This window comes from Stegodyphus dumicola, chromosome 7 (genome assembly GCF_044657685.1).
Source record: "Stegodyphus dumicola isolate Sdum_Otavi_A_Nest chromosome 7, ASM4465768v1".
NCBI classification, from domain to species: Eukaryota; Metazoa; Arthropoda; class Arachnida; order Araneae; family Eresidae; genus Stegodyphus; species Stegodyphus dumicola.
The window spans coordinates 76,001,659-76,290,016 of NC_140774.1; the positions used below are offsets into that span (position 1 = coordinate 76,001,659).

A 288,358-nucleotide genomic window follows, 5' to 3' on the forward strand; every position below is an offset into this window, starting at 1 on the left:
AAACTTATTGGATTTAAGTATATCTACTTCGCCGACAGCGCATAAACCACAATAGAATAAGTGCATTCTTTAATAAAATTCCCTCTATTTGTTTACCGTAGAGACATTCTGGCGCTTGGTTCACTTAACAGTATTATATTTCGTTCGTATTATAACTCAGAATGCACAAAATTTGTATCATTTAAAGAATTATCTAATCGTTGCCACATGTTCTGTTCAAGTACTATAATAAAGCTAGAACGATGTATAAAAGAAATTAAGCAAACAAAACAAAAAAGAAACAGTTTTTCACAGACGATTGAGTATTTCTCATTCAATTAATTCAGTTCTCACTTCGCGACAAACCAAAAATACACAAAAACTCAAAATATCTCTACTAAAAATTACTAATTATTAAAAATTAAGTAAATCGTAAACACTTATTTCCTCGCAAAAATTCCAGAAAGGATTAAGCATGATTTAAATCGCAATAATAAATGAAGGCGTTTATCTTTGTTGTTGCGAAGCTACGTTTCTCTAGATTGGCAACAAATTCACTACTCAGCTGTTTCAAATGTAAACAAGCAATGGCCGCCATCAAAATAGGCTTAGCGTTACTTAAACAACTTTTAAATTGTTGATAATTCTAAAAATATTGCATACAGATTTACTAAAGGCATAAAACCCTTAATCGGAAGATTAAAACAACATAATTCAATCATTTTTTAAGAAAAAAATGTACAATGTACAAACATATAAGAGTAAAGAAACTGAGATCACTGAGCCGGGTAACAGAGTGGATATATTTATAAATATATTTATATACGTTTGCCGCGGCCGATTGAAACCGAAATACGAGGTGCACATCTACATGTTATAGTAGTCTTATGTACAAAATTTCATCGTTCTGAGGCTACTCGTTTTTGAGTTATGCGAGATACGTTCGTACAGACGCCACGAAAAATTCTCTTCAGAATTCATTTTAAAGCAGTTTTATATATATATATATATATATATTTTGGAGGAAAAGAGTCTTTTATTCTGTCCTTACGTACAGATATCACGCAAAAACATCGTTAAATTGCATTCGAAAGCGGTCAAAATGGATATTTTCGTTGAAATATGCTGCCTGAAGCTTTTCGCGATTACACTACTTCCTTTTTTACTTCGTACAAGGAAGTAAAAGAGCCCTCTCAGCGTCAATTAAATATAGTGTTAGATAAAAAAATTTGTCCCTGCTGTTCGCGCCTTATGTAAATTTTGATTTTGTTCTCTGCAGGAGGGCGCCTGCGAGCGCCGAACTACTTGTATATCTATTGTACGAACTTGTTCTTCACTCAGTCTAATAAACGCAATAACGAACTTTTGTCTCTACTTTTCATCCGCTAACACCTGCTATTGATTCAGATTCTGAATTAATGTAAATATTGATATGAATAAAGGGCAAATTTCATGTAAGAAAATCTATAAATTATCTTGAAGATCTTCAAATTAAGAATGTATTAAAAATTTCGATGCAACTACGTACAAGTTTTTTGCATGCATTAAAAATCATATACAGACTTTAGCTTCGTGCGATTGTTAGAAAAATGGTTAATATATTTAAATTTAGGAAAAATATTAAGATTAAATTTGCTTTGATGCCTTTCACAATAATAATCGTTGAAGAGTTTCGCAACTGGATGCTTTAGTGGTCCGGTGGAAAATATTTTTCTCTAAGGTTAGGTGTTAAGGGACAGCGCTTGATGAAGTGAAGGTTGTGCTCTTGATCCTGTCTCTCCGCAGATGTAGATGTTATTTTTGTGCCAGAAACGGATATAATAAGAAAGGCACTTGCCGTGATTTGCATTGGCGTCGAGGAAGTAGTGGTCCGACTTTATATTCTTTTTAAACGGGGTTTTGAATAGATCTGGTAAGCATATCTTCCATGTCTTCATTCTGCCATCTGTCTTGTCATTCTTCCAGAAAGGCCACCATAATGTATCTTTTTGCTACCTCATCAAAGACCGGTACTTACCTATGTCCGTTTTTAGGGTAGGTATTTTCGAAAGCTCATTTGCTCGTTCATCTCCAAATCAGCCCGTGTGTCCACGCACTCAGCTGGAGTTGACTGGTTGTCGGGCGCTCAGTGTTGTCAGTAGTTCTTTTAAGGCCTTCAATGTGCGCAGCTCGTGAGCCTCTTTTGTTTATTGCTTGAAAGGCGTTCGTATTATTCTATGGAACCAAACTTCTTGCCCTTATTCCTGGCCTACCTGGCCGCTATTTCTAATGGAAAAGATTCCACCTGTAATACCGTGGCATAGTTACTAAGTCTGCAGTGTTCACAGCATGGAGGTAGGAAGTAAGATGGAGTCGCCCTAAACAAGTTTCTCCGTACCCTGCTCTGAAGCACCGGCGATCCCTATGTGGTGACCAAAACATTGGGTCATTTACCATTGAGTTCTATGGGATTTGACGCGTTCGGGTGTAAATATTTTGTAATTACGTCGCAAATATACATATAAATGTATATATTTTCTTTTTCTACAACACTTCAGAGTCCTAAGTATGTGAAAACAACATATTTTTAAACAACATTTCATTCTGAACGGAATTAAATGCTATACTTTTCACAGGACAGTTTTCTCAGAATGGTTTAATTTGAATGAAATATTTTCACAAGTTTTCGTTAATTACATTAGAAAAAAAAATTAAGGTAATTCGGTTTTATTCGGTTAAGGTACAAAAATTAAGATCAAAGTTTATTGTATTATTAATATTAAAATTATGCATTATTTCTTTTCTATTTATAGAGCTTCTTCCTAAAATACTTTCTTAAATATGACATGATTTTTTGGCTTCTTTTAAATCGAAAAATGTAAGTCAATTTATAATTAATGCTCTATTCGGTTCATTTTAAATTAGAGAATTATTAGGAATTAGCGAAATACTTTAAATAAGTATTTCGCTAATTCCTAATAATTAAATAGGTATTAAATAGTATTTGACTTTCTCTGAACATTTTTGAAAGGTAATAAAATATTTTTTTTTTTTTTTTTTTTTTTTTTTTTTTTTTTTAAGTATTATTTAAAACTTGTAACTGAGTTATTATAAAATGTAAAGGGAATAATTCTTTTAATTATACTTATCAGATTTTTTTTTTTTTTTTTACTTTTCATTTCAACAATACATATTCCAAAACTCTTTATTACGTTCTTAAGTGCGCACCTCGTAGCATTTGCTTTACAATACCTTTTAACAGATTGCTTTCCAATACGAACAATTCTTGCTTAAATAGTTTTATAACGCATTTGTCAACAGGATTTCAATTTATGTTTACAATTCAATATTAAGGTTATTATATATTTAGATAACATTTATAACATTTATAATCATTATAAATTAGATACATTTAATCATTAGATTTCTTCACAGTACTTCCACAGTTGTTTATAAGTGAATAAATTCTTCATTTCAAATACATTTATAAATAATTTAATGAATATTTAAGTATTTTGTCAAAGGCAGATACATGCTTTTTGCAAGCACATGCATAAATACCCATACATATTTCCTATTTATCATTTCCGGCATGTGCAAATCTTTAATTTCTGTGCATTTTTTTAAAAATATTTTTCGTGTAAAGTAATTTACACTAATTTAGCATACACTCGAAAGTTTTACATAAAAAATATATATGAATATAATTTGAATGAAAATTATAAGTATTATTCTTAATACCCACTCGAAGGTCAGTTTTTCTTCAAAATTCCTCCACGATGGCATCTCTCTCTTTAGGCAGATAGCACTTGCATGCGTTATTCTATTTAATAAAAATTTAATCTGACCTATGTGCCTAATTACAAATATTTTAACATACATAATTTTATATTTACATTTAGCCATCAAGTTTCAAACTTTTCAAATCTTCTAGAAAATAAATTTTGTCAGATCTCTTTTAGCAATTTTCTTAAAATCTATATTTTTGTAGTGCAACAGCTTAGAATTTTATAAAACAAATTCATAATCAAAATCGCTGTTGTTAGTTATCGAAAAATAACCAAGATGTGATTTTTGCGTAAATGTCAGTAAACTATACAAATTGCTATTATCCATTACACTATGAATGTTTCTTTCATGCGAGAGTGTCTCTTTTTCGATTTCTATGGAACTGTCGTGTGTCGAAATACTATCAGAATCTTGTGAAGCGAGCTTCTGAATGTAAACAAAGAACACCCCGTCTGGTGACCCAAGCTTCAAAGCAGTGCTTCACTTCTAGCGCGGAATGGCCCCTCCTCCCTTTCCTACCTCCATGGTTAGCAGTGAAAATCTCGACTATCTTTGCATATGATAAAAGCCGCTCCTACCTTATCTTCTACTTTTAACTAGACATGTATATCTCGTAATTCATTCTTTGCTCTGTTTTTTTATTCCAGCTGATATAGGTTAACTGCGCTGAGTGGCGGTTTTGTTCGGTATTGCTGTTTCACTGTGATTGCTTATGATTAGTCGACCTCTAATCATGACGTCTTTTTTGTAATGGTAGGGTCTATACGTTATTCTTAGAAAATCTCCTTTTAAGTCTAGTAGCACTGTCCCTGCCAAGATCAATAACGCTGCTATTGCCGTCGTTTTGAAAGCTGAGTTTATTTTTTAGAGAGCTATTCTGAAGCTTATGCTTTTTTTTTTTTTTTTTCCGGCATAACCTTGTAAAGTATCATTTAAGATTCTAACCTATTATTTTATGTGAATATCCCTTCCTATCAGTCTCTATTTCACTGCCGGTATATAAATTTCTAGAACGCGCGATATTCAAATGCGGTAGAAAATAGAGAGCATTTAAAGGAAGGTTTTAGAGGATAAATTCAGAGCGTGTTCTGCCTGCTTAAAGGCCACGTCCTTAAATTTGTTTCTCTCGCAATTAGTATTCTGCGGCCTTCAGTTATTTTTGCCATTTGGTTTGGTTACGCCAACTTCGGTCAGTGCCAGCTTACGCGCTACGTATACTATGAAGCCGTTAGGCTATACTTAATTGGCTTCTGTAAGCACGAGTTGGTGCAGAGTGTTAAACTTTATTTTCGATTAAATAAAGGGTTTTTTAACATCCTTTCCTTGTCTCTGTAGTACTTACAAGACATAGTGATAGACATCAATAGTCTAGTCTAATTTTTTGCTCAGATGGCCAGACCCTATAATCTTACCGTGCACATCATCCAGGCGAAGAAACCGTATAGAAACATTCTCTTGAGTGCCCTAAAGTATAATTCCTTTCTTAATTTTTCATATTCCATTTCGCATTCACCATTCTATTTAGTCTATTAATTACTTTATTTGTCTTATCCCTAACTGATGTCAGATGAGAGACCTAGGTGAGCTCTTTGTCTAAGACAAAACCGAGATTTTAGTCTTTTGAATGGGACCCCTTGGCATTTAATTCTTGGTGGGTTCGAGTATTATGCCCTTTCGGGGAATAATTATCATCTACGTTTTAAAACTTGACGATATATGCTCGAGAATCGATTGCAGTTATAATTTCTTAAATGCAATTAACTAGGTAATTAAATCAGTGGCAATTTTTCCTGTAGCCCGTTAGCATCTTTCCAGCGTCATTTAAAGCAATCATGTAATGTTAAGTCTTGATGACGTTTATCGCATTGCTTTAAGTAATGTATTGCTTCAATAATCTTTTTGAAAATCTGCAGATAGTAAAAATATCAGTAATAATATCATGAAATGCAGTTCTTAAATATATTTTGCAATAATATTAAAATATGATCTCCGTTTTCTATTGTAAATAGAGGTTTATTCTGTATTGTTTTCTTTTAAATCAGGATTTGTAACTTTTAGTGGCACTTTTATGTATTACGAGCGGGTTATATTTTAAATATTACACATGTTAAAAAGGTTATCTGAGAAAAGATATGAATTGAAAGTAATGAGAGTTAAAAAATATTATAGAACAAAATATTTTTGTTAACGAAGGGGAAATGCAATGAGAGTTAAAAAATATTATATAATAAAATATTTTTGCTAACGAGGGGAAAATGCAAGTAAACTTTACAGTCCATTAATCATATGAATAAATTTGAACATCAGTATCTACCATGACATGACTCGCTGGCTCAAAATTGATTTATATTCTTCTGTATGCATTGGAAACCTGTAATACGTAAAATACACTCATGTCCATAAATTAAGGATAATGCAAAATCAGGCAAAGAAAGAGTTAGAAGCAAAACAAATTTGACTTGTTTGTAAAGCTTATTTATTATACAAAAGGTAAGGAGCAAAAAAAGATGCTATATGTTTGATATTATTAAAAAAAATTAGCGATTTTTTTTCTCCCTAAAGCAAATTTAAAAAAAAAAAAAAAAAAAAAAAAAAAAAACTATTTACAAAAAATCAATATTATATGGTTGGTATGATTGTGAATACATTTTATGTCTCCCAGAGATGCAATACAGTCCGTACAATGCCTAGGCACGCTGAGTATCAAATTATCGATCTGATCTTGGGGGATATTACACCACTCAAAAAGAAATGCGCTCCGAAGTTCCGGTAGACATGTAGAAGGAGGTTGACGGGCTGCAACTCGTCGGCCAAGCATGTCCCACACGTGCTCTACTGGATTCAAGTCCGGTGAGAATGCTGGCCAGTCCATACGGGTGATATCCTCCGATTCAAGGCATTCGCTTACGATGTTTGCACGGTGAGGACGGGCGTTGTCATCCATAAACACAAATTGTGCGCTCATGGCGCCCCGAAACAAACGTACATGTTGTTCCAGAATGACGTACGGATAGATTTGGCTTGTTATGGTTCCAATTTGAACATGCAGGTCAGTTCTGGAACCCAGAATAATTCCACCCCAAACGAGCACTCCTGCACCACCGTAACGGTGTCGTTCAATGATGTTTTCTTGGTGGTAACGGGTAACTGGAGCTCTCCATATGAAAGTCCGACAAGAATCAGACTGCAAGCTAAACCTGGACTCTTCGGAAAACATCACACAAGCTCACTGTTGCGGTGTCCACAATGCATGCTTTCTACTCTAGGCTAACCGTAGGCGATAGTGAATTGCAGTAAGTGGAACGCATCTGACAGGTCTACGAGGATATATACCAATCTGCCCTAAGCTCTGTACACGGTCTGCCTTTAAATTGTCATACCAGTGGCTGAAGAGGGCTGACGAGACAGGTCTGAGACTGTGCTCCGGCTGTTTCTTTTGGCAGTAACTGCCAAATACCGGTCCTCATTCGGCGTTGTAACTCTGGGGCGACCTGTGCTGTAACGTCTACTCACATTACCATCATCTCGGAATCGTTGCCAAAGCCTGGAGATGACACTCTGGGCAATTCCAAGTTCATCTGATACTTCCAGTGGGGTACGCCGCCATTCCAGACGGCTGATAATTCTACCACGTAAAAAATCATCCAAATGCGTCCTTTGTGTCATAACTATTCGGTTATTGCACTGAAATGCTTATAAAGCGCCTGCGAACAATTTTACTTCTTTGCCTGTATTCCTTATATATCACTCTCTTACACTCTCGTCGTTGTGACGTACCATCGGTGTCATATGGTTACTTCCTGAAATTTGCATATGATTCTTCAAGATGTGTGTAGTGATTTTACAGGTGATATATTTATTTTACAGTTCGATTTCCGCGTGACTCCGAATTATCCTTAATTTATGGACATGAGTGTATATTTTAATCGCAGGCTTTTTCATACGTTATGGCTTTCATTTCACAAAACTGAACCTTTTAATTTTATCGTAATTTTTCACAACAGCTTGGATATTTCTTTAATGCTGCTAATTTCCCGTAACAACTGTAAACAGATTACTTCTTTCTGTCAAGATAAGCTACTATTTATACGCCATGCTGAATAAATTTTGTATTAAAAACATTATGAACAAATGCGCGTTAGAGGAGAAAAGTTTTACCGATAAACTTCTGCTGTTAATGAAGACGTATTATATTAAGTAATTGTAATACCAACGCCATGGAAGTTCGAGAAGACGTTGCTACTATCCACCTCGCTCATGTCACCGAACACTCTCGTTATTTCCAGTAATATACTAAATACGTATTTGTTTTTATGATAATTTATGAGAAAATACTAAATAACTTAACAGCATAAGAGAAAAGTACAGTCAGACTGAAAATTCTTATAGGTACGAGATGCTAGCAAATTCATTTAGTATTTTCGAATACTGAAACAGGTTGCCCCCCTTTACGCCCTTTACGTAGTTACATCAGCGTAATCACGGAATTTTATTACTACTCAAATTAATCTAAATGTTTTACCCACAGTACGCGATAAATAATGTCTTTGTTGCTTAAATTCTTTCCGCTGAATCTTAGCACTTAACAGATGGCCTAATTCAAGAGTTTTATTTTCAGTGATAAATCAGAATTAATGTTCCAGTTCTCAAATGATTTTTTTTCCCTAACTGCAAAGATTTAAGGTTGAGATTTTATCTTTTAAAGTGAGCACTCTTGCAAAATGATTGTTAGCTAAAACTCTGTTAATTATTGTTATTATGGAAGTTAGAGTTCGCTGACAAGTTAAAGTATTGTAAAGGATTTGGATGTGTAGTGCTTTAGGTGTAAGAAGCCTTAATACATATTAATATTCAATCGAAAAATCAGTGCGATATGAAATTCTTCAGCACAGAATTCCTCTCATTCTTTTAATTTTAGGTGATACTTGGTATTATGTCATAGCTATTGTGGGAATATATTATTGACTGATTGTTGAGGCTATAAGTAATCTTATACGGACGAACTTCCATAGGGGGAAAAAAGTATTTCATTAACTTCTGTAAAAAACGGACATTTATATTTTGCTAAAAAAATTCCGCTCGGATAAATAAAATGCTGCAAATTCATGTGATTTCAATCATTTTACAAAGTATAATGATACATTGTTAATAAGTGTGAAAAAGGGAAGCATTTAAAAAATGTGCAGAACTTTAATATATCTTTTAATAGGTGCTGAGAGGGAATAAAAAAAAGCATTATGCTGAATTTACCACAAACATGCAATAACAATAAGACGTACCATCGGCGTCATCTGGTTACTTCCTGAAATTTGCATATGATTCTTCAAGATGTGTGTAGTGATTTTACAGGTGATATATTTATTTTACAGTTCGATTTCCGCGTGACTCCGAATTATCCTTAATTTATGGACATGAGTGTATATTTTAATCGCAGGCTTTTTCATACGTTATGGCTTTCATTTCACAAAACTGAACCTTTTAATTTTATCGTAATTTTTCACAACAGCTTGGATATTTCTTTAATGCTGCTAATTTCCCGTAACAACTGTAAACAGATTACTTCTTTCTGTCAAGATAAGCTACTATATCTACGCCATGCTGAATAAATTTTCTATTAAAACATTATGAACAAATGCGCGTTAGAGGAGAAAAGTTTTACCGATAAACTTCTGCTGTTAATGAAGACGTACTATATTAAGTAATTGTAATACCAACGCCATGGAAGTTCGAGAAGACGTTGCTACTATCCACCTCGCTCATGTCACCGAACACTCTCGTTATTTCCAGTTATATACTAAATACGTATTTGTATAAAAAAGGCATTATTGCTTTTTATTCTGATGTAATGGTTTTGCTCTCATTTCAAAAGCAAAGTCGGGATTTTAATACTATTTTAACAGTTTTAAAAATCCTGATAATTCAATAACCTATTTTTTATTCTTTTAGATGGTTAGATTAGTTCATTTAAATATGGCAAAGCACGCAAGATCCTAGGGGAAGGGATGCCAAGCTTCTGTTTATTATTTTCATGCTATAAAACATGAAAGTAATAACTAGAAATTTGCATGAAAATAATAGATAGAATATAAATGCATATTTTATTTTTATAATAGAATATAAATGCATATAAAATAAAATATTAGATAAAATTTAAATGCATATTTTATTTTTATAGCATTGCTTATTGCTCTAAAAATAAAATGTTAATTTTTAGAATATATATATTTATTAATGATACAGGAAGTTTTATTTGTGTTTATAACACTAATATGATTAATGAAAGATATTTTTAACACCACATATTTTTATATAAATCCCGTAATTTTCCTTTTTGTGCACTATTTTCTGCTCAAAAAATGAAATTTGATCATAAAGATAAAATTCTTGTATTATTCTATTACACGCCTGTGTATGTTTCTGCATATTTATTTGTTTATTTAAGCGATAATATGTTTTTAATGATGTTTTTATATTTTTATATATAACTTTTCTGCTCAAAATGCATGAATAAATTACTTGAAGTTTTAAAACTGAAATGCTTTTTGATTTGAATTCGTCATCGAGATCTGCAACACGGCTGATATGTTTATATTCGTAACGGTTTCCTAATTTTCCCCTTGGTTATTTATTCTTTTCTCCGGGAAGGGGGGAGTTATTCACGAAATTAAATTTTGCAGTTCTCACCCTCCCCCCCCCCCCCAAGAACAACTTCTATATTTTAAATACATCAGTATAACGAAAAAAAGAAGAAGAAAAACGTCGAATTAACGCTTTCTCTTTCATTTTACTTTTCGAAAATTTCCGTATTTAAGTGAAACACAATATCTGATATATACGCTTACGCAATCACAAGTTTTACTTTCGTTAAGCACCACTGTAAATATTAAGGGCTTATTCTGAGCTTATTCATTTTAAGAGCAATTGTAACAGAAGGATAAACTGTAAAAGTTAATCTTTTTATTCATTCTTATTTCACTTATTGAAAAAAATTTAATTTTCTTAAACTGCGGGGAGTAATTTTTCGCTTTCAGGATGAGGCACTTAAGTCAAATTCTTCTGGTCTACATGAATATTTCTATAAAACATACGTCGAACTATCCACATTGCCACAATTAAAAATTTTACATGAATGTTAATCCACTGAGCTCACTCTGATAAGTAAATGGATCAATGTACAGCATATTTAAAAGAGTTCACGCATTTAGATTGCTTGCTACCCTTTTTAAATCACTGTTTTAAGTATAAATATTATTTGAATGAATGGTTGTAAATCGACGGTTTTGTTTTAAGCAATAAACTGAATAAAATAGTCTTCAAACTGCAGCAAATTTAGTCATACGTGTCGGTATGACATCGCTGAATAAAATTACGCATATGGTCTTCTTAGAGAAAGGTGTACAGGACTGAAATGATTTTCATAACTGAATTAATCACAGATAATAATTTTATGATCTTGAATAATCAAAATTATCTGAGAAATCATTTATGATTCGTTAAGCACCACTGTAAATATTAAGGGCTTATTCTGAGCTTATTCATTTTAAGAGCAATTGTAACAGAAGGATAAACTGTAAAAGTTAATCTTTTTATTCATTCTTATTTCACTTATTGAAAAAAATTTAATTTTCTTAAACTGCGGGGAGTAATTTTTCGCTTTCAGGATGAGGCACTTAAGTCAAATTCTTCTGGTCTACATGAATATTTCTATAAAACATACGTCGAACTATCCACATTGCCACAATTAAAAATTTTACATGAATGTTAATCCACTGAGCTCACTCTGATAAGTAAATGGATCAATGTACAGCATATTTAAAAGAGTTCACGCATTTAGATTGCTTGCTACCCTTTTTAAATCACTGTTTTAAGTATAAATATTATTTGAATGAATGGTTGTAAATCGACGGTTTTGTTTTAAGCAATAAACTGAATAAAATAGTCTTCAAACTGCAGCAAATTTAGTCATACGTGTCGGTATGACATCGCTGAATAAAATTACGCATATGGTCTTCTTAGAGAAAGGTGTACAGGAGTGAAATGATTTTCATAACTGAATTAATCACAGATAATAATTTTATGATCTTGAATAATCAAAATTATCTGAGAAATCATTTATGAAAATTTTGAAACACCGCCTGAAAATACTAATAAGGAAAGTTGCGGATGTAAATTTTCAAATGTAAATGTCTAAAAATTATCCTTTGCACTATAGAAGCATGCATACGGAAGAAAAGACAATAAATTCTCGTTTTCAGAAATGTTAAAAATCAAAAATTTGTATTAAACCCAATTAATTTATCTCTAAAATTACTTTTTTGAACTTCTTTCCATTTGGCAATTATTTGTGTCAGTGATTTTAAAACTTTGTCGACTCATAAAACCCGTAAAACCATAACTCGTTTCTTGGGATTCGTATCGTATTCAGAAAAGTAAATGTTAAGAAAGCATTGAATTGATTGATGATGTTGTGTGTACACTTCAGATGGAAAATAAAAACGAAATCTTTATTTCATTATTATTTTCACTGGCCAGTTTTAACACAAATTTTATAAGTGTGCTTACAAATTTATTAATGACTGCTGTGTTATAAATAAATGACTGCTGTGTCTAGGAATAAATAGATAAGAATGTATTGCTTACTTTTCTTAATTTTCTTTCTATACCATGGTAAAATATTGTATTTAATTAGGTAGCTTACCTTTCGTCCTAATCATAGTGAAATGAGTTCTTATCAGAACATACTCATACTAAATATTTACTTAACCATATTCACACCAGATATTCTTAAAATCTATCTTAAAATATAAGGATATAAAATGTATCCCAAAATATAAGGATATAAAGTCTTATTTTCGAGTAAAGATATATCTCAAGTCCTTGGAGGGCTATATTAACATTTAAAACTGTGATATGTTTGCTAAATAGCAATTTGCAATTACACTTCCTGGCGAACAGTTGGCTCTCACAGCTGGATACAAAAAATAATGTCAAAGAGACCCCGACATTTACCTGTTTTTATGCTTTATATTTAAGGGAACTCTGGAAATGCTTCAACTTCCGCGCAAACAGACTGAGAAAATAATTCTTTACTGTTGTCCCGTAAATTGTAAGAGTCTTGTAGTAAGTCAGTGTAAGTTATTTTATAGAAACTATTAGGCTTTTCGAAGTAAAAAGTTTAAAAATCAATTATACCCTCGCTAGGATTCAAACTTCAGATATTCCGATTGCCAGACGAACATACTACCACTTACGCCATGTTAATACGAAATGAAAAAATCAAAAATTAATAATTTGCTTTATTTGTGTTTGACTGAATAGAATTGTACTTATAAAAATAGATCTACTTTATATTAATGTAAGTAATAATAAAAGAAATAAAAATATAATTTAATTAATTATTTTAGATATTTAGCTTTGCAATTCAGGTGATAGTAAAAAATTCTTCGGAATTTTGATTTTGGCTTGCAGAATCCTTATGAGTTACGTTGCATTCCCAAATTTCGTAGAACATAGCTGAAGACCACTAGCTTATATCACACAAAAGTCAAGATTGCGACGGATTTTTCAAGGCTTGTTTTGCATATTACAGTCTCCCAAAATTGTCTTTGTTAGGAACCGGTAACAACTTATTAATTAAGATTTTTCTGTAGAAGACCTTTTAACTTAAACATTCAATTTTGTTTTATTTTAATTAAAAGAATTTATCACGCGAATGAATAATTTTAGCAGTCTGAAAATATACCTTGCTTGAAACTGAAAATACAAGACCAACTGTTCCAGAGAAATGGTCTTGCGATCTTTGAAAACCGGTCTGTAGTTATATGTTAGATACAATATCAATTATTTTGAACTTGCCCGTTTTCCTATATGTATGGGAAATCAAGACGTTGCGCCATAACTTTAAAATAACTCAGATATAGAACATACTTAATTCTCGGTTAATTAAAGGTAATTAAAATAAACCCAACTAATTGCAAGCTCTTTGTAGCTTCGAATATTTAATTTTAATTATCAGACATTCACTTTCATCAAATGTTAGTTTAGAGAAGGGAAAAAATCGTTTGCTGTATCTAGTTCAAATATGTTTTTCAGAATCTTCCATGTATTACACAAACTTTAATCCGTAAATCTCTACAGATTAAGTCATTTGTAAGTATTATCTGATGTCATTTCGCATTCTTTTTCTTCGAACTTAATTACTGGACTTTTAGAACCATATATTATTGCTGTTGCAAGAAGGTGAAAGGTATATAAGCGCATTCTAAAAGTCTTCCATGACTTGTGATTTTTCCAGGCACTTAGTGATCATGTTTCTAATCAGACTAAACACTTTATCAATTTGTTTTGCATTGTTCACTGCAATTATTTGCCAAGAATATGATTTTGCGGCAGAGATAACGCGACAATGCCGTAAGTACATTGTATATTTAATTATAACGTCTTAATTTTGGTATAAGTTGCTTATTTTATCAAAAAAAAAAAAAAAAAAAAAAAAAAAAAAAAAAAAAAAAACTATTTAATGTAAGGCGTTTTGTAAAATATTTGGGCAAAAGATAAATTAGTTAACATGTATGATACTTCCTTTTATTCAACTTACAGGTACCTTTAGCCGCTGTCTGAATTCTGGATTATATCTTTGTCTTTATGCATACTATGTTTGTCTGCTTAGCTATCGTTTTGCACATGATACCCCGTATGTAACATAAATATATCAACCAGTTTATTCCATGTAAAAGTCTTCCTCGTAAGCTGACTTTTCAAACCGTATCTACCTAATTTCGCAAGCGGATACTATGTAAAAGACCACTAATCTCTCAAAAATAGAAAATGCCTTATTTTAAAAATATCTTATATAATTTTTAAACATATATTTATGAAAAAGCTAACAATAAAAATCCCTAGCGATTCTCAAAAGATTATTCTGAATAACATATACCCATTAGAAGTGTCTTTAACAATTACAATAACGGTATAAATGCTTATAAAAATTATCAGTTAGCTTTATTTTATCAAACAGTTACTCTATTAAAAATAATAATAAAGCTAAAAACGTGATATGAATATGCATATTTCTTTTAAATTACGCCGTTTATTTTATTATATTGCTATATTTTAGAAGTAAATTAAACACCTCATTCTACAAGGGATAGATACCAATGGCTCTTAAATTGGGCGATTAGCGAGCTCATGAGTGGACAATGTTAATGTCATGGCAGGGATAACATAGTTTTGGCTTACTTTATGATGACAAAGCACAATAGGGCTGCTATCTGCCTAAGGGGAGAGGTGCCTTTCTGGAGGAGTAAGGGAAACTGGCTCGTATACACGTTACACATGGGGAAAACCACGATTATAATCGAACCCATGTCAGAACTACTAGTATGCAGCTATTTTACTGCCGGTTCGCTGGTGGGATTAGTGTTAAAAATAGGAGTAGAACTTCTTGAAAAATTTAAAGTACCTTAGGTAAAAACCAAACTTGAATTTTTAGATTACCGCATTACACTAGTTCTTAACAATGCAACTTAAAATGGTATTAAAAATAATAAAACGAGACCAATTTTTGCAGTAAAGAACGTAAATACTTTAAGAAAGTATTCATAGCAAATCCTGTATTAAACTACTATGCTACAATAATTCAAAAATAGAAAATAACTTATTCGCAAATTATAAACTTGGAATTATTTAAAAAATAATTTAGATAAAATTAATGTAACAACATTTGATCTAGCATGATGATAGCACACGTTATATACATATATTGTAAAAGTTCAGTTTCGTTAAGTTTCGTATTCAGCTTTCAATAGAAGATTACGTACTAATTCAGAAGTCAAACAACAAAAATCAGCGTTAATTTACAAAATTTTCACAGGACTAGTTTCGATGGTTTTACCGAACCATCATCTTCAGCTGCAAAACCGCAAATGCGGTTTTGCAGCTGTCATTTGCGGTTTTGCAGCTGAAGATGATGGTTCGGTAAAACCATCGAAACTAGTCCTGTGAAAATTTTGTAAATTAACGCTGATTTTTGTTGTTTGACTTCTGAATTAGTATTTATTCGGCGTGTTATTGTGTCTTAAGATTACGTAATTGATAAGAAGGAAATATTCTGCAGTTTCGTATAATTACGTACGAAATGCAGTGCATCGTATATAATTAATGCAGCGCTTCCTAAAATTTTTTCAGTCGCGGCCCCTTTTTATCACTGAGGTTTTTTTTTTTTTTTTTTTTTTTTTTTCCCCGATCCAGGACCCCATAATATTTACGAAAATTTTGTGGGACTCCATAAACATTGCGCAAATCCGACACACGCCTGAGTGAAACTGTCAATTGTTTTCACTTGTACTGTAATATATTATTGTGGTTTTAGGTTATTAACTTTAGTTTCTAATTTTAAGATATAGAACAATGTGAAAATTTTAAATAAGTAACAGACGAAATGACAGCGTTACGTACAAAGCAAGTAAAATGAACGTTTATAACGTTTATATTATAAAAGGAATGCATCGAAATGTTTTCGTTTTCTCTTTTCTTTGTCTGTATTACCTTTTCTTTATATAGTTTCAGGTACATTGTGTAGAAATATTTGGTAATTGTAAAATTATTATAATAAGTCAAAAAAATCTCAAAACTGCTAAAATTTTTGGCGACACCTCCTGCTGCAGGTCCCACGACCCCCATGGGGGTCGCGACCTACACTTTAAGAAACTCTAACATAATGCAAAGCGTAATAATATTAGTCAACAGATATCAAAAATAAAATCATTTTTTATTTCTTCTGTAAATGTAAGTTTTTTGTAGCTTGTACAAGACATCAGAGATGCACAACAGTTTAATTTTATAAAGTTCGTAGCTAGCCTTTACTAAATTCTAAAACAAATAATCTATAAAACTTAAAATCTGTAATTCGAGATGCAGTGGCAAAACTGAACATAAATTTGTGTTTATATAAGCGTACTTTTTTGTAAATTTCGGAATTTAGGTAGTACTTGGTTTATTTTAATTCATGAATGAGTTTCCGATATTTTGCCTTTCACTTTCAAAATAATTAACTAATTGAAAACTGTTAAATATTTATTAAATTATAACTTGAACGGATTAAAAAATCTAGGAAAGCTAAATGTATACCAGTTGTACGATGTTTATAAATTTTCCTATCTGTAATTACTCATTGATTATTTAAAATGAATAGGACCGAAAGAGATTCGGACAATTAATTTTCATACTGAGAAAAAAAATGACTATTTTAAGTAAACACTTGAATATTGCATTCATCATTAACTTATTAACATTAAAGTGGAATATTTATTTTAGTAATTTATAAAATTCGGAGCATAAAATTTTCTGAGTGTAATGAAGGGTAAAACAAAAGGTAAAATAAAATCTAGAAGCACTCAGATTTTATATTACGCCCAAAAGGAATTTTTTAACGTTTTGTGTGTTACCTATATTTACTGAATATCATGTTCTTCGCCCGTAAATCGCATACATTTGAAAACAGCATATCTTTAGAATTTTCGCACTGGAGATAAAACTGTTATTTTCTGTACAGTGCTCTCTCTGAACTCGTTGAGTTTGTTAATCAAAAATTCGTTAATGTTTTACAAAATATGAAATAGATTAAAACAAATTCGAAATTGAGCCGTCCACATGTCCATGTTCGGGTTGAGGATTACATTATTCAAAATTTGATGTCTCTAGATACTGTCGTTTTTGTCACAGTGCGAGAAACATACATGTATTCATGCAGATTCTTCATTATTTAATTTCTTTACATATATAACAGGGCGATAATATTTGGTAACAACAATTTGCAAGGAGACACGGACATTTATAGTAAAACAGCGCAAAATGCCGCTTCGAAACTAACAGCCTTTCTAGGCTACCGCTCCTTTGGGCTAATAAATTAAATTAACAGTACATAAAAAAAAATCTTATGCAGAACTAAAAATAAATTTAAAAAATAATCACTATAAAATACAAGCAAAATTAATTATTACGGTTAAATACAATTTTAATATTAGAATTAAATGTATAAAAATTATTAAGGAGTCAAAAGTGTTTTATCACTATGATGTATTATGAAATATAATTGAAATAAAATTCCTTTATAGAAATTATGCTATAATATTCATCTATAATTTTAAAAAAGCAGCACAATTTAGAATTTTAAACAAAACTTTCAAAAATTCGTTTTTAAATATTTTAGTATTTTTACTTATTTACACCAATAAAAAGCATAAAAATTGCAAGAGAAAATTGCTTGTTTGAAATTTTCTATTAGTTCAAATTTAAAATATTATTTTCTAAAAGAAGTAGTTACAAATTTCCTTACAGCATAGGAAAAGCTAAAAAAAAATCCAGCCCTGAAAGCATGCAATAGCTTTATAATTATTTGGAACGTTAATTATGCTTGATAAATATGTTAAATTTTTAAAAATCAATCTCAATTTCAAAAATAAAAATATGGAGAAATTCTAATTTGTGAAATGAGGCGCTACAACCAGCTTTTTCTTGACAATTATACACGCTGCAATAGGCAACCACTGTTAAATTTCTGCAAGTCGTCCCTACTCCTTCGGATGTGATCAAGGTGACAGCCGAAAACGCCTCAGACGAGGGAGAAAACCCATTTGTGTTAGTCTATTTCTTATAAGGTCCATGTTCGACATCCAGTGACGTCACATGCGGTCGCGTGCTTTTTTCAATGTCAGAATATGATCTTATATAATAATAAATGTATAGCAATGCTATTATTGTTCATATTTCGTAACACTTGCAAATTTTTTGTTAGCAAACTCTACGATTTCAAAGCGAGCAGTGGCAATACTTTTCGAAATAAAGCAGATTTTTATCTCCAGCGCGCGAGACTGTTGCTACTCGGAAAAATGAGTGCGAAATTTAGCGTTTTCAGAATTTTTAATTAATATCTCGGCTGACTAAAGTCGAACGAAGATGAGAATGGTCGAAATGACTTCCCACGAATTTTGGGAAATCCGGCAATAACCTCTTTCGAAACTCAACTTCCGGCCGTTCTGGAGTAGATGATGTTACAAACAGACAGCTCTGGCTCTCAGACTTCAGTAGTATCACAAATACTTGATCTGCCAGGAAGCTGTTATAATTTTCTGTGCCTGTTTCAGATTTCGATAAATTATAAAAATTGAATAAATAAATAAATGGAAATAAGAATAAAAAACTAAAGTCAAGAGCTTGTAGTGCATCTCAAGCAAATTTTTGCCATTCTGCGGGAAAATTTCGATGGGATCCTACAAGATCTTAATAATACACTGTAGTTATAATTAAAGGCATTCTGTTCAAACCCCTGTAGAACCCATTCTGCCTATCGGATTTTGATGAAACGTGGTCTATACGTCATATGGACTATGAGGAAAAGATTTCTGCAATAAAAATTTTGTTCAAATTTTGACCACCAGATGGCATTTTTCAAAATTTCCTTAAGCAAATTAGTCAAACCTATAAAAACACTCATAGAGACTTGTAGTTAGAGCCAGAAAGTCATTCTGTGTGCCTTTGTTGTCGTTAATCATGCCGTTACAGAAGAAAGATCGAACTTTACTATTTTATCAGAACGGCAGCAATAACTTAGCTGATTGCGTGAGTACCGTCGTTCAAAGGGATTGCGAAAAAGGCCCATTTGAAGAAGATGATTATGAAATTTGAAGAGACTGGAGACTTAGGTGTGCTTCCAGAAAGAAGGCGGAAACCGACTGAGAATGAAACTGTGGAAGAAGCCTCTACTGCTGTGGTTGCAAGAGCCTCCAGTTCCCGCTATTCTTCAGCAAGTGCTCGATCGGTGTCACGTTAAGTTGGCAATTCCTTGGTCGACAATACAAAAAATTCTGCAATCCATTTTAGAATGGTATCCGTATAAGATCCACTTGGTGTAAAATCTGCAACCTCAAGACCACTTAACACACTCTGAATTTGCTTGCCGATTTTTGGCGAGAATGGTTGTCGATGTCGCGTGGCCTTGGAAAATTCTATGGTCAGATAAGGCGCACTTTTCTTTAGATGGAGCTGTGAATAATCAAAATTGTCGCATATGGATCACCTCCTAATGTCCTGCACTAACAACCAATGCATTCTGATTATGTGACTGCATGGTGTGGATTTGCTGCTGATTGTATACTCGGATGGTTTTTCTTTGAAAATCTCACTCCTCTGTCACGAGTGCACGGTACAGTGAACTCCTTCGACAGAAAGTCATTCCTGCTTTATAGGAACTGCAATGTTTCCAGACCACTGTCTTCATGCAAGATGGAGTAACTCCCCACATTGGACGCCAAATCAAAGAACTACTTCGTGCCTAACTTTGGCGAGAATCGTGTAATATCCAGAGCTTTTCCGGATGCCTAGCCTCCTCGTTCACCCGACTAAAATCTCTGCGATACCTGGTTGTGGGGATTCTTAAAAGACCGTGTTTATGGAAGAGGAATTAGGACTTTACTGAGTTAAAAGCCAGCATTACTCGCCATCTTGCTGAAATCCTTCGAGAATTACTTCGCGCTACCATTGAGCATGCTATAATTCGCTGTCAACACTTAATTGATGTCAATGTAGCACACATTGAGCACATTCTGTAACTGAATAAATTTTAATGATTCTGATAGATTTTTTATCCTTATGTAGGCGCCACAATTCCCCTTGGTGTATAAAATTTGAACTATTCTTTTATAATAGAAATCGTTTCCCCGTGGTCCATATAACATATATACCAAATTTCATAAAAATTCAATAAGTAGAACAGGTTCTAGAGGAGTCTGAATAGGGTCACTTTAATTATAACAAACCTGTATTTCAGAAGAGAATTTTTGGTTTTACAGTTATTTTGTAGAGTCTCTCTTTTTGGGAGCATTCACAGTACACCCTGCGTAGAAGACTGCGTAGCGAATTCTCGCTATGTGTTTGAAGAACAAATACTGCAGAAGAACGTTTTAAATAACCTTTTTATTTGAGCTAAATTTAACAAGATGCACTCACTGGGTGCTCATAATTCACCACCACTTTGCTGTTAAATAAAATTGAACAGAAAATAAAAATGTAAAATCACAATAAATTGGGATGGCTAAACGACTGGCTCTTTATTTATCTAAAGCGCTAAATCGTCTGCACACAGCAAAGCCGAGCCTAGAATATCAATATAATCTGAAAAGGGTGGCTAACACCAAATGGAGAGCTATCTCAGTCACGCAAAAGCATAAACTCGGAATTAATTCCGCTACTACTCCTCACGAACTCTTGAAACCGCATCTTAAATACTGCTTCTGACAGAGTAGAAACGAAGAAGGTGAAATCCTGGCAGTGGACATGCAATACCACAACGGCAAGGGATGACAGACACCTTATCCGCATGGTTGTGACGGATGGTACAGCGTCCCCTCGTGTGTTAGCACAACGTTGGAGTAGTCTGCTACAGCAAGGACTGAGTGTAAGGGTTCCTCCACGTAGGATTCCCCGGTCACTGAATCACAGATGCCTCCGACTTCAGTGGGCAAGGCAGTAAGGTTCGTGGCGTGCACTGTGGTAACAAGCTGTTTTCTTCGATGAATCTCTCTACAGTCTGGCGTACAGTGATGGAAGTGTACGTGTCAAACAATATAAGGAGGAACGTCTGCTCTCATAGTGTGTTATCCAGCGTTATACCGCACAAACGCCTGGCATTATGATGTGGGGTGCTATTGGGTATAATTATCGATCTCATCTAGTGCAGATTGTGGGTAGCCTCAACAGTGATCACTACATTAAGGGAAGCTGTGAAACCAGGAGTCCTCCTCATTCTTCGACGCATTTCGGGCGCTGTATTTCAGCAGGATAATGCCCGTGCACGAGCCTTCTTTAAGGCACAATAGGTTTCGCTTCTTCCATGGCCTGCTTATTCCCCGACTATGTCGCCCATTGAGCAGTCTGGGATTTCATCGGCTGGGGACTCGCTCACATGGCTGGTGAGGCACATATTAAAACTGAACTTTGGTGTCAAGTCGAAGCCATATGTAATGCCTTTCCCCATGATTACATTAAATTTGATCGTTTATTTGTAACTCTATCAATAACATGTGGAATAAATTTTATTCATTTCCGACAATTCCTTCATAATGCTGCATTTTTCACAAATATTAGTGTGTTCGTATATTCACAGTGCCATTCACTGACTGTTAAAAACATAATGCAAATAACCGATAAAATCCTTGAAGCCGATTTCATGCTCTCGTTGAAATTAATATGGCTGCAGGGAGATTTCACATAATTTTAAAAGTATACTTCTAAACTAAAATGCCTATTGTCTCATGTAAGAAGAAATGACATTCACTCGCGTATTGCTAATTGCTATAATACGTCAGTCTGTACCTTAATAGCAAAAGGGCATATATCCAGACTACAAGTAAGAAAGAAAAACTACTTAAGTTTCGACTATATTTTGAATCATATGTCAGATTGAATTAAACTAACAGTTTTAAATTCTAAAAAACTATCAATACTAAAAAAGGTATTTCTTCAAGGGCTAATTTTTTCCTTAAAACCTAAAGGTTATGGAATATTATTTTTAATTTTAATGAATATATCAACTGGGACATTTTTATAACTTTTTTTTTTATTTCAATATGCGAAATATGTTGGTATTTCGAGATTGAGTTGGAAAGGAATAATTAACTGAAACAAAGCATGAGAGAACTATTTGCCTACAAACATAAACCCTGAAGAGCTCCGTAAGTGAAAATGAGTTTTGTTAATGTTATACCTGCGTTTAAGCCATAAAAACACCCATGCAACGAGCATGTTAGTTAAATTCGAACTTGAATCGAATTATAGGGTTCGGCGGTAGCACTCACTTGACCATTGGTATGCTGGTTTCTTGAGATTAGGCTAACTTAGATTGTAACTGTGGAAGTATAATATGTGTAATTTAAAATAGTGGAAGGACACAAAGACGCCGTCACATTGAAATCATCAGTTTTCCAACGACAAAAATCATGATTTGAATACGACTGGTGCAAAAACTACTGGATACTGGTTTTTTTCCACAAAGGCTCGCAGATTTATGAGATTAAAGAAAATCTTGGTATATCCGAAACAAATTAATTTTCAATGATACTTGGGGGAATGAGATGGACGCATAAGAAATTTTATGGGTCTCTGCATCCGTAACATAAGTACATCAGCCAGTTCATTAAGAAAGTGCTCACACATTCTACATTGTTCTAACTCATACTATACATGTTATAAACATTTTGAATGAGAAATGTGTTTTATAATTGTATAATCATATTCTCAGTTACAATACTGTTGATTTCAATTAATTTATTTATGAATAGAAATTTAAATTTACAACATAAAATATTCTCATTTGTCATATTTATCAAAGTTAAACATCTCTTTAAATCTGCACTTTTTTTTTTTTTTTTTCAGTGGTGCCTGATCCTGTGGGACTGCTAGATTGTGTGGAAAACAAAGTCACTCTTCCTGTAAGTAAATCAAAGACAAAAAAAAAAAAACGATTTTCCTGTTGATAATTATTTATGATTTTTACCATTTAGATTACGTATTGCTGATACGGCACGAAAACCAGGAATGCACACACAAGCTACAAGTGTCATTTCTGAAAAAAAAAAAAAAAAAAAAAAAAAAAAAAAAAGGGGAGAGAGAGAGAAAGAGAAAGAAAGAAAAAAAGAACTGATAAAGACCAAGATAATTTACAAAAAATTGAGATATAACTTTAGTATAATATTTCTGACCGTTCGATCGGTATACTAGTCAGCATAGAATTTGACCCTTGTCTTCCTTTAGTTTTTATCCACGCCTAGGGGCCAAAATTCCAGTTATGAGATAAAGCATGGATATTTTCTATTGTTTTGCTGGATGACAACATTCAGAATTTGCGGTGTAAGAACCCTCTCCGAGAGTCTGATGGTAAAAGAAGAGAGATTCGAGATTCATGGACTTTATTCTGTAGCTTGATAAAAAATCTAGGACGGAATTCAGAAAAATCGTACTACCACTACTTTTACTTGAGATGTAACTCATTAATAAGAACGACACAAAATTATTCCCAAGTATAGCTCATATACTTAATGCTACATATTTTCATATGCTTTCTTTATAATATTACTCTGCTAAGGCCGAGATAATGGTAACAGTTCTTGGTATTTTCCATGTTACTGACTGCAAGGTAGACATGCCAGGTTTTTTACAATCATCAGAGCAGACTGACAACATTTATAACTTCCAAACTAAATATAGTGCTTTTTATAAATTTTTAGAGTTCTAGTACGTATATCGCCAGATCTAGACTTCCTTTCTTCCGAGTAAAAACAATAAAAATAACATAAAAGATTTAGACAGATGAATTTTTACCTCAACTTGAACGCAGTAGGTTTTACATTTTCTCTACTCATTCACTCTACCAAAATAGTTAACATAAATATTGATTACTACTTTTGACTATTATTTCGTTTTCTACTTTTATCACTAGTAAATAAAATGATCATGAAGTTTTACGGTGTTATAAGAGGCACAAACTGAAACTAGCTGACCAGCTGACCGTGTTGAGTTTTTAGACATAGAGAATATATATCCAGGGGCATGAGTGAAACATATAAGCTCTTCTGAAATTAGTTACGATTAAACTGAGATTCGAGAAAGAGAAATTAACATATTTAAGGGTGAATTATTTGTCGATCGATATTAAGTTTCCCCGTAAAGTTTCAAACGAACATATTTCAGACTGTGTTTTAAAAAGTTCAACGATTTTGAACTTTAAAGGAAATTATTTTTACATTATTTATTTTGAATTTTCCAACTCTCGCTGAAGAAAACAATTAATGAGATCTTAATGGAGAGTACTACCTATTGAGAACTGCAGAAAAATGCTGCTGGGGAACAAATATTTCCTAATTGAACATTATTAGTAAAGCAATAGTGTAGCTTCCTCATTCATGAAAAGTAAATGCATGAATATTTTAGTAATATAACAATAGCAATAAATATGAATAAAATAAGTAAAATGACTTGTTTTCCCATAAGAAAAATTAGAACATTCATCAACAACAGGTTTATTATTTCTTAATTCTGAATGAAGAAATCATAAACGTGTTAAAATTAATGAATGAATTTAACCGTAAAGACGTTATTTTGTCCTAACCAATTATTTTTATTTTAAGAAACCTTCCTTTCCCTTCTGATTTCAAATTCCTCAGGAAGGCAAATTTGAATGATGCATATGCAAATATACATGAGTTCGGAAATAGTATTTAAATATCAGATTTTAAGTATCAGATTTTAAGAGTTCGCAGTAGGAGAGTTAGTTCCGAATTTATGCCCCATGCTTGAAGTAGCTCTGTAACTGAATATTTTTTGTGCTAGCCACTTACTTTGGATTATATTAATACTCTAGGCTCGGCTTTGTCGTGCGCAGCGATTAAGCGGTTTAGATTGAAGGGGAAACGGTCGTATAGCTAAAATTTAATTCACTGTGATTGTACACTGCTAAAAAAAAAAAAAAAAAAAAAAAAAAAAAAAAAAAAAAAGGGACAGTGCTATATCTCCCGTTCTACTGGGGCGATTGACAAAATTCAAACTACGTTTTTCATGTCTCGAAAGCGCGACTTAGGATATATATTAGATTTATATATAGTACTATTCTAACATAGGTATTTTGACACAAAATCGGACTTTTTCTGAAATAACATACCAATTTTTTTACATATTTCGATTCTACGACTCAAATTATGCCAGAATACCAAGTTTTGTAAAAATCGTACGAATAGTTTTTAAAATATTAGCTCTCAAAATTTTAGCTCCTCAATGTTAATTGAATTTGGCAAATATTTATTAATATCTCTTTTTTTTTATTAAACTTTTTTGATTTTTTCTCTCACATTTCGAAATTTTGGTTCATTCCAAATAAAATTTACCCATTTTTTGCGTTTTATTTTTTAAATTTTTATTTTTAAATAATTTCTATAGATTTTTCGAAAAAAATTTTGAATTATAACCTATAAAATTTTTATCATCATCTTAAAGTAGGTGTATTTTTAAGCATATCTGCAAAAAATTAGACTTTTTTACTCAAAATTTTCTAAGATATACACGAATTTACATAATTTCGCGTTTTGAAATTTGGCACCTTTTTTTTGAGCGATAATAACGCCAAATGTGGTCTATGGATTTTTGTTACACTGAATTGCCACAGCTATTTTTTAACCTTAAACTTCAAGTAAAATTTTACGGAGAATTAATTATATGACATTTTTTCCCTCAATGATGCGTAATAAATATTTATTAATACTATATGAAAGGCTATTTTTTTAAATTATAGATGATATTATTCAAATTTTTAACTATTTTTTTTTTTAATTTCTCTCGTATCTTTTCTTTTTTTAAAAAATTTAAGAGTAAGTTTTTGTAAGAGTAAATTTTTACCTTCGGCGTTTTATCGTCTGCTACTTTACTTCGTTTAAATCGAATTGTCTAAAACTGAGAATTTTCGTTTGATATTTATTTGAATTTTATGACATTAACTGCATAATTTATTTCTAAACAAACTATTGCTTTTGAAGTGGCTGAAAGGGCGGCTGATCCTATTATCCATATTTTTAAAGCACAATATATTTTTATAGAAACATAATATTTAGAATAATCATTTTTTATAAAAGTCAAATTATATATAAACGTACAACCCTCTAGAGACTGAATTAATGGAAGTTCAATGGTTATGTAGAAATGATCTGCAGCTACTTAAAGGCTGGATAAGTCAGCAGATTCTGTGGACAAGTAAGAATAATTATATAAACGACACCAACATTCTGGATTCAATAAACAACGAGGATACGATGTTTACTAAATGAATTTAAGAAGTTTTAAAACATAAAAAATCAACTCATTTTTTTCCTAAAATGTATTTTTGTGCGTAGCGTATTTTCATTATATCCTTAAAATTCTAATTTAGAATGTAATTGTCAAGAACTGAATCCTAATCATCAGTAATATAATAAGTAATTATTACTGTTATTAATAAATCCTTCTTATAAAGTAATTGCAAATATTTCAAAAAACTTTCTGTCTGAATGCAAACATTTTTCTATGCAAATATATTTAATTTTATATTAATCAAGACTGCACACCATATTACTTATTTCCACTTCAATTCTTACCGTCAGTTCTAGTAGAATTTACAAATCAATTATATTTAATTAAGGATTGAATTGGATTATTTAATTATGGCAAAGCACACGAGGGCTATCTGCCTAAAGGGAGGGATGCCTTCGTGGAGGACTTTCTAAGGGAAACTGGCTCGTATACACGTTACACATGGGGAAAACCACGAAACCGCCCATGCGGCCAGCCCGTTCGCGGGATTCGAAACTCGAACCGAACTACCAGTGTTCAGCGTCTTTGCCGCTCGGCTGTTGGTGGGCTATTTAATTAAGGAATGACCATCTAAGTTAAGGAACAGCGTACCGTAACAACATTTCAATTATTGGTTCCGTATCTTTCATGTTACTCCCGATTGGCTAGCTACATGATTTTTAATGAGTATTCGGATTTTACTAGTAACTTCACTTGGAAATCGCGCTTAAACTAGGTTAGTTGGTTATTTGAACATAGAAAGAACATGGGAGCTGTTTGATTAAGATGCTTTCATAGAGAATGTTTGTAAAGAGAACCTAAAAAACTAAGAAAACCAACCATGCAGCCTGGGTTAGACTGAGCAGCAAACAATTAGTATTTAACAATCTTTTCTTTTTCAAATGCTAGGCAACTGATGAGGCTCCAATTAAATCTCCAATTTAATATTTTATTTGTAAATATTTAAAATATTGTTGTATTCTTTGACACAAAAAGCAGAATTTAAGTTTTGTTAACTCGTTAGTAAACTACCAAGCCGTAGTGCAAATGAATATTCAATTTCTTTGGCAATGATTGTATTCACTTAATATTCTTGGAATATGAGCTAAAGAAGGAACGTTCTCGGAAGATTAAAGAAGTGTTTAAATCCAGTGATATTAGGTTTGTCTTACAAGCTCAGGATCAAAACGATTCTGCAATTGCCCGAGTAGTTGACTTGTAAATGGATGTGAATTAAGCAGATGACTTTTAATCTTACGTTATTCAGCCAGAAAACGTATTCCAAATGTTTTGTATTGCATGACAATGCATCTTTTCATTATTCAATAACCAGTCGGAAAAACCGCTTGTGTTCCGAAAATAAGTATGTATATTCAATCGTCCTGCATGTTCTTCAAATTTGTCTTCTTGTGATTTTTTTTTTCTTTCTCAAAAACTAAAGTTGCCTCTCAAAGGAAAGTTTTTTGACATTGAAGAGACAAAATTAATATGAAATCTACTTTTAGAGGCATGTGAAAAACAGATCTCTACAAACCTTCTCTTCCATTACATGTTGTGCAGTCAGACAAAAAGTTACATCAGCGTAAATTCTATAACCTATTTTTATTACACTCTGATTACTTTATTAACATACAGTGAATATATACTAAATCTTTAACTTTAGCTTAAGTAATTCGGAATTTTTGACGGAATTGTTGTCGGAACTAGGACTTAGAAGATAAGTCAAATTAAATATTTCGATAACCCAGTAAATTCAAGTTCGAAATTTCAATATTTTATTTTCGGAGGGAGGGGAAATGTTTTCAGTTTTGGTCCATTATACTAAGTATATTTGCTTCGATTTTTTATTTTTCCATAAAAGCGAAAATTTTACGCATGGTATACATATAACGCATAGCTTCAAATTAAAATTTAATAATATACAGAGTGGTTATAATTAAAGTTCCACATTGAAACGGTCATAAAAGGAAAACTACCGGATCAAGTGTTATCAAACTTGGAAATCGTGTAAAGGAGGTCATGGGAATTTATTTTCCGCGAAAAAAAGGAAGTTCGAAACCTCACCACCAGGGGGGAAATGGTGCTGTATGCAATATTGTTAAACGAAATATGGGTCGGAATCTAACTTAACCTTTTGTTAAACGGGTTTAATATGTTGTATACTCTTAAGAAACTTTGAAGTAGGCAAATTATTATTTAAAGAAGTTAAATTCGATAAATGTCGAGTGCGCCATCCCTGTAAGTGAGAATTTCGTCCGTGAAAACCACGAGTTAGCGATTAGAAAATGTGAGATCGCAAATCACTCTCACAAGTGCGTACAATCTGGAAATCGTTTTCTTACAGATCGCTAATTTGTAATTTTTTAAGCCTGAATTCGGCACTAAAACATGAAGATACTGATTCAAAACGCTTTTAATCGATTTGGGCCAAAGAAATCTCTCATGTTATCTATCTAGTTCCATTGCATTCTCCTACTGCATTCGATTGCATAACAGTCATTTCACACCGTTTACTGTTGAATGACAGCTAGTTTTATAACTGAACCATTTTTTTCTGAAGAGCAGTCGACAGCTGGACCACTGCGATTGCAGCTCACTTAGAGCCAATATTAAAATGTTTCGTGATACATGAACTGCAGTAACGTGGCATTTTAGATACTGCGATTTTTATGCAGGGCTGGGCACCACCTCAAGAGTGTCGCATAGTTACTTAGGCAACATTTCACGAATGAACGTCTTATAGGCCAACACATCCCCTCTTCCCACCAGACCTCAACCTCTGTGACTTTTGTCTATGAGGTTATCTCAAAAGCACTGTTTATGGTGATAATCTAAACAATTTGGCAGAAATGAAAAATGTGATACACTGAACACTGGTAGTTCGGTCCGAGGTTCGAATCCCGCGAACGGGCTGGCTGCATGGGCATTTTCGTGGTTTTCCCCATGTGTAACGTGTATGCGAGCCAGTTTCCCTTATAAAGTCCTCCAGGAAGGCATCCCTCCCCTTAGGCAGATAGCCCTAATGTGCTTTGCCATAATTAAATACACCACACACACACACCAAATGTACAGAGTCCCAAAAACACGAAAAACAAAGTTGCCTTTGCAAGTATTGCAACTTACAGTCGCGCTAGTGTAATTTCTCGAAACTGATGCATGAAATTAAAGGCTTCGCGCTAGAACAAGATGATTGGTACTGTATGTACATCACGTAACGCTGTAAACTGTGCCTAGATGGCTTTCCACTTTGGATATTTCACCTCTTCCGGATTACAAGTTTCCTGAAGTGTCGGGAGCGAACCCTGTTTACTATGTATGATGTTTTCAATTCATGAGCAACGGTGCAAGAAGTTGCAACGCTAGAATTGCTGTGCGAGTTGGGGAAGAAATGTTCGAAGCATGTCAAATCGGAACCAGATGGTATGCTATACAGATATGTAGATGATGAAGAGAGAATGCAAATGAAGGTTATAAAAGAATGAAATGGCAAAGGTCGAATCAAGATAAACTGACGAGGTAAAGCCACATATATCGTTGTGATAAAAAACGAATGGTAATTACTTCTTCAAAATCGTATTTCACAGGATACGGATATTTTTCTGCTGGATGACGAAAAATACGTTGCAGTGCAATGACGGATATAGTGGTTGATTTGCACTTTTAAGTTAGCGGTGAATCAAGAATTTTTGCATGGTGCACTGACTATTTTGCAAACCTGTAGTTTATGAAGGTGCGTTTTTCTCTCATGAGCATAAATAAGACAAGCATAGAGAAGTGCAAGTTTTCTGAGAGTTGATTTTAACTCGTTATTTGTTTAGCGAAGTTTCAAGGTTGTCGAAGTAATTCTGAAGGTAAATGCAAATGAGTCTGATATTTTCTGCTTCGGTGAACACTGTTGCATCATGAGCAAAAAAAGATGATTTGAATTTTAGAATTATACAGGAAATCATGGCTATAAATACTAAAAAAAAAAAAAAAAAAAAAAAAAAAAAAAAAAAAAAAAATGAGGCCCAGTCCACTAAACTAAGGAACACCTGCGTTGATGCTTTAGTAGTAGAGCAGTTTTTAATTCTGACTTTGAATTTCGGATTATTCAGGAAGGCGACAATGATGAAGATGGTAAAGTCAGGAATTTTGAGATAAATAAGTCTATAAATTATTCCAAAGTGCCAAACTCTGTCAAACACCTTTGAGATATCTAAAAAGACGGCACCGGGTCAGATTTTTAGTGTTAAAATCTTCGACTATCATATAATGACCCGAAATAGTTGGTGTGTTGTTGTTACCGTGAAAGACCGAAATTGGAGAATGTCGACTTTCACCGGAGAATGTCAACACTCACCAAATACGTCGGTGAAAGATCGAATATTGCATTATATTCTTGTACATTCGGACCCTCACCGGTGTATGTCCACAATCACAGATATGCTCTGGTGTAGGTAGAAAAGAGAGGAGTATATGTACATGCTGTCATTGCAAAAAGAAGTGTTCCACAAATAAATGCAACTGTAAAAGCAAGGGCCTCTTGTGTAATTCAAAGTGTCAGAGTAGTTTAAGTTGTTGCAATAAATAAGATTTGAATAACATAATTTAGTAAATTTTTAACTTCTATTATTTTCCTTTCTCATTTTGAATGTACTGTGTGTTCTAAGTTCTTATTTTAAGTCTCAAGTGCGTTTTTTCGCGACAGAATTACGGAGAAGAAAATATAATATTCTTATATATTCAACATTCACCATTAGTACATGGTGAATGCCGACATTTACCGGTGTAAGTCAGAAATAAGAGCATTTGGAAAATATTTCGGACATACACCAAGCGACTATGTGAATGTTGACATTCACCGGTGAAAGTCGACCTTCTCCAGATTTCGGTGTTTCACCGTAACATTGTCACGAAATTCGAATGGTTCTGGAGGGAGAATGTCGGCGTTATTGCAGTTAGCGATTAGCAGATGAAGAATAATGCGTTCGAAGATTCTGGAAAATGCACTAAGGAGGCTGACAGAACGATAGCTCCGCAGGAAGATTTTGTTCTGGTTTGGTTTGAGAAAGGTAATAAATTCTTCCAATTTGTCGGGAAGGGCTGGAGTTTCAAATAAGAGTTCAGGATCTTATTGATAAAAGTGATGGCTTTAAGAATGAAGATCTTGGTGGTTATATTAGAGATTGTTGACAGGAGCAGCAGCTTTACTAGGTTTGAGATGTTTGATAGAAGTTGAATTGGTAGTGGTGTAATACAGTGGCATAGCGAGGGGGAGCAAGGGGGTGTATGATGTCCCGGGCGCCTATCACAGAGGGGCGTCAAATGGTCTCCAAACAAGATTTTCATCCTATCACTGTGTTCTTTTCAGTGAAGGGGGCGCCAAAAAGGTATTTTGCTCCGGGCGCCAGTTATGCTCGCTACTCCACTGGTGTAATATACGGAAAAAGGCTACAAGGGCCCTGGAACCTGAGTAAAGAGTTGACTGTAACTAACTTTCTGAATGATATTCCGATCGTAAGGTTCAGCATTATTCAAGAAAGTGACTTCGAGAGTATTAGCAAGACAATTAGGCTCTTCGTCAGAGTAGATGATGCCATCAAGGTCAGGAAGAGGAGAGTACTTTTTTGTTAACTTCCTACTAATGTCAAAAAGAGCATCATCTTCAGTAGCGAATTCAGGAATCCTTGCCATTTCTTCTGACGATGTTTCCTAAACTCTTTAGCCTGGAGGGGAGAGAATTGTATATTCGTTTATAGGTGAGGTCGCAGGTAGTTTGCAAATGCTTCCTGGTTCTGCTTTTCGGTCTAATGAGATCTTTAAGATCTCGAGGAATAAAAGTAGGAGGTCTACTGAACTTTTTTAAGCTAGTAAAATACTGAATAGCACTGTTGATTCCAGCAGTAAAAGCAGCAACTGCAGCATTAATATTATTCTTGGTAGAGATGGTACGATTACCATTGATAACATCATCAAGTTTTGCAGCTTATTTGATCCAGCTAGTGATAGAAAGGGTAGCAAATAAAGGATTGACACTCAGCAGAGTTTTTAGGCTAAGTAATACAGGACTGTGGTTGAAAGCAACATACTAAGAGAGCCGAAATAGTTGAAAGAAGTCTGTTGTAAAACTGCTTAGTGCGTAGGATGAACTGAAGCCAGGGTGGAGAAGCCGTATTGCTAAAGTTGAGGAGCTGGTTACCACGAGCTCTGGAGTAACTGTTATTCTAAAGTTGACGTTTAGCGTTCCAGTCTCCGCTTATGATACATTTCACTTGCTTTTCTGAAGATTTATTCCCCCAGTGGTAAGTGCATCCAGTTTAACATGACAGTGGACGATCTACTGAAGGTTTTCGTCACTTCAACCAATACTTGGACTTCATCTTTTGCATTTACGGACCTTAATTATTATTCGCTGAAAAGCATCATGCACCTCTTCTTTTTTTTTTTTTTCACTCATGTAATTTCTGTGTAAAGCACTAACCACATTAACTTACAATCGCTTCAGGCTATAGTATGGGTGCAAATGAGACTCCAGGTAAGAGCTAATGATAGCTGTCTATCTGGAGGATTAAAAACATGTCAACTACTTCACAAACAGACTTTTCCCCCTGAATAAAAAAGGGGGATTAATGCCCGACAGTATTATTGTGACTACACTGGTTGGCAAAATTTTGCATGCACTGGGCAGCAATTACAAAAAATGGACCAGGAGGCTGATATCAGGCGGAAGAAAAATCTAACCCTGAGTCTTCCTATATTTGACCATTCTCGAAATCGATAGAATTTTATTGAAAACCTACTTTAATATAATCTATTTTTTGACCTAATTTTAAGTATGAATGATAGGCGGATGATAGAGTCCAAATATAATTTAAGTGCCCCTATCTTTAGTGGCCGAGTAGATAAAACCACTGCACGACAGTAATTTGACTTGGGTTCAAAACCCTGAAAACCTGTCGTCATGTTTCGCCTCTTGTATAACGCGAATATTAGTCATTTATAACATACTTAATGAGGGCATCTTTTGCCTTCATTAAGTACCTTAAGTTGCAGGAAAACCTCTGCAGTACTATAATCAAAACAATCCAGCCACATCTACCTTTATCCGAGTATAAAATATAATTTATACTCAAATAAAGGTAGATGTAATTGGACCATCTCCATTTATCAAGTCACCTTTTCAATAACCCCATGGAAACGGGAGAAGGATCTCTTAAATACGAGAGAAATTCATTAAGTAAATCACAATTTGGCATGATATACTTGAAAATAGCAATTATTACTTTCCGTAAGTGGCAAAACTGTCCTAGTTCATGATTACTAAGGACCAGATGTATATGCGTAGTTCAGTCTGAAATTGCTGATGTAACTCGATGACTGTACAAGAAAAGAGCAGCGTGATGCTTTTTTTTTTTTAATTAATTAATTTATTTTTTTTTATTATAATGTTTCTTGCTTATGGAAAGACGTGTTTTTTTTTCTTAAAGCTACAAGCGAGTCGAAACATTTCCTCAAAGCCACTCAAAAGTTTAAGATTGAAAAACCAAAGTGCGAGTCTTTATACTAAGACAGACTCAAGTAGCGCAGAGGTTGGAGGAATTCATTCGAGAAATTACTAAGTATGAGGTCTATATGCGTAGTTCAGTTTGAAATTGCCGATGTAACACTGACACTATAATAGTAGCAGTTTAGTCCATTAAAAAGACATCGTCAAGGCAGAAGCTTTACAAATGATTGACGATGTTCAAGACGAAGACCTAATCTGGCTGATACAGCAACCTAAAGCTTTTAATAAGTCACAAATCTTGCGTTTGTGACTTATTTATTGACTTTTCTTTGAATATTAAATTTATTATAATTCTTTAATGACGATTTCTACATATTAAAACCCTAGTAAATTTTAATTTATAGACATAAAAAATTGGAACTTAACCATCTTCTGCAGTGAAACCTGTATTTTTTTAAAAGGAAATTCTGACATTTAATAAGAAGGGTAAGAATAAACAACATATAACGATTTATTACATTCCTCGTTTCATTTTGCATCTTGCAATTATTTTGTGTTTGCCTACGTACTCAGTTATTTTTTACGAATATCAGATAATATGCATATCTTTGTTTTCGTCTAATTAAAAAAACACAACAAAACTGCTTAAAAACTGCATCTAGGTGAAAATGTTAAAAAATGCAGCTTCATAATTTGGATAAAATGCTGACGATACAATAAATACAATGAATATATATTTTAATAAAACTATTGAGGTTAACTAAGTAAGAGAAATTCTTTAAATAAAATTAATGCTATATTAAAAAAAAATAAAGTTATTATTACAATACATGGACGTTTTCTGTCTCGTTTTTTCATTAATAAATGGGAAAACAGCTAAATATTAGCAGTTGTCTCAGCTCAGTTCCCAACGGAAAGACTGGCTGCATGAGGCTTTTGCAGGTTTTACTGCGTAAAATTTGAATCAGTCAGTATTCTTTAGAAAGTTCTCCAAGAAGGCATCCATCCTAACACACGTGTGCTTTGCCATAATAAGGTAACAAACCATTTTAGTACGTATATTAAGTTTCTAATACGTGAATCTATATTAAGTGAAGCATTAAATACTCGTAAGAGCTTACTTCATTTTAATATTGATTTCAAATGAATTAGTTTTAACTAATAAGAATCTCGATTTAATATTTTTACTTTCAGTACTTAACTAGTTGGGTCGATTGTACAAACAGCCTTGGACAGAATGTCAGAACATCAGCTGACATAATTAACTACAGATGTAAGAGCGTTTGGGAAGGAAAAGGCGTTATACCGGTAAGTATGTGAATTTTTATACTTTTCTAAAACTGGTATTAATTTGAGACCACAAATAAAATGTAGAGCAGATATAACCGAATACGAAAAAGAAATTACCGTCCATACGATGATACCACTTCTTATAAAGATCTTAGAACACAAGATAATTATGATGATAATAATAATAATAATTATATATATATATTTATGAACAAAAATGTTTAACTGATAAGTGAGAATTTTGTATTTTCTAATTTATTTCCTTACAGATGTTGAGATTTCATAGCAAATAATATTTACTTTACGCTTTTTATATTTAGGAAGTATTTTACATCAAAGACTGTGTAATCGAGAAAACGGGACTGCCAGCAAAAAATGTATCTGCAGAAGTACTAGGAGCGTATAAGGTAAGAGTTCTTCTGTGTATTTTAATTTTGATAAATCACTTATTCTTGATCAGCACCTGGGATACCTGAGATAGATAGATTAAAGATACTGAGATTAACAAAGACTGTATCACATAGTAAGTAAGGCTGTCTCTTTATACATTCATGTACTTGATTTCAAATACGTAATTAGACTTTTGCTATGACCTTCAGTTTTTGAAGGACGCCATTTAGTAATATTTAATGCTTCGAAAATTATTTTCTTACTTTGCTTCCTATTTATATACTCCATTTCCTGTTTGTCGTTAAGTGTTACTACAAACCAAACTGTAATTCTTGATAACGCAAATCCTATTTAATACATTAGCTCACATCCCTATGTTAAATCTATGAACAATAACAAAATCCTCTTATGAAAGATACAATGCGAAAGTGAAGGGAATATTTCCTCCGTGTAAAAATATAAATATTACTTGGGCATACAAGGCCTGTGTATAAGCATAGATATGTTGATTACAAACATTGTCTTGTACAAGTTACATATGATAATTACATAAAATCGGGGGGGGGAACTGAAAGGTTTCAGATTTTAAATTACGTACAAAGGGCTTTTTTTTTTTTTTTTTTTTTTTTTTTTTTTTTTTTTACGTTTTGTATGTTATCTTTATTTATTAAATATCATGTTCTTTGCACTTAAACCATAAAGTTCAGTTCAACAGCAATACCGCAAAATAATTTTAAAATGGGCATATCTTTAGAATTTCCGATACACAGTTCCGCGCGCTGAAGATAAAAAGGTTCCCCCCCCCCGGAGATAAAAAGGTTTTCCGTAGAGTGTTGCCATTGCTCGCTTTTAAATCCTTGAGTTTGTTAATCAAACATTCGTTAAAGTTTTACAAAATATGAAATAGATAATAAAACAAATTCCATATTCTAAATTTGGGACTCCAGATGCCCATATTCGGGTGAAAACGTATTTTATTCAAAACTGGATGGCTCTAGGTACCGTTGTTTTGTCACAATGCGAGAAACATACATACATTCATGCAGATTCTTTATTATTTAATTTCTTTAAATATAATACAGGGCGATATATATATATATAATATAATACAGGGTAAATTTTTTATTATAATTTAAATATAATACAAGGCAAATTGCCGCTTTGGGGCGATTCGCCCTGAAGGCTTTAAAAAAAAGGTACAGTTCTATATCTTCCGTTCTGCTGAGCCGCTTAACGAAATTCAAACTGCGTTTTTCATGTCTCGAAAGTGCGATTTAGGATATATATTAGGATAGTTATATACAACATTATTTTAACATAGGTATTTTGACACAAAATCAGGCTTTTTCTGAAATGACGTGCCAAAGTTTTTTCCATATTTCGACTCGACGACTCAAATTATTCCTAAATACTAAATTTTGTAAAATTTGGTACGAAATTTACGGAGAAAATCAAAAATTTAACTTGGCGCATATTTTTCAGTTTGTGCCAAGAATAATTCACTCAGCGAACTTCTTACTTTATAGCAACCTTTCTTTTTCTTTCCTTTTTTTCATTGCAGACGAGCGGGAAAAAAGTCATCGTTCATACTTTCAAATAGAGCCACCAGTAGCCGAGCGGTAAAGTCGCTAGTACTGGTAGTTCGGTTCGGCTGGCTTCATGGGCGTTTTCGTGGTTTTTCCCATGTGTAACGTGTATACGAGCCAGTTTCCCTTAGAAAGTCCTCCACGAAGGCATCCTTCCCCCTTAGGCAGATAGCCCTAGTGTGCTTTGCCGTAATCTCAATAAACCAAACCAAACCATACTTTCAAATAATTTTAACAAGGTGAGTAAACCACATTTGACGTTATTATCGCTTATAACAAATATGCCAAATTTCAAAACTCGTCAATATGTAAATTCACGTATATCTTAGTAAATTTTGAACAAAAATCTCTAATTTTTTGCAGGTGTGCCTAGAAATACATTTACTTTAAGATTCTTTTTAAAATTTTGTAGGTTTGTAGAGACATTAGGTTAATTCGAAACAGGAGAAATGAAAAATGAGCAGCGCCATCGCCGGGAATCGAACCACGGACCTGTGGAATACGCGCCCAGCGTACAGACCACTACACTACGAAGGCATGCTAAGAAGGTGGAAGAAATACCTTATAGGTTATAATTCAAAATGTTTTTTGAAAATTCATAAAAATTATTTAAAAATACAAATTTTAAAAATAAATCATAAAAAATCGGTGAATTTTATTTAGAATGAACCTAAATTTCGAAATGCGAAAGGAAGAATAAAACAAGTTTATTAAGATAAAGAGATATTAACAAATACATACCAAATTCATTTAACATTGACAAGCTAAAATTTTGAGAGCTAATTTTTTAAAAGCTACTTCCACGATTTTTACAAAACTTGACAGTTTGGCTTAATTTGAGGCGTAGAATCGAAATATGGAAAAAAATTGGCATACCGATTTTGCATCAAGATACCTATATTAGAACAATACTATATATAAATCTAATACATATTTTAAGTCGCGCTTTCGAGACATGAAAAACGCAAGTTGAATTTCGTCAATCGGTCCAGTAGAACGGGAGATATCGAAGTGTCCCCCAAATGTTTTTTCCCTTTTCCTTTGATGACGCGTGGATATCTAACACCTTGGCGTCTACTGCTGGTTGCATTATCATTTATCCACTTTGCATAAATACTAACAACGGCAGATCGTGAACAACCTACCATTCCTGAAGTTTCGGAGATACTCGTTCCGAGTCTTCGAGCCGTTACAATCTGCCCTCTGTCAAATTCGCTTAGATTAGTAGACTTTCCGATCAATGGCAAAAGTAAATGCAAGAATGACTCTTTACCTATCCGAACGTGTATCGCACGAAGCACAAAGTGTTTGGCTTGGTGAGTTAAAGCCGGGTGGACACATGACGTTGTAAGTCTGGACCGTTAGCAAAATAGAGGATTGAGGTACAGATAAGGGGGCGACCATGAATCACAAAGCCGATAATGAAAGATGAAAGCAGAAAAGATAGGAGCAGTAAAGGCAAACGCAAAGCGCTGCATGAAATGTTGTGAGGATGCATTGTGAGCAGAGGCACAATCTGACATATAAATTCATGATGTGTAAAATTCCTAGCAGGGTTTAAAATCCTAAGTGCAAAATGCTGTACAATAAAAACAGTAAAATACAACATAAATAGAGAGGCAAAATACAAAAAAATATATACAGTACATATAATTTACAGTCATTATTTACAGAGATATGTACAGCAAGAAAGAAGTGCAACGTCGGAAAATTGGAGTCCCGGGTGAGATGGGCCGCGAGAGGTCTTAATCCACTATTCTCACTAAGAATAATATAGTCAAACACTTTGCATATGCGGACAGTTCCGTGCTTTTGAGAAAAAGTTATCATTCATTCTGTGAAGAAAAGTCGTTGTGCAGAGTACGGTTGTAAACAAAATAATGCGCATGAATCATGATTCTTAATAACTTGTTTTGCGTGACTTGCAGTTTTTCTAAGTCCTTGTTCCTTACGGCCGCCCACGCGGGCGAGGTGTACGAGAAGAGGGGTCTAATGACCGCAATGCAAAGATGCCGTTCTAAGGTACAGTTTGGATTCAGAATTTAGCAGTGGACTCTGTATAGCCGATAGTTTTTCCTCTACCGTAGGCCATATGGTGTTTCCAAAGTTTTCATCGAAAATAATACCAAGATATTTTGCTTTTTTAATTACGAGTACTTCCGTATACAAACGTTGTAGTTTGGTAGAAACTGGAGTTTGAGAGCTTTTTTCGGATAATAAGAAATTGACTTTTGTCTGCATTAATGGAAATTGTCCATTTCCTGCACGAGAATTCTAGTTGTGGCATGAGCGACTGTAATTTATTGACGGCTAAGTTGGGACACGCATACTTCACAGCAAGAGCCGTATCATCTACGTAGCAGCTAAGAAGTAGTTATAATCCATGTTTTTCTTTTGCAGGTCAGCCACGTAAAAGAGATATAATAAGGACCCAAGAATTGAACCCTGGGTGGACGCCTGCATTGATACGTTTGTTTTCGGATGCGTCGTTGCCTAAGTGCACGTAGAACCTTCTACCCTTAAAAAAGGGTGTATAAGCTCTATTTCATATTGATCAGCTTGAAGATAAGCCCCTCATGCCAGACGCGGTCAAAAGCTTTTGCCACGTTCTGTCTATTGTGAATAGCACTTCCAATGTACTCATTAAGTCTTACTAGTTGTTTGGTGGTTGAAAGTGACCTCCGGAAACCGAACTGTTCTTCTGGTAGTTTTTCCAAGTGAGATTGCATTCTGTTAAGAATTACTCTTTCGTATATTTTATCAAGGCCCGGAAGAAAGCTGATTGGCCTATATTTTCTTGGTTTGCTTCCATTGCCTTGGAAAGCAAGCATTACTTAAACAAGCGTTGAAAATTCCTGTGTAACAAGCGATAATGCCAGGAGGAAGATTCTTGATTGCTACATTATTTATATTATCAAAGCTGGGAGCTTTTTTATTTCGTAATTTTTTAATGATCTCCGAGATCTCTCTGGGATTAGTGAATTCAATATTATTTTCATTATTGGAATTGTTTAGCCATTAACTCTTTACCTTTTTCAGCAGCAGTTGGTTGCATATGAAACGATTACTTAAAGGTAAGGTGAATTCTAATTGCTGAGAGGAAAGTAACAGATAGAAGTTAAGCATATTTTTTGTACTATACTAACATTCTATGTTAAGTGAAGTGAAAACATGGGTGATTAAATGATTTGTTGGCTTCAGCGAACACTGGTTAAAGAAAATAAATAAATAAAACCTCTAAGCTCAGTGGCGCAACAGCCCTAGTGGGCCACGGCCTGCAGCGCATCAAAATCTGCTTTCTTAACCTTGGGCCCCGAAGTGCATTAACATATGCCCTGGACAAGTGGTCAGCTTGTCGCAGGACCCCCGGTGTTTAGTCCCCAAGCGAAATTGGTACTCATTTCATCGACCCGTTCAAGGGATGAAAGGCTGAGTCAACCTTGCCCAGCCCTTGAATCGAACCCCGGACCTGTGGTGCAGCTGCACGATACGCTAGCCACTGGTTAAAGAAAATGATTATGCTAAATTCAGAATGAAATCAAGTCACCTAAGGACAATTTTCAGCATAAATTTAATTTGGGCTTTTCTTCAATGCTTGCACCCAAAAGCATTAATTAAGTATTTGGTAGCGAAATTATTTCTTATGAACCCTCCTGCTTTGTTTGAAAGATTTACAACAGGAGGTTTAAGTTTGCAGATTGAGCCTCGTGGCCATCATTCTTCTTCTTTTGATTACGCCAAATTATACGCTATAAAGTAAAGCAGTCCACATCAAAAGTATATGAGTATATATTATTTATTCAATTACTTCTCACCACTCGGTAATTATCGGGATGATACGAAATGTTGACAAATATGTTTAAACGAATTCAGTAATCCTCCTATAATGTAAAACATATAAGGAATAATTTAAATATTTTATTAATATTAACATTATATTAATTTTATTTAATTATATTATTGTATGACAGTAAAATATTAATATTAATTAATACTGAAAGGATTGTATAAGAAAGTATAAGGAATTTTCTCTTTCCTCACTATATATCTTCGTGATGTAATAAAGCAAGTTCGGCTAATAGTCGGGAGATCCCGGAGTTCGAATACCAGTGAAGGTCTAGCTCGTTTTTCATGTTTCATGCTTCGAAAAACATTATAAATTCTAGAAAAAGTACGATATTCTTTCCCTGACTAAAGCAGAAACATAAGAATTCTGTAGTATACTGTGGCTCTCGATGAGAAGTCGATCTAGAAGCGACAGTCGCAGACATAAAGCTCGATGACAGGGAATAGAAGGTAAAAAAAAAAAAAAAAAAAAAAAAACCGTACACAGAATATCTATATCTAAAAATGGTAATGCACGTTGCATAAATTTCCCTTGACAGTATAATTTGCCATCCATTCCTCCCACGTCACATTTGAACAGCAGATTGATACTCCGCAGAATTGCAGCCAATATATGAAAAAAAAAAAAAAAAAAAATGCAAGCAAAGATTGGATCAGTAGCCACCAGAGTGTTCTGCACTGCCTAAAGACAATGCTAGACTTCATTCTTATATTGCAGAGACAACCATGCGGCCGATAAACCACTTCAGGTAAGAAATTCTTCCACATTATCCTTATCTTGTATTAACGGATTCACACTCATTTCGGGAGCTTAGACAATTTTACTAATGACTCGCTTAGCCATCATACTATGGACTTCCTGACTTCCATAAACTGATTCTTTGAAACATTATACAAAAGCCTATAATAACTAATTGACAACAATACACCTATACTTCCTGATTTTAATTAAACGGGTATATTGTTTTGAAAGTCACCCAAGGAATTGGCCAATTTATTTGCAACAACCTTGGTAATTACTGTAGATGCAGAAAAGCAAAATGCTGTTTTATCAAATTCTCGTGCACATTAACTACAGTAAAGGTTTTTCTATGGTTTATTTACACACAGAGAAGATCATGAAAACCAACTATACAACCTACCTGGATTCGAAACCCAGGTTAAACTACCAGTACTCAGCTGTCTTAACCCCATGGCCACTCTTCATGGCTTCACTGTTTATGATAGCCAGTCTCAAGGACTTCGTATTATATGAAATGGCAATATACGCAATTCGCTTAGTACTATTCCTTCCGAACCAACAGAACTCTTGTTCATTCTTAGACCTCAGCTGATTTATTTTTAATGATTAATTGATTCTGCTTTTCTAATTCTTATACGCCAAATATATTTATTCGTATTCTTTTCCAAAATTTAATTCTATACTGATTTTTATCATCCGAATCGGTTTCTCAGACAATCCATTTATCCATTTCTAAGTTTTCAGAAGATAACTGGGAAATGAATCGATACTATTTATTAAACATGAAAAATAAAACTTAAAAAAAAAAAAAAAAAAAAAAAAAAAAAAAAAAAAAAAAAATTAGCCAGTTTCTTGTAATAATATGAAAAAGATCTTTTCTTGAGATATTCTTCAATTAGAGAACTTACTATATAAATATTACGCTTCATTCAAAAACAGTCATATGTCGCTAACGTCAACATTCATGTGCATAGCCCCTCACATACTTGCTGACTGTAGTCAGCATTAGGAATGAAAGCGCTAAGACAAATCTCGGATAAGACATATGTTAACTGTGCGTATTATGGAACATGTATAGCAGGGTTTCACAGCCAGGGGGTATGTATGTCGAAATTAATGAAAAACGAAGTCTTTCCATTTCAAAAGTAACACGCACTTTTATTTACACGGATGGTTCAAAAACAAGTGAGGGGGTCGGAAGGTGTTGGTTGTGCATTAGCACTGAAGGCGTAATGAGTACGTTTCCTCAAGCACAGTTTTCATTAAAGAATCATAAGTCAAAAAGGTTAACTACGAAATCTTTATTTAATAAAATAGGATAATTTTGCTTAACTTAAGCATAACAAAAAGTAATAATCTTCATGGACATTAAAACGCTGAAGTATTGAAAAGGAGATAACTTACATAGAATCATCATCAGTCCTAAATATCATCAGGCTTACCTATTTTAGGAAATAAGAGAAACACGAACATACTTCGACACCGTACCTGAAAAGAGAAAGTACTAACTGTATTAGACCTTTGGCTAGGTACATGTAGCTAGGGTGAAAATCAAATATACTGCATTGCACACGAACTTTGCTTTCTCTCGCCAATATATATCTTGGCGCACGTTCGTTTCGTACGTTTTTCAAGTTTCATTATGCAAAATAATGCTAACATTGCCCCTGTTTTGCTAATGAAACTCATACTAATTGCAATTCATTCCTGCAAAACTGAAATTTAGCTTTAGGAATTGGTTTAGTCATAATATCAGCAACCATTTGCTCTGTTGAAAGATAAGCAAGTTTTACTATTCCTTTGTTATTCAAGTCGCGTATATGATGAACTTTTGTATCAATATGTTTTGTGCGCGAACTGAATTTTTCAGATTCTACAAGTCTTATAGTAGACTGATTATCTTCAAATACCTTTATCGGTAGAGTTTGGGGTAGATTGAAATCTTCTGTTAATTTTAATAGCCATAATAGTTCTTGCGTAGCTTGCGATAGTGCAACATATTCAGCTTCTGCTGAGGATAAAGAAACACAAGTTTGTTTTCTTGAAAACCACGAAATACAGTTTTTTCCTAATAAAATAACACTTCCTGATGTAGATTTTCTATCTTCAATATATTGTTCCCAATCAGCATCTGAATAAACTGTAATATTAGGTTCTTCACTAGACGAAATTTGTAAGGATAGATTCTTTGTCGTGTTTAAGTATCTAATGATTCTTTTAACAGCATTCCAGTCCTTTTGACGTGGATTATTACACCTTCTGCTGAGTATGTGAGTTGAAGCTGTGATATCTGGTCTTGTGATAGACGATATAATACAAAAGACTTCAAATAGCTTGGCGAAATTTATCATTTGAAGTTAGGAGATTTTCTTCCTTGTTTAGGTTATAATAGTTTGTTTCCATTGATGTGCTAGCGGGTTTCGCTTCTTCAAGTTGAAATTGCTTGACAAGTTGATTTATTTTATTTTTCTGTGATAAGAGATAACTTCCGTCTTCCTTGCGATTTATTTCCATGCCTAAGAAATATTTAGCTTCACCAAGATGCGTTATTTGGTAACGTTTCTTTAAATCATTAATTGTTTGAAGAATTAGTCCTTCTTCTGTAGAACTTATTAGGATGTCATCAACATACACTATTAAATTAATTCTTTTATCACGAACCACTTTTGTGAAAAGACACGGATCTGCTTTGCTTTGACTGAACCCAAGATTCTTCAATGTATTTTCAATTTCTACATTCCAGCACCTAGCTGCTTGTTTGAGACCATAAATCGACTTCTGTAATTTACAAACTTTATGTCTTTCTTCTAGAACCACGAATCCTTCAGGTTGTTCCATATATATTTCTTCATTTAAGTTGCCATACAAAAAAGCTGTTTTAACATCTAGTTGATGTACCTTGGCATTATTATACGCTGCCCATGCTAAGAAAACTCTTATCGTAGTGTGTTTGACTACTGGTGAAAATGTTTCATCATAATCACTGCCGTATGTTTGAGTAAATCCTTTGGCTACTAAGCGTGCTTTGTATTTTATATTTTTACCAGTTTCATCATATTTTGTCTTAAACACCCATTTGCTGCCTATTGCATGTTTTCCTGGTGGTAATTCTGTAAGTGTATAGGTTTCATTTTCTTTTAGAGAATGTATTTCTTCTTGCATAGCCTTGATCCAAGCTTCTTGTTCACGTTTTGGTTAGTTTAGAATTTCTTCAAAGCTTTCTGGATCTTTATTTTTAGGAAAGATTGATTTTTCGTCTTCTGCTTTATAAGAAAATCTTTCCGGTGGGACCCCTTTGGTTGATCTGCCAGAAACCCTTCTTTCTACATTTTCTTCACATTTAATTAACTCTTCAGAACTTTTTGAATCTTCTGTAAAATCATCGCCAAGAGATGTTTCTTCATTTTCTTGCTAGATATTGAAGTGAATTAATTCTAAATCTTCAGCATTATTTTCTGCATGTTTGTCAGATAAAGACGCGTTTTCTGAAAATTTAACAGTTCTACTTACTATTATTTTCCTTCCACCTACATAAATCCTGTATCCCTTACTTCGTAAATCGTATCCCACGAATATTCCTTCTTCAGCTCTGTTGTCAAATTTACGCCGTTTTTGTTTGTTCACGTAATAAAACGCTTTACTGCCAAATACTCGTAAGTGACTTAAGTTTGGTTTTCTACCATTCCACAATTCATATGGTGTTCTATCTGTGGCTTTAGTTGTTAACCTATTTTGAAGATATGCAGCAGTAGCTGCTGCTTCAGCCCAGAATCCTTTCGGTAATTTAGAGTTTATTAGCATAGCTTTTGTCATTTCTATTAAAGAGCGATTTTTCCTTTCTGCGACGCCGTTCTGTGCCGGATAATAAGGAACCGAAGTTTCATGAAAAATTCCAAGTTTCTTTAAATAATCTTCAGTAGTTTCGTTACAGTATTCTGTATCGTTGTCGGATCTGAGAACCTTTATTTTCTTTCTAAATTTATTTGTTGTCGATGCAACATACTGTTTAAGTTTGTCGAATACTTCATCTTTTGAAGTAATAAAATAAATTTGAGTATAACGCGAATAGTCATCAATGAAAGTTACGAAATATCGTTTCCCTCCTAAGCTGTTGACTTCAACTGGCCCACACACATCTGTGTGCACTAAATCCAGTGGATTTTTAGATCTAAAACTAGTTTTGGGATAAGATTTTTCAGTTAGTTTCGCTTTTACACAAGTAGAACATTCCACACCATGAGTGCATTTGCCAAGTTTAATGCCGTCTGCCAAATCATTTTTCTCAAGTGTTTTTATGGCATCGATATTTCTGTGGCCTAATCTCTGATGCCATTTTTGTATACAGTTCGTATTTGAACATGAAACATCATTAGCTAAGTATGCTTTCTCGTCAATTGAATTTACGGCCAATTTATATAAACTTTGCTGAGCGTTGCCATCGGCTACGAGTATATTGTTACGCTTTACGTAACACTTATTACTATCAAATGTAACAATGCAACCTTTATTCGTAACATATTGAACAGAAAGTAAATTACTATCTAAACCTGGTACATACATTACATTCAGGGGCGTAGCTAGAGGGGGGCAAGGGGGACATCTGTCCCCGGGCGCAGAATCCAAGGGGCGCCAAACTGATTTTACGACATTTTAGAATTAAAAGTTTTCCATCCTTGGCAAGCAGTAGGGGGCGCGAAATCTTCAGTTGTCCCTGGGCGCTGAAAACCCTAGCTACGACTCTGATTACATTTTCTAATTTTATTTGTGTAACCTGACCCTTTAAGTTCTGAACTTTAAAATAGCCTTCACCAATACCATAAGAACTTAATTTAGCACCATTGGCTACAGTTACTATTTGTTTATTAGAGTCATTTAACTGAGAGAAAAAATTCTTATCACTCGTCATATGAGTTGAGGCTCCTGAGTCGATAAGCCATTCTTGCGTTTGCATGTTTACATGTTTATTTCCCACTTTTAGAACTTGATTAAACTGAATCTGCGAATTTTCAGTTTCAATACTTTTAAGATACTTATTTTCTTTAAGTTTTGTTATGTTTTCTACACTTTGCGTACTTGCTATTTGGCATGCATTACCTTTATAATTTTAAGAATAATTTCTTACTTTACTGTTATTTACATCTGTTTTCGGGAAAGTTCTATCGATGCGTTTTAAATGAAAGCAGTCGTTTATCGTATGGTTATTTCTCTTACAATAGTACAATATCGTGTAACATACTTTGATTTATTTTCGCTTTTACTTTTTAAAGCAACTGAATCGTATTTTTGAACTTTCTTAGTCTACAATACTCATCTTTAACATATTCCAGCGACAATTCAGCTTCCGATTTACTTTCTATTGCAGTTATTAAGGCAAAGTAACATAGTAATATTGGTAAAGAACATAGTAATATTACTATTAAGTTATTTTCTTTAATTTTTTTACCTATACTACGCAGCTTTTCAGCCAATTCTAGTACTCCTTTGATATGTTCCTGCATTTTAGAACTTTCAATATATCTAATGGAATATAGTTTTCTAAGAAGAAATAACTTGTTTGTTAAATTTACACGTTCATGGACACATTTTAACTTCTGCCAAACTTCTTTTGCAGATTTACTATGCAAAACATGGATAATTTGCGAATCCGAAATGTTTAGACATATTAAAGCTTTAGCTTTACGATCATTCTTTAATCAAAAATCAGTAACAGTTTCCGGTTTTTCTTCGAATACAACATCATCTAAACCTTCTTTTATTAGAAGTTGTTCTATTTTAAATTTCCATGCTGAATAATTTTCATCTGTTCACTTTTCTATACAAATTGATTCTTTTAGAATAGACATAATTATTCCTTACAATTATTCTTTTAAACTTTGTAACTAGTATTTTCAACAGCGAGTTTTAATATACTTTATGCCCCTGGAATCTTACAACATTTCAATTTTAGAAGCACTTCCACAAGGCAATTACCCTACTCATAATCTTTTGTTGGTTGTGCATTAGCACTTAAGGCGTAATGAATACGTTTCCTCAAGCACAGTTTTCATTAAAGTATCATAAGTCAAAAAGGTTAACTACGAAATCTTTATTTAATAAAATAGATTAATTTTGCTTAACTTAAGCATAACAAAAAGTAATAATCTTCACGGACATTAAAACACTAAAGTATTGAAAAGGAGATAACTTACATAGAATCATCATCAGTCCTAAATATCATCAGGCTTACCTATTTTAGGAAATAAGAGAAACACGAACGAACATACTTCGACACCGTACCTGAAAAGAGAAAGTACTAACTGTATTAGACCTTTGGCCAGGTACAAGTAGCTAGGGTGAAAATCAAATATACTGCATTGCACACGAACTTTACTTTCTCTCGCCAATATATATCTTGGCGCACGTTCGTTTCGTATGCCTTTCAAGTTTCATTATGCAAAATACCTAAATTTATGCTAACAGAAGGCTAGTGGAATTCAACGACCAGAATCAAATGCATAACTGGAAAGCACATTTAGCATATTATAACGGCTTTTTTTAAGCGGAAGTGTTAGCAGTAAGAGAAGTTATACATATAATAGATTCTAATTAATGGTATTCAACCATATACAATGACAGCATGTCCGTACTTTCAGCCATCTCTTAACATCAGGACACTTCACCAATCATCATTAACATTCAGCAAATTCTGCGTAACAATCGGCATACGCATATAAACCTACAATGGGTGAAAGCACACGCAGCAACAGAAAGTAAGTGAAATAGCAGACAAACTAGCCAAAGTAGCTGCTGATAATGCTGGGGGGGGATGCTTTCGTACTTACTTATCCAGCTTCTCCCTCACACTTAAAAAAAAAAATCTCTCCGATGCAAACGTTTGCGTCGGTGGAATTCAAGGCTTCTCAGAATATTATACATTCCACTGCTCTTTGACAGACTACGCTTATCAACCAACTACGGCAGAGCATACAAAAAATTTATAATAAAAAATCGTATGGCAATTAATGATATCAAGCTAATTTAAAGTATTGACTAAGTCATCAAGTCAAATTTCTCAGCAGTGACAATGCTTACATCAGCTGAACGTAACTAACTAATGAACTTATAAAGAATTCTTTTTTAAACTGTTAAAAGCTTTAAATCTTGAAATAAAAGCAATGCAATATAGAATAACAGTGCCGTTATCGCAAAGCAGCATTAAGCACTACTTCTTGTTTAATTCTTTTATATTATGTGTATATACGTATTGTAAGTCCTTGTATGTGTATGTTTAAGTTATGTATAGTTTATGATGTATGTGTATATGCTATGTTTTATAATTCAATGTGAATGCCACTCTGTACTACGAAAGCTACTATTACCGATGTAAAAACTAATAGCTATGCAAAATATCGTGCTTAAAATATATAAACTCACGGGATGGCTCTTTTTTTACTGTCCAATCCAGAGCTGTTACTAAAAGAGGATTAAAAGAGGGCGTGGGACATATACCTGCTTACCTATGTTAGACATCAGGTGTCCCCACCACCACCACCCAGGGGGGAATTTCATAGTTTTGGGAGGGATGTGGTAAGCCTTTTATTTACTTGTTAAGTATTTAGTTCTAGTTTTATTAATATAATAAATACCTACTTTTTACTACATTTTTTTTTGTTTAGTACATGTCAACATTTTCTTTAATTTTTTAATTTATGAAACACATGAAAATTAATCTATATTTAAATAAATGAATGCATTTTTTTTTCGGGTTTTGAGAGCCATAGATCTATAGTGACAATGTTACAGGTTCCTAACTGGAAGGCGCTAAATGATAAGCTAAAAGCGTATAGTCGAAAATTACAGCAGCACTTTACATGGCATGACTTGAAGACAGAGAGGAAATATTAGACAAGAACAAGACTGTAGGACTTACGCGAGATCTTGATGAAAAAGAATAGTAACGATGATACTGTTGCATGTTCACCACTCAAAGCTGATAAAAAATTTGTAAAAAGAATATGAAAAACGTTTTTATTCCCAAGTTTATGCTGATAGAAATTAGAATTTTTACAAATAGACAATCTGCACGGTTTCCTGTCTTTGGTTTTAGAATAATTTCAAAAGCAAAAAGCTAAAGCAAGTCACAAGTCTGAGAAATATAATATACAAGGTGTTTCAGAACTCCATATCCAAACTTGGAAGGGGAGGTAGAAAACATCAATAGGAATCAGAATCACGTAAGAAAGCAGGGTCATAGATGGCACCCTCAAGCGATAGAGACAAAGACAAAGCAACAACACAATACAAAAAGCAGTATTAAGCGCTATATTAGACCCCCCTCCCCAATAAAGAAAGTAGTAGTAGAAGCATTATAGGAGGTATTCTCCGCCCATCGGCATTAATGCACGATTGACACCTATGCTGGATGGACTGGCGAACATGTTAAAAAATACGGAACGTTTCGTGGATCGCAGCAGCAGTAATGGCTATTCTTGTAACAAGGCCCATTTTAGAATCTAATCGCGTTTCGTAGACAATGGCCTCCATGGCAACACAAAATTAAAAATCAACGGGCGATTAGGTGATCTTGGGGGCCATTCATCTACTTCAAATGTCTTATCCAGACGGTTACGTACGGAAATTTCATAATGAGATAGATTCCCATCGTGTTGAAACCATTCGACGCGTAATCTGTGCAGGAACATCTGTCAGCAATTCCCGAAGGACCTCTTCCAGAAATATGAGAAACTTGTGAGCGTTCACTCGAGGTGGTAAGATGTACGGGCCGACCAAAAAGGCAGCCACGATTCCCGCCTACACCATAACAGCAGAGAGGCATTTAGTCTGGTTCCGTGTCGATTGTCCACGGGGGACATGTGCGTGTTGTGGGTATTGAACACCCCCTAACGTCTAAAGAATGCTTTATCAGTGAACGAAACAGTATATCGGATAAAGAGGAGGAACTGTTTATCCTCCTTTAGCATCATTGATAGGGCATGCCGGAAGATCAGGAGATTTTTGCTATTTTTTTCTTTACATTTAGCGGGAGCTTCAAAGTGGCACACTTTTTTGTAGAAACCACTGTGCAAACGCTACACGTCGAAGATAATCTATCGCCTGCGGTGCGTGGACTCTTTAAAGATGAAAAGGATGCAAACCTTCGCTATGCGGAAGACGCCGCACAGTTGACACGTACAGTGGTGCCGCGATTTCGTCCAGGGCATTCAAAAGGCCTTCTATTCATATTGGTCATATCCGCAAGTCCATCACGTTCACATATGTTCTGGTGCATATGAGCGAATATTTGGTGATGTAATATTTACCCTCATTGGAAATCTTTCTCGATTTCGCGCGTAGATTTCCATTAACTAGGCCATAAACAAAGTGAATATCACTTAAAATGATGCATGTTCATCTTACTCCGTCATCGCCTACAATAGGAAAAACTGAGAGTGCTGACCTAGAGATCTTGCTTATAGCCCCACCTATCCATCTGGGACCATGGTTTCCTATGTGATTCGAATCCTATAGACGTTTTCTCACTTCCTTTCACCCCCCCCGGGAGTTGCGTGCAGTGACTTACTGTAAACACGAACCCGGTACCTATCGCCAGATGGGCAGCCAATGCTGTTCCTGGCGGCTGTGGCTTCGGCCATCCGAATGGGCTAGCATGACGACCAGAGCTGCGGTATTTTAACCCTTAGCGCTCCGCACGTTTTTGTACCACTGCCTACCAGCAACTCCGTCACATTTTCGCAGCGGAATGCAACATCCAGAATATCTGCATAAATCTCTTTCTTGTAAATATTTTACCAAAGAAAGGGATGTGACTATTTTCCTTAACTGACCAATAATCCTGCATATTCGCCAGGGGTATCGTACCCATATTGATAATAACTCCAATAAAAGCCCAAAACTCATCCTCTTCCACCGCACGCCACGTTTTCCAAATAGAATTACTAGATATTTCTTTATTCTTCAGAACATTTCCTGCGTAATTGTTGGTTTCTTTTATAATTTCATTTACCAGTTCGTTTGTGAAAAATAATTTAAAATATTGTGTCGGCTGTACAATATTTGTAGAAATCTGTGGTCCAATGACCTTTGGCGATACACTAAAATGTACTCTATCCGGAATATCTAATTCTTCCGTGACATCGCGCCATTCATCTAAGTCTTCCGGCGACTCTTCGCTTTCACTTTCAATAACTACTATTCGTCGTCTCTTTGGTAGTATAATTTCGGAACCACTACTTGAAGTGTCAGAATTATAATCAACATTGTCTTCCACAATATCTTCTAACGATGAAAAATCAAACACATCTTCACTATCACTCAACTCTATATTCTCATCACAATACTTATTTTTCTCCATGTTACTAACCATAAAATGGGTCAAATAATGTTTCAATCGTAACAGTAGCGAGACAGCACGTTTTAACTACAGATAACAATTGACGATGCCGACGATTCCATAACATCTTAGGAGCCTACGGGATTACGGAACAAATGACGGACGGCTCCGTAGCGGAGCGCTAAGGGTTAATAGGCTTCCCTTCGTGGTCTTGGGGGCATTTTGACAATTTTCCCGACCTCCTGTCCAATAGGGAGATTGAGGTTCAACAATGCAGAGCCAGAATCAGTGATGACGGAAATCGTATTTTCTAACAGACCTACCCTTCAAGTTTGTATGTTGAGTTCTGAAACACCCTATATAATCATAAAGGAAAAAATGAACACACCTTTTTTAAATTAAAAGGGGAAAAACATAAAATTATTAAACAGAAAGCTCGAAAACAAAATACTAAGACATACTGCTTTTGGAATTATTCCAAAAATAACTATTGCAATCATTTCTTTTATAACTAAATTCAATTGAAGTTTTACATTTCTTTTTCTTATTCAATGAAAGGAAATTAACATTTCTCAACATTAATATATTTTACAGGAATGTGAAAGTACACCATCTAGCCAAAGGACAAAATCTGCACCTATTCAACAACAGCAGATATATACTACAGCCTGTAAGAAATTTTTAGAAATTTTTCTACTTAACTCCTTTTAATAATTTCAATAACAAAATAACCATAAAATTTTGTCGATCAGATTCTTCTTTTTGATCATTTTTGTTATTAATAGCTGCAGCTTGATATATATATATGGAAAACAATATTTTGCTAGCTCCGGTTATCAACTTTTTAAGTGGGAAGTTCAAATTCTCCATTATAATCAAATACACGAAATATATCATGGTAAAGGGAAGCATTTTTCAAAGTTCATAAGATGAAAGAACAAATTTTGATAAATAATTTCCTTATGTTCTTAATAACACTGTTCTATATCCATTTTGTTCCAAGTGAACAATCTTTATTAATATGGAAGTGCTGATCACGAAAATATAGATTAAATTAGGTTGGCTCTTGCTTCGATATAAATAAAAGCGGAGGTAAGTGCTTATCTATTGCAATCTGATTTTATAGAGGAATACTATTGAGCTTCCCGCAATGTCACAGTAATATGGCAGTAATTGTAGAAATATGTATAGAGTAATGATTCGTTCTGATTAATATAGGTAATTTTAATCAGGGGCACAGCGTGCGCCTTCAATACAAGCTACATAAAACGAGCAAAATCAGCCCTGAAACCTGGAAAATTAGGATGAAATAAGCGAATTTTTTTTCCCAGGACAGTGTACACAAGCCTAGTTATTTTACTGATTTTAATCGAATTAAAAATAAATGTACACAGGTGGAGGGTCTATGATGTAGGGAGAATTTCTTGATCATATAGACTTTTTAGTACCACCTGCTTGCAAGGGATATACCAAACATGATGATAAAAAAATATTTTGCTGTACCCCAATCAGGTCTGAGGCAGGTGTCCAATTGCCTGAAGTCCTAATGTATCAGTAACAAAACCCCCACAATATTTCATTGTAGAGAGATACTATGAAGATGATACTGAGGATATAAACAGCCTTTGACATCTCCCCATGTTTAGACACTGGTGAACAACATAAAATAGTGCAGATCAAATTAAATGACCTAATTAGAGACTTAGAATTTATGAAAAATTAAATCTGAATTGTTAACTTCATGGCTACAGCGAGATTCCTGTCAGAATGTTGTGAAAGTAACAACATTCTGACAGTAACAACTAGACAGACAGTTGTGAAAGTAACAACTAGACAGACAGTTTCCCTAATTATTTTTTTTTCAAACAAACTAGAACCTGACTGTGTGGCATGACATCAAAGACCTTTTTGAATTAATACATAAAACAGAAAACTGGAGACCTTTTATCAACTCTTCCAAGTTCTCTCTGAAACTATTATCCTGCATACTGTTATGTTCTTCTTTAAATGCCTATTGCCTAAGCAGTTGCCGTTAAAAAATTTAAGAGAATATGAAGGAAAATACTTAGAGCATGATAGATTTGGATGGGAAATATACGATTTAAAGGTTACTGCAATTTTGCAGAAATTACAAAAGGATTACCCCAAACACTTTTGTTTCTTGTGTGAAATAGACAAGCTGTAACACAAATATTGTTTTAACTTCTACACAAGAGCCAAATATTGTTTTAACTTCTACACAAGAGCCAATCTTAGAAAATAAGAAAACAAAGTACATATTCAGACTCAGGAGTTAAAATTTAGGAAAAGAAACCTTATTTCATTTCTGAAGCAGCAGGGGGGATATTTTAGGAATAGTGTAATTGTAGTTTTAACATATGTACTTGTAAATGGCATTTTGCTGGCTATTTCATGCATTCCAATTATTAAATCTTCAAAGTTAAATCTCAATCTATTACTCACAATTATGAAATGAAGTTACGATACAGAAATACAAATTAAAAAATTTTACTTTAACTCAGCAAAATAAATCTCAACAAATAATTCAGCAATTTAAAATTGCAGAAAAATCACAGTATGCACACTACTTCTAAATGCAGGGATAGTGCATTATTCTTCATTAAACTTATTCTTTGATCAACTTATTCTTTGAAGTTTGCATTCAATATTCTTCAAGCCTTTTATTTTGATAACTGTTAATGTGAAAATCAGTTACGAGTTTTAGATACAGTTTGAAAAGACACAGAACATATTATCAGTTAAATCGTGTGCTTTGTGGATTAATATCAGTCCACAGTAAACAAAGACAGATCTGTAGATGATAATGAAACTGAAAAAGTATAAAATAATTTAAATGCTTACGTAAATGCAGTTTTAGCAAAATAATATACCTTTCATGTGAATAAATATACCATATTAAAACACAGCACTTATGACAATAAATGATAAGTCTGAATTTGTCTCACTGCATTTAAAATACATGAAATTGAAAATGTCATAATTTAAAGTTACAGTCCAATTATTCTAATCAGAATCCTAATGATAAACTGTTAATTTTATTCTGAGGTAACTTTTTTGTGCTAGTTATTTTCTTCATAACAGAGGAAATAAATAAATCAAAATGAAAAGATGATAAAATTATTAACATTTCTGCTAAGTAAAAAATTTCATAGTTTTCTATCTCAGTATAAAACTATCTACTGATAAGTGTGATACTGAATGTAATTCTACATTTATAAATAAACCAAAAAACATTTTTGAGTTTTACTGACTTAATTATCTCTTCTAAAAAAGTTCAGTACTTTTCTGTTAATGTGGTGCCATTTTATGCTAACTTTAAACATTGGTGCAAAATTAAACTACATGTTGGTAACCCCAGCAATATGTAAATTCTTATGAAAAGAATGATTAGTTTATTAAATCCCTGAATAAATACAAAAAATAGGAACAAATATAAAATATATTTTACAGGATTAATTTCATATTACACAGGAGGCATAAAACTGACAATTCATTTAACACTGCTGAAAACATTTGCATCTTTTCATGCAACTGCCACCATTGTGGCCAGTGCAGTGCTGTGCTATTATATATTTCATTATTTTTCACATCATGTCCTATATCAGGGTCAGTAAAAGCGTATATTTGTCGTTAATTTGCATGTGTTCATACCCAGTAGCTGCAAATTCATCCGCTTAAAAAACTGAAAATACCTCTTCCTACTTATTTGGAGTGATATTTATTGCATAGGTATTCGGGATGCGATATAAATAGGCTACCATATTTGTTGATTGGCAGCCTATTAACAGAAAAGTACCAAAAGTTTTTACATACAGTCAAAAGTCCTTAATTCGGACACCCATAATCCGGACCTCAAAGCTAAAAACTTTCTGTGCATGCACCGCGTTGACACATGTGCATAGGCGTTTACGCCTGCGTGTAAGACCTTTACGACTGCGCATATGCATGTGCGCACGCGCAGAACACGTTTTCACAAGCGCGTTTTATGTATAACGGATGGTATAAGCTAAAATTATCTAATTATCTATTTCAGTTAATGTTGATGATTGCATTGTTCCTTAATCTTCGAATTGGATCCGGCTTATTATTTTTTGTAGACTGTAAGAGCAATTTTATAAAAGTAAACTTGAACTTTCGATTATGTCAAATAGAATTTCCGATTCTGGAGCTCCCAAAGGATCGTACAAAACGAAAGTATGTTTCGATGTCCGTCAAACAAAAAGTGGTATTGCTGCAAAAAATGGATAAAGACATGAAGAATGTGACAGAGAGGTTAGCGAAATAAAAAAAAATTTCGATTGACAAGTTAGTCAGTATTCTCGGCACAGCAATTAACAGGACTTGAACAGCGGAACTTTGAAAGTGAACAAAAAATTATATCTGTTTATAGAATTAAAGAGAAAGTATTATCACATAAAACGAAGCAACTTAAACAACTTACATTGAAAGAAATGTTTAATAAAATAAACAAAAAAATATTAAGCTGCTTTTTTTTTTTTTTTTTTTTTTTTGTAAATTTTGATACCCTTTAGATCATAATTGTTCTTTATTTCATAAATTATGGTTTCATATTTTTAATTTTAGAATTTCTGCATGCCATCTTACGAGATTTAAACTGATGATCTATAATCCGGAATCACCGAAGTCACGACGAGTCCGGATTAACAACTTTCGACTGTATATCAAAACTATGTGCTGAAAATCATAATACTGGTGTTTATTAGTAATCACTGAAAATTCCTTTTTTTACTTTATAAAAACTAGTGAAATATATAGGTAATCATAGACTCCAAGCAATTATCATGAAACAAATATAAAAAGTATAAGGTGTGTTTCATGTATCAACCTATATTGCAGTTAGAATTGTTGACCAAATGATAATTTTTAATGTTATGTTTCAGCTGTTGCAAGCAGGCCACCAGCAGCAAGTTTAGTCCCACAACTGCCAGCACCAGGCTATCGTCCTTATTCACAGCAATATTTTGTTATTTATCCTCAAGCTCCTTTAGTTCCTCAACAGCAGTATCCAATAGCAGAAGGAACTCCCCAACTTCAACAATCAACAGTGCCCTACTCTTTCTCAAGCAATCAATTGTCTCAGTCACAATCTCTGAGGAGTTACAATCCACCACTTAATGGTGCATATTATTATCAATTTCAGATTCAACATCAACAAAGGCCAACTGCTTGAAATTATTTTTTACTTCTTTGATTAAAAGCAACTGATATTATACAAAGTAGTTTTGAAATTATAGTGTGGTTAAGTAATTTTTTTCATTTCTAAAAAATAGATAATAAGAAATAAGATGTACAATGATAATGTTTTTTCAGAAAATATAAATAATTTGCTTGATATTCAAATCCAAAAGGATAAAAAAATAGACTACATATTTTTAGTACAATTACTTCATCATACATCTAACACAACTATAAGCATAATTAAGTATTCTTTGCACAATACCCACTTTTTATTCATAAGTCTTTTCACCCAAAACATTAACTTTTTCTTTAAGAATCAGGTCTAATGTTTCCTGATTTGCAGGTCAGTGTTTTAATCATAAAATAACAAAAATCAATTGTATCATATTCTCAGGCCTACCTATAGTTCTCTAGACAGTAGAAAGCTTTACATTCAAAAATTAAAACTGCAAAAGCAATACATTTTATTGAAAAATTTCTGCATATTTTTAATTGAATACTTTTACTCTGCACTGATGTCTAATTTGCATTAGATTTAAACTTCTTCAATATTACTTTAAATTTTAAAAATTGGCAGAAACAAAAATTACAAATGTTTGAATTTAGATAAATAAGGAAAGACTGTTAATAATAATTTCTTTTAGAATTTTACTTAAGATGGTTTTTTCCTAAAAATAAATCGAAATATTAACAAATTTCTAAAATATGTATATAGTTTCAGAACAAAAAATTTCAAAAATAATAAAAATATCAGAACAAAATCAAAAATAATCATAATGATAAAAAATTCCAAATAGAATCAAAGAAAAAAATATTTTTTAATATTTTAAAATGTTTTAAGCATACGAAGAGCGGTTTTGAGTATCCAATGAAGTGCTTTCATGCATAACTATTGTTACTAGAGGGAGTTTCTTATATGTTTAGAAGAAGGATGAAGAGTTTCTTTAAAGAGCTTGTGAAACTTTACAAAAGTTACAAGATCCATACGGATGCATGCTGAAAAACTTCTCACTGTTACTTAAAACCTTTATTTGTGATTACAGAATTAATTTTATTCCTTGCCTCCCCCATCATTGAGGGAATATACAGAAAAACTTAAAAAAAACATTTGATGTAACTTATATTAAAACATGAAAACTCATTAAGAAACTGAAATTCAAGAAAACTTTTTGAAAGGTTTGCTAGTAAACTATAAGAAAAAATGCATAAATATTACTTAATAGTAAAGGATTTCGTGTTTTTCACCAGCTGTGCAAAAATAATTTTACACAGAAAATAACTAAAGTTGAACTATAAATATCCACACGAACTAAAATCTAAACTCATTTGGATATTCAGAAAATTCTGATAATTGGGTTTTTCTATATGCCAAATACATATTTAGTATACATTTTATTTACTTATTTATTGTTTATATTTCTTTATTTCAAAATCTATTACAGAATTAAAAAAAAGTGTTTTTATAACTTATCAAATGTAGTATAAAATGTACTTCTTCTGACAATATTAAAACAATACAATTTTATTTATTTATCTACCTAAATACACATTTTACTGTTTTTACTAAATTAAAATAAAGAAATCAATTTTCATTTATATATGGCTTAAAACTAAGATGAAATCTTGTTTCTACTTTTTTGTACTAAAATTAAGCAAAGAAATTATATTTTCCTTGAATACTCAAGTTTTTATTCAATTAAAATTAAGGCCAAACACATTTTTTATTAAAGTAAAATAATATAATTAATAATACACATCACTAAAATTTTCCACTTTTCATGAACTTAAGATTTTAATATAATGCAGGACGGAAGTTTCAGAAAAAATAAGTTATAACTTTTAGAGCATTGAAATTTCAGTAATTATAATTTTAGAACGGTTACATTATTTAAATACACACAAAAATGTAAGACGCAAATAAAAAAAGTGTTTGAAATGGTTATATAAAAATGTGTGTAAAAAGTTTTGCTAGAATATTTACTTCAAACTCAAAAATTTTATTGATTATATGGCTAACCAGCGGCCCAACATTAAAATTTCTGTATACTGATAGTTCGGCATGGGCACAAACCCCCGCAAATGGACTGGCTACATGGGTGTTTTTGCCATTTTCCTCATGTTTAACGTGGATTTGAGACAATTTTCCTTACTCCTGCCCTTAAGCAGACAGCCCTTATTTACTCTGTCACATTCAAACAAACCAAACAAAATGATAATTATTTAGCTTAAGATAATCACATATTAATAATAAAAAAAGATTAAGAAGGATATCTTAAATTTCACCACTTTATCTTTTCCCATAATAAACAGTACTTATAAAATTAGTGTATACATCTGCTTTAAAATTAGCATCCTACAGCAATTTATATCCTATTAACACATTTTAATTTACTTGCAGTATAAAATGCTAATTAGGATTATAAAAATGTTAAGAGTTATATTGAATAAAATGAGATATAATTTCAATACATCAAACTGCTCTGTGAGACTGTTGCAGAATATTATTTATAACTGTTTGGCATCTTTTCTCTACAATGGCTAAAATCTAGCATAATATCAAAGCATTCAACCCTTCTGATGAAAGATGGAATCAGCGGAAAGATTTGTGAACATTGGAAATAATCTTTAAAATTTAAAATGTGAACTTTAGGAAAAAATAAAATCCATGATAAAAACAACATTGTGCATTTGTACTACAGCGAAGTACATGTACAGAAGTTATTTCACAAATGTTTTACAGTTATTTACACAGGAATTCGTACAAAAGTTCTATTGCCTCGATGTCGTCCTCTGCTTCTTTTACTTGGTTTACGAGGTTCGTTTTCTGGCTTGCCAGCATTTTCCGTGGGGCTTGATGAAGATGGCCGCATTTTGTTTGGTTTCGAGCGCGTAACCAGATTAGCAGGTGTGGCATTTGGTATGAGTAACACTATGTTGCCAACAGCTTTCGTTCGACCTTCCCGAAATACCATGCGCATGCCTACACGCAGATATTCAGGATTTTTGATAAAACGAAAATGAACAAGTGCTTTATCCCCTGTCCTTAAACACTCCATAGACATACTGAGGATAGACGCTGTTTGACGAATGCTCCCACAATGAACTGGAAAAGATATAAGATCTAGTTCGCAATAAGCATTTAAGAATATAGACTAAACACTTTAAAAAAGAACAGAAATTTAGATATATAGTAATCTTTTACTTGTAATGAAAGTTATGCTTGCAATAAATTAAAGAAAGAAAAAACTACATTCTAATAAAATTACTTAAATGTCTCTTATGAAGTGGAATTTATCTTTCTTAAATCAGTCATGAATATATGCAGAAATTTTAGAACTTTATGGTGTTACATTAACATTCATTTATGATCATTAAATTAATTACCAAAATCTGTCATAAAACATAATCAAAAACTGTATTTAACTGTTTTGAATTTCAAGCAAAATGAAAGAACCTTAATTTCTCATACAATTAAAGGCTACAAATAAGAGACGGAATGATTGGCTGCATTTGTATTGGTGATTAACATCATTTTGTTTTACTACAATGCTGAAAATATACATCTTTTGATCAATTGCAATAAAAAAATCAGCATAAGTATATAAATTAGATTAGAACACCGAAAATTTTTTATTTACAGAGAATTATATAAAATACAAACATTAAACAGTTATACTTAACCACATATAGAAATATTACATTCCATTTGCACTTTAAAGTAAAATAATTTATATGATGCTTATCCTTCTTCTCATAAATACAGAAGATCAATGTGATTATTTTCAACAAAGATTTCTGAATTAAATTTTCCTTTTTTGCCTAACTTCATATTTCAAAATGTTAATTTATTTTGATTGTTTTTATGTTTGGTGTATTATTACATGACTAAAGTGATGAAAAATGTAAAAAGTTTTTTTTACCCATGGCTTGATAACGTGGACTGATGGTGGTGGGGTGATGAAGGACTAAAATTTCACCTTTAAATTCCCAATACGCTTCAGGATTTAATGCAGGTGAAACCATAACCATACCTTTCCTGATATCGGATCTTCTAATCTTAAGTATACATGAACAAACATTAGTATTTAAAATGTACTACCAATTCATTAAATATAACACATAACAATTACGTATTAACACTTAGTACCTTCTTTAAAGCAAAAGAAGCAGTCTGTCCACTTCTAACTTCTTTCACAGGCATACGCTTTCGATGAATTGATTTCACTGCAACTGCTTGAAAATGCCCCAAAGGATCAGGCCCCAGCATTAAAGTATCATTTAATCTAATAGTGCCTTTTAGTGTTGTACCAGAAACGACTGTTCCAACACCCTGAAATAACATAAAAATTTTAGAATTTTCTATAAAATTTTAAACATTAATTTTAGATTTTCCATGAATATGCATAAAAACTAATAATGCTGATGGCAAACATCCACTCCTGCTTATACTGAACTGCAGGGGCCTAAGATTTACATTATTTTTTCGAAATCTACATAGAAAAAGACAACATTCATGATCTAGATACACAATTTTGTTTTACTTTACTAAACAGCAAGAATATTTTCCCTCCCCCATATCATATGTTTCTGAAGGATGATACCAAATACATAAAAAGTTGGTATTAAAAAAAACTTGCTTTCAGGATTTTAGCAGTTTTCAATCCTCAAAACATTGCCCTTAAATTCATCCTTAAATTTTAAAATTTGATCAATTTTTCAAGAGCTATATTAACTCACTCCAACTACTCAGCTTGAGATACTACTGTTGCTTCAATATATATATATATATATATATATATATATATATCCGTTGTCTGTCTTTGATGCTGTATATATTGGAGAATTTTAATCAATATTATCTAAGATTAAAAAAGCTTAAATTCTGCTCCCTTAAAGCTACATAAATGCATACTGTGTTCTGTGAGAGATTTTGAGGATGGTCTGGTCCATTTTGTCAAATAAATCTAAACAGTGTCATTTTAATTTTTTCCTCTCTTTATTTCTATACTCTTTGCTCACCCTACATGGTTTCATCTGCAATAAAGTAATTTTGGTACTATTCCTCTTGCTCTTCATTTTTTTTTTTTCTATTTTTACTACAGCAGAATATAATTAAGCCAAAATTTTTGCATCTAAGTTTAGATGATATTTCCGATAAAATTTTCAAAATTTTGTTACTTTTGCATATTTTTGAGCTCATACTTTATGCTCTACATTTGAGTTTCAATTCAGGATTCTCTTGATAAGGGAAACAATTTTCATTACAGTAGATCCCATTAAATTCTAAAAGACATGTTTAAATTCAAAAGTGATTTAAGTAGCTGAAAAAAAAATTGCCTTCATTACCTTGTCCAGAAAAATGCTGTAAATAATCAAATTATGCCTCTATCAAAAGGATGCAACTGCAAAGTGATATTTGGGAACAAAGCCAATAACTCAATTACATTTAGGTTTTAACAAAATTAAGGTTAGTGTTAAGTTAGAATACAGTGCCACCTATTGGATAGGGAGAGAATCTCTCTGGATTTGGCCATCTGGATTCAGCTAAGCAACATGCCAGAGCATGTAATAGATCTGAATTTAGTTAATTACTGTCAATAAATTAGTTCTTTTGCTATACAGTCCACTCATTAGTTTAGAATCATAGTACAGTTAGTTATCATTAGAAATGAGAATTCTGTTTTGTCCCTCTTCCCATTCTCTCAATTAGACTTCAAATACAGAAGAAGCTCAAATATTTTTTATTTCAGAAACAACAACAACATAATAAAAGAAACCTTTCCAAACACCAAGACTTCTTAGATTTACCAACTGCAATTGTTTTTTTTCTGTTATCCATACTATATTATAGAGTGCAAAGTGTTCTTTACTACTTTTTCCATTGTGATACATACACCTTGTTATAAATGACAGACTTATTAGGTATCATTCAGAAAAATTAACTGGCATTTTCATTACACATATTTCCTGAACCATATTCTGTACATTCAGGCTTTAAATCTGACAATATTTTGTGATATCAAGCTTCAATAGTTTAAGAAACAGATCCAAATTCCCTGCACAGCTAATGACAGAAAATAACATTTTGATTTCTCTCTTTAAATCCACTAATCCAGTAATCATGACATCACAATGCTCAACTTTATTTGCAAAAATGCTTACAAAAGAAACCTACACATCCTACATAAAACTATGTATTCTTCATATGGACTCAGTAATTATAAGTGTGTCATTTGGTAATAAACATGTAAAAAGTATAACAGTCGTTATTCTATTTTGATTTCAGATGGGCTTTATAAAATATAGCTGAAATATAAAAGGAATGCTTTAATACTGAAAGTTTTCAGAGGTGTATTTGGTTCTGGATTTCATTTGGCAGACAACAATGTTTCTTTGTTATGGTACTAAGCTGATCCAATAATACTTGGAATCCACTGATGCAATACGTATATATAATGGTCTCAACTCATTCCGTCAACTCCAACTGTCGCTGTTAGCTGTTAATATCATTGTGCTTATATAGAGATGTTGCCAGGGTCATTGTGTAGCTGTCAGATGATTAACTATAACAAATATACAAAACATTTGTCAAGTAAGGATTCCTTATATCAGGAATTGCTGTGCAACAAATATTAACAATATGCAGACATTATACGACAACACTCTGTACTAAAAGCATTTCCATTGACTACCAAGGACAACTTCATAATCCAAGTGCTGCGATTTATGACTTTTTTTTGAGGGGGGAGGTGGAGAGGGTAAGTGAACCCTCATTTTTAGTTTTATGCAATTTTTAAATTCCTACTATTAGCTCACACTCTCCCTATATCTTGTTCAAACTTTCAATCATTAATAAAATATTTTTTATTCATCCATTCAAGTTCAAATACATTTTTTTAAACTTAAAGTGGATGCCACCTGATTAAAAGAAACTAGAATACAATGCATAATGAAGCATTACAAGAGATGGATAGAATGAGAAATTATAGACCACCATCAGCTTCATAAATTAGAAATGAAAAAATGTTAATAATTTTACTAAAAATTAACTAAAATAAAATTTTTCTTTGTTGACCTAGCAGGAATTGACTTTAATTTTTTTTAAAAAATATTACTTGTTTCTTTGCACGTTATTTTCATCCTTTTGAGCTAAATTTTCCACCACTTGGATATAACACCAAGCCAAGTAGCACTTCTTTTAACATAGGTCATGAAATTTGCAACAACAGATTATTCTACTACAGGCCATTTGATAGCAGTTTTATATTTTGTGCATATATATTAAGAATAAGTATATCTTGTTTTGGGACAACTTCTTGGCCACGAAAAGGAAATAAGACAGATATATTCTATTCTAAGTGTTTAGCTTAGTAGCTATTAGTCGTTTGCTCCCCCCTTCCACTTTAACATTATGGTACTTACATTTTATTTGTAAACTAAATAGTATATTTAATAATTAAATCACATTTTTCTTTTCCATTTCTTATTCATTAATTTGTGTCCTTTTATGAATTCGATCTTTTTTAGTGTTTATTATTTTAGGAAAGTTTAGAAATTTAGATGTATTTTTGTAACAAGTAGTACCGTTTAATGAATTCTGCGTCCGCGCTTAATTAGATTCTTTGAGTAATTAAATTTTACTTTTAAAATCTGCTTTTGAATTCCTCTTTCAACTTTGAAATACATTGTACATAATTATTTGAATTAAATATTGTAGAGTTCTTCACACTCTCCATCAATTTTGGAAAGTGAGTGGAATTCTTATTTAGCAACTGACTTTCCCACAGGATTAATTTCGTCTCAAAAGCTTTCACAAAGTAATAAAGATTATGAACAAGTAGATCTTTTCCTAGTAAGCAGTATTCAGATGACCTGTAATAACGACAAGAAATGCAAAGTCTCTCTACCATTTTTCATCACTGGAGTTGATCGGTCGGTCACACGAGAAAAAAAAACCACCCCAGAGAATGGAGGGGGAGGAACATTCCACTAAACATTCACTTGGAATATGGCTGCCAAGCATTAAATACACTTGCAAAATTTGCAAAGCAGAACTACTACAGCAAGGGAGAAGAAATAAATCATTATAATATTCCACAATGACTTTTTTGGTACCATACTAAGTCCATTAAGCAAGTGGACAATGAAAGCTTATAGGAAAAGACTTGTTGCAGTCAGCTTATTCAGCTTAGAAGTATAATAGTTCTAAAACTTCTAAAGCTGTGTTCAGACCAATGCGGTCACGCATTCACGCGTTAACCAATCAGAAGCGAGTTCAGAAGCAGCATTTGCCGGTTGGCTGGAGACCACGCAAGTTGACTCAACTTTTTGACGCTTGACGCATCAGTTTCAGGCATCTCGTTTCAAACGACCAGTTTATACCATGGTTTTTAAATGATTGCACTTTCAAAAAAGTCTTCTTGATGGGGGAGGGGGAGGAATGAACTAATAATAAAAATTTCAGATTAAATAACATAAATGCATACGCTAATAGAATAAATAGTTTTATAAATTATTTAAAGGAGAATTTTCAAGTTTATTAGTAGTAATAAACCTTAATAATATACCATAAATGATATATGGTTGATATTTTTTACAGAATAATCTAAAGCAATAGATTGTTGCGAGAAAATAGTGATGGATAGTGGTGTTGTAATGGAATTGGTATTTAAAAAAAAAAAAAAAAAAAAAAAAAAAAAATATTTACAGAAAATATTATGGCTAGTTTCAGAGTAGCCCAGATGCTTCTTCAGTTTCCTGAAGGTGAAAATGATGCTTACCTGTAAGGTATCGTAGTGAGGAAGTAACATGCTCAAGTAAAAGATTGGGGGGCTCAAGTAAAAGATGCTCAAGTAAAGACAAGAAACTTGCATTTATTTTTTATTTCATTCATCATTCATGCAAACTTAATTTTCATTCGGCATTGTGTGCATTATCCTTCTTTTGACAACGAGCCTTTGGTATAATTCATAAGATCTCACTACTATGATCTGATTCTTTTTTGGCTGACACGAACGAGACTAGCCAAAGCGATACTGGTATTAGTATAAAGTTGCTGTTTCATCTAATTAAAAAATTTAGCGAGTTCTGACTTTTAAACGAGTGGTGACGAGTAAAAAAAAAATTAAAAATTAAGAAAACTGTTATTTATACAGAAAAGAAGCTCACTAGCATGTATCTGATTTCCTGTAATATTTCTACGCATTTTAATGGCTTCATTTTTCTTTTTCTTTCTTTCTTTTTTTTTTTTTTTTTTTTTTTTTAACATGCATGCTTCAACAGGTTTAATCTTGATGATAATTTTTTGTTAATTTAAAAAACTTTTGTATGAGCATTAGCAAATTTGCTACTTATGGAATTCAAATTTTAACGCAGAAAAAGAATTATTATATAAAATGCAATTACTTCAATGAGTTTTAGGTAAAAGTGACCTTATAAAATAAACATTTAGATAGTGGCTGTTCCTTAATATATGAATGACTAATTGAAGTAACATTTAAGGTAAAAAATATGTACATTTAACAGTACATAAAAATATGTACTGTTACATTTAAGGTAAAAAATATGTACATAAGGGAGAAACTAAAATAATTTTTTAAAAAACTGATGTTGTTTATTAATTTAAAAATAACTGCTTTTTTTAAAGTGTGATATTTAATTTAGTAATGCTGTATATCCCACATATATTTAAACAAAATATACTTTTTTATTGCTTTATTTAAACCAATTAAGGGAAGTTTATTTAAAGAAGCATTTAATTAAAGTTTATACATCATGCAAAAACATTTACGGTATTCTACCACATGAAAAATTTACTCTCCAAAATAGAATCATACAATTAGGATTTTTTTAATTATCATTCAACAAAATTCATAAATAAATTAAATTAGATATATACAGCGTTTGATATATACAACGATCCTTTTCTGGGATATCTTGTTCCTATAGTCCAAATGATTCTTTTCTGGGATATTCTGACAAAAATTAGTTTTCTGCTTTTGAATAAATAGTTCAATGAGCGCTAGAAATTTATCGAATTGATGAGGCGCCATGCGAAAGTAATTAAAAGAAATTTTGTTTCATTCAAGTGCATTTCTTCAATTAAATTACTTGCACCTCCTTACTGCAGTTATCTCTCACATATTAATATAAACCACTGCATTCTGCTTCTCTTACACAAAGCAAGAAGTAAAATAAGTTTTAATTGACCAGAAATTACATCCATTTTAATTTAAAAATGTAATAGTAAAATGTCAAAATACTACACAAAAATTTCACGTTTTCCTCCAAATTTTCGATATGAAGCGCCATCTAGTGCGAACATATGACAACTTTTAAAGCGAAAGTTGCCGCGCTGGTGTGAACTGCCGTATGTGGAAAGTGTTTTTTTTTTTTTTTTCGTTTTGACGCATGATGCCCCAACGGACCAGTGTGAATGCAGCTTAAGCTGAATAAGAATACTCACATTCTGTAGTTCAATTTTTAATATAATTTTGATCAATAACATAAGCATTAGTACAGTTAGACTGTATATGTATTGTAGTTTCAGTTTTTATTATTACATCACATTATAAATCAACAAAATTGTTTTTCAGATATACACAGAAATAGCCCCAGAACTGCCAAAATTTTATTATTAGATTTTTATTATATTTAACTGCATTTGCATTTCTTTTTAAAACTAAAGCCTTTACCCCCCTCCCCGCCTCCAAACAACATTACATGTTGCACATTTTTTGCTTATAATTTGAAAGACAGAATTTTAATGGGCTCTTATATCCTGACAAATGGGACAAAAACATCTTCAAGGAAAACACTAATATATGACATATATGTACTCATGCTTTCATAATTATTCAGGAACTGATAAAAAACAGGAAAAAATTCTGACAAGGTTATGTGGGAATAAATCTAAACTTAACAATTCATTTCTCTGAGTTAAAACAGACTGCATTAGATCAAGAACCTTCTGAGATTGTTCAAAAAAAGAGTACCTTAGTATGTGGAATATTTAACTTTCTTCTGTCTTAATTTTGAAGACTCTAGAGGAAAGAGGCTTACGGAATGATTTAAAAAAAAAAAAAAAAAGATAGATCTGACTTGATCTGTGAAGTCTAGATTGCTTTTCGCAGTTTTTGTTTGTTTTATTACTACATGCGATGTTTAAATTACTTTCATAAGTGCCACTGTACATTTGTAGTGTATTTGAAATTTCTGGATGTTCAAATAATAATAATAATCTAATTAACCCGATTACGACTCCCTCCACCTAATCCAATTAATCCGATTACAACTCCCTCCCCCCCAAAAAAAAACAATTGCATTTGCTTTTCTCCCAATAAGTAAAGTTCACTAATTTTATAATCACAATTCAAGATTCTCACATCCAATAATACTTTAACATAACTTACTGGCACTGAATAAGTATCATCAATCTGAAATTCAGATGGCTCAGAATCTGAATTTGGCATCCTTGTTGATAACAAATTTAAAAACATTTTTAAATACTTGAGATTCTCTCCTGTAACATTGGAAACTTGAAATATAGGACATAACCTATGGGAGAAGAGCAAAATTAAATCTTAGAAAAAGGCATAAATACAATATTTTACATGACACAATAAAAATTCTTCTCATGTGCAGAAATGCATTACATCGTATTTTAAACATGTTTATAACAATATAAACTACCAAGTTTTGACAGAATCTTTTGGATTAATTTCATAGTTAATTTAACCTGGTAATTTAAATATGAATAAAATGTTCTATGTTGACATGCTAAAGCCATATTTAAACAGCAGCTGCTTTCATAGTAGGAGCATAGTTTCAAAGTAGGACTTTTTGTAGTCATACTTCATCATACATATAAATGTGCTTCATCATCTGAAGCTGAAATGAATTACCTTGCTGAAGCTAGCCTTTTTTCTTATTACTTTCTGCGGGGTTATTTTGTTTCTTTATTAACTTTATCCATACTGTTGAAAATGGCCTCCAAAGAAAAATATAAAAAAGTAGACAATTCTGTTTTCACCAGATGGCATGCGGCATGAAATGTTATTCTTTGTTTACTTCCTTATACGAAGTAAAAAGGAAGTATTGTAACCGCGAAAAGTTTCATGCATCATATTTCAATGAAAATATCCATTTTGACCGCTATCAAATGCAATTTAATAATGTTTTTGCACGATATCTGTACGTAAGGACAGAATAAATAACTCTTTGCCCCCCCCAAAAAAAAATATAAAACCAATTTAAAATGAATTCTGAAAAGAATTTTTTGTGGTGTCTGTGCATAGGTACGTACGTATCTTGCATAACTCAAAATCGAGTAGGCTCAGAAAGTCTACTCGATTTTGAGTAGACTTTTTATATAGGACTGCTATAACATGTAGATGTGCACCTCGCATTTTGGTTGCAATAGGCTGCACCAAAAGTATATAAATATATGTATATTAAAAGACAAAGTAAGAAATTTAAAATTTGAAAAGTTTTAACATTTTTAAATTCACTGTTGCAATGAAATTTATTAATTATGAATTTCAATTTCTGGTCTTTGTGAAATATTAGTTCTAAATTTCCTACTTTATGTCTTTAATGATAATTTTTCTGCAGTTTAATGCACGAAAATAATTAGGCATGTTTGTGTTTGTTTTCAAAAGAATTGTTTAGGAAATATATGGGTACTATTCCGTTTTGAGGACTGTAAAAAACTGCAGCGAAAATGTATGCGCAAAAGCGCCAAATCTAGCAAACGCGCCCATTTAACAGCACGCCAAATCTAGCGTACGCGCTGATTTGAGATTGCGTAAGTTTATATAGTTCTATATTTCTTAAGACGCCATTGAAATACTATGTTTTTACCCTTGTAAAAAGCGGCAAACAAATAAGTGAGCGATTCTGCACTTTACCGAGAATATTTTCAAAGAAAAGGCATCATTCAATATAATTTTGAACAACTAATGAGATGAAATTATGCTTTAGCGATAAGTCGGTAGCCAAATAGCGATGCAGGCATCCATTCAGTTATGTTTAGCAATTTTTATATAAATTATAATAATAAAAAAGTATTATACGAAATTAACCTTTCATCTAGATTAAAATATCAATCTTAGATAGTTATTTACTATTGCACTTCCTTTCTTGCGTTAGGGTTGCCGCAATTATTTTTGGCAGCATTGGCATCAATAATAGTTTGGCGATTTTTACGGCCCTCGAAACCGAATAGTACCAATATATGTATATATTCACTCTGTTACCCGGCTCAATGATCTTAATTACTTTACTCTTATATGTTTGTAAATTGTGCATTTTTTGCTTTAAAAATATTGAATTATGTTGTTCTTATCTTCAGGTTAAGATTTTTATGCCTTTAGTAAATCTGCATGTAATATTCGTGGAGTTATCAACAATTTAAAAGTTGTTGAAGTGCAGCTAAGCCTAATGAATTTTGCGATGGCAGACATGTTGGTTTACATTTTAAACTTGGCAAAATAGCGGATTTTTTGCCAATCTACAGAAACTAAGCTTCGCAACAACAAAGATAATGCCTTCTTATATTATTGCGAATTAAATCATGTTTAATCCATTTTGGAATTTATTAGAGAAAACAAGTGTTTAAGATTTACTTCGTAATTTTTAATATAGATATTTTGAGTTTTTATGTTTTTTTGCCTTGTCGGAGTGAGAGCTGAATAAATTGAATGAGAAATACTCAATTGTCTGTGAAAAACTGTTTCTTTTTTGCTTTGTTTGCTTAATTTCTTTTATATATCATTTTAGATTTATTATATTATTTGAATAGAATATGTGGCAACGATTAGATAATTCTTTAAATGATATAAATTTTGTGCATTCCGAGTTATAATATGAATGAAATGTAATGCTGTTAAGTGAACCAAGTGCCAAAGTGTCACTATCATAAGCAAAGATAGTGAATTTTAAAGAGCGCATTTATTCAATTGTGGTTTATGTGCTATCGATGAAGTAGATTTCATTCAATCCAATAAGTTTATTTAAACTTACGCAAGAAAAAATGCATATAATTTAATATTCCGTACAAGGAAGTCATGTGGCATACACATCAGACTTTTTTATGTCATTAACATTGGAAACAAGAGTTCAGATTTCAAAAGAGATGCAAGACTGTACTTCTATTTCTAATGCCTATTTTTGTGTAGACATGCAATGTTTTGTAACTTTTCTTTCCTTCTTCTTCTTCTTCTTTTCTTTTTTTCTTTTTCCCCTTTTTTTATTGTGTGTGTGTTCAACATGTAAGTATTATTATTATTATTATTATTTTTAAATATAGATTTCAAGTACAGTTTGTTGAAATTTTGTCTAGGTGACCTTGGCTTGGATTAGAACCCTTAGGGGAAAAAAAAGGTACATGAAACCTTTTTTGGAAACCTTATTTTAGAATTTTGATAGAAAGACTCACAAGAAATTTGTAATTAACTTTCTTATAGTTTTCAAAACTATTTGCCTTTTATTTTGCAATATGACTTAATAATTTATTCATAAATTGGAACTATAGTATTCCTTTCATAAATGCACTTCAGGCATGTCAGTTAGTATATACAGCCAGCAACTGCAAATCAGAAATTTAATTCTCAGTGAGAATGCATTGTCATTTTCCCTGTTTCCTGCTCCAAGAAATCTAATAGTCATCATAGTGGCATTCAAACTAAAATGTGGTAAATAATAACTTACTACCTTCTGGATTTAAAAGGTTAACTCTGATGCCTTTTCTCAGCTGTGTTTTCATTTTTGGGGGAAATGTAAGCAATTATGGCATTCTTCAGGTATGCGCACTTATGGTGTAAAAGTTGGTGACCCAGCTAGCAACTGAAAAATCGAGTATTAGCAAAGTTGTTAACCTACACAAAGGCATAACTCCCCTTACACAGATCTTGTTTGTGTTGCCATAGTAAAAATAATCCAATTCACAAATGATTACAATTTATTATTGCTCACTAACTAGTCAGGAATACTAAAAACACTCCTGTATTAACCTTCTAACCAGCTGTATATACATGGAGAAGATAATTTTGTGCGATGTGTTTTAAGAAAGTATACATACATGCATCTGGAAATATATCCAAGAAATTAAGGCTGTATATTAAAAGTAAATAAATCCAGATATAAATAACCAGAAGCATTCTGGTATTAAAATTAAGAAATCACCACTTTCCATGGAGATTGGGAAATTTGGGTTTTGGAACAAAAGCCTTAGCCAGTTGAAGCATCAAGACAAATCTGTATGGTTGCAAAAGTAAAAAAAATTATTATATCGGGTCATTAAAGTTCTGTGTCCCCTCCCCTATGTTGAGAGTTTTTAAATTATTTTGTTTCTGCTGATATGACGTGACCTTGATCAAAGTTAATGTTTAAATATTACTGTGCTTGTACATATTCATAATAGATTTAATGCATACAGAACTGCGACAGATCTATAATTTACTAAAAGAAACACTTCACAGTTGTGGAACTTCCCCCAAAAATAGTTGTACAGCTCTTCACAGTAACACAGAGTACAATCAGTAGTTACACTTGAAACTATTAAGAACAATTAACATAACACAATGGAAAGCATATCAAAAGAGTGAAGCTAAATATTTCAATATTCGAAACTCATGCTGAACTAAACAACTATTGAGAAACCGTTGCTCTCTGCAATTTTATATAGTTTTCTCCTGGCCAAGAGATATAATAATAAAAAATTAAGAGAGACTTCTAGTACTAGACTTCTAGTAAGACCAAGAGATTTCTAGTACTTTCCACTTCTTGAAATTACTGTAAGGCATATGAGGGCCGGATACGATTACAGCTACATAAAGTATCAATTACAGTTAGTTATTCAGTTGCAATAACCATTACAGTTATATGGGGACCAGATCAAAATGTCACCAAGTAGTTGCCAAGTTTGGTGACTTCTCACCAAATCTGGAACCATTTACTCAATGCTAATGGCAAAGTTTCACTTCTTTAGATTTTCATGTTATACAAAAAATATTACAATTTCACATATAATTTCACTAAAATAGTTTGAGCTTCTAAGGTGATAGCTCCTAAGAGCAGAAGTTTGAGCCTCTAAGGTGATATCCACTTAGCATGACAATTCTTTGTTAACAACGACCTATCAAAAGATGCTGTCACAGGAAATCCAAGTTGTACATTTCAGGAACTACCAAACAAAATACATATTCTAAAAAAAGCAGCCCATGATCATTTAAAGAAGATTGGGTATGTACGCTACTATGATGTATGGGCAACCCATACTTCAACAGCTCGAATTTTGGCTTGTGATTCTTTGCTGGAAAATTTAAAGAAGCTTCTTTTTGAAACTGCTTATTACTGCAGATATGTGGCTCATTACAGGAGATAAGAAGTAATTAATTATACAATAATGTTATAAAAAGAAAAAGATCATGGGGTAAGCCAGAAGAACTTCTTTTAATAATATCAAGAGGGAAGCCACATCCCGGAAAAATAATGCTTCCTGTATTTGGAAAAATACTGTTTCTAAATGGCAGTTTTAAAAGCAAAGCACCGAGAAATGGCCAATCTTCGAGGTGTCTATCATGATCATGCTCGACCTCAAATTTAATGAATGTCACATTGTAATGGCTTTGTGGTTCAATAAGGCACCATTTAACAAGACGAAACAAACATTTAGTAAAATTAATGTTCTCAGCATACTACACTAATAAACTCAGAGCAGTACATCGCTCCTACAGCATAGAAAAATCTACAACCTTTCTCTTCTGAGGCTAACATGCATCTCACCTAAAATACATTAAGCCTTCTTGGAGAAGAGCTACACGAGTCAAGCATGCTCTGTTAATCACCAAACAGTCAACAGATACTACACACACATAAAAAAAAGTTATGAAGGTGGCCGAGATGTTTGGTGTCACACCTATATTCACCAGACCTTGCCCTTTCATATTTTCATCTTATTAAGTTACTTTAAAATTTTTGGAGTTACACAGGGTAATATTCTCTGGAGACAGTCAAAAAGCATGTTGATAACTTCTTTATGAATAAATCAAATCGAAAGATCATTTTAAAAAAGGAATTTTCCAGCTGTCTGAAAATGGTGAAAAGGCATAAAATAAAATGGTGCTTACATGATTCAATGAAAGTTTCTATGTTTGCTGTTGTTGCGACTAATCTCGCTTGCTTGATCTCATCATTAGAACTAGCCCCATGAAATTTATCATGACAAAGCACACAAGATTAAGTCTGTTGTTGGGCACCATACAGTAAACAGTACGATTCTGCCCCGTTTTGTTCCAATATTGAGAAAGAGCACCCCGAGGTCCGAGTGCACATGTGGGATGGGTCTGAGGGTTTTATATGTTATGTACTATGTTTTCTACTGCTTTATTTTCATTTATCATAAAAAAAAAACTGCAGAACTTCTCGAATGGCTCGATATAATAAGAGTATTGTAACTCTTAGACAATATTTTGCTTCATCTTCAAAGCATAATGGATTCATCACTTTTAGCAGAGGCTAGATAATGAGGGAAAAATGAAAACAACTTGTAAAACATGAAGCTGGTAAGTAATTAATGCACTATGCAGCAGTTAGTATTGAACAAAGATAATGCAAAGTGTATGCACTTGTTTATAAGGTATCAGACAGATATACCACACTGATGCAACAGATAAATGCAAGCTTTCTTTTCTTGCCTGCAGTGCCTTGAAATTGATATCATGCATAATTTCAAGTATACCACAGAGTGTCAGATGGACTCAGAGGAAGAATATCAAGTATGCTAATGGTCAAGGGGTGAGAATGGAAGAAGGTTATATAGGTAATAAGACAACTCTCTTTTTTTTTTAACACCATGTGGACGAACATTATTTGAACAGCATGTGTGAACATTTTCTCAAAGAATCCTTGCCACCGTAATGTACTGCAAGACACACAAACAGATAAATAAGAGTGTTGCTATCTGAACAATATCTGCTTGGAATAGCACCTGGGGGCCATTCTCCCACCAGAATCAATCGAGAACAGTGCATATTTACTTCTGGTATCTTCTGGTATTTTATTGTAAAGACAGCATCATTCAATAAAATAGGACTAAATATTGCATTGTGATGATGGTTAAGAACAAAATCCCAAGAACACACTTAGAGATCCTATTTTCGAATGGAAGTTATAAATTAAATAATGTAAACTGTATGGATAGTTCCTTTATAATATGCATATCTTTACCATGTAAGCATTTATTCTTTTACACAAGTTTTGGCACTGCATTACAGAAAATTAGGATTATTCTAGATACAAGCAATCTATACTTGCCAATTCCAGATGCAAGCAGTCTGTGGTTGCCATTGAATGTGGCTTACCAATTACTCTGATTTGCTTTTTACATCAAAATGCTAATCTCTGGCAAATTGCATAAAATGGGGTTTCAAAAGTAACTTCACTTTATCTGATGATACAATGCAATTCCTGCCAAAATTTTTCAAAAGCTACCAAAAGTGATTTAACATATCTTTTGCAACGGATTACAAATTCATTCTTGTGTTATTATGTTTTACAGAACATTTTAAAATTAATATATTCTCAAGACTATGCATTAAGCATTATAAAATGCTAGAGAAGTATTGACAGATCACATGCACTGTTTTAGTTCTGAAAGTTGGAATTTCATAATAATGCGAACCATTATTTCAGGCATTTTATGTTGTTCCTATCATCTGCAAGAGTTTAAGAACATTATATTATGTTTATGACAGTTTTTTTACCATTGTTATATTGTAATACCAGTACAATTATAATACTACTCACATATTACATTAATATTACACAAAATTTCAAAATAATTAAGCGATGAAATCTCTTTTGTGTAAAATAATATTAAAAATTTACTGTAATACAGAAACATACATTCCCAGTTTAAAATTATGAAATATTTCTTTTTAAAACTGGTATTTTATTTCATTAATTTAGCTGAGCATATTATACTGTCACATATTTTACGCACATTTAATTTGAACATGCTTACCTCTCAGAAACAAAATTAGTAGCTGAAACTATAACATCGTCTTCAGAATGAACAATAACTGGTATCTTCCTACAACCAGGTGATTTCAGAATACGGACAAGCAGTTTCATAGTGTCATGGAGTACATTAACAGGACACATGTCAATTTTTGTGACAACAACAAAAACTGGAACATTTAAAGCTAGAGCAAGTCCTAAGTGTTCTTTAGTCATTCCAACTACACCAGCATTTGCACCAACCTGAAAAATTAAAAAAAAAAAAAAATTCATATTATTAATGTCACTCTTAAAACTGCCTCAATGAATAAGCAAGCTGATACATATTTGATATAAAGGAAGCTAATATTAAATTTTTAATGCAGCCATAACATGATAATTGAAAGATTAGTACACTTGAAAATTACTGGTATATCCAAACATTTCAATATCAAGTCTTAAAATTCTGAAATATAAAAAATAATAAGATTCTGAACTTTCACCATTTTAGTAAATGTCAAGATACAAATCTCATTTAGCCATAATAGAAAAAAATCATACCTATTTGTAATAAAATTTTAAAAACTTAAGTTAAAAAACAAATATAAAACTTCTGAATGTTTAAAAAAATTATTTAATTAATTTAAACTTGCTTAAAATATTTTAATTTTAAACCAATTTGCATCAATTAATCTCAGCAATTACTGCTTCTGTTGATAAAAATCGCAAATTTATTTAATATATTTTTATGACACAATATGATTGATAAATATTTGGATTTATGAATAAATTTTAAAAATCAAAAGTCCTCGAGCTTTAAAAAACATAACATTTACTTAATAAAACACAGATAACTTGTAAATCAAATGTATATATTACTGAGCAGAATAAGAATTTAAAATGCCAAAGAGGAACAACTACTATTGATTTAATAAAAGAGCTAATAGTAATTAAAACACTTTAGCAAACATTATATGCGTGCAGTATATCTAGTATTTTTCTAGCTGAACTTATGAACTCTACTGATTTCAAAAAAGCAATTAATGTAATTATTCTCACATTAAAGATTTTCTACATTAAGGCCCCCCCCCCAAAAAAAAAACTCTCTACAAGATGAATGAATAGTAACAGAAGAATTAATTGGGCATGTTAACAAAGGAGTACAAATTGCAGCATGCAATTTCTGAAATTTCTTTCTCCCGCTTTTACAAACAAGAAAGAAATATTTCACTTCATCTTTCTTGCTTGAAAGATTAAGAAACATTAAATTCAGTGTTTTTCCTAGCAAAGCTCTGATTCAATGGAAGAAAATACTGAGATATAAAAACATATATAACACTTTGGCTAATTTTTAGTCATTTGGACATCACACGACTTCTTTGTATGGATCATACCTCAAGGCAAGTTGCAAATGACATAAAAAATTTCAAACTTTGAAATTAAATATATCAGTCAATTTTTGTCACACAGGAGTCAAACTTCTTATCATTTTATTTTTTCATAACAAGTATGAAACTTTCCCAAATATAAGTATAGAAAACAAGAGACTGCATTTAAAGTTAGATTTCATTATTTGTCCAAAATTAATTTTTTAAACAATTTACCATTGCCCAAAGATTGCCCTTCTGTAGTTAAAAGTATATGACTCCGACCAACAATTGTGAAAATAAAGGGTGGGTAGAAATATATTCGTACTGCCAATTGAAATGAAAAATGGATGTGTACAATTAGATGTTATAGCAATCCTGTATAAAAAAATTTAATGTTCTATAGCAAATCGGTTTTGATACCTACATACGTATGTACATATATACAGACAGTATGAAAAAAATCCATTTTACAATATGTTTTGGAATACAAAGTCCTTTATTCTGTCTGTATGTTAAGATATCATGCACAAAATAGTCAAAATGGATTCCGGAATGGTCAAAATATATATTTCCGATGAAATCTGACAACCGAATTTTTTTGTGATTACAATACTTCCTTTATTTTGTACAATGGATAAAAAAGGCTCATAATTAAATCAGAGCATAAGGCTACCTTGGAATAATAAACAAAAAATTTATTACTTCATTTGAAAAATAAATATTTAATATACTAAAATATATTTGTAATACATTAACACAAATGTTTATAAACTACATAGATATTTTTGTAAATAAAAAACTGATATAAGCATACTTATCTCTTCATAGAAAATTTAACCAAAAAAAAAGGGATTGTGAACTACTCTTGTGAGCAAAATTTAAGGATGAGACAGTTTTTCAAATGTAATGTCACACAGAAGTGTTCCACATGAACCCAAATCTTACTATAAGATCACCAAGATCAGAAAATATGGGACAAGTGAGCAAAACTATCCGAACAAGGAATCAAAAGGATGAAAGGTGACTTTTTGGAAAAGTAACTCCAGGCACAACTCAAGAGAAGACAGAAATGTCCATGTGACAGGCACTCTATAACAAAATCATCCTTAGAAGGAGATACCATCCCTGACAGATATATAAGAATTACAATGCCTGTCCATGGTGCGGACAAGGTTGTAAAAGAGCTGTTGAGTCATCATTTCCCATTCCTTTTGCAGTGTCAATTTCAGCTTCAGAAGTACTGCTGGTAGCTGATCACATGTTGCCGAGTATCTCCTGAGAAGATCTCGCATGTGTTCTGTGCAATTTAAGGGACCTTGCAGGTTAATACATGCATCGAATATCTTTATTCTCTAAGAGCTCTGCAACAGCTATTGTAAGACCAGTTGTAGTGCTGTCATCTATGAAGAGGAAATCTGGACCTATAGCACCTTTAAACAGATGCATGTGAGGCAGGAGAACCTTGGTACAATCATGGACATCACGGACTAAACCAGTTTGGAAGATGTCGAGGTTAATATGGTTAACAAGCATGATACTACTTTAAATGAGACAAAACCACACCTCCAAAAAAGGACTTTTTGATGATATTGGAGGCATGACTCGGTGTTCTTTTCTCTCTTCAGATCTGTTTACATCTAGAATCACTCATCAAACTAAATTAAATCTTATCTGTAAAAGACTAAATTAAATCTTACCTATAAAACAGCACTCAACCTCACTCTTGTTGTGTCCAATTCTTGTGCTCCTGGCACCACAGAAATAGGTGTTTCTGATAAGCAGGCATTTACTGCACACACTAACACTATACTAGTTGGCATGTATATAAAACATGTTTGTGCAACCTTGTGGCTATCGTAAAATGCAATATTGGATATTTAATAGTCTGCTACACATGCCTTGCAATATATTCCACAATCTGTCATGTGTCTCTTCTAGCTAACAGGAAAATATACCAGATGTCAATGCCATTATTGTGTGTGAAGACCACCTCTGATGCTCATGCAGCTGTTCCCGCCATTTGAAATGCTTTCTAGACATGTGAAATTAAGTTGTGAGCAATCCCATACTCCTCCACCAGACTTCAACCTTCTTTCAACTTTCCAATGACATGACCTCAAGTACAGTCATCCAAAAGATGTCTCCTGGATTGCCTGTTGGCCATGCCACACAGTAGTAGCAAGTTGACATTGTTAAAATCACTGTACACCATGCAATAGCAGTAACCAAACTGCTAAGCACACATCACTCAGTGTTATACAATTTCAACACTCCTCCTTAAGTAATATGCCATATGTGCATCCCCTATTGTATCATCCCAAAACTATCAGTGGACTGGTCTTTCAGTCCATTCTGCTGCCTTATTCCATTTTTATGCTAATTTTTCTGCCTTGTCCTTAATTTTTGCACACCAGTGTATGTTCGTGATACTTAAATTAAACTAATGGCAAATTATATATATAAAAAAATCTTACAAGTCAAAGAACAAAATGCAAATTACCATTAACATTGTGAAATCAGGAATATGCCCAGTCATTCCAAATATAGTAGTTTTCAAATACCTTTCGTGGCCCGCAAGATCAATGAAGGTAATTACCTAGAAAGGAAAGTGCAATTAATGAAATCTGTATAATCAGTACAGTATTTTTAGAATAAGATTGCAATAATCCAAACAAGACTAACTATCAGGCATTATAAAATTCATATTCTGCAAGATTTCATGCACAAATATTGCACATACATACTACAGTCAAAAGTCGTTAATTCGGACACCCATAATCCGGAATGATCTATAATCCGAACTTCAAAGCTAAAAACTTTCTGCGCATGCGCCGCATTGACACATGCGCATAGGCGTTTACGCGTGCACGTAAGACCTTTACGACTGCACATATGCGTGTGCGCAAGCGCAGAATACGTTTTAACGTTTAATGTATAACGGACGGTATAAGCTAAAATTATCTAAATATCTCAGTTGATAGTGATGATTGCGTTGTTCCTTAATCTTCGAATTGGACGCGGCTTATTATTTTTTGCAGACTGTAAGAGCAATTTTATAAAAGTAAACTTGAACTTTCGATTATGTCAAATAGAATTTCCGATGCTGGAGCACCCAAAGGATCTACAAAACGAAAGTATGTTTTGATGTCCGTCAAACAAAAAGTGGAATTGCTGCAAAAAATGGATAAAGACATGAAGAACGGTGACAGAGAGGATAGTGAAAACGAAAAGATTTCGATTGACAAGTTAGTCGGTATTCTCGGCACAGCAATTACGGGACTTGAACAGCGGAACTTTGTAACTGAACAAGAAATGTCTGTTTATAGAATTAAAGAGAAAGTATTATCACATAAAATGAAGCAACTTAAACAACTTACATTGAAAGAAATGTTTAATAAAGTAAACAAATAAATATTAAGCTTCTTTTTTTGTAAATTTTGATACCCTTTAGATCATAATTGTTCCTTATTTCATAAATTATGGTTTCATATTTTTAATTTTAGAATTTGTGCATGCCATCTTATGAGATTTAAACTGATGATCTATAATCCGGAAAAATCGATAATCTGGAATCGCCGAAGTCCTGACGAGTCCGGATTAATGACTTTTGACTGTAGCTACAACAAAAACAACAACAACAAAAAAAGAATATATAATGCTCTAGAAAGGATTTACTTTATTCTGATATTTATCATCATGGTAAATAAATATTCTGCTTTAATTAGAAAGTTTTTATAATAAGACTTATTGCTTTTTAGAGTAATTTTTTCCTTTTTAATTGCTACAGTAGACCGAATTGCATTGAAACAGTTTACAGTGCATTTTCTTTGCACTCTCCAACAACACTTTGCTCACTTCAGATGACTCTTAGTCGCTGCAGACACACACCATCTTATTTTTTCATTGTTGACTTAATTTCTTCTATTTGGAGAAACTTTTTTTTTTGATTAATCAATCATCAGTCTCTAAATGGGATTTTTAAAGTTTTTAGGCAAATGTAAAAAAAAATTGTTTGCTGTGGTATTAGAATAACCAAAAAATCCAGAAAATGTAAGCACAACTGCCAGTTTGCCACAATACATACATTATCTGTGCACTGCTCAGCACATTTAAACATAAGCACGATAAGAAAATTACCCGTTCCACAGTTTAAAAGATTTAAAACTAAAATGATTTTTCTTTATAAAATAATATAAAAGTTACTTTTATGTGAAATAAATTAAAATTTTTTGACTGAATTAAATTATATACAGGGTGTTTCAGCAATTCAGTTACAAACTTTCAGGAAAGATAGAGTAAACCCAGACGATTGAAAATCACACAGCAATGCATGGTCAAAAACACTTTCCTGCCACGGTAATAAAGACACAAAACACAAGAAACATGGACATGAACAGGATGAGAAAACAGTTATGATCAGTGCAGCTAAAATGTTCGGAATGTTAAATTTTTGCATACATTAGCCTTGATGTGCATCTCCACATAAATGCAACATATCCTTAACACTGGATCGGCAGAGATGGTCTGGCGCATTAGCCAGCAAGATAACATTCACTACTTACTTGGGAGAGGGGCGGGGAGTATGTCAAGACACTAATGTATGAAATCCCTTTTAACAGAGCTCAGGAACTTGCTCAGGCATGCACCATGGCAGCTGCTGGGGAAGTCCAGGATACACCAGGTATTTTCCACAACATCAGATCATCCATGCGCCAGAGATGCGAGGCCTGTATCACAGTCCGAGGTGGTAATTTCGATGTTGTAAAATTTAATTCTTTCTTTGATGACAACTGTTGTCAGTTTTTGCTTTCATTTCTCAGTTTCTGCTGCACTAAACATAGTAAACTTGTTTTCTCACCCTGTTTGTATCCTTCATTTCTTGTGTTTTGGTCATCACTACTGCACCAGGAAAGCATTTTTGATCATGCATTGCTATGCGATTTTCCATTGTTCAGGTGTAATCTATCTCTCCTGTAAGTAGTCTGCAAACGAATTGCTGAAACAGCCTATATATAAAAGACATTATTATTCACCCACTAGCCTATGCATGATGGAAAACTGCTACAATGTTCATGAAATATGGAACATTTTTAAAACACACACTTTCTATATAATAATGTTTCTAGGAGCAAATTAATTTTAAAATAATACATTTAAAAACTAATTTATTTTAAAAGTTCCTGGCTAAAACATATGTCTAAATAATAAAACTCTAAAAAAGAATATAATCTCATTAAATTCTCATTTTGTCATTAAAAAAGAAACAAGGTTCCACTCGAACAGGAGAGGGAAATTCCCCGACTTTTCCAGGTGTGTTTTAAGAAAATTTCTGTCTATCCACATAGTGCATGCTGGCTGTGCTGAGAGGTAAAATAATTATGGTAGCACTTGAAAATACAAAAATTTGCCAATTACATATGACTTATATATTGTTACGAAATGTACAGGAGCGGTACGACGATTCCCTGCAAAGCAGTTTTATGGTTGCCATAAATTAGCAAGGAGGGCAGGGTTGCAACATTTGGTGAGAAATCACCCACTTGGCAACAAAATTGGCAATATGCCATGGACGGATGGAGAACCTTCTGAAGCAAATTCTTACCGGTTTAGCCCAGAGTGTTCTCGAACACAAGCCGAAAGCTATATAAGCCCTGCTGGTCCCCAGCCGGAGAGTGTGCCTCGCCAAGTGCGAGATAGTGTGTGCCTTGTCCAGCGAGCTGATAGTCAGTCATTGAGCGAGTGTCTTGAAGTCAAGCGCCGAGTTTGACTTCGAGTCTCTTAGCGTATCGTGGTTAGTGCATCATCGAGAAGAGTGTGTTAAGCTCCGGGAACGGCTGAACCAGAGAATCAGGAGATGTGCTCTGTGTGTCGTCGAGTGCATCGCGAGTTGTAGCGTGGAGAGTCTCGAGAGTACGTGGAGTTCCGAGAATGACCAAGCAGAATTGGAAGCTGTGCTCTGGTGCTTTGCAGTGAAGCTGTCTCCACCATGATAATTTGATAACCTGAAAACTGTGTCACTGATCATGTCAGCATGTTTATAACAGTTTGACGACTATAAACGAGATTTTGGAGTTGTCCTGATTAATACTGGCCAAAAAAGTGTGTTTCGATATTTCATCAAGTGTCATCGTTATTCACTCCAAATCCACACAAAACCCATATGAACATGAAGGAAGAAAATAATGTAAGAACTGGTGTCAGAAAATAAAAACGTAACAATATAATCCCCATAGCATTACTATTATAACTATAATAGGAGTTGTTTTCTCCACTGAAGACTGAGATTACAATCTGCCCAATCTGGATTAAAAAATATCTTTTTCTTTTTTCTTTTTTTTTTGGCTGACATTTTGCAGCTAAAAGAAAGAAATAAATATATTTAATGATATTTTAAAATAAATTCAGGTATTTTATATTTATTCAGCAGAATACATATGCAAAATATATGAGCATTAAATTTCGTGATGGTATGTCATTATATTGCTAGAATTAGTTTCAGGAGTATGCCAATTATTAACTAATAATAAACTTAGATGGAAGAAGCCACATTAAATGATACGAATAACATTAAAATAAAGTTAATTACTTAAAAATTAAAAACTGAATTACGATAATCAATGACATTTTGGCAAATAGTATTACCAATTATAATAAATGGTATTCGGCATTACCAATTATAATAAATGGTTAGCCTAGATGACTGATTACCATTTTTTATTTTGATGCAAAAGGCATTTATTAAAAAAAAAAATGTTTTTATGGTAAAATCCTAGTACACAATATGGTCTTGGCACGATTTTGATAATTGTCATCAACACCAAAATGACCTGTTTACTACTCATCATAAATGTCCAGTTTACTGCTCATCATCCTGACGCCAAATCCCTCTGTACCGTATACTAGGATTAAACCGATTTTGTTTATATGGGTATGGGAATGTATTTTCTTTCATTTAACATCCACTGTACATATGCATGTGAATCTCTTCATTTTTAAGGTTACTGGAAACTTGCTTTGCCTTTCTAAAAGACCATCTGATTGGAGCTGCGAAAATTGGCTCTGTGACAGCTACTTGAATGACGCTCATGCGATACATAATTCCCAACGAAAGTAATTGCTTCCAACGTTAGTGTAAAAATAGCAATTTTTGGGGGATTACTGAATGAAATTTTCTGATTTTTTTAAACAGTTTTCGAATTCCCTGACTTTTCCTTTGTTTTTTAGGTTTTCCAGGTAGCATAGCAACCCTGAAGAAACTACTTTTAGATAATGGAATTAAAAAAAAATCAATTATCCATCTTCTAATATTAAAAAAAATTATTGTATAAATTCATTAAAGTTTTTTGCAATAAAGTAAAATTATACATGCAAAATTGGAAAATCATAATAGATTTGTAATGAAGCATTTTACTGAAAAAGAGACTAATAAAACAAATTTAAAATTTGAAAAGGCCAATATTTCACTTTTTACAAACAGGAACTTGATTTTTATTGAAAGGTTAAAGAAAACTTTGAAACCATATTGCATGAAGTATTTTGAGAAGGCAAGGCTAAGTTTGGGGATCCATGACACACAAATGGATGGAATTGAAATATTCTTTGAAGACCATCATCTCCTTCAACTTTAAGTCTTCAAACTATGAACACTTTAATTCCATATGCCTACCAATCTCTAAAGTTAGCCCTTTCCTATCCAAAAAATGCTTTAAACACTGTTGTTTTACAGTTTCTTTTAAAGCTATCAATAAAATCCAGTCATTTGTAAAAAGCAAAATATGGTATCTTCGTCATACAGTATTTAAAAAATTGTTTGCGAGTGCAGTCTTGCATCACTGGACAAAACTCTAGCCCTTTAAAATTATAGGTAAAGGAATAAATAAGGTAGGTGGAACAAAACTTGGTCAAAAGGTATTCAAATGCTTTAGGTTGGTGGGATAAGAATCCCAATTTTCGATTTTTGCTAGTCAAAACTATTTCTCTTATTAATTTGTATTTCCTAGAAGGTTTGAAAATCTTTCTGCACAAATGATAAATGAAAGTGCGGGAACACCAGAACTTCGCTATGAGATTTTACAGCTATTGTCCCCTCACAATTAATCATCTCTAGAGGAAAAACCCTGTAGGGCAAAACTTTGTAACCTTGAGGTACTGGGTGTTTAAACTAGTGATTTACTGGATGAGACTGCGCTCTCTGTGCCCATTATTTTTATGGGCTGGAAGGCTTTCATATTGGATTATTACTCAGCGTACACTGTGATTTACATAACAACCTCCACTGACATTAATAGGTCAATCTTGCAGAAGTCTTAACCTAACTGTGTGATGTAGTATTAAAACCATGGCTTAGGTTAAAAATATATGCAGTTATGTTTATTCCACAGAGTAATGATGCAATAACATATTGAACAATTAATTTGGCACTTTATTACATAACTTGATAAACATTACTTAACTTATTGTATGTACTTATTATACATATAATTTTTAAAATACATTTTACATAAATCAGAAAGTGTATTAGTTAAGTATAGTAGTTATTTTATAGTAGTTATAGTTTAGTATAGTAGTTTTTTTACATAAATCAGAAAGTATAGTAGTTAAAAACTCATATACAGTGGTGGCCAAAATTGTGGACACTTTTTTGGAAATTTTTATGTTTTTGAACTTTGTATGCTTATAGAAAACATTACGTTTCACAAAATGCAAACTTGCATATATCATTTTAAAGAGAATTTATTACTGAATTCAATACAAAACACAAAATTCAATTATTTGCAATGCAAAAAAAGTTAAACGATAATAGTTATCGATATACATTAGATAGTGATGATTGCAGTGAGTTATCAGTACTTAGTAGGGTACCCTTTATTTTTTATTATAGCTTCACATCGACATTTCATTGAGCTGACAAGAGTTTTAAGCTCTTCTTTCGTTATTACATGATGGCAGGAAACAATTATAGCCTCAATTAGTTCTCTTTTATTTGATGGGCGCCTCATTTGGACAAGAGTTTTCAAACAGTGCCACAAATTTTCGATAGGATTGAGATGAGGACTGTTTCCTGGTCATGACAACAATTTAATGCTCTTTGTACGAAACCACTCTTTCGATATTTTGGCCATGTGGCAAGGAGCAGAATCCTGCTGAAAAATAAACGAAGCATTGCTGGGAAAGAGATCTCTGATGGAAGGTAGAAGTTTTGGTTCTAGAATAGTGTCAATGTATTTTCTGGCATTCAAGTGTCCCATTGATGACATGAAGGTGACCAATACCATCTGCTGATGTGCATGACCAAATCATAACACTAACTGGGTTCTTCACAGTTGCTTGAATGCAGTCAGGATGTAGCTCTTCTCCTATTCTACGTCTTACATATTTTCGCCCATCACTACCGAATAACGATATCTTAGTTTCATCACTCCATATAACTTGTGATCACTGATTATTTGTCCAATTAATGTGTTCCTTTGCCCACTGTAGTCTTTTTTTTCGTTGCTGAAAATTAAGATAAAGCTTTTTTCGTGGAATTCTACCTCTCAGTCCAACATCTGTTAATCTTCTCCTGATTGTTCTTGAACTGACAGAAACACCAGCATCATTCAGATCACTTCTGATGGCCGCTGATGACATTTTTCTATCTTGGAGACAATCTTTTTATTCTTCTGTCATCAATAGATGTGGTGCACCTTTTTCGGCCTTTTCCTTCTTTGTTTTTTATTGAATTTGTCTCCTGATATCGTAAACAAAACTTTCGGACTCCAGATGTAGTCACTGAACCACCCACCTGTCTTGCAATTTCAGCATAGGAAAGACCACTTTCTCGTAACATAATAATATTACATCTCTTTCTAGGTGTCCAATCTACTCTTTTATTTGATGTCATTGCTTCTTGACTAAATATTAAAAATTTTTACAAAAATTCCTACTTGGAATTGCAGTGTATAAGAAACAGGTCCTCCTTCCACAGAACAAAGCAAAATAATGAAGTGTTTCAAGTGTAAACATGATGTCAGCTTCTACTGGCAGTTACTAACATTTGATTGGTTCTCAGAACAAGAACAGTGATTGGCCAGGAAAGCTAAACATTACAAACCACTTCATAACTGTGTTTTTTATTTATATTAAAGTACATATAACTTTTTTGTATTGCAAATAATTGAATTTTGTGTTTTGTATTGAATTCAGTAATAAATTCTCTTTAAAATGATATATACAAGTTTGCATTTTGCGAAACGGAACATTTTCTATAAGCATATAAAGTTCAAAAACATAAAAATTTCCAAAAGTGTCCACAATTTTGGCCACCACTGTACATATTTAATAAAATAACATAACCTTAAATTATTATTTTTTTAATGGCAGGTACTAGTGTTTTTAGGCTTTGGCCACTACAAAGGCCAGAAACAGCGGTAATTTTATTATGGAAGCACCTAACATGTGGCCCCCGTTACCTCCCATGAAGGGACAGACAATTTACATCCATGCCTTCTCCAGTATTCAAACTGGAGCCTTTCAGCATGGCAGTCAATAATTACTTTCCTCGCTGGGTGGCCTTAAATTATAACTAAACAAACAAAATGATAAAGTACAATTTACTTATTGGGACTTGGCTTTGGTGATTTCAAGAACATGTTAGTAATTATAGGGATTTGTGTTTCTGCTTTGTAGAAATGCCCTGTCATGCTATGGGGATGTACAGTGATCCGAGTTGCTTGCTCGGTCATATTTAATCTTGGTATAGAGCTCTTGGGTTCTGAGTTCATTGTTCATCAGTTTTCAAGTTCATTAATCAGTTCATAGTTTGCTGAGCCCATATTTGAACCCATTTGATTATTGAAGTATGTAAGTTCTACTCTTGTTGCTTGCTAGGCGATGTCTTACTGGTTTGTGGTATCAGAAGAAATTTGAGAAATTTCTGTTTCGTATGAGTAAATTTATCTACTATTATTTTTTCTTATGGTTGAAGTTGCACTGTACGATTAGAAGACGTTTGAATGCTGGGGTGATTGGAGACGGATGTCGTCAGTTAAGTACTGAGTGAGGACACTTGCTCTTGAGCTGACTTTTGGGTAAAAGGCATAGACTCTGCGTCCTGTGATGGCATTTTGCCATTCCTGCTGCCAGACATTGTGTATTGTATTATTAATAATATTATGATGATGAAATTTTGGGAGTTTGACCAATAAGGGCGTACCTTCTTGGTTTTGGGCATACCTTCTTCTTCTTGAATTTTGGAATCATCAGTATAAGCAATTATTGCATTCCATGGGGTGAGAATGTTACTTTTGATGAATTTAATTTTGCCATGAGGTTCGGCTGGATGTCTACAATAAGATGGAGGATGGTATTCATATTATTCTGCAGTAAAAATCTGGGCCTGAAATGAGATGTTGCTTTTGAGTTGTAAGACTGTGGAGTAAATAGCTTCATGAATTGCTTGTAGGTGAAGAGAAGTGGTTCCAGCAAGGATATTTAATGCTGCATTTGATGTTGTGTGGCAGCTGAAAATGATGCACAGGTTGAATTGCCTCTGAACGGAGTTAAGATTTCCTTTTCCCTTTTGGTCATAGGAAGGTGCATATGGCAGCTCTGTATGTTACCATATTCACTATCACCACCAGGAACAAGATTTTGGTAAAATGTGGGTTGAGGCCCCAGTTGTACCTGTGGAATCTTCTGATGCCGATTTGGTGCATTCTATTTTTGATTTCCTTAAGACAGTTAATGTAATTCTGTTTGTGATCGAAGTGAATTCCAAAGTATTTTATGGTTTTGACATTCTTGATGCTGTCTCCCTTGATCTTGAATGATAATTGCTGAGAAAATTCTTCAAAAAATTATTTAGACATACAAGTTGTTGAGAACTTAGACAATTGAAAGCCATCAAAGTGAGTCAAAGGCATTTTTCAGGTCTAGGCTAAAGATTATACAGCAGTGTGCATAATTTTTTTTTGACTCGTTTTGGGATTTGCTTGAATAGTATTGATTGTTGAAGTCTGCAGTCAGAATTCGAACTGGTGTTTGTCAACTTTGTCATTATGATGAAGGTGAAATCTGACTCTTCCTGTTATGCCCTGTTCTAGAACTTTTTCAATTGCTAGCAGAAGGTCAATGGCCTGTATGATACAGGACTATCCAGAGATATCAGTTTTTCTTGAGGAACAGGATGACTTTTCCATTTTAAAATAGTGGGGAACACATGGAGTTGAATGCATTAGTTGCAGAGTTTAGAAATGATGTTCTCGTTAGTGGAGTGTATTAGCTTAACTATTTTGTTGCAAATTCCCCCTGGTCCCTGAACGTTGTTCTTATTTAGTTTTGTAATAATATGTGTAATTTCTTCCTGGCCGAATGGAGGGTTGTTGTTGGTGGCTGGGGGACCATTGTTTCAGAGAGATTTCTGTTCATTGTCATCCTCTTCAGGGTTCTCTTCATTGTCATCCTCTTCAGGGTCTTTTAGTAGAACTCCATTGAGCATGGAGTTGAGGGTCGATCCTGTTAAATTGTCTGTCGTTGTGGTGCTTGGGTTGTTCATGAGGAGGTGCAGCTGAGTAGGCTTGAAGATTTTTGTTTATTGCCAACTTGTAGAATGGACCGTGAGTACTTTTATATCGGCACAGTATTAGTGGCATGATTTGACTTTGTCTTCCAGGATTTCCTTTTTATAATGTGTTTTTCGATGCTGATATCTTTGAAGGAGTTCTTGGCGATTCTCCTCACTTGCTGCGACTTGCTTGTGTCTTGTTCTTTTCCTGTCTAATATTGGATGCCACCCAGTTAATTTTGGAGATATTTGGGGCAGATTTTTCTTTGAATGAGTACTGGCATATTATTTGTTCAATATAAATTATGTTCTCTGTTTGTCATAGTTGGAGTTGCTGCTTCCTGTGAACTGTAATATGGTTTCAGAATCCTGCACTAGGCAGTCTTTACATTTTTTAGTTCTATATTTGTTAATTTTGTAGGGAGTTAGACTGGAATTGGTGATTGTTTTGTAGATTTTATAAGATATATATTTATATCAGATTCCATGTGATCATCATGTATGATTCTCTCCTGAAGTGCACTGACAAGTTGATGTGTGATAACCCATTTGTTGATGACTGAAATTGAAATTGAATTGCATTTTTCATTGGGGATAATAGTTGCTGCATCTGAGGTCGGGTGTTTTTAGAAAATTTTCTAGTTGAGAGGTGTGTGTCATATTTGCTTGTCTAGACAGTATGGTTCTTGAATGCCGATGAAGTATGTTGGATGTTCAGAGATCTGTTGTACGAGTTGAACTCTTGCAGTTTTGAAGTGTCAAGGCAATTCTCCAAATGAACCTTTTGGAATTCATTTGGAAGAATGTTATTTGGTCTATGCTTTTCTCCAAGGTGGGTGTTTATCAGAATGATGTTATTGTGGTTGTGAGGATTACTCATGGTAGGTGGTTCTTGCTTTATCTTTCAAAGTTTCTTGTTGATATGTAGAGGCATTTGACCATATCTTTCGGCACAACAATCGAATTACTGACATAGTTCCTACTCCATTCCTATTGATGGTATGGAAAAAAATGTTATGAGCCCCACTTCTTTTCCGTTAGCCTAACATTTCAACTTGCATCACTATAGCTCCAACAGTGTTTATTGCAACAACAACCTTAATAATGTTGGAATAATTAAGATACAATAACACGCTGAACAATATTAATTTAGAAGTCAAACAACAAAAATCAGCGTAGTGTTATATTTTCAAATTTTCACAGGACTATTTGCGCTTTTGCAGCTGAGAATGATAGTTTGGTAAAACTATCAAAACTAGTCCTTTGAAATTATAATGCTGATTTTTGTTGTTTGACTTCTAAATTAATGTTGGAATAGTTGCAATAAAACCAATAAAATTGCTGTAGTCAATGATATTTTCATTTAAGCTAGTTTTTATGTTGATTTGCTTTTTGCTTACTTTTACAGCCAGTGTCCAAGAAAACAACATTCGGTTTTTAATGTGCTACATTTTCAGCTGTTTTTTGTTTATTTTTACAGCCTGTGAGGATTACCCTCTCAACAAACTCTACTCCTACTTAGCAAATACATATTATAAATACAGATCACAGCCTAATAAGTAAATAATAAAAAAATATAGAATTCGCTTCTAATTAAGATATAATTTAATCAAACAAATTTCTAAAATTTTCAAGATGCTACCAAATTTTTTCAACACAATATCTCTGAACAAAAATGCAGCTATTTACATACTGTAAATTATATCCTTTATAAAATTTTCTTTATATAATATTAAAATTATTAAAAATGTCTAAAATAATATTAAAATATGCAACACAACCATTAATAACCTAATACAATTATTAAAAACATAAGTTGAAGCTCTTGTAAGTGCATACTTATATATTATACTTATAAGACCATAATTTATCTGTTATTAGAGAATGTCTGCTAAATATTCACATTTGAGTTTAACATAAAGACATGAATTTAGCAATGCAACAAGACTGAAATAGATATTTTGAAACTCACTTTAGAAGCAGCTTCACATATTTTAACCCAATCTAACTGTCCACCATGGCTGTCAGGTTTATTAACTACATTCCCACAACTGTCAAATCCTAATATGTCATTTCCTACACTAGATGTACGACCTGATTCCATTTCATGCTTATGTCGAAATAGCTTCTGACGAGCAAATCCTCTGCCGTTGTCTAACTCTCCATGAGTAAGTACACCCAATAATGTACTTTTACCAGCATCTACATTACCAATTACAGCCACTCTGAAAATAAACAAGAAATTAACATATATATTTTTATTTCTCAACATCTTTAAATTTCATACTTTTTGGATTTATTTAGAATAATCAAAGTATGAATAATCTAGTTTTTTAGTTTAACCTAAAAATTTAATCTAGTTTAATCTAGAAATTAAAAATTATGTGACCAAAATATCTGGACATTTACTTTTTAAGTGAATCTGACGACCTATGAGAAAAGTTCATCATGAATGAATTTCTATGGGAAACAGCCCAGTATTACATTATATATTGCTCATACATCCTTAATGATTGCAAAGCAATATTCTAAGAGAAAATAACCTATGATCCCCTATCAGCACATTCACATAATATAAAAAGAAAAGCTCAAAAATCCTAAAAAGTAAGTATCATCAATATCAGCTTGGTAAAAGTGTATAAAAATAACTTAAAGATTTGATCCACTCTCCTTCCCTTCCCCCAAAAAGGTTCGAATTCCATAAAGACTGTCCAAAATAGTTGCTGTGCCAGAAAATATCGATGCTGTGCACAAACTGATAAAAGCAAGAGCATCATGTGACATACTGTGAGATTGAGGCATCTTTGGGCATTAGTATGAAAGCATCACCTGAACCAGATATTAACTGAACATTTGGCTGTAAAAAAGATTTGTTCATGTTGGATCCCGCATAATCTGACAAATACTCAAAAGAAAGCTTGTGTTGAATGGTGCAAGGAAATGTTGGAAAAATAAGTTCAAGGTACATCAAAGGCTGTGTATATAACATCTACAGAGGTGACAAATCATGGATCTATGCATGTGAGCCTGAAACAAAACAACAGTCGACTGTATGGGTCTTCCAAGATGAACCAAATGTAACAAAAGTTGTTTGCAGAGGAAGAGCATTGAAGTAAATGGTTGCTTGTTTCTTTGGTCGTCGCTTAGCTGCTGGTGGGCCAGGCAGTTGATATGAGTTGGTCTTGTTAAGTTTAACACTGGTAGTTCGGTCCAAGGTTCGAATCCCGCGAACAGGCTGGTTGCATGGACGTTTCATGGTTTTCCCCATGTGTAATGTGTATACAGGCCAGTATCCCTAAGAAAGTCCTCTAAAAAAGCATCCCTCACCTAAGGCAGATAGCCCCTGAGGCTTTGCCACAATCACATAAATCAATCCATATCAACTGGCTATTGATTGTCTAGATTTTTGCATTTTCAATCATCAAAGGTAAGACTTTTTTTAGCAAGAGATTTCAACTTTCCTTAAGCTCATTAATTTAGAACTCTTAATATATCCAAAAATATTACAAGAAATATTATCTATAATTAGTTAACTTGTATTAGAATATTTATACAGAAATTGTACAACAACAGTATGAAATTATTTTATTTTCACGAACTTAGACTACTAATTAAGTTCAACAGGCATTTATTAAAGAACAGTTTATAAAAGCTGGAAACAGTATAGAAACTATGAATGCTTCATCACATAATGCATCAATTCTTAAACCTAACAGGGGGAGGAGATGAATGGGTAAGACAGATTCATACTATGTACAAAATGCAAATTTTAAAATTTTTCTGTAAATTTGCCTTATTAATTTTATTACATTTTGGCTCTTCCTTTGATTCACAAACTTTGACTACTAATCAAGTTCTACAGGCATTTATTAAAGAACAGTTTATAAAAGCAGGAAACAATCTACAAACTATGGACGTTTTATCACATAATGCAGCCCATTTTTAAACCTAACAGGAAGGTAGGAGACAAATTGGGGTAAGACAGATTCATAATATGTACAAAATGTAATTTTTTAAAAATTTTCTGTAAATGTGTCTTATTAATTTTTTTCACATTTTGACTCTTCCTTTGATTACAAAATGGCCGATCTCAAATTCTGAAAAGTCGCTTTTGTAGCCAAAAAACCCCGACAACTGGTCCTCAGTTCTAAAATTCCTTTTTTCAAGCTTTTGCCAGAATTTAATTTAATTACTTATTCCATTTGAAAATTACAGTTTTTCTTTAGTGTTTGAAACCTCTTTTGCTAACATTTCTTAGCGAGATTAAAAATCGCCAAAATTAACGGGGATTACCATTCCTAGTGACTCCTTTTTTCAACCAACTGATTGTAAAGATTTTTTTTTTTTTTTTTTAATTTTTTTTATTTCAGCTCTGTTAAGTACCAATTTTCCTGGCTTATTTCATTTCTTTTTTCTTGTACATTGATGTGAAACAGACTGAATTAGATGACAGTTTAATTTAATTTACTCCATATTGTATCAATTCCAGTTTTTTTAAACCATTGTTGATAGATATTTTTATATACAGAATTTCTTTTTGGCAGTTTAAACCTTTTTTACATACTTACCGGAATTTTGATTCATTGAATATCTATTTGAAAAATTACAGTTGTTTTGTTGTTGCAGGTTAGTCATGTGCAGGTGGTGTTTTTAGTTTTCAGAGCTATAAATAATTTAAAATAGTTAATTTTGGTTCCTAGCTAATTAGAAGCAAACAGAAACATGACTGATAATGCCCCCTTCCCGGGGGAAAAAAAAAAAAAAAAAAAACAGTAATATTGGTGTAGGGCTTCTTCCATCTCTTAAAAAAGTTTGAATCTGATAGTGATAAAACAGCCTTTTCCAAATTGTATTTATAATTTTTTTTTGTATACTTTTATATATTTATTTGCATAGTTACTTTTTCAATTCAATTAAGGTTAACTTCTTCGAATGCACTAATTTTACTTAATTAGTTTTCATAATTTGATCAAAATTCAACTTTTTATTTCATTTTTTGCTTATTTAGTTATAATTTAATGAAATAATTTATATATATATATATATATATATATAGAGAGAGAGAGAGAGAGAGAGAGAAAGAAAATGATGCAGGCTTAGATGCTATGATATAGAAATACTTATTGTTTATGAATTTTAAGATAAAAATATGTAAATCAAATTTATAATTTAAATTAGCAATAGCCTCTTAATCACTCATTTTATTTTGGGTACTTCTCTCTATTCTAAAAGAAGTAATAATTTTTTCTGAACTGTGTCATTTCTAGATTAATCCATTATACCAATTTTTACATAATGATGACAACATTCTTAATTAGGATCTTAAACCAAAACCTTCTCTCTTAATAAACTTCCAAATTTGATAACTACGCACTTTGCATCTGTTACCACTAAGATCCGACCCCTGCTTCTCTTCTTTCTGCAAAGTTTTCAAAAACATAAAATGTTTGAAATAGGCATAATTAGAGTGCCAAGCTGAATTATGATTACAAATGTCAATTGAAATAACAATGAATATTTAATCTTCATCAGCTGCTAGTTTCCTTTTTATTACAGATCGAAATCTTAACAGACATGAAATGCAGTATTTCAACACATAAGCAACTCAACATTTCTACATTATTATACACACACATATATTCATATACACTCTTTTGCAAAAACATGGAAGCACCATGAAGGAGGTGGTTGTTTTTGATGAAACTGAATATGTGTATGGCTCATACACAGATAATAAAATGATTAAAAAATCAAGGATATAATACCTGTTCATGGCTCACAATCACCCATTGAGTTGGTTGAAGCGCCCCTGGCGGCAATGCATACTTGAATTCATCAAGGCAGGAGTGGTAGAGGTTCCTAATGTCATCCTGCGACACATTCTACAGGCATTCATCAGTTGCTGCTCCAGATCTGCAATATTTTGTGGTGCCTGAATCTGGAAGCCTATTATGTCCCAGAAAATCTCAATTGGTGAAAGGTCTAGTGACCTTGCTGGCCAAGGAAGAGTATGAACTGTACGGACACAGTCCAAAGATATGTGAGCGGTATGTGGCCTGGCATTATCTTGGTTGAAAATGGCCTCAGGATGACGTGCCATGAAGGGTAATGCAACCGACCACAGGATGGTATCAACATATGGTTGAGCTCTTAAAGATGTACGGAGGATGACTAAAGATGACCTGCTGTCGTAAGAAACAGTGCCCCACACAATCACACCAGGAGTCTCGCTGTATGCCTTTGTAAAACAAAGACTGATTGGGATCGCTGACCCCATTCTCTAATAGACGCTAACACGGTGGTCATCTGATTCAAGAACGAAGCGGGATTCATCACTGAACACTATACAATGCCAATCCGATGGCAACCATGATGATCGGCTGCGATACCACTCCAGACGACTCCGCCAATGTTGTGGGGTCAAAGGCAAACATTTTAAAGGCCTCTCTGAGTGTAACCCTGCCCCAGACAAGCGCTGTGAGATGTTGGACGATACCACGGGAGGTATAGACGTGGATGTAGTGCTTTGGATAGTCGACAATGATACCGTTGGGGGCGGTTCGGGCCTGGCGAACAATCATCCTATCTTGCCTTGCATTTGTGCTCCTTGGCCTTCCAGAGCCTTCATTTTGTCGGCAATTTCCTTGTAACTACCATTGCTGCAACATTTTTGCAAAGCAGTGTCTGTACGCTGCAGGTGGTGGTCTATTGCTTGATATGACCGTTCAGCTTCACACAACCCTACAAGTCGTTTAGTTGCCTGTTATGTCTTCGATATCGTCGTAATGGCATATTTAGTTGCTTCTTTACAAAATTACAATGGCAGCAACAAAAAAAGATAAAATTTCAACCTCTTATTGGTTTTATACTTTGCAAATTGCACACTAGAAATGTGCGCTATGATCGCAATTCCTGTTCATTTGTCTTAAAAGTTTGATCATTTACATGTTCGATCAAGATGTTTTTGCATACCAAATTTAGTCACGATCGCAAAAGTCCTTTTCGGTGCTTCAATTTTTTTTTTGCAAAAGAGTGTATATTGATAATGGCTTAGCTTTTGGTGAAATTCTCTCACTCTCTAGTGATCATTCCTAATACAAAAAAATTATTTCTCAAAACATCATTTCAGAGTTTGGCAGTGTCCTTTTACGATAAATTTGCATGAAAAATTAAAGTACCTTACAACTTCTGAAATATATTAAAATGATCAGAAATTGGATATAGCTTTTAAAAATTACAAAAGACATTTAAAATAATATGTAATCTATTTCAAAAGAATAACACACAATCAAAAGATTATACTATCATACATTCAATTAATGATCAACTTCCTTATGTGCGTATGTACATATACCTGACTTCAACAAAATCATTGTCTTTTGCTCTCTTACGCACCAAATACTCAGAAACATCACCCTGTTCAACTTTGTGTTTCCGTAGAAGAACACAGTCAGCTTCTAGAGTACTTGCCATACTTTCCAGTGTAGCCACAGATGCAGCCATTTCTTCTTCTGATAATCCACAACTTCCATTATCTATGTGAAAGAGATAAAATTTTTAAGAAAAAAGTTTTGATCAATTACTTCTTTGAGCGTGCACACACACAAAAAGGATGGACATGGATATGCACATATGAATATCAAGAATTAAAGATGATGAATATTAAATATTAATTCCCTGAGCAGCACAACTGTTTTTATCTGTTCATAAGTTTTCTTGTTACTTGATACACATAACCTTCTTATTTAGAACGAACACTTTGTTTTCTTATTTTCTTTAGCAATCTAAATATCATGCTAATGAATAAATGGTTATAAAAACAAAGAGTAAAATAAACAATTGTTTTATCCTTACTGCTTAAATGCTTCACAACCAGCTCTGAAAAACCATAACAATCAGATAGTTAAAATTCTTTGTAATGTTCTAGATTTAGACATTTAAATAATATTTATTTATATTGAATATCACTTTCAAGATATAAATACTACATGTTAGAATACACTCCTGAAGAAAATTCTCTTTAATTAAAGTTTAAATTCTAGTGTGAAATGGTACATAAGAAAGAGAATAAATTCTGGGAGAAAATTTTCTAATATAAGAGACTTCTTCATGCTCCATACATAAGGCTTTGTAAATTGACAATAATTTAAAATCACAGAACTTTCCTGCATGAGAGTCAGAAAAAATGAAATGCAATGAATAAGAGGTACTATTCATTAGGACATCCAAATTACAGTAAAAATATTTTCAGAACTGTACATCTAAGTTCTTCAGCTCAGGCATTTCAATTCAGCAGCTGACATAAAACCTATATTATGAATTCTAATAAAAATTGCAGATCTTTTGGTATTACAAAAGCTGAACCTGAAACTAGACATAACATTATCTGGCAATTTTAAGCTATTAGGGTGCCACTTGGCACCAAACATAAACTTTGGTAAAAACTGTAATGACGTATAAATGGCAACCCTAATGATATATACAACTTCATGAAAAGAATGGCTATTTTATTAAATCCAAAATTAATCAAAAAAAAAAAAAAAAAAAAAAAAAAAAACTACAGACAAATACAGGAATTCACAAATAAGGATCACAATAATTTCACAGTTTCATCAGCAGTAATATAAAATTTGAATTTATGGTTTTCCAAATAAAATCTTTTAAGTATGGAAAACCTTTATCTTGAAAAAATTTAATCCCATATTTTCATCAGTTGGCTATTGCTAAATCTTGAAATACTTATTGATTCTTTTTCCTAAAACACTTCAATTTAAAGGGTTGGGGAAAGAAAATGCTAAAAAAATTACAGTACAAAGTCAGTAATCCGGACGTCCATTATCCGGAATAATCTATAATCCGAACCTCAAAGCCACAAAATTTTTTTTTGTATGCTTTACGCATGCGCATAAAGAATGCACATACATTACGCCTGTATGCTTTACGCATGCGCGCGTTAAAAGAAAAGTTTAATAAAGTAAACAAATAATATTAAGCCTTTTTTTTTTGTTGTTTTTATAAAATTTGATACCCTTTAGATCATAATTGCTCTTTATTTCAGAAATTACGGTTTCATATTTTTAATTGTATAATTTCTGCATGCCATCTTACCAGATTTAAATTGATGATCTATAATCCGGAAAAAACCCTAATCCATAATCGCCGAAGTCCCGACGAGTCCGGATTACGGATTTTGTACTGTATAAAATTAAAGTATATTTTTCTCTCAGGTTAAATGAACTAACTGGTTAACCAAATATAACTCTTTAGCCCATTATGGTGACTGGCATTTTGTTAACCCAAACTGACTTTATTGTATCAAATACTAATTAACATGCACATTTATTTCCTTTTTTCTAACCTAAATGTGTAAGTTTTGAGTTGCAAGGGAGGGGGAGGAATATCTTTCTAGTTACAACAACAGTTCAAGGAACTTTCACACTATGCTGAAATTTTAATCTACTCCTCTTCAAAATATATCTGAAGAATCATCAATCTGTATGCAAAATTTATTTACACAAAAATATTCTGATTAAATTTAAATGATGTCAGAACTTTAGCCTTCTATTTCAAATTATAGAATAATGGTTAAAAAAATTTTCAATAATAACTAACAAAAAAGTTATGAATACCTTAGCCTCCCCTTTTTTTTTAACGATCTTGCTCAGCTACTCTCATAAGAATGGTTTAACTCCTAACTGTTTATACAACATATATATATATTTAAATAATATTTTTAACAAATATATCTATTTTTAAAACTATAATCATTATTTTAAATTAAATTTAAAATAATAATTAATATTTTTAAGTTCACATATTTCAGACATTAAAAATTACATACTGCTGCATGCTAAGATGATTATAATTTAAAAAAAATCTCAAATCACTACAGGTATACGACACCAGGAAGAGATAGACAGTAGCCATTAATTCACCACCTGCTTGAAGAAACACTGCCCTGAACAAACATTACCTGTTTAGACTACTCAATATCAGACAGTGAATTTATTTACTCAGCCACTGTCTTTATAGGTCAAAAGAAAAGAAAATTATTTTGTTGAATGAAATAGTAAGTGCTGATATAAGTATGGATTCCACACAACAGGAAGTAAAATATGAAGAATACGTAGATATACTAACAGCAAAAAAATGAGGTGCCATTTATATGTATGTGTCTGATTATGTGCATGTATTTAACATATGTATTTAATACATATATACATATTAAATATATACTTTTAATAATATATACTTTTAATAATAAGCATTAAATATATACGTTTAATATGTATATATAATTTAATTATATGTGTGTGTACACATGATTATACACACACACACATACATATATGTCAGGCCTACAAATATCATGAACAATCCTTGAGATTATATGTACATCTTTACATTTACTATTCTTTTTACATTAGTTATCTTTCATTTGTAACATTTCTTTCTAAAATGCTTTGTTTTTGACATATTTTACAATATCAACTTAAATGGCCTCTCAATATATAAATGGATCTGAGAAACAATAATAGAAAGTAAATAAGATACTTAGCACAATACAGATATATTAACTAGGAAAATATGCTTTCAATTTAATAGGGTATATATATATATATATATTCCTAGGCTTCTCTCTCCCTCTTTTTTTTTTTTTTTTTAAATCTGCATTATTAAAACATCTTAGCTACAATACAAATAAAACAGTTCACACTACAATAAACAAAGAATACAAAAATTTTACAAAATTGCAGTCGATGAATGCAATGTAATAGATTTAAAGCTCAGATAACAGCATACCCATATTGCTTTTAGAAAAAAGCAACAATAAATCTACTGAAAAAAAAAAAAATATATAAAAATAATCTATCCATTTAAAATGAATTTTACTTTTACATAAAGTAGAAAAATTTAGGATTAATGGGAAAAAAATATGACAAAAAAAAAAAAAAAAAAAAAAACACCACCATCGATACAGTTTAATTTATCTAGAATTTTGCATAATAAGGCAAAAAAACTACATTTCCTTCACTTGTATTTCCTAAACTCATTAAATGTTGAGTGAAATTCCTGTAAGATAAATTTTTATAGAAAGCAAATTTAGTTCACTGCTACCCATATTTAACTGAAGAAAGTTAAAAATTGAAATATGTAGATGATTAAAATAAAGCACTTATTGCTTTTCCCCCCATTTAAAATAAAATTTATATTACAATTTCTTTTAATGGAAAAATTGTACACATCTTTATATTTAATGCATTACTTTATCAAATGCAGTAAAAGTTTGTTAATCCAACAAGTCTGGGTCTTGGATAATGTTGGATTATTAAATATTTCAAATTATTGGATTTACCAAGATAATATACAATAAAAATAATATTATAAACAAAATGTAACATAGTATATGCATGTAAAACTTTAAATAAAGCTCTACATACAGTAACCCTACAAAAATATTTAATGACTACAAAAAAAAAAAAAAAAAAACAGAATATGCATTATTTATAATTCTTAATTTATATTTTGGAATCTACTGGATAATATTATTACATGAAGACTATCTTAAAAATTTAAGTTTATTTATTTATTTATTTATTTTGTTTGTTTGTTTCTGAAAGACTGCAGATTTTGCTGTATCATGTTAACAAAATATGATATTTATAGAACTTATGCATGACATCAGTATACATTTAGATTTTTTATCAGATTCAATTTAACGATTACTTCTTAAACATTTTATTTGAAGAAATTTTTAAATTGTCATAAAGTCTTCACTAAAAAATTTACTTTGCATTTAAAAATCTAACTTGCACTTATTTGAATGTTAACTGAAATGACAGTGAGAAAAAAATTGATAAATATAGCCTTATAATTTTTAAGGACCCTTAACCGTACCTCCAGTTCCAATATTATAAATGACTTCTCCATGTCCATTTTCTAATCGACCTGCTAGCCTCTGAATAAGTGCATCAAACTGCTCAGCAGTTGGACTCACTAAAGCTGTCTATAGACAAAGACATAAAATTAATAACAGTAAATCAAATAACTTTTAAAACAATTATATTTAAAAAAAAATTTTTAAGTTAGTAAGTTTAAATAACATTTTTCTATCATAAATTTTACTTTTTCTATTCTATTCTCCAATGCATTCATCGTTATCTAAGAAAATAACAACTAATCAGATTGCAATAAGTTATAGAAAGTTTTAATGAATTTTCATGCTTTATTAGTCATCAAATGAATTTAACATTATCGCCTTATATTTATACACTGCATAAGCTAGGTCTTACATAATGTACAAATGCATGGGTTATTCATACCTATTTCCCATCTCTGTCTCCAGAATGAGTTACAGCTTTAAACTGTTAAAAAGAAGAAAATCTATAGCTTTATTTTTAAATCTGAAACTAGGTTGCAATGGAAATACCAATCAAAAGGCACCTCATACACATGATCAAGATGCATTATCCCCAGAAAAGCACAATTTTAAATTTCATGAAAGTGGTGTAAACTGAAGGCCAACCAAGTTTGGAAAGACCATATAATTATCAGTAATACAGTAAGCATATCCAGCATATCTTAGGACATCATATGACATTCTCTGTATACTGTGTATGTGACCATTTAACCAAAGAACATGAATGGGTTCCATTCAGATACTTAGTTGAGATGTCAGACAGAGCTTTATTCAAGACTAATGCTATGATGGAAATTTTTGCTATTCTGTGAAAAAGTAAGTAAAGAAGCTTATCAACTTGGGTTATACAGCTGATTCACCTTTCATAGAATAAAAATTGTTTATCCTTTTCATTTTGTTTTGTTTGAGTATAAATGCTATCTAAGTTCTGGTCTCTAAATGGGAGTTTTGCATTCTTTAGGTCTTTTACAAGATATAGGATATTAATTTAGAAATCAAACAACAAAAATCAGCGTTATATTTGAAAATTTTCACAGGACTAGTTTCGATGGTTTTTATCGAACCATCATCCTCAGCTGCCAAAGTGCAAATGAACGAGATAAGATATAGTGAAAAAATCAGATAAGAAAGGCTGGACAGGAGTAAAGCTATTGGCACCATCTACTGATGAAGCAAGATAACTGAAACATAATTTCCTTAAAGGCTGAAGGTAAAGATGGACTGGAATTAGGGTCATTAACTAGAACAGAAAGATTTTTTTAAATGTAAAACATCTCTAGAAAATCTAATTCACCAATGGAAGATGTTTTTTGCATAATTTTAGCTGCAAGAAAAAAAAAAAAAAAAAAAAACATTAAGTCCTAGTTAACGACTCCAATTCCAAACCATCTTTATCTTTAAGAAATTAGTTTTCTTGTTTCATTAATAGATAGCACCAGTAGCTCCTGTCCTGTTAACTCCTGTCCAGTTTTTCTTATTATTTTACTAAATCTTATCTTGTTCGAAGCCTCGGTAGTACAGTAGGCAATGCGTCAATCTCATAATCTTATCTTGTTCATTTGCGCTTTGGCAGCTGAGGCTGATGGTTCGATAAAACCATTGAAACAAGTCCTGTGAAAATTTGGAAACACAATGCTGATTTTTGCTGTTTGCTGTTTGACGGTGTGTTATTTTAACCTAAAATATAGGATATTCTTTATAAATGTCACTGAATCTTTATTTTGCAACCACCATATATATCTTGGGTAAAAGTTAATGGAAAATTTGCCAAAATTTTTTGTTATTCATTTTTATACAACTATAAAATTACTGTTTTTATATTTTTATGGATAAAGTAATTATTCACAAAGATAAATGTACTAAGTAATTAATTATATAAAATTATCCAGGTAAAATGTATTACAGTACAAAGTCTTTAATCCGGACGTCCATAATCCGGAATGATCTATAATCCGGACCTCAAAGCTACAAACTTTCTGCGCATACATCAATGCATAATGCGTTCACGCATGCGCATAATAACTTTATGCATGCGCATAATGCATTTAATGTATAACGGACGGTATAAGCTAGGCTAAAATTATCTATTTCAGTTAATGTTGCAGATTGCGTTGTTCCTTAATCTTCTAATTGGATCCGGCTTATTATTTTTTTCAGATTGTTAGAGCAATTTTATAAGAAGTAAGCTTGAACTTTTCATTATGTGAAAAAGAGTTTCCGATTCTGGAGCTGACAAAGGATCTACAAAGCGAAAGCACGTTTTGATGTCCTTCAAATAAAAAGTAGAATTGCTGTAAAAAATGGATAAAGGCATGAAGAAAGTGACAGAGAGGTTAGTCAAAACAAAAAAATTTCGATGGACAAGTTAGTCGGTATTCTCAGCACTTACAGGACTTGAACAGCGGAACTTTGTAACTGAACAAATTATGTCTGTTCATAGAATTATAGAGAAAGTATTAGCACATAAAACGAAGCAACTTAAACAACTTACATTGAAAGAAATATTTAATAAAGTAAAAAAATATATATTCAGCTTTTTTTTTGGTAAATTTTGATACCCTTTAGATCATAATTGCTCTTTATTTTATAAATTACGGTTTCATATTTTTAATTTTATAATTTCTGCATGCCATCTCACCAGATTTAAATTTATGAAGTATAATCTGGAAAAACCCCTAATTCAGAATCGTCAAAGTCAAGATGAGTTCGGATGAAAGACTTTGTACTGTATTAACATAATAACTGTAAATAAAAATTAACATGAATTTTTCCAACTAAATTTACTTCTGTAAACACTTGTTGAACACAGGGTTTACATTACATTGTGCATATGGCAAAATCACGTTCTGCAAAGTTAACTTTCTATGGAAAAAAAAAAAAAAGGTTAGATATAATTCAGATTGAGGAAGCCTATATAATTTATAGAAAGCTAAATATTATTGTAATTAAAAGGAAAAAATAAAGCAAATGTTATTGAAAGGATTTCTATTATTGTTAATTAATCAATTCTTTTTCTGGATGATGCATTAACATGTATGAATAAAGGCAGATGAAGAGCTTACATGTTTTTTCCACAATGTTGCATCTAACATGCTTGACATATACCCTGCACAGAATTGCAAAAAAGTCTATGAAATTTTTGCGAACACAAACTCATTTCTTTCTTGCACTGAGCGCTGCAATGAGATTGCAATGGTATACTAATCTCTTGAAGTCCCAATTCTAAGGAGATGGGGAACAGGGTTAAATTCAGCTTGTTACTATGGTCTGCATTTTGATAAAATCGACTATATCATAATAAATGTACTTTTATATGCATCTTCATAACATACGAAATAAAATGTTTTTTAGATTTCTGTTTATCTACATACCTAGTTAGAACTGCCTTGTTTTAGGCGCATTTTTGATTATAGACATAAGTCAGCCCACATAAATGCATACCACACCCAAGGATATATATGTTTCTTACTTAACTGTCATCTCTGAACACTAAAAATTTAAATATCGGTTACAAAGTTGTTTGTTATTCTTACAAAATGCTTTTTTCAGCTATCATGCTTGAACAGAAAAGTACAAGTCTTAAAGATAGTTAAACAAATATATTTTTTTTGCTAATTCAGAGAGTCACCAATGAGTTGGCAATTTTTTGTAAGGATACAGACAATCAGAAAATACTTGAATTTCCAATTTCATACAGTTTTTTGGAATTCACCACTTGAAAAGTGGTTAAATGACATTTTGACACATGGAGAAACAGGAGAATGAGACAAAAACGGCTTGCAACCACTGCATTCTGTGATTCTTAGTAGTATAAATACAGATATTTTCAGTCATTTTATTCCCATTCTTTGTAAATAAGGAATAAATAAAGCATGTTTATTCAATTATTCGATCACAATCACTCAGATTTAAATAGTATGACAAGTCAGGTACTTGTCATACTATTCTATACTACTATTCTATAAGAATATAAGGTTTTTTTTTAAGAATTTCACTTTACACATAAACTATGCTAATAAAAAAATCTGATATTAAAAACATAAAATCAGAAAAAATATTAATAGAAAACTATGACCTAAAAAAATTAACAGAATATATAAAATTTTATGCTGTACTGGCCCCAAATAACATTTTCCACTTAAAATGTCCTTCTAAAAACTAGTTATCTTACATGTATCGCTTAGCTATTAAAAATATATAAATATAATATATTATGGTAGTCGTCATTTTTAGCGGTGACATTAATTAAATACCAAGTTTAGTAGCATTTATTACTAAACAAAACAGCACATCTAGAAGCATAATTAAGTAAGAACTAGCAAATTATTTCACTCTTAGGAAATCTTATTTTTCGAATTCAAAATGACGACAATTTTCAGTTTACAACAAGTGAAAGTGAAGCTATTGCATTCTTCCAATAAAGGAGCATTACTACCTCCACCTGAATTTGCAAAAATGGGCCTGACATGAGACATTGCAAAAATCATATGCAGATATATTGCAAAAAACTGCATGTAAAAGAAAGTCTTAAATTAGCAACTAGTTCCCAGAACTTTATAGCAATCTGAAAAACATATTACAACTTACTTTTTTAGAAGAGATTCATAATTTTAGAAATTAATTTTTATTTGTTATTTAAAAAGCATCTTGCTGTTAACAGGACACCACTTTGTGCCAAATATAAATGTTGGTGTGAAATCTAACTCGATGGTGGCAACTCTATTGATACATATTCAGCTTCAGGAAAAGATAGCCATTTTATATATAATAACATAATATACATAATGTTTAATATGCACAATGACAAAATTGTGCAATTTTCTGATTGTTTTAAGTGAAAGCCACTGCTGTTCACTGTAAACATGGGTATCTTCTCTTGTACATAATGATGTGTTTTATGGCAATAGCATAAATTCTACCTGCCCACAGCTTCAGCACTGGCACCTTAAACATTGTATATGAACACTGCATAGCTGTTCATCACATGATATAAATAGACTATCAATTTTGATAAACAGTGCTAAGTACAATGCTATTTGGGGGGGAAGGAAGGGATATAGCATCTACACTTGCTAACAGTTTTTTCTTTGTTCCTTTGATCACTGGCAAAACCAACAAATACACCTTTATTATTAGTCAGGGTTCATAGCCACATTTTAGTTAAAAATATAAGCACCTATAAGCACTTTTCAAGCACATTTTAAGAAGGGGAAAAAAAAAAAAAAAAAAAAAAAAAAAAAACCCTGTTTAATTACATTATACACAACTGCATAACCTTAAAAGAAAAATTAGACTTGCAATTTAAAATATGAGCAATGCAATATTTATTAAGAGAATGAGCATTACCTCAACCATAGAAAACAATTAACTTTTTTTTTTTTTTTTTTTTAAATTTTAAATGATAGTTCAATTTACAGAATTAGTTTACAATGAGAGAAAAAAAAAAAAAAAAAAAAACTATGCAGAACTAAACTATATTACAAGATTTAATGATGAAATTTCAGTTCAAAATATAGAAAATAAATAACAATAAGCCATATTAATTGTATTCACTTGGCACCTAATAATAAATACAATTTATTTTCCCACTCATATTAATATTTAAATAATTTAACTTAATTCAAAATTCTGAACATTTTCTAAATTTTCATTGCATAACAGTTTTCCCTTAACATATATTCCAAGCAAAGTAGTAGAGAAGAGGAACATTTCTGATATCAGGAGACGGGAAATTGCTTCATGCAGTCATCCTTTAACAGTAAAAGCTTAACTAACCCGCATACTCGGAAATTGCTGAATATTCCGTATAGTAACTGGAAAAAGAGGTGTGGGGGAGATTGTAGCCGTTCTTTAGATTTCTCAGCTAAATAAATGATTTTGACATTTCGATATGTGCATCATATAAAAATAGACCAACGGAACTGAGAAATATTCCACTTAGAAAGCACAGTAAAACTCTTGTAAGTGTTCATAAATAAATCTCAGACTGAACATCAAAATTAATTATCTCTGCAAAATACCGCTAACGTTCGGCGTAATTCTTCCATACAAGATATTACACAATCGGAAACCGAATCAACAGCTGCCGGTATTCGGAGAATAAAGAACTAAATAAAGAAAGAGACTTACTAATCTGAGGTGTTTTTGATTCTAATTTTGAACAGACTGCGTTAAATTTCCGGAATAGAATCATTCTTCGCTTGGGTTGGGTAGACCGCAAAACTTTTAGTCCTATTCAATCCAGATTGGACAGTGACAAAAAAAAAAAAAAAAAAAAAAAAAAAAAAAAAAAAAAAAAAAGGACCGCTGCTTCAATATTAGAGATTTTGCGGAGAAAGGGGAGAACCTCCCAACCTCCGTACTGTATAATGTATTTGAAAAAAAAAAAAAAAAAAAAAAAATCTGACTTTTTGATTACTTTCCTTTTATTTAAGCCATTCCGAATATTATTCCTTAGAAAGCTAATCTGTGTAAAAATAAACCCATTTTTGGAAGTTTATTTACACTTTAGCAGTTACTGCAACTACATTATTATAAATATTCATACTTATGCTCATAATATAAGCATAACGATCATAATAAACACGAATATGAACTCACCACACGGAACGAGAATGCAAATTATTAAAATCTCGATAGAAATTCAAACGTGTATAGTATTTGGGTGGGAGGAAAAGAATAATGAATGTACCGGAATTTTCTACGGTTTTCGCAATTCTTTGACCAATAGAACGACGTGCACCTGTCTGTACTCTCGTGCGCAATATAGGTTACGTTGATGCAGAGAAAAGGGGAAAAGCTATTTCCGGGAGTATGATTCACCATCTGACGTTCCATATAAGGAAGAAAAGTTGTTTATCTAGTTTTGGTTTGGTACAGGAGGGGGGAATGCGCGTTCATTAAAAAAAGCACTAAAAACAAAAAAATAAGGGCTTTAAAAAAAAGTAAGCGTCATAAGGGCCTTTATATTTTATTTTCAAATATAAGGACTTATAAGCACTTGTAAGGACTACTACGAACCCTGTTAGTACAGTCAGTCTTTAATCTGGACGTCCATAATCCGAAATGATCTATAATACGGACCTTAAAGCTACAAACTTTCCCCGCATACTTTAACGCATGAGCATATGCATCTACACATGCATGTTTAATGTATAACGGACGGTATAAGCTAAGCTAAAATTAGCTAATTATCTATTTCAGTTAATGTTGCAGATTGCATTGTTCCTTAATCTTCTAATTAGATCCGGCTTATTATTTTTTGCAGACTGTTAGAGCAATTTTATAAAAGTAAGCTTGAACTTTCGATTATGTCAGAAAGAATTTCCGACTCTGGAGCTACCAAAGGATCTACAAAGCAAAAGCATGTTTCGATGTCCATCAAACAAAAAGTGGAATTGCTACAAAAAAATGGATAAAGGCATATCCTTTGATTCTCTAATCATTCCGAAATATGTTTATCAATTTCACACTGCTCTGCGGAGGGGGGGGGGGAGGGACACGGCATGCAATTAACTGGAAGTTGATCTGTCAGCACTATCCTTATCTTCAGGGCAGATATTTTTATTTATTTTATTCGGCTAATAATTTCTTAATAAATGTAGTATTTCATCTCGATGTACTCTGTCTTTGATATGATTTAAATAAAATTCCTCGTCATTATAAATATCACGAATACACATCGAATAGTTTTCTGGTTGCAATTTTCTAATTTCGACTATGCATTATGTATGCTTTATGCATGCGCACATTGAAAGAAATGTTTAATAAAGTAAACAAATAAATATAAAGCTTTTTTTGTAAATTTTGATACCCTTTAGAACATAATTGCTCTTTATTTCAGAAATTACGGTTTGATATTTTTAATTTTATAATCTCTGCATGCCATCTTACCAGGCTTAAATTGATGATCTATAATCCGGAATCGCCGAAGTCCCAACGAGTCCGGATTAAAGACTTTTGACTGTACTTTACTTTAACTTTTGCTTTAGAACATTTAACTTATTTTTTTAATTACCTCAAGCTCTGTTACTTAGATTATTTAGTACACTCCTTACAGTATGCATTTAACTGTTTATATATGTCTGATCTTATGCATGAAACTGTCTTATATTTGTCCCAAAATAACATAACAGCCTTCTTTTTGGAGCTTAAAAGAAATACAATTTAATAAACTGAACTTACTTTATCATTGAGATTGGTGGCAGTATCATCACTATTCCTTTTCCTTTCTTCAGAAGATAAGCACTCACCATTTTCATTAAATATATCGTTTAGACTTTTTGCTGTATTAGGGGTCTGATCAACAACTGCTGCCATACTATCACTTTCCTTTTACATTAAAACTGTAATACAATGTGACGAATGCAGTGGGCAGTCCAAAGACATACTCTAAAATGAAATGAATAATGGAATATTTCATATAACCATAGGAAATTATTATCAAATAATAAATATATTTTAAAACTTGTTATGTTTATTATTCATATTTATCTGTCTTAATAGTTAACAGCACCATATCTTTTTATGGACCTTGATGCATTATTCTGTGGATGTAATGAAGAAAAGTAATGTTTTGTCTCAGTTTTATCATTAAGAAAGATTACCATCTACAGCTGAAATAACTATTAAACAAAATTTAGTTTTTGCATGTGATTTTTTTGCATTTGCTAAATTTTTAGTTGCAGGTATGATGGCAACACTTTGTAATTTACAATATTCATCAACAAAGTAAAGTTACACGGATACATATCCACAACATTTCCTTATTATAATGACATTTGTTTTATAAATAACAGAAAAACTGTAGAAAAATAAATCTTTTTACAATTTGCTAAGCAATGAGAAGTTCTCAGTAATTCACATGGATTCTTTCCATTAAAAAGACACAAGGTGGCACCAAATAATTGTTGCCAGCATGCATGCAAGTACACACACAACTACAGTCAAAAGTCGTTAATCCGGACACCCATAATTCGGAATGATCTATAATCCGGACCTCAAAGCTAAAAACTTTCTGCGCATGCGCCGCGTTGACACATGCGCATAGGCGTTTATGCGTGCGAGTAAGACCTCTTACGACTGCGCATTTGCGTGTGCGCAAGCGCAGAATACGTTTTTGCGTGCGCGTTTTATGTATAACGGACGGTATAAGCTAAAATTATCTAATTATCTAAATCAGTTAATGTTGATGATTGCGTTGTTCCTTAATTTTCGAATTGGATCCGGCTTATTATTTTTTGCAGACTGTAAGATCAATACTATAAAAGTAAACTCGAACTTTCGATTATGTCAAATAGAATTTTAGATTCTGTAGCTCCCAAACAATCGTTTTGTTTGATGGGCACCGAAGTATGTTTCGATGCCCATCAAACAAAAAGTGGAATTGCTGCAAAAAATGGATAAAGACATGAAGAATGTGACAGAGAGGTTAGTGAAAACGAAAAAAAATTCGATTGACAAGTTAGTCGGTATTCTCGGCACAGCAGTTAACGGGCCTTGAACAGCGGAACTTTGTAACTGACCAAAAAATTATGTCTGTTTATAGAATTAAAGAGAAAGTATTATCACATAAAACGAAGCAACTTAAACAACTTACATTGAAAGAAATGTTTAATAAAGTAAACAAATAAATATTAAGCTTTTTTTTTGTAAATTTTGATACCCTTTAGATCATAATTGTTCTTTATTTCATAAATTACGGTTTCATATTTTTAATTTTATAATTTCTGCATGCCATCTTACGCGATTTAAACTGATGATCTATAATCCGGAAAAATCGATAATCCGGAATAACCGAAGTCCCGACGAGTCCGGATTAACGACTTTTGACTGTATTACATTTTGTGGACATATTAAAGTGGTATCTCTTCAACAAAAAATACATCTCATTTTACCAAATTTTCTTTAAAAAAATAATTATAAGTTTGATTCACCAAGAGGTGAAGAAGGAGCTATAACTTTTTCCAAGAAAGACACAGTTTACCTCGCATTAAAACATAAAATGGGCATTAACCCTTTGACTAACGAGACTAAAAGTTTAAAGTCCCACTAAAAGTTTAAAAATTACTGCTGGGTTAAAAAAGTACTCTGAATCTCCTGAATGCTGGGGATCATGATCCAATAGTTGAAAAATTTCAATGGTTTCAGAATGTTATTTGTAACAGCACAACAATTTATTTACTGTTGGGCAAAGGAACTAATACATCTTTCATGGTAGAAACATATTTTAGCACAGCTTTAAAGAAATTTCTGAATGATTTTATGATGCCATTTCTTCACTATATGACAAATTTCAAAATGGTTACTTTTGTGGTGCATATAATAAATAAAACTTCAGTTACATTTGCAATTATTACATTTAAATTTTTTGAAATTCCACTGAACATAATCAAACTTTTCCTGTATGCATACTAATGACATTTAAAAAATCCAAATACAGCACAAAGTTCAAAATCAAGAAGTCCATTCCAGACCACCAGAAAAAAACAAAAAATAAATAAAATAATAATAACAGAATTTCCCCCTTATAAAGCCTAGGAATGGGGAATATAATACTCAGCATTAGGAAGAATGTGTACTGTAAATGCCGAGTTTTCTCATACTAATCAAGATTATTGCATGTCACTTTCAAACACCTGTTGACTAAAAAGTCACATGGTGACCAAAGGTAATCCATTGATTGACATATTAATGTTGGCCAGGAAATCATTTTCAGCCCTTGAGTCATCATGGGAAGTACACATTTTTCTTTCTGATCTAAACAATAAATTAATCCCCAATGTTGCCATGTCTATGTGTCATATGAATAAAACTGACGATCTAAAATCAACACATTTTTCCAAAATCTAAAATCACTGAGGTCCCATAATCCTTTCTCTTCAGTTATTATACTTTGGGCACATATTAACATGTTCTACATTAATTTTATATTTATTACTGATCTATAATATAATATGCTCATTATCTCATGTTTTAATAAAAACAAAAACTCAGATTTTAATAGGTATTTTCTGATTATGTGCATTTACAGTTTCCACACGAAATTATTTCTTTAAAGATGAAATTTTTCTATAACTGATGTCAAAAACTTCTACCTGATAGTCATTTAAACATTTTGAATTAAAAATAACTATGAAAAACATTATATTTAATTACTTAAATCTGATAAATGAAATGGCATGCTCATTAAATGTACATTATTCATCAAGAATAGTGCTACTGATAACTTAAAACTCTATTACAAAATAAATTATTAACTATCAATATTATAAACACTTGTGCGATAGCCGATAGCTGTAGCAGAAGTATCTGCTGTCTTTAAAAATGCAAATAGTGGCCATAAAAACTTTTATTTTTTCAAACAAAATTTCTCATTTTCTATAAAATACATTAATTATTTTTTTTGGTACTATTTGGTTTCGAGGGCCATAAAAAATTGCCAAACTTTTGTTGATGCCAATGTTGCCAAAAATAATTGCAACAACCCTAATAATTGCGGCAAGAAAGGTAGTAAAAAAGTAAATAACTATCTAAGATTGATGTTTTAATTTAGATGAAAGGTTAATTTCATATAATACTTTTTCATTATTATAATTTATATGAAAAAGGCTAAACATGACTGAATGGAAGCATAAGAGTAAATAACTATTTCAGATTATTATTATAATTTATATAAAAATTGCTAAACATAACTGAATGGATGCCTGCATCGCTATTTCGCTACCGACTTATCGCTTATACTTAAGCATAATTTCATCTCGTTCGTTATTCAAACGTAATTTTCTATAATGAACGATGCCTCTTTTTTGAAAATATTCTCGGTAAAGTGCTGAATCGCTCACTTATTTGTTCACCGCTTTTTACAAGGGTAAAAACAATTGGATTTTTGTCAATTTTCTTTTACTTTTTAAATGAAAATCGGTCGATGTGTACATAGATAATGTCAAGGGTGTGCACTGTGCCCATTTTTGTGCAATTCTGAGTTTTTTTTTAAGTGAAAATAGGTCGATGTGCACATAAATACCGAGTATGTGTAATTCTTAAAAACGCGTCAAGCAATGGATGATTCTGCATTTTACCCAAAATTCCATTGCACACTTTTCGTCATGGGCAATTCCCAAATTGTTAAATCTATAGGATATTAAAAAAGGATTTAAAAATTAAACTAGTATTTCAATGGCAACTTAAGAAATATAGAACTATATAAACTTACGCAATCTGAAATCAGCGCGTATGCTAGATTTGGCGCGCTGTTAAATGGGCGCGTTTGCTAGATTTGGCGCTTTTGCGCATACATTTTCGCTACAATTGTTTTATAGCCCTCAAAACAGAATAGTATTTATTTTTTATTATTAATGAAGAAACAGTACCTATGAGCCACAAGGTTAGCCAAACAAAATTTTTTGCCAATTCACAATCAGTCAATAAGTTGATTTTTTTGTGAGAGTCCAAATAATCAGAAAGTACCATTTTATCCATACTCCTTCAGAAAATGCAGGTCTAACAAATTAATGCTATACAAAATAAGCTCTTCAGAATTCTTACTTACAATATAAAATTGTGGCTTTTAATCTATACTTTAAAATACTTTATAAAACTTTAAACAGTTTCATTATTCACTATAATGTAATTCTATACAATATTACCATATTTGTACACTCTACACATTAATTAAATAATCACTAAATCTTTAAATTCGATTCACTTATAGGTCCTTAGAATGCAGTACAAATTAAAAACTATATGTTATAAATATATTAGAACACTTCTTTTATAGTCATAGCTACCTACACATTTTTGATAATTCAAGTATGTGAAAACTGTATTTCATATAAAAATATTTCTGCATTAACATTCAAAATTTTCTTTGAGATATATTTTTATCATACAACAATTTGAAAATGTAAACATACAATTTTGTTTTCATAATTATATTTTGCTTTAAAAATAATTTAATATAAATTCATTTAAGACTATGCAGAGATAACATGGCAAATTTCTATTCATACTAATGCAAGTTCTGATATGTTCCTTTTCAGATCGAACACGTACATAACTCTTTGTCATTATAAATCCACTTGCATTAAATGACAGACAAACATTACAAATAAGAAATCTGTTTTCACAGTAATCACAGCTCTCTAAACTTATTTGGTTAAGATATAAAAAAGTACTAGAAAATAATAGTAGAAATGCCAACCATATAATATTAAAGTAATCCAAAAATCTAGCAAAACATTGGCCAAGTCTGAAAAACAACTGAACAGAAAAACCCTCACTATGAGAAGTTTAAAATAGTATTAGAAACTGTCACTGATATTTACATCAGGCGGCTTATGAATTTCATCATTCTTTTGTGTTATTGATGATATTCTGGTATTGCACAACGCTGAGTACGCGAAATTTATGAAAGAAATTTGAATGTTACATAAGAACTGATAATAAACGAAGGAAATAAACAGAGGGTAGTTGACTGAAAACAATCGTGGAAAAGGGCTTCCTTAATGGTTTATTAATATATCATAAAAATGGTATGAATTGCATGCGAACATAAACAAAAGTCATATCACCTGTGCTAGTAAACAACAGGTACAATTCTGAAAAACGAAACTGATTATATTTAGAATTACACGACACGTCACGTGACAACAACAAAAAATGAAACATTGCTTTATCCTTTAGACCAAGCTTTGCACTTCCCCTTCTGCTTAAAAAGAATACTATTATGTGGCTTACCGATAATAACATATAAAAATTTTGAAAACATAAAGCTCCTTCCTCTCATTATAAGCAATATTTGTAATCATCTTGAAATTTTAAAACTGATTATTTTCTAAATTACTGTTTTTATTTTAATGGATTTTTTTTAATTATATGAACTAGAAGAAACATCAAATATAATCATTGAATTCACCTTCCAGACCTTTAAAACAGAACGATTTATTCAAATAATCCTATTTTCCGAAGAAATATTTAGTATTTAATAATAAAAGCTAAGAAATGAAGAAGAATGTGAAAAGAAGAGATATGAGTAGTTTCAGTTTTATAAGACTGATGTTTAATCAAAGAATATGTATTCCTCACGAAATGGCGTTTGCCAAAGTCCTCATCATCTTTCTTCTTGTCTAAAAGGCAAGATTGATACTGATACTGATAATATGTATTGTACAAGGAGGTTAGGTTTTGTATGTACATAGACTTTCTTTGGTTTAACCGTGCACTATTTCATGAAGTAAACATGGATTTCAATGTGGATGTTGCTGAGTTTTTTAATGCAGAACTCGGTGATGAACTTCCATCACTAAGTAAACTACAAGATATTTTGGAAAGAATATCAAATTATGAAAGAGAGCTAGAGAACGAGGTTTAACTTTTTTTTGTGTGTTGGTTAATTATTTTATAAATGCTTTTTTTTTAATTTCTGTTACATTACTTTTCTTGCGTATTGTTAAAATCGTGCGCTTTTCCTCAGTTTAAATCTGCCGTTAGTATTTACATGAATTGTTTAAACTGCAGTGTTAATCTTTTATAAATTTGTGATACATTTGCTTTTATGCTTTACATAGATATTTTAACAAATATTCGGTTAATGTTGTATGTCATCATGGGCTTAGCCAGGATCGGAGCTAGGGGGATGCAAACGATCTTAGACCGAGAAAACGAAACTATGATATGACAGGAATTCGTTAGTGGTAGAGTAAATAAAATTGTTAAGCACTTTAGCCTTTCCTTGATCCTTGATCCACGTGCAAGTGTTTTTCGAACAGATTAAACAAATTATTATCCTTTACAGTGTTCGTTTCTTTAATTATTTAACACTATTTTTTCAAATTTAAAACACCATAATGACTCGAATCAGAAAAGGGTTTGCAAGATTCTTTCCCCTTGTCATTAATCCAAGAAAGGAATCTGAAAGTTGCAAATGTCATCCTGAAAAAGAAGCCTTTTAGTACCCTGGGGGCTAACCTCAGGGTACTAAAAATTATACTTAGACCGGACAAAGAGGAAATGCTTGCTTGCAGGAAACTCTTGGAATTTAAAGAGTAATATAAGAAACAAAGAAAATGTTTCTCTAACTTGTTAGTTGAAATAAAAATAAAGAGTTCTATTCGTTTAGGGGGTTGCAAATCACCTCCCTGCACCCCCTTGGCTATGTCCATGTATGTCATCAGTTTTTTTTTTTTTTTTTTTAAATTTTTTTTTTTAATTAATATGAGTTTATTCTGTTGGTGTTTCATCTTAAATATAAAATGTGTGGTTATTATTAGGTTATTATTATTCCACTATTTAATTTGTATTCCTTCCCATTTAGTAGTTAATCTCAATTCTGTCACAAATAATTTTGCATCATGAATCATGTGCAGGTTTGTATTCATTGTTACATGAATTTATATTAAATAATTTCTAGATTAGTTGGCATGTATCAGACCTTCCTTGGGCCAGATGAACAAATGGCTGATTAATCAAAAAAACATATAAGTTGTTATGGTCATAAGCCAAAAAGCATATAAATTGATAGGTTATAAATTAGATTTAAAAATATATGTGTATATTGAAGTAAAGTTGGTTGATCTTTACATTATGGTAACTTGGTGTTTTTTTGGCGAAAATTTGGCGACCAACTCTCCTACAGCAACCCTCTATTTTTTTTTTCCCGCCGCCATTTTGTCTTCACGAAGTAAAGACATGTTTCTTTTCTTTTTATCTACTGAACACTTCTTCCAACAATCTACTAGCCGAATTACACTTATGCTAGAAATTTTATCTAACAAAACTGCTTAATCATTCACTGCAAAATTGGGAAAAAGTGCACAATACCATACTCCTTACGCGTTTTTCAAAATAACACATACACATAAACCATGTACACGCAGACTTATTTTTACTTAAAAAAACATCCCAGAATTGCACAAAAATGGCATTGTGCACACTCTTCACTATATCCATGTACACTGCTTTTTTCTCATAAATTAGAAAAATTTCACGAAAATACATGACAATTTTCTCAATCTTTAAACCCGGTAAAAAGAACATATATGAAATTACCTGATCGCGAAAAAGTATTTACCCTTTCCAAATATGAACATTTCCACATATAAAATAAATAAAATATCCAAAAACTTTTACCTCTAAATCATCTATTACATTATACACGTCACCAACGAATTCATACCGCAACCATTACAAATACTTAGTATCAGATATTTAAATTATTTCCATGCACGTTTACTTCAACTAAAACGTATACCAAATTCCTACAAACATAAAATTCACAAAATAACTATCATTTAATTAAAATATAATTAAATTCAAAAACACTACTTAAAATATGAATGAGCACATACATTAAATTAATACATACATAAATACCCATTTCGAATTCACTTTAGTTACGGCCATGGGATCCAAAAATTCACGAACACTGTTTCACACAACACAGAATAAAGCCAAATACAAAGTTTCCAGATTTTTTCTCGATTTCCCCCTTTTTCCGATTAAAGAACCGTAATTCGTCCATTAATATCACATGACATATCCCATGATCTCTCATTTCCCTCACACAAAATAATGCGTAATCGGAACTGAGTACTGCTCACATTATTACCAAAGTGCCAGGTAGTAACCTTTATCGCCTCCAAAATGTCGCCAAACTACCAGTTACCATATTGTAAAGATCAACCGTAAAGTTATTAAACAGTCATATGTTGAAGTAATATAAAAATCTGCTTTTTGTTTATATATATATAGAGAGAGAGTGTTTGTTTTATGTATATATATAGAGAGAGAAAGAGATCAGTAATTGAAAAATATATACTTAAAATTTGTTAATGTCATGTAAATTGCTACAAAATTAATTTGAGTAATATAGAATATAAATCTACCATTGCCTTCTTCATTTTAAGTAGCTCCCACTTTTGGTGGATTTGTATTCTATTTCATTCTATTCTATAAGCATATAAACACACATACAAATATTTTTTGTAACTTCCAGTTTCTCTAAATGTCATACATTTTCCAAGAACATTTAGACCATTTTGTATGCAGTTTGCAGGTTCTTCATTATAATTCTTCATTTTATGTTCTTATTCAACTTCATCATTTCAGCTTAACTAAAAGTACAAGGAGAGCTATTGAAAGAAAAAGAGGCATATGAAGCAACTAATAATTATCCTTATTGAAATTATTTGTACCAACAATTTCAAAAATTTATTTACAGACTGTGATTGATTAAATTTTAAATATATTGCAAAGTTTTTTTTTTATATAAAATATCATAAACTTTGAATGTTAGATTGGATATGGCTGTAAAATCAGCCATTTAAACTGCGACATATGCTCGGTGTAAACTAAATCTAAACGTGACATTAACATATTTATGTGTCTAACTGATGAACTCTTCATAAAGATATACAATTCTAGTGTCCTGCAAATTAAAGAATATAAGATAATAAGAGCTTGATAAACACTATAATTGTAATCCTTTTATTATTCATGTTATTTCTTTCTACAAAATTTAAACGTTTTTTAGTCTGCTGTGCAGTGAAGTTCAACCAATTAAGATTGATCCCAAATGAATCCTAGATAGCTTTGTAATCCATCTATCTACCAGTAAGTGTCTACTAATAAATCATTGCTATATGTTTTAACATAAAATAGTGATTGGAGATTCATAATTTGCTTTTGAATCGTAAATAAGCCATAATTGAGACATTTTCATAGTAGCAGTAAAAAATGTTTAGATTTACTTTTGTAATCCAAAGTTAATGTTGTAAACACAAAATGGGATAGCTCGAAAAATAATTGTCTTCTTTTAATGAAATTTTATTCACAAATCCCAGTGCTGTGATACTTCTGATAATATCGCAACAAAATAATTAAGGTAATGTTTTGCAATATGCAGATGAAACCAAAAATGGCCAAAACTTAACACCTCATATTTCCAAAATGGTCTGCCTGATAAACAGTGTGGCCGTCTTGCACAGCTTTGTTTGTAAATTAGCTTTCCTCGTATTGTAAATGAGCTTTGATGTTGTAGCAACAAATCCTATTCTTCTAAAAGTGAGGGTCATAATGCATTTAAGATCCTGGAAATGTGTTGATGTTATGCAAAGACACTCTCTAGACCATCCGAAATATGTTTCCCAAAATTTAGGTCTGGTAGTGTCACTGACCACACTGTATGATTTCCTCACACAAAGATTGCACTTAGACCAGAGAGGTCAATTTCCTTTATATTGGAGAGATGATAGTGGGCCCCAGGCTCTTTCCATTTTAAGACTTTTAAAATCATTCTATGTACTGAATCTCCACTTTCTCCAAAGATAACAGGGTTCCAGTTTTGTTGCATCCAAGGATGGTATGCCTGGCTTTGTAAAAGATAGACTGCCTGCTGGATCTTTTGAGGGTTATGCTTAGTGCTGATTATCAGATACAAAAGAACTTCTTTACTAAGTATCTGTATATGGCAGTAGTGCCCAACCTTTAATTCGATGCAAGACAATTTAGAATTTCAAAAAATTTGGTGAGCCACAATTATATGTTGCACTTTTAATATTTCAATTATAAATGTTCATAATGCATAAACTGTGAAAATATGTGGTATAAAATGTCAAAGAAAAAGTGTAATTATTTACTCTTTTTATTAATATTTATAAATTTTCGATAAGAGGAAAATTAAATGTGGAAACAGCATATCTTAACATGAAATCTAGCAGTAAACATCTTCTGTGAGTTTACTGTACTCAGATAATACCACAGTATGACTAAATTCATGCAGTCATTAGGATGTTCATTTGTTATTCTGGATTTGAACTTTGATTTTTACTAGTTCACTGTTGAAAACTCGCAACAGTAAGTTAATTTAAAGCAGGAATTTAAACTTTGAGAAGCTTCTTTTAAGAGTAAGTATTTTTTCTTATCTCTAAGAATCCAAAAATCTATTTGTGATATTCTTGTTTTTAATTGTAGATCAGACAGAAAGTCAGTTATTTCCAATTCTAGATCAGTAAAATTTGTATTTAATGCGTTTGCAATGTGTTGGGACAAAGGTACTCTTAAAGATCAGTGAATAAACATTTCAGGCATAGCTTCTCTTCTGTGAGTGATGAAATTTCTGGATGATTTTACATCTTAGATAACTGGCAAAATTTCATTCCTATTTTTAGCTTCTTGAAATAAAACCTCCAATGCAGCAAGCATTACTTAGAAAGTAAAGTACAGTTCAATTTGAAGCAACCCACCATGACGTGAATAATGATGTGTGGAATATTGAGAGCAATGTTGCCTTGCAATGTCAGCCCGAAGTCACATGAAAAAGATCTGTCATCAGGGGCTTTGATCGGCTACACTTTTGAGTGTATGACGTAACTGAAATTCGACTTTTTATTTATCAGATATAGTGTTTAAAGTCAATATTTTAAGTTTCCTAGGTTGTTTAATTGTTTCCTTCCGAGTGATGAAATTGCTAAGTTCAGTTGAAAACAATTTAAATCTTGTTAGAAAAATTAAGTATCTTTTTTTGCATAATGAAGCTTGGGAATCTCAATCAAACAGGCACGACCAAAAGGTGTAAAACTGACAAGACAAGAATTAACTGTAGGTCTTAGTTCCTTAGCAATTTCAGCTACTGTACCTTTCATTTTCGGAAAATGATCACGCTGCAAGAAATCACCTAATAGGTAAAACTGATTTTGCCAGAAATTAAAAAAGGCTCAAGAATATTAGCTTCAGTCCAAGGAAAGTAGGTCTGTGTCTTTTCACAAAAAGGGGTTGTTGTAAAAAAATTAATGTATTTGTGTATGTTGATGATGATATTCTGAGTTCTAAAGAAGAAGCACTAATTCTTCAAGTAATCAATGATTTCAAGAAACACTATCAAATAACACATTTAGGTGAAGCAGAATATTTCTTAGGCTCAATTTGAAGAAGCAAAATGTAGTACTACAGTACAAAGTCTTTAATCCAGAATGATCTATAATCCGGACCTCATAACTACAAACTTTCTGCGCATGCGTAGCATTTATGCATGTGCATAATACCTTTACGCATGCGCATATGCATTTAATGTATAACGGACAGCATAAGCTAGGCTAAAATTATCTATTTCAGTTAATGTTGCAGATTGCGTTGTTCCTTAATCTTCTAATTGGATCCGGCTTATTATTTTTTGCAGACTGTTAGAGCAATTTTATAAAAAGTAAGCTTGAACTTTCGATTATATCAAAAAGAGTTTCCGATTCTGGAGCTGCAAAAGGATCTACAAAAGCGAAAGCATGTTTCGATGTCCATCAAACAAAAAGTGGAATTGCTGCAAAAAATGGACAAAGGCATATCCTTTGTTTCTCTAAGAATTCCGAAATCAGTTTCTCAATTTCACGCTGCTCTGCGGGGAGGGGGGGGGGACATCACAGCGAGCAATGAACTGGAAGTTGATCTTGTTTGGCTTTAAGTTTTCCTTATGCAAATTTTGATCGGAGGTCAATCGGCGGTAAGCTAATGTGGTTGCTGATGACGTCAAGATCGGCAGGTTGGCCGAGTATTATATATATGTATGCCGGTATCGGCGAATGTTGTGTTATTATGAGTTAGCATAATGCTAGTTTTCTTTCACTCAATGATTTTAAATGTAAAGGCTACAATGTTAGCTTCTTTTATTTTAATTTAAGGAATAAAGCATGAATTTTATTTAGATTAGTCTTAGCTTTATTGAAGGGAAGCAAAATATGCTTTGCCTTTATCGCCACTGCCAACAGATCTGTCAACACTATCCTTATCTTCAGGGCAGATGTTTTTATTTTATTTGGCTTATAATTCCTTACTAAATGTAGTATTTCATCTCTATGTACTCCGTCTTTGATACGATTTAAATCAAATTCCTCGTCATTATAAATATCACGAATACACATCAAATATTTTCTGGTTGCAATTTTCTAATTTTGACTATGCATAATGTATGCTTTACGCATGCGTGCGTTGAATGCGTTGAATGAAATGTTTAATAAAGTAAACAAATAAATATAAAACTTTTTTTGTTAATTTTGATACCCTTTAGATCATAATTGCTCTTTATTTCAGAAAAAACGGTTTCATATTTTTAATTTTATAATTTCTGCATGCCATCTTAACAGATTTAAATTGATGATCTATAATCTGGAATCGCCTCCGGAAATCTATAATCCGGAAGTCTCGACGAGTCCAGATTAAAGACTTTGTACTGTAGTACATCACTAGAAACAAGTTATTATAATCTAAGAAAAGAGGAAAATTTTCTACTTTCAAGTGATAAATGTCAAAATATTGGAATTCTTTTGTATGTATCATCTATCACAAGATTAGACATCACAGTTTCAACTAACATGCTTAACAGAAGATGTAATAACCAATGTCAAAAAAGAGTTGAATGCTGTAAATAGAATCATTAAATATATAAACACAATAAAAAATCCTTCTCTATATATTTCATTGAATGTAGAGCCAAATATTGTAGTCTACTTAAATGCTGATTGGGTACAAGATATTCAATAGTCTACTTAAATGCTGATTGGGTACAAGATATTCAGTAGTCTACTTAAATGCTGATTGGGTACAAGATATTTAATAGGCTACTTAAATAAAAATATTCAAGACTTACAAGATATTCAAGACAGAAAATCGACATCAGGAGTGTAATTTTATTAGATAGCAGTTGTATTTTGCAGCTTCAAGGAAAAAAAAAAAAAGACCAATATCTCTCGTTCTACTGGGCCGATTGACAAAATTCAACTTGCGTTTTTCATGTCTCGAAAGCGCGACTTAGGATATACTATATTAGATTTATACATAGCATTGCTCTAACATAAGTATTCTGACACAAAATCGTACTTTTTCTAAATAACATAATTTTTTTTTTCCATATTTCGATTCTATGACTCAAATTATGCCTAGATATTAAATTTTGTAAAATTTGGTGCGGAATTTACGGAGAAATTAAAAAATTTATCTTGCCGAAATTTTTTCAGTTTGGCCAAGAATAATTCACTTGGCGAACTTCTTAATCTATGGCAACCAATTTTCCTTTCGCTTCCATAATGCCGGAGCAGAAAAAAGGCACCTTGTTCCTACCTTTTCACATTGTGTATGAGCGAAAAAAAAGTCACATTTCTTCTTCCAAATAATTTTAGCAAAGTGTTTAAAACCACATCTGATTTTTTATCGCTTTCAACAAATATGCCAAATTTCAAAATGTGCCAATATATAAATTCACGTGTATCTTGAAAAATTTTGAATAAAAAAATTGTAATTTTTTGCAGGTATGCTTAGAAATACGCCTACTTTAAGATGATGGTAAAAATTTTATAGATTATAATTCAAATTTTTTTTGAAAAATTTATAAAAATTATTTAAAAATACAAATTTTAAAAATAAATCATAAAAAATGGGTGAATTTTATTTGGAAAGAACTTTCGAAATGTGAAAGGAAGAATCAAATAAGGTTAATAAAAAAAGAGAGATTAATAAATATATACCAAACTCAATTAACATTGAGGAGCTAAAATTTTAAGAGCTAATTTTTTAAAAACTACTCGTGCAAGTTTTACAAAACTTGTCAGTTTGGCATAATTTGAGTCGTAGAGTCAAATTATGGGAAAAAAATTGGCATGTCATTTCAGAAAATGTCCAATTTTATGTCAAAATACCTATATATAAATCTAATACATATCCTAAGTCACGCTTTCGAGACATGAAAAACGCAAGTTGAATTTTGTCAATCGGCCCAGTAGAATGGGAGATATAGAACTGTCCCTTTTTTTTTGCACAGTGTATATGTCGGGTAGATATACAAATGATTAGAAATGCAGCGTGATTGTGCATTGCATAATACCACTAGAGGGCATTGAACTTTGTTCTTCTTGGAATATAAAACAGGTAAGCAGAGCTTGCTTGAGTGTACTTAATCTTTTGCCAAAGAAACGCTGAGGTGGGCACGCCGTTACTCTGCCATCGAAGCCAATATCAGCAACTGTCAGAGTACGAGAGGGGAAGAATTATCAGGATAATGGAACCTGGGTGGTCATCTCGGTAGTAGCCATTCTGATTTCAGTCTGACAATCAGACTCATCAGGTAGGCCATTCTGATTTTACTGTGAGGAGTTGTTGGAACCAGTGGACAGAAGAGACATCATTTGTACGGTGACCAGCCTCAGGACGTCCTTGACAGACCAGTTGTTGAAATGACCGTCACAGCATGCGACATGCACGTGTACAGCCAACTGCTTCATTAGCCACTATCCAGACACAGGCAGCAGCTTCATTACAGGCCTGTGTGTCTTTCCGAGCCATTGCAAGGTGCCGGGGTGAAGGACATCTGGTATCGCAGTGCCCATTACGTGTGCTACCAATGACACCCACTCACCGACACCTATGTTTGGAGTGGTGTCGCACATGACAGGATTGGACTTTCACGGAATGGAACCAGGTCATCTTCAGCGATGAATCTAGATTCAATTTGACCAGTGATGACCATCGTGTTCATGTGTGAAGTCCCTGTGGTGAACGCCTCAATCCTGCCTTCGCTTTACAGCGACAAACCGTACCCACATTTGATGTGATGGTATGGGGTGCCATTGCTTACGATACACGGTGACCCCTTATATTGATTACATGGCACTATTACAGGCCAGCTGTACGTCCATGACGTCCTTCAGCCACATGTGTTGACACTTGTGGCAGGGCTCTCAGCAGCCTGTTTTCAACAAGACGATGCTTGGCCTCACACAGTGTGGATCTCACAAGACTGCCTCCACCACATTAACATCCTTACCTGGCCTGCTCAATTCCCAGATTTGTCACCAATCGAGCATATCTGGGATCATTTGGGACAACAAGTTGGACAGCCTACGAGATTGGCCAAACTAGAGTGCGTTTACAGCAACTGTTGAACGAGATGTCTCAGGACACTATACGGATCTTGTATGCCTCAGTGCTCGCTCATATCGCATCGTGCATTCATGCTGGAAGGGCCCAACAGAGTACTAAAACTTCCGTTCATGTGTACTTTTTTCTGCAATAAATGAACCTTTTTTCTTTGATTTTCTAATCACTTACTTATATCAAAGTAGTACTTACAGATGTAAAATTTCGTTTCATTCTGGCAACTCTTTCTTGGTGCATGAATTTTTATGGCAATGAGTGTGTATTAAATAAAACAGATATTCATATTTTTGTTTATGCACAAGATGTTTCGGTATGAAATATTTACTGAATGTTCGGGTTTGCTTCAGAGTTAACTGATTTTTCGTTGCCCTTTCAGATCAATCCACGTAATCTGGATCCCAGCCATCTGCCTTCCTTTACTGAGAATGCAGGCAAAGCTTTGGAGCAAATCAGTGAATTAACAGAGCAATGTGAACAACTTCACGCATCTGCTGAAGCTGAATTAGTGCAACTAGAGCCAATTAAACAACATTTTGCCTTACGAGTAAAGGAATTACAAGAAATTCAATGTCTTTATAATTATCTTCAGTGGATTTTAAAAATTGAAGATGAAAAGTTAGTGTATTTTGAGTAAATGTTTATTAATTCGTTTTGTGAGAGGTTGTTTGTTTTCATATGACTTTATGACTTTTTATTAGTTTTTATCGTTTGGAAGTATTTAAATGTGTCAGCCATTTTGAAATGCAGAATATATTAAGATGCAGTTAAGATAATGAATTGAGTCAGTGTCCTTGCATAAATAATGTTTAAATGTTAATTTTTTAAGGTATGTATTTATTTTTTATCATTTTATAACTGTGCTTTTTTAAACTTGTGCTTCCAAATGTAACATATACACTGAAAATCGTTTAAAACGAAACTGAGAGGACTGAAATATTTTTCATGTTAAAAGAATTTCTCGTTAAAGGATATTGAAAAAAAAAAAAAAAAAAAAAAAAAAAAAAACAAACATTTATTGAGTTTTTGGAAAATAACTTGGTATTTTTCTTTGCATTGTCTTTTTTAGCATCAAATTGTCAACAAATTATTCGATTTCCATTTTGTTATTCATTTCACCATTTAAGAGGGTGTCGAAATAACTGCATGTACTTTTCATGATGTTCCGGATGACATGGGAACAGGAGCTGCATTATTAATTTCATTTTCATCATCAGAATCTGCATCAATGATATTTTTTTAGCTTTGAACAAACTCCAAAATATCTTTGCCATAATTGGGGCTGTACACACATTATCATCATTTACTGCAACGGATTCTGATGATGATACAGTAGGACAGTCCAATAATACAGAAACTTTCTCAAATAATTTCCTTATGTGTCGGCTCAGTTTCAATGTCCTCCTTCTCCATTTCTTTTAATGCAAGCCAAACTCGCTGACTTTTACACACACTGTGATGTACTCATCACCGAACTCCAAAACCAACTGATGAGAGATGAGATGTTTTTGTGTGGTGTTTGTAGGGGGGGGGGAAGGGTGGAAGTAGCTTAGCTAAACAAAATTGGCTTTTGTCACAGGCTATTCTGAGCGCATTTCAAAACCAAGTTTTCCTCCTTTGTACGAAAATATGAAACCACCTCTCTTTCATTTCACATCCCTCTTAAATCTCGTCTGCGCAGCTGGAGTTTTTCATATTTTGTTCATTCCCAGAAGGGAAATCTTTTCATGTTAAAAGAAAAAAAATGCATGAAAGTACACAGTAGCTTGTTGGGACCATTGTATTATTTCGTTGTTAACCAATATTAAGCATTTTCGAATTAAACATATTCTCTGTATACGGTACAAAGTCTCTAATCTGGACGTCCATTACCCGGAATTATCTATCATCCCAACCTCAAAGCCACAAACTTACACATGCACGTTTGATGCGCACGTCCGCTACGCATGCATGTAAAGCCAGTAAAGCATTTACCCATGCGCGCTTCCGATAGTGAAGAAAGTAACAAAGAACGTTATTGAAAACGAAAAAATTTCGATTGACAAGTTAGTCGGTATTCTCAACACAGCAATTACAGGACTTGAACAGTGGAACTTTGTAACTGAACAAGAAATTATGTCTGTTTATAGAATTAAAGAGAAAGTATTAGCACAAAAATCAAAGCAACTTAAACAACTTACATTGACAGAAATGTTTACAAGTAAACAAATAAATATTAAGCTTTTTTTTTTTTTTTTCTTTTTTGTAAATTTTGATACTCTTTAGATCATAATTGCTCTTTATTTCATAAATTACAGTTTCATATTTTTAATTGTATAACTTTTGCATGTTATCTTACCAGATTTAAATTGATGATCTATAATCTGCAAAAAACCCTAATCCGGAATCGCCGAAGTCCCGACGAGTCCGGGTTATGGACTTTGTACTGTATAATTGTAATTAATGTAATTCATTTTCAAAATAATAATAATTCACATAATTTACACATATTAAAACAGCTTTTTTTTTTTGTAAATTTTGATACCCTTTAGATCATAATTGCTTTTTATTTCAGAAATTACGGTTTCATATTTTTAATTGTATAATTTCTGCATGCCATCTTACCAGATTTAAATTGATGATCTATAATCCGGAAAAAACCCTAATCCGGAATCACCGAAGTCCCGATGAGTCTGGATTACGGACTTTGTACTGTATAACTTAATCATGTAAACCAGTCTCTGCTTGGATCAAAAATAGGTACAAGGTACCTTTTAGTTTATGATGCATCAGTTGCGAAATATGTAGCCAAGCAGCAGATGTGGAAGCCTGTTTATATCGTGTCATGAACAGCTCTGTATCAACATCATTACAAATAAGCAGGAAGAAAAAAACAATGAACATCAGTGAAGAAGTTTTCTCTCCTAGATTATTTTCAGCTGCTTTAATAGATGAATTAGTAGCTGCTGTATATTAGATGCTTTAAATTAGCCACAGATACGTTATTAATCCTAATGCAGGAAGCCGTGTGCAAAATGGCAAAATAAACACTAGCACTGCACTGGCTGCTACCATTTAGATTCCTACTTCATTAAATTCATGCGTTGCATGAAAAGTTGAAATAGTTACTTCCTTGTTTGTGGCTACCTCATTTATTCACCAAAGTTGGAAGATTAGTTGCTAAAATTGGTAAACTTGGATTCAAATTAACTTTCAAATAACTTTTCAAATAACTTTTCGAGAATTAATGGAGTTTGCATAAAGCCAAAGCGTTACATCATGCTTTTCCATTATTGGTGCTAAATCACGCTGTTTGATGGCAGTTTTTGTTTAATTCATAGCCCTATTCATGCTTTACAACAGAGTTCCAAATTTCAAATTTTACGCTAACAAAGAAGTTTCCAAAATTCAGAGATATTCCAGTTACTTGAACTTTCTGGTTAGATGAATGTCGATGGTTGGGCTTTTACAGTACTATTATTAAATATTATCATGTATTTTATCAACTGAAAAAAATGATGACATCTTTAATAGTCCCATTATGGAAGGTATTACTGTTTTTAGTATGAAGGGTTGACTGCCGTGGAGGTCACCGGTGACCGGCACTCGCCATGGGTGCCACCGGTGACACGACCAATAGTAAAATACATAATGAGAGTAAATATATCGATACTGATAAATTTTTAAATAGTACCATTGTTACTATAATGGTTTGAAGAATAATAAATCATAAAAATTTTAATTATAAATTGTAATAATGGTTTACAATACCTTGGGGGTCACGGTGACCCCTACCACGAAAAATTTATTAAGCACGGTTATATAACTCGCATTATCTTCTGTAGATAATATTTCAACATAAGATACATTGCATAATAAAAATTTCAAGTTGGCATCGTGGGCAAACCACATAAAATGCGCGCGGCAGTAAATGTGTTAGTGAAACTGCCTTTGTTCTATAATACCCATTAAACCTTTCTTTTTATTAAACTGAGTAGGGTTAACTTAAATGATAGCAAAACTTAAGTGATACAGGGTTAACTTAAATGATAGCAAAGTATTGATGTAATGCCACTTAGCTTTCTTTTTTGTAAGCTAGTTTTAGTGTAAAATTTTCAGTGTAAATGTCATACTTCAGTAATATTTTAATGGTGTTGTTACCTTTATATGTGTGTTTGTGTCCAAGAGAAGGCTTAAATTCAGCCACAGCTTAGTTCTATTACTTTTCAATCTTTGTGTCAAATTGTAATTCCAGTTAGAGCCCTAAAATGAGTTCTGGTATTTTATTATTTAACTTTGTCATTCATTTAACTTGATTAATTTTTGGGGTTTCTTTGTATTTTAATTGATTTTACTCATTATTTATGATTTTATTTGTTTTAATTCCATTTTCCTTTTCTGGCGGCCTTCCATAAAGCTCTGGTCCTCGTAATTTTAAAAATTATGCCCTCCTCTAAGTAAATGCTATAAAATTAAAATAATGGCATCCTAATTATGTTAATTGGTCTTTTACTAGTCTAAATTCATGCATGAAATAAAGCAATAAATTTAAATCTTAAAGCAAATGCTAAAGTAACTGTAGTTGTATTAATGGCCATAAAAGGGAAAAAATACCTTAATTTTTTTTTTAACAATCCATTATTGACCAGATGTAGCTTCAGTAACTGATTTAGTTCATTTACATTTAATTATATTATTAATATCCTTTTCAAATACTCATCTTCTTTTTCTCTAGCTGTAATATGGAAGAAGCAATGAAAAGTGATCTCGTACATCAGATGATTGAAGTCCACTCAAGATTTAAATCTTATTGGGATGAAATTCATACATCAGATTGCAAAAATCTCATTGATTATGTAAAGAAGACTGTATCATATTGGCATGATATATTGAAAGAAAAATTTTCAAGGTTCTTATGTTTTTCTTCTGTTTTTAATTGTTTCATTGATTGGAGTAAAAATTTAAATTGATTTTATCAAAAATACTATAATAAAACTTTGTGTAGGTAGATAAAGAATTTTGTACTTAGCTATCAACTTTCCTTATTGTGTAAAATTTCAGAATATACAACGTATACTTATGTGTGTTTTCTTCTGGCATACTTTCCATCTTAATTTTTTCAGTACTGAATTACAAATGCCTGGTAATACTATACAACGTATGGATGGCTATCTGAGTATAATATATAAGCAAAACTTTATATAAATAGTATTGAAGGTAATAACTATCAAAAATTTCTTTGAAAACAAAATGTAATATTATTGGTACATATAAATAAGCTTTTTAATCCACTAAGCTCTTCCCTTAACTTCTGCTCTCAGAAATGGTATACACCACACAATTTTGCTAATTTTTGTCTTTTGTTTACTAAATTTGTTACTTCACAGTTAATGAGAAACATCAGTGATAAATGTGTGCAAAGCGCCAAATGTGGTGGCTTATTTATTTCACCTAGTGAGTAGCTGTGCAGTAATGTCATTGTGAATAAGCAGGAATAATGCGCATTGATCCTGTACTTTTTCTCCATAATTTTCAGTTTTTTTCCCCCATTTCTTTTTTTAAGGGGGGAGAATTAATATGATTTACATGATTTGGCAGTTTCAAATGATTAACAGCTCTGATTAAATTATTTTAAGACAATGGTATCTGCCATAATGAAAGACTGTTCCAAAAATCAAGGAATAATTTATATTTTACACTAACTGCCAAATTATTGAATTAGTGCTACAATGAAAATGGTTTACAAATGGATGCTAATTAAGTTAAATGCTTGCTTTCCTGCCAGCTCATTATTTTATTTACTTCTGCGGTTAAAAACTTGCATTGGTAGAATGATGTTAACAGCAGTTAAAAATGAATAGAATTGTTTGCTGGAATAATTACATGCATTCTGTATTTGTATTTTTTTAATGTATTTTGGAAGTATTAAAATTCTGTTCTTTTTTTTGAGGTTCTATACATCATTTTGGTTGCCATTCCTCTTTCTAATTAGGTTCTGTGCCAATATTTACATTTGGGCATCAAGTTGGCATAATATTAACCAAAACGTAAAACATTACTTAATTTTCAAGAAGTTAACAAGATTGAGGAACAGTAACATGCTAGTAAATATAGTATTATATAAATGCATGCTAAAACTCTATGGTTACCTAATTACTTTTTTTTAAGTAGTCACCCTAGAAACCTGAAATTCTAGTCTTTTCTCACCATAATTCACTCTGCATAGACAAATATCTTTTTATGTCGGTCTGCATGCCTGATCACCCTAAAAATCAATACTTCTCCCCCCTAAAATCTGTACTGATCTAAATTTGCTTCCCCCCTTACTTTAAAATTTTACATTGGCATGTTTCTCTGCCAGTTAGATAGGTATATTTTTTCTACTAACATGCTATGATTGCATGGCACACAAATGCATCTTTAGAGGGTTACTCTCCTTCCAAGTAGAAAATCTGTAACCATGGAGAGAATGGTATCGGAAAAGGCCCAAAATCACTAAATGTGAAGCCAGGTATAACGCAATATGGGCATGAACGCTTTAAAATAGTTGTCTGAAAAAATTTCTGAACAGAAGTCACCTCATAAGCAGAGGTATTGTCTTAAAGAAAGAGCACTGCTACAAACTTTTGAAGCTTTTTTCCCCCCTTTAATGGAAGAAATTTTGTTTTAAGAGCATCTCCATAGACTGCAGCAATCATTGTAATGCTTTTGAGAGTGCAATAAGTGAGTATAATATCTGTTATTCTGAAACAGAGCTCTGGGAACCACCTGACATTTCTTTGATATGCTTCTTTAAATGTAGCTGTGCCATTTAATTTGGCTTTAAACAGTATTCTTGGCTCATCCTATGACTTTAATGAAATGAAGCTACTCTTTATACTTCAATCATATATCAACATTGCCTATTGGGGGCTATGCTAAAAACCTTATATTCATCCATCAACATTCCCAGAACCATCTGGAGGAAGCTTCCATCAATTTGAAGTCTTGTGTATGATTGATGTGGTGTGCAGTTTCATGTATGATTGATGTTTGTGACATGATTAGAGTAAAAATTTTATTGAGGGACAGATTTCAATGACTCTTTTATTGAATTTTAGGGAATTTTTTAATATTAAATTTTTTTGCAGATATAGAGTATATTGATGAATTTCACATTTGTTTTATTATTTTTTTAATTACTAGATTCCCCCCCCCTTTTTAAACAAACTTAATGCATCGTTTACTAGGATTTATACAAAAAGTACCTTGAAAAATAATTCTGCTTCAAAATACAAATCTGAAATTTTCTCAAGTTATAACACCTCAGTAGATTTATAGAGTATTTAAAAAGGTTAGTTTCCATAGTTACCTAAAAGAATTATTTTTTGTTTTCAATGCTAACAAATGTTTTCAGTGTAAAATAACTTTTTTTTCTAAATTTGAAAAAATAACAGTTAGTGAAGAAAATTCTTATGTGTATGTGATTTAATTAATCAAGATTTAATTAGAGTATTGATCATAAATGAGTTAAATTAAGTACAGTGAGTTGTTTTTCATATTTGTTTCATCTCGAAGCTGAAATAAATATGCCATATATTTTGAGAAGTATATATAAACATTAGCATTGGTCACCAATTTAAGACCTTTACAAAAAGTAAAATTATCTGACATTCAGAGAAGGCTCATTGTATATATATGGACAAATATATATATATAAATTAAAATTATAATCTTAATTGTAATCATTCCTTACAATTTCAATTTAGTTATTTTCCCTTTCTACCCTAAAAATAATAGCTGCTTGTAATAAATTCCATCATTTCAAAATTATTCTCTCTCATGTGATACTTACATAAGACTTCGCAAACGATAGTGTCAGTTTTGAAAATTGAAACTTAAAATTAACCATTCATAAGGAAGCTGAATCAAAACCACTTAATTCTGAATAAATTTTTTCTTGGACATGTTGCATTCATTTTCCTTTTCCACAGCATCCAAACTTACTGTCTGCTGCAGCACTTTCCTTCTTTAGATATTAAAAAAGTCAAAAGCTCTCTGAAGAATGGGTGTGTAGATTGTGATATTTATTCTCTGAAATTCATGTTTAGAATTTGCTTATCAAGAATATAGAAATGTTAAATCAGCTGCTATGACCAACATCTTTTACACATCAAGATCCATCACTCCATAACTGTATTCTCTGCTGCATCATCGACTTCTGAATCATTACACACGCTAGTGGGTATATATATGCTTATGTCATCTCTTGTTAATAAAAAAATTTTGATCTCATGTAAAGGCACAAATTATATTTTCAGAATTTGTTTAAAAAATGCATAACATTATTTATTAGTTACATATTATCTGTTTCTGTTATTGCTATACAACTAGAGAATTTTTGGGGGAGAGAGGCTATGCAGATCCTCAACAGCAATGAAACTTTTGCAAAGTTTCGTATTTATCCCATGACTGCTTTGCGAATTTTGTCATCTTTTTTTAGCGATAACATTACTGATCTAAACATGGTAAATCGGAAGAAGTCACAATCATGTGTTCCGCTTTCACAGTTATGCAATTGATTAGCTATTGCATTGGTAAAGCTGCTTTGCTTTCACTTAGTGTTCAACATTCCTTGAATTAATCAGTAAATACATATTTTTCACATCTGTTATAAGGTATTTCTCCCATTTCCCTAGCGTCCTTCGTAGTGTAGTGGTTCTGCACGCTGGGCCGGTATTCCAGAGGTCTGTGGTTCGATTCCTGGCGAGGTGGTTGCATATTTTTCATCTTTTCTGCTTCCAAAAATCCTAATGACTCTACAAGTGGCGCCCGAACTAAAAGGGTTGTGGATGATGATTCTCCGCACCCAGTTTTTGGTGACTAGGTCCCCTAAAATCCTAGTCGCCCTTTAAAAAGGGGAGTATATAAGGTATTTCTCCCACTTCCCTAGTGTGCCTTCGTGGTGTAGTAGTTCTGCACACTGAGCCGGTATTTCAGAGGTCCGTGGTTCAATTCCCGGTGAAGGCGGTTGCATATTTTTCATCGTTTTTGCTTCCAATTAACCTAATGACTGTACACTGTAACAAAGAAATGTATTTTAAGAATGAAGGCTATGCCAAAGTAGAGTGGCTGCCTCCGACCACTGAGGAAAACGTGGCAAATCCATCGAGCATTTTATTATTTTGCACATGCATGTAATAGCTTTTGAGCAGTGCTGAAGGTTGCCTTTATCAAGAACTCAAAGTTCTGTGACACCATTCCCCCCCCCACTGTATTGATATAAATCAAATTAGTGATCTGCACGAGTAGATTAATTGATGGTTATTTATTTTGAATAACAATACATTTGGTGGTCGTGTGCTTAATGCATGATATAATTAAAGAAAATAAGAGTAGACAACCTCCTATAACAAAAGAATATATTAAGTACTAAATTACAATTTAAATTACATTGCAGAGATCAACACAGAGCTCGGAACACAGTTCATGCTACCGTCGCGTACAGTTGTCTCACGAGAAGCCTGAGTGAGTAATGACGTTGCTTTGCTGCTCCGATTAAGAACTGGATTTTACACGTGGCGCCATCTCATGAATAGAAGTTGAAGTATCTTTCGGAACGCCACAGTACTCCCCCCCAAGTACCATCGGTACGTTATAAGTACTTTGGGTTAAATTTAACCTTTCTTCCAGATCTGGTAGTTTTAGGTTGCTCTTGAACGGGATGTAAGCTTTCTTCCGGAAGTGACGTTGATGAGGAAGTTGTTGGATCTTGCATTAGAAATGCTGGTTTGAGATGATCAATTCCAATCTGATTGTTTGCCATTGCAGATGAGGGTGAAATGTTTCGGTGTTTGTTTGACAACTTTGAATGGACCATCATATGAAGGTGTTAAAGTTGGCTTAATTGAATCGTTGCACACGAATACGTGCGAAGATGTCTCAAGCGCAGGATGTACAAAATAGCTTGGCTGGTTATGCGAAGATGCTGGGGTTGGCGAGATATTACTCATGGTCTCACGTAAACGTTGAAGGAATGTTGGAGGGTCGATACCTGGAGTAGATTCTGGGTGAAAGAATTCACCTGGCAGACGGAGGGTTGCACCATATAACATTTCAGCACAAGTGCTACCAATGTCTTCTTTGAATGCTGTGCGAAGACCAAGCAAGACTAGGGGTAAGGCTTCTGTCCAGTGTGTGCTACTGTGGCACTTCAGACCTTGTTTGAGAGATCGGTGAAAGCGTCCCACCATCCCATTTCCAGATGGATGGTATGGTGTTGTGCGAATATGGCCAATGCCAAGAAGAGAGGTGAGGGATGCGAACAAGTGACATTGAAATTGTCGGCCTTGGTCAGTAGTGATGGTGGTAGGCATGCCAAATCTTGAAAGCCACTGGGAGGTGAATGCTCGAGCTACAGTTTCAGCGGATATATTTTCAATAGGAATGGCTTCAGGCCATCTTGTGTACCAATCAATACAAGTGAGGAGGTAAGTGTAACCATTTGAAGGAGGCAATGGGCCAACCAAGTCTAAGTTCACATGATCAAAGCGTCTTGCTGGAAGGTTAAATTGTTGAATGGGGCTGTGAGTGTGACGGGATACTTTACACCGTTGACATCTAATACATGAACGAGTCCATTCTGTGATGTCTTGATTCATTGCTGGCCAGACAAATCTGTCTGTGATCAGCTTTTTGGTGGCACGGATTCCAGGATGTGCCAAATTGTGCAAGGCATTAAACACTTCACGTCTAAAATTGACAGGAATATAGGGACGTATTCTATTGTTCTCTATGTCACAGTAAATTTTAAGCGTTGGATCAATGTGCAGCAGTTGTAACTGAAGGGAGGTTTGTGGATTTGAGGTTAGGTTCTTGAGTTCCTCATCATGCAGTTGAGCTTTTGCAATTTCAGAGAAATCTGGGGTAGTGAGGTTGATATTGTTTACCCGAGCCAAGGCATCAGCGACACAATTATCAGTACCAGAGACATATCTGATATCTGTACTAAACTGGGCGATGAAATCCAGATGTCGAAGCTGACAAGGAGAACATGAGTCAGAGTTTTTTCTAAAAGCGAAGGTTAATGGTCGATGATCGGTGAAAATGATGAAGTCGTGTCCTTCCAAGTTGTGCCGGAAGTATTTAACAGCACAGTACACAGAAAGTAGCTCCCTGTCATATGTGCTGTATTTCCTTTCTGCCGTAGTAAGTTTTCTGGAGAAGAATGCCATTGGGGAAAGTCCTTTAGTGGTATGGGCTTGAATCACTGCTCCTATGGCCGTGTCAGATGCATCTACCATTATAGAGAGCTGATCACTAGGTGAGTGATAAGAAAGTGTGGCTGCATTTGCCAGATCGTGTTTGCATTGCACGAATGCTGCAGATGCAGATTCAGTCCAAGGGACAGCTCGTTGATCGTTTTTTTTTTTTTTTTGCTATCCTTCAGAAACTCATGTAGGCAGGCTTGTTTTTTGCGGCATTTGGCAGAAAGCGTTGGTAGAAATTTAACATTGCTAGAAAACGCTTCAGTTCAGAGATGGTTTTGGGCTGAGGTAGGTCGTTAATTGCTTTGACTCTTTCCGGTAAAGGTTTGACTCCATTCTGGGTGATAAGACATCCAAGAAAGGAAACTGAGGATTGACCAAGTACACATTTGGATGGATTTAGTTTTAATCCATGATCTTTAAGGCGAGTGAAAATCTGACGCAGATGTTGAAAATGTTCTTCCCGCATCTGTAGATGCAACCAGGATATCATCAAAATATGGGATGCAGAAATCGAGGCCAGACAGTACTTGGTGTATGAAACGCTGAAATGTTTGGCCAGCATTGCGAAGGCCAAATGGCATTTATAAGTACTCAAAGAGACTAAATGGTGTAGTCACTGCGGTCTTGGGCACATCTTCAGCATGCACTGGGATCTGATGATATGCTCTGGCAAGAATGAGGGTAGAAAATATGTTTGTTCCATGAAAAAGATGGGTACAGTCTTGGATATGTGGGACTGGATATCTGTCAGGGACTGTGACGGCATTAAGTCGACGATAATCTCCACAAGGCCGCCAGTCACCATTAGACTTTTTAACCATGTGAAGTGGACTGGCCCATGGACTTTTAGATGGGCGAATGGTTCCCTGTGCTAGCATGAATTCAAATTCTTTGCGAGCAGCTTTTAGCATCTCTGGAGAAAGACGACGAGGCTTGGAAAATACAGGTGGGCCATGTGTTTCAATGTGATGATACACTTCTGGCTGATGAGTACGCCGCCTTGATTTGGATGGGTTAAAATGTCAGGGAATTCTACTAATAACCGATGAAACCGTGTGCTGCCCGATACAACACTTATGTTGGTAGGTACGTTCGATATGTGAGAAGCTTGGCCCTGTGATGTCATCTGAGTTGTAGCATCAATTAAGCAATTATTCTTGACATCCACTAGAAGGTGGAAATGTGTCAAGAAGTCGACACCAATAATTGCTTGAGTTACATCCGCAATAATAAAAGGCCAGTTGAAAGTCTGGCGCAAGTTTAAATCAAGTGTCAATAGTTTGGTGCCGTAGGTTTCAATTTGGGTACCATTGGCTGCATACAGTACAAGTTTATTAAGTTGGTGAGCATTTGTTTTAGTTCTCGGGAGCACTGATATGTCAGCTCCAGTATCTACTAGAAAACATAACTGAGTTGAACGATCAGCCAGTACTATTCTGTCGATGTGGCGGACATTCTGTTGGCCAGCAGAAGACCGCCCATTTAGTTTCCCGCTCGTTCAAAAGTGCATGGAGGGGCACACCTGCGAGCTTGAGTGCCAAAATTCATATGATGAAAACAGATGCCATTTGTGGGTTTTTTGTACTGCGTTCGAGTATTGTGACGAGATCAACTCCTGCTTCGGGCACAAAATTTATTACATGGGCCCTGATTTGATCGATTGTATCTCCGTGAAGCATGAAGACTTGTTGAGAGTTCAGATACTTTTTTGGTCAATTCAGCCACTTGTTGTTCGAGGGATGAACTGGAAGGTGCAGCATTAGCAGCACTGACATAAGCTGGAGTAACAAGTTCATTAATTTTGTCAGCCATTGCTGCTAATCGGGTTAGATCTTCATTGGAAGCAGCAAGAATTATTTGTATGTTATTAGGGAGACGCGAAAGCCATAGTGACTTCAACAAGTCGTCACTAAAATGGCTTCCTGCCAGATCACGCATTCGTGACAGCAAGTATGAAGGTCGCTGATCTCCAAGTTCAAGTCCTTGTAGTAAAGTACGTATTTTTGAAGATTCACTTTCTGAATAGATTTCAATGAGCCGCTGTTTCAGTTTGGAGTATTTATCACAATCAGGTGGTTTGAGAATTAAGTCATGCACTGAATTCAGAATATCAGACTCAATTGCTGCATGAATTTGCTGTTGAATTTTGTAGAATCCTCACTAATGCGAGCGATAGAAAATTGTGCTTCGATCTGAGTGAACCACAATGAAGGATTATTTTTCCAGAAAGGTGGTGGCTTCACCACAACGCGTGTGATTTGTGGCTCTGGTGGAATATCGTCGGGCATACTGATAGATAATTTTCACTTTAATTAATAAACACTTAACAGCACAAATATTGTAGCATGAGGATACACTATTGATATTTTACCATGATAACAATAAATATTTTAACCATGCAGAAAAAATTTACGTAATGATACACACACAAATAAGACAGGGTCAGCAATTACACACACAAATAATATTTTACCGAAATGCATTTGAAAAGAAACCCCTATTTGAGAAAAAAAATGATGCGTTCATTTTGTATTGCGCACACACAAAATCACCACTTCACACAGCTGAGGCACATTATCGAAGGAAAAAGGAAATCACTCCTGTAGCACGTGGGAAAGAAATTCACTACTTTCGAACACTGAGGGAAGAATTTTGCCGTAGCACGTTGCAGAAAAATTACTGATGTAGCACATTTAGCGAAAATCACTATTGTATCACACTTGTCACAAAAGTTGAATGATCGAAGAATTATTGCACGACTGGCGAAGTCAGCGGAACGGAACAGATCACATTGATGATTTGCTGAAGCTCCTTGCGATGATATGCAAGACTTTGAAAAAAAACACAAGCAATATATATCAATACTTCTAGAAATAATTGAAGGGGTACGTTGTAGCATACGTTTAATGTCCATATTCATTGTTATTTTTAGTCAGTTCTTCAGAATGCCTTGGATGCACGTGGCTTAGGGTCGTTGAAAATCCATTGTCAGTAGCATGCTCAGTCAAAAGGTCACCACTTTTGGTGGTCGTGTGCTTAATGCATGATATAATTAAAGAAAATAAGAGTAGACAATCTCCTATAACAAAAGAATATATTAAGTACTAAATTACAATTTAAATTACATTGCAGAGATCAACACAGAGCTCGGAACGCAGTTCATGCTACCGTCGCGTACAGTTGTCTCACGAGAAGTCTGAGGGAGTAATGACGTTGCTTTGCTGCTCCGATTAAGAACTGGATTTTACACGTGGCGCCATCTCATGAATAGAAGTTGAAGTATCTGTCGGAACGCCACATACCTATGAAAATCCAAGTTTAAATTATCACAAAATGCTTTGTGAAAGAATAAATCCTGTAAGTTCTTTGAATTTTTACTATTCCTCAATCTCCCATACACTTGGCGATTTGGCGAGGAGAATTTGTACGTACACATTGTGGTGCAGTAGTCAAACTGGTTTACATTACATGTGTGAAAGCTTTCCTTCTTTAAATACATATTCTTTGTTTGTAATGTCTTTACCGGTGACCAGACAAAAGCACACGCGACAAAAGCCCACAAAAAAGACCCCACTGGGTTAATTTGCGTACACGACTAATACCCACACCGATAAAAGCGCACATTGATAAAAGCTCACATAAGTATAAGCCCTTGTTGATAAAAGCCCACACTGACAAAAACCCATAGCGATATATAAGCTATGTTAAAATGAATATTTTTTCCCTTTTTTCTTCAGCTGCATAAAGTAGATTCATGAATAAAGATAAAACAAAAAATAAATTAATAACAAATAATTGAACAATAAATTTAAGTAGAGGAACACATTTCATTTTGGGCTCTGGCTGAATTAAGAGAGTCAAAATAATGTAATTATAAACATATACATATATGTGTAACTTTGTTATTATATTTATGCGACAAATGGAAGTGCCCTCGTATAAGTCCGACAAAGGGAGGTGAAAGGGAATACTGGCCACACTGCTTCTTTTAATTCTACAAAATTATAAGTGAGTATAAAATGTATGTAAATTTTCATCATATACAGAGAATAATTTATGACTAATTTAACACTGCAGAACATTTTGCACATGATGAATTTAATATGGAGAATTAAAAGTTGAAATAAAGCCGAACTTTTATTTCAACGAGAAAGATAAAAGTACTGTATTCTATTATTTTTAAGAAAACATTTGTGTATGCTATCACAATTACTGTTTTCATAGTGAATTAAAAGCACGGTTTCAAATAATCTAATTAAATTTTCACAACTTGGATTTTACATAAGTTAATTTCATTCCCACTTGTTAGCTGTTATATAAGATTAGCTGCTTTCTGTGTATTTTTTCATGTTTTATAACTGATATCCATACGTCTAGAACAAATATACAGTAAATGCAAGACAAATTATTTTAAAAAATGTAATTTGAAACATTAAATATTAATTTTCTATTACTATACATAATACTATTAATGAATGATGAATTTATATAATATGTATACTTATCATCTAAAAATTATGAACTTTGACTGTATATGTTCATGTAGTTAAAAAATTTTATTTGATGTTACTATATGCATAGTTTTTTGTAATCTTCACAATCTCTAATGAAATGAACTTTAATATTTATTACTATAGATTGAGATGATTGTACTACTTAAATTAGTAGACATGTTGATTTCTAAGAGTTGTTCCATCCCCCCCCTCAAAATAAATAAATAAATAAAATGAAAATTAAAAACACTGTTCCAAATTGATGTTGTTGAAAGATTAAGAGGTTACACTTGTAATTCATTTTCTGACAGGGTGTCAGCTGACAGTTTTAATTTATTCAGAAATCTGAAAGAAAATATTTCTAGAAAATCGCCAAATTATAATTGTTACATTTAAAAAAGCTTTCAATGAGATATATATTTAAACTTTGATAATAAGCTCAGTCTAAAGTAAAGAATAAAATATCTCTTTGCCAAATTTTCATTGTGCTTAGCTGTTTGAATATTCCTAAACTAAAAAGGAACTAAAGGAAAAATTAAAAAGAAATAAAATAAAATTCAAGTGTTTTTAATTAAAAAGTTAATAGTTTTAATAATAAAACATAATTATATTTAATCTCAGCCATATTACCTTAAAAATAGCACCTGAGAAACTTCACAATGATATTTTTCATTTTCAGGTACACATACCAAAGTTAAATAAGTAAATAAATAATAAAATGCAATTTCAGATTTATCATCGAAATGTTATAGCTAATCAATCAGAGAGCAGAAAGTTTGCTTTCAACCTAATAAATTAAACAAATAAAGTAGTGATAAAATATACAAACAGACATATATTTGAGACATTAAAATTCAGATCTGAATACTCTATTTATTATAATTAAAATTATAAATACATTTTATAGTAATAAAAACCATAAGTCCCTTTTGATTATGTGTGCATTTATCAGTGTGTGCTTTTATCAGAGTGGGCCTATATCTATGTGGGCTTTTATCAATGTGCGTTTTCATCGCTGTGGGCATTTGTCACGTGGGTAATTATCATAGTGGGCTTTTTTTTGTGGGCTTTTGTCGTGTGCGCTTTCGTCCAGTGGGCTTTTGTCTGGGAACCGTCATCACCATATAGCTATATAACTTCCAATTAATTTCAATGAGTTTTATTGCATGCAGGTTTATGAAACCAATAGGAATAGGCTATTCTTCAAATATAAATATCACCATCCTTTAGTAGCTAATATGCTTTCACTATTATACAAGGTAATGGGCTTTTTATGAGTTGGATGGTATGGTCAACTGCCTCATCCAAATTCAGCAAATGCTTATTGTCTTTTGAAACAGATTTCTACATGTTTTCATTTCTGTAGGTGAAAAGTTAGGAGACCTTAGAAGTGCCTCTTATTTTCATAAAGATGCTTTTTCAAAGTGCTAAAAAAATGCATATTTTTAATTAAAAAAATTTTATAGGGAATTTCAAAAGACTCTTCAGAATTTGCATTGGCCAGTACTTTCAACAAATCTTACTGCTCCTTTAAATCAATCTCCTGATGTTTTTTTGAAGTTTGAACAACTTTTTGTGTCAATACACAGAATTGCTTTGCCGTATCCTTTATATTATCATATTGCATTGTATTGCTGTGCATAAATATACTTATTTATTATTGTATAATTTCTTATATGTCTTGGAGCTGTTCTTCACTTTATCCTTTTTTTAACCCTAGTTTTTATGTAGTGTGTTTATAATTTTTTTAACAATAGAACATTTTTTTTCATGACTTAAGTATTTATTATAAGTATAAAATTATATTGCATAAATCAATATCAAAAAATATTTAAAGATGAGATTAATAATCTTAAGTATAAAAGTGGAAAAAAACATATATTCTGGCTATAATCATAAACAAATTGTGACATTCTCTAAAAGACTTAAAGGAGCAAAAGGAAGTGCGTATGTTTTTAAGTATCCACAATATTAAACAACAAAAATAAAGAAGTGGCAAAAAGTGTAGAATATTTGTGATGTTAAGGAAGGGTTTATAAGATTTTAATTCTAGTGGGTATCATGTTCCCAAATACATGGCAAAACCAATAATGCTCAGCAATAATTACTTTTCTACAAGAAGAATTAGATCATAGGGAAAATTTATACTTTTATTTCAAATTAATGTGTGTGGTATATACAAGGTAAAATTAAAAAGTAAGTTTTATTTTTTCCCTTATAGTGTACATAAATAGAGTTGAAAGCACTTTGTCATTTTTAATATGGTCATCACCATATTTAGAGCAAATACACTGTATAAGATAAACAAGCGATGCACCAAGAAGGAGTTATTCAAATGAGATGAAATCCTATGTATCCATATCTTATGGTAGAATATGCAAATGATTGAATTTTTGTGGCTAGTCATTGGTGAAATTTTGGTGGCTGACTAAGTGGAGCTCCGAAGCATTGCAACTGAGCATTTGGATATGTATAAAACAGAGGGCATTCCAATGCTAAGGCATTACTTCCATGCGACTGTGGTTCCATCAACCATGTCATTGACCCTCATGGACTGTACCAGTGCCTTGCAGATGGGTTTGTGAATAATATGACTAGATATTACCATTTGAAAGAGGACATGCAGTTAAACTAAAGGAGGTAGACTGGTCAAATTGCAGGATCCTTAGACATTGGACTTTGAGTGATGCTACCATTTGATGATGTTGGTAGGAATCATTGAACCATGTCCATACAAAGCATCAAGAATGTAGCAGTCGACTGAAAGTGAGTACAGAACTGGGACACCAGTGACTGCTATGGCTATTGAAAATGAGACTCAGTGAACAGAGGCTGAAGTTATATAGGATACTGTGGCGACTGCCCCTCACCATTGCACACTGTGAGATATGTTTCAGTGGTGCCAGGCACCTTCGACATGGGTTTGGTTTATTTATTTAATTATGGCAAAGCACACTAGGGCTATCTACCTAAGGGGAGGGATGCCTTCGTGGAGGACTTTCTATCGGAAACTGGCTCGTAGACACATTACACAGGGGAAAAACCATGAAAACGCCCATGCAGCCAGCCCATTCGTGGGATTCGAACCTCGGACCGAACTACCAGTGTTCAGCAACTTTACTGCTCGGCCGCTGGTGGGCTCCTTCGGCCTGGGATCTTGCGGATTGGAGTAGAATCATTTTCAGCAATGAGTCCTGAACAAAGCCCCAATGATCAGCGAAGACATGTCTGAACAGCGGACATTTCAGAACAACGGTGGGATAATCACTTTACAGCCTGGTAACCAGGAGCTATAATATGGAGTGCCATTTCATTTGATAGCTGGATCCCTTTGGTTGTGACCCATGACAGCCTTACAAGACAGTGATACATAAACCAGGTTCTGTATCCTGCAATGTTACTTTTGGCCCCTGGCCTTTCATTTTAACAAGATAATGCACAGCTGGATACTGCTTGTCTTTGTGCTTTGCCAACACTTCCCTGACCAGTGCGATCATCAGATCTCTCCCCACTAGAGTACATTTGGGCTGTGATCAGCATGCATCTTCAACTGACCCTGAATTTTGCCGATCTAACTCGCCATTTGAAATGTGTATGGAATCGTAGGAGGATATCCATTGATTCTACCATTCAGTGCCCAACTGGATAACAGTTTGCATCAAGGCCAAATGTGCTATGTGAAAGCATGTTATTGATTTTTTTCCTTCTTTTAGTTGTATTTTCCTGAACAAAACATTTATTTCTTATGATACTGTTAAGGTTTCATTTTCAATTCATGTGCATCATATCTACTGATTTTCTTCTTATTCGGATAAATCCTTCTTGGTGCTTAAAAAAAAATTCTCCTCTCTGATTGCATGATTACTGATCATGCTTGTACTGAACTTTTTGTCAGTAATTGTCTTGCTAAGGGACCCACTTGTACACTTATAAATGTGATACACAAACATCTCCATTGTTGCCTCTTCATCCTTTGATGAGCATCTGTTCCTTTTTCATTGTAAGCACTAAAAAATCACATCATCATCATCCTTTTTTGTAATTCAAGTTCCATAAAATTACTGAACACTGGTTGTTCATACTAATTCATCCTTGGCTTGATTTAAGCCTCTGGATGGGCTACATGAATTTTTCCAAGAATGACATAAATGTAATCTAATTTTTGTTTATTAAATCCTTAAAGCAATTAGACTTTAAGTACTTTGTTGTAATAAATAATCTTGCCAATAAAATTTAAGCATTAGCTTATAATTATCTTTGTATAATAATGGGTTTTCTATTTTCAGATTACACCCCTCCCCCATTTTTGGGGGGTATTTTATTTTTTATTGCATCTGTACCACCATTGTTAATTATTTCAGAACATATGTGGCAAATGTGGGGAATATATGTGACAAATCATTCTTTTGCTATTTGTGCATAATGTACAGTGTATTTTCTAAGGTGCAGATGGGCATTGAAGCATTCCAAAATTTGCTTTTGTCATAAATTTTGGAGTTTTCTTGCAAAATTTCTTAACATATTGCAAGAGGTGAATTCATCAAGACTGAAGATAAGAAAGAAAGCATGGAGGACACTGCTCTTTTATTGCCACTGCAAATCATGCTGCAACCTCTTCAGAAACGATTTGTGTTTCATTTTATGAGCAAGAAACCTACTAACAGATTGGACAAGGTGTAATATTTTTTTGTATACAATTGTTATTTATATACCTAATAGAATTAGCATTGTTTTCTCTCTATGTAGGCTTTGTATTAAAATATGTAAACTTGTCATTCAGTTTCATGAAAATAGAATTTTAAAATGTATTTGCCCCTAAATTCATCAGTTAAAAAATGAATTTTATAGGATTAGTAATTTTCAAATGCACATTGCATTAAAATAACTCTGCAAATATTATAACATTGACAGGCTTGAGAATTAAAGTGAAGTAAATTGTGTATAAATTAGAAATATGATTTAAATAGAAAAATGCTTTTCTAAGAATTAAATATGAAAATACCTGCCTGAGAATTAGATGCAGACGCTATTTTTCTATTTATCCTACTTGCTTTAGTGAGGCTGTAATCATTCATCAGATCTAAAATGAAATCTATAGTAAATACTGATATATACATTAAGAACAAACAGAAAACACACTGAAATAATATAAAAGGAAAATCTCATACATATATGGAGGATTAGTAAAAATGAAAACCTAGAAATAGTCCATATTACAACAGAGAGGAACTAATTGTTGAGGTCATTATTGAATAGAAGAATCAACACATTCATTAACCCTTTGGTAATCATAATAATCACTGCTTGAAAAATTCTTACCTAACAGGACACAAATAGATATCAAATGGATATAGATTGATATCAAATAGATGTTTAGATATCAAATGAATTTTGAACCTGTTGTTTGCAGACAAGTTGACCTTATTCATGGAAATAATATATTGTTATTGGAGTTACAAATAAAAATTAGCTCATGATAGGAATTAAATATAAGTGGTATTAGAGTAATGTATTATTTTTTGTATTATAGTGTAATAATTTTATGCATAATTGGAACATTGCTTTTTATCAGGGATTTTTCTCATTGAAAGTTATTAGCATAAAAGAGGAAGACATGTTCTTTTACTACCTAATGGATTAAATGCAGTAGAAGAATGCATTTTAGAAATGATTGTAAGATATTCATGATTTGAAGTTTTGATTTTTCATGATTATAAATATTCCTGATTATAAACCTAATGGATTAAATGCAGTAGAAGAATGCATTTTAGAAATGATTGTAAGATATTCATGATTTGAAGTTTTGATTTTTCATGATTATAAATATTCCTGATTATAAATTTTGAGTGCATGTATGTCATCATTTTTACGGTAAATGCCAAAAATGACAATAACTTGCTAATAAATTCTTCCTATTGGAACCATGTCCTTAATTAAAAGCTATTTTCTTATGCAAATAGTAGGTCATTTGCTAAGTTCAGTATATTACACCCTCTGGTATGTTTGCAATTTATCATTTTCTTTTTGTGTCTAAGGAATCTCTTTCCTAGCATGAAGCAGGTCCTAGCAGGTCTTTCCTAGCATGAAGAGTTGCAGGCTTTTCTCCCTTCATCTTTTTAAACTGTTGAGACTTGATGCATTAATGGATGTAAGCAGATATAATAATTTAATGCAATAATGTAGGGCTGTATATAAATTTCTATATATAAATAATACATTTCTACTTCAGCATGGGAAGTTAAAATTGAGTTTGAATCTCTCTTGGAAGAAAGTTAGAGTTGGTTTATTCCAGTAAACTGTCGGTATTTCAATAAAATTTGTGATGTAGCACTAACATGAATGAGGCTATAACAAATATTTCTATCTGGAAAACATTGCATATTAAATTCAGAGTTCGTACGGTCCTTAAAAGTCCTTAGATTTTTTGGAATCGATTTTTGGTCCTTAATTTTGGCCAAACTCGGCAGAAGGTCCTTAATTTTAATCATCTGAAATTTCTTTCTGTTTGTACGACTGCCATTTTGAGTGTGAATTGGCATGAATTTCACTATTTCTCCAACTTGTGAGCCATGTGTCAGTCTCCCCTTGCATTTAGTGAATAAGTGAAAAAAGCTCTAGAAATAGAAAAAATGTTTAGTTTCATAGCTTGAAATCATTCTAGAAAAGCAATTTCAACGTTTCTCAATTTTCTGACTTTTTTTGATTTTTCGTGAGACACTTGCATTTTGTTTTATCAGTTCTTCATTAATTATATTTTCTTGTATAAGTAAATTGCACAATACTGTTTTGAAAATTCCCAGTTAAAATATCGTTTGTCCCCCCCCTGCAATTACTAAAAACATTAAAATCTTTTATCTCTCTTTTTTTTTTCCCCCAGTATTTTTAAGTATTTTTGCTTAGCATTTTTGACATGTTACATTTTAAGCACACAACAAATTAAAAAAGTGCTTCTTCTAATGATATATTCAAATCTCAAAATTTATGTTTCTAGCCTGCCGAAATATTACTTTTTGTTTGTTTAGTCAATCTGCATAATTATAAGCATGACCAATGCTTTCCTTGCTTTTTCTTCAGTCTATAGTAATCACTTCCTTTCCATTGAAAGACTTTTAATATATGGTAATGCTCAGAGAAATTTCATGAACTTTTTTATAACTTTATGTAAATATAATGTGTGTATCCCAAAGAGAAGATTTTGAAGGTAAATACCTTAAATGATGGAATATAGAAGTTGCATTTCTGCCTCCTATAAGCCAGTATTTAAGAAGAAACCATCACTCATTTACTTTGTCTTCTAGAGAATTGTTTTTGTTAAACTTAAAGTAAGGAAATCCAGCCCCTCTGAAATCCATTGCAGGCAAAGAACTTTGATAATGGTGTTGCACAAGTACAGGAACCGGGAAGTACGAAATTTTGATCAAACCCATTTTATTGAAATATTACATGCTCGAATGATAAAGCTATTGTGTGAGTCGTTGATTCGAAATATTGATTACTTAAATTAGTGTCACAATTTTTTAACTATGCATCCTAGAAACTGAAGCAAAATTAAATCTGTTTATACAGAACATTAATTTTTAAACTGTATTAGATGAATTACATGAACTAGTTGTCATGAAATCAAGATACGAGGCGTATTCAGAAACTAAGTACTGTTTTAAAAAAAAATAGTAAAACAGTTTTTTTTAATCCAATTTTATTTTTACATGAAAATACATTTCTTAAACTATTTTTCAACATAGTTTCCACCAATGATCAAACACTTGTCATAGCGGGTGACCAGTTTTTGTATACCATTGTCAAAGAAACTTCCCGCCAGTTTCGATAACCACGACTCCACAGCACTTTTCGTGTCATCGTTAGATCCAAAGCGCTTGCCACCAAGCTCGCGCTTCATATGCAGGAACAAGTGATAGTCAGACGGCGCCAAGTCCGGGCTGTACAGCGGGTAATCGGACTACTCCCAATGAAACTGTCGAATTAACGATTGAGTGACACCAGCAGTATGGGGCCAAGCATTGTCATGGAGCAACACAATTCCTTTACTGAGCATTCCTCTTCATTTGTTTTGAATGGCATGCCTTAGTTTTGTTAAAGTCTCACAATATCGTGCCGCATTAACGGTTTCACTTCTGGGAAGAAATTCAGTAAGCAAAATGCCTTTCCTATCTCAGAAGACAGTGCACATGATTTTTTGTGATGACATTGTCACTTTGAACTTTTGTTTTTTCGAAGAATGAGTGTGTCTCCACTCCATCGATTGTTGTTTCGATTCCGGTGTGAAATGACACACCCAAGTTTCATCACCTGTCACAATTTGATTTAAAAAGTTTTCTCCCTCATCACTGTACCGCGGGAGAAATGTCAGGGCACTACCAAGTCGCTTTGTTTTGTGAACATCAGTGAGCATTTTGGGAACCCATTGGGAACACAGTTTGCGATAATTCAAGCGGTCAGACACAATTTTGAACAAAACAGTACGTGAAATTTGTGGAAATGCCTCTGAAAGAGTTGTCATTGTGAAGCTTCTGTTCTTGTGAATTGCTTCATCAACTTTCCTTACCAAATCATCAGTGACAACAGAAGGCCGACCACTCCGAGCGTCGGCGTGGATATTTGTTCGATCTGCATTAAACATTCTTACCCACTTTCTCACCATTCCATCACTTATCACGTATTCACCGTAAACTTCTGTCACTTGAAGCATATAGAACAACACCTACCAGTTCTTTACAAATAATTTCAGGTATTCCACCAATTACTCTGACTTTATAGAAAGAAGCAGTTAAAACAATAGTTGCACGCCTGCGACAAACAAGCACATATAATTCTAATATCTATCATCCAACAGGATATGAAGAACTCAAACAAAATGTAAACTTACATCCAAATCAATTATATTCAGAAAATCTAATAGTAAATTCAAATATAGATCATTTTCAAATTCAAATTTTTACAGATGGATCAAAAACAGAGTTAGGCGTAGGCAGTGCTTATTGCATTTTCAGAAATAATAATCTTATACAAACCTGGAAAACAAAATTGAATCATACAAATTCAGTATTTCAAGCAGAACTATTGGCTATAAGAGAAGCAATGACATATGCAAAGCAATTCTCAATAACCAGTGTTATAATTTCTGACAGTGCATCAAGTATTCAAGCAATAGCTGGTCATAATCGCTCTCCTTTTATTCAAGATATACAATATTTACTCGCATATTTTCCAACTGGACAAAAATCTAAACTACATTGGACACGTGCCCACGGTGGAACATTGGGCAACGAAATGGCAGATAGCTTGGCAAAAGAAGCAGCAAATAGTACTATAACAGCAATAACCTATTTACCAAATCCAATATCACTTTTAAAATCAAGACTTGAACAAGACTTGATTTTACAGTGGAAACTCATGTGGTCACAAGATAATACGGGCAGACGAACTTTTATGTTTCTACCAAAACCAACACGAAATTTAGTTACAGCAAATAATGCAATAACATATCTTCTAACAGCACATGGACCCTTCATTTCATATCTTTTTCGTTTCGGCTTGTATCATACAGACAACTGTATATGTGGATCAACAGGAACAATAGATCATTACCTGTTTGAATGTACAATCACTAAAGACCTCCACTTTCGTCCTTTCACAAGTGAAAATGCCCAAGGATGGTTCAAACAACTACTCAGAAGTAAATCTCTCTGCAAAAAACTTCATAATTTAATGGAATATCTCATAGAAAATTGTGATAATCTAAAGGCAGCATAAATTAAGGCATCACAATTCCACATCAGCATTTTTTCGGCATAATTAGCATCACTTCAAGACAGCCCAACTTCAATCAACAAATATGAAACTTACTTCACACTAACTATAAAATTTCTCAAAGCTTTATCAGAACTTACTTCAGACTAATTATTAACTTCAACAGATAAATAAACTTTAAAAGACTTATGAACTGTGCACTATAATGAACAGTGAACTATTTATGAATTATTGTAATATAAAATATATTATTGTAATAAAATTTTAAATAAACGTGGTCCCACTGAGTGAGCAATAAAGCTGAAAGTCTTAATGGCGGCACAGCTGCTCACCCAGTGGTCTCCGGTCTCCTGTCACTTGACGATAAATTTCGGCCGGTTTAACATTCCTTGCGTTCAAAAATTTAATCACTGAACGAATATCACAGTCAGCCAGAGAACTAATTGTCTTAAACATTTTGAATGTGCACAACAAACTGAAAACACAACATAGAGCAACCAAAATGGCGACAATTGAAAGTCAGTGAACAAGAAAGACTAGTGCGCATGCGCGGGACGCCTACTACAGCGCTGCGACGGCGATAGAATGAAACGGTACTTTGTTTCCGAATACGCTATGTACAATGACTAATGGTTTAAAATTTAGGTATTCTTTCAAAAAGGTACAGGTATAAATTTCTCCTTTATTAATTGGTGAATTTATATTGATATAAAAACTCGTATTAACTTCAATTTTAATTCTTTTTTTGGAATTTGTCCAATTAGTTTATTAATTTTTAATGATCTAAATTTAGTCTTGCCATTTTTTATCTGTAATGTGAAAGAAAGCTCTTTAATAAGAAATTTGTATTTTAGATACAATTCTCAGTTTCTTTTAAATGATTTTTTTATATTGAGAAAACTAAGTAGGAACTTCAGTCTTTCCTTCATGATAATTTGATAATTAGTATTGTTTTGTAAGTGTTGTACAGAATGTAATTCCTGACAATCATTATTGAATTGTAACTGTTTGAACTAACGTTGAATTGAAATTATATAACATCTTAGAATTAAAATAACTTAAATAATCTTTCTTTTATATCTTTTATGTCCTTAATTATATTTATTTATATTCAAGTATATTATTAACTTATTTATTTAAGTTTTTTATGAACTATAACCTCTATTTTATCTATATTTCATACATAACTTTGAATTATTGTTTTTATTACAGCCAGAATGGTATCTTACTCAAATTCTTACGTGGATCTCTGATCATACACGTTTCATGGAAAAGTCTGTGCAGCCTATTTTAGATAGAGAAGGATTGTCTAAAATTAATGCAAGAGTGAGTTTTTTGTTGATGGTTTGCAGAAAAAATTAAAATATAAGGAAATTTTTACATTCTTTTTTTAAGCAAATTTTGTATTTATTCATAAAGTATTTCTGAATTATATGTCGATGCAATAGCTATATTTCCACATTCTTTGAAATAATTAAAAATTCAGTAAGAAAAAGTATAAATCTGGTAAGTGAAATCTTTTTAAAATTAAGGAACATATGTGTTATGACCATTAGGGAAATTAAAGTTCTTTATTCGCATGGGTGTATTGAATATATGCTATTTTAATAGAGACAAACACATTAATTGCATATATTGATGCTGAAATTTTTAATATATAATATAGTGCTATATAATCAAAATTAAAATAGGTTTTATTTTTTGCTTAATTACTTTTTCAAGTCTTTTACATATCAAAGGAGAAAGTCATTCTGATAACTGTGGTCCCATCCCCTTAAATCTGAATTCTGATAATGTATAAAATGTAATTTTCATCCTATAGCAATTTATTTAGCCATATGCCAAAACTATGACTCTGTAAAATTGTTATTAAGAGAAAAACATATTTACATGGAAATGGGAGGATGGTAAAAACTAAGCTATGTCTTTTATGCATAATAATTTTCTTACATTCATGAAACAGCAACATTCCAGTTTGTAGCATAAAATTTAAAAAAAAAGGCTTAGAAAATGCAGTATTAATATTGCATGTTACTAAAACGTACATAACTACAGACCTATAAATAATCAGATTTATAAATTTCACCATTGCAACCTGCAATTAGATTAAATTGTAAGATGCTCATTCATCTCCTTAAATATAATCTGTAACTTTTAAATTATATAATATGTTTGCTTGTATCTTCAATTTTTAATGTGAAAGTTGATCTTTTACATTTAAACATATTTTTTTATGATACATAAATGAAAAGTTTATTTCAAATTTTCCTTATTTAGTTAAGTTATAAATTTTAATATGAGTGTATAATTGCTGTGATTTATTATTATTTTCAGACACAGTTAATGAGGGGTTTAGTTAATCTAGCCGTCATGCGTTTAAAATCAGATCTACCATGCTTGGTTGATGATGACAGATTACTTAGTCATACTATTGATGAAATCCTGTTATTTTCCCAAGAACTTCAAAATCAAGGTTATCCATTAAGTTATCCAAATGTTATGGCACTGTTGACCACAGAGCCATGTTTTACACAATGGCGATCTCTTGAGCACCAAAGTGAGTTGGAATTTCTTAAGTTATCAAATGCAAAAGTGTTTTTGCTGTGTTAACATTTCTGTTTAATTTCAGGTGCCTTGGAAAAAATGGATAGGTTCTTAAGCTTAGAGACTGCTTGGAAATCTCGATATCAAGATGAAAGTGATGTAGATGATATGTTGGTTCCAGAAAGTGCTGAGCTTTTTGTCACGCTTCTTCTCACTATGACTGGTAAATATTTAACTTCAGCTACATATTTATCCTAAACATTTCTGAAATATACTTTGTAACATAATTATGAGTAGAGGTATCTCCTTTGGTTACATCAGTATTGGCTCAGCATAAAATAATGAAGCGATTTTTGACCATGATACTTTAGGTCTTAAGAGACTAGGCATTTATCAAACCAGGACATGAAAGGAAAGAGTAGTTTCATTTCATCAACCTTTAAGATATTTTTATCTGATACCCATATACTTGTTTGAATAAATTCTTGAATCTTCAACAAATTCTGCTGAAACATCTTTGGATTCTCTGTTTATGATATGATATAAACATTCTATGATATAATTTTAATTTATACTGCACTCCAGTGAAAAATTAGTTGCTTTTCACTTTCACTCGTAATGTTATTTCTTGTGTTTTTTCTGTTAACATTTCTTCCAATGTTTGTCACTCAGCATTGAGTGAAAAACTTCAGCAAAATATGGTTTTGAATATCCAGATATTTTCTTTTTGAATACACAGTTTCTTTGAAGCAAATTTTTTACAAACTGTTGTTCTTCTAGTTCCCTTCCTTCCAAAATAATTTTTCAATGCTGATACAATATTCAGTTTTTTCAACAGTTATATTCTGATAAATTTTGTATTCTTGTCAAAGTCTCATAAAATTTAAGTTGTATCTTTCAGGGAAACCACTTTACATTTTCTAGATATTTTAGTTACAAATTAAGTTTAAAAATAAAGCACAGGACAAATGGTTGAGTTAAAAAACATGTTTACCAAATGATAGAGGAAAAATATATATCCCAAACTTTTTTGACTAACTGAATACACCATTTATCCTATACCATCTAGTGATCCAGTCTTAAAATCAGGTGCAAATAATCTAAATCATTGAGCACAGCTCTTTTTCCTCCTTAGAGAATGAATACTTGTGAAGTGGCAGGCATATTTTTTTTTTTCAATTTATAGGTTGAAATAGTTAAAAATACACATAATATACTAAAAAAAGTATTCCTAGAATATAATTTTACGTTAAAATTTTTTTTATTTGTTTTCTTATGTAATTACTAATAATTACTAATTGTAATAAGTAATTACTAATTTAAACAGTCATTGGTATAAAAATTCTTTATAAAAAATGTCATCTTATTCTTTAAGATATACTTAAAGTTAGTGTAATATTTGGGATTGCATTTCATTAACCATTGGTTCATATCCTGCTTGTAAGCAGTCATGAATATGTTGATCTAGTCTATCTATATTCTAGTCTTAAATCTATATTTTGATTTTGTGATATACATTGTTAGAAACAATGCTAGTACATGTATGTGGAACACACTTGTATGTGGAACCAAAAATGATATTTTCTTGTATGGTGTTGTTTTCAAAAATGGAAATTAACTATGTTCCAGAAATTTTAATCTGATACATTGGATTTTATTGCAGTACCATTTTGAAGATCCATAATTTCTAACTCCAGTTCTTCCTTTCTTGCTTTGAATAAACTATGAAATTTATGCAGCTATTTTAATTACATTTTTATGGCTGGTAAAAGGATTGATGAAAACGTTGACCATTGGCTCGATAATATTAAGCTACTGAAATAGTCTTAAGTGGTCTTGAAGTAATTGAGGGTTGTTAACAAATATGATATATTTTCATCTTTAGATGTGAAATCCATAAAACAAGTTTGGATGTAGATAGCATAACAGATCTTGTCAGTAAAGCTATATGTTTGTCTGCAGCTCCAAGTTTAAATAATTCACTTATGCCTGTAAGAAAACGTAAATCCACAGGGTTGCCACGCTACCGGGAGAACCGGGAAAAGTCAGGGAATTCGAAAATTGACCAAAATATTCAGGGAAAAGTCAGGGAATTTAAGTATTTTTGTCAAAATCTGGAAAAGTCAGGGAAGTTCATACAACGATCCCGCCAAAAAAAGCGATTTTTGCGCCGACGTCGGAAGAGATAACTTTTTTGGCGAATTATGTATCACGTGAGTGTCATTGGGGTAGCTGGCATAGAGCCAATTTTCGCAGCTCCAATTTGATTGTCTTTTAGAAAGGCAAAGCAACTTTCCCGCAACTTTTGGTTTCCAGTATTCTCGAGAATCGCATGTGCAGTGCATGAACTAAAGAAAGTACCTGTTCTCGTATAAAACAAAATGGGTTTTATCCTAGTATACCGTACCATGGAGGTTAGAATCAAAGAATATGTATTGTAAAGAAGGAAAACCTCTCTGCAACAGACGTGGCTCCGTTCCATCATAGAGGGAAACAGCTGTGCATGTCTGATATATCTGTTGCCAAAGCTCGAAACCGGTGTCGAAGTTCGAAGGTCACGTTATCAAGAGTTCATAAAATGAATATCGTTTAAAATTTCTTTAACGACTTGCGCTAAAAAGACGTGCCACGCACGTCGAGATGCTTTTGTCTCAAACCGTGAGCGACGTGAACACCACGTCGATAAGCATTTATCGCAAAAATGAAAATAACGTGGTGCACACGTCGCCTAACAACGAGATTGTTTATTTCTCGAGTTACAGCTCTGGATTGCACTCGCAGATGCGGAGCGGCGTAAATGAGACACTTTACCGCTTGTTATATTGTAGCGCACGGCACCGCAACCGTGAAGTTTAGTCTTAGCGCAAGTGGTTAAACTCTAAAGGAAAAGAAAATATTTTTTGGCGCAAGTAAATTAATTCATGGATTAGTTATTTTCAGGGGAAAAAAGAACTACGAAAATCCGTTTTTAAAATTATTGCGTGGATTTTTCGCAATAATTTTAAAAACGGATTTTCGTAGTTTTCCTTTTGTCAAAGAGCGTTTCTTCTTAACACGTGTTTCTCAATTTCCTGTACACATCGCGGAGAGGGAAATTCTGGCCGCCAGGTTCCGTCGCCAAATCCCTTGGCAAATTTTTCCTCCGCATTCTAACGGCGTAATAGCATTTTACTTGTATGGAACCTTTTCTTCTTTACATAGACGTTCTTTGGTTAGAATAATAATGAGATTTGGCGACATCATGATGCGCAGTAAACGGGTCATTTTGGTCTTGGCGAGAATTTTCAAAATCGTGCCAAAGCCTTACCGTATACTAGAATTTTACCGCAAAATCTTTTTAAACCTTTTTTTTTTTTTTTTTCTTTTTAATAAATACCTTGCCATTTTGCAGTAAAATAAAAAAATAGTAATCAGTCATCTAGGCTAGCCATGTAATATAACTATATTCCCTAAAATATCGTTGATTATTCTAATTCAATTTTTAAGTAATTATTTTTATGTTATTCATATAATTTAATGTTGCTTCTTCCCTCTAAATTTATTTATTATTAGTAAATAATATTTCCAAATTTCAGGAAATTTTCTCCGGCATAATCCTGAAATTAATTATAGCAGTCTGATGACATACCATCACGAAATTTAATGCACATATTTTTTCCTTATGTATGCTGCGAAATAAATATAAAATACCTCAATTTATTAAAATAGATTTCTTTCTTCCGTTTAGCAGAATGTCTGCAAAAAAAAAAAAAAAAAAAAAAAAAAAAACTTATTTTGTTCCAGATTGGGAAGATTCTAATCTCAATCTTCAGTGGAGAAAACAACAACTATTATAATTATATTTGTGTTTTCAAGTGTTAAGGTGCCTTTTAAAAACATACCTCACGCAAATTAAATTTACCTAAAATCTAACCTAACTATTTAGCATTGCGTTGTGATTTATAAGGACCGGATTAGCCTCGTGTTGAACTGGTGATGATCATGAGTAATAATTAAATAAAACATACATTTGTTATCCAATGTATATATCTTAAATTTTATTAAGTGGAAAACTAAACAAAATTATCAAACAAAGTATACCAAGAATAATTAAGAATAAATGTCCTCTGGGATTTATTGAATAATTAAGTGAATTTGCTACACAATACAAGTAATACCATAATTAATTTACCTCTTAGCACAGCCAACATACATTACGCAGATAGACTGGAATTTTCTTGAAACACACCTGGAAAACCTGGAAAAGTCAGGGAATTTCATTCTCCTGTTTGAGTGGCAACCCTGAATCCACCAATTAGTCCATTAGTTCAACAAAATTTTGATATTTTTTCAATTCAATTTATTATGTTGTGCATATGGCACCATCTACAAACAGTAGCATACAGTACTGTAATACAGAGGGCATTAATAATAGTTTTTAATTCATGTATATTTGAGATTTTTTAATCTTTAACAAATGACAGGAAAAAATGGCAAACTAACTGGGACATCAGGACTAGACCTTCAAACTTAGGTAATCCCAGTCAAACCACAATGTCTGGTAAGCCCATTTAAAATGATAAATATATAAATAAACAAATCTTTTTTTTTTAAATAGACATACATATTCACCTAATTACTAATTAACTAAAAATAACAAGCTCCAATATGCATTACTACAGGAATGGGTGCTACTGCCACAACAGGCGAGCAACTATGCTGTTGCCAGCTTCCCTCACCATTGATAAGCATGTATTTGAGCTAGAGGGCATAATGCCCATTATTAGCATGTTTCCTTTGCACTTTCTTCCAGTCCGTTTTTGTCTTTAGTGATGTAATGGTCGTAATACATGTAGTTTTATACATCTTTGTTTTATTGTTTGCTATGTGGTCCAGTAATACCACACCAATCCCTTTGATCAATTTCATGCATATCTATTAAAGAGGTTTTTGTTTTATTATGCCTTTGTTGATTGTTTTTTGAACAGAAGTGTACATCATCAGTGCATCTGGAATAACAGTTTTCAACTATGTAATGCAAGATTAAAAATCATCTCCTTAATTCTCAGCTATTTTAAGTCAGCTATTCAGCCAAATATTTGAAATTGCAGAATGGTTTTGACATTTCACTTTATAGGATAAATTTAATGTCATAGTCTAAAACTCTAACCCCTGTTTAATCTTCCAACATCACAGGAAATTCTGTAACTGAACATTCATTTGCACAATGGCTTAGTAGTTTGCAAAATAATATTTTAACAAAACATAAACTCCATTTTTTGGTGCCTGAGAATGTAATGATATTTTAATGTTTTACAAATAAAATAACAAATTAGACTAATAACCTGGTTCTTAATTTAAGTAGGTGGCCAGAAGGTTAAGACCACTAATACTAACCCAAGTGAACTGGCTGGCTGCATTCTCATAGTTTGCCCATGTGTAATGTGAATACAAACTAGTTTTCCTTAGAAAGTCCTCTCTGAAAGCATGCCTTCTCTTAGGCAGATAACTGGTGTTTTGCCATATTCAAATAATATAGCATAATGTGATGAGATATTGAAAAAGAAGGCAAAAGTGTAAATTTTGAAAATTTTAATTTAGTATGAAATCAGATTTTTTAATCAAGAGATAGTTTAGATCAATGTCAGATTTTTTAATAAAGAATAAAGCTTGCATTTAAAATATTGTAGATTTGAATATTATTAATTTATGTATTTACTAACTGTCTATACACGTGTAATAAGAATGTTAATTTTCTGAATCCCCTTACTGTATTTGTTTTGGATCTAGTTATAAAAATATATTCCGGTTTTAGACATGCATTTGCATATAATGCTTCAATCTATATTCATTCCAAAGTATTCAGGAACTAGCATCAATATCAAGTTGTATATTTCAGAATATACTGTTATGAGTTCATCTATGTAACATTTTGAGATAGTAATAGTAATTTACTATTTATTTAAAATTTTATTTTAATTATAAAGTTCTTTTATTTTAATTAATTACACAATAAGACAAGGTTACTTATTATTATTAACTGACATAATTTCAGTTAATAAAATGCTAAAATTTTATTAAATTAGCACACCTTTGATACAGGATGTTTTGTATTTTAATTAATCAATTATTGTTTTTAATATTTTCATTAAAACCAACTTTCTCAGTTTTTAAAAATTCATTTTAATGAAATTAAAGTAAAAAAACAAACATTAACATAACAAAGATAAAAAATATACTTTTACGAACATGTATATATATGTTAAAAATTGGATTCATGTTTATTATAATTTAAAAAACTCTTTCTATGTATTATTAATAAGTATTTATTATTTTTCATTTGTAAAAATGAGAATAAATTCTATATGAGTAATCATCAGTAAAATTTTGTATGGAAATATAAGGTTAAGAATATCTGTGGCAGTTCATTGAAGGTTGTAACAAGATGCATAAATCACATGTGTCATTATTTTTGCTTATTACAAGATGCAAGATTTCAAAATCTACCAACATAGAATATATCTTCAATTTTTTTTTAATAAAAAAATCCCTAATTTTTTTATGCGGATATGCCAAGAAATATGTCTACTTAAAGTTTGTGTTGATAGATGTGTAACTTATAATATTTTTTTCCCTTCAAAAAGCTTTAAAAAATTATTTGAAAATACTAATTTTTAAAATAAATCAGAAAAAATATGTACATTTTACTAGGGGTGAACCTAAATTTCAAATAATGAATGAAGAAATTAAGCATAATGAAATAAAGAGATGGTATTGAATATGTATTAAATTCAATTAATATTATGAAGTTAAAGTTTTGAGTGCGAATTTTTAAAAAACAGCTGCTGCGATTTTTACAAAACTGAGCAGTTTAACATAATTTAAGGTGTAGAATTGAAATATGGAAAAAATTTATATATCCTTTCAGAAAATGTCAGAATTTATGTTATAATACATATTTTTAATAGTGCTATGTAGTCTAATATATATCCTAAGTGGCACATAAATTATATATCACTTTATTAAAAGAAAGCATATATACTTTATATTAACTTTTGCTTAGATGCTTTATATGTTGTTGGAGATGTTATTTAAATAGTCTAAAACATTTAAATATTTTTTCATGCATAATATATTCAACTTACTGATTGACATTTCTTATAAGCAAGTCATTTTTTTTTCTTTTAATCTTTGTAAAATGCCTTCAAAATATAGGATCCACTTACTTACATATCCTCAAACTTAGACCAATATATAATTAATTATTCAATTTGTTTAAATCTTGAACATAATTCATTTTTTATACTATATCTAAATTTTATATTCTGTCTATGCAGAAAGGTACTGCAATCTGGCAGATAAAGAATGCCAGCTTTCTTTCCTGGAACTTCAACTAGAGCTTTTAGATGATTTTAGACTTAGATTACATCAATTGTCACAGTGCGAGATGCAGGACACAATTCAGCCAAACTATTGTAGTATAATGAATGCAATTTATTACATTACAACAGTCTTGGAAGAGTGGAACAATTTACCAGTAAGATTAAAATCTTTCACCTCCCATTTTCCAATTTCTGAATCTATTATTTTATCCCTTTTAATAAATGTTATATACTAATTCAGAAGTCAAACAACAAAAATCAGCGTTATATTTTTAAAATTTTCAAAAGACTAGTTTCGATGATTTTACCGAACCACCATCCTCAGCTTCAAAAACGCAAATGGATTCACATTTGCGCATCCATTTGCGGTTTTGCAGCTGAGGATAGTGGTTCGGTAAAACCATCGAAACTTGTCCTGTGAAAATTTTGAAAATATAATGCTGATTTTTGTTGTTTGACTTCTGAATTAGTATTTGTTCGGCATGTTATTGTGTCTTAATTAAATGTTATATATGTAAAAACATTGTATAATTTTCTTGTTTGTAGACATATTGTTTACTACAGCTACTTAACACATGATAAAAATCCTAAATTTATAAACAGGTCCCCCCCCCCCAGTAAAACTATTCAAAGTAATCTATGATTCCAAAACAAAATTGAACTTCCAATTATGTTTTAATTAGAATGTAGGAAAAAATTGCATTAATCTATTTGGATTTTTATAAAATAATGATAGAAACAGATAATAAATAATATTGCATTCAGCTATTTATGATAAAATAATATATTTAGTTTTATGTTCTAAAAATATACTAAATATCTAACCATCACTCTATTTTTCCCCCTTTCTTCTATGCATGAAATCTATTTTTCATGCGAATTGTTCATTGTTAAATACTCTACTTACTCATTTTAATAAAAATTTTCATAATGAGATTTATTCATATGGTTTGTTTTTTGATAATTTATTAATTTTCTCTTTTCAAATCCTTTTAATCGTATTTTGTAATGAACATTTTATGCATCATTTGAAATAGATTGCATAGTATTATTATGAAGTATTTGAAATATGCAATTATACCAAAGATGATGTATTTTGGATCCTTTTTGATTATCTGGACCCTCAAGGTAAACATGTAGTAAAACTGCCATATTTTTAGTATATTTTGTAATATACACATGGAAATGGCCAACTCATGCATGCACATGTTTGAATATATGTGGCTTTATATACTTTATATTTAACCTCATTTTGGTGAACGGTATTCATAGACCATAAAAATGTAAATATCAGCCACATAGATTTTCGCATTTTGTCTCGTGAAATTTCTTGTTTCTTAGGGATTGCTCCTTTAATTATTTATGAACAGAACGGCACCTGTAATCCATAAAGTTAGCCAAATAAGCTTTTTTTTGGGGGAAGGGGCAATGTATTTGCAAGTGGAAGTGCAGATAATCAGAAAGTACTGTATTATATTAAATGCCTTTTTAGATATCATGACATCATTATTTGCATTTGAAAATTTATTATTATTACTATTTTAGTTTTTCTTGCAACTTTATGCATATAAAAAGAACAAACTTGTGTGTGAAGAACTGCTAAAAGGTAAATTTCAAAAGCATTTTAGCACTTTGTATTAAAATGTCATTAGGCTCCAAATAATCATTTTTATATTTAATACATTGTGTATCTTAGTCTGGAATTTTGTTATACATTGTGTATCTTACATAAATGATAAATAAAATTCATTTTGGATTCTGTCATTAAAAAAGTGTTTTACATTCACCATTAATTCAATTTTAAAAAAATATCTAAGTATCCGGATTTTGGGTGTTTATGTCTAAGAAGAAAATTCTTATGTTGAATTATTAGCATGAATTCTTGATGAAAAAAAAAATAAGTGTATATGATCATATATTAGATACTTAAAGTTCACAGTATTTTTGAATTCAGGCGTATTTGTAACAGAAATGTTTTTGGTAAATAAATAAAATAAACAAATTTAAAAAAAATCATATTGAGAGAAGTCTAGATCAATATTGCTGTGTTGGGTATTTAAAACTTGTTTTGCAGTTTTGGTGAAATTCATATATTTAGAAAAAATCAAGGAAATCATATTTTCCTAGAATGTGGTAAATGCCACAGAAGTTTTTGATGCACAAATTATTGTAATTTAATATTTTTATTCAATGGTTTAAAATCTACCTTTCTTAATATGGTTGTTTTCTTATTTGTGTAATATTTTTATAAATATGTTTTATATGACTGTTAATTGCTTCATCTTGGAAGTGCCTTAAATGATAGTCAGCAGCATTAGAGGTTGTTATGATTTTTTTAATCAAAAAATATTAAATCTTAAGCATACATATTTTTTCATATAGCTCCAGAATACTAATCTGTTACGGCTAATCATTGGTGGCCATATTGAATGTTATCAATTTTTGGTTTTTGCTATGAATTATTTGAAATTTTAGACAATTTAGCCTTTTGTACTGGTTTGTGATCTGATGATTCTTGTTCAGTAGGTGTTGTTTTAGTGAAAATATTCCTGAGAAAATTCTTAATGCGTTTGAGATTTACTATATTTTCCTTAAGGAAGTAGCTCTTTTGAATAAAACTGAAAAATGTAATAACCTAATTCTTTGTAGTATTTAAACTATTTATCTATAAGAAGCATTAGTTTTCATCAGTAGTTCAGAAACCAAAGTTGCAATCAGGGTTTTTTAGACATCCTACTCATAGTTACATTTGGTATATAAACATTTTTGGCCGTATATGTTGTCCCATCAATTATATTAATAGTGGGAAATTAATTTGTTCAATTTATGTTTTGGTTTATATTCTTGATTAGTAATAAGCTTTTATACATGGTTTGAAATATGTAAAATATATAGTAGAAGCTCAGATGTCTGAATTAATTGGAACCATAAGCATCTCAGTTAATGCAGACTAAATTTTCAATAACTTTTCTTTCAACAAGGTTTTAATGAAGCTGTTTATTTGAAGAAGAGAACAACAGTTAACAATAGTGCACAAGCTCTGTTGTTAATATTTTACAGAACTCTTTTTTTTAGTAAATAAAACTTATTTTTCAATTAAACAAATAATACAAGTTACATCTTATTTCATGACAAAAATATTCTTGAAAAGAAAACAAAAACTGAAATGTACAATTTTCATCAAAAATTGATGCAAATTGTTAAATATTTTCAAATTTTGTACATATGAGACATGATACAGTCAAAAGTCGTTAATTCGGACACCCATAATCCGGACCTCAAAGCTAAAAACTTTCTGCGCATACGCCGCGTTGACACATGCGCATAGGCGTTTACGCGTGCGCCCATAAGACCTTTACGACTGTGCATATGCGTGTGCGCAAGTGCAGAATACGTTTTCGCGTGCGCGTTTTATGTATAACGGACAGTATAAGCTAATTATCTATTTCAGTTAATGTTGATGATTGCGTTGTTCCTAATCTTCGAATTGGATCCGGCTTATTATTTTTTGCAGACTGTAAGAGCAATTTTATAAAAGTAAACTTGAACTTTCGATTATGTCAAATAGAATTTCCGACGCTGAAGCTCCCAAAGGATCTACAAAACGAAAGTATGCTTCGATGTCCATCAAACAAAAAGTGGAATTGCTGCAAAAAATGGATAAAGACATGAAGAAGGTGACAGAGAGGTTAGTGAAAACGAAAAAATTTCGATTGACAAGTTAGTATTCTCGGCACAGCAATTACGGGACTTGAACAGCGGAACTTTGTAACTGAACAAGAAATTATGTCTGTTTATAGAATTAAAGAAAAAGTATTATCACATAAAACGAAGCAACTTAAATTTTTTATTACATTGAAAGAAATGTTTAATAAAGTAAACAAATAAATATTAAACTTTTTTTTTTTTTTTTGTAAATTTTGATACCCTTTAGATCATAATTGTTCTTTATTTCATAAATTACGGTTTCATATTTTTAATTTTAGAGTTTCTGCATGCCATCTTATGAGATTTAAACTCATGATCTATAATCCGGAAAAATCGATCGCCGAAGTCCCGACGAGTCTGGATTAACGACTTTTGACTGTATTTTGGAAAAAAATCTATTGTCCATTTTGGCAGTGTTTCTATAATTCATATTATATGCTGCATACTCATGCCACATGTTGATCAGTGATCAGTGAAAGATCCATAGCTGGGTCGGCTGCAAGCATAGAAGACACAGATAGCCACCTAGGGTATCAGTTATCAGAGATCATGAGATAAGTTTTTCTTACAAGTAACATGTAGATGAAAATATATTTTGTGTTAATTAATAAAATGGTTAATTTATTCTGGGTGTCAACTGCTCTGATTGTCGAAAATGCTGGGGATAACTTGCGTAGAAGCTAAAGTAAGGACTAAATACTAAAGGGCTTTGATATAGGCCCTTTAGTATTATGGCTAATTAATTTCACATTGTTCCTGTTTCTTCACATCTTCAGCATATCCTCTTGACTGCAATTTTTGATGTTCTTCAGATCCATGACACAAGTGATTTCTTCATCACTCAAAACTTGAAAACCTGATTCAACTAATTTCTACATTTATCTATTCCAAAATTTTATTTTAAGGGAGGGCCTACGTGCAGCCAAGCGGTAAAAGTTGCTGAACACTGACAGTTCAGTCCATGATTTGAATCCCAGTGAACGAGCTGGCTGCATGGACATTTTCATAGTTTTCTCCATTTGTAATGTGTATACGGGCCAGTTACCCCCGAAGAAGTCCTCCACAGAGACATCCGTCTCCTTAGGCAACTAGGCCTTGAATGCTTTGCCATAATTAAATAAACCAAACTAAACCATCTTGAACTATGTCTTCCCGTATTTTTATCGTATGAAACTTCACGTGTTTATATCATATAAAACAGTTCATTGTCAACTCCGCTCAAAAAAATGGCCAGAAGATCAGTTATTAATACGAGAATCTATGAATACTACTGATTTTCATTCTACATTGTATATTTTAGTAATCTATGTTTTACCAGTAGTTTTTTTTTTTTTTTTTTTGTTGTTTGTTTTTGTTTTTGCTTTTTGTTTTTTGATTGAGTTTGGTTTAGTTAAATAGACATTTAGATTAGCAGGTTCCCAGTTAATAGAAATTCTACTGTATTTTAATTCTTTTATTTCATATTGCATTTATTTTTCTTAATATTTACAAATATGTATTGTTTATAATGTTAATATTAAGTAGCATATTTTAAAGTGGTATTTAGCAATTGCCATTCATTATTTATTTATGTTAATTTATGATATTTGCAGATCCTGATAAACAGCATATGAATATTATGAAAAGGAAAGAAGCCAGATTTTCCATACATTCTGAGGAACAGTTGTTGGAAGCTTCAGTTTTTGATGAGCCAATTGGACTTTTTCAACACATATTAAAAGATCTGTTGCAGATTTTATGTGAACGGGTTATGCTTGACATTAAAGCAAAGAGCAGACCATACAGGAAAGAAAAGTAAGTTCTCTGTGTGTTGCTGTGGGTTAATAATATGAATTTTTAAATACAAGTTTATTTTTCAAATTTTTAAAACTGAGAGTGAAGTAAATTTTACATTTTAAAAATCTGAATTTTATAGTTGAAGATCTAATGTATTAATATTAAAGTATATAATCAAAGGTCTAATACATTATTATCAATTAAAGGTCTAATATTTTAAGATTGTGTGCTTTTTTCATATTTGTGTTAATTTATATATTTTTTTTTTGTATAAACCCTTAATAGAATTCTGCAGAAGCGTTTATATATTTTCTGTGTCTATTAATTCTAGATTTTGTTTAATTTTACTTCATATAATAATTTTGCAGTGTTAAAAAAATAACATGAAACATCTTTGTGTTACAAAATTTATTAGATATATTGTCTATATACTATGACTGAAATTTTCTGAATTTGCATATACTTTAAGTAATATATTTTAATATAAAATATCACGAATAAATACTTATACTGCATCATTTTTTAGTAAAGTCTCCATCTGAAGAATAACCTAAGTACATTAAACATGTAACTTAAAATGGATCAGTAGATCCAAAAGTTTTTGGAATTATATATTAAAAATCATTTGGCAATAAATTCTTGTTGCAGATGCATGATAAAAATACTAAATGTATAAATCTGAAAAATTCCTTAGAAAAGACTTTTTTTTTTTACTTTTTACTGAATGACATAATGTTCTAAAGTGTTTAAAACTGAGTATCATGCTGTGATTATTAAACTTTTGACTAAAGAAGGTCTTAATCTCAAAGAAATAAAACAGGAGTAGTGCTTGGATCATGTGTATTGTGATTCATCTCATTTCTTCTGTACAGTAAAAGGAAGGGTAAAACAATATTACATGAGCCAGAGAAAGATTATGCTTGTGCAGGTAGACCATTGGAAGCACTAATATCAGAAAACATTGCTCATGTCCAGAAGGAAATATAAATTATAGGAGATAATGGCAAGATAGATCTTTCTAAAATAATTGTTTTGTGCATTCTATATAAACAATTTCACATGAGCAAAGTTTCTGCCAGATGGGTTAACCTAACATTTTGATGAATTCAAAAACAGTTGCATGTTTATTGTTGTGAACAGAGTAGGCATCAGAGCAAGTGCAACCAGCATTGTCATTCCAGGTGGTAGAAGTTTTAGAATTGAGGAAGGAGCCAAATATCAAAATGTAGGGGTCACAGAATTTATACTTGGCAGTAAAAGAACTAGCGCCAGCTCCAACTGTGAGCAGTTGTTGCAGCTTTATGGTGATAATGAGAGGGGTTCCCCCTCCCGGTCATCACCTTTTTAGTTCGGGCGCTACTGTAGAGACATAAGGTGGTTTTTTTTATTTTATTTTTTTAAGCAAGAGAGATGAAAAATTAGCAAAGCCTTTGGCGGGAATCAAACCACGGACCTCTGAAATACCAGCCCAGCATGCAGAACCATTACACCATGAAGGCACGTTAGGAAGGCGGGAGAAACACCTTTTAACTTATTTGGAAATTTTTTACAAATTCTCTTTTTTTTTTAAATTTATTTATGACATTTACATAGTTTTATCTAAGCATTAAATAAAGTAAAGGCGGGATAAACACCTTTTAACTTATTTGGAAATTTTGTACAAATTCTCTTTTTTTTTTTTAAATTTATTTATGACATTTACATAGTTTTATCTAAGCATTAAATAAAGTATTTGCTTTTGTACTGTTTATGTTTCTATTTGAAATCAAGAAATTTTGGGGAGGATTTTTAAATTTTTACATTTGTATGTCGCAGGTGGTTTTGTATGCCTGCTGTGCATGATAAAAAATTACTGGAAATATCTCCAGCTGCTCATCCTATGTTAGAAATCATCAACTCCAGTTTGTATCGTCTTCAGGAATTGTTGGCAAAGCCTCTTTTCACAAAAGTTTGGCAGCAAATTGCTGCTGAACTTAACATTTATTTATATGAAGAAGTGAGTAATATAATTATTAAAATATTTTATTCAGAAATTTTCTTTATTTTCTTTTTTAATTTTTATTCCACTTCCCCCATTTGGAGAAAATTTTGATATTTTTACTACCATTAAAATGCATAGTAATACTTTCCCAAGTAATTTTCTATATTACATCAGTCATGAGTCATGTTTTGTGCAGAAATTCTGTATACAGTAATGATATTTACAATATTAGACAGAATATTATCCATCATTTATACTAAGCAAAGCTATTTTCATTTCTTTGAAATCTAATTAATAAACCTTCCTCTCACATGCAATGAATAAACAATGCAGCATTGTCAGATTTCTAATCAAATGTATGTTAGCCTATAATTTGCACCCTGTCAAGTAATTTGTTATGTATATATTTCAAAGACAAAAAATTTACAAGTATATTGAATTGCAAAGTAAATATTTAAATATTATCTAGTTCTAATTTTTTGTTGTTATTTAAAAAATATGAAAGTCATATTAATTGATCATGCAGAACATTTTATCAAATTGTTTTGAATGTTTGAACATTGAATAGCTGAATTTAAACTCATTTTTTGTTTCAAATTTATGTTCATATATGAGAGCCAGTGTTTGAAAAACATTAATTTCACGTTCAGTTTATCTAAGATATTTGTCTTTTTGTTTCATTAAAATTATGTTATTGTAATAAAAGTTTTGTAGTTAAGTGTAATACAGTTATAAATGAAATTACTTTTTAGTATTAAATAATTGAAAGATGATTTGAATCATTGGGGAGGAAGGGAATCTCAATTTGATTTTTTGGGCGGTTGGCTAAATCATGTATTTTTGGTTTCCAAGCTTGAAATTTGAATGTGTGAGTAATCTGCTTAAATTATTAAAATTCAAATAGTCTGCATGCTTTATTTTCTAGTTTAGTGTTTAGCTGAATTATATGCATTGGATTATCTGTAAAATTCTTATGCATTTAAGTATTTTAACGTAATGCTTTTGTTTTGTAGGTAATTCTACAGAATAATTTCAGTGAAGGTGGAGCTGCTCAGCTGAATTTTGATGTGACTCGTAATTTATTTCCAATTTTCGGAAGTTATACTCTAAAACCAGAGAATTACTTCAAACTGTGAGTATATGTTCATGAGAAAATATTCTTAAATGACTGCGAACCAAAACATAAACATCTTGGGTGAATGACATACAGATAAAAAATGTGAAACTAATTCTATGCTGCTAGTTTCCACTTTGTTAAATAAATTCAGTTAAAGAAATTTATTAAGTTTAGGTTCTCTCTTTGAAAAATAAATTAATTTAATTTAATTAGCATATCTAATTATTTAATTTTCTCTTAAATGAAAGAAAAATTCGTGTTATTAATTATTATTACCCAAAAACATAAACAGTAACGTTTTGTTATCCTAAATGTAGTTCACGTAACCCTCATGTTTTCAAAAGTCACATTTAACTAACTTTTAGTATTAACTAACTTTTAGTATGAACATAATTTCTTCTATTCTTAAAGAGATGTTTGCTGAAGTACAGTTTACTCTTCAAAAGTTTGTGCTCTATGATATAATCTAGAGTTTGACATGCTCATGTAAATTCCAAAACATTAAATCATGAATTTGCACAAAATCATTTTAATTTTATGCAAACCCTTGATTTCTTCTTTTTGATGTTTCAATAACTATTGATACATCGTATTATTTTACTGCTTGGCTAAATTCAAATATTGATGTTATTTTGTAATCAAAGGATAAATCCTCTTAACTTAGCTACAGAACAAAGTCAAAGATCCAGACTCATTGGGATTTTAATGATTCTGGTTTTGGAATTTGGTGAAAGGATGCATTGAGTTAAAAAATTAAAAATATGAAATAATGATGCATGTATGACCCTAAAACAGGGGTGGGCAGTAAGTCGATTGCAATTAACCGATGAATCACCAAGACATTTTGGGGTGACTGCATTTACTAAGATCTAAGACGTGCATACTAAAAGGAACATATCTAGGGAACATGGATGCCTACTAGGCTGGAGAATCGGTTTTTCACAATCGATGAGACTGTGTTTACTTAAACAAATGATTTGATGAATGTGTAGACGACACATGTACCATCATTGGAAATGCACAATGATGAAGTACATACATCAATTACAGATTCATCGATTTATGTAAGTTTGCTGCTTGCTGCATTGAATATGTCCACGTTTCACAATCTAGCTATCGCTAAATTTCTTCAAACATTCAGCTTGACAATTTTGTGTTAAATGTGTTTTTGTAGTAAAAATAGTAATCTGTCATATTTTTAAAGAGGGGGTACAGTGTCAAAAAGAAGTGTTAAGGAAAGAAAAACATACAATTTTAATACAGAATGGTAAGAACAGTTTTTCTTTACAATGGTGAATGCAAACGTGTGTGCTATACATGTCATGAAAGTGTGGCACTTCCAAAAAAAAAAAAGGAAACGTTGAAAGGCATTTCAAAAGCATGCATGGAAGTTTTGATACAGGTTTTTCATTAAAAAGCGAATTGTTGATGTTGAAGGAGTAACTAAAAATATAAATTATACATTCTCTTTACCTCTTGAGAAAAATGAAGTTTTTCTCTTTCAAAATAACATAATTTTAAAAGCATGTAGTTCAGAACCTAAGAATAACATTTGGAATCATGGACAAAGTAAAGTATCCTAACTTAAAAGAAGTTGCATTTTGTTTAACATTGTTTTTGGCTCTACCTACTTATGTGAATCTGCATTTTCAAAAATGAATGTAATTAAGAAAACATATTGTTCCCATCTCACATATGACCACTTAAAATCCAGTGCAAGATTAGCAGTTATTAATTATATACTGATATATTCAAGATTGGTGTACAGTATGCAGACTAAGTCTTTACTAGCTATAATTAAGATAACTAACTTCAGATGAAAATACTGTATTATTTTAATGTACTTTGAATTATTTGATAAGAAATGCATCATTTGAAATTGTTATATTTGTAACTATTATTATTATGTTTGTATCTTGCTTTTTGCTTTAAACACGGTTTTGTAAGAGTAAGTTTTTTTTAGGTAGTGTTAGGTAGGCAATAACATATTCTGTATTATGTTATAATAATAAATATTGTAGACCTTTTTCTAGCTCACCACACCTATGCCACTGGATGGACTGTAACACCTTGAAAAAATTAAGAAATAGCCCATACCCTGGGAAAGTCTGCCCACCCCTGCCTTAAAAGAATGAAAATTTGGAAAAAAAAAAAAAAAAAAAAAAAAAAAAAAAAAAAACATCAATAATTGCTTCTTTGCTTTATTAAACATTTCTTTCAATGAAATTTGTTTAATTTTTTTCCCTTCTAATACTTTCTCTTTAATTTCATAAATAGACGTAAGATCTTGATATAAATCCTATTCATTGGGAAATATCACCCTTTGTTTCCGATGTCTGAAGAACTTCAGATTCATGGCTGTCATCATCATCATCACCATGAGGTATGGTAGCTGACCATAAATTATGCCAAGCATTTTTAAAAATATCTGCAGACACATCTTTCTACAGCTGTGCAATACTGCATACAACAGGTTTTATGCTAAAATATTTCAAAATTTCTAGAATTGTCTTGCCACTGTTCAGAAAATTTAGTGTAAATTTTAAAAAGGCTGCTTAATATTTGCATTTCAGCATGCACAATATTCTGATGTCCATAGGCTGAATGATGGATATACAATTAAAAGGAAGGAAGATGATGGAGACATTGTCTTTCATCAAAATGAAGATGAGCCAAACAGTTGTTCAGGGCAAGTTTTATGTCATCAGATAAACTAGTCAATTTCTAATGATGCCAAGCATTGGATATGAAATGATTTTTAAACCTATCATTCATTAATGTTTGTGTCATCTGTACTGTTTGATTTGTAAGGCAGGTAACAGGGAAAGTCTTTAATTCTTTAAATGCCCAAAGTCTTCTATTTTTGCTGATTATAAAAATTTACACTTGTATGTTCCTGTAGCATTTGCACATGCTAAAATTGTTAGTCTCGCTTTCTTCTTTGACACCATCTGGAGCCTTTTTCACAGAGATTGTCAAGGTATTTCAGTGTACATGCCACAAAAGACTAGTTTCATCAGTTTTGTAATTTGTCCTGGAGATAACTTTCTCTATTAATAATGAATGAGTTGAATAAATTCATCTGCAATTAGTTCATTTGCTCCAGTATCAGTTGAAGATTTTTTGAAGATATGGTTTACCAACATGTTAAATATGTGCACTCTGTTTTTAAGTTCATTTCCTCTAGAAATATTTTGACTTGATCCATTAGCATTGGCCTTCAGCAGCATGATCTTACTCTGGCACTGTCTTACTCATTCAGTCATCACTTTGTCATGATCATCACATAATAAATGATTTTTCTGCTACTCATTATGTGTGGGGATGTTAGAATCCATGAATATTATTATTTTTTTTATGTCATATACTGTATATATTCCAATGCCATACTCCACACATAATTATGAGACAGGTATGTCTTTATCCATTTGTTCGACCTGCATTAAACATTCTTACCCACTTTCTCGCCATTCCATCACTTATCGCGTATTCACCGTAAACTTCTGTCACTTGATGATAAATTTCGGCCAGTTTAACATTCCTCGCGTTCAAAAATTTAATCACGGCACGAATCTCACAGTCAGCGGGAGAACTAATTGTCTTAAACATTTTGAATGTGTACAGCAAACTGAAAACACAACATAGAGCAACCAAAATGGCGACAATTGAAAGTCAGTGAACAAGAAAGACTAGTGCGCATACGCAGAACGCCTACCGCAGCCCTGCGACGGCGCTAGAATGAACCGGTACTTAGTTTCCGAATACACTACGTATCTTTTTCATACGTATCTTTGACATGCATTTTTGATTCCAATCAGAAATGCCATATTGACTATAAATTTTTTATATAGGTTCTAAAATGCTTATGTCTGCACTATATGGGAGATGTTCTAATGCATCTGTCATGCATCCATGCTTAGTCGTTTTCCATATGTGTTGATGTCTGTCTCTTAAAACAATGTATGAGACTTCAAATACAAGTCTGTTTTTGGTAAATCTGTGGCACTGATGCCTGTTCTATTGAAAACATTATGATAACAACACACTGTGTTTAGGCAGCTGTGTCCCTCTACCCATCTTCCTTTTATTCTTCTTACTAAATAAATACTGTTGGTAAATAATGTTTGATAGCATAATCTTTCATTTGCCATATTCTTTGCATATATTTATATCATATCTTTTTGCAATGTATTTCATGAAATGTAACGTGTTGTAAAGTTCCATTTCCATTAGTGCAGTACGAACATGTAGCATCATTGGGCTAAATACATTTGAAGATGGACAAATGTTTATACTACTGCATTGGATTTGTGCTTACTTGAATTCGGTTATTACTGCCACCAGATGTCTCTGTATTTAACTTACAGGATTAAGACTCTCTGTATTTAACTTACAGGATTTAAGAAACTTCAATTCGATTTTATTGGAAATTTTTATATCTGCTTATGAACTGTGAAAGTAAAGCATGTTAGCAGGTTTTAGGTAAGACATGAACATCTCTAATCATATACATTTTGAACATTTCGAATTGCATAGAAGCTTAAGTAATTTTTTAAAAATTTTCTGCATTTCTTGAAGCCTTAAGTATTTATGAAGTAATATGTAATAAAAGCTAAAATATACTGTTAGTTCAAAACAGAAGTTAAACACATTTAAAAACAGCTGGCACTTTAAAAGTACAGAACAACTGTAATGAAAATTTCATAATACTTGTGCAGAATTTGCTATGCTTTTCCATATATATGATTAACTGCCATATAAGATTGCATATTTAAAAAGTAAGCCCAAATTTTGTAAGAAAAGATACTTAACCTAAAATTTTAGTATCGGTTTCTTCAGTCACATAGCTGGATAACTTATTAAAAATCTCGTTTGTGTTTTAAAATGCACTATGCACAGTTATATTTTATGCATAACCAATAGAATATTATTAATTTGTAAATTTAAATGCATAACCCTTTTTATGGGAAAAGTTTTAAAGATAAGCTTTCCCTTTACTCACAAATGTAAATGTATTATATATATTAACCGTTTGAGTCCCAAGCAGCGCGATTGCGCCTTTGAGATTTTATGTCGAGAAAAACCCAGTACATTTCGAGCATTGTGGAGAACATTATGCTGATAGATTTTCTTTTTTGGTTCATTCTACCTTTTTAGGGGTACACCAAATTTAAAAAAGTTAAAACAGTAAATGTAGATTAGTTTTTTACTTATTTTTTGCATTGCTTCGTCTAATCATTTTGAAACACACAATTATTAACAATGACAAACACTTATGCAAGAATACATCAGTCGCTTTGCTAACTGACCCAAACATGGCGGAGCGATGGAAAAAAGATGAGAATCGCGTAACTTAACAAATACAAGAAGCGCTATTATTCTGATTGAGATTCATCAATGTAAAATAAAGAAAGTGCTGTAGCGTCGCTTGGTATTTCTTGAGATAAAATAAAACAAGCGCTGTCGCGCTCCTTGGGTCTTTTCATACTCATTTAGAGAAAGCGTGGTTGTGCTGTTTGGGATTCTTCGACAGTGTTTTTTCAATAACCCCTGGGACTTGAACGGTTAAGGAACGTCTGTGCAAAATAAGTTTTCATAAGTGTTTTTGCAGTGATTTAAAGCTTTATTTCTACTATATAAATAAAACATTCCATTGTTATCACATATACAGGGTGAATCTGAACAAGTGGGCAGAATTTTAGAGTGTGATAGAGGGCAGCTGTACAAGCAATATTCGTCATAGAATGTGTGGTCAGAACACAAGCTGTGAGAAGTTAAAGGATAGTTTTCCACTGTCACAATCAAATAATTAACACAAGAATGAGACACTTCAGAAAACATTTTGTTAACAGGAATGTAATTGATGTACATGCTCAAAAGACCTTTTGCCAACTGTAATGCAGGCTTCCAACTTACATGATAATGACTGACTCACATTTGCAAAGACACCAGGCATTTCCCGAGTATCACCAACAACAATGGTGAACCTGATGATTAGATCCATATTTCATTTCAATGGGACATTCATAGATTTAAAACTTTTTAATATGGCCCCACAGGAGAAGTCTAAACATGACAGATGCGGTGATCTTAGTGGCGGAGCTGTGGGACCACCTTGACCAATCCATTGTGCTGGAAATTTCGTGGTTTGTATGACCAGCCATTGTCTTAACAGTCCACAGTAGAAAATACTGTTGGGTGCGAGGACTGATTCTGGAAAAGAGTGTGGGATCGAACTCATGAACCAAAAGTCAAGCCATGCTACCTTTGCTCCATTCTATTGTCACACAGACACGGCTTTCAAATTTGCCTTACTTAGGTAACCAAATAAATTAGTTCTTAATCTAAATTTTTTACCCCATTTTTTGTGCTATCACCTAAAAAATCATCTTCAGCTTCTAGTGCATTTCCTACTAAAAAAAATTAATTAAGTAGCATTTCGATTGAAGTTAAACTGATTGCAAAAAATATTTTCGAAATAAAGATACGTATACAAATATATATAAATTTAAAAGTGCATTTATAAATAGAGAAACACAAATTCAGCATGCTTCTTAATGCAGCAGAATATTTAAAAGATCATCAAATTAATTTATTACTTACTTTATTAACATTTTAGCTCTTTTTTTTAAAAAAAGTCTTCTAATCCCTTATCTCATTTACTTGTTTGTGATAATCAAAAGTTCATTTTCATTAAAAGTAAATGTGTATGCAGCACTAGGGATGGGAAGTAATTGTCAGAGAAAATTTTGTTAATTCATGAACTTATTAATTATATTTTTTATATCTGAATAATTTCTTGACAGTAATCACTGCTGATAAGAATTAACACCATAGTTCCAGTTATCTTTTTAAAAAAACTAAATTGAATCGGTTGCTGTCTTTTTCAATATGCATATGTCTCACTATAATGTGTGCATTTTTTTAATTCAGAAATGAGCGTTTTTTCGTAAAACAATCTTTCCTTGATTCGGTGTTCATCGATATTTCTATTTCCATTAGTTTTTGTTGACATTATCTGATTGCTCCTCTTTAACACATGACCCCAACACTTCCACAGATATACTGATAGAAGTTGAATATGGTTCATTTCTGTGCAGTCTGTCTCTCGTCAGCACATCACAAACTGCCAATCAAAGTCATTTGCTGATTGGACAATTGCATACATGCTATGTTCATAGTGCACTAATGGAAATGGGCTTTAATTTTTTATAAAAAATTTGAAGATCAGTGTTTATTTAATTTTATTTCAGAGTCAGAGATTCTTGTGTGCTGTTAAATTTAAGTAGTGCACCAGCAATGCTTCTTAGAGAAACTTTAAAACATCAAGAAGGTTTTGAATCAAAAAGCAGTGCACTAGAAGAACTTGGAGTATACACCTTATCACCATCCCAAGCTTTATTGATACTTTCACAAAGGAATTATACAAATTTATGATAGTCAACTTTTTAAAAAAATATTGTTATTATATGTAATGTATTTTGAAATAAAAGAGCTGCATGTAAAATAAATATTTATTCTTGTGAATAAGATCATTGAAATTCTATGAGGAATGTCATTTTTTCCAAAATACTTATAATTAAGTGCATTGATATTTACCATCAAAAAATATATTTTCCTCAAAATGTTTAGGTGATGTTTATTACTGCTGAATTTCTCATAATTAGCAAATTTCAAAATCTATACAATGTCAAAATCAGAATTACTTTTCTTTGAGGAGCACACTTAATTTTTGTGTCTTAAAATGTATTAAGTCATTTTAAATTGACTTTAGTTTCAAATAATGGCTTAATAGCCGTTAATATTTAAATTGTGTTATGTCTATTGATGACATATCACTTTTTTTATGGCACAAAAAAAAAAAAAAAAAAAAAAAAAAAAAAAGAGAGAGAGAGAGAGAGAGAAGGAAAACAATACAAAGGTTCAGTACTGAATTTTTTCCTCTGATTGCAATCAAGTTGCCAGTGCTAATTAGTTGAAATTATTATTATTCATGCCTCAGCTTTTCTGTAAAATGTCGTGCTTATGGAAAGAAATTTAAATGATTCTTTTTTTATTTGATTTCATGTTTTTGATATTATGCTTTTGTAATTTCAGATATTGAGAAAGTATAAAGTTTTGTTCATCCATTCAGTTATCTTTTATCTGTTTCTTAAAGCATTGCAAAAAATAGCTTGAGCACTGGTTAACTGATATTTCCGTTCATGCCTGAATATAACTTGGGTGGCTTTGAATATGTGTTGTTAAAATGTATATCATCATGGAAGCACTTAATCAATTTTTTTTAAACTTATGAAAACAGCTTAACTTTTTCTCTTTAAAAATCAAACATATAAACTTATTTTCATATCAAGAAATCTTCAACTTTTAGTTATTTGCAATAAAATAAAATCATATATAATTGTTAATTTATATTAAAATTATAATTATTTAATATATTATATTAAATTATAATTCATTATATAGTTCTTTTTTTCTCAAAAACAAAATTAGTGTTAAAGAGTTAATCAGCACCTTTTTTATACCATTTCAAAATTCTGTAAGCATAGCAAAGGAATGAGAGAGTGTTCCAACATTTAACTCTGTAGAGACATTCCGTTGCTGTACAACCAGCTGTAGTAAAATATGTGTTGAGTTACTCAATGTTTGAGAATGAATCTTTTTAGCTAATTCCTGTAGATCTGCAATTAATATTATAACATCTCAACTTGCTTTTTCTAAAATGTTGTGTACATATAGATAAAATTTTCTGTTCAGTGAATCATTTCAAAACATCCAATAACATTTTCTGTCATATGTTCAAAACCTGAGTAAAGAATAGCAGTACAGTTTTAAAGAATAGCAATGGAAAAATTTGAAATGATGTATAAAGCATATGGAGTTCAAGCATTAATATGATGCTGTATTCCTCACTGATATGAAAAATTTTGCAATGGATTCAAATGTTTTGATTCTGAGAATGGTGGCTCTTTAAAGATTAACGGTCATTGCTGAAAAATAGTGATTTGCCTGTGTGAATAATAGCTAATGAGCTTAATATCTGTAAAGACACTACTCACAAAACTGTTCTGGACTATCTTGAAAAAAGAGCAAATTAATTCTCTTGTTCCTTGTGCATTGCGTGACTGAATGGAAAGAAGACCCAATTTCTGTTTTCATGATTTGATTCAAATAGCAGATGTTAATTATGTGACTGAAGATCATACCTGATGTTTTGTTTTTGATATTAATAAAATGTCAGTCATCTGCTTGGATCTGAGGTGGCTTACATGGTTTTATTTCATTTTCGATTCTATTCGAGTGTGCATTCGTTTTTGAATGGGGCCGTTAGCGGCGGCTGCTACTGCCGAATGTGTGGTTCGACAGTACAGTACAATAATGCCCCATCTTTGGATTATCGAATGCTGTCTGCTACTTTTGATGAGGCAAAGCTTCTACGGAAGGAGACGTACGATTCTCAGGAATTAGTGTTTCTCATTGGATTTCACAATAAAGTGTCTTCGATGCTAGACTATGTGCAAAAATTAGCCCAGGATAGGAAAGCCAATCCGAAAATTTGCGATTACGTGAAGAAATACTCGCTATCGGAATTTTAGCACCAGTCTGACCTTTCCAACTCAGTTATCTAGCACACACAAAGTAAATGCGAACTTCTTGGTACCAATTCTGATTCTTGTCCTAGTTTAAATGCTGTGTATAATTCTCTGAAAACATGCGATTCTTTAAGTGAAAAATTAGTGTTGACGGTAATCGCGATTCTTCTTGCATTGATTCTGAAAATGACTCTATTAATCATTGTACTGATATCCCTGTTCCTAGTAGTTCAAAAAAAAGGTGTTAATAAATCTAAGAAACGCTTTCTTCCACAATTCTGAGACTGGGGATGGCTTTATTATGCCAAAAGTTACTGCTAAATCCGGCAAAATGTATAAATCCAATGCTGAAATCCCACTCATGAAAAAATATGCTAGTCTAGCTGTAAATAGTAAAGAGATGCATAATGATGGTAGTAAGCAGACAAGTGCGGATAATAACGGTTTAAGAGCTCCTGTTCAGATGCCTAGGTTAAAACCCATTATGATCCAATACAAACTAACACCAGATGAATTTCATATTTAGTGAAATCAAAACTGATAAATAATAACTACCCTTAATGATTATCCCAACATTGTATGATCATTAAAAATTATCAGTACACAACAAATCAAGCTCTTTAATTTTTGGCACAGATGTGGATAGCCAAAATCACTCTCGATTGCTTAAATTTTCAGGGTTTTTCCAACCATTTAACTTAGAAGATACGAAGCAAAAAATAATAAAAGAACTTTCACTCAACCTAATTTCTGTATGTAATTTACTATATTTGGAATTTTCTACTACACTTTCTAAGTGTGCTAACGCAATCCTTACGAACCTTCCTAACATCTTATTATTAAAATGAGTTGTCTGACAGTAGCAAAGTTGATGACGAACTTCTGGTACAAAATTCACCTCCAACGGATTTCATCGCAAAAGCAAATATCACTTACACACCAGATGAATCTTTTTGTAAGCAAATGGGAGAGAAAGCCTGTCTCGATAACCTTCTAGGAAATTTAATACTACAGGCTAATAATTCGCATGATCAAAGTGTTTCGTTTCAGTATTTCGGTTTGAAAGACGTTGAATTGATTAAACCCTTTTTCCTCTCGTGATAATTACAACGTTGAAACTTTTTTTTCCGATATAGAAGACACTTTCTATCTCTATCAGATAACAAAACCTGTTTGTTCAGCAAATAATTTTCGTTCAAAAATTTCTAACAAGTCCAGCTTTAATAAGATCAATTTGTGGATTTACTAATTGGGAACAATTAAAACACCATTTGTTAGACGAATTCTCTGATAAAATTAATACCCTTCAATTACCTCAAATAATGGAATCTCGTCGTATGAAACCATTTGAAACGTTACAAGAATATTTTTTAGCCATGAGAGATCTCGCACACAAAAGCTGTATTGATGACTTTTCTCTGTTTGAGTATGTTATAAATGGTTTCATGATATATCAAACAACAAAATAATTTTGTGCGGCTGTTAATCCATTCCTGAATTTAAAGAAAAACTGAAGATTTTTCGAAAAACTCATAAACAGTTCAAAACATTTGAGGCAAAATACTCAAAGGAAATTTCATAATTCCCTTCACAGTGTTAAACTTGATAATAAACGTACATCAAACACGCAACTAGTATTTTAGTTTAAATATCACGTTGAATAAGAATCAAAACAAAGTCTAACATTAAGAATTACTACTGCAAAACAAAAAAAAAAAAAAAAAAAAAAATATTTTGTTTTAATTTACCCTGATTCTTAATATTGGACTTTGTTTTTGATGCAACTAATATGCTATTCTTGTGGTTTAAAAGGGCATAAAGGCATCAATTGTCCAAATGAATCAAATTTGCCATTTCATTTATCAGCAAAATTTTTTACGGCTGCAAAAAAATTATGATCATTGTTGATAGCAATTTGTAGTTGTGGACTGTGTATTAATTCATAAAAGTCAAGTTGAAAACTTAACAACATTTATTTTCTTTCAAGCACAATAATGCTGCTTAAATGGGCAAAGAGTAAGTAAGGAACAATTGACTGCCGCTTTGTTCGGGTAGAGGAACGGAGACTCGGTGTGGACCGAGTGCATGTCTATCGCTTACTGATTAGTACTGGGGCTCTCGCCACTGACTTCTACGCCTAATACCACTGTAAATACACTTTCTGCTCAGAATTTTTTAAACATCTGTGCTTGTTGATATTAAACTTGCAGGAACCCCGTTAACTGCACCTTGTCACACTGGGTCACAAAGCCACATTTATTAATGAGAACACATACCGCAAGGTTGTTTGTCTCCCATTACATCCCTCCAGAATTATCTTCTCAGGATTCTTTCAGAACTCCATTAAAATTCGAAACGCTTTTACTTGCTAAAATCCATGTAGTAAAAGATTATATGATTCTTCTTGATGGTATTATTGGAATTTACTTTTTGTAACAAACTCAGTTTACATTTGACAAAGACAGTGTTTATGAGACTCTATTTAAATTTTGTTCATTCAGTCGGTACTTCATTAAAAGAAACGTAAAGAGAAACTTATTATTAAGTAATATGGGCAATCCACCCAATTAATTCACTATAAAACAGGCAATCCACCTTAATGCAAAATCATGGTACATTTTGCTTTATTTATTCTAAAACATAAAAACGATACAATGTTGCCAAACCGTAAAATTTAACCTTTAAAGAAATTACATTTATACAACCATTGAGTTGCTCGCGACATCTCTTCCCACCTTTTGATTTATGGTGGGCGGAACAGAAATCAAAATACAATAATGAGGCTAAACAATACTTAGTATAATCATAAAAAGAAAAAACTAATTAAAACACAAAGGTTTTACAATAGTTCTACCACATCTAGTTTTAATTATCTTATCAGGATGTTTAAAGTTAATTTCTTTACTAGCAGGAAGTTTAAATTGGTTTTGTTTAGGTAAAAACAAGTTCTCGTCATCCATCACTTCCAAAGGATACAATCGCTGCACAGGACGGATCAATTCACCTGCAGCTGCTTTCACCTTTGCCACTCTAACACAAATACCTTGACTCTAGAATAGTTCAATAACTCGACTAATGGCCAGTCCAATCTTTTTTTGTTGTCACTTCCGACAAGTACCACATCTCCTAAATATATTTGTCTTCGAGCAGCTTTATTATCTGTGGACTGAATTAGGAGACTCAAATATTTGTGTCTAAATCTTTTTCTGAGATCTTGCCGTAATTTCTGTTGATATCTATATCTCTTAGTAATATTGACTTCATCTACACTCACGTTTGTGAAAATTGCAACACCAAGAAGGAATCGTCATAATTGAATGCAATTTAATACACAGTTGAGTGGTAGTGGTACAAATAAATGATTAAATGTTCAAAGCAAACAAACAAGAACAAGAGATCAGAATCAGTATTTTGTGTGGCCACCACGCGCCGCAATAAGTGCTGCTACACGACGTGGCATGGAGTCAAACAAAGTTTGAATGTCTGACTGAGGAAGAGCATTCCATATCGTTTGTACGCGTACCCAAAGTTCGTCTGCAGACGCAACAGGACGAGGATCACGAGCAAGACGCCGACCAATGACATCCCACACATGTTCAATTGGCGACATATCCGGGGAACACGCAGGCCAAGGAAGAAGCTGTACCTGCTGCGCTGCAAAGAAGGATTTAACAATCCGAGCAGTATGAGGGCGGGCATTGTCCTGTTGAAATACAGCGCCTGGCAAGCTTTGAAGGAAGGGAACAGCTTCGGGCTGTAGAACTTCACGGATATACCGGTTGCTGTTCAGATTGCCCACAATTCGTAGCAATTGAGATCGTCTATGATATGCTATGGCGCCCCAGACCATAACTCCGGGTGTTCGTCCACTGTGGCGTTCGATAATGCACTCCGGAAGGTGGCGTTCACCGGCATAGCGTCTGACACGAATGCGGCCATCATGGTACCACAAATTAAAGCGGGATTCGTCAGAAAACACGACATGCTGCCAATCAGCACGCCAGTCTCTATGCTGATTGGCCCATTGTAGCCGCAGGCGGCGATGGTCGTGCGTTAGGGGGATCCTGTATAAAGGAGTCCGTGCGCGCAGTCCACACTGCAGCAGACGTCTACGAATTGATGAAGCACACAATGAAACACCTGTAGCTATTGACCACAGTGCTGCCAATTGTCTAGAGGAAGCTGTACGGTCCGTCCGTGCCATGCGGACCAGGTGTCTATCATCGCGAGCTGACGTCACATTTCGGGGTCCACTCCCGGATTTCCGAGTTGTCCGACACTCGTCCGTCCACTGCTTCCAAACGCGCATCACTGTGCTGCTGTTAAGCTGCACACGAGAGGCTACTGCACGATACGACAATCCAGCTTCACGAAGACCGATGATTCTCCCTCGTTCAAACTCTGTAAGTTGTTCAAATCTCGCTCTCTTTCGTCGACGAGGCATAAGTACAGATTGAGTTAACGTTTACCACTAGCAGATAACCACCGATAACCATACACGCCTCGCTACAGCCGTCTATTTATTCGGATCCATCAGCCGTTCAGAGGGCGCTGCTCAGCATACGCATGCGCTACGGATTTGCAATTCTAATCATTTGCATATCATGCGCTACTTTGCATTTCCTGAAAATTTCAGCTCACTCGCGTAAGTCCTTCATGGTGTTGCAATTTTCACAAACGTGAGTGTATATGGTCCAAGTCTGGAACTCCCACCGTTACGCAGAGATCGTATTTTATTCTCAAGTGTCAAGATGTAGAAACATGTTTTTACTCAACTTCTGATAAGAATCAGGTGGGAGGATAAAGAGTAGGGTGGGAGGGGGAAAAGAGAATCAGGTCCGCGCTAGCGGCGGCGAAAAAAGGGCGGTGCCAAGTTCAATACCGTTATAAGATGTAGCCGCGGATGGTAAACCGTTTAGTCAGTTTAGCGTGAGTCAATTAAGGTTGTAATTCTTATGTGGGTAGGATGTGACCAGGGTACCGATGTTTTTCACTGGGATGCGGGGAATGTCTGACAGTGCTAATAAGGCTATTACTGTGGGTGTGTACTGAATAAAAGAAGTTGACCGCTAATCATTTAACATAGTCTTGGATAGGTTCGATTTGAAGGTCTCTGAATGTAGATGTTTGGAATATACCAAGGAGCATTGATAATTTCTCGTATAATTTTATTTTGCAGAATTTGTAATTGTTTAATATTGGTTTTAGCTGCATGTCCCCAGATCGGAGCTGCATAAAGGAGGGCTGAACGAAGTATGGAGCGATATAAAATTAATTTGTTTGTAGTAGATAAGTTGCTTTTTCTACCAAGAAAAGGTCGCATAGTAGCTGTGGTGATTTTAAATTTTTGTACTACGGAGCGGAAGTGGGTTCTGAGGGTACGTTTTTGGTCAAGGGTGACTCCAAGGTATTTGGTTTCATTAATCCAGTCTATTAGTCAAATATTTCAGGGGGTGGAGGATAATATTTCGTGTTTTCTTTCGTTTTCCTTCCTTGTTATGAAAGAAAAACCTATGTTTTGTTTCTATACTTTGCCGAAAAATCATGGGCACCAATGCTGTGTTACAACTTCCTTTTAGGGAGGAAACCAATGCAGAAACAGACAAGTGAAACCGCAACTAACTAAATATCAACTGAGAAATTAAACTCTTAAGAGTTTGCTAATTACCAAACTTTTAGTGATCGTATAAGTAAATTTTTAATGCATTGCGTTGTGAAAATGCATCCGAGACCGCCCCGTGAGAGGATCGAATAAACAACATGTAAAATCAATATATATATAAGAAAAAACACATAACAGATATAAAGAAAACATAAGTAATAGGTTTCCAGATTAAATATCAGTTTATTAAAATTCCTCACAATAAAAATTAAATCTTATCCTAATCAGAGAGTCAAATTTCTTATTTGTGTTACATTTTGAATTTACTTATTTTAGACACAGGGGAATTCTTCAATTTGTCATTTACTTTTTGTTACATTTAAATTCATGATTTGCAAATCTCTTACATGACTCCTTTAATTTAACGGGTTAAAGAAAACAAATTATTTGCAATTCACATCTGTTCTAAGGAAGATTACACAAACAACTTAAATTATTACATTCTAATTCATATAAAGACCTTAAGGTTTGTCTCGGTAAATTAAGAAGGGGAAAGGGAAACAATTGAAAGCCTGAGAATTAATTTAAGATTCGACGTTGTTTTTACATTCATAGCAAGTTGTTGAAACCTTACTTAAAGTTGAAACAAAAACTTATCTTGGGTGGACGTCTTGAAGTGGAGGACTCGTATCCTAATAAGCGTTGACGTCGGCGGCGCTGATCCACGTTTACAAATGGAAGTGTCAGAGGACATCGTCCTGTCCTGGCACTACTGGCGAAACACACACGGCAGGTAACTGGTTTTCATAACGACGAAGCAATTTTCACTCTGGAAAACAGAAACAGGAGCACTGTTGCCCACCACGGCTGGCTGTCCGCCTGGTCTTCCCGCTTCGAAAAATCGAGCCAGAAGTCTTAATTCTGAAAGTCTTAAATCACTCGCCCGGGTTCAATTTAGCCTTTTAGCCAGAACGCGGCAGGGGAGCATGTTTGCAGCTTCCGGCCGGAAACGTCTCACTAGGCAATTACAGCTCGCCTTCTATCGCTCATCCCAAGAGCAAGCTCGAAGTTACAATCTTAGCCCAAAAATAAGTAAGTCCACCCAGTAAGTCCTTCCAAGAGTAAGTGAGTAAAGTCTTTTAAATCTTTCAGCAAATACTCATACCTCTTCAATCTCGCCTCTTAACCAAAACGCGGCCGGGGAGCATCTCTCTTCGTAAATTACATCGTTTCTAACGCTCAACTCCAGAGCAAGTTTCAAGAGTAATATCCATACAGTAAGTCTCGCACGAAAAAGTGATTCAAACTCGAATTTTCTTCCTCTCCTTCACAAACGCGGGCTCCGACTATGGCTTCAATTATCGCCCCCTTAATTTTGGCAAAATTTGCGTTTTCAACCCCTGAATGCGGAAATAAGGGTGATCGCGCATGCGCGCCCTTCTTCACTTAGCCAACAACCGGACCCTCAATCGCCAAAACCTGAATGACTTACATCGAAGGTTAAGTGGCAACCTCTGACCCTTCTGTCACGTACTTCCTGTCCTAAGGTCAACTGCACAATGAAGTTTCTTCTAGAACATTCTAAAGGACAGAGCGCGCGAAATCATGACTTAGCAAAATTGCCTCCCATTCCCTGCTTTTTTTCACAATGAATCAAAGCTTGTACAAAAATTGCAAATAAAAGAAAAATAATTAATATTCTTTTAAACTAAATAATATTCCCAGAAGCATCTGTTTTCCCCCAAAATTAAAGCATTAAAATAAATAATTCAGAATCAAATAAAATTAAGATTTCCTTAAATCAGAAAATCATTCACCTAGTGTTATATCTATAACGCGATCCTATAACGCGATCAGACAATTTCTCTACACAACATCCCTTTCCTCTAAGGAATTAAATTTTGGTTTACCATAATTTAGAAGACAGACACTTCTTGAAATACCATGACTCATACTGTGCAATAAGGCTGAAGGAAAACATAATGTACCAATATTTCACACGACTCCTTGGTAACAGTGACGTTACTGACACATTAAATCTCAAATCCAAAATGTGCAAGCAAAACAACAAGATTAATCAAAGCAATTACTAATAAAAATACGCAAGGAAGATCATCAAAAATAATTAAAATCATCAATTAAATCACTTAATTAATTAAACCTAGAAATATTCGGAACACATACAAAAATAAAAATTAAAAAATAAGGCGTTAATCACAAACAAAATATGTCTAAGATCAAGAATTCAAGAATTTTATGACAAAAAGAATTTCTCTTTTTTTTTCAGTTCATTACATCACACTAGTATTACAGTCTCTGTGCGGCCACATTTCTGAACATTTATTTATCTATTCATTTTTTTCAGTCCATTAATGAAAATAATTTGACCTGAGGTCGAACACATTCTACTATGGTGACAATTTGTGCTGAGCACAATCATGGAGTACATTAAATGAGTACGGAGTTGTCAATGCAAGCGAGGGAAAACCCTGTAGTTAGAAATCATTGTGTTAGCAACTCCCCCCTGCAGCCTTCAACGCGAGAAAGTGAAAGCAACAACCCCGTAAGTAAGAACTCAGCACCACAATACCCTTTAGTAGAAGATCACAATTGCTCGAAACACAAACAGCTGACTGACAGTTTAGTAGAATACAAGCCAAGGAACTTGACCTAAAAAAGAAAAACCAGATTTCATCCCCCTACGTCTCACCTTCGACCAAGGAAGAACAATCTCTCTTTCAAAGTTGAAGAAGACTTTATCTGTCAATTTTTTCCTGACGATAGATAAGCCACTGAATTTGTTCGGATACTCACACCCGAAGAAAGAAATAATCTAATCCAATTGTTCACACCAAAAAAAAAATGAAATAAATAAAAATAAGATAATTAACCAGCCGCAGATACATAAAATACATTCCTGAGAAAATAAAAACACTAATAATTCAAACAATTCCAAATAAAATATGTCACATGAACGTATTCAAACAAAGAGTAAAGACCCCCTAAGTACTACGAAATTGAATAACTTCCAAGAATGTTTCCCAAAGAATCACGTCTAAGAACAGAAGCGGCCTGATCAGGGCCAAGCATTAAAAAGAAAAGAACGTTACAACACAAGGAACCTCGGAACCAGCCGAAAATACCCCACAAAAAAAAAAAAAAAAAAAAAAAATCATAAAGAAAGAAAACGTGATTGTCCAAAAATTCAATCCAACCAAAATCATTTCCGGGAATTAACATAACGAATACGCTGTGCAAATACCAATTAGAATTTTATCTAAGACACACAAAATTAATACTAATACAACCTAATGCATATACAAAATAACGTTTGGCCAAACTGAGAAAATCAAAACTATATACAAAAAATATATATATAGATATATATATATTTCGCTAAATTCTGATTTACTGAGTCCAAAAATAAATGTTTGCCAAGCCCTACATTAGTAAGCAACAAAACCCTGCGAATCCCTACGTCTCAGGTTATAAGGAAGATCAGCACATTGATAATGAATTCTCTCTGGAGCATCAGAGTTGCACGCCTGCAATGAAGGAAAGTTTATACGTTCAGGTACCTTTGTCAATCTATCCACAGGTACTACCTGCGACTGCTGTGGGCTCGTAACTGACTCAATTTTAAAATTCACTTTGGTGACCTGTTCGACCACTCTAAATGGGCCCTTATTAAACTTCGCAAATTTCTTAGTCAATCCAGGCCGCAACACAGGAGTAAACAGATACACTATATCCCCTATTTTAATATTTTTCGAAAAAATAACCTTGTCTTTTCCTGTTTTTCAGCCGCCTCCGTTAAGTTTTTATTTACTAAAGAGAAAAACCTGCAGAGTCTTAAAATTAAATCCCTTGAATAAGTGTCTGTGTCACAATAAGTCTTAAAGTCTGTTTGTGTCAACAAATCAATAGGTAAATTTAAATCTCTGCCATAAAGAAAAAATGCTGGGCAGTCCAGTAATGCGCTATGCCGTCTAGTTCTGTGCGCTAAAGTGCGAAAGGCAAATGTCTGTCCCAATCTTCTTGCGTCTCACTCACAAGGTGGCTGAGAGGATTTATTAGAGTAGCATTTAAGCGTTCAACGACTCCGTCAGACTGCGGGTGGTAACTGGTGGTGGTGTGCTTAGTGATGCCTAATTTCTGATATACTTCTTTTATTGCATGTGAAATAAAATTCGAGCCCCTGTCAGTAACTACGTGTAAAGGCACACCATGAGCCGAAATAAAAAGTTCCAGTTTTTCTATGATAGATTCAGAAGTAAAGTCTTTCAAAGGATAAGCCTCGGGCCACCTCGTAAAATAATCAGTGATAACTAAGATGTATTTATTTCCCTGTAAAGTAATGGGTAAGGGACCAACAATGTCCATGGCTATTCTTTCTATCGGACTAGAAGCCACAGGCAGTCTCAGAAGAGGAGCCTTGTGAGAAGGCCGGTGACCCCTCCTTCCGATACAAGAATGACAAGATTTTACATAATTATGAATGTCCCTATGCATGCCTTTTCAATAAAAGGATTTTTGAATACGTTACAGTGTGCGATGGAACCCGGAATGCGCCGCCACCGGCGAATCGTGGTGCTCTTGCAGAATACGTGAAACTAAAGATCGTGGAACAACCAACCTGTGCAGTTTTTGCCAACGGGTACGTTGCTTAGCATATTCACAATATAAAATGCCATTACGCATAAAAAATTTCAAAAAACGAGGACTAGGAGTCACAATTTTTTTTTTATATCTGAAATAATCTGCTTAAACTGCATATCTGAACCCTGCTCTTCTTTGAACGTCTGTAATAAGTCTGGACTGACAGAATTTTGAACAAAATGCGTTACATTTACTACTCTAGACAAGAAATCAGCTGTTACGTTCAATTTCCCTGGTTAATGTATTATTGTATAGTCAAATTGGGACAAGCCCATAATCCACCTAGCTATCCGGGAAGTGGGATCCTTCAATTTTAGTACGTGGGACAGCGACGCTTGATCTGAATAAATTGTGAACCGTTTCCTTAAAAGGTACTGGCGAAAAAAGGCAGTTGCCCAAACTACTGCTAAAACTTCCCTTTCAACTGTACTGTATCTGGTCTCCGGATCTTTTAACTTCCGGCTTGCGTAACAAATTGGATGCAAGAACCCAGTATCATCCTCCTGACAAAGAACAGCTCCTAAGGCTAAATTGGAAGCGTCCGTACAAAGCGAAAACGGTTTGGAAAAATTAGGTAGAGTTAAAATAGGTTCCTTTAAAAGTTCATTTTTAAGAGTGTCAAAGGAATTTTGAGCTTCATTGGTCCATTTAAATACAATTTTTACTTTTGTTAGCTGTGTAAGAGGAAGAGCCTCCTGTGCGAAATTAGGTATAAATCTTCTATAAAAACCTACAAGCCCGAGAAACCTTCTAACTTCTTTTCTATTCCGAGGAGGAATAAATGCTTGTACAACTCTTAAATTTCTGTCATCTGGTTGTAAGATACCTTTTGATACTTTAAATCCTAGATAAGTTATTTGGCTTTTGAGAAAATGACACTTGGACGGTTTCAACTTAAGATTATGATTTCTGAGTCTGTCAAAAACTATTTTAAACTTTTCAAGGTGCTCGTCAAAAGTACTCGAAGCTATCACAATGTCATCTATGTATATGCCTATTTTTAACGGGGACAGATTGGCTAAGACAACAGACATGAGCCTTTGGAAGGAACTGGGTGCATTGCGCATACCAAAAGCAGTCCGAAGCCATTCGTAATGCCCGGAAGGGGTCGAAAAACCACTTTTAAAGGTGTCATCCGGGTGGATCTTCATTTGGAAAAAACCCGAAGTTAAGTCCAACGTGGAAAAAAAATTCGCATCACCCAATTGTTCCACAAGCTCGAGCATATTAGGAAGAGGAAATGAATCTTCAACAGTTTTTTCATTAAGTTTCCGAAAATCCGTCACTAGTCTATAAGTATTATCAGCTTTCTTTACAAAAAGAACCGGCGCACTATATGGACTATCGCTTTCTTGAATAATATTGGAATCCAATAATTCTGTTATTTGTCTATCTAATTCCTCGCGAAGATGAGAAGGCACTTTGTATGGCTTTTGTCGAACCGGAATACTATCCTTAAGGTTAATATTGTGTAGAATTGTATCGCACCCCGTTAGCTGAGATACAGAAGAAGCGAAAATGTCATTGTAATGGCCTAAAAGCTTAGTCAGGTGCTCTGCTCATCCGGTGACAAGTGAAATTAAGGTCAAATTCTCTCCCCCCCCACGAGTCAAAACCCTCTCCTTTCTCCATGGTCGTCGTGTTATTCACGCAAGCAGTTTCTATTGAAGACACAGTAACAGGAAGAATAGATGCTAACTTAGTTTTTTTTGTTAATATGAATAGTCCGTGGAGTAAAATTTGCTATCTTAACGTTAAAAGTCTTAGAATCATTATTTAAATTAACTGATCTTGCCACAGAGAATTTACTATGAGAGTTTATATCAATCGGCTCTAATAGGACTGTGTCATGCGAATCATTAAACGTAGGAGCAATTACCTTTACTATATTCTCAGAAAACAGCAAAAGTTTATGTTTACGAACTGCATAGCAATAATCCAAGGAATCTATCGGTCTCGGAAAGAGACAATTTGAACTGTCACACCAACGTAAAGCAAAATTTTGCCCAAGTAATTGTTTAGTGTTAAAATCCAGAATGAGTGCATTATCAAGTAAAAACTGTGTTCCTAAAATGGCACCATAGTGCAAAGAAAAATCCTTGTCCTTAATGAGAAATTCAAGAGGAAAAATCCTGCCTTGCAATACTACGGGAAGTGAAACTTTTCGTGTGATTAGAACATTCTGATTAGAAATTCCTTTTAAATAAAGTTCACAAGGAGAAAATGAAACTTTATCCCCTAACCCTGCAATAATTTTTTCCTCTATAATATTAACCGTTGCCCCCGAATCAATCAAAAATTTAATTTCTCTCTGTAATATAGAACCCTCTACTATTGGTAATGAATACTCTCCTGTAGTGACTACAAAGACGGATGGCACCTCCAAAAGGGCATTCGAGGATGAAATGGAAGTGTGTTTCTCCCCACCCTTTTCTAGTTTAAAATTAAATGTCTGAGCTTGGTGATTCAATTTGCGACTAGTTGCACCTCGATGCTGGGATGCTACCGCCAAATGTTCGGGTGCCATATGAGAATTAAGTCTATTCGCCGTTCCTGCCTCTCTTTGTCGAAATCTGTGATCTGATCTGCCCTGCTCGTTATTAGACCTGCCATTTACATAACAATTTCTGCTTATGTGTCCTACCCGGTTACAACGGAAACATCTAGGCTGTAAGGATCTCGACCGAGGATTATGCACCATCAAAGATTGCATTTGGCTCCGCAAAGTATTCGTCATCTGTGTCAACTGGTTTAAGTTCTGTTGTTGCAATCTAATAGCCTCTACAAGCTCTACATTTTCACCTGAAACGCAAAGAGTGTCCTTGGAATTTACCGTACCTGTTGTATGGACCGTCTTAACTTCAGCTGACTGAAAATCTGTCTCAGCATGGTTTTTTATCCACATCTCCTCCTCCAAAACTGCGTGGTTTTTCGCTGCTACAAATGATTTATGATTATGGGGCAAGAGCAGACGTCTAAGGTGCAAGTGCAATCCTTCTAGAAAAACAGATAATAGCAATTCCTGTCTCTGAGTTTCTGCTGCTGGATCGGCCATCCTTTCTACTGGCACTGTTTTATAAGATAAAGCCTCGATACGCGCAGCGAATTGTCTGACTGACTCCAGCGGCTTTTGAAATGCCTGTATAAGGAAGAGAATATGGGAATGTAGACGTTGAACTGTTGTAAACCTGTCCTTCAAGGCACCTACCAAGTAGGAAAAACCAGCTTCGCTCCTCAAACGCGGATTATTCCTAACAAATTCCGCGGCTTTCCCCCCAAGTTTAACCCGAATTACCGTAACTTTATCTGACTCCGTCCATCCTACATGTGATGCTATCAGTTCGAGTCTATCTAAAAAATCAGCTAGGCTAATGCTATTTTCTCCCCCCGTAAAAATAGGAACTGACTCCAGTGGGTCCAAGCCAAAAACTGAAGTACCACTTACGCCCGGGGCTGTCTCTTCCAACATCTCTACTGATGGGTCAGGCTGTCTCGCAGAACGGCGTGTTTTCTTCGACATATCGCCCTCTAATAGTTTTGAATCATTCAAACAAGTTTCCAAATTGTCAAGCTAATTTACTCAGCTGCCAGTTACGCGCAAAACTTAAAAAAAAACCTCCACAGATTGACAACTCCGGTACTTTTACAGAAAACATAAGTATCGATCATTAAATCTAAAAAACATACTGAGTATTTCGAAAGCCTCAAAATTTGAAATTCACAAACCTTCTTAAAACCTAATACTTTTGTACTAATAACAACCTAACTTGCACAGTATGAAATCATCGAATCACACCTACTAAAACACTATCTTTTTAGTTAATTTTATACCAAAACAATTTACCTAACCTTAAATTCAATTCTTAAATTAAATTAGAGAATTAATATCCTGCAATAACCAGTAAGCAAACATAATTCAAATCAAAACCTTAATTAGTCCTCACACATAAAATTTAACACCTTCTTAAAACAGTAAGTTATACAAAATAAATAAATTCAAAAATCAGTTACTGATTCGATCCTTCACTAAGCAGAGGTCACGGCACCAATGTAAACTAGCTACTGCACCAATGTTCTGTTTCTGAGAGAGAAACCTATGTTTTGTTTCTATACTTTGCCGAAAAATCATGGGCACTAGTGCTGTGTTACAACTTCCTCTTAGGGAGGAAACTAATGCAGAAACAGACAAGTGAAACCGCAACTAACTAAATATCAACTGAGAAATTAAACTCTTAAGAGTTTGCTAATTACCAAACTTTTAGTGATCGTATAAGTAAATTTTTAATGCATTGCGTTGTGAAAATGCATCCGAGACCGCCCCGTGAGAGGATCGAATAAACAACATGTAAAATCAATATATATATAAGAAAAAACACATAACAGATATAAAGAAAACATAAGTAATAGGTTTCCAGATTAAATATCAGTTTATTAAAATTCCTCACAATAAAAATTAAATCTTATCCTAATCAGAGAGTCAAATTTCTTATTTGTGTTACATTTTGAATTTACTTATTTTAGACACAGGGGAATTCTTCAATTTGTCATTTACTTTTTGTTACATTTAAATTCATGATTTGCAAATCTCTTACATGACTCCTTTAATTTAACGGGTTAAAGAAAACAAATTATTTGCAATTCACATCTGTTCTAAGGAAGATTACACAAACAACTTAAATTATTACATTCTAATTCATATAAAGACCTTAAGGTTTGTCTCGGTAAATTAAGAAGGGGAAAGGGAAACAATTGAAAGCCTGAGAATTAATTTAAGATTCGACGTTGTTTTTACATTCATAGCAAGTTGTTGAAACCTTACTTAAAGTTGAAACAAAAACTTATCTTGGGTGGACGTCTTGAAGTGGAGGACTCGTATCCTAATAAGCGTTGACGTCGGCGGCGCTGATCCACGTTTACAAATGGAAGTGTCAGAGGACATCGTCCTGTCCTGGCACTACTGGCGAAACACACACGGCAGGTAACTGGTTTTTATAACGACGAAGCAATTTTCACTCTGGAAAACAGAAACAGGAACACTGCTGCCCAGCACGGCTGTCCGCCTGGTCTTCCCGCTTCGAAAAATCGGGCCACAAGTCTTAATCCTGAAAGTCTTAAATCACTCGCCCGGGTTCAATTTAGCCTTTTAGCCAGAACGAGGCAGGGGAGCATGTTTGCAGCTTCCGGCCGGAAACGTCTCACTAGGCAATTACAGCTCGCCTTCTATCGCTCATCCCAAGAGCAAGCTCGAAGTTACAATCTTAGACCAAATATAAGTAAGTCCACCCAGTAAGTCCTTCCAAGAGTAAGTGAGTAAAGTCTTTTAAATCTTTCAGCAAATAATCATACCTCTTCAATCTCGCCTATTAACCAAAACGCGGCCGGGGAGCATCTCTCTTCGTAAATTACATCGTTTCTAACGCTCAACTCCAGAGCAAGTTTCAAGAGTAATATCCATACAGTAAGTCTCGCACGAAAAAGTGATTCAAACTCGAATTTTCTTCCTCTCCTTCACAAACGCGGGCTCCCACAATGGCTTCAATTATCGCCCCCTTAATTTTGGCAAAATTTGCGTTTTCAACCCCTGAATGCGGAAATAAGGGTGATCGCGCATGCGCGCCCTTCTTCACTTAGCCAACAACCGGACCCTCAATCGCCAAAACCTGAATGACTTACATCGAAGGTTAAGTGGCAACCTCTGACCCTTCTGTCACGTACTTCCTGTCCTAAGGTCAACTGCACAATGAAGTTTCTTCTAGAACATTCTAAAGGACAGAGCGCGCGAAATCATGACTTAGCAAAATTGCCTCCCATTCCCTGCTTTTTTTCACAATGAATCAAAGCTTGTACAAAAATTGCAAATAAAAGAAAAATAATTAATATTCTTTTAAACTAAATAATATTCCCAGAAGCATCTGTTTTTCCCCAAAATTAAAGCATTAAAATAAATAATTCAGAATCAAATAAAATTAAGATTTCCTTAAATCAGAAAATCATTCACCTAGTGTTTATAACGCGATCAGACAATTTCTCTACACAACATCCCTTTCCTCTAAGGAATTAAATTTTGGTTTACCATAATTTAGAAGACAGACACTTCTTGAAATACCATGACTCATACTGTGCAATAAGGCTGAAGGAAAACATAATGTACCAATATTTCACACGACTCCTTGGTAACAGTGACGTTACTGACACATTAAATCTCAAATCCAAAATGTGCAAGCAAAACAACAAGATTAATCAAAGCAATTACTAATAAAAATACTCAAGGAAGATCATCAAAAATAATTAAAATCATCAATTAAATCACTTAATTAATTAAACCTAGAAATATTCGGAACACATACAAAAATAAAAATTAAAAAATAAGGCGTTAATCACAAACAAAATATGTCTAAGATCAAGAATTCAAGAATTTTATGACAAAAAGAATTTCTCTTTTTTTTTCAGTTCATTACATCACACTAGTATTACAGTCTCTGTGCGGCCACATTTCTGAACATTTATTTATCTATTCATTTTTTTCAGTCCATTAATGAAAATAATTTGACCTGAGGTCGAACACATTCTACTATGGTGACAATTTGTGCTGAGCACAATCATGGAGTACATTAAATGAGTACGGAGTTGTCAATGCAAGCGAGGGAAAACCCTGTAGTTAGAAATCATTGTGTTAGCAACTCCCCCCTGCAGCCTTCAACGCGAGAAAGTGAAAGCAACAACCCCGTAAGTAAGAACTCAGCACCACAATACCCTTTAGTAGAAGATCACAATTGCTCGAAACACAAACAGCTGACTGACAGTTTAGTAGAATACAAGCCAAGGAACTTGACCTAAAAAAGAAAAACCAGATTTCATCCCCCTACGTCTCACCTTCGACCAAGGAAGAAAAATCTCTCTTTCAAAGTTGAAGAAGACTTTATCTGTCAATTTTTTCCTGACGATAGATAAGCCACTGAATTTGTTCGGATACTCACACCCGAAGAAAGAAATAATCTAATCGAATTGTTCACACCAAAAAAAAAAAAAAATGAAATAAATAAAAATAAGATAATTAACGAGCCGCAGATACATAAAATACATTCCTGAGAAAATAAACACACTAATAATTCAAACAATTCCAAATAAAATATGTCACATGAACGTATTCAAACAAAGAGTAAAGACCCCCTAAGTACTACGAAATTGAATAACTTCCAAGAATGTTTCCCAAACAATCACGTCTAAGAACAGAAGCGGCCTGATCAGGGCCAAGCATTAAAAAGAAAAGAACGTTACAACACAAGGAACCTCGGAACCAGCCGAAAATACCCCCCCCCCACACACAAAAAAAAAAAAAAAATCATAAAGAAAGAAAACGTGATTGTCCAAAAATTCAATCCAACCAAAATGATTTCCGAAAATTAACATAACGAATACGCTGTGCAAATACCAATTAGAATTTTATCCAAGACACACAAAATTAATACTAATACAACCTAATGCATATACAAAATAACGTTTGGCCAAACTGAGAAAATCAAAACTATATACAAAAAATATATATATAGATATATATATATTTCGCTAAATTCTGATTTACTGAGTCCAAAAATAAATGTTTGCCAAGCCCTACATTAGTAAGCAACAAAACCCTGCGAATCCCTACGTCTCAGGTTATAAGGAAGATCAGCACATTGATAATGAATTCTCTCTGGAGCATCAGAGTTGCACGCCTGCAATGAAGGAAAGTTTATACGTTCAGGTACCTTTGTCAATCTATCCACAGGTACTACCTGCGACTGCTGTGGGCTCGTAACTGACTCAATTTTAAAATTCACTTTGGTGACCTGTTCGACCACTCTAAATGGGCCTTATTAAACTTCGCAAATTTCTTAGTCAATCCAGGCCGCAACATAGGAGTAAACAGATACACTATATCCCCTATTTTAATATTTTTCGAAAAAATAACCTTGTCTTTTCCTGTTTTTCAGCCGCATCCGTTACGTTTTTATTTACTAAAGAGAAAAACCTGCAGAGTCTTAAAATTAAATCCCTTGAATAAGTGTCTGTGTGACAATAAGTCTTAAAGTCTGTTTGTGTCAACAAATCAATAGGTAAATTTAAATCTCTTCCATAAATAAAAAATGCTGGGCAGTCCAGTAATGCGCTAAGCCGTCTAGTTCTGTGCGCTAAAGTGCGAAAGGCAAATGTCTGTCCCAATCTTCTTGCGTCTCACTCACAAGGTGGCTGAGAGGATTTATTAGAGTAGCATTTAAGCGTTCAACGACTCCGTCAGACTGCGGGTGGTAACTGGTGGTGGTGTGCTTAGTGATGCCTAATTTCTGATATACTTCTTTTATTGCATGTGAAATAAAATTCGAGCCTCTGTCAGTAACTACGTGTAAAGGCACACCATGAGGCGAAATAAAAAGTTCCAGTTTTTCTATGATAGATTCAGAAGTAAAGTCTTTCAAAGGATAAGCCTCGGGCCACCTCGTAAAATAATCAGTGATAACTAAGATGTATTTATTTCCCTGTAAAGTAATGGGTAAGGGACCAACAATGTCCATGGCTATTCTTTCTATCGGACTAGAAGCCACAGGCAGTCTCAGAAGAGGAGCCTTGTGAGAAGGCCGGTGACCCCTCCTTCCGATACAAGAATGACAAGATTTTACATAATTATGAATGTCCCTATGCATGCCTTTTCAATAAAAGGATTTTTGAATACGTTGCAGTGTGCGATGGAACCCGGAATGCGCCGCCACCGGCGAATCGTGGTGCTCTTGCAGAATACGTGAAACTAAAGATCGTGGAACAACCAACCTGTGCAGTTTTTGCCAACGGGTACGTTGCTTAGCATATTCACAATATAAAATGCCGTTACGCATAAAAAATTTCAAAAAACGAGGACTAGGAGTCACATTTTTTTTATATCTGAAATAATCTGATTACACTGCATATCTGAACCCTGCTCTTCTTTGAACGTCTGTAATAAGTCTGGACTGACAGAATTTTGAACAAAATGCGTTACATTTACTACTCTAGACAAGAAATCAGCTGTTACGTTCAATTTCCCTGGTTAATGTATTATTGTATAGTCAAATTGGGACAAGCCCATAATCCACCTAGCTATCCGGGAAGTGGGATCCTTCAATTTTAGTACGTGGGACAGCGACGCTTGATCTGAATAAATTGTGAACCGTTTCCTTAAAAGGTACTGGCGAAAAAAGGCAGTTGCCCAAACTACTGCTAAAACTTCCCTTTCAACTGTACTGTATCTGGTCTCCGGATCTTTTAACTTCCGGCTTGCGTAACAAATTGGATGCAAGAACCCAGTATCATCCTCCTGACAAAGAACAGCTCCTAAGGCTAAATTGGAAGCGTCCGTACAAAGCGAAAACGGTTTGGAAAAGTTAGGTAGAGTTAAAATAGGTTCCTTTAAAAGTTCATTTTTAAGAGTGTCAAAGGAATTTTGAGCTTCATTGGTCCATTTAAATACAATTTTTACTTTTGTTAGCTGTGTAAGAGGAAGAGCCTTCTGTGCGAAATTAGGTATAAATCTTCTATAAAAACCTACAAGCCCGAGAAACCTTCTAACTTCTTTTCTATTCCGAGGAGGAATAAATGCTTGTACAACTCTTAAATTTCTGTCATCTGGTTGTAAGATACCTTTTGATACTTTAAATCCTAGATAAGTTATTTGGCTTTTGAGAAAATGACACTTGGACGGTTTCAACTTAAGATTATGATTTCTGAGTCTGTCAAAAACTATTTTAAACTTTTCAAGGTGCTCGTCAAAAGTACTCGAAGCTATCACAATGTCATCTATGTATATGCCTATTTTTAACGGGGACAGATTGGCTAAGACAACAGACATGAGCCTTTGGAAGGAACTGGGTGCATTGCGCATACCAAAAGGAGTCCGAAGCCATTCGTAATGCCCGGAAGGGGTCGAAAAACCACTTTTAAAGGTGTCATCCGGGTGGATCTTCATTTGGAAAAAACCCGAAGTTAAGTCCAACGTGGAAAAAAAATTCGCATCACCCAATTGTTCCACAAGCTCGAGCATATTAGGAAGAGGATATGAATCTTCAACAGTTTTTCATTAAGTTTCCGAAAATCAGTCACTAGTCTATGAGTATTATCAGCTTTCTTTACAAAAAGAACCGGCGCACTATATGGACTATCGCTTTCTTGAATAATATTGGAATCCAATAATTCTGTTATTTTTCTATCTAATTCCTCGCGAAGATGAGAAGGCACTTTGTATGGCTTTTGTCGAACCGGAATACTATCCTTAAGGTTAATATTGTGTAGAATTGTATCGCACCCCGTTAGCTGAGTTACAGAAGAAGCGAAAATGTCATTGTAATGGCCTAAAAGCTTAGTCAGGTGCTCTGCTGATCCGGTGACAAGTGAAATTAAGGTCAAATTCTCTCCCCCCCCCCCCACGAGTCAAAATCCTCTCCTTTCTCCATGGTCGTCGTGTTATTCACGGAAGCAGTTTCTATTGAAGACACAGTAACAGGAAGAATAAATGCTAATTTAGTTTTTTGTTAATATTAATAGTCCGTGGAGTAAAATTTGCTATCTTAACGTTAAAAGTCTTAGAATCATTATTTAAATTAACTGATCTTGCCACAGAAAATTTACTATGAGAGTTTATATCAATCGGCTCTAATAGGACTGTGTCATGCGAATCATTAAACGTAGGAGCAATTACCTTTACTATATTCTCAGAAAAAGGCAAAAGTTTATGTTTACGAACTGCATAGCAATAATCCAAGGAATCTATCAGTCTCGGAAAGAGACAATTTGAACTGTCACACCAACGTAAAGCAAAATTTTGCCCAAGTAATTGTTTAGTGTTAAAATCCAGAATGAGTGCATTATCAAGTAAAAACTGTGTTCCTAAAATGGCACCATAGTGCAAATAAAAATCCTTGTCCTTAATGAGAAATTCAACAGGAAAAATCCTGCCTTGCAATACTACGGGAAGTGAAACTTTTCGTGTGATTAGAACATTCTGATTAGAAATTCCTTTTAAATAAAGTTTACAAGGAGAAAATGAAACTTTATCCCCTAACCCTGCAATAATTTTTTCCTCTATAATATTAACCGTTGCCCCCGAATCAATCAAAAATTTAATTTCTCTCTGTAATATAGAACCCTCTACTATTGGTAATGAAGACTCTCCTGTAGTGACTACAAAGACGGATGGCACCTCCAAAAGGGCATTCGAGGATGAAATGGAAGTGTGTTTCTCCCCACCCTTTTCTAGTTTAAAATTAAATGTCTGAGCTTGGTGATTCAATTTGCTACCAGTTGCACCTCGATGCTGGGATGCTACCGCCAAATGTTCGGGTGCCATATGAGAATTAAGTCTATTCGCCGTTCCTGCCTCTCTTTGTCGAAATCTGTGATCTGATCTGCCCTCCTCTTTATTAGACCTGCCATTTACATAACAATTTCTGCTTATGTGTCCTACCCGGTTACAACGGAAACATCTAGGCTGTAAGGATCTCGACCGAGGATTATGCACCATCAAATATTGCATTTGGCTCTGCAAAGTATTCGTCATCTGTGTCAACTGGGTTAAGTTCTGTTGTTGCAATCTAATAGCCTCTACAAGCTCTACATTTTCACCTGAAACGCAAAGAGTGTCCTTGGAATTTACCGTACCTGTAGTATGGACCGTCTTAACTTCAGCTGACTGAAAATCTGTCTCAGCATGGTTTTTTATCCACATCTCCTCCTCCAAAACTGCGTGGTTTTTCGCTGCTACAAATGATTTATGATTATGGGGCAAGAGCAGACGTCTAAGGTGCAAGTGCAATCCATCTAGAAAAACAGATAATAGCAATTCCTGTCTCTGAGTCTCTGCTGCTGGATCGCCCATCCTTTCTACTGGCACTGTTTTATAAGATAAAGCCTCGATACGCGCAGCGAATTGTCTGACTGACTCCCGCGACTTTTGAAATGCCTGTATAAGGAAGAGAATATGGGAATGTAGATGTTGAACTGTTGTAAACCTGTCCTTCAAGGCACCTACCGAGTAGGAAAAACCAGCTTCGCTCCTCAAACGCGGATTATTCCTAACAAATTCCGCGGCTTCCCCCCCAAGTTTAACCCGAATTGCCGTAACTTTATCTGACTCCGTCCATCCTACATGTGATGCTATTAGTTCGAGTCTATCTAAAAAATCAGCTAGGCTAATGCTATTTTCTCCCCCCGTAAAAATAGGAACTGACTCCAGTGGGTCCAAGCCAAAAACTGAAGTACCACTTACGCCCGGGGCTGTCTCTTCCAACATCTCTACTGATGGGTCAGGCTGTCTCGCAGAACGGCGCGTTTTCTTCGACATATCGCCCTCTAATAGTTTTGAATCATTCAAACAAGTTTCCAAATTGTCAAGCTAATTTACTCAGCTGCCAGTTACGCGCAAAACGTAAAAAAAAACCTCCACACATTGACAACTCCGGTACTTTTACAGAAAACATAAGATCGATCATTAAATCTAAAAAACATACTGAGTATTTCGAAAGCCTCAAAATTTGAAATTCACAAACCTTCTTAAAACCTAATACTTTTGTACTAGTAACAACCTAACATGCACAGTATGAAATCATCGAATCACACCTACTAAAACACTATCTTTTTAGTTAATTTTATACCAAAACAATTTACCTAACCTTAAATTCAATTCTTAAATTAAATTAGAGAATTAATATCCTGCAATAACCAGTAAGCAAACATAATTCAAATCAAAACCTTAATTAGTCCTCACACATAAAATTTAACACCTTCTTAAAACAGTAAGTTATACAAAATAAATAAATTCAAAAATCAGTTACTGATTCGATCCTTCACTAAGCAGAGGTCACGGCACCAATGTAAACTAGCTACTGCACCAATGTTCTGTTTCTGAGAGAGAAACCTATGTTTTGTTTCTATACTTTGCCGAAAAATCATGGGCACTAGTGCTGTGTTACAACTTCCTCTTAGGGAGGAAACTAATGCAGAAACAGACAAGTGAAACCGCAACTAACTAAATATCAACTGAGAAACTAAACTCTTAAGAGTTTGCTAATTACCAAACTTTTAGTGATCGTATAAGTAAATTTTTAATGCATTGCGTTGTGAAAATGCATCCGAGACCGCCCCGTGAGAGGATCGAATAAACAACATGTAAAATCAATATATATATAAGAAAAAACATATAACAGATATAAAGAAAGCATAAGTAATAGGTTTCCAGATTAAATATCAGTTTATTAAAATTCCTCACAATAAAAATTAAATCTTATCCTAATCAGAGACTCAAATTTCTTATTTGTGTTACATTTTGAATTTACTTATTTTAGTCACAGGGGAATTCTTCAATTTGTCATTTACTTTTTGTTACATTTAAATTCATGATTTGCAAATCTATTACATGACTCCTTTAATTTAACGGGTTAAAGAAAACAAATTATTTGCAATTCACATCTGTTCTAAGGAAGATTACACAAACAACTTAAATTATTACATCCTAATTCATATAAAGACCTTAAGGTTTGTCTCGGTAAATTAAGAAGGGGAAAGGGAAACAATTGAAAGCCTGAGAATTAATTTAAGATTCGACGTTGTTTTTACATTCCAAGCAAGTTGTTGAAACCTTACTTAAAGTTCAAACAAAAACTTATCTTGGGTGGACGTCTTGAAGTGGAGGACTCGTATCCTAATAAGCGTTGACGTCGGCGGCGCTGATCCACGTTTACAAATGGAACTTTCAGAGGACATCGTCCTGTCCTGGCACTATTGGCGAAACACACACGGCAGGTAACTGGTTTTTATAACGACGAAGCAATTTTCACTCTGGAAAACAAAAACAGGAGCACTGCTGCCCAGCACGGCTGTCCGCCTGGTCTTCCCGCTTCGAAAAATCGGGCCACAAGTCTTAATCCTGAAAGTCTTAAATCACTCGCCCGGGTTCAATTTAGCCTTTTAGCCAGAACGCGGCAGGGGAGCATATTTGCAGCTTCCGGCCGGAAACGTCTCACTAGGCAATTACATCTCGCCTTCTATCGCTCATCCCAAGAGCAAGCTCGAAGTTACAATCTTAGCCCAAAAATAAGTAAGTCCTTCCAAGAGTAAGTGAGTAAAGTCTTTTAAATCTTTCAGCAAATAATCATACCTCTTCAATCTCGCCTCTTAACCAAAACGCGGCCGGGGAGCATCTCTCTTCGTAAATTACATCGTTTCTAACGCTCAACTCCAGAGCAAGTTTCAAGAGTAACATCCATACAGTAAGTCTCGCACGAAAAAGTGATTCAAACTCGAATTTTCTTCCTCTCCTTCACAAACGCGGGCTCCCACTATGGCTTCAATTATCGCCCCCTTAATTTTGGCAAAATTTGCGTTTTCAACCCCTGAATGCGGAAATAAGGGTGATCGCGCATGCGCGCTCTTCTTCACTTAGCCAACAACCGGAGCCTCAGTCGCCAAAACCTGAATGACTTACATCGAAGGTTAAGAGGCAACCTCTGAACCTTCTGTCACGTACTTCCTGTCCTAAGGTCAACTGCACAATGAAATTTCTTCTAGAACATTCTAAAGGACGAAGCGCGCGAAATCATGACTTAGCAAAATTGCCTCCCATTCCATGCTTCTTTTCACAATGAATCAAAGCTTGTACAAAAATTGCAAATAAAAGAAAAATAATTAATATTCTTTTAAACTAAATAATATTCCCAGAAGCATCTGTTTTTCCCCAAAATTAAAGCATTAAAATAAATAATTCAGAATCAAATAAAATTAAGATTTCCTTAAATCAGAAAATCATTCACCTAATGTTTATAACGCGATCAGACAATTTCTCTACACAACAATGGATTATTGCCTTAGTTTTGTCAGTGTTAATTTTAATCCTCCAAAGGGTGAGCCATTTTTCCAGTTTTATGAGATAGTTTTGGAGTTAGTTTCTTACGGCAATAACTGTGCAGGCTTTAGTAAGTATCGCGGTGTCATCGGCAAAGAGTGCAAAATGAACAGAAGGGTCTTTAGGGATGTCTTGTGTATAAATATCAAAAAGTTATCGCGAAAATGCCGACCCCTGTGGGACACCACTTTTGATTACTCTAGTGGTTGAGTAAGCAGTACCGATTTTGATTCTGAATGTTCTGTTGCTGAGAAAAGAGGCTATTAAGCGAATAAAATGATCTGGAAAATTGAGAGTGATTAGTTTGTAAATAAAGACTCCATGCCGTATCCTGTCAAAAGTTTTCGCGATATCGAGGAATATAGCACCGGCCGGAAGCTTGCAGTTGTAGCCTTCAGTGATAATGCTGATAACTCTAAGAAGTTGGTGGCAAGTGCTATGATGATTACGTAAACCGAATTGTTCTTCTGGGAGAAAATTCATGGAAGGGCGAATTTTTTGGATGTGGAAAAGTAGGATTTTCTCAGTAACTTTAAACAGATGGCTAAGTAAACTAATAGGGCGATAGTTCTGTGGGAAGGTTGGATTTTGTTGCGGTTTAGCAAAAACAATTATTATAGCTTGCTTCCATGAGTTAGAAAAATGAGCGAATTTGATAATGTTGTTGATTATCTTAGTTAGGCAGGTAAGAGCGTTGATCGGAAGATGTTTCAGTGCTTTGGTCGAGATGCCATCGTGCCCTGGGGCTTTCTTTGTTTGTAAGGAGCTGATGGTATTGGCAACGATTGTTGGGGTAGTCAGGAAAGTGAAGTTGTACGGAGCAGGGGTATTAAGGAAGTTATTGACCACCAGGCTGACCCGTTGAATATAGTTATTGTCGTACGAAGTGGTATTAAGAGTGAATGTATCTTCCATATAGTTTCATATAAATATAAAGCTAAATCTAATCTTTATATGATGGATATACATTCATATATCCATCATATAAAGATTTAGCTTTATCTTCTTCTGTATATGAAATTGCACTAGGTCCATGGATAGGTGGTATAGGTGGGATAGGTTTATACGGTTTCTTGAGTTTGCGGGAAATGTCAAATAGGGAATTGTCCTCTATAGCTAGGTTATTTAGGAAATTGGTCCATTTTTGGTTTTTGAAATTCTTGATTCTTCTGTTGATTTTTTTTTTTGCATAGAATTTAGTTTGAATTGTGGATTCCCTGGTGGTTTGCCATTTTTTACGGATCCGGTTTTTCTCTTTAATACTATTTCTTATATTGGCAGGCAGGGGGAGGAAAGGCTTGTTCACATAAAAAGTATTGGTGGCTTCCTTTAAAGCAGAATTGATGCAGTTGGTAAATTTTGAGACTTCGTGTTCTAAATCTTCTTTGTTGTTGATGCATGGATTTCCATGTATGGAGTTATTCAGAATTTCAGAGTATTTGATCCAATTCGTAACTCCTATACTTCTGTCAAGTGAGGGGAGGTATTTATTAATGGAGATTTCAAATACATTGGGGTTGTGGTCGGAAGACAGGGCTGGAATTACAGAGATATTGCATCTCTTAGTAATGTTATTTGAGATGAAGAAGTCAATTGTGGTGGCGCTATTGTACCCATAATGGGTGGGCTCGTCTGGGGCATGAATGTTATAATTATTTGACTGAATGAGTTTAAATATGCCATTTCCTTTTTTTCTTAGCAGGTCCTCGGTTCCAGCAGGGATGTTTGGCGTTGAAGTCTTCTCCGACAGTAGTAGAAGTATTAGAATTAAGGAGGTGAATCAATTCTTGTGCACTGGGATTATTATTTGGTGGGATGTATGTGTTACCGTGAAAGACCGAAATTGGAGAATGTCGACTTTCACCGGATAATATCAACATTCACCAAATACGTCGGTGAAAGACCGAATATTTCACTACATTCTTGTATATTCCGACCCCTCATCGGTGTATGTCGACAATCACAGATATGCTCTGGTGAAAGTCGAAAAGAGAGGTCATAAAGTGCCATATAAGTTTAAGTTGTTGCAATAAATAAGATTTGAATCACATAATTTAGTAAGTTTTTTATTACTGTTATTTTATTTTCTCATTTAGAACATACTGTATAATTAAGTAAGTTTTTAACTTCTATTATTTTCTTTTCTCATTTTGAATGTATTGTGTGTTTTTAGGTTCTCATGTTCTTAAGTTCTTATTTCAAGTCTCGAGTGCGTTTATTCGCGACTGAATTACGGAGAAGAAAATATAATAAAGTGCCAAACTCCTGTCAAACACCTTTGAGATATCTAAAAAGACGGCACCGGGTCAGATTTTTAGTGTTAAAATCTTCGACTATCATATAATGACCCGAAATAGTTGGTGTGTTGTTGTTACCGTGAAAGACCGAAATTGAGAATGTCGACTTTCACCGGAGAATGTCAACACTCACCAAATACGTCGGTGAAAGATCGAATATTGCACTATATTCTTGTACATTCGGACCCTCACCGGTGTATGTCCACAATCACAGATATGCTCTGTTGTAGGTAGAAAAGAGAGGAGTATATGTACATGCTGTCATTGCAAAAAGAAGTGTTCCACAAATAAATGCAACTGTAAAAGCAAGGGCTCTTGTGCAATTCAAAGTGTCATAGTAGTTTAAGTTGTTGCAATAAATAAGATTTGAATAACATAATTTAGTAAATTTTTAACTTCTATTATTTTTCCTTTCTCATTTTGAATGTACTGTGTGTTCTAAGTTCTTATTTTAAGTCTCAAGTGCGTTTTTTCGCGACAGAATTTACGGAGAAGAAAATATAATATCTTATATGTTCAACATTCACCATTAGTACATGGGTGAATGTCGACATTGACCGGTGTAAGTTAGAAATAAGAGTATTTGGAAAATATTTCGGACATACACCAAGGGGACTATGTGAATGTTGACATTCACCGGTGAAAGTCGACATTCTCCAGATTTCGGTTGTTTCACCGTAACATATACATTAGAAATTGTGAATTTTTAAGTTCTATTGAAATTTCTATTGTGTTACTTTCGAAAGTGGTGCTGGGATTAGGAAATTTGTGAGTGTTTTATGCTCCTTTTAACAAATGTGATGATTGCCACCGCCTCTTCCTGTCTCACGATCCGTACGGTAGGTGTTATAATTAGCATTAAGTACTTTGAGTGCTGGTTTAAGGTGAGTCTCCTGTATTGAGTATAACGTCAGGTTTCAATTTCAATAATGAGGTTGGATAATTCATCTTTTTTATGGTAAAGACCGTTTGCGTTCCAAGAGAGGATTTTTATGTTGCACCTATTCTTGAATTTATTAGAATTGAAGATGATTTCCTATTTTTTCAATGAATTCGACTACTGCGATTATTTTATCAAGAGGGGATTTCTCGGGTTTTAATGTTTTTGAGTCTTTGTATCACTATTGTCCAGATTGTTTTTAGTGAAGAGAAGTCGAAGAGGTCTGACAGGGAGGATTCTGCGGTGCTGGTAGTTTCTTCTGTTGGATTTTCGTTTTGAATGGAGGTTTTGAGCGAGATTTTCGTTACTGTTTTATGTCGGCGGAGGAAAGTCTTGTCTTCTGTTAGTCCAGGGATTAATTGCTGGTGGAGAACCGGGTTGGAATTGAACTTGTTTGTTTTTTGGTCTGGGCCGGACAATTTGAGAAGTTGGCTAGTTTTTCTAGTTGACCTTTGCAATGATAACATATGGCTGGCTGGCCGCGACTATGGGTGTATTCTATAGGTTTATGATTGCCTCCGGACGCATACCCAGTCTCTGGTGCAGAGCAGGGAACTGTTTCTTATATCCTGAATGAACATAGAGGGTGTTAAAGGCATTTAAATCTTCTGACAAATAATTTAACGGTCTTGCGTTGATTACAGCTTGCATATCGCAGAGACAGTACACAGCTCCTCATATCTCAAGAAGGCTCTTCCTAATATTCTCAAAAATTTTCTTAACCATCTGAATAATACGCTTTCACCAAACCCCCATCTCGCAGCTGTGGGGGGATTGAACTTCCATATAATCTTCAAAATAGAACATTCTTGCATAATTTTGTTCCAACCGAGTGAAAGAAAGAGGTTGTTAGTCCCAACAAAGTTCGTACCATTGTCAGTATACATAGTTTTTGGTTGTCCACGTTTGGCTATGAACCTTCTGAAGCCCAACAAAAAATCGTCGGTGGAAAGTCCTTGTATCAGTTCAAGATGTATGGCCCTATAAACATAATAAAAGTATCCAACTTTTCTTTCTATTCTTTAGATAAAGAGGTCCAGGTGAATAAAAGTATCCAACTTTTCTTTCCATCCTTTAGATAAAGAGGTCCAGATAAGTCTACTCCAGTTACTTCAAAAACCAGAGCGTCTCGGACCCTATCTTCAGGCAGTGGGGCTGCAACTGTTCCGAATTTTTTTTTCATTATATCTTTTGTATCGAATACATTTTGCGATTACCCTTTGAACTGTTTTGCGTCCTCTTAAAATCCAAAACCGTTGACGAATATCCGTCAAAACAATTTGAACTCTAGCGTGTGAAAGTACTGTATGTTTTTCGAAAATTAACTTTTCTACAATTTGATGATCAGAAGGTAAAAGTATGGGACACACGAAATAATCTGTATCATCACTTCGAAGGATTTTTGTCTTCAGTCTCATTAAACCTTCTTTATCAGTGAAAATGCAAAGAGTTTTCAACTTTGACTTTGTAGATTCGTTTTGGAAAGATTCTTTCTGAACAATTAAGAAAAGCCTTTTCTCAGCTGCTTCTATTTCCTGAACAGAAAATTCTTCTTTCAGTTTATGATCGGAATTTCTAGAATTATGAAAAAATCGCAGAATTCAAGCTATCAGCCGAATGATTCTCGAATATTTAGAAAAACGATGCAAGTACCATTTTTCGTTAGGAGCAATTAAGGTAACTAAGGCAGTTATTCCCTTTTCTCTTTCTTTAGAAATGTCTTCTATATTTAATTTAATTTCAGAGACGGGCTAATTTTGTTCAGGCTGTTTAAGCCACAGTGGACCCTCCCACCATCTGTATCTGAGCCGAACTCCAGCGGAACATCCTCTGGATGGGAGATCAGCCGATTATCGCTTCCTGGGATATGCTTCCCTTGTTCCTCTGATGTTAAATTTCTTATCTCCTTCACTCGATTATTTACAAATGTTCCCCATTTGTCTTCATGCTTGATCCAGAACATAACGGTAGAGGGGTCGGTCCAACAGGTACTTGATACAGTGTCTCAAAAAAGTGATGGGGACACTTGTGCTTTACAAAAGAAAACTGTAGTAAAATAAATTAAAAAAAACATGTAACTTTTTTTGTGGGTGTGTTTCATACTTAAATTTAGTAACAATTATTACATAACATACATTTTCTCAAAATATAAAAATATTAATTTAATAAAAATACAATTGTTTAGAACGGAGCAAAGGATGGCTCACATAAGTGATGGGGACACTTACTTTTCCATCAAATATTTATCCAAAAATTTTACTTTTTAAAAGGTTTTAATATTTTGTTGGATTTCCTTTTACTTTTAAAACATAATTTAATCTCCTTGGGATGGATTCGACTAATTTTTTTTGTGATTTATGGAGTGATTTTACCCCATTCTTCTTGAAGCACTGATTTTAATTGTTGTTTTGAAGAAATGGTGTGTTTGCGAATTATTGTTTCCAATTCTTGCCAAATATTCTCTATGGGATTTAAATCTGGAGATTGTGGTGGTGTTTTTATTATTTCAGGACAGTTATACAGCAGCCAGAGTGTGCTTGAGGTCATTGTCCTGGTAGAATTTAAAATCGTTATGAAGGTTCAATTTTCGTGCTGAAGATTTTAAATTTTGATTTAAAATGTCAATATACTTGTACTGATACCATTATACTGTCAATAAAAACAAGATTACCAACTCCAGCGGACGACATACACCCCCATACCATAACTCCTCCTCCACCATATTTTACTGTTGGCACCAAGTTCTGTTTGCGAAATTCTTCCTAGGTTTTCTCCACACCAAGATTCTACGCCAGAACGAAATATATTAAATTTACTCTCATCAGCAAATATAACTTCAATCCAGTAATCAGAATTCTTATTTATGTTGGATTTTGCGAAAGCCAGTCTGAGGTTTCTATTCTTTTCACTCACGAAGAATTTTTTCCTGGCTGCTCTACCGTGATATCCAGCAGATCGAATTACTCTCCTAATAGTCTCAGGATTAACAATTACTCCCATATAATGCTTGTAAATCAGCAGCAACTTTAGGAGCACTCATTCTTGGATTTTTTTTAAATATTTCGAACGATAATTCGCTTTATTCCATTGGATAGCTTTGATGGTCGGCCAGGTCTTCTTTTATCCTGAATCATATGATTCTTTTTATATCGTTTAATGATATTGAAAACTGTTGAATGACTGAAGTTAACTGTTTCAGTAGTTTCTCTAATAGATTTTCCACGTTCAATATGCAAATTAATAACTAATTTTCGAATTTCAGGCATTCTTTTCGTTTAGCATTCATGGCTGCACAGAGCTAAAAAACACAAAAATTCCAAAACAAACTGGAGAGAAATACTGAAGACGATTTTATAAATTATTGCCAATTGCTTTTGACTAAAAATAAAAACCCCAAAAAATATTTTTATTGTAGTACGTAGTAGTATCTAATGGTGTCCTATCACTTATGTGAGCCATTTTTTGCTTCGTTCTAAACAATTGTATTTTAATTAAATTAATATTTTAATATTTTGAGAAAATGTATGTTATGTAATAATTGTTACTAAATTTAAGTATGAAACACACCCACAAAAAATTTTTACATTTTTTAAAATTTATTTTATTACAGTTTCCTTTTGTAAAGCGCAAGTGTCCCATCACTTTTGTGAGACACTGTATTACCTTTAAATCCATCGCTTCTTTCACTGTTGCAGTGAGACGAGCTCCGATCAAGCATGCTAACAATTCTAATTGAGGCATCGTTACCTGTGTTAAAGGAGCCACTCTACTTTTAGCTTCAATCAAATGACCTTTTACCCCTTTCTCACATTCGCTTTGTAGAAATACGATTGCGCTATAGGCGGACTTGCTCTCATCACAAAAAGTATGAAAACTCAATTTTTCTTCCGGGGCATTGCTTTGGACATATCGTAGAATTTTGATCTCTGTCAACAGATGTAAATTTTCAAGCCATTTATTGAACTCCAGGCGAATATCTTCTGGACAGGTTTCATCCCAACCAATCTTCAGGTTCCAGCTATTCCGTATTAACAGTTTCAAACGAATCGTTACTGGACACAGAATTCCTATAGGATCGAAGATGCTGGGAACTGTCGAAAGAATATATCTTCTAGTAATGGGTTTTTGCTTGAAATCAATTTTTTCAAGATCACAAAACAGAACATCTTTAGTTTTATCCCATAATAATCCAAGAACAGGGACGAGTTTTTTTTTTTTTTTTCATTCTTCACCTGTTAGACTGGAATGTTCCCAACCTCTTAAATCGAAACAACCAGTAGCCAGAATCCGTTTTGCTTCAAAAATGAATTTCTTAAGTTCATCTTGACTAGTTATCGAAGTTATGCAGTTATCCACATAGAATGCATTCGTCAGCTTTTCTACGGTTTCAGGAAAATGACTTTCATTTTGTTCCAAATGGTAATCTAGAACGGCAGCTAGCAAGAAAGGGCTGCTCGTAAGTTCAAACACTACTCGTCGGTGACGATAAATTTTTTGTTTTCTTTCCTTATAATCTTCCCACCATATGAATCTAAGAAAATCTTGGTCTTCTTTGGCCACAGATATCTGTAAAAAGGGCTTTTTTATATCTAAAACTACGCCAATTTCTTTCTGACGAAATCTCATAAGTAATGGAGGAATGTTTTCGATAAGATTTGGTACTGTTTCTAGACAGTCGTTGAGCGAAAGTGAGTTCTTACTTCTACACGAAGCATCAAATACAGGGCGTACCTTCGTAGTAGAATTTCCTTTAAACATACCTCTATGAGGCAAATAATGACAAGGATTTCCCAATTCACTATCTAATACTTCGATGATAGTTTCCTGTAACCATTCCTTAAATACAGCTTCATAGTCATCGTATTTTCCTTTTTTAAAAGTTTCTGAGTAGTAGTTACGCATCTTTTTTCAGCTATATCTTTGTTTTCACTTAACGTCTCGTATGTCTTCTGTCGCTAACTAAGGTAGTTTGACGATCTAACGGCCATTTTTATCTCTCTGAACGGTTTTTCGAAAACGCTGAAGAATGGACTGTTCGTTTTCTTCTTTAGTTTTTGTTTCAGTAGGATCATTTATACCTACAGTAGCTAATTTCCACAAATCAGCCACAGAAGAATTGTTAATCAGTAAAGATGTCACTAAGTGGGATGAAGTTTCATGAAACCTTTCTTTGGACATGTTTCCCATGATTACCCATTCTAAATAACTTTCACATGCAATCAAATTGGATTTCAATGTAGTACACATTCTTCCTGTAAATATATTACCACAATAATCTGCACCTATTAACAGATCAATATCAGGACAACCTTCTCCATAGTCAGTGAGCCAAATTTTATTTTCTCTTAACTTTTCCTTATAAAGTTCTCTTCTCAACCGAGGAATGTTGCCACAAATGATCTGCTGATCCAGAACCTTTATGTTACAGGAGAAGTCCTCTTTTAAAGATATCAGATTAACAACTTAAACATAATGCTCCCTTTTCTCAGTTGTAATTCCCCCAAATAGAGAGTGAATTAAGATTGTCTTTTCTGTGGGCTTCAAACCTCATTTCTTTCTTTAAGAATGTAAGAATGTTGTGAGACAGTGTCAATGAGTACACGTACTTGTAGCTCTTTCCCTTTAGTCTTCAGTTTCCCTTGTAACGTTTAAAGCAATATTTCATCAGAAGTGCATAAGTTAGATGAACTAACATCAGACGACATCTTCTCAAGTTCCTGTACGTCACCTTTCATCTTAATTCCAGGGAGATCTGGGCACATCAAAATCGAATGTTTTTTGCTGCAAAGAACACATTTGATGCTGGACTTGCAACATTTAGAACGATGTCCAATTTTTAAACAGACAAAACAGGCCTTTTTTGTTTTTTAAAATTTCTTGTTTTTTCTTGAAACTTGAGTTTAAGTGCAGAAAAGCAATTTTTACTTGTGTGCAATTTGTCACAAAATATAAAAACATTTTTTTTTATTCTCTGTTGCTCCCGCAAACAAATCTGCTGCCGTCGGTGGATTACTAGGAACAGAACGCTGTATTTTTTCCTTCTGAAATTTGTGTTTTTTACTAACAAATCTCTTTGCTAAACGAATACGTTCTTCCCCTTCAACTTCAGCTTTCAGGAACAATAATAAATTTTTTAATTTCTCTCCATAAGCATTTTCTTCAGAAGAATCGAATTTGGTGTTAACTATAGGGTTTCTTAACCAAATTCTAAAAATGTCTTCCGGAATACACGATTCTACAAGAGGGAAAAGAATAGCTGAATATGTATCGGATGTTTAGCCTATGGACTCCAACACTCTTAGATGCGATTCTATTTTATCATATAATTTCGACGTGTCTAACTTTCTTTTTTCTTCGGTAACATTTTTTACAAGAAGATTTAAAAGTTCGCGTATATAAAATTCAATTAGTAAATCCTCCCTTCCGAATCTTGATTTTAAACATGCAATAGCTTTATCATCATTTTCACATGTCGGTGGGTAACTATCGACAATATCGCGAGCTCTAGAGCCTTCAGTCATACATTGAATTAAATACTGAAATTTATCTTCTTTCGCAATATTTTCATCGTCATGTATTCTTTTGAATTGGCTCCAAAAGGCAAGCCAATCTTTGATTTCCCCGTCAAATTTCAAAAGTTTGATCTCTGGTAACTTTAACTTTCGTTTCTGAACGGGCGAAGAATCAACAGAACTTTCGGTTTTAGAAATTCTATTTAAATACATTTCTACGTTTACTTCCGTCTTTACGAAATTTTCATTATATTCTTCTATTATCGCGTACTCGTTCTGATACTTTTTATCGTCTTTATCTTCTAATAATAAAGAACTTATTTCCTGATCTATTTCAGTTAGCTGACAATAAATTCTACGCAAATTAGTTAAGTTAGATCTAATGCTCTCTTCTTTAACATTATCTGCCTTTAATAAATCATTTAAACCATTAAAACACTTTGTAAAGTTAGCTCTTATAGGAGAACGTTTTTTAACAAGTAATTCCATTTTCAGAATAATAGATAATTCAAAATAACGTACCTTTAATATCACGTCATACGGTCACCGTGTTAGACTACCTGAATTTTGTTCATTCAGTTGGTACCATATTAAAAGAAATGTAAAAAGAAACTTATAATTAAGTAATACGGGCAATGCACCCAATTAATTCACTATAAAACAGGCAATCCACCTTAATGCGAAATCATAGTGCATTTTGCTTTATTTATTCTAAATCATAAAAACGATACAATGTAGCAAAACCGTAAAATTTAACCTTTAAAGAAATTATATTTATACAACCGTTGAGTTGCTCACGACAACGGTATTTATTTACGCAAAAGTAATGATGATCTATTTTTGTTAACGTTGCTAATGTTACTGATGATAAAACCTTTCCATTTGATCTTTCACACATCTCGAACTCTGAAATTCCTGACGAAGTTCAATATAGCGTTACTTCTTACAAATCTCGCAAATTTAATACTGCTATGAAATACTTTAAGGGAATGAAAGAAAATGAAAATCGGTTAAAGAAAACAGTTAAGTATGAAGAGGACGATGATGATTTGGATGATGGTGTAGACAATGACAAAGACGATGACGAATTGGATTTGGATGATGATGATATGGATGAAGATGATGATGTTGACAATGCCGATGATGAAGCTAATGGAGATGACGTTGATGCTGTTGATGAGAATGATGATAAAGAACAGAGTGTGCAGAATAATGAAAAAGCTGTCAAAAATAAACTGAATCAGATAAAATAAGCCTTAAAAAAAGTTCTGAAGAGAAAACACTTGCTGAAAGTGCAGAAACATCCAAAGAAAAGAAACCGAAAAAAACTCTAAAAACTGAAAAGTAGGTTTTTTTTTTTTTTTTTTTTTTTTTTTTTTTTTTTACAGATGAGATGGTTCCTAATGATGAAACAAAAGATGCAAAGAAACGAAAAGAATTATTTGCATTTTTTGAATTTATTAGTGAACCTAAAGCTGAGAAAAACCACAAGATCCTGCAAGAGAAAAAATTACGAGATCAGCTTGTTTCAGTACATTTTGCTGGTGTGAAAAGCAAATATAAACCAAATAGGAACAATTTCTCAACTTGCTGAATTTTTTCCAAAGCCTCTCAGATAACTCTAAATTCATCACCTGTATAGTGAAATGCTACCGTAAGTTACATACGAGAGAAAGATGCAGCTGAAGCTTTTGAGGCTACAAAGAATGCTGAAATAGCTAAGAAAATATTACTGTTTTATATTCTTTAGCTGCTTCACGACCAAAGAAAAGGGCCTGGAAGCATAATCGAAGAAAATTTGAAAGGACTTTAAAGAAAATGAAATTGGAGACACATCGAGATGATGGAAACAATGCGTTGCGTATTCAAGCTAAACGGAACATCCTCCATTTACAAAAAGAAAATATACGACAGTATAAGAGACGTCACAAACCTGCCTGCAGATACAAGCTCGAAGACCAAGTGGCAATATAACCTGCACTGAAACTTCGTCCCAGATACGCCATGAAGTCCCACCATTACGTCAACCTCTGCTGATAAGATAAAACGTTGGTGCACAAACTGAACATTCCCCAACAAGACATTTCTTGATTTTTTTCACTTTTTCTGCTTTAAAAAAAATTTCTTTTCAGATCTCTAGTTTTTCCCCCCTCCAGCCGAGGACGTCTGGTCCGTCAGGATGCCAGTGTAGACACAAAAGTTCTTACATCTGACAGTGGCAAAGTCCATAACAGTTAGATGGTCCTGCAAGCTGTGTGAAGGAATCCAGACGATTTAGCCATTGAGTCGGAAGACGTTACAAGATTTCTAAAATATCCTTAAGTAAAGAAAGTATTTTACTGATCTTGGAGGCGTTAGAAGCCTCCAAGATTTCATGACCAAAAGACCTTTTCTCTAACAAAGGAGGCGCGACTTTTATCTTTGGCTGTGGTTCGTCAGCGTTACCCCTGAGGTTGCTCAAGAGAATTCCTGGGAAGTACTGGCTAGGATCTGTACTTAGGCAGTCTCAACTATATAGAATAGTCTTCACAGGGTATAGAATTAGTCTTCACAGGACTAGAACCTCCGTTTATTCGACGGATGGTCCAGGCTTAGCAGGGACGGTACTGGTACTGTCTTGTCTGTGGGGTCGCAACATGGTTAATTATTGTGGCCTTCCTTGGGGGTTTGGTTCCATTCAGTCCCTTCGACGGGGAATGACAAAGTACAGAACACCCTTTGAATCTATCGATGCTCCCGGCATGGTGCCGTGGCAGAGATATCTTTGTGTCTTTTTTGTCTAAGCATTAAATCCTTTCTCATGCTTTGTATAAAGCCAAGGGAAGGTCGCTGGGGCTGCGCCCGCTTGGGGGATGTCCCCCAGAATTAGACATAATTTTCGGAAGGCAAGTACCATGGCGAGGTTCGTCTCTGGAGTTCTGTAAGTTGCCTGAGTGGCGTCTGAGAAGAGTTTGTATTTGAATCCCTCGAAGACTAACTGCAAGACTTATTATTCCAAAAGCAGTCGCTCAGACACCAATAAAATTTGTCGCAGATATTTCTTCTTTCTCTTTGTGAGTTCTTGAAACTCAGGAATTAGTAAAAGTTAATTTCGTTCTATAGATAAAAAAAAACTGTATGTAAAGTAAAAAGCTTCCAATCACTCTGTAGAGAAGTTAGGTTATTTTGAAACAGGAGATGTGAAAAATGAGCAATGCCCTCGGTGGGACTCGAACCACGGACCTCTCGAATACGCGCTGAGTGTGCTGACCACTACACCCCGATGGCATGCTAAGAAGGCGGGGGAAATACCTTATACTTCCCCTTTTAAAAAGCGACTGGGGATTAGGAGATCCAATCGCCCAATCCTGGGGGTGGAGAATCATCATCCACCACCTTTTTTAGTTCGGGCCCCACTGTAGAGACATTAGGTTACTTCGAAGCAGGAGACATGTAAAAAGAGCAATGCCCTCGCCGGGACTCGAACCTTGGACCTCTGTTATATGCGCCGAGTGTGCTTACCGCTACACCATGAAGGCATGCTAAGAAGGCGGGAAAAATGCCTTATACTGTTTTAATCGTCTTCTCAGCTCTTCCACAGCATAAAAAAATATATCAATATCTTTTATGTATAACTGCACGAGAGGAAAAAATTCTCATGCTGCTTTCGTATAACTTGTCAATACAGCGAAACATTTCAAAATACAGCTTCATATGAATAGTTTTTCTTTAACGAACGAACACAGCTGAAAACATATCAACAAAAGAGCAAGTAGTATTATTGTGCTCATTCGTGATGCATTACTTTTTTTAATTTCTCAGTTTCTAAATTTCTCTCTCTCTCTTTTTTCTTAAAATACACAAGCAATGACCCATCAGTGGTACCATCGCTGAGGACTTGCAGTTTGATGGTAAACAGTACGAGTTATTTAGCTTTAAACGTCCTATACAAGATTAACTCCTTTTAAGCATATAGCCTTCGTGTGTTTTGCTGCAAATAATGCTAATATAAATTTGGGTGATACAATTTCATATAAAAATTTCATATGAAATATTCATATGAATTCATAATTTCATATGAAAATTTTATATGAAAATTTCATATAAAAATTAATCACAATCGTTAACAGCAGTTTTTGTGCGCATAAACATGCGAATATTCATGTTCCTTTTAATCTGGTAGCAAACTAAAGCGGCTCTTTGGTACTTATTCGTTACGCATATAGCACGCTTAGTTGCTATGACGTTGCAGTGACATCTCAATGTTGCATTTTCTTCACATTACATTTGTGACCACGTACAACGTCGCAGAAATGTCACATTGGGGTGTGGATGTGAATGTCGCACTGATGTCACATCCACGTCACAGCAAACGTTTGACGACAAGAAATTCGCAGTCTTCCCCACCCTGACCTTTCTTGACCTTGCTCACGTAATTTTTCTTTAATGGGAGGTATTCTTGCACGCTGACCTTCCCCCCCCCCCGATTCATTGCTGTGCGTTTTAGTAAACCTTTCTAAATAAATTATTCTTTTAAATGCTACTAGCCAGCAATTTAGTTACTCCTTTTTTATTAAAAATATTAACAGTTTATAGTGTGTTTTTATTGATGTGGTACTTCGAAATTATTGAACTATATTCTGTGGTGAATGAATTCACATTCTACCGTATCTAGTGTTATCAAGAGAGACTAACGAAACACTTTGTTGTCTGCATAGAGTTTGTTTGTCTTAAGGATTTTCGCGACCATTTTTTTAGTTCTGTTCGCCGAACACATCATCAATGGTACATTTTCAGGTAAGCACTGTTTATTGTACATTGATGTGAATGATATCAGAAGTAATTAATATATAATAATAAAAGCACAATTAAATGCTATGAAAAAGAAGAAATAATGAACTGGCAGTTGATTAACTTTTATTTGTATTACAAAGAGTGCGGAAGCAAGGCCATTATTAAAAGTTTACTCTCATTTTTGTCTGACTGCTTGAAATTTTAATTTAGGGAGTCAGGTTTATTTGGTAGATATAATTCACTTTTTTGTTTTTAACGTTAAAAGATAATGTGAAAAGAAATTTATTTTATGCATTTTACTGCAGTACTTTCATCGTGTTCAGCTGTTTTTCAAAATTATTCACAAAATAATTGTTTTCTTTCATGCGTGGTACTTAGAGCCCAAGGTCCGTAGAAAGAACTTTCTACGAACCTTGCTTAGCGCCCACATTACAAATGATGTCATACTTCCATAACCACTCCTCTAGTTATATAGAATATGTGGCCAATTTTTGGAATATGGTAACAGGTAGTTTGGCGACATTTTGGTAGGCGATAAAAGTTACTACCTAGGACTTTGGGAATAATGTGAGAAGTACTCAGTTCCGATTACGCATTATTTTGTGTGAAGGAAATGAGAGATCATGAGATATGTCATGTGACATTAATGGACGAATTACAGTTCTTTAATCGGAAAAGGGGGGAAATCTGGAAAAAATCTGAAAATTTTGTATTTAGCTTCATTCTGTGTTGTGTGAAACAGTGTTGGTTAATTTTTGGATCCCATCGCCCTATCTAAAGTGAATTCGAAATGGGTATTTAGTGAGATTGAAAGGGGTAGTAATAAGTGTTTTTTTAAGGTTGTGCGAGATAGAAGTAAAGATTGCTTATTAAGTTTTATTAAGCAGTATATTCTACCTGGTACAATAATATCTGATTGCTGAAAGTAATATGTCTGTTTGGAGGATGAAGGTTTTCAACATCTTGCTGTGAACCATAAGTATGATTTTAAAGATCCTGAAACAGGCGCACATAGGATTGCTTTTTATTTAGCGGAGGAAATAAGAAAAGTTTATCCGCCACGTAATCAAGATTTTGAAGAAGATTAGGTAAGTTAGTATTTTTAATTATTTGAGGATATTATTTTTATGCATTGTTCTAAATGTAAGGAGTAAATAAATTAATATGGTATTATTGGAAAATTGTTATTAGCAATTATTTAGTTTAAAGTAATTAGGATTGTAAGCTCATTTTTATTAATTTAATGTATATGCTTATTTATATTTTAAGTAGTGTTTTTTAATTTAATTATATTTTAATTAAATGATAGTTATTTTGTGAATTATATGTTTGTAGCAATTTGGTATACGTTTCAGTGGAAGTAAACGTGCATGGAAATAATTTAAATATTTGACGCAAACATTGCATAAGTATTTGCAATGTTTGCGTTATAAATTCGTTGGTGACGTTTATAATAGATAATTTAGAGGTAAACGTTTTTGGATATTTTATTTATTTTATACGTGGAAATGTTCATCCTTGGAAAGGGTATATACTTTTTCGCGATCAGGTAATTTCATATATGTCCTTTTTACCGAATTTAAAGATTCACAAAATTTTCATGCATTTTCGTGAAATTTTTCTGATTTATGAGAAAAAAGCAGTGTACATGGATATAGTGAAGAGTGTGCGCAATGCCATTTTTGTGCAATTCTGGGATGTTTTTTTAAGTAAAAATAAGTCGACGTGTACATGGTTTAATTATATTTTAATTAAATGATAGTTATTTTGTGAATTATATGTTTGTAGCAATTTGGTATATGTTTCAGTGGAAGTAAACGTGCATGGAAATAATTTAAATATTTGACACTAAGTATTTGTAACCATTTTTAATGTTTGTGTTATAAATTCGTTGGTGACGTTTATAATAGATAATTTAGAGGTAAATTTTTTGGATATTTTATTTATGTTATACGTGGAAATGTTCATCCTTGGAAAGATATGTCCTTTTTACCGAATTTAAAGATTCACAAAATTTTCATGCATTTTCGTAAAATTTTTCTAATTTATGAGAAAAAAGCAGTGTAGATGGATAAAGTCAAGAGTGTGCGCAATGCCATTTTTGTGCAATTCTGGGATTTTTTTTTTAAGTAAAAATAAGTCGACGTGTACATGGTTACTGTGTATGTGCGATTCTGAAAAACGCGGCAAGGAGTTTGCGATTCTGCACTTTTTCCCAATTTTGCAGTTAATATTTGTCATGATTAAGCAGTTTTGTTCTATAAAATTTCTAGCATAAGAAGCAGATTGTTAGAGAAAGTGTTGAGTAAATAAAAAGAAAAGAAACATGTCTTTACTTCGTGAAGACAAAATGGCGGCGAAAAAAAATTAGAGGGTTGCTGTAGCAGAGTTTGCCACCAAATTTTCTCCAAAAAATCGCCAAGTTACCATAATCCAAAGATTAAACGAATATGTTTTTTTTTAATTATTATAACTTTACAAATGGCGTATTACTTTAAAACACTGAACTTTTCTACATGTTTCGTATAAATTTCTGAGTTTATTTTAAAAATTTATTATATTAGATCTTTTCTTTTCGCAAATTGTGTCACACTTTTACGCATAATATATGTATTGGGGGAGTTGAAGATGCTAAATAACAATTCCAACGTGTTTTTCACACCACAGAAAATTTAATAAAGGAAATCAAAAGAAGGTACAAATTGAATTAAATGCAAGTGCCGTTTAATACAAACAGGATTCTGTATAGCTTTTGCAAGTCTTAGTGCCTACTCGCACTTGCTGGTGTATTGTACAGTCAATTTACCACCTTCGGGTGGAAAGCTACAGTTCCTTATTCTACACCTACACGTGTACACATCAAACCACCTTCGCGTGGGATAGCAGAAGAAAGTCTCTGTCATACTCCTCTTTCACCTCGCTCTTGCTGCTGGCGCATCGGTGAGGCTCTCTGGTGGTTGTGACGCCTTTACAGATACCACATATATGTTGAAGTTGTGTTGTTAAAGTAACCCAATTTCCTTATTAAGAGATATTTATAAGATCTATCTTTACTTTTCCACATACACTAACTTAGATCCTACAATGAACCTGGCGAATTCTCGCACAGGCGTGAATTAAATACCAGCACAGAAAAAAAGTGCAAAATAACCCTTTATTAAATCAAACTAAATTAACAGAAAACACCGACTTCGTGCGTTATAAAACACCGTTCACTTGCGGCGGTAATTAAACGTAGACTGTAATACAAATCAAATCCGAAAAATAAACGAGTGCAAGAACGCACTTCAAAATTACGCCTAAGAGATGGACTCACAGAAATCTAACCGGCATGATGCAAACTGATGAGGCCAAAAGGCTTACTGGCGTGACCGCGAAATAACAACGAAACGTGCGCTAGGCTAGCGAAACACGCTCTGAATAAACTGAGATAGAGACATGTTTAAATAGCACTTCACTTAACTTTAAATTTACATCCTGGCAAGAGAATGAGCGTGCTTTATGCAAAATGAGTACAGCACTTACCGACTACCCCCACATTTACTTGTTAGAATTAAACCAACTAGACCTAGACAGACACCTTGCAATCAAACCTCAGCCTGAGGTGCTAACGGAAAATTAGTGTAGGCTGGAGAGCCTAACTTTTTAATTTACATTCATTCTCAATTTATCTTAACTTCTTTTTACTACTTATCATCAGTAACATAGACTACTCTTTCATTCGAAACACAATTAAAATTTAAAAGGCTTTAAAAGCCTGGATGAGTTAGATAAATTTTAAATCTACATGCGAGTTCACCTTTACAATCTTAATCTATATTTAATGGTTTTTACAGATGGAGAAATGTGAAACGTAATTACAATATCTTCTTTCTTTAGCAATTCTTGTTTTGTCCCTGGAAGGAAAAAAGTTTAGTACGTGCTTACATATATCTTACACTTGCCACACTTTTAATATACATATTTGAACAATTCAACCTTTTCGATATTTACTCAATTCAATCTTTCTAAATAACCTTGAAACTCCCCCTTTCTCTCCAGCATAGTGTACCGTAAAATCCGAGTGTGCTTTATGTAAAATGAGTACAACACTTACCGACTACCCCACATTTACTTGTTAGAATTAAACCAACTAGACCTAGACAGACACCTTACAATCAAATCTCAGCCTGAGGTGCTAACGCTAGTGAAAATTAACTTAGTGTAGTCTGGAGAGCCTAACTTTTTAATTTACATTCCTTCTCAGTTTATCTTAATTTCTTTTTAGTACTTATCATCAGTAACATAGACTACTCTCTCATTCGAAACACAATTTCAAGAATATAACATACTTTAAGTAATTCAGAATTCAAACATTTTTAGATAATCAATTTCTTACTTTACTCCGCTGGAAAATAAGCATAGATTAATTACATGCACGAATTTCTAACACTTTGAGTAACGAATTTCGTTTTCTTGATACCATACAAACATTTTCCTACCACCGTCTCTACGACCAAAGTTAACATTTCATTCTAACATGGCAGTGGCGTAGCGAGGGGGGGGCAAGGGGTGTATGATGCCACAGGAGCCGCTTGGAGAGGGGCGCAAAAGGGTCTGCAAACAAGATTTTCCGGAAAATTTTAGTTATTTTGATCGATTTCTGGAAAATATACTTAAAATTAATAATTATTGTAATATAATTAATTATTTATTTTCTTGGTTTGTCTGATAAAATGTGTAATAAAATGTTTGCAGTACATCAACCAAATATCTCCGCATACAAAACGTTCCTTCTGACCACTTTACTTCTCTAAATTTTTTTTTTTTAAACGAAATGCGCATATAGCTTCCGCTTTTTATTTTAAAACGATAACACGATCTTGTCCCGAATTTCTCAAATATCCACTTTCCAAAAACGATTCCATAGTCTGGAAATGACATTTTTGGAAACTCCTAACACTTCTGCTACAATGCATTTTGTTTGATTCTCCTGTAAACGACTGATGGATTGCTTTCCTGACTACCGATTCAACTAAGTCATCCTGCTGAGACATCACATATTCACTGCTACAAAGCATTCAACGCAGGTCAATTGTTTTTAATCTCTTAATACAAAGGAATGCTGCAGGTTGCTCCTTACTCCTTATCTAATACGCATAGTTTTCGACGTAACACATTAAATTTGCATATTTTGCTTTGTAGTAAAATATGCAAATTAATATAATATAATTAAATTATAACTTTACAATTAATATAATATAATTAAATTATAACTTTACAATTAATATAATATAATTAAATTATAACTTTACAATTAATATAATATAATTAAATTATAACTTTACAATTAATATAATATAATTAAATTATAACTTTACAATTAATATAATATAATTAAATTATAACTTTTGTTAAAGTTATAATTTTCCTTTATAATCTCTTCTATTTCTTTTTGTTAAAATTGTTGTCGTTTATTCATACCGAACTTACCAGGGCTTAATTTCAACAATTAGAAGTACCGGAGCCCTATAGAAGACCTTCAGCAAAGAGGAACAAGGATAAATAAAGAATAAGATGACAAATAAAATCATTAACAATTAAAAAATAAATAAGTCATTTTTAAAGTAATTAAATAATGGTTAACGTAATTAAATAATTAAAATTAAAATTTAATAAAATGCAAAGAGATAAATTAGAATTTAATAAGCAATTTTATTAGTAAAAATAAAGTTTTCAAGATCAAATTTCTACTGAAATTATTGTTCAGTTACATAAAAGAAATTCTTATTTAGGGCTCCAGTGTGCTCCGGCTAAAGTTATAAATTATCCCCAAAACTAAGAAGTACCGGAGCCAGGCTCCTGTGGGCTCCGCCGCAATTTAAGCCCTGGAACTTACAATATCTCCTAATTGTTTTGAGCAGTGAATGGTACTGCAAGATGTTACTCCGCAGTATAGAAGAAATTGAACCTAAAACGCCATTACAGATCTATGATGTTGGTGTATTTAATTATGGCAAAGCACACTAGGGCTATCTGCCTAAGGGAAGGGATGCCTTCGTGGAGGACTTTCTAAGGGAAACTGGCTCGTATATACGTTACACATGGGGAAAACCACGAAAACGCCCATGCAGCCAGCCCGTTCGCGGGATTCGAACCTCGGACTGAACTACCAGTGTTCAGCGACTTTACCGCTCGGCCAAAGATCTATGGAGAAAATGTTTTTCCAAACCTAAAAGTCGCACTTCAAATACTGCTTACTATTTCATTATCAAATGTTAGCTATGTACGTTCGTTCAGCAAATTAAAATAAATTTTGACTATTCACAATCAACGGTGGGACAAGATCCCTAAGTCATCTAGCATTTTTAAATGTGGAAAGAGAAAAATTTGAAATGATCAACTTTGATGAGGTAATTGATAAATTTCCTGTACTTTTTTAAAAACAATTATATAAATATGTAAAATAAATAATCCCTTTTTAACTAATTCCAGATCATTGTATCTTTGATTTTTCAGACGACACAGATACATTTCCGAATACAGTGTAGTTAGGTAGTAACTATTCTTAACATGTTTTAGAGTATTTTTATGGCAGATTCAGCATTTTATTACTATTTGCATTATTTGCTTATTACGAATATATTCTATACATTATATTACTGTAAGTGTTTTTTTTTTGGGGGGGGGGCTCCAAAAAGGTATTTTGCCCCGGGCGCTAGTTATGCTCGCTACGCCACTGTAACACGGCGAAGATTATTTGTTAAACTTTCTTACTTTTCATAAACATTTATAGCTACTTGCTTAATAGAACAATTTCAAATCACTTGGATAATGCAAAAACAATTCTTTTTAGCTTTTTTTTCTTCAAACACAAAATTGTAAGCTTTTTGCTAAATTAAACAAATCTTGTCCTCTTCCCAAGGCAAAACTGACATAAATATTTTCAACCAACTCCGTACTAGATTTTAAAATAAATTTAAATAGAATAATTTTGACTTATCTTATCTTCTGTCATTCTCTTTTTGACAAAGTCTTCCCACGATAGAACTTGATTGAGATATCTGACGCGTATCCTTTGCCGAGGCTGGCCGATTCCATTCCTCTCCGTTGCCGGCGGTTTTCTTTTGATGCCTCGGTCCCACGCTGGTTTCTTTCGGCTATGTTCTACTTCTGCATATGCTGAACGCTTTACGGTTATGGCTGAGGAACCTCCATGGACTGGCCGGGGAATTTTTCGCTGGACCTCCGTAGGCTCTCCTTCGTTTCTTAGGTATTTCCTTCTATTTAACGGCTCCTCGTCTAATGGACGTTTCCTATGTGAAACTTGAGATGCTAACTTATTCTTGACTTTCTTCCTTAGTCGCTGACGTCGTAAGTTCTGATGTCTTAAATGCTGTTTCCTCTCCATTTGCCTGCTTGTCGATCTTGTATGGGGTCTAGTCTCCCTTTCCTTTCTCAGGACCTTATTTCTCTTATGGGGCGTTTCAATTTTCCGCTAGGGCCCACCAGCGGCCGAGCGGTAAAGACGCTGAACACTGGTAGTTCGGTCAGAGGTTCGAATCCCGCGAACGGGCTGGCTGCATGGCCGTTTTCGTGGTTTTCCTCACGTGTAACGTGTATACGAGCCAATTTCCCTTAGAAGGTCCTTCACGAAGGCATCCCTCCCTTTAGGCAGGTAGCCCTCGTGTGCTTTGGCATAATTAAATAATCCAATGCAATTTTCCGCTTGTTCATACATTTAAGTTCTTGAAGTCGCAGCTTCTTTCCATCCGGCTCCAAGACTCTGTCTTCATTCCTTTTGGTTCCTGGAAGAACGATTTGTGCTGTTGAGGGCCCTTCTCCTATGTTTGAAGTTTCCTGAAAAAGATCTTTAAAAATAGGCATGTCATTACGGTCGTCGTATTTTTTTGTTTGATCCGCATTGGCAGTGATCTTGCTCTTTTTGCTTCCTTTTAAATATAAAACTGATCCACAAATACGTTTAATCACGTAGGAGCCTTCAAATCTCGGGAAAAATTTTGACACTTTTTCGAGTGGGGCGCAAGACGATGCATGTTTTCTTTTCAGTACTTTATCCCCAGGTTTAAAATTAAACTCTTTTCTTTTCTTATTATAGTAAAGCGACTGTTTTTCTCTAGCTACATCTGAATTTTTGATTGCATCATTAATTAATTTTTGGATATCTTTTTGTTCAAGTTCTGCGTCCCTTTTTCTGGACAAAATAATAATTTATCTAAAGAGATAATTATCTTCCTCCCCAGAAAGAGTTCACAAGGGGCCTTCCCCGTGGTATTATGCTTGGCCGTTCTGAGGGCATACGCCAATTCATCTACACAGTCATCCCAGCGTCGGTGATACGTTTTTACATAGCTCCGAATGATTTTAACTATGTTTATGTTTACGCGCTCGGCAATATTTGACTGAGGTCTGTACGGGACGCGTAATGGCAAACCGCACATTGAGTTAGTCAATATTAAACGAAATTCGCGAACTGCGCAGGTCCAGAATAGAATTTGGCGCAATTGCAACTTTGGCGCAGTTTTAAAAGATGATAAACACGGTATACGGTTGATATTGTGTTATCTACGAGTAAACAGTTCGGCGTTTTAAAATTTGTTAGGTTGTAAGTTGCTTCATTACTTAGATTATTATTATCGATTGTAAACTACGCACATTTTCGTTTAAGAAGGATTACAAAACAGGAAACATTACAAGATATATTAACTGAATGCTTGTTGATTATACTTTTGAGGAATTAAAGCAATTCAGCATTTACTATACGTTCCTTTCGTATATACTGTCAAAAATTAAGGAATAAATCCAGTTTAAATTACTGAATTAAAATCAAATAACTAATGTTAAATTAAATGTTTATGAACAAAATAAAACAGAACGAAATGAAACAGAAGCGCATGCAATAAGCACACACAAATTTCCGTAGTACTGCTATTGTAAAACAGTAAAACCAACATGACCAACAGGCTTGTGTAGGGTTGCCCCCCTTAGTCGCCAGTATTACCTCCCACGCCAACGGTACACCACTGAGCATGCGCACTAAGCGAAATTCGTTAACAGTGATCAACTCAATGTGCAGTTTGCCATTACGCGTACGGGACCATCTTAAGGTGGCAGATGCCAAGCCCTGCACATAGCTCCTCGAAAATTTGACTAACGAATTGGGGGCCGTTATCTGATATTACCCTAAGTGGTGTACCATATTTTAAAATGTATTTATTTAGAAAAGAATCGGCTACAATTTTCGCTCAGGCTCTTTTAAGGGGGACTATTTCCAACCATTTTGAAAAATGGTCAACTATAACTATCAAATATCTATTTCTATTACTTTCACTTTTTGGAAATGGGCCCAGTAGATCTATTCCAATTAAATAATTAGGAAAAGTAGCTCTTATACTATTTAGATACCCGGCCGGGCTATAATTTACATCGTTAACTAACTGGCCTGTATGGCAGGGCCTGACATACTCGGTTACGCTCTTTGAAGTTGCGGGGAAAAAAAAGCCGCCTCGCGCACTCTTTGTACTGTTTTTCGAATACCTTGTTGTCCAGCTGTAACCGTGTCATGCAATTCCATTAAAATACTGAGTCACAACCCGGCTGGAATGACTGGCATTATTTCACTATTTTCATTTGTTGTTTTAGTATAAAATAATAGTTTATCGACTATTTCATAGTTTGCTGCTCTATTCCTTATAGCCACTATATCCGGATGTTCGAAATTATCCGGCTCTTGCAAGTATGCATAAATATGCCTATATTCTGGATCCTTTTTTAACTCGGAAATAATTGTTTCCCTGGAATCTAATACTTTGATGTTAATATGGCTCATTTATTTTTTTTTTCCTTCTTCGTTCAATTTTATTCGAGATAATGCGTCTGCCACGATATTTTCCTTCCCCGGTGTGTGTTTAACTATTAAGTTGAATTCTTGCAACTTTAATGCCTCTCTTATGAGTCGTCGACTTCAGTTTTTGCCGGAATATAGGCGTGTCACAGCGGCATGATCTGAATACACGACTATCGGTGCTTTATTAAATAAACTCTGAATTTCTGTATGGCTAAAAGTACAGCCAAAGTTTCTCTTTCCGTTGCAGTATAATGTCTTTGAGTCAGTGTTTTTGAAAAATACACCACAGGCTGCTTATTCTGTGCCAAAACCGCACACGAAAATCTGGCTTTTTTCTTTTCAATTGTAAGAGTGGTTCCTCTATTTGTGCGAAGTCTTTTAAAAATGTGCTATAATAGCTACACATACCTAAGAAAGAAGAGAGCTTTTTGGCAGTGTTGGGCGGTGGATAATTTTTTATCGCAGTTACTTTCGAGTCTTGAGTTTCAATTACGCGTTTTGAAGTCTTGTATCCTAAGTATTTTAGTTCTTCTGCCACGAACTTACACTTACTCGCATTTATTTTTAGGCCTGAGTCTCTTAATAATGTAAAAACTTCGTTTAAATCTTTTACGTGTTCGTCAATATTTTAACTTGAAACAATTATATCGTCGAGATAAATAAACTTTGATTTCCCGAGGACAGGTCTTAATATAATGTCCATGGTGCGCTGGAAATTTCGCCGGGGCTCCACATAAGCCAAAAGGCATTTTCAGGAAAGCATAAGTTCCTGATTTCGTGATAAAAGCTGTTTTAGTAACATCCTCTGATTTCATAGCTATTTGAAAATACCCTGAGGTAAGGTCTACGGTGGTCATATATTTGGTGGACCTAATGTTTCTGATCCCTTCCTCAATTATAGGTAGAGGATAAACGGGGTATTTGGTTAAGCTATTAAGCTTCTTGTAGTCTATAGCTAGCCTTCAGGCTTTAAAATTTGAAGAAGTCAGATCATTTTTCTTTCTACACAGCACAATGGGACTCGCATAACGGCTGCTTATTGGCTTGATTATTTTATTTTCGAGCACGTGCTGATATGCTCCTCAATGATCTTTTCCTTAACGCCATCATATCTGCATGGCCTGGATTTCACGGGCTCCTCAATTTTTAACTTAATTTCATGCTGAACTATCTGAGTGAGGCCAGGTGCTTCAGAAAATAAATCAGAAAATTGTCTTACCAGTTCTTGTAGTTTTCTTCTGTCTTCCAATTTCGCGTGTTCCAGGTTGAGTTCCTTTGAAGGCTCCACAGAAAGTTCCTTTGAGGCTCCACAGCTTGTACTTCCATCGGCTTCATGTTGATTTGCATAGTTTCATTCTGAAAATTAATTTCGGCTCACGCTGTTTTTAAAAAATCTGTGCCCAAAATTACCGAAGCTTGTAGATTTGGCACCACAAAAAGTATAGATTTTTGAACTCCATTCTTTATCTCCACATTAAACGTTGCTTTACCTATACATGAATAATGTTTGCCCTGCGCTGCAATGACTTTGGTGTTTTGCGTTTTAAGTAATCTATAATTCTTAAAATTATTTCGAAAGAAATGTTCTAACAGAAAATTTGCTTCTGCTCCTCTATCCACCAAGGCCTCTGTTGGCACCTTATTTATTCGAATGTGAATTACAGTTAAGGACAAATTTTTTATTATCACCGTATTCAATTGAACTTTTGAGGGATTTTTATTCGAATGGGGTGACTGTACCCCCTTTTCAGCAGCCACCCGTCCTAGTTTAAATCCTTCTTAACTGCCCCCTTTTTTTAATCTTGCGGCCTATTTTGGCGATGGCCTTTCTTTTTATTTTGAAATTTATTTCCGCTATGTTTTCGCTTTTTCCGCATATGGCCTCGAAAACAGTCCGTTTGGTCGAAATATCAACGAAACGTGCGCTAGGCTACCGAAACACGCTCTGAATAAACTGAGATAGTCACAAGTTAAAACTTCTCGTACGGGTAATGTCTGCTACCCTCTCAAATTTCACCGCCAGCTCGAACAATTGTTCTAGAGTGCTGGGGTTTCTTACTTCATTATAATCCTGAACTTGCGGCAAAAGTCGAGGCAAGATAATTTGGGTTAGTTCTTCGTCGGGCGTTTTACCATATAATAAATTCGCGACTTGAACCTTGCGTAAGATGAAATTCGACAACTCTTCAATTTTAAGTTGGTACTTGCCGTACAGTCGGTCACAAAAGTATTCGAACACCGGTACCCTATCAGAAAATAACAAGATGGCGTTTTTTCTCTCTCTCTCTCTGTCGTGTTATTCCATCCTAGGTTTTCTTCTTCCTCCATCTTGGAAAAAACTGGAAAAAATGGCCACGATCTCTCTTTGAATGGGGAGGCCATTTTGAGAAAAAGCAGACGACCCCATCTTGGAGAATGAACATGACCGCTCTACACACTCTTTCTCTCTCTCTCTCTCTTTGAATTGGGAAGCCATTTTGGGGAAAAGCAGACGACCCTATCTTGGAGAACGGAAATGAACGCCCCTCCCTCTCTTTTTGAAATGGGAAGCCATTTTGGGAAAAGCGGACCCTCTTCTTCTGATCTTGGAGAACTGGAAATGAACGCTCTACACCATCTCTCTTTGAATTCAGAAAGTATTACGGGACCTTCTAAACTTGGAAAACTGAAATGAACGCTCTACACCTTCTCTCTCTCTCTCTCTTTGAAATGAGTAGCCATTTTGGAGGATTCTCCGCTCCCTCCCCCACCCTAACCTCCGAAAACTGAAATGAACGCTATACACCTTCTCTTCTCTCTGAAATGGGTAGCCATTTGAAGACTCCCTAACTTTGGAAAAATGAGAAATGAACGCTCTACACCATCTCTCTTTGAAAATGGGGGTGCCATTTTGAGACCTCCCTCCCCTAAACTTGGAAAAAAAACTGAAATGAACGCTCTACACTTTCTCTCTTCGGACATGGGTAGCCCTTTGGGTACCCTCTCTTCTTGGTAGAAAAAGAACTGAAGGGAAGGCTCTACACAATCTCTCTTCGAATGGGATCCATATTTCGGGAAACGTGGAGCACCTCATACTGGAAAACTGAAGTGAACCACCAAGATTGGACTCTATATAATATTTGTTTTATTGATATCATGACCCTCCTCCAATTTGTTTAAAAAATGGTTTTTTTTTTGTTTTTTTTTTTTGGTTTTTTTTATTCCATTTCCGATGTGATTTCAGAAATGCAATTCCATAACAGTTCAATTTCATTCGAGGTTAACTGATCTAAACAATCCTTGACCCATCCATCCATATTATTATTATTTTCTTCTTCCTGTTCCATCAAACTTTGTAAGTCCATATAATCATTCCATACGGGAAGGACTGGATCCTCACAAGGCTGTCTTGAAACACTTGGAGTCTCTTTAGGATGAGTGGAAGGATCTAGGATGTCTGGACCCGGCTGCGATTCTGCCTCCATGATTTCTGGACCCGTTGGAGCTTGTGGACCCGGCTGAAATTCTGCCTCTACGATTTCTGGACCCGTTGGAACATGTGGACCGGGCTGTGATTCTGCCTCCATGATTTCTGGATCCGTTGAAGCTTGTGGACTCGGCTGAAATTCTACCTCTATGATTTCTGGACTCGTTGAAGCTTGTGGATCCGGCTGACATTCTACCTCTACGATGTCGGGACAGGTTGGAGAAGAAGAAGAGGAGGATACTGGAAGACGTTCTGTCTGATAGGAGTCCGAAAGAGGCTGCCTCTCTGAACAAGTGGGGAAGAAGAAGAAGCTTCTGGGTTCTGGAGCGGATCTTGCACGCCAGGTAAGTTCCGGTAAGTCGACCGTTTTTTAATAAGTATTTTTTTTCTTCCTCCTCATCTTCAATCGTGATGACTTCAATTTCATTCCGTTGCCGGGTCGATTTTGTTTCGGGCCACGATGGTTTGGTCCAGCTCCTCTTATCATCTAAGGAAGGGATGGGTAAAGGTGGCTGGGGGTTCTCTTCTTCTTGAAACAGCATCGGCGATTGGAAAGGAATCTCCTTTTTCAATTGTTTCCAAAGCGTCCACGAGCAGCGATCGACGAGAAAGAGGCTCTTCTGGGTCGTGGCGATGAGATATTGCGTTTTCGGAGGGACGACATAGTTTTGGAAATGTCTTAGGATATATTTCTTATATTTCATCCTGTCGGTGACTTTAAAACTTCATTCCTTCAGATTGGGGAACGATGATTCGTAATAAGCGAGGGAAGAGGCTGTGGTCTGAACAATATGAACTTCGTCTTCGGCCGTCGTTCTCACTCCAAACGTAAAGTATCGTTTCGTGAGAAAAATATTCTTCCACCAAAAACTCGTGCGCGGATCCGTATATCTCCGGTCTGTTTGAATGGGCCGTCTGAAAGCTCGATCCATTCGGTTCCAAGAGAAGGGAGATTCTTCTTTCGTTTGTTGCGATTTCATAAATTTCTATATATATTCTGAAGGAGCAGGTTGGAGGATTCGACATCTTGGTTGAAAGAAACGATCGCTTTATGAATTGGTAAATGCGGAATAAATTTCGCACAATGACACGCCAAAAAGATTTTCAGGTTGGCGATTTGCTTTAGCGTCTTCAAATCCTCCCCGTTCGAAATCCGTTGAGTCGGAAAAACATCTAACAGCGACAGGGCTCCCAATGGAAAGAAATGATCTCGCATAGTACTCTCGCCTTTTTATATATATATACACACACAGAGACACATAGAGGCTCTATGACGTCCGTTTTATTTGTTTGTTTTTTGTTTCTCTCTCTCTCCTTTCCAAGAAATCTTATCTCCATGATCTGTTTTTTTTTTAAAGATGAGTGGGTGGGAATGAGGAAGTGAAATAATTTATTTTAAAAAACTAACCAACCATGACCTTCCTTTTCTAGAGTCACCCCTTCCATCCCAAGGACGTCCAGATATAGAGGAAGATGGGAAAGGAGGGGGGAGATCACACTCTCATTCTCTATAAATAAAAGGGGAGAGTCGATTTTTGTCGAAGTGGATCATGAGGAGGCATCCCCAGCTCACCACGTGTATTCCTTTCAAATATAAATATGTTGACAATTCCTTTTATATCATCCAAGGAGTCGTTTACTTGAAAGCCTCCGATTTTTCAAAATGTGCGGGTTATCATATCGTGGGGAGCTGTCAAAAGATGAGGGACGAATTTTTGTCTGACGAAAACCTGTTGATGGCTCGTGACATTCCACCTTTGGATGCACAAATTTTGTTAATGAAACGAGCCAAATATTTTTACACGTCCAACTTTCTAACCGTCTCGCAAATGAATAGGATTATGGATCGTCTTGAGAAGACAAAGGGGATTCTCGTTCATTTTAGTGAATGGTTGCACAAATGTCTGCCCGAACCTCTCTCGATCGAGAGGATTGGGAAGAATGTCTATTATATTCTTCTCGAGGATTCTCCTCCTTCATCTCATCTTAAAGAGGCCACGACTTTTGAAAAAATCCTCGAGCAAGAAAAAATAGAATGGTGGAACAACTACCCCATCCCTCTTCCCGAGAATCAGGAGGAGCCTGTTCAGAAGAAAAAGAAACCTTTCCAAAATCCTATCCTCATCCTCCTCGATGATGAGGATGAGGAGAAGCCTGTTCAGATTCCTCTCCGTTTGTCAAAAACCGTCGAGGATAAAAAACCTCTCCCTTTCTCTCCTCGAGAAGGAGAGATCTCTCCCATTGTCAAACCTCCTCGAAGATGATAAACCTCTCCCTTTCTCAAGACCCTTCGAGAAAGAGGGACCTCAACCTTTGTCCCTCGAAGATGAAAAACCTCTCCCTTTCTAAAGACCCCTCGAGAAGGAGGGACCTCTTCCTTTGTCAAACCTCCTCGAAGATGTAAAACCTCTCCATTTATCAAGACCCCTCGAGAAAGAGGGACCTCTCGAAAATGAGGGACCTCTCGAAAATGAGGGACCTCTCGATTTGTCAAGACCACTCAGGGATAAGGGAACCGAATCTCCTCTCTCTTTCTCAAGACTCCTCGAAGAGCAGAGATTTCTCCCTTTCGAAGATGAGGGACCTCTCGATTTGTCAAGACCCCTCGAGGATAAGGGAACCGAAACTCCTCCTCTCCCTTTCTCAAGACTCCTCGAAAGGAGGAGGAGGAGAGACCGCTCCATGTCTCAAGACAGGACCCTCCTATATCTCTTGAGGATCCCAGGGAAACCACTCCTATTGAAAAACAATCTATCGACGACCCTCAGAAAAGATCTTTGGATGAGATTAGACTTCCATGTAGAAAACGACTCTGTCACAATCATCATAATAATATACCCACCCCCTCTGAACAAAAGAATCCTACAACATTTGCAGATAAATGCATTCAAACCAATCCCTTTATAGTAACCCTTTTGATTGGAGAACCCATGTATTAGCCTCGAAAAATGAGATTCTAGACTGTTTCTATGACCAGAACGTTAAGCCAATAGATAGGTCTCGCTCAGAATTTTCTTTTAGAAGAAAATAAATAAATAATCCAAAGACCATTCGTAAATATAAATGGTAAAGTCTCGAGTCGGCTGGAAAAAAATTTTCAGAGCTGAGAAAAAATTCTCTAACTCAGGGAAAAAAAATTTTGTTAATTTTTATCATGTCTTAGACATGATAAGAATTAACGTTGTTGACATGATAAAAATTAATGTTGTCTCACTCTTTTGAAAAACAAATCGTGATTCATTCTTGGAATGATTGCCATTAGAAAGGATGAGACATAGTGTACTTTTAGAAAGGGTAAGACATCCTTCCCAGACAAAAAGGGAGGTCATTAATTTTCATCATGTCTAAAAGACATGAAAAAAATTAACAAAAAGCTTTTTTTTCATATCTAACTTTCAGCCAGAGAAATTTTTTCCGGCTCTCAGAAATTTTTCCCACTCGACTCGATGGATAAAACATCACCGTATTTTAAGAATGATTTCTCCCTGATCTATTATTTCAGAATTCTAACTTTCGCTTCAGAACCATCTGCGTTGTTGAAGAAGTAACTTTATATGTATTTTTTATGAGTTCTGTCAAGATTGAATTGTGCAGGATCGACCTTGCCGATTTCATCTCTGTGTCTTTAAATAATTATGAAACCGAACCGCTTTTTGTAGAGCGCAATGAAAAAAACCTTTTGTTCCGTTAGGACAATTCATGCGTTCGATCCCATTGTGTTTGAGAATCTCTTGCATCGATCTCGAAATGCGACTCATGGATCTTTGCAACCATTTCTCTAAAAACCGGCGTTTCGTTTCTCCTCGAACCCAAATCACGGAAAAGGGTTCCGTCAACATCTTTAACACCCATGGAAAATAACTGTACGGAATTTCTCTTTCGTACCACGACAAGCCGTGATAATAATCACTCGCCCATACAGCGGTTCGTTTTAATTTTTCGGTGAGCATATTCCATGGAAACGGAGGTTTAAAAACAAATACCCCTCGAGAAGTACCGTCCAATGTGACGTAAGCCAATTCTTTCACAATAAAGGCTCCTTGAGAATCGTAGAAACCTTCAAAATCGAGCACGAGTTCCATGATTTTTGTTTCTTTTTCTTTCAAAGGTGACCTTTATTATTATGATGGATGTGTATTGAGATGCGCACGATATTATTCAAAAAAATATACGAACGTGACCTTTCCCAGAATTCATACGACCTGTCACGTGCAACCTTCTCTCTCTATAAAAGAGGAGATCGCGAGAGAACGCTATCCATTTTTTCATTCAGGACACACATAGCGAAAGACAGAGAGAATTTTGTTTTTTCAATTGAACAAGATGGATATTTTGAGTGCCATACCTCTCAAAGGTTCCTACATTGTTCTGGACATGAAATACTTTCTCTGTCATGATCCAAAGACGGGAGATATATGTTTCATCTTGAAAGAACTGGGCTACTTCACTTGCGATTTAACCTTATTCGGATCCATGATTTTTCTCCCTCCTGTCCATTACGATGACGTATCGTCCCGCAATCAAGCTGTGGTGAACCAGACTACAAGTAACCGACACGGCCTGCAATGGACCGAGGCTCGTCTTTTCTACAAGCATCTTCCTACGATCCTGAAAATGCGGACCGAAAATGTGGAGGCGATTTATGTCAATGGATACGATAAAGCCGAATTTTTCAGCAAGCTCTGCCAGCGATCCGTTTACGAGTTTTACATCCCGGGGAAAACCGAGTGGTGGTACAAGTCGAAATGCACGCGACACCAATTTTTCCAAAAGATGATTCATTGTGCCGAGAACAAGGTGAGAAATTTTCGATACCATTTGATGGAGGGCAGTTACGTTCTCCGGAAACTACATTGTTACCCCTTCGAGAGCAAAGCCGTCGAAGACAAAGAGGAGGCGGAAAAGGAAGAAGAAGTGTACGAGGTCGAAACTCCCCAGGAGAACCTGTGCGACGATGAGGAGGAGGAGGAACTTTCTAATAATAATAATAATAATAAATGTTTAAGTTGGGAGGCCTTAGAGACCCAAGAATATTGGTCTCAACCCTTATCTCACCTAGACCTGAAAGAGAATCCTCAAGAGTACTCTTTGTGGTCCTCTTCTAAAATTCGGTCTTGGAGAGATCCCTTGAAAGTTCATGAATGGAACGGTATGTGAATCCCTAGAGAAAAAATAATAAAAAATTCCTTTTTTTTGTAATGTGTTGATTTCTTTCCCATCCCATTTCTTTTCCATAACTCCAACCAAATCGACGAGAAGAAGAACAATCTTCCAAGTTACACAAGACGTAGAAAGATTTCACAACGATTTATGAATCACACTCTCCCACATGATATATATAGAGAGACCCTCTGTTCTCTAGCCAATACGTCAAGACTTCCCTAATTTCAGAGAGACCATGAGTACAGAGGAAACCTTAGCAGAGCAAGTGGAAAGACTTTCAAACAGATTAGAAGAGTTAAGAGGGGATAGATTTACAGTTCCGCCGACTAAAGAGGAAACTATCATCGATTTCAACACACCGCTGTACTTTCATCCCCTACCCCAAAGAACGAGACAAGTGGACTCGCCGTTGAACAGTTCCAATGAGAAACAGAACGTCACTTATTTGAATAGCCAATTTCAACACATGAATATTGCAAAAATATTTTTTTGTTTTTTTCCCTAAAGCGTAGGGAAAGCGGATCAGTATTTTTTCCCTTTCCATCGTCGGAAAAGATTGGGAAGAAAAATCTCTCTGAGCACTCTCAGAAAAATTCCCTAACCTAGAAAAAAAAACTTTTTGTTAAATTTTATCATGTTTAGAGACATGATAAAAATTAACTCTACCCCCCCCCTTTTGTTTGGGAATGTTGTCTCATACTTTCTAAAAATAGACCATCACTCATCCTTTTCTGAAGAATAGAATTACAAGAATGGGATCTGGTCTATTTTTAGAAACGGTAACCCCATTCCCAGACAAAAGGAGGGGTCGTTAATTTTTATCATGTCTAAAGACATTTTAAAAATTAACAAAAAGTTTTTTTTTCTGAGCCAGAGAATTTTTTTTCTCGGCTCTCAGAAATTTTTCCTAGCCGACTCGATCAACAAGACGTCACCATTTAAAAAAAATGAACTCTCCATGATCTCTTTATGTATTCCAAGTTTCGCTTCCGTTCAGTCTGTGCTAAAAATACAAACTACTACGGTATCATGGTGTATGGAAACAGACTCTTGTCCATCGACCCCCCCCATTTTGTTAAGAATGTATTTTCAGTTAATCATTTTTTACTATAGATCCTTCTCCCTGTTTCATCAAGCCCTCTCTATCGCTCTGCATGAAAGATATATATCCATTAGCTTCCCATGATCACCTTTCCCTAGCCAAGATTGGATTCAAGAGATTATCGAAAAAAACTGGGTTGAGTAAAAGAAAAAGTACATTGGATAAGACCCGTTTGTTTCTTCCTTTCCAATGTACTATTTCCTTCACTCAACGCGGTTTTTTTCGCCTCCTCCCTGACAGACGGGAAAAAAACAAAGAGGAGGAGGTCCCGTATAAAGATCGTCCAAAAAATACCATCCCTTTTATATAGACCGCATGATGCCACCTCATCTCATCATGATTTCTTTCTTTTTTTTTTAGGAGGACTCGATGATGAAACTTTAGTAATACAGATGAGAGTCCAAGATGGGCTTAAAAAGCCATTGCATTGAGCATGCATAAATCTGCTCGAAAGAATCTCGAATAAGAAGAAGAATATAAAAAAAGGGGGAAGGGGGAAACGAGTCCTTTTCTCTATATATAATATTTCTCTCGTTTTGGAAGGGTTCCAAGCCGACCCGTTCTCTTTTTTGAAAAAAAAAACTCCAACCAGATGAGTCTTTTTTTCGCCCCAAGGTGACCTTTACAAGATAACTCTTTCAGGGTCAATCCATCCTCTTCTTATGTGAAACGGTGACTCTGACGAGATCGACATAAACAAGTCCTGTGAGTTGTTTTGTGACCTTGAAGCGATCCAAGAAAGACGTTTTATTTTTTTTTGGAATAAGCGGGGGGAGAAAACGTTATCATGACCCTCAGATATCCTTTCATAAATATATTTTTTTATCAAAGTGTTTCTTTCACACCGTTCCTTTTAAGAAAGAGGTTGGAATGACCCTGACATTTGGATGGGGTCGCGATCCCGACAGATGTCGCGCGAGTATAAAAGTGTGTATCCTCCGCGAGATTTCTTCAGAGAACAGAAGAAGACGTGAACTGAGCTGGTAAGTCCCTTTGGTCCTATGAATATGGTTATAAAATCGATTTCATTCTTTTTTTATTAATAATAATAATCATAATAATAACTTCATTTAAAGAACTCTCTTCTTAGCCCTTTGAAAAGAAAACGTCTCTTTCAGGACGATGACTCTAAAACGTTTTATTTTTTTTTCTTTCTAGATCTTCTCTGTTATATATATATAACTTTTCGATTCTTTTTTCCTGTTTGTGGGAGACATTACCGCATTCATCGCCATGGCGTGTTCAGAAAACTTTATCGTGCTCGATCTAGAGGGTTTCCAGTCCTACAACCACAAGAAGGGTGAATTTACCTACGTTTTAAAAGAATTGGGCTATGCGAGAAAAGATTTTTTGCCCGTAGGATCGTTGACGTTTGCTCCTCCTCAACCCTTCCACCAACTGAGTGACAAAAACCAAAAGACGAATGCCTGGCTGACGAGAAACAGGCACGGGCTTCGTTGGAACGAGGGCCATATTCCCTACAACCATTTAAGACGCATTCTCCAATCGCTCACTCACAGCTTCTCCACGATTTATGTGGTGGGATGCAAGAAAGCTAAATTCTTTGCTAAAGCCTTGGACTATCAGAAACCCGTGACGGATATTTATGTGCCAGATGGAATCATTTGGAGGTATCGGGGGAAATGTGTCCGACATCATCAAAGGAGGAAATATTTCCATTCTGCGGAAAACAAAGTGCGCAACTATCGGTGGCACATTACGGAAGGGGATTTTCATATCAATCACGTCTATCCAGACGGAACGGAGGAGGAGAGGATCGAGGAGGAAGAAGACAATCCTCTGCAAGCTTTTGATAAGGCCTACGATCAGTTAGAGAAGGATCCGTCCCCGAAAGCGTATGATGAGCTCCTCTAGAAATGGGATAATCTCTCCTGTTTCCAAGTGATGGAACATTCGGATGAGCATACGCCTTTCTACTTGATGGGCTCTTCTTCTTCTTCGTCGTCGACTTCCTCCAATAGCTCGAGAAAGACGGAGGGTTGGGGAGACGTACCTCAAAATATTCCCCATTACGATCCAGCAGCCTTTTGGGACGAACCTCCCAAAGAATCTCCTGAGACCCCCAAAATATCTTCAGAGGATCCAAATAAAAAATCCACTGAGACTATGTCAGAGTGTTGGGACGATGAACTGACGACCCATGCTCCAAAATCCACTGAGACTAAGTTAGAGTGTTGGGACGATGAAACCGAAAAGACTACAGAGAATTGGGATGACCGTTCTCAAAAGTATTTGAATTGATATGTAAACTCAGGAAAAAAAAGATTTTTAGAAATAAGTAGGGAAATGTTCTCCGCTTTCCCTATATTTATGGAAATGGACTAAGAAGAGAGAGAGAGACGAATCAGGAAACCAAAAAAATGGGTCTTGGAAGGAAAGAGTGCAAATGCATTCGATTCCTTCCGAGACCCATTTTTTTGGGTCCCTTTCTCAGCTTCTCTGTAGAAAATCTAGTAGGTGCATTTGCATTCTTGAACACCCGGCAGTTATTATTGGACGCGAAACGTCGAATGCTGAAATAGTTAACAGTGAGCCCATTCTTAAAAAACGGTGATGTTTTATTCATCAAGTCGAGTGGGAAAAATTTCTGAGAGCCGGAAAAAAATTTCTCTGGCTGAAATTTAAATATGAAAAAAAAAAACAAAACTTTTTGTTAATTTTTATCATGTGTTTTAGACATGATAAAAATTAATGACCCCCCTTTTTTGTATGGGAATGATGTCTCACCCTTTCGAAAAACAAACCTTGATTCATTGTTGAAATAATAGCAATTAGAAAGAAATCGATTAAGGAAATTCCATTCTTAAAAACAGTCTTCTCTTGTGGATTGACTGTAGGGGAAAAAAATACCCCACCTTTTCGTCTGAAAATGATGTCTCAAATTTTTTGAAAAAACAAACCTTGACTCTATCTTACATTGGGTGCAATTAGAAAAATACATTACCCCCCTCCTTTTCGTCCGAAAATGATGTCTCACAATTTCGAAAAATTGAAGACATCAATTTCAGACGAAAAGGGGGTATTTTTTTTTTCACAGTGTGTCGACATTTTTCATCATCGAATATCGTCAATATTCTAGATGTGACTTGTAAGCGACCCATTTAATTACAGGATGGAACTAGAGAGTGACTGTAAAATTTACCGAATATCTTTTTCCGTTTCATCTATACTTCTGTGTGTATCAACAAGGTAAACTTTTTTTTCTTTAAGTAAAGTTTTTTTATATTGATTTTCTAATTTGTTGAGATATTCTAATGTAATATTATGTTCCTCGGATTTATTTCTCAATTTTATTCGTTTGTATACCTCCAAGCTATCGATTTGTAAATAAATATAATAATCCACATCGTACGTCAGGGATTTATATAACTCATCGTAAATGTCCATGGTCGGTTTATCAAATATCAATTCGCTAAAGACGTATCTCGATGTCCAGGGACAACGTTCAACAATGATAAGACCAGGTATATCTTTAAACTTTTCTTTCTGATCAAACTGAGATAATAAAACTTGAAATTGAAAAGCCTTCTGGTATTTTTGAGGTTCATCATAGAAATGAGATAAAAGCGTAAATTTTTCAATGGGTTCTTCAAAACAAGGATAATTGCTTTTTAAACGTTTCATGATACTTTATTTACCAGCTCCAATTAAACCATCTATACACACAATCATCTGCTTCATATTTTTATTTTTTTTTGGGGGGGGGTACGGGTAAATCTAAAAAGTGAGAGTACCCTTCTTGCTACTAAATGTAAAAGTTTAGCTCACCTATTCCAATAGTAGAGGGTTTAAATAGGCAAGCGAGAGTCCATTCTAGAAAGAATTAAATCTTATCTTGTCCGTCGAGTCGGCTGGGAAAACACTCTGAGGGCCGGAAGAAAATTTTCCCAGATTAATTAAAAAAAAAAAAAAAAAAACCCTTTTCGTCTGAAATTGATGTCTTCAATTTTTCGAAATTGTGAGACATCATTTTCGGACGAAAAGGGGGGGGGGGTAATTTATTTTTCTAATTGCATCCAATGTAAGATATAAAAAAAATTACACCCTTTTCGTTTGAAATTGATGTCTTCAATTTTTCGAAATTGTGAGACATCATTTTCCGACGAAAAGGGGGGTAATTTATTTTTCTAATTGCATCCAATGTAAGATAGAGTCACGGTTTGTTTTTTTCAAAAAATTTGAGACATCAATTTCAGGCGAAAAGGGGGTATTTTTTTTCAGTCAATCCACAAGAGAAGACTCTGTTTTTAAGAAGAATGGAATTTCCTTGATCGATTTCTTTCTACTTGCTACTATTTCAAGAGTGAGTCACGATTTGTTTTTTCGAAAGAGTGAGACATCGTTCCCGGACAAAAGGGGGGTCATTAATTTTTATCATGTCTAAAAGACATGATAAAAATTAACAAAAAGTTTTTTTTTTTTTTTTTTTTTTTTTTTTTTTTTTTTTTTTATCTAACTTTAAGCCACAGAAATTTTTATCCGGCTCTCAAAACTTTTTCCCAGCCGACTCGATTCGATGTGAATAAAACTTCACCGATTTTTAAGAATGGTATTTCCTGGATCGATTTCAGCCTATCGAGTTTTGCTTGAGTTCCGGCCGTGTTGTGGGCCCACCTGGATGCAAGTTCCCCCTTCTGGAATAGAATTTCCGTCAAGGTAGGCTCCTTTTCCTCTCTTTACATTTTTTCATGTCATTTCATTTGTATTACAATATACTGAAAACGGGCGTTCGAACCGATTTCTAGGCTATTTCTACACAAATGAAGCTCGATCCAAGAAAAAAAAAATGATGTCTTTTTTTATTTTGTGGACAGCCAATTTGTATTGTAATATACTGAAAACGGGCGTTCGAGTCGGTTTTCAGTATATTCTAATACAAATGGAGCTCGATCCAAGAAAAAAGTGATGTCTTCTTTTATTTTGTGGACAACCAATTTTGTATTGGAATATACTGAAAACGGGCTTTCGGGTCGGTTTTCAGTATATTCTAATACAAATGGAGCTCGATCAAAAAAAAAAAAAAAAAAAAAAGATGTCTTTTTTTTTATTTTTTGGACAACCAATTTTGTATTGGAATATACTGAAAACGGACGTTCGAGTCGGTTTTCAGTATATTCTAATACAAATGGAGCTCAATACAAGAAAAAAATTATGTCTTTTTTTATTTTGTGGACAGCCAAATTGTATTGGAATGTACTGAAAACGGGCGTTCGAGTCGGTTTTCAGACTATTTCTATACACATTCCACCGTATCAAAATGACGTCATCGTTGAGTCCAAACAGAGTCGTCCCCGGACAATCTTATACCGAATTTGTATAGAAATATACTGAAAATGGGCTTGAGGGCCGCTTTCTAGTATATTCCTATATAAATTCGGTTGCATTCAGAAACAAAAAGAACGTCTTTTTGAATGGACAGGATGACTATGGAAACCGGATCTCTCTCTCCCAAGAGTGGATGAGAGAGCGGCCCCTATTTGTATTGCAATATACTGAAAACGGGCGTTCGAGTCAGTTTCTAGACTATACAAATGGAGCTCTATTTACGAAGAAAAATGATGTCTTTTTTATTTTGTGGACAGCCCTATTTGTATTGCAATATACTGAAAACGGGCGTTCGAGTCGGTTTCTAGACTCTTCCTATACAAATTCCACCGTCTATATAGAAATGATGTCATCGTTGAGTCCAAACAAAGTCGTCCTCGGACCATCTTGATGACCGAATGTGTATAGAAATAGTCTGAAAATGGGCTTGAGGGCCGGTTTCTAGACGATTCCTATACAAATTCGGCCGCATCCAGAAAAAAAATACATAATTTCTTTTTGGGTGGACAGGAGAGAATAAAGTTCTTTTTCTCTCTCTCTCTCCCAAGATTGGAGGAGAGAGTGGCCCAAAAAATGGGTCTCGGAAGGAATCGAATGCATTTTGAAATGCACTCATTCCTTCCAAGACCCATTTTTTTGGTCTCCTGATTCAACTCTCCAGCCTATGGAATAGGGAAAGCGGAGAACGTTCCCCCTTCCTTAAGCGACTGGATACCATAGCGCATCATCATCATCATCATCCTTCTCATACTTTTCAACTAAGGCTTGTTGCCTCTGGATGATTTTGGGGAGGTGATGGATCCCGAATTGAGTGAGGAAAAAGAGGGGACTCTTTTTCCTTTCTTGTTCGTCTTGCACGGTCTCTCGGAGGGTGATATACGTTTCCCCGTCCTCCACGATTTTCGTCAGAGGTCTCATGAATATTTTACACATCCAAGGGAAGAGCGACTTGTTATGCAGGGATTTCGAAGCGACGAAGCCCGCTTCATTCGAGGTGAGGACAATCTGGTTCGGATGACCCCATTCTTTGGAGTAGTTGTCCAAATCGCCTAGTCGAAGAAAAAGTGTCGATTGGGGAAAAAGACTTGGAGAACACTCGTCGTATGCGAGACGTTCGTAGGCAAGAGAGTCAAGATATCTTTGGCATTCCAGTACAGGAATTCTAGATCCACATGCACGTGCACGTAATAGTCATCGTTATATTCCAGTTTGAGCAGCATGGCTTTTGTTTTTCCGTTCTCAAGGCGAAACACTCGTCTGATATGAACAAGAGCTCGCTGGCGATCCGTTTATATAGACTCCTCAGAGAGAGGGAGAGAGGGTGAGGGGAGGAGGAACAAGGTTGATGAATCCTAAAATAAAAAATGATAAAACATGAGTGTTTATGAAGGTCATAGAGAGGTGACTATAAAGTTGTTTTATTTTTTATTTCCTCAAAAGAAAAACCAAAAGGGTCCCATTCCATACGACATGACCTTTGAGAAGGTGACGGGATCATGTGTCTACAAAGTTGATAAACTCTAGAACAGAAAAAAAGCTGCCATCACGTATCTTTCGAGAAGAAGATGACAGGGGTCTCTAGGAGAAGGTCATAGGTAGTACACATAGGATAGTTGTTTTTTCGTTCCTCTCAATCCCATGACCTTTGAGAAGATGACGGGGTGTCCTTTAGGAAAAAAAATAGAGGTCATAGAGAGAGAGAGGTAGACAAAGTTGATTTTTTTTCTAGAAGTCAATCGTCACGTCGCCCATCACGTGGTCTGCTCGTATATATATAGAGGCGAGTGGAAGACTGACTCTATTTCCCAGAGAGAGAGAGACTGCAGTGCGTAGCCGTATTTCCACTCAAGATGATGATCCGCGTTTTATATAATGAGTTTGTGTGCATTCGCTGTTATGTGGATGACGGAAGATTGTTTTGGAACGCTACGGACATTTTGCCTCTGATTCATCCTTCCAGCAAAAGAACCTGGGACATTATCTCCGTGTTTTTCGACGAACACCCCGTCTTCAGGAAAATAAAAGACCTCGAGAGTCTCGGCAGTTCTCAAGAGGGTATGTCCTCTCCAGCGAAGAAATGTTACATCTGGCCGAAAAGAATCCTAAAAATAATCAGCTTCTGGCCTGGGTGTATAGCATTTTAACTCAGCCGCTGGTTCGAGTTGTACCCAGTCAACCCGTTTACCGACTGCTCTATCCGGGGGAGAGATTTCCCTTCATCACCCTGTTTAATCTGGGAGTGCGCTACATACCGCCGCATCCAGGCATGACGGACTCTTCTACTTACCCTAAACAATATGCCAGCGCTTATTGCCAGACAGACCCCCGTCAAGAAAAGGTCGCCGAGACTCAAACGGATCCCCTGGTGGTCTCTTTAAATGTCACAAAAGTCATCACTTTCTAAAAAAAACAACCACCACCACCAAAAAAAATTTGCTTCTCGAAAGAAAAAAAGAAACTTCCCCATCTAGCCTCTTTCTTTCAATCTCTCTTAAGAGAGAGAGGGAGGAGAAAAGAAAGAGAGTTTTGAGAAGCCAAAAGAAATGGGTCTGGAGGGAAATGGGTGCATTGCGAGAAAAAGAGGGTCGAGAGTCCATTCTAGAAAGAATTGAATCCTATCTTGTCCATCGAGTTGGCTGGGAAAAAATTCTGAGGGCCAGATCTTAATTAATTTTTTAATCTGATCTCCAGATCAGATTAAAAAAATCGGTACCTGTACGAATATTTAGCGTCAATTCAAGGTGGTCCCATTTTCCCCAAAACACGCATGACATATCTGTCCCAATTAAAACGAAAATTGAATTACATTTTTCCTAATAGAAATTTAAATCCTTCTTATACTATGATTAAGAGATCCATGAAAATTACATCTTACCGAAAGAATACATAAAAACGTTTTGTCTAAAAGTGATGTATTGAAATTTAAGTTTTTTTAATAATCAAGATATATATAGCAAAAATATGGAATCATATATTATTCTTAATTACGAAGGTTTTGAAATTGAAAATGAAAAAACTCTCAAAGAGTTGCATATGTCTTGCAGCAATGAGCTTCCCAAATACATAATAAAAGAACTGGCTTATATAACAAGTGACCAGTCAAAAGGAATCATTTATGTAGAACCACCTATACCATGGACACAATTATCTTATTCTACTCAAAAATGTTTCACTTCCATTTACTTACCTTTACCTGACAGCACGCATGGCTTTTCGTGGAATGAAGGACATTTACCATATGATGAAGTACAAGCATTCCTTATTTCATTAACTAAAGGATATAAAACCATTTATTGTCCTGATTATTGGAAGATTAATCTTTTATCTGAGACTCTCGCTCGTCCAGTTACAGTGAATTTTCGATCAGAGAGGGAAAATTTATCTGATTCAAAGGAAAATTTATGCGATTCAACGAGTGTATCTTGTACAGATACATACACATTGTTTTGTTCTAAACATTTAGGCCGAACAAAATATTGTGCTTTTCAGGAAGCTTTCGTTTATTTTCATCGTTTACAAGAATATAAATCAGAAATTCCCGAGTTTGTAATAGCAGATAAAGGTAAGGATGGAAAGGCAAACGAAAAAGATACAGAATAGTAAAAAAGTTGTTTAAAATTTGAAGTTTCACTGTTACTAAATTTAAAAAAAAATACTCCCCCTTTTCATCTGAAATTGATGTCTTCAATTTTTCGGAATTGTGAGACATCATTTTCGGACAAAGAGGGGGGGGTAATGTATCTTTCTAATTGCATCCAATGTAAGATAGAGTCAAGGTTTGTTTTTTCAAAAAATTTGAGACATCATTTTCAGACGAAAAGGTGGGGTATTTTTTTTTCCTACAGTCAATCCACAAGAGAAGATTGTTTTTAAGAATGGAATTTCCTTAATCGATTTCTTTCTACTTGCTATTATTTCAAGAATGAATCACGGTTTGTTTTTCGAAAGGGTGAGACATCATTCCCAGACAAAAAGGGGGGTCATTAATTTTTATCATGTCTAAAAGACATGATAAAAATTAACAAAAAGCTTTTTTTTTTTCATATTTAACTTTCAGCCAGAGAAATTTTTTTCCGGCTCTCAGAAATTTTTCCCACTCGACTTGATGAATAAAACATCACCGTTTTTTTAAGAATGGGCTCACTGTTAACTATTTCAACATTCGACGTTTCGCGTCCAATAATAACTGCCGGGTGTTCAAGAATGCAGATGCACCTACTAGATTTTCTATAGAGAAGCTTGACTGGATGGAGAGTGAGTGACTTTTTCCAAGATTCCCGACTTTGGACGGTCAAGAGGTGAAGGATCTTTTTTTAGAAAATTTATGGAGGGATTCATTTCTTTTGAATGGACCTAGAAAAATAGGACAAAGTTCTTTTCCAAGATTGGATGAGAGAGGGACCAAAAAATGGGTCTCGGAAGGAATCGAATGCATTTGCACTCTTTCCTTCCAAGACCCATTTTTTTGGTTTCCTGATTCGTCTCTCTCTCTCTCTTCTTAGTCCATTTCCATAAATATAGGGAAAGCGGAGAACATTTCCCTACTTATTTCTAAAAATCTTTTTTTTCCTGAGTTTACATATCAATTCAAATACTTTTGAGAACGGTCATCCCAATTCTCTGTAGTCTTTTCGGTTTCATCGTCCCAACACTCTAACTTAGTCTCAGTGGATTTTGGAGCATGGGTCGTCAGTTCATCGTCCCAACACTCTGACATAGTCTCAGTGGATTTTTTATTTGGATCCTCTGAAGATATTTTGGGGGTCTCAGGAGATTCTTTGGGAGGTTCGTCCCAAAAGGCTGCTGGATCGTAATGGGGAATATTTTGAGGTACGTCTCCCCAACCCTCCGTCTTTCTCGAGCTATTGGAGGAAGTCGACGACGAACAAGAAGGAGAGCCCATCAAGTAGAAAGGCGTATGCTCATCCGAATGTTCCATCACTTGGAAACAGGAGAGATTATCCCATTTCTAGAGGAGCTCATCATACGCTTTCGGGGACGGATCCTTCTCTAACTGATCGTAGGCCTTATCAAAAGCTTGCAGAGGATTGTCTTCTTCCTCCTCGATCCTCTCCTCCTCCGTTCCGTCTGGATAGACGTGATTGATATGAAAATCCCCTTCCGTAATGTGCCACCGATAGTTGCGCACTTTGTTTTCGGCACAATGGAAATATTTCCTCCTTTGATGATGTCGGGCACATTTCCCCCGATACCTCCAAATGATTCCATCTGGCACATAAATATCCGTCACGGGTTTCTGATAGTCCAAGGCTTTAGCAAAGAATTTAGCTTTCTTGCATCCCACCACATAAATCGTGGAGAAGCTGTGAGTGAGCGATTGGAGAATGCGTCTTAAATGGTTGTAGGGAATATGACCCTCGTTCCAACGAAGCCCTTGCCTGTTTCTCGTCAGCCAGGCATTCGTCTTTTGGTTTTTGTCACTCAGTTGGTGGAAGGGTTGAGGAGGAGCAAACGTCAACGATCCTACGGGCAAAAAATCTTTTCTCGCATAGCCCAATTCTTTTAAAACGTAGGTAAATTCACCCTTCTTGTGGTTGTAGGACTGGAAACCCTCTAGATCGAGCACGATAAAGTTTTCTGAACACGCCATGGCGATGAATGCGGTAATGTCTCCCACAAACAGGAAAAAAGAATCGAAAAGTTATATATATATAACAGAGAAGATCTAGAAAGAAAAAAAAATAAAACGTTTTAGAGTCATCGTCCTGAAAGAGACGTTTTCTTTTCAAAGGGCTAAGAAGAGAGTTCTTTAAATGAAGTTATTATTATGATTATTATTATTAATAAAAAAAGAATGAAATCGATTTTATAACCATATTCATAGGACCAAAGGGACTTACCAGCTCAGTTCACGTCTTCTTCTGTTCTCTGAAGAAATCTCGCGGAGGATACACACTTTTATACTCGCGCGACATCTGTCGGGATCGCGACCCCATCCAAATGTCAGGGTCATTCCAACCTCTTCCTTAAAAGGATCGGGATGAAAGAAACACTTTGATAAAAAATATATTTATGAAAGTTTCATCATCGAGTCTTCCTTAAAAAAAACAAATCATGATGAGATGAGCTGGCATCACGCGGTCTATATAAAAGGGATGGTATTTTTTGGACGATCTTTATACGGGACCTCCTCCTCTTTGTTTTTTTCCCGTCTGTCAGGGAGGAGCCTGGAAAGGAAGAAACAAACGGTTCTTATCCAATGTACTTTTTCTTTTACTCAACCCAGTTTTTTTCGGTAACCTCTTGAATCCAATCTTGGCTAGGGGAAGGTGGTCATGGGAAGCTAATGGATACATATCCTTCATGCAGAGCGATGGAGAGGGCTTGATGAAACAGGGAGAAGGATCTATGGTGAAAAATGAGTAAACTGAAGATCCACTCTAAACGAAACCCCCCTTTTGTCTGGGAATGGGGTCTCACCGTTTCTAAAAATAGACCAGATCCCATTCTTGGAATTCTATTCTTTAGAAAAGGATGAGTGATGGTCTATTTTTAGAAAGTGTGAGACAACATTCCCAGACAAAAGGGGGGGGGTAGAGTTAATTTTTATCATGTCTAGAATTTGACAAAAAGTTTTTTTTTTTTTTTTCCTAGGTTAGAGAATTTTTCTGAGAGAGCTCAGAGAGATTTTTCTTCCCAATCTTTTCCGACGATGGAAAGGGAAAAAATACTGATCCGCTTTCCCTACGCTTTAGGGAAAAAAATTTTTTTTTTGCAATATTCATGTGTTGAAATTGGCTATTCAAATAAGTGACGTTCTGTTTCTCATTGGAATTGTTCAACGGCGAGTCCACTCGTCTCGTTCTTTGGGGTAGGGGATGAAAGTACAGCGGTTTGTTGAAATCGATGATAGTTTCCTCTTTAGTCGGCGGAACTGTAAATCTATCCTGTCTTAACTCTTCTAATCTGTTTGAAAGTCTTTCCACTTGCTCTGCTAAGGTTTCCTCTGTACTCACTCTCTTAGTTTAGGGAAGTATTGACGTATTGGCTAGAGAACAGAGGGTCTCTCTATATATATCATGTGGGAGAGTGTGATTCATAAATCGTTGTGAAATCTTTCTACGTCTTGTGTAACTTGGAAGATTGTTCTTCTTCTCGTCGATTTGGTTGGAGTTATGGAAAAGAAATGGGATGGGAAAGAAATCAACACATTACAAAAAAAAGGAATTTTTTATTATTTTTTCTCTAGGGATTCACATACCGTTCCATTCATGAACTTTCAAGGGATCTCTCCAAGACCGAATTTTAGAAGAGGACCACAAAGAGTACTCTTGAGGATTCTCTTTCAGGTCTAGGTGAGATAAGGGTTGAGACCAATATTCTTGGGTCTCTAAGGCCTCCCAACTTAAACATTTATTATTATTATTATTATTAGAAAGTTCCTCCTCCTCCTCCTCCTCATCGTCGCACAGGTTCTCCTGGGGAGTTTCGACCTCGTACACTTCTTCTTCCTTTTCCGCCTCCTCTTTGTCTTCAACGGCTTTGCCCTCGGAGGGGTAACAATGTAGTTTCCGGAGAACGTAACTGCCCTCCATCAAATGGTATCGAAAATTTCTCACCTTGTTCTCGGCACAATGAATCATCTTTTGGAAAAATTGGTGTCGCGTGCATTTCGACTTGTACCGCCACTCGGTTTTCCCCGGGATGTAAAACTCGTAAACGGATCGCTGGCAGAGCTTGCTGAAAAATTCGGCTTTATCGTATCCATTGACATAAATCGCCTCCACATTTTCGGTCAGCATTTCAGGATCGTAGGAAGATGCTCGCAGGAAAGACGAGCATCGGTCCATTGCAGGCCGTGTCGATTATTTGTAGTCTGGTTGACCACAGCTTGATTGCGGGGCGATAAGTCATCGTAATGGACAGGAGGGAGAAAAATCATGGATCCGCATAATGTTAAATCGCAAGTGATGTAGCCCAGTTCTTTCAAGATGAAACATATATCTCCCGTCTTCGGATCATGACACAGAAAGTATTCCATGTCCAGAACAATGTAGGAACCTTTGAGAGGTTTGGCACTCAAAATGTCCATCTTCTTCAATTGAAAAAACAAAATTCTCTCCCTCTCTCGCTATGTGTGTCCTGAATGAAAAAAAGGATGTCGTTCTCTCGCGATCTCCTCTTTTATAGAGAGAGAAGGTTGCACGTGACCGGTCGTATGAATTCTGGGAAAGGTCACGTTCGTATATTTTTTTTGAATAATATCGTGCGCGTCTCAATACACATCCATCATAATAATAAAGGTCACCTTGGAAAGAAAAAGAAACAAAAATCATGGAACTCGTGCTCGATTTTGAAGGTTTCTACGATTCTCAAGGAGCCTTTATTGTGAAAGAATTGGCTTACGTCACATTGGACGGTACTTCTCGGGGGATATTTGTTTTTAAACCCCCGTTTCTATGGAATATGCTCACCGAAAAAGAAAAACGAACCGCTGTATGGGCGAGTGATTATTATCACGGCTTGTCGTGGTACGAAAGAGAAATTCCGTACAGTTATTTTCCATGGGTGTAAACGATGCTGACGGAACCCTTTTCCGTCATTTGGGTGGGACAAGAAACGAAACGACGGTTTTTAGAGAAATGGTTGCAAAGATCCATGAGTCGCATTTCGGGATCGACGCAAGAGATTCTCAAACACAATGGGATCGAACGCATGAATTGTCCTAACGGAAAAAAAGGTTTTTTTCATTGCGCTCTACAAAAAGCGGTTCGGTTTCATAATTATTTAAAGACACAGAGATGAAATCGGCAAGGTCGATCCTGCACAATTCAATCTTGACAGAACTCATAAAAAATACATATAAAGTTACTTCTTCAACAACGCAGATGGTTCTGAAGCGAAAGTTAGAATTCTGAAATAATAGATCAGGGAGAAATCATTCTTAAAATATGGTGATGTTTTATCCATCGAGTCGAGTGGGAAAAATTTCTGAGAGCCGGAAAAAATTTCTCTGGCTGAAAGTTAGATATGAAAAAAAAGCTTTTTGTTAATTTTTTTCATGTCTTTTAGACACGATGAAAATTAATGACCTCCCTTTTCGTCTGGGAAGGATGTCTTACCCTTTCTAAAAGTACACTATGTCTCATCCTTTCTAATGGCAATCATTCCAAGAATGAATCACGATTTGTTTTTCAAAAGAGTGAGACAACATTAATTTTTATCATGTCAACAACGTTAATTCTTATCATGTCTAAGACATGATAAAAATTAACAAAATTTTTTTTCCCTGAGTTAGAGAATTTTTTCTCAGCTCTGAAAATTTTTTTCCAGCCGACTCGAGACTTTACCATTTATATTTACGAATGATCTTTGGATTATTTATTTATCATCTTTTAAAAGAAAATTCTGAGCGAGACCTATCTATTGGCTTAACATTCTGGTCATAGAAACAGTCTATAATCTCATTTTTCGAGGCTAATGCACGGGTTCTCCAATCAAAAGGGTTACTATAAAGGGATTGGTTTGAATGCATTTATCTGCAAATGTTGTAGGATTCTGTTGTTGAGAGGGGGTGGGTATATTATTATGATGATTGTGACAGAGTCGTTTTCTACATGGAAACAATTGAAAAAGGTGATTCCTTTCCAATCGACGATGGTGTTTCAAGAAGAAGAGAACCCCCAGCCACCTTTACCCATCCCTTCCTTAGATGATAAGAGGAGCTGGACCAAACCATCGTGGCCCGAAACAAAATCGACCCGGCAACGGAATGAAATTGAAGTCATCACGATTGAAGATGAGGAGGAAGAAAAAAAATTACTTATTAAAAAACGGTCGACTTACCGAACTTACCTGGCGTGCAAGATCCACTCCAGAACCCAGAAGCTTCTTCTTCTTCCCCGACTTGTTCAGACAGGCAACCTCTTTCGGACTCCTCTCAGACAGAACCTCTTCCAGTATCCTCTTCTTCTTCTTCTCCAACCTGTCCCGACATCGTAGAGGTAGAATGTCAGCCGGATCCACAAGCTTCAACGAGTCCAGAAATCATAGAGGTAGAATTTCAGCCGAGTCCACAAGCTTTAACGGGTCCAGAAATCATGGAGGCAGAATCACAGCCCGGCCCACATGTTCCAACGGGTCCAGAAATCGTGGAGGCAGAATTTTAGCCGGGTCCACAAGCTCCAACGGGTCCAGAAATCATGGAGGCAGAATCGCAGCCGGGTCCAGACATCCTAGATCCCTCCACTCATCCTAAAGAGACTCCAAGTGTTTCAAGACAGCCTTGCGAGGATCCAGTCCTTCCCGTATGGAATGATTATATGGACTTACAAAGTTTGATGGAACAGGAAGAAGAAAATAATAATAATATGGATGGATGGGTCAAAGATTGTTTAGATCAGTTAACCTCGAATGAAATTGAACTGTTCTGGATTTGCATTTCTGAAATCACATCGGAAATGGTGTAAGGATCTTAAGTTTTACTAACGTTTATTTTATTTTAAATCTTTACTATCACTTCTTATTTTCTACTTCCGGCCAGAATTATAAGCGTGAAGGTATTTATGCAAAGTTTGTCTGGCGAACGCCAAGTATTTAAGTGTGGCCTTTTGCCAAGCGAGAGAGAGGAAGCAGTTGAGTCAAAGCAGGCCGCTTACCTTAGAAGTTACACAGTTGCTGTTTGCCTTCCAGGCCAGAGGTTTTAATCCTCTTGATAAGTTTAAACGTATTGTAGTGTTCACGGTCTCTGTGCTACATACGCTTCCTGTTATTATAAGGCCAATCTTACACGTTTATTATTCTAAAGTTAAATTAGAGTTTAGTTTTATTTTTATACTTTTACGTTAGACCCCAAATGGCGGGTCAGTGTATTCCGAAGTACGGAAGTTCTTGTATATATAGAGAAAATAAAGGGTTTTGTATACCCTTCGTCTGTATCCTGTCTACTTACCACAATTAGTGAACATAGCTTTAGTAAGCTCTCTGTTCCGAGTCAGGTCCTTGTATGTTCCCGAAGAAGGTAAGAAGGAACAATTGACCCTGATAGTGGCGCCCAACGAAGAAGAATAACCATGGCCGAGTTTCAAGAAGAACCTGTGCTGCCTGCAGAAACGGCTCAGAATCCAGAAATGCCAGCTGCCGCCCTGGAAGAATTTGGTTACATCGTCCAGACCATGCGCGCTTCGATGAAACCATAAGCAACATTTAACGGAAACTCACCGGTAACCAGTTTTTTGGAAAAATTGGATGACCACTTCATGCTCTACCCCGTGCACGAGTTTCAAAAAGTTACTTTAGCTACCAGCGCTTTGAGGGGCCAAGCGCTTAACTGGTTCAAATGTATAGGCAGAAGTCTCTTGGGTCAAGCAGGAAGTCCCACCTATACTTACGAAAATTTCAAGACTGCCCTACTAAAAGCCTTCCCTGTTGTAAGGGATCGTGCGAAATTAGAAACGGAACTTTTCAGTGTATATCAACAAAGAATCGAAAACCTCTCGAGCTTTATTTTAAGAAAAATTCACGTTTTCAAGCTCTTGTATGGAAACCGTCCGGATCCTGAAATAATTCAAGTGATTTTGCCGAGGTTACTGCCCCAAGTGCAAGACTTTATTGAATTAAGAAATCTGACTACACTGGAAAAGTTATTTGAGCTAGCAATCCAGTCTGAAAGTAGAAGAGCGGCGGACGTCGAAAGAAGACGCCAATATCAACAGCGAAACCAATTTGGTACGCCTAGACTACAGCAAACTCAAACACACGGCTACGGAGGCAAAGCGAATCAGTGGGCAAGGAAACCCGAGCATTCAAAAACAGCCGGCGAACGTCGACAGTTCAATAGCAATCCAGGAAAAAAGTCTCAAGGCCAGGGGAAAAAGAAGGAAAGCACGGAAAGGAAAAATAATTTAAACTAAAACGGATTTCTGCTGACGGGAGGGTGCGGAAATCCGAAGGCCAAGAAAACCCCTCTTCCTACAAGTTAAATACAGTAATGGTGAAAAATCTGACTCTTCCGAAAATTGAAGTCCTGGTGAATAATATCCCAGCCACCGCACTCCTGGATACCGGCGCGCAGTGTTCCTGTGTGGCAGAAGAGTTTTCTAGGAAGTATTTTCGCAAATACCGCATATATAATGCGGATAATACGATAGTGTTAGCGGCGCAAGGAGAAAAATGTAAGTGCGTAGGTAAAGTACCTTTGTACAGTCGGTCACAAAAGTATTCGAACACCGGCACCCATTCAGAAAATTTACTTTTCCGTTGAGAAACAAAATTGTCTCCAGAGTCCATCTTGGTTCGATGAAAAAAAAACAAAAGGATGGCTCATGTCCAAAATTGGCTAGGTGCATGAAACAAAATACAACATGACCTATCTGGGTGAGATGGGAAACAAAATGGCTGCTCACGTGATCCATTATTGCGCTCAGAGAAAACGCAAAGTGTGGCTGCGGCTCGTCTCGGTTCGCGAAGAGTGAAAACCCAAAACGGTCTGCAGTGTCTATCTTTGTTGGATGAGAAAACAAAAGGATGGCTCATGTCCAGTTTATTTAGGTGTGGGAAAAAATATAGCGTGACCTATCTGGGTGATATGTCTCCAGCGATGCAGTATAGACTATTTCCCCATCTGCAATAGGTGACATCTATAAACAATTTCATTGAAATCTCCTCGAAATATAAGAAACAGCTAGCTCGTGAAATTGTAAGGTATTCCCAAAGAATTCCACTTCTTGAAAAAGGAAAAACATCCTAGATGCAGATGAGGTAGAGAGAGAAAAAGCATGTTGCACTATGGAGAGCCCGCACGGTTCTGAACAGAAAACGTGGAATGCTTTTATAGAAAAGAGTTGAAAGTGAAAGTAAAAGCCGATTGCAAATTTTTCACTTGGTTGCCGACTGGGAAAATTTTTCAGAGCTCAGAAAAAAATTTTGAGATGTAAAAAAAAAAAAAAAAAAAAAAAAAAAAAAAAACTTTTTGTTAATATTTATCATGTCTTCTAGACATGATAAAAATTAACTCCCTTCTCTTTTTGTCTGGGAATGTTGTCTCACTGCTGTGGAATTATATGTTTTAGAAAGGATGAGTCATGGTCTTTGGGTTTCTCCATTCCAAAGTAAACAAAGTGAAGACATCAATTTAATAGAAAAAATGGAAGATTTTTTTTTCCAGCTCTGAAAATATTTTTCCCATTCAACAGCCAAGGAATATTTCCAGCCAATACAATTTCATTTTTACTTTCACTGTCAGTTCATTTCTTATGTCTATAAAAACATTTCATATTTCTGTTCAGATCAGTGTGGGTTGTTCAAGATGCAGCAACTCTACTCCATCCCACAACCAGGAAAAAAGATGTTCTTTCATGAGGAATTCTTTTGGCTTTCGAAAACAACGATGACATGATGATTCTAATATATTTCTGTTCTCAAGTCCGATGCTTGAACTCAGAATTATTTCCAGAGCTCTGAGAATTTTTCCTAGTCCACTTGATGACCCAAATTTCGTATATTTATTTAAGCCACTCGAGTTTCGACTTCCCATCCGTGTGTGCTGTGCATTCAACCTGGGCACACATTCCCTAAGCTCTAAGAAAATGGTTCCCAGCCCACTCAATCGCTGAAATGGATTAAAAAAAAATTGTTTCATACATTTTTAAAGCTCAAGTGTGTTAGCTGTCATGGAAAGGCCCTTTTTTTCCCCCAGCCCACTCAATAGCTGAAATGGATTAAAAATAAATTCTTTCATACATTTTTAAACCTCAAGAGTGTTAGCTGTAATGGAAAGAGCCTTTTTTTCCCCTGAGCTCTAAGAAAATGTTTCCCAGCCCACTCAATCGCTGAAATGGATTAAAAATAAATTGTTTCATACATTTTTAAAGCTCAAGTGTGTTAGCTGTCATGGAAAGGCCCTTTTTTCCCCCAGCCCACTCAATAGCTGAAATGGATTAAAAATAAATTCTTTCATACATTTTTAAACCTCAAGAGTGTTAGCTGTCATGGAAAGAGCCTTTTTTCCCCTGAGCTCTAAGAAAATGTTTCCCAGCCCACTCAATCGCTGAAATGGATTAAAAACAAATTCTTTCATACATTTTTAAAGCTCAAGCGTGTTAGCTGACATAGAGAGGGCCTTTTTTCCCCCAGCCCACTCAATCGCTGAAATGGATTAAAAATAAATTCTTTCATACATGTTTAAAGCTCAAGCGTGTTAGCTGTCATGGAAAGAGACTTTTTTTTCCCCAGCCCACTCAATCGCTGAAATGGATTAAAAATAAATTCTTTCATACATGTTTAAAGCTCAAGCGTGTTAGCTGTCATGGAAAGAGCCTTTTTTTCCCAGCCCACTCAATCGCTGAAACGGATCAAAAATAAATTCTTTCATACATTTGTTTAAACCTCAAGACTGTTAGCTGTCATGGAAACTGAAATTTATGTCATGGCTTGTGTCTCACACGCCGTGAACGGTATGATTTGAGGTGAAAATTGAAAACCCGGTATGAAAAATCTCTTTAACTTCACTTTAGAAGAAGGTGTGGGATAGAGAGATTCCGTCATGGGAAAATGTCTTTCAATATCATGGAAAATGTCTTTCAATGTCCGTCATGGAAAAATGTCATTCAATATCATGACATCTCCTTTCAAATAGGATTGAAGGATTTTTCTTAAACCATGTTGAAATCTTGATGCATGCAAACCACGGATGGGAAATTCTGATTCATGGATGGATCATCCAATTTCGCTAGAACCTGATAAATGGTTGCTGATGAAATCCAAACGAGGGGCCGTAGCTTTTCAAAAGGGAAACATTTTCCCCTAAACAGAAGAATGATTTCTATTCTGTGAGACATTAAAATGTGGAAAGAAACTTGTGTTCACAGAAGCTCTTTATAGAAGAGTGGTCCTGGGTCCAGATGAGATAGAGAAAGAGAAAAAGCATGTTGCACCTTGGACAGCCCGCACGGTTCTGAATAGAAAACGTGGAATACTTTTATAGAAAAGCGTTGAAAGTGAAAGTAAAACCCAAATCGTCTTGGCTGGAAAATTTTGACTTGGTTGCCGACTGGGAAAAAATTTTTAGAGCTCAGAAAAAAATTCTGAGATGTAAAAAAAAAAAAAAACTTTTTGTTAATTTTTATCATGTCTTCTGGACATGATAAAAATTAACCCTACCCCCCTTTTGTGTGGGAATGTTGTCTCACTGTTTCTAAAAATAGACCATGACTCGTTCTAGGAATTATATGTTTTAGAAAGGATGAGTCATGGTCTTTGGGTTTCTCCATTCCAAAGTAAACAAAGTGAAGACATCAATTTAATAGAAAAAAAGGAAAAGGGTTTTTTTTTTTTTTTTTTTTTTTTTTTTTTAGCTCTGGAATTATTTTCCCATTCAACAGCCAAAAAATATTTCCAGCCAATACAATTTCATTTTTCCTTTCACTTTCAATTCATTTCTTATATCTATAAAAACATTTCATGTTTCTGTTCAGATCAGTGTGGGTTGTTCAAGATGCGACATCTCTACTCTATCCCACAACCACGAAGAAAAGATCTTCTTTCACGAGGAATTCTTTTGGCTTTCGAAAACAATGACGACATGATGATTGTAATACATTTCTGTTCTCATGTCCCATGCTTGAACTCAGAATTATTTCCAGAGCTCTGAGAATTTTTCCTAGTCCACTCGATGACCCAAATTTCGTATATTTATTTAAGCCACTCGAGTTTCGACTTCCCATCCGTGTGTGCTGTGCATTCAACCTGGACACACATTCCCTCAGCTCTAAGAAAATTTTCCCAGCCCACTCAATCGCTGAAATGGATTTAAAATAAATTGTTTCATACATTTTTAAAGCTCAAGAGTGTTAGGTGTCATGGAAAGAGCCTTGTTTTTCCCTGAGCTCTAAGAAAATGTTTCCCAGCCCCCTCAATCGCTGAAATGGATTAAAAACAAATTCTTTCATACATTTTTAAAGCTCAAGCGTGTTAGCTGTCATAGAAAGGGCCTTTTTTTCCCCAGCCCACTCAATCGCTGAAATGGATTAAAAACAAATTCTTTCATACATTTTTAAAGCTCAAGCGTGTTAGCTGTCATGGAAAGGGCCTTTTTTTTCCCCAGCCCACTCAATCGCTGAAATGGATTAAAAACAAATTCTTTCATACATTTTTAAAGCTCAAGCGTGTTAGCTGTCATAGAAAGGGCCTTTTTTTTCCCCAGCCCACTCAATCGCTGAAATGGATTAAAAATAAATTCTTTCATACATGTTTAAAGCTCAAGCGTGTTAGCTGTCATGGAAAGAGCCTTTTTTTTCCCCAGCCCACTCAATCGCTGAAATGGATTAAAAATAAATTCTTTCATACATGTTTAAAGCTCAAGCGTGTTAGCTGTCATGGAAAGAGCCTTTTTTTCCCAGCCCACTCAATCGCTGAAACGGATCAAAAATAAATTCTTTCATACATTTGTTTAAACCTCAAGACTGTTAGCTGTCATGGAAACTGAAATTTATGTCACGGTTTGTGTGTCACACGTCGTCAACGGTATGATTTGAGGTGAAAATTGAAAACCCGGTATGAAAAATCTCTTTAAATTCACTTTAGAAGAAGGTGTGGGATAGACAGATTTCGTCATGGGAAAATGTCTTTCAATGTCCGTCATGGGAAAATGTCTTTCAATATCATGTCATCTCCTTTCAAATAGGATTGAAGGATTTTTCTTAAACCATCTTGAAATCTTGATGCATAAAAACCACGGATGGGAAATTCTGATCCATGGATGGATCATCCAATTTCGCTAGACCCTGACAAACGGTTGCTGATGAAATCCAAACGAGGGGCCCTAGCTTTTGAAATGGGAAACATTTTCCCCTAAACGGAGGAATAATTTCTATTCTGTGAGACGTCAAAAATTGGAAAAAAGCTTGTGTTCACAGAAGCTCTTTCTAGAAGAGTGGTCCTGGGTCCAGATGAGGTAGAGTGAGAAAAAGCATGCTGCACCTTGGACAGCCCGCACAGTTCTGAACGGAAAACGTAGAATACTTTTATAGAAAAGTTTTGAAAGTGAAAGTAAAAGGCCAATTGTCTTGGCTGGAGAATTTTCACTTGGTTGCCGACTGGGAAAAATTTTTCAGAGCTCAGAAAAAAATTTTGAGATGTAAAAAAAAAGAAAAAAAAAACTTTTTGTTAATTTTTATCATGTCTTCTAGACATGATAAAAATTAACCCTACCCCCTTTTGTCTGGGAATGTTGTCTCACTGTTTCTAAAAATAGACCATGACTCATTCTAGGAATTATATGTTTTAGAAAGGATGAGTCATGGTCTTTGGGTTTCTCCATTCCAAAGTAAACAAAGTGAAGACATCAAATTAATAGAAAAAAAGGAAGAGTTTTTTTTTTTTTTAATAGCTCTGGAAAATTTTTTCCCATTCGACAGCCAAGAAATATTTCCAGCCAACACGATTTCATTTTTACTTTCACTTTCAGTTTATTTATATCTATAAAAACATTCCACATTTCTGTTCAGATCAGTGTGGGTTGTTGACGATGCAACATCTCTACGTCATCCCACAACCAGGAAGAAAAGATGTTGTTTCATGAGGAATTGTTTTGGCTTTCGAAAACCACGATGGCGTGATGATTATAATATATTTCTGTTCTAATCCGGGGGGGTTGTGTTCTCGGTACGTAATCCCCCACCCAGGAAGAACAGAAAATGTTTTAAAAGGAATACTTTGGCCTGACGTTTGAAGAAAAACAATGATCACAGGGCTTTTGGGATAAGATTGAGAACCCATGATGATGTTGTGCGATGGGGCTAATCTATTTTACTTAAACGGATCTTCTTCTAAACATCCAAGGTACGATTGTTCCCCTAGATCAAAGAAAACAATACCTTTTTTTTCTTTTTTACAAGAAAAGTATCCTCAATAATGTTGCTGAAAAGATTAAAGCGATATTTCCTCATGGAACTATTGGACCGCTCGTCTATGGTGTTGTCGGGTGGGATATCGCATTTAATCCCTTTTTACCGACTCACAAATCACGAAAGGAGTGGCTTTCCAGCATCCAGTGCACCCAGCTTCCCTTACAGAGTTCCGTGAAGGAGGCTCGTGGGTATTGAATTCTATTTCTGTGTGTTGTTTCTCAAAGACCCACAGGATGTAATCCATCTTCCTCCCTCGCGATTGACTAAAAGAATTCCTCTTCTTGAGAAAGAACATCCTAGGTCTAGAGGAGGTGGAGAGAGAGAGAGAGAGAAAGAGCATGTTGCACCTTGGACAGCCCGCACGGTTCTGAACAGAAAACATGGAATACTTATATAGAAAAGAGTTGAAAGTGAAAGTAAATCGCGTTGGCTGGAAACATTTCTGTTGGCTGTCGACTGGGAAAAAAATTCTCAGAGCTCAGAAAAAAATTCTGAGATGAAAAAAAAAAAAAAAAATCTTTTTGTTAATTTTTATCATGTTTTTTAGACATCATAAAAATTAACTCTACCCCCTTTTGTCTGGGAATGTTGTCACCCTTTCTAAAAATAGACCATGTATACCAATATACTACAAACGGACTTGAACGCCTGTTCTCAGTATGTAGCTATACAAATTTGAAGGTAAAATTAAAAAAAAGACATCTTTTTGGGGAAAGGGAGTAAATTTGTATAGGAATATACTACAAACGGAATTTAAGGCCTGTTTTCAGTATATAGCTATACAAATTGGAAGGTAAAAAAAAATAAAAAAAGACATCTTTTTTTCGGGGGGGAAGGCAGTGAATTTGTATAGGAATATACTACAAACGGACTTTAAAGCCTGTTTTCAGCATATAGCTATACAAATTGGAAGGTAAAAAAATAAAAAAGACATCTTTTTGCTGGGAAATTAAGTGAATTTCTATAGGAATATACTACAAACTGACTTTAATGCCTGTTTTCAGTATATAGCTATACAAATTGGAAGGTAAAAAAAAATAAAAAAAAGATATCTTTTTTGGGGAAAAGGAGTGAATTTGTATAGGAATATACTACAAGAACATCAAGAAAAGAACATCATGGGTCTAAGAATTGAAACTGAAAGTCCAAAAACGAAATGTTAACGACTGGGAAGAAAATTTTCAAAGCTGAAAAAAGATTTTGAAAAAAAAAAAAATCCTTCCTTTTTCTTTCTTAATATGATGTCTTCATTCTTTTGACCTTGTAGAAATTAAAAAAGTGAAGACATCAAATTAAGAAAGAAAAAAGGAAGTTTTTTTTTTTTTTTTTTTTTTAATGTGTGAAAATTTTTTCCAGAGCTCTGAGAATTTTTCCCAGTCGGTTTCTAGAAGCAACTCGTTAATGTATTTAAACCACTCGCGTTTCGGCTTCAGATCAGTCTGTGCTGTGCACTCAACGTGGATACACGCTTCTCACTCTCCTGGGAAGAGCTTCTGTGAAGGTATGTGAACATTTTTTTCTTACTCTTTTGTATTTCATAGACTACAAATATTTATAGTGTGACCCATTTTATAGAAATGTATTCTTATTTCCTTTCAATACTTTGAGGTAGGGTAATATTTTCCCCCCTGCTACTGTTTTTGCTTTTCAAGGCTAGAAATGTTTTACTCAATAGCCGTTTTCATAGAAAACATGCTATTATTTCGTATACTGATATATTTTGTGAAATTTTAACAAATGACTTTCAACAAGGCAAGATCATGTCACCCACAATTGACTCCATCAGTCAGGATCAACGGGTCACGATTGTTCCATCGTGTACTGATATATTTTGTGAAACTTTAACAAATCCTTTTCAACAAGGCAAGATCATGTGATCCACGGCTGGCTAGACCCGTCGGTATAATTGGATCACGATTGTTCCATCATATACTGATATATTTTGTGAAACTTTAACAAATTCCTTTCAAGAAGGCATGATCTTGTGATCCACAGTTGGCTAGACCCGTCAGTATAATCGGATCACGATTGTTCCATCATATACTGATATATTTTGTGAAACATTAACAAATTCCTTTCAAGAAGCCAAGATCTTGTGATCCACAGCTGACTCCATTAGTCAGGAAAAACGGATCACGATTTTATCAATCGTATACTAATATATTGTGTAAAACTTTAACAAATCCCTTTCAACAGGGCAAGATCTCGTGATCCATAGCTGGCTTAAGCAGTCAGGATCAACGGATCACGATGGTTCCCTCGTATACTGATATATTTTGTGAAATGTTAACAAATGACTTTCAAGAAGGCAAGATCTCGTGATCCACAGCTGACTAGACCCGTCAGAATTAACGGATCACGATAGTTCCATTGTATACTGATATATTTTGTGGAACTTTAACAAATCGTTTTCAACAAGGTAAAAGATCCCATGATCCACAGCTGACTCCATCAGTCAGGATAACGGATCATGATGGTTCCATCGTATACTGATATATATTTTGTGAAACGTTAACAAATGTCTTTCAAGAAGGCAAAATCATGTTATTGAATAGAATTGTTGAATTGTATACTGGTATATTCTGATAAAACAATAGAATGATCCAATTTTGAATACGATCCCAATATGTTTTTATAAAATCCATTTCATATTTTGTAAAACGTGAACAAATGACTTTCAAGCTGGCTGCATGGGTGTTTTTTTCGTGGTTTTTCCCCATGTGTAACGTGAATACGAGCCAGTTCCCCTTCCAAAGTCCTCCACGAAGGCATTTCTCAAGGCAAATAGCCCTCAAATACTTTGCCGTCATCCGAATCGACTTAACCTTTCTCCAACTTCCACGGTGTCATTTGAAATTCATTGAACCAACCCATCAAGACCAGTATGAAACGAAACACACGCACACACACACACACAAACACACACACACACACACACACACAATCTGTGGCCACTTTCCCGAATAACGAAACGTGGGGAGTCCACAGCACAGACTGAACCGAAGTGAAACAAGAAATGCTTCCAAAGATAACCGAAAGTTCAGTCTGAAAAAATAGAAGGGTGTCTCATCGATCGAGTCGGCTAGTGGAAAAAAATGTTTGACAGCTGAAAACAATCTCCACACACCTTCACAAAACCTCTTTCAAGGAGGAAGAAGCGTGCATTCAGCTCCAGTGCACAGCACAGACTGATTTAAAGCTGAAACGCGAGTGTTTTAAATAGATGAGAACCCTCTATGGAAATAATTTGAATATATCTGGTTTTGTGAATCAAGCCGACTGGGAAAAAATTCTCAGAGCTCAGAAAAAAATTCTGAGTTGTAGAGGGGAAAAAAAAAAACTTTTGGTTAATTTTTATCATGTCTTCTAGACATGGTAAAAATTAACTCCCTTCTCTTTTTGTCTGGGAATGTTGTCTCACTCTTTCTAAAAATAGACTATGACTCATTCTTGTGGAATTCTGTTGGGCTTTTACTTTCGATTGGGTTTTGACTTTGTTTCAATTCCCCAGTTATCTATAAAAGCATTCCGCGTTTCACTTCAGATCCGTGTGGGCTGTGGAAGAGGCAACACGTCTCTCTCTTTACCCAATCTCATGATATTCTTTAAGAATTTCTTAGCCATTTGTCAAAGAAGGGGACTATAATTGAAGAATTTATGAATTTGGGAACATGTCACCCATGACAAATCTAAAATCTTGGAACTGGATACTGGAAAGCCCCGCTCTGATTATAATTCTGAGTTCTAGCATGGGACATTTTTTAGATCAATAAGCTAAACTATTTTTCTAGTCTCATATTCTCTCGTGACTAGGGTTCTAGATTTGGGTAGAGAGAGACATGTTGCCTCATCAACAGCCTGCACTGTTCTGAACAGAATTGCGGAATGCTTTTATAGGAAAGTGAAGAGTTGAAAGTGAAAGTCGAAAAACGAAATGGGATCGGCTAGGAAAAATTTCTCAGAGCTCAGAAAAAAATTTTGAGATGTAAAAAAAAAAAAAAAAAAAAAAAAACACCTTTTTTTAATTTCTATCATGTCTTCTAGACATGATAAAAATTAACTCCCTTCTCTTTTTGTCTGGGAATGTTGTCTCCCACTTTCTAAAAATAGACCATGACTCATCCTTTCTAAAGAACAGAATTCCAAGAAAAGATTGGGTTCTGGTCTATTTTTAGAAACGGTAAGACAATATTCCCAGATAAAAGGGGGATGAGTTAATTTTTATCATGTCTAGAAGACATGATAAAAATTAACAAAAAGTTTTTTTTTTTTTTTTTTTTTTTTTTTTTACATCTCAGAATTTTTTTCTGAGCTCTGAAAATATTTTCCCAGCCGATCTCATTTCGTTTTTCGACTTTCACTTTCAACTCTTCTCTTTTCTATAAAAGTATTTCGAGTTTCTGTTCAAAACACTGTGGGCTGTTGAAAAGGCAACACGTCTCCCTCTCTACATTAATTGGGAATCCAAGATGTTCTAAAGAAGAATTCTTTGAGAATCTCTTAACCTTTCTGAACTTTAGACGAGCTAGCTGGATATTTCTTCATTTCTTTTTCAAGTATGGGTTCAAAGGATTCTTTTAAATAGTTGCAAGTAAGACGTTGTATCATTTTCTGTTGATCATTATTATATTAAAAAATTTCAATGCCTAGTTTGAGGGCTACCTATACCGAACATGATTCATATGTTTTACTCTACGTTTTAGATGAGACCCTCTCTTAAAAACATGATTTTCCTATTCAAAGTTGAAATGATTTTCCAAAAGCTTGATCCTTTTAAAAAAACATGTGTGTTTGTGTAGGTGTGGTGGGACGGTTAGCTTTCTGTCTTACGAGATAGTCATCTCCACGAGATGTGTTTTGGATATCTTCTCCACCCTCTCGTGGTCGCTGAAATCTCGTGATGGCTCAAGTGAAAAGGGTTCGTTTATTTTGACTCACAACCACGTTATATTTTTTTTTGGATATCTCCTCCAACGACTCGTGGAACTCTTTTCCCTGAAATCAGGTATGTTTAGCAAGCCCTCTGAAGTGAAGCTCGGAATACTTTGACAAATCCTGTCGAGTGGATTCTGAAACCATTTTTAAAGGATCTCAGAGAAACACCCATGAAGACAATAGCAACGTGTCGTTTTTTTCGGAAAGGATGAAGCAGGCTCATGGTGAGAGATGTTGCTGTAAAATGTTTTTTTTTCTTAGAAATTTGAAAAAAAATACAGAGTAGTAAGACACAGTCTCTTTTTTCGAAACTGAGTAGGAGGGTCATTTTGAGATGAGCTGGAAAATATTTTCTGAGAGATTAAAAAAAATTTTTTTAAATAAAAAAATATATATATTATATAATATATATATTATATAATATATATTATAAATACTTTTTGTTCATTTTTATCATGTCTTCAGACATGATAAAAATGAACGACATCTCTCTTTTCTCTTTGAAACCTCTCTCAACCTATCTCGTCCTGTTTCTCAAGTAACATTCCTTTCCTGAAAAGCTAATTTCTTTAGACACCTAAGACAACAGGTAGAGACATACTTCGAACCAAAAAGAGAGTAGAGATCCTTTTGAATAATGTCGAATAGACAAAACACGAGTAGCCATTTCCGTTCTGTGCTTTTTTCATAGGGACGATCCACGAAGGGTCCTCTTTTGTTCACGACCCGTGGTTCACCCATGAATTAAACACGTAGGCTCGAAACTTTCTAACATCTCTACCTCCACGGTGCAGTTTGAAAGGAAGGTGACCCACCCATCACCCCAGCTATGAAATGAAACGTCAAAACAGTGCACACGTTCTAGAAAAAGAACCCTTGTAGACATTTGGGGGCTCTACAGCACAGACTCAACAGAAACAAAACGATAAAAACTTTCATAGATCGCAGAGAGTGGATGCTTAAAAATAAGGTGATGTCTCGTCGATCAAATCAGCTGTAAATAAATGTCTAAGAGCTGTGAAGAATGGATGGCCTACCTTCACAAAAGCTCTTTCTAGGAGGGAAAAGTATGTATCCAAGCAGAATACACAGCACAGACTGATGTTAAGTCGAAACTGGAGTGATTTCAATACACAAGTATGAATTCGTTCTAATAACCCTTTAGATAGGTCTCGTTTGACTCATCGAGTCGAGGGGGAAAACATTGACGTTTTGCCTTTCCAACAGCCCACACTGTCCTGAACAGAAACGTAGAATGCTTTTATAGATAAGAGAAGAATTGAAAGTGAAAGTAAAAAAAACGAAATCGGATCGGCTGGGAAAATTTCTGAGCCGAGAAAAAATTCTGAGTCAGAAAAAAAAAAAATAATAATAATAATAATAATAATAATAATAATAATAATAATAACCTTTCCTTTTTGCTTTTTTAATTTGATGTCTTCACTTTTTGACTTTCTACAAGGTCAAAAGAGTGAAGACATCAAATTAATAAAGAAAAAAAAAAGGTTTTTTTTTTTTTTTTTTTTTTTTTTTCCAATCTCAGAATTTTTCCTGAGCTCTGAAAAATTTTTTCCCAGCCGATCCCATTTCGTTTTTTGGCTTTCACTTTCAACTCTTCTCTTTTCTATAAAAGTATTCCACGTTTTTGTTCAGAACAGTGTGGGCTGTTGAAAAGGTAACATGTCTCCCTCTTTCTCTACCCAAATCTGAAACCCATGATGATCTTAAGAAGAATTCTTTAAGAGTCTCTTACGATTTCTGAACTTTAGACAAGTTGGATGTTTCTTTTCGTATTTCGAAGCTATGGATGGATCAAAGAAGGCGACTCAAATGGAATGACTTACGAATTTGGAACATGTTACCTGTTGAAAACATTTGGGGGGAAGTATATCCTTTGAGGCTATACTAAACATGAGTTTTCTGTAGAGAATTGAAATACGTTTCCCAAAAGGCAGGATGATTTTTTTAAAAACAAAAAATGGGCGTGTGTAGATATATGTCTGGGATGGTTAGCTTTCTCTCTTACAAGAGAAACTTCCTCTATTCTTTTTCTCCACGTGATATTTTATGGATATGTTCTCCAACATCTCGTGGTTACTGAAATGGGTCTCTATCGAAAGGGTTTGATTTTGTCTCAAGGGATTTTTGTACTGCTGATCCAGGTGTCCCCCGCTTCACGCTACCCATCTTCACCCATTTGTAAAGAATCTCAGAGAAAACTAAAAGCGAGATCGCAAAAAAGAAATAGCATCCAGTGAACACAATTCCAACCACAGTGGATAGCTTTTTGGGGTCCTTCCAGATATATTCCCGGTGACCGATAGGTTGTTCAGGGTCTACAGCACAGACTAATGTACCCCCTTTTGTCTGGGAATGTTGTCTCACCGTTTCTAAAAATAGACCAGAACCCATTCTTTTCTTGGAATTCTATTCTTTAGAAAAGATGAGTCATGGTCTATTTTTAGAAACAGTGAGACAACATTCCTAGACAAAAGGGGATAGTTAATTTTTATCATGTCTAGAAGACATGATAAAAATTAACAAAAAGTATTTATAATATATATTATATAATATATATTATATAATATATATATTATATAATATATATATTATATATTTTTTCTTTTTTTTTTTTCTGACTCAGAATTTTTTTCTCGGCTCTCAGAAATTTTTCCCAGCCGATCCCATTTTGCTTTCTGACTTTCACTTTCAATTCTTCTCTTTTCTATAAAAGTATTCCACGTTTTTGTTCAGAACAGTGTGGGCTGTTGAAAAGGTAACATGTCTCCCTCTCTCTTTACCCAAATCTGGAACCCATGATGACCTTAAGAAGAATTCTTTAAGAATCTCTTACGATTCCTGAAGCTTAGAGAAGCTGAATGTTTCTTTTTCGTATTTCGAAGCTATTGATGGATCAAAGAAGAAGATTTCAATGGACTGACTTCATCGTTCTAGGATAGAATATTTTTCGAAATCTCTTCCTACTTTCGTCTACACAGAAATGCTTTCAACGAAAGTTAGGTCCTCTTTTACATTTCCTTTTTAAATAGTTGTTCAAAGGGATTTTCGTTCTGCTGATTCAGGTTTCCCGCGCTTCACGCTACCCATCCTCACCCATTCCTAAAGGATCTCAGAGAAAATTGAAAGGGAGATCGCGAAAAAGAAATACCCTCCAGTGAACAAAGTTCCAACGACAGTGGATAGATTTTTTCGGTCCTTCCAGAGATATCCCCGGTGACAGATAGGTTGTTCAGCCACATGGGTGTCACGAAAAGGCACACCATGCCTGTTTCCCTCCCTAAAATGTTTCTTCAGAAAAGGGAAATTTTTTTCCCACCCCTTTGGAGATTCCTTTTCCGAATCGATACCCAAACCCATCGGCCAGAAAAATAAATTTTTTTAAGAACCTTTCTACTCTTGAAACCCAATATAAGATACGTATTCATTGTAATATTTCTAATAAATTATGCATACATGTATTTTACGAGGTTATTTATTGTTTCTTACAATGCTTCGTGAATCTTACGTAAAGTAGCTTGGAAGAACCATATTATTATTTCTTTCTTCTAACCTCTTATATTGTTTAAAGTTTCTAAGGAATTTCTAATACATTGTGTATTTAGCTAAAGCCTGTGAACTCCCCAAAACAATTTATATATAGGCAGTTTGAGTTAGCTGGATCCGTGGAAATAATTAGATAATATTTATGTCACGTAAATATTTGCTAACACGTGTTTCGTTTCCTTCTTATCATGCTATTTCAACCATTTTGTTTAGCAATGATCCATCTCAAATAAAAAGGATTTGACAAGACACAAATAGTAATTAAAAGATTGATGAAATAACACTAAAGTCTCATGTTGTTGGAATCACTTAAGAAATTTAGAGTTTACAGACTAGTTCATCCAATTTGTTAACAATATTAGAATGAATACGTATCTTATAATGGGTTTCAAGAGTAGAAAGGTTCTTAAAAAAATTTATTTTTCTGGCCGATGGGTTTGGGTATCGATTCGGAAAAGGAATCTCCAAAGGGGTGGGGAAAAAACTTTCCCTTTTTCCGAAGAAACATTTTAGGGAGGGAAACAGGCATGGTGTGCCTTTTCGTGACACCCATGTGGCTGAACAACCTATCGGTCACCGGGGATATCTCTGGAAGGACCGAAAAAATCTATCCACTGTCGTTGGAACTGTGTTCACTGGAGGGTATTTCTTTTTCGCGATCTCCCTTTCAATTTTCTCTGAGATCCTTTAGGAATGGGTGAGGATGGGTAGCGTGAAGCGCGGGAAACCTGAATCAGCAGAACGAAAATCCCTTTGAACAACTATTTAAAAAGGAAATGTAAAAGAGGACCTAACTTTCGTTGAAAGCATTTCTGTGTAGACGAAAGCAGGAAGAGATTTCGAAAAATATTCTATCCTAGAACGATGAAGTCAGTCCATTGAAATCTTCTTCTTTGATCCATCAATAGCTTCGAAATACGAAAAAGAAACATTCAGCTTCTCTAAGGTTCAGGAATCGTAAGAGATTCTTAAAGAATTCTTCTTAAGGTCATCATGGGTTCCAGATTTGGGTAAAGAGAGAGGGAGACATGTTACCTTTTCAACAGCCCACACTGTTCTGAACAAAAACGTGGAATACTTTTATAGAAAAGAGAAGAATTGAAAGTGAAAGTCAGAAAGCAAAATGGGATCGGCTGGGAAAAATTTCTGAGAGCCGAGAAAAAATTCTGAGTCAGAAAAAAAAAAAGAAAAAATATATAATATATATATTATATAATATATATATTATATAATATATATTATATAATATATATTATAAATACTTTTTGTTAATTTTTATCATGTCTTCTAGACATGATAAAAATTAACTATCCCCTTTTGTCTAGGAATGTTGTCTCACTGTTTCTAAAAATAGACCATGACTCATCTTTTCTAAAGAATAGAATTCCAAGAAAAGAATGGGTTCTGGTCTATTTTTAGAAACGGTGAGACAACATTCCCAGACAAAACGGGGTACATTGAGTCTGTGCTGTAGACCCTGAACAACCTATCGGTCACCGGGAATATATCTGGAAGGACCCCAAAAAGCTATCCACTGTGGTTGGAATTGTGTTCACTGGATGCTATTTCTTTTTTGCGATCTCGCTTTTAGTTTTCCCTGAGATTCTTTACAAATGGGTGAAGATGGGTAGCGTGAAGCGGGGGACACCTGGATCAGCAGTACAAAAATCCCTTGAGACAAAATCAAACCCTTTCGCTAGAGAACCATTTCAGTAACCACGAGATGTTGGAGAAGATATCCATAAAACATCACGTGGAGAAAAAGAATAGAGGAAGTTTCTCTTGTAAGAGAGAAAGCTGACCATCCCAGACATATATCTACACACGCCCATTTTTTGTTTTTAAAAAAATCATCCTGCCTTTTGGGAAACGTATTTCAATTCTCTACAGAAAACTCATGTTTAGTATAGCCTCAAAGGATATACTTCCCCCCCCCAAATGTTTTCAACAGGTAACATGTTCCAAATTCGCAAGTCATTCCATTTGAATAGCCTTCTTTGATCCATCCATAGCTTCGAAATACGAAAAGAAACATCCAACTTGTCTAAAGTTCAGAAATCGTAAGAGACTCTTAAAGAATTCTTCTTAAGATCATCATGGGTTTCAGATTTGGGTAGAGAAAGAGGGAAACATGTTACCTTTACAACAGCCCACACTGTTCTGAACAAAAACGTGGAATACTTTTATAGAAAAGAGAAGAGTTGAAAGTGAAAGTCAAAAAACGAAATGGGATCGGCTGGGAAAAAATTTTTCAGAGCTCAGGAAAAATTCTGAGATTGGGAAAAAAAAAAAAAAAAAAAAAAAAAACTCTTCTTTTTTCTTTATTAATTTGATGTCTTCACTCTTTTGACCTTGTAGAAAGTCAAAAAGTGAAGACATGAAATTAAAAAAGCAAAAAGGAAGGGTTGTTATTATTATTATCATTATTATTATTATTATTATTATTTTTTTTTTTCTGACTCAGAATTTTTTCTCGGCTCAGAAATTTTCCCAGCCGATCCGATTTCGTTTTTTTTACTTTCACTTTCAATTCTTCTCTTATCTATAAAAGCATTCTACGTTTCTGCTCAGAACAGTGTGGGCTGTTGGAAAGGCAAAACGTCAATGTTTTCCCCCTCGACTCGATGAGTCAAACGAGACCTATCTAAAGGGTTATTAGAACGAATTCATACTTGTGTATTGAAATCACTCCAGTTTCGACTTAACATCAGTCTGTGCCGTGTATTCTGCTTGGATACATACTTTTCCCTCCTAGAAAGAGCTTTTGTGAAGGTAGGCCATCCATTCTTCACAGCTCTTAGACATTTATTTACAGCTGATTTGATCGACGAGACATCACCTTATTTTTAAGCATCCGCTCTCTGGGATCTATGAAAGTTTTTATCGTTTTGTTTCTGTTGAGTCTGTGCTGTAGAGCCCACAAATGTCTACAAGGGTTCTTATTCTAGAACGTGTGCACTGTTTTGACGTTTCATTTCATAGCTGGGGTGATGGGTGGGTCACCTTCCTTTCAAACTGCACCGTGGAGGTAGAGATGTTAGAAAGTTTCGAGCCTACGTGTTTAATTCATGGGTGAACCACGGGTCGTGAACAAAAGAGGACCCTTCGTGGATCGTCCCTATGAAAAAAGCACAGAACGGAAATGGCTACTCGTGTTTTGTCTATTCGACATTATTCAAAAGGATCTCTACTCTCTTTTTGGTTCGAAGTATGTCTCTACCTGTTGTCTTAGGTGTCTAAAGAAATTAGCTTTTCAGGAAAGGAATGTTACTTGAGAAACAGGACGAGATAGGTTGAGAGAGGTTTCAAAGAGAAAAAAGAGATGTCGTTCATTTTTATCATGTCTGAAGAAAAAAGGATGAGTCATGGTCTATTTTTAGAAAGTGGGAGACAACATTCCCAGACAAAAAGAGAAGGGAGTTAATTTTTATCATGTCTAGAAGACATGATAAAAATTAACAAAAAGGTTTTTTTTTTTTTTTTTTTTTTTTTTTTTTTTTTTTTTTTTTTACATCTCAAAATTTTTTTCTGAGCTCTGAGAAATTTTTCCTAGCCGATCCCATTTCGTTTTTCGACTTTCACTTTCAACTCTTCACTTTTCTATAAAAGCATTCCGCGTTTCTGTTCAGAACAGTGCGGGCTGTTGATGAGGCAACATGTCTCTCTCTACCCAAATCTAGAACCCTAGTCACGAGAGAATATGAGACTAGAAAAATAGTTTAGCTTATTGATCTAAAAAATGTCCCATGCTAGAACTCAGAATTATAATCAGAGCGGGGCTTTCCAGTATCCAGTTCCAAGATTTTAGATTTGCCATGGGTGACATGTTCCCAAATTCATAAATTCTTCAATTATAGTCCCCTTCTTTGACAAATGAAAATAAGAAATTCTTAAAGAATATCATGAGATTGGGTAAAGAGAGAGACGTGTTGCCTCTTCCACAGCCCACACGGATCTGAAGTGAAACGCGGAATGCTTTTATAGGTAACTGGGGAATTGAAACAAAGTCAAAACCCAATCGAAAGTAAAAGCCCAACAGAATTCCACAAGAATGAGTCATAGTCTAGTTTTAGAAAGAGTGAGACAACATTCCCAGACAAAAAGAGAAGGGAGTTAATTTTTATCATGTCTAGAAGACATGATAAAAATTAACCAAAAGTTTTTTTTTTTTTTTCCTCTACAACTCAGAATTTTTTTCTGAGCTCTGAGAATTTTTTCCCAGTCGGCTTGATTCACAAAACCAGATATATTCAAATTATTTCCATAGAGGGTTCTCATCTATTTAAAACACTCGCGTTTCAGCTTTAAATCAGTCTGTGCTGTGCACTGGAGCTGAATACACGCTTCTTCCTCCTTGAAAGAGGTTTTGTGAAGGTGTGTGGAGATTGTTTTCAGCTGTCAAACATTTTTTTCCAATAGCCGACTCGATCGATGAGACACCCTTCTATTTTTTCAGACTGAACTTTCGGTTATCTTTGGAAGCATTTCTTGTTTCACTTCGGTTCAGTCTGTGCTGTGGACTCCCCACGTTTCGTTATTCGGGAAAGTGGCCACAGATTGTGTGTGTGTGTGTATGTTTGTGTGTGTGTGTGTGTGTGCGTGTGTTTCGTTTCATACTGGTCTTGATGGGTTGGTTCAATGGATTTCAAATGACACCGTGGAAGTTGGAGAAAGGTTAAGTCGATTCGGATGACGGCAAAGTATTTGAGGGCTATTTGCCTTGAGAAATGCCATCGTGGAGGACTTTGGAAGGGGAACTGGCTCGTATTCACGTTACACATGGGGAAAAACCACGAAAAAAACACCCATGCAGCCAGCTTGAAAGTCATTCGTTCACGTTTTACAAAATATGAAATGGATTTTATAAAAACATATTGGGATCGTATTCAAAATTGGATCATTCTATTGTTTTATCAGAATATACCAGTATACAATTGAACAATTCTATTCAATAACATGATTTTGCCTTCTTGAAAGTCATTTGTTAACGTTTCACAAAATATATATCAGTATACGATGGAACCATCATGATCCGTTATCCTGACTGATGGAGTCAGCTGTGGATCATGGGATCTTTTACCTTGTTGAAAACGATATGTTAAAGTTCCACAAAATATATCAGTATACAATGGAACTATCGTGATCCGTTAATTCTGACGGGTCTAGTAAGCTGTGGATCACGAGATCTTGCCTTCTTGAAAGTCATTTGTTAAAGAAGTTTCACAAAATATATCAGTATACAATGGAACTATAGTGATCCGTTAATTCTGACGGGTCTAGTCAGCTGTGGATCACGAGATCTTGCCTTCTTGAAAGTCATTTGTTAAAATTTCACAAAATATATCAGTATACGAGGGAACCATCGTGATCCGTTGATCCTGACTGCTTAAGCCAGCTATGGATCACGAGATCTTGCCCTGTTGAAAGGGATTTGTTAAAGTTTTACAAAATATATTAGTATACGATTGATAAAATCGTGATCCATTTTTCCTGACTAATGGAGTCAGCTGTGGATCACAAAGTCTTGGCTTCTTGAAAGGAATTTGTTAATGTTTCACAAAATATATCAGTATATGATGGAACAATCGTCTTCACTTTTTTAATTTCTACAAGGTCAAAAGAATGAAGACATCATATTAAGAAAGAAAAAGGAAGGATTTTTTTTTTTTTTTGTTTTTTTTCAAAATCTTTTTTCAGCTTTGAAAATTTTCTTCCCAGTCGTTAACATTTCGTTTTTGGACTTTCAGTTTCAATTCTTGGACCCATGATGTTCTTTTCTTGATGTTCTTGTAGTATATTCCTATACAAAATCACTCCTTTTCCCCAAAAAAGATATCTTTTTTTTATTTTTTTTTTACCTTCCAATTTGTATAGCTATATACTGAAAACAGGCATTAAAGTCAGTTTGTAGTATATTCCTATAGAAATTCACTTAATTTCCCAGCAAAAAGATGACTTTTTTATTTTTTTACCTTCCAATTTGTATAGCTATATGCTGAAAACAGGCTTTAAAGTCCGTTTGTAGTATATTCCTATAGAAATTCACTTAATTTCCCAGCAAAAAGATGTCTTTTTTATTTTTTTACCTTCCAATTTGTATAGCTATATGCTGAAAACAGGCTTTAAAGTCCGTTTGTAGTATATTCCTATACAAATTCACTGCCTTACCCCCCCGAAAAAAAGATGTCTTTTTTTATTTTTTTTTACATTCCAATTTGTATAGCTATATGCTGAAAACAGGCCTTAAATTCCGTTTGTAGTATATTCCTATACAAATTTACTCCCTTTCCCCAAAAAGATGTCTTTTTTTTTAATTTTACCTTCAAATTTGTATAGCTACATACTGAGAACAGGCGTTCAAGTCCGTTTGTAGTATATTGGTATACATGGTCTATTTTTAGAAAGGGTGACAACATTCCCAGACAAAAGGGGGTAGAGTTAATTTTTATGATGTCTAAAAAACATGATAAAAATTAACAAAAAGATTTTTTTTTTTTTTTCATCTCAGAATTTTTTTCTGAGCTCTGAGAATTTTTTTCCCAGTCGACAGCCACAGAAATGTTTCCAGCCAACGCGATTTACTTTCACTTTCAACTCTTTTCTATATAAGTATTCCACGTTTTCTGTTCAGAACCGTGCGGGCTGTCCAAGGTGCAACATGCTCTTTTTCTCTCTCTCTCTCCACCTCCTCTAGACCTAGGATGTTCTTTCTCAAGAAGAGGAATTCTTTTAGTCAATCGCGAGGGAGGAAGATGGATTTCATCCTGTGGGTCTTTGAGAAACAACACACAGAAATAGAATTCAATACCCACGAGCCTCCTTCACGGAACTCTGTAAGGGAAGCTGGGTGCACTGGATGCTGGAAAGCCACTCCTTTCGTGATTTGTGAGTCGGTAAAAAGGGATTAAATGCGATATCCCACCCGACAACACCATAGACGAGCGGTCCAATAGTTCCATGAGGAAATATCGCTTTAATCTTTTCAGCAACATTATTGAGGATACTTTTCTTGTAAAAAAGAAAAAAAGGTATTGTTTTCTTTGATCTAGGGAAACAATCCTGCCTTGGATGTTTAGAAGAAGATCCGTTTAAGTAAAAAAGATTAGCCCCATCGCACAACATCATCATGGGTTCTCAATCTTATCCCAACAGCCCTGTGATCATTGTTTTTCTTCAAACGTCAGGCCAAAGTATTCCTTTTAAAACATTTTCTGTTCTTCCTGGGTGGGGGATTACGTACCGAGAATGTATTTTCCACAACCCCCCGGATTAGAACAGAAATATATTATAATCATCACGCCATCGTGGTTTTCGAAAGCCAAAACAATTCCTCATGAAACAACATCTTTTCTTCCTGGTTGTGGGATGAGGTAGAGATGTTGCATCGTCAACAACCCACACTGATCTGAACAGAAATGTGGAATGTTTTATAGATATAAATAAACTGAAACTGAAAGTAAAAATGAAATCGTGTTGGCTGGAAATATTTCTTTTGGCTGTCGAATGGGAAAAAATTTTCCAGAGCTATTAAAAAAAAAAAAAAAAAAACTCTTCCTTTTTTTCTATTAATTTGATGTCTTCACTTTGTTTACTTTGGAATGGAGAAACCCAAAGACCATGACTCATCCTTTCTAAAACATATAATTCCTAGAATGAGTCATGGTCTATTTTTAGAAACAAAACAGTGAGAGAACATTCCCAGACAAAAGGGGGTAGGGTTAATTTTTATCATGTCTAGAAGACATGATAAAAATTAACAAAATGTTTTTTTTTTTTTTTTTATATCTCAAAATTTTTTTCTGAGCTCTGAAAAATTTTCCCAGTCGGCAACCAAGTGAAAAATTTGCAATCGGCTTTTACTTTCACTTTCAACTCTTTTCTATAAAAGCATTCCACGTTTTCTGTTCAGAACCGTGCGGGCTCTCCATAGTGCAACATGCTTTTTCTCTCTCTACCTCATCTGCATCTAGGATGTTTTTCCTTTTTCAAGAAGTGGAATTCTTTGGGAATACCTTACAATTTCACGAGCTAGCTGTTTCTTATATTTCGAGGAGATTTCAATGAAATTGTTTATAGATGTCACCTATTGCAGATGGGGAAATAGTCTATACTGCATCGCTGGAGACATATCACCCAGATAGGTCACGCTATATTTTTTCCCACACCTAAATAAACTGGACATGAGCCATCCTTTTGTTTTCTCATCCAACAAAGATAGACACTGCAGACCGTTTTGGGTTTTCACTCTTCGCGAACCGAGACGAGCCGCAGCCACACTTTGCGTTTTCTGTGAGCGCAATAATGGATCACGTGAGCAGCCATTTTGTTTCCCATCTCACCCAGATAGGTCATGTTGTATTTTGTTTCATGCACCTAGCCAATTTTGGACATGAGCCATCCTTTTGTTTTTTTTTCATCGAACCAAGATGGACTCTGGAGACAATTTTGTTTCTCAACGGAAAAGTAAATTTTCTGAATGGGTGCCGGTGTTCGAATACTTTTGTGACCGACTGTATATCCGTATCAAGGACGAACAAATAAAGGTGATGTTTTTTATAGTAAAGAATCTGCAAGCACATTTAATTTTAGGAATAGATTTTCTTTCAGAAGCACAAGCTACGCTGGATTTTAATGATGCTCCCTTAAGCTGACAATGAAACCAGTTCGTACTGAAAACGCTGAACCGCCGATGTTAAAACTTGACCACCTGCCTAATGACGAGCAAGATAGAATCCGACAAGTGGTAAGTGAATTTGCTTCGTTATTTAGTGATATTCCAGGATTTACTCAGGTTACTAACCATAGTATTGACACCGGAGATGCAATGCCAGTTCGCCAAAAACCATACCGGTATGATAAGAATAAGGAAAAATTATAGAATGGCATATTACCGATATGCTACGTAAAAAGATCATAACGCCCATCTCAAGTAGTTATGCTAGCCCGGTGGTTTTATGTAAGAAAAATAATGACTATCCTTTGGAGCATCCAAAAAGGTGGAGATTCGCTATTGATTACCGTAAATTAAATTCCATAACGAAATATCCGGTATATCCGTTACCGATCATAGAAGAAATTTTAAGGAACATAAAATCAACCAAATTTATGACGACTTTAGACTTAACGACTGGTTATTTTCAAATAGGGGTGAGGCCTGAGGACGTGCCTAAGACTGCTTTTATAACCAAGTCTGGCACTTATGCATTTTTGCGTATGCCGTTTGGCCTTTCAGGGGCCCCAGCAACATTTCAGCGATGCATGGACATTGTGTTAAGACCTGTTCTTGGAAAGTCCACATTTATCTATTTAGACGATATCATTATTACTAGTGATAATCTCGACCAACATGTACAGGATTTAAGACAGGTGTTTTCTTTATTAAATGAGGCCGGTCTAAAAGTTAATGTCGAAAAGTGCAAATTTGCAGCCCCTGAATTAAAATATTTAGGTTACAAAATATCTCAAAAAGGGATCGAGACAGATGAATCAAAAATAATCGCTGTACAAAAGTATCCGACTCCAAACACGGCAAAGAAGCTCTCTTCTTTTCTAGGACTTTGTTCATATTATAGGTCCTTTATAAAAGATTTTGCGGCTATCGCGGAGCCATTGTTAAAATTAAAAAGGAAAAAGGCAAGATTCTCGTGGACGGCCGAAGCCAATAGTGCTTTCGAAAAATTAAAACAAGCATTAACGCAAGCCCCTGTGTTGAAATTTCCTGAAAAGGATGAGAATTTAGAAATTTCAGCGGATGCTTCGGATTATGCTGTAGGAGCGGTACTTTCGCAAAATCAGCAGCCCGTGGCATTTTTTAGCCGAACTTTAAATCAAACACAAAGAAACTATTCCGCGACCGAGAGAGAGGAACTTGCAGTTCTGTTAGCAGTGCAAAAGTTCCGAGTCTATTTTGGAAAGGCGCCGATAACAGCGTACTCTGATCATGCGGCGGTAACTAGATTGTACTCAGGGAAAAATTTATCCCCAAGGTTAATAAGATGGGCACTCAAGCTGCAAGAATATAATCTGGTAATCAAGCATACCCCCGGAAAGGAAAATATCGTAGCAGATGCCCTATCAAGAATTAAAATTGACGAACAAGGTAATGCTGTAAAGGTGGCAATGCTTACAGCATGTACAATAAATTCCCGAGAAACTGTAATAACCGAATTGGGTAAGGATCCTGAGTTTGGAAGTATTTATGAGTATTTGAAGGATCCTGAAAATTTTAGCCGCCAAGATATTGTGGCGATAAGAAATAGGGCGGCCCATTACAAACTAATAGATGGTCTATTATTCTATACAAAAACTACGAATTCCAACAACGAATTTCGACCTGTTATCCCAGCTAGTCTTAGATTAAATATCCTGCAGGAGCTCCATGACAGCCCTTTAGCTTCTCAAGCTGGTATTCGAAAAACTATCCAACGCGTACGCGAGGCAGTCTACTTTCCTGAACTGCAAAAGTTAACAAGGGCGTATGTCCAGTCCTGCCCAACATGTCAAGCAGTTAATTATATTAATTTACGCCCGGCCGGGTTTCTAAATAGTATTAAATCCGAATTTCCAAATGAAATAATTGGCATCGATTTATTGGGCCCTTTCCCAAAAAGTCAGTTAAATAAAAGTCGCTATCTGCTTGTTATGGTTGATCATTTTAGTAAATGGACCGAAATTGTTCCCTTAAAACGAGCCTCCGTGAAATTAGTTACTGATTCTATTTTAAATAAATATATTTTAAAATACGGGGCGCCCCTAAAAGTTATATCGGATAATGGTCCTCAATTTGTAAGTAATATATTTGAAGACATGTGCCGAAAACTGGGCATACGTCATTTAAAAATGGTCCCGTATCGGCCGCAATCAAATATAGCGGAACGGATCAATAGAAATATAGTGAAAATTATCCGTAGTTATGTTAAAAATTTTCATAAAAGCTGGGATAACTATGTCAATGAATTTGCTTTCGCTCTTAGGACCGCAAAACATGATACAACGGGCAAAACTCCTGCTGAGTTATTTCTAGGCAGAAAGATTATAACACCGTTAGATAAATTATTTTATGTGCAACAAAGAGCCCCAGAATTTAAAATGGGTGATATTGAAAAACTAATAAAAGAAGCAAAAAAGAATACGGAAGTCGCACAAAGAAAACAGAAGCTCTATTATGATTTGAAACGACGGGGAGTAACTTATAAAGTAGGGGATGAAGTTTTGAAAATTAAGCATTCACTTTCTTCAGCACCAGAAGATAAAACTGCCAAATTTTTTCCACGATTTGAAGGACCATATGTTATAGAAAAAATAACTCACGCTGTAGTAGTGTTAAAAGCCAGAAATGGTGAAACCTGTTCCGCAAACATTGATCAAATCAAGCCCTACTTCGATCGTAATAAAATGCAAATCTTTTCAGATCTTTTGCAGGATCCGGCACGGCAGACACCGCGGGAACAAGCTCCAGAGGTGGAAAAACGACAAGTACAAGGGCAAGCCAATGAGAGACAGAAGCAAGTGAAAAGAAAATTGCCCCGCGGAAAAATTGAAGGTAACAAGAAAAAGAAGCCGTTCCACCGTCCAGAAAAGAGAGTTCACGAACACCCCCAGAATGAAGAAGGGAGAAGGACGACGTATGTGAAGAGAACCAGGAGAAATGACGGCAACTATAACCCGGCTCTAAAACGAAAGATCTACTCATCCGACAGAACTCTCCGCAGCAAAAGTCGCCGAACTGCGGAAGGGCCATCAGCGGCGGAGGAAAAAGTACAAGGAAAATTTGAACGGCCAGCAACGAGGTCCAAGCAAGAACACGGAAGAAGTTTCCCGGTTCCGCCAAGACCAGCTGCCATCAAACGGCCAAGACCACAAGCAGAGGAGAAAAGGAAGGTATTCAAGGGTGGCCGAACTGGTGAAAAAAGGAAGCTTCCAGAGGAAAGCACTGAAGGGCGAGCCCGTACAAGAAGGAGGATAAATCAAACTACTATCTGCAGTACCTTTAAAGACTGGGCCCAGGAAAGGATGTCCGAATATTACAAAGATCTCTGGAAGGAACCAGAATTGAATAAAAGCTCCTGTTTAGATGCAGTACAGATGAAAAAAAAATTGTTGTATATCCTGGGAGCTGCTATTGTAACAAATTTCTTTCTTTTAAATTTCTAGTTTCTAGCGAAGTATGTTTGTAAAAGATTGGCCTCGCGTTAGATTCTAGAGCTAAAAGTTTTCAACAAGGTCGTTTTAGTCTTGAGTTTCAAACTAATTAACTCTGGCGGGAAGTATGTAAGGATCTTAAGTTTTACTAACGTTTATTTTATTTTAAATCTTTACTATCACTTCTTATTTTCTACTTCCGGCCAGAATTATAAGCGTGAAGGTATTTATGCAAAGTTTGTCTGGCGAACGCCAAGTATTTAAGTGTGGCCTTTTGCCAAGCAAGAGAGAGGAAGCAGTTGAGTCAAAGCAGGCCGGTTACCTTAGAAGTTACGCAGTTGCTGTTTGCCTTCCAGGCCAGAGGTTTTAATCCTCTTGATAAATTTAAACGTATTGTAGTGTTCACAGTCTCTGTGCTACATACGCTTCCTGTTATTATAAGGCCAATGTTCCACGTTTATTATTCTAAAGTTAAATTAGAGTTTAGTTTTATTTTTATACTTTTACGTTAGACCCCAAGTGGCGGGTCAGTGTATTCCGAAGTACGGAAGTTCTTGTATATATAGAGAAAATAAAGGGTTTTGTATAGCCTTCGTCTGTATCCTGTCTACTTACCACAATTAGTGAACATAGCTTTAGTAAGCTCTCTGTTCCGAGTCAGGTCCTTGTATGTTTCCGAAGAAGGTAAGAAGGAACAATTGACCCTGATAATGGGATAACAACAAACAAAAACAAAAAAAAAATTTAAACAAATTGGAGGAGAGTCATGATATTAATAAAACAAATATTATATAGAGTCCAATCTTGGTGGTTCACTTCAGTTTTCCAGCATGAGGTGCTCCACGTTTCCCGAAATATGGATCCCATTCGAAGAGAGATTGTGTAGAGCCTTCCCTTCAGTTCTTTTTCTACCAAGAAGAGAGGTACCCAAAGGGCTACCCATGTCCAAAGAGAGAAAGTGTAGAGCGTTCATTTCAGTTTTTTTCCAAGTTTAGGGGAGGGAGGTCTCAAAATGGCACCCCCCATTTTCAAAGAGAGATGGTGTAGAGCGTTCGTTTCTGATTTTCCCAAAGTTAGGGAGTCTTCAAATGGCTTTTAAGAGAGAGAGAGAAGGTGTATAGCGTTCATTTCAGTTTTCCGAGGTTAGAATGGGGGGCGGAGAATCCTCCAAAATGGCTACTCATTTCAAAGAGAGAGAGAGAGAAGGTGTAGAGCGTTCATTTCAGTTTTCCAAGATTAGAAGGTCCCGAAATACCTTCTGAATTCAAAGAGAGATGGTGTAGAACGTTCATTTCCAGTTCTCCAAGATCAGAAGAAGAGGGTCCGCTTTTCCCAAAATGGCTTCCCATTTCAAAGAGAGAGAGTGAGAGGCGTTCATTTCCGTTCTCCAAGATAGGGTCGTCTGCTTTTTCCCAAAACGGCTTCCCAATTCAAAGAGAGAGAGAGAAAGGGTGTAGAGCGGTCATGTTCATTCTCCAAGATGGGGTCGTCTGCTTTTTCTCAAAATGGCCTCCCCATTCAAAGAGAGATCGTGGCCATTTTTTCCAATTTTTTTCCAAGATGGGGGAAGAAGAAAACCTAGAATGTAATAACACGACAGAGAGAGAGAAAACGCCATCTTGTCATTTTCTGATAGGGTACCGGGGTTCGAATACTTTTGTGACCGACTGTACAATTCCGCTTCAAGCCTAGCTCTATCCTTCACCACGGGAAAAGCTTTTACTAGCGAGGCTTTGAAACTGTCGAACGTGTAAGTGGGGCTTCCAATTTCTCCCAGTCGAAATTTTCCAATGCCTTTAAAGCAACTTAATGCCTGTTTTCGCAAGGCGGTCGTGGCTATCGTGATCTTTTGTACATCAGGTACAGGATAAAGTAAAAAGTGAGTATCTAAAATTTCTAGGAAGCTAGTGACCGACGTTCTTCCGTTAAATGTCAATGAGGGTTTCATGGAGGCCTTCATAGTGTCCACCAGATAACCAAAGCCTTCCATCATATTTCCAGGAGCCAGTGGGGTTTGTGATGTCGATGGAGCTAACTCAGCTGCACCTTCGTTGTTAGCCATGAGTTCGGAAAAATTCGGGCGCCACTTGTAAGATCTATCACTACTTTTCCACATACGTTAACTTAGATCCTACAATGAGCCTGGCGAGTTCTCGCACAGGCGTGAATTAAATACCAGCATAGGAGAAGGGTGCAAAATAACCCTTTATTAAATCAAACTAAATTAACAGAAAGAGCGGACTTCGTGCGTTACAAAACACCGTTCACTTGCGGCGGTAACTAAACGTAGACTGTAATACAAATCAAATCTGAAAAATAAACGAGTGCAAGAACGCACTTTCAAAATTACGCATAAGTGATGGACTCGCAGAAATCTAACCAGCGTGATACTAACTGATAAGGCCAAAAGGCTTACTAGCGTGACCGCGAAATAACAACGAAACGTGCGCTAGGCTAGAGAAACACGCTCTGAATAAACTGAGATAGTAACACGTTTAAATAGCACTTCACTTAACTTTAAATTTACATCCTGGCGAAAGAATGTGAGGGTAAGTTTGAGAAGTTAAGAGCAGGAAAACGTAAAATAAATTTGTTATGCAGAATAAGGAAAACCCTACATAGTTAGAGAAAAAGATTTTCTACTTTAGGTTAAATTATTTGAATACGGCAAACCACACGAGGGCTGCCGACTTAAGAGAAGGGATGCCTTTGTGGAGGACATTCTAAGGAAGACTAACTCGCATTCACTTTACATATTAAGAAAATTATGAAAACCAACTGTGCATAAGTATTTGTTACTTAAGAGAATATATTTATGGTATTAATTATTTTAAATAGATACATAATTTTTTTAAACCATAACAATATAAAAATAAGTAAATTGCATTTCATCATTACTTGTATATGAAGGAAGTTAAAATTTCTCTTGTGACAACGAGTTTTCAAATGGCTACCCATTTCAGAGAGAGAGAGAAGGTGTATAGCGTTCATTTCAGTTTTCCAAGATTAGAAGGTCCCGAAATACCTTCTGAATTCAAAGAGAGATGGTGTAGAGCGTTCATTTCCAGTTCTCCAAGATCAGAAGAAGAGGGTCCGCTTTTCCCAAAATGGCTTCCCATTTCAAAGAGAGAGACTTAGGGGCGTTCATTCCCGTTCTCCAAGATAGGGTCGTCTGCTTTTTCCCAAAATGGCTTCCCAATTCAAAGAGAGAGAGAGAGAGAGAGAAATGGTGTGTAGAGCGGTCATGTTCATTCTCCAAGATGGGGTCGTCTGCTTTTTCTCAAAATGGCCTCCCCATTCAAAGAGAGATCGTGGCCATTTTTTCCAGTTTTTTCCAAGATGGGGGAAGAAGAAAACCTAGGATCGAATAACACGACACACAGAGAGAGAAAGAGTATAAATTAATATTAATTTGTCTTTAAAAGTAGAAGTTACTTCATTTTATAAAGAAGCCGAATTTCAAATTGCATTTTAAGAAAATTTAACCTATTGCAGATAATTTTATAAATGTAATGAAAATTGCTATAAATCAAAATGCATATTTAAGCTTCACCATTAAACTTTATTTGAAATAATAATTTTATTTTAAATTAATATATTTCAATTCGGCAAGCAAGATATTTTTATTTTGTTATTAGAAACTTAAAAATTACATCTAACCCACTAATACGTCTAATTTAATTATCTAACGTTATCCCATCTAGTTTTGCTTTAATGTACCATTTGCAGAAACAGACATTGAAAAGATACTAATTTCTGTGGTCGTATTTAAAAAACTTAAATAATTAAGAAAGGAATCTTTCACAAAGGAATTTAAAAATTTTATTGTAAGAAAGGAATCTTTCACAAAGGAATTTAAAATTTTTATTGTGATAACTTGGAAATTCGCATATTATAAAACACTGATTAATTAAAGTGAAGTCTTTGCCACACAGGGGAAGAAAAGCTGATTTTAAGATAAAATTTTTAATTTATTAAATTCTTTTTATTGGATCAGACCTCAGTTCTTTGCCGCATTTAAATAAACAAATAAATTTCTTTGGAAATTTTATAACAGAAAGCCAACTTCGCTGGAGAGTCAATCGAAGGTTCTGAAAACTCTGCATAATTGCGCTGCATTATACTATTGTGTAGGATAAAGAAATATTTCTTTTAATGTAAGAGGAGGAGTTTTTTATTTTAGTTATTTTTTTAATTTTGACAAAAGTTGTAAATTTGTTCTCACAAAATCAAATAGTGGAATTACTTTTATTTTCACAAATACAGCCAATTTTAATTTGAACTTAAGTAAATAACTGAAATTCGGTTTTAATTGCATAGATTCTAAAATGAAAGGCATAAACGTGTTCTCATACTTACTTTTGAGCTAAAAGTGAATTAAAAAACTATTTTTTATATTAAAGAAATCAAATAATCTATTTCTCTTCAGTTAAAAGTACACTAAGGAAACTGTTTCTTTAATCCCGTCTAGTAAACAAACTATAAAATCATTACTAGAACATGTATTGATGCCTTCTGGACATCTTAACAGTTTGAATGATTTCAATAAAGAAATGAAATGAAAACTTTAAAGAAAGTCCAGTTTAAAGAAAAATGAAGTACTTTAAAGAAATTACAGCATCAATCAGGTTTTAATATGTGAAATTAATCTCATAACTGTTTCTGCTAAACATTTTTATTGCTTTCCAAATCCTCATTTATGCAATATTATGTGCCCCATTACTGGCAAGTGCCTGATTCACCCAAAAACGGTACGGCTCTGTATTATACAAATTCATTTAAATTAAATTAATAACTTTTCAAAGTATGCATTGTAAAATATAATATCTTTATATTATTTAAATTAAATAAAAAAAACTCAATCATGTTTATATTAAAGGAGAAGGATAACAAGAATGTCTATATCTCATGTTACCTCATCTTTACATCAAAACACATTTTCCGAATCCTTATCTTTGCTGTGAAAAACCGTATTAAAATAATTCCAAATGATTTAATTGTATGTTTGGAGAAATTTGTGGATAACAAAGAATCTTCATTGATTTTTCTCGCACTTCTATAACGTTCATGCATCTCTGGTATTTTTCTCGTCGATAATCGCTTTATTCTTAATAATAGTTTTTAAATTTAACTTCAATTATTATATATTAATTATTACTGCTATCATTCAAGTCAGTATACAATAAATGTTTACTCACCATATGTATTGATTAAATAAAGAAACTTTTGAACTTAAAGTAAACTGAATGAAACTCATAAACAGCTGAGTTTCATTCAGTTTACTGTGTGAGCTACGAACAGTGTTTAAGCATTGCTATGAAGGTCATAGTGTAGTGTATATTCTTAGAAGTGAGTAATACAGATTTTCCGTAAGTCAGCTTTGGTAACAATAATTGTTTTTTGAGCTGAAATTATTAATTCATG

At 34.1% G+C, this 288,358-nt stretch overlaps 3 protein-coding genes across 6 annotated transcripts; 2 read left to right on the forward strand and 1 right to left on the reverse strand.

Moving 5' to 3' along the window:
- Nucleotides 1–13,999: 13,999 nt before the first annotated feature.
- LOC118197115 (uncharacterized) lies at nucleotides 14,000–57,547 on the forward strand. Its single transcript, XM_035368608.2, has 6 exons — nucleotides 14,000–14,157; nucleotides 23,176–23,231; nucleotides 35,297–35,410; nucleotides 35,713–35,799; nucleotides 52,881–52,956; nucleotides 57,209–57,547. Exons 1-6 carry the CDS (start codon nucleotides 14,022–14,024, stop codon nucleotides 57,496–57,498), a joined length of 759 nt encoding a protein of 252 aa, XP_035224499.1. The 5' UTR covers nucleotides 14,000–14,021; the 3' UTR covers nucleotides 57,499–57,547.
- Nucleotides 57,548–60,175: 2,628 nt separating this feature from the next.
- Nucleotides 60,176–116,057, reverse strand: GTPBP1 (GTP-binding protein 1). 3 transcript variants are annotated; one of them, XM_035368616.2, is made up of 11 exons: nucleotides 115,911–116,057; nucleotides 110,524–110,730; nucleotides 102,318–102,426; nucleotides 97,774–97,954; nucleotides 92,392–92,644; nucleotides 80,376–80,471; nucleotides 76,531–76,769; nucleotides 68,918–69,062; nucleotides 61,654–61,836; nucleotides 61,427–61,562; nucleotides 60,176–60,609 (listed from the first exon to the last, which is right to left on the reverse strand). In XM_035368616.2, the coding sequence occupies exons 2-11, from the start codon at nucleotides 110,656–110,658 to the stop codon at nucleotides 60,251–60,253; spliced, it is 1,836 nt and encodes a 611-aa protein (XP_035224507.1). In that variant the 5' UTR covers nucleotides 110,659–110,730; nucleotides 115,911–116,057; the 3' UTR covers nucleotides 60,176–60,250. The 3 variants fall into 3 exon arrangements, with proteins under 3 accessions (XP_035224507.1, XP_035224524.1, XP_035224515.1); XM_035368633.2 differs by lacking the exon at nucleotides 115,911–116,057 and adding an exon at nucleotides 115,665–115,819; XM_035368624.2 differs by lacking the exon at nucleotides 115,911–116,057 and adding an exon at nucleotides 115,541–115,680.
- Nucleotides 116,058–116,301: 244 nt separating this feature from the next.
- Rint1 (RAD50 interactor 1) lies at nucleotides 116,302–177,771 on the forward strand. Of its 2 annotated transcripts, XM_035368646.2 has the most exons (15): nucleotides 116,307–116,704; nucleotides 119,870–119,949; nucleotides 126,629–126,867; nucleotides 130,964–131,137; nucleotides 143,437–143,571; nucleotides 146,500–146,644; nucleotides 152,951–153,064; nucleotides 154,073–154,295; nucleotides 154,368–154,505; nucleotides 161,599–161,798; nucleotides 163,189–163,249; nucleotides 166,944–167,145; nucleotides 168,943–169,123; nucleotides 170,122–170,240; nucleotides 177,479–177,771. In XM_035368646.2, the coding sequence occupies exons 4-15, from the start codon at nucleotides 130,971–130,973 to the stop codon at nucleotides 177,660–177,662; spliced, it is 1,869 nt and encodes a 622-aa protein (XP_035224537.1). In that variant the 5' UTR covers nucleotides 116,307–116,704; nucleotides 119,870–119,949; nucleotides 126,629–126,867; nucleotides 130,964–130,970; the 3' UTR covers nucleotides 177,663–177,771. The 2 variants fall into 2 exon arrangements, with proteins under 2 accessions (XP_035224533.1, XP_035224537.1); XM_035368642.2 differs by lacking the exon at nucleotides 119,870–119,949 and having other exon boundaries at nucleotides 116,302–116,704.
- Nucleotides 177,772–288,358: the final 110,587 nt, after the last annotated feature.

Excerpts from the sequence above, each read along its gene's own strand:
- LOC118197115 (XM_035368608.2), top strand. The coding sequence starts at position 14,022 with ATGACTTGTGATTTTTCCAGGCACTTAGTGATCATGTTTCTAATCAGA. Across the intron at positions 14,158-23,175 it reads AGAGATAACGCGACAATGCC|TGGTGCCTGATCCTGTGGGA; the intron begins GTAAGTACATTG and ends TTTTTTTTTCAG. Across the intron at positions 23,232-35,296 it reads AAAACAAAGTCACTCTTCCT|TACTTAACTAGTTGGGTCGA; the intron begins GTAAGTAAATCA and ends TTTTACTTTCAG.
- Rint1 (XM_035368642.2), top strand. The coding sequence starts at position 116,528 with ATGTACATAGACTTTCTTTGGTTTAACCGTGCACTATTTCATGAAGTA. Across the intron at positions 116,705-126,628 it reads AAAGAGAGCTAGAGAACGAG|ATCAATCCACGTAATCTGGA; the intron begins GTTTAACTTTTT and ends TTGCCCTTTCAG. Across the intron at positions 170,241-177,478 it reads CCAGAGAATTACTTCAAACT|AGTCAGAGATTCTTGTGTGC; the intron begins GTGAGTATATGT and ends ATTTTATTTCAG.
- GTPBP1 (XM_035368616.2), bottom strand. The coding sequence starts at position 110,658 with ATGGCAGCAGTTGTTGATCAGACCCCTAATACAGCAAAAAGTCTAAAC. Across the intron at positions 80,472-92,391 it reads TATGTGAAGCTGCTTCTAAA|GTAATTACCTTCATTGATCT; the intron begins GTGAGTTTCAAA and ends TTTCCTTTCTAG. Across the intron at positions 60,610-61,426 it reads TCCACGTTATCAAGCCATGG|TTCATTGTGGGAGCATTCGT; the intron begins GTAAAAAAAACT and ends TATCTTTTCCAG.